Source organism: Pituophis catenifer, unplaced genomic scaffold (assembly GCF_029215685.1).
Source record: "Pituophis catenifer annectens isolate HBS135680 unplaced genomic scaffold, rPitCat1.0.hap2 SCAF_4, whole genome shotgun sequence".
Classification (NCBI taxonomy): Eukaryota; Metazoa; Chordata; class Lepidosauria; order Squamata; family Colubridae; genus Pituophis; species Pituophis catenifer.
This window is the reverse complement of record NW_027256884.1, coordinates 131,936,413-132,215,891: the sequence shown is the minus strand read 5'-3', so window position 1 is coordinate 132,215,891 and position 279,479 is coordinate 131,936,413. Positions and strand designations below refer to the sequence as shown.

The following is a 279,479-nucleotide window of genomic DNA, read 5'->3' as shown; positions in this document are numbered from 1 at the left end:
ATTGAACATGCTTTGTAAGTAGTGTTTTCGCTGTATATTCTTTTTGTTTTTGCATTCCGCTGATTTGGGGAATATAACTACCATGCAGCTTACCAAGTAATTGTACTTTTGAGCTACAAGTAGAACCAAGCTAACTTCCCAGCCAGATTTTCATACCTGAGAGCCGTACCTCGATATTTTGAGCTTGAAGCCGAGACATTAGTTTCCACACTCACATAGAGACTGTTGGAAATCTGCTCCTGCTGAAAATTGCAGCCTAGTCACCTCAAGATTGAATAGGAGCAGACTGGAAGCCTTCCCCTCCTCTGGTTGCTGCCTCACAAAGTCAAAATAAGATAGACTACAACTATTCTTAAAAAACAGTTTTCTGTTGTGGCAGCAGTTTTGGATCCATGGATCCTTCTGCTTTCCCTTTAATCCCACTGCATCATCTCCTCAGGGATATTCAGAAGAAGGTATTTCCAAGCTTTGCCAGGTGGGATCTCTTGTAGAGGTCTCAGATCCATTTCCAGCTTTGAACTGGGCAAATGTGAATGGTCCTGAAGATTCTCACAGCTTGGACTTGTTTGGGAGTCAGATGGCTCCCTGGCCTCCAGTTGAATGGTCTGGGCTCTTCCTTGGTGCACTTCCCCTTCTTTCTGGTTCATTCCAGGTCAGATGCTCTGATTCAGTGGGCAGCTGGGCACTTTCTGAGGGCCTGGTTCATTCTGTACGAGCAGATTCATCCCAGCGACCCTTTTGGCCGTATCATGCAAAATCATTTCAGCCATCTACAGTGTCCGCTCCGCTCCCTAACCTCCTACCCAGACTGCAAGGCTCAACAGATGCGCTTTCTCCAGAGGGTGGGTGTGAGCCTTGGACTGGTGGAAGGGAGACCGGAGTGGGCCAATGGGATGGCTGTGCCTTGGTCTTAATGCCACGGCCTTCTCTTTAGGGCTGGACGGAATGCCACATCATGGACATGAACGAGTTCTATAGGAGCTTTATGCCTGGAGAAGAGCAGAAGAGGATTCAAGCTCTGGAGCCCTTTGACGAATTTGAGGTTGGTCTGCCCTCTGTCTGGTGGGTGCAGAATGTAGAGAGGGAGGCGAGGTGCCTTGCAGCCGGCCACAAGACCAAAACATTTTTTCTCCATGGCCAGCGTGGAAATAGAATAGGATGGCGGCAGAAGAGTATTTTCATCTGGTGCAACCAAAATATGATATACAGGACACCAGTACAATCTTAACGTAGGATATAAAATAATTCCTACTTGCAGTACTAAAGCAATTGCATTTGAGTGTGTGACAATATGACATTTAGCTTATCATAGAAGCGCACAAAGTGTTTCTAACCTTTGTTTGCTGCAAGTCTGTTTCCTCAAGTCTTCAGAATGCCCCAATGTGTAGAGGGGTTTGTTGTGACTGAGAGCCTATGGCGACCTCTCTGTTCTTCCAGGAATGGCACCTGAAGTGCTCCCATTATTTCATCCTGGCCGCATCCAAGGGAGAGGCCTCCTTTGCACCTCCTGTATTTTCCAGGATGGAAGGTAAAAGCCCGACGTGTCCTCTGCCTTGGTTGCTAGTGATGACTTGGTGGGATGTTTTCATCCTGTTTTATCTCCCCGACCGGTGCAGTTGCACAAGGGCTGATGGAGACCTGCAGGTCTAAATAGTTCCAAAGTTGCATTAGCTCTGCTAGCTCCTAAAGTGGTTCTATTCAGAGAAGTAGCATTAGCTTTAAAGGATATTTTCTTTTGTCCTCTTGTCCACACTGATTTCCTGAAGGCATCTGGTTAATCATTGCATGATACCGGAGGCTGTGCAAGGTGGGCTGTCCTCCCCTATGCAGCTCTCTGTGTTTTTTAGATCTTCCCTTGAAAATCCCTTAACTTAAAAAGGAATTAAAATTATACCCTCAAAATGGTTCTTTCTCAGCAGCAATCTCTGCCATGGATTAATTACTATTTAATTTATACTGAATACAAAGAATGTAGGTTTCTAAGCAGATTTTAACAGATTAACAGTTGGAAGGGACCCCATAGGTCATCTAGTCCAACCCCCAGCTCAAGAAGGAGACCCTACACAATTTCTGACAAATGGCAGTCCAATCTTTTCTTGAAAGTCTCAAGTGATGAAGCTCCCACAACTTCCGAAGGCTTTACAAAGGTTCTCTTCCGGGGGTAGTTTATTAAATTTATATGCACCCACCTCACTGTCATCTGGGCAGATTACAACATGGTAAAAATACATTAGAACGTTGATACATTAAAGAACCAAGAATTAACATTTTGAAAGCTAAGTTTCCCAACAGTGCTGTTGACTGTGAGATTAATAGAATCCTAAGATTGGAAGGAACCTCCCTTACCCAGTTCAGACCATCCCAAAGGAATGGCTCTCCAATCACCCCTTGAAAATCTCCCATGAAGCGGCATCCACGATTTCGGGGGCTCTCTTGCCTGTCCCTCCTCTTGCCTCCAGGTTTGGATTCTCCCCACCCCTGGCCAGTCCCTGTCTTAACCTTGGTCATTCTGGAGAATAAGTCCACAGCACCCCTTCCTGTACTGGAAGAACAGTCCTATGCCTCCCTCAGCCTTCCCTTCTTTCGGTTTGAACGTTGTTCCCGGTTGCTTCGCCTGCTTTCAGGAAGCCCTGAACAGCTCAGCTCCATTACCTTTGGCTCAGCCCCCATCTCTTGCAGGCTGAAGGGAATCCTTGGGGGGGCGGAGAGGGAAGGAATAGGAAGAGGAGGGCTGGGGGGACCCCCGTGCATTGAGCCTTGCTTCCTGAAGCTAGGATGGTCCCTGTCACCTTCAGCAAAGGCAGTTTTGTTCATCAAGCATTGGCAGCATAAGCGGACGCCCTGTTTGTGCAGAATTGTTTTGTTTTGTTTTGTATTTTATATTTTGCTTATTGTACCTTTTAAGAACTTTGGGGACTACATAAGGTTGTTTTATTTCTTTCTGCTTATCAAAAACTGCCCAGAATCTGGTTTGTAAATACAACACTAATCAAGCAAGGCAGGGAAAAGTTTTTCTCCCCCTCTCCAAGTACCAGCCTGGATTTAGTACAGGAGACAAGAAAAGGAAGCGCTTCTTCACCTGTGGTTAAACTGCGGCATTCGCTTCCACGGGCATGGCAGTGGGGGGCTGAACCGGTGTGTGTCTGTGGCTCACCAGGGCATTGATCGGATCTCAAAGACACCATGTTCGCTTGGGAGGAGTGGGAGGGACAGTATGCCTCCAAATGATGGAGATATAAAGTTGTCCCTCCAAACCTGGTTGAGAGCTCCCCGGAGATACCTGGCTGGCCACAGATCACTCAGCTAAGATGAGCCCGGCCTGATGTAGAGGGCCTTTCTTACCTTGGTTAAATTCAAGGAAAGATTCATTGTCTGAGTAAGGAAATGGTGGAGGAACCTTGTGCAAGAACCTTTTCCTACAGAACCAAATCAGTCTTTCCCCAGGCACCTTCATCTGGAGCAGAGAGGCTCCCTGCTACCTGGCCTGCTGGGGTGGCTGCATTTTGCTGCTGGAATGACGTGGCTCTTTTTTTCTCTGCCTTGCAGCCCCCCTGTCTCACCGCGCACCTTGCTTTGCTGGGACCGTGGCTGCATCCTTTGTTGGGGCAGGTGGGGCAGTGGTTGGCCTGAAGCGCTATGGTCATTGCTCAGTGCTCCTTGCCCCAGACGTAATTCTAACCACTGGTGGCTTTGGGGACCATGGTGGGCGCCACTGCCGCCTGACTGAGCTGCATATTCTGATCAAGCACCAGGAAGGTTGGAGAAGCGACAAAGTCAGACTGGCCAAGCTAGAAATGGCTTGGGGTAAGCGACAGGGATGGGTGGGGGGACCTCTTGGTGCAGGCAAGTGGGCCCTCCCTGGCTACAAGAGCTTTCTTCTCTCCTTCCGCAGATGGGCGGCTTTTCCACACCGTGAACGTCCTGCGCTCAGGCTGGGCTGTCGTGCTTGGTGGCCGTAAGTCTCCAGTGAGCCCCGCTCTGCCCCCCCTTTGCTTAAAGGGGCTGGCGGATGCCGATCCTTTGAGCCCCGGCAACCCCATCATTGAGCTCGCTCTGCTGCCACCTGTCGAGGGCCTCTCCGTGCCCCGCTGGAGACACACCTCCACAGAAGTCACTCATGAAGGTAGGAAGGGAAAGCTCACCCCACTGAGGGGAAGAGGCAGGGAAGGGCACCGATGAAGCCCAGCTGTTCTTCCAAGGCGAGTTGGAGGCTTCTGGGAATCGCTCCCCACTGCTCCTAGGTCTTGTGCTCAGCACCCCCAGTTTATCAGACACTCGGGCAGTAAAGTCTTTTGCCAGCAGTTCAAAAAAGAGTTGTGTGACCTGCTGTGCAAATGCTCCACATTCTCCTCAAAACAAAGTCCAGTGATCCTGGAGCTCAGGGGTCCCCGTCCTTTGGGAGGGGCTCTTCCCCCCCAGCGGGCCTGAGGTGTATCAGGCGCCTTAGGAGGAGGAGAGAGGAAGGGGCCTAACATTCTGCTCTTTTTGTAGGACAGGCTTACCTCTTCATCTACGGAGGCTGCAGTTCTGGGCAGTTGGTGCTCACCGATTGGCATTTTCTGCATTTGGAGGGGCTCCACTGTCAGCAGGTGCGGATGGGTTGAGGCCTCCTTGGGCCCATGCGGGAGCCTGTCCTGCAAGAGCCCCTTAGGACGTTTCTTTGTTGGCTGTGGGGATCGGATGGAGAGCCCTGGGAGATGGGTGGGTTGTTCCTGGATTTGAAGGTTAGCTGTGTCATCCCTTGCACCAACAGAAGAGTGTAAAGAGCTCCTCCGAAGAGCTTGGGACCCCAGGGGACTCCTTTCTCAATCCTCTTTTACTCCGTGTCAGAAATGGTAGCTAACTTGCTTAAACTCTGGCCAAGTAAAACACCTTAGGGGATTCTAACCCTAACCTGAACCCTAACTCAGAAACCTAGAATTGCAAGGACGTGTGGTCCAACCCCGACCTGCAGAAATCCTTAAGCCATCCCAAAACCTCCAGTGCTGGAGGCCCTGCATTTCCAAGTAGTGACTACTTGAGAACTCTTGTGGTGAGGAAATTTTTGGATCTTTCTCCATAAGGCTTCCATCCAGCTTCCATTCCATCCAGTGGGCTCTTGTCCTGCCCCAGGGCCCCACAAAGGAGATGCGCCCAGCCTCTTCCCCTGGGAAGCCCTTCAAGTAGGGGAAGGCTGGGTTCCCATCCCCCAGAGCCTTCTCTTCTTCAGGCCACACATAACCAGTTTCTGTGACCATTTTTAATAAGATACAGCCTCCCTCCTCATCTCGGCTGCACTCATTTCTGATCCTCAACATCCTTCTGGTACCGAGGTGGCCAAAATGACATGGTCTTCCAGGCGAGGCCTGCGCAGTGCAGTGTCGGGGAAACTGCCCCTTCCTGTGATCTTGACCCTTTGCCTCCGTTGAGGCAGCCCACATCGCATTAGCTCACTGGGCAGCTGCAGGCCGTGCTGACTCATGCCTCTGGCAGCACACCCAGGTCCTCCTCAGAGCGTATTACTCAAGGACCACAACCATCTATTCTTACAACCTTACATGTGTTGCCACTGAACAGCACTTCGTTGGAAAAAGCCTAATATTCAGGTTTATAATGATTGTTTTCAATCCTGACCCTCTTCTGAGATATTTGTCGTCTCCCTCCCCCTGGGTGTCACCAGCCGACATAACTTGGCCGATGGCACCCTGAGGAGACCCTCTCTGTGGGAGCGAACTGGCTGGTGGGAGACTACTAGTGGCAGAAGTCGGTCTCGAAAGTACCTGGGTCCTATGCCATGGAGCGCTTTAAAGGTGGTAGCCAACACCTTGAATCGCACCCGGAAGACCACTGGGAGCCAGTGCAGCTCGCACAGGAGGGGTGTCACGTGGGCACAACGGCTTGCGCCCATAACCACCCGCGCGGCTGCATTCTGGACCAGTTGGAGCCTCCGAGTGCTCTTCAAGGGGAGCCCCATGTAGAGAGCATTACAATAGTCCAGCCGGGAGGTGACAAGGGCGTGAGTGACCGTGCGCAAGGCGTCCTGGTCCAGAAAGGGCTGCAACTGGCGAATCAGGCGAACCTGATAAAAAGCCCCCCTGGCCACGGCCGTCATATGCTCTTTAAAAGACAGCCGTGCATCCAGGAGGACACCCAGATTGTGAGCCCTCTCTGTGGGGGGCAGAGATTCACCCCCAATAGTCAGCGATGGCACCAGCTGGCTATATCGGGACGCCGGAAGCCACAGCCACTCGGTCTTGGAAGGGTTGAGTCTGAGCCTGTTCCTCCCCATCCAGACCTGCACGGCCTCCAGGCAGCGAGACATCACATCAAGGGCATCGTTGGGGTGGTCTGGGGTGGAGATGTACAGCTGAGTGTCATCAGCGTACTGATGGACTCTCACCCCCAAACCACGGATGATCTCACCCAGCGGCTTCACATAAATATTGAACAGAAGGGGCGAGAGAACCGACCCTTGCGGCACTCCCCATGCGAGGCGCCTCGAGGTCGACCTCTGCCCCCCTGCCAACACAAACTGAACAGTCGGAGAGGAAGGAGGAGAACCACCGCAGTACGGTGCCCCCTATTCCTAACCCCCTCAACCGCTGCAGCATGATACCATGGTCGATGGTATCAAAAGCTTCTGAGAGATCTAATCGGATCAGGACAGAGGAGCAACCCCTGTCCCGAGCCCTCTAGAGATCATCCACCAACGCGACCAATGCCGTTTCTGTGCTGTACCCCTGCCTGAAGCCCGACTAGTACGGGCCCAGATAGATAGCTTCATCCAGGTGCCGGGGAAGCTGTCGTGCCACCACGCTCTCAACAACCTTCGCCACAAAACAAAGGTTGGAGACCGGACGGTAGTTAGCTATTCAGCCGGGTCCAGGGAAGGCTTCTTGAGGAGGGGCCTCACCACTGTCTCTTTCAAGGCAGCGGGAAAGGCACCCTCACTCAGAGAAGCACTTATAATCCCCTGGAGCCAGCCTCGTGTAACCTCCCAGGAGGCCAGTACCAACCAGGAGGGACACAGGTCCAATAAACACGTGGCAGCACTAATCTTACCCAGAACCCTGTCCACATCTTTGGGAGCCACAGGATCAAACTCCTCCCAGATAATATTCTCAAGACCTGCCCTTGTCTCCTCCCCTGGACTCATCCAATCGGAGTCCAAGCCTTCCCGAATCCGAGCGACTTTATCATGCAGGAATTGCACAAAATCCTCAGCTCGACCCTGTAAGGGGTCTTCCCGCACTCCCCCCCGAAGAAGGGAGTGGGTCACCCTAAACAGAGCGGCTGGGCGGTTCTCTGCAGATGCGATAAGAGCAGAAAAATGGTTAGATTTCACTGCTTTTATCGCCACTAGGTAGGTCTTGATATAAGACCTCACCAGTGTCTGGTCGGAATCGGATTGACTAGTCCTCCAAATGCTCTCTAGGCGTCTTTTCCGACGCTTCATCTCTCTCAGCTCCTCAGAAAACCAAGGAGCCAATTGAGATCGGCATCGGGTCAGAGGCCGCAAAGGCACGACGCGATCCAAAGCTCCGGCGGCTGCACTCTCCCAGGCGGCCACCAGCTCTTCAGTCGAGTCATGTGCCAGGGTCTCAGGAAACGGCCCAAGCTCCGTCAGGAACCTTTTGGGATCCATCAGGCGCCTGGGACGGAACCATCTGGTCGGTTCCGTCTCCCTGCGGCGGGGAGAAGCGGCTGGAAAGTCCAAGTGAAGGAGCGAATGATCTGTCCATGACAAGGGTTTGATATCTAGGTCCCCTCTACCAAGATCATTCAACCACTGACCAGAGACAAAAATCAAGTCCAGAGTGTGTCCCCCTATGTGAGTGGGGCCTTGAACTAACTGGGTCAGGTCCATGGCCACCATGGAAGCCATGAACTCCAGAGCCGCCTCTGATGCCTCACCTGTGGATGGTAGGTTGAAATCCCCCATGACAATAAGTCTGGGGGTATCAACTGGCACCCTGGCAATAACATCGAGCAGCTCGGGCAGGGTCGCCGCCACGTGGCAGGGAGCCAAGTACGTAGTCAGCAGACCCATCTGCACCCCATGGCCCCACTTCAAAAAAAGGGACTCACATCCGGCTATCTGAGTCTCCCTTGGACAAAGACTTTCCCTAATAACCGCCGCCACTCCCCCATCCCTCCCTTGGGCCCTTGGCTAATGAAATGCACAGAAACCTGGTGGGCATATTTCAATGAGGGGGACACCCCCCCTCTTGGCCTAACTAGGTCTCCGTAATACCTGCCAGGTCCGCACCCCCCTCCATAATAAGATCACAAATGAGGGGGGCTTTATTAACCGACCTGGCATTACACAACATCAGCCGCGGATCCTGGGCCTGAGACTCTGTGCAACCCAGGACACGAGTCGCGCATTGGGGGCCGGAGTGCGCAATTGCTCGTAAACAGCGTGTGTGCACCCCCGACACATGATATGGCCCCCTGCGCCCCTCATACCTGCCCCTCCCACTCATTATTTCAATTACACTGCCCTTCCTGTTGCCCCCCTGCTCCCCGGTTAAATTTCTTTCCACGACCCCTCTGCTGCAGCCAATCGACCCATCACCCCACTCAGTGGCTATCTGGACACCCCCCCCAGGTCCACCTTTACAACCCCCTCCCTTCCTCCCGGGTCCCCTTAAAATTTTCATTAAAAATTTAGATAAAAACCCCTCAAACCCCTCTTCGCTACATGCCATCTCTCGGGGTTCCAAAACCCGTCATCAAGATAGGCCCTCGATAACATGGAGGGCCAGGCCTGCGAGAGGGGGGAGTCTCGCAGCGCGAAGAGCTCAGCCGGTGAATACATCCTAAAGTCTGTCTGGGGAAGATGAATGAGTTCAAGGATTCAATGGTGATGGTTAGAAAAAGGTCCGGGAGAGAAAGTTCACCATTCCGGCACGGGTCAACCGGGCTCCACTGTCCTCCCACGACAGTGGAGAGGGGTCTCAGGCCGCTGCCCCAGGAAAGCAGTGACCAAGCCACCCTCTCACGGCGGCTGGTAACAGCAGATCTTATTCAGTGACAGCTGCAACAGAAGTGACTCCCTCGGTGCCCACGCCCAGGCTTAAACCTGTCCTCGCAGCAAGGCGTTACAGATGTCGATATACTGATGGTATAGCCAGAACCGGGGGTCAACTGTAGTCATTTTAGGGGCTAATGAGTCCAAGTGCAGGAAGGGTCCAGTCAGGATGATAGTGATCCCAACCAACGGCCACAACCGGGCCACGGTGGGAAGAGGGGGGGGTGGAGACGGACCAGGGCGTTAGGCCAATCCACGCCATAGCCCAGCTCTTCCCAAACCCTCCAGTCTCCACAAGATCTTCTAATCCCCCCTTAAATCCCAGGTCTTCAGAGGGGTCACCAACTGGGCAGCTCCAAATCAATCCGCCAGAACTCCCCCTTCCACAGCTGACAATAGACCAGTTGGAGAAAAGTCTGAGTTCGAAGAATTCGATCAGGGTCATGCCACTCCCCTCCCCTCGGCATCGCCCCAGCGGCCATTTCACTGCCGCAGCTGCTGCGTCCAACATCGCCGCCGCTGCTGGCAGCCCCAAGCTTTTTTTGGGAGGGGGGTGTCTAGCGGCGCTCCAACATGCTGCCATCACCAACGCACCCCCACCCCCATCTGGCCGCCGCTGGGGGGACGCCAAGGCAAAAAGCACCGCCCCGACCATTTCCGAGTCTCCTGTCTGCGCCGCCATAGCCTCGTGGCGCTCCTCGGCTCCAGACAGCCACACGAGCGACTCGAGAGAGCCCAAAAGCTCACAACGGGCTGTCCTCCTGTTCACCTGCTGGGCCAGGGCCGACAGCTGGAAATTCGGCCCTCTAGGAATCCAAGATAGCTCCTACATTGCCCCAAGACATCGGAGCTTCACCCGCGAGCCGCCATCTTTGAGCATGCGCAAAAATAAGAGAGGGTGGCTCCCTCTCTTTGGAATATCGCCCCTGCAGAGATTAGACTGGCCCCTGCTTTGACACTCTTCCAGAAGGCCCGGAAGACTTGGTTCTGCCAATGGGCCTAGGGAACCCAAAGCAGGATGGAGCCCATCGAGTGACTCATTTGATTGTGTGTTGTCACCAAGGGGTGGATGGGAAGGTACTAGTTTTTTTATTCTCTTATGCTGGGTTTTTACTGTTCGTAAGCCATGAGAGTGAGTGGGTGACCATATAAATTTTCCAAATAAGTATTAAACTTGAGCCAGAACAGAACGCTTGACATGTCCCACTACACACCTCTCTTGGCTAAGGGTTAGGTTTAAGTACCAGAGTTTGTGGATGGTTTCTGGCCCAGATGTCAAGCCGTCCATCATACAGCCATCCATTTGGTGAAGAAAAAGGTCAAATGGTCACATGCCTTACTGATGGTATCTTGGCCAGCTGATCTGGTCATGTCCAAAATAGCCATAAGGTTTGCCTACCATGACCTGTTTTTTAACAAAAACACTACAAGCTGCTAGCAATCAGACCCAGGAGGCAACGGAACAACCAACCTACCGATGCCTGCAAAAGTCCTGGAAAGGATAATCAAGCAGAGGTCTACAAGCCCTTTGAAAGGAACAAAAGGTCTTGTGAACCCCTGCTTGATTATCTTTTGCAGGCATCGGTAGGTTGGTTGTTCTGTTGCCTCCTGGGTCTGCTTAAGGACATCTTCAAAGACTGGAATAACATTAGCCCTACTCCAGTCTTCTGGTTTTCTAAATCACTGCCCCAGGGTTGACTTGGATTCTTGGGAGAAGGAAACTTCTTTGTAACAAACAGTAAGATTTTGCCAGCCAGTGATTTTCAATAGCTGGGCGCTTTTGCTTTCAGTCCAGATTGATGGCTCTTGCAGCGTCTCCTGGGTTAGTTGAGCCGTCCAGCTCTTTGGAAGGGTGGGGGTTTAGTGAGGACTTAGTTACATGTTTCACATTGTGCTTTTTGGTCAGAAGAGGAAGCAGTTGGCAATAATATTGTTGTCATCCCCTCTGTACACGCAATCTTTTTCAGTTTGGCACACTTATTTCACCACAAGATAAGTGAGTCTGTTCTTTGTGAAAGCTAACCCACTATTGTGTGCAACCATCAACTAAGAAATCCATGCCCTGTGTTGGCACAGAAGGCTGCTTGGGGGAGGGGGGGCATTTTTCGTAACATTGCTTACCAGCGAAAAAAAATTTGTCATGCATCTGTGCAAAAGGCAGTGAAAACTGAGCTATGGGAGACGCTCTGGTTTTGCCAGCTCTCTCTCAGGCAGGCACTTCCTTCCAGGGAAGTGCCAGAGGTGCCCTTCGCTTCAGCTGGGCAAGAAAGGCTGCTGGCTCCTGCCTTGCTCGTTGGCTTGAATTGGGTTTCTGTGCCCCATATCTCACAAATGCAGCCACTCTGGGCAGCTTACAGTACAGTAATGCCTCCCCTCTGCTCCCCCTTGTCAGATTCCAGTGGAGGGCCCCGTTCCAGCCGGCCGTCACTCACACAGTGCCTGCAGCTGGGCAGGGGGAGTGCTTATCGCCGGCGGCCTAGCAGCCTCTGAGGAGCTGCTGGGCAGCCTCCTGTTTCTGAAGCCAGCCGGGAGAGGCTTCCGGTGGCATTCTCTCGAGACCTGCCCCCCGCTCAAGCCCAGGTAAGTAAGCCATGCCTCACCCCATCCGCTCAGCACGGTCCACATGTGACTTGCCGGGCTTTTAGCTTCTCTGGCCAGCAACCAGCTTCCAAACTGAGCCCTCTCAGTTTGTGTCCAATGGCTGCTCAGACTCGCTTTTTCAGCCCAGGCCTTCTGAAGATGACACTTCCTTGAACATTCTGTCAAACAGCTACAATTGCTTTGTAGGAAGAATCCCAATGGCATTCTCCTCTGGAATTAATATAAAAATAAACATTTGCGCTGTTTAGCAGGAAAGCAAGCGATACCCAAGAAGAGGCCATATTTGCCTGGCATGAGTCTTGCTGCTGCTGCTGCTCCTCCACTTCCGCCTTCTTGGCTGTCTGGGATGGTAGGAGGATTCCTGCCCAGTGCAGAGTTTCATTGAAGACCTCTAAGGTCTCTTTCAACCTTGGGAGTCTGTGGATGAGCGGTGAGTGGAGTTGACTGGCTGGTCTGTCAACCTTGTCAGTGTGCCTGCTTAGAGACCACTTGTTTTTCCAGATAAAAGGTCTGGAAGACAAATGAGAGCCTTTATGCTTCTCAAAATGAAGATTCTCAGTTTAGCCCAACACAGCGAAAAACAAAAATAAGAGATCCCAGAAGAAACCAGCATGGCTGCCTAAAGAACTGGTACTGAAAGACAAAACGAACAAGAATAAAAAGTGGAAAGGGGGATACATAACTAAGAATAACAGCATATAACCCAAATCTGCAAAGATGAAGTCAGGAAAGCGGAGGCTCAGAATGAACAAAGGCTTGCAACAAATGGCAAAATAAATTTGTGTAAAAAAATGTGTAAAAAAACCAAAAAGTCAAGGAAATGGATTGGTCCATTAATGAGGGAAGATGGGGAGGTGACAGGCAGAAGGGAGAAAGCAGAATTGCTTAATTCATTCTTTGCATCACTTTACACAAAAAGAAAAATAGTCCAATCTATCAAAAACAGTGCACTCAAGAAGGATCTTGACGAACACTGTGCCCTATCCAATAATATGGAATTTGGGCGGGGGTCCTTGGTGCTCTCTGAGCTTGGTTGTTTTCTTTCATTACCCTAACTAGGTAACATCATCAGTGCTAGTAAGGAGTGCTGTTTGCTATCAGTTTATATTTTGATGTCTTGCCTGTCTATGTGAGTGAGGGTGGTCTTGGGGATTCTTTGGTTGGGCTATTTACTGACAGCAGTTTCTTGATTTGGGATATTGCTTACTAGATTATTGTCTGAAGTTGACCTTGTAGTTAATCTATGATGATCTGATTATTGGTGGAGAGGTGCTGGAGTCTTTTTCTCTTGGGCTGGCCGATTGTCTCTTATCTATAGATGTTGTTAATGTCTATGGATGGCTGATTTGTCAGAGTGCCAGGCTTCTAGAAATTCCCTGGCATTTTTGGATTTGGTCTGGACTAGGATTGACATATTTTGACAATTGAAACTATGGTTAAATCTGTCTATATGTTGTGAAATTAAAGAATTTTTGTCATGTCTTCTGACTGCCAGTTGGTGTTCATGGATGGTTCTGCCTGTTTCTCCTACATAGTTGTTGTTGCAGTTCTTACATTGTATGCTGTAGATGACTCCTGTTTTTTCTTCTGGTTTTGCTGGGTCTTTTGGTTTGCTTAGGATGTTTTGAAAGGCTTTAGTTGGTAGTAGAGCACGTGATTAGTATGGGTGGGTTTTCTGTAGACTTGCGTTTCTAGTTTCTAGTTCAGCTGCCTGCAATTATTGCAAGTTCAAATCTCACCAGGCTCAAGGTTGACTCAGCCTTCCATCCTTTCAAAGGTAGGTAAAATGAGGACCAGGTTTGTGGGGGCAATAAGCTGACTTTGTATAAAAAAGAACACCACTTTGGGGGGTGGGGTGCGAAAGCCCTACTAAGCAGGTATATACAAAAGTATGAAGGCTATTGCTTAACGCATTGTAAGCCGCCCTGAGTCTCCAGAAAAGGGCGGCATATAAATCGAACCAATAAATAATAGATAGATAGATAGATAGATAGATAGATAGATAGATAGATAGATAGATAGATAGATAGCCATTGTGGTCTCTGCTGATCAGGATGTCCAGGAAGGGTAGTGAGTTGTTGTTTTCTTCTTTTCTAGTAAACTGGATTCCTTTAAAAATGTTGATGGTTCTGTGGTGTTCTCTAATTGGTCCTTTTTATTATGGTGAAGGTGAAATATCTGATCCATATTTTCGGTTGTATTTGTGGAAGTGCTATGGCTTCTAGACGTTATGGAATGTGGAATTGGAATATATGGAATTCAGTGGTGAAAAAATTAAGGCACTTAGGCAAGAATAACAAAATCCAGAGATATAGAATAAGTGGTACCTGGCTCAACAGCAGTATCTGTGAGACGTAGCTAGGAGACCTAGTGGACAGTCACTTGTGGCTCCTGCCCAAAAAACCAATGCAGTCTTAGGCTGCATTAACAGAGGGATAGAATCAACATCATGCAAAATGTTAGTATCGCTTTATAATGCCTTGATAAGACCACACGTGGAATACTACATCCAGCTTCGGTCACCCTAATGTAAAAAAGATGTTGAGAGTCTGGAAAGAGTGCAGAGAAGAGCAACAAAGATAACTTAGGGGACCCGAGGCTAAAACATGAGAAATGATTGCTGGAATTGGGGATGTCTACTTTGATGAAAAGAAGGACTGGGGTGACATGATAACATATTTCATAATGATAATGATACATGATAAAATATTTGAGGGGTTGCCACAAAGAAGGGGGGGGGGTCAACCTGTTCTCCAAAGCACCTGAAGGCAGGACAAGAAGCCACGGCTGAAAACTAATCAAGGAGAGAACCGACCTAGAAATAAAAAGAAATTTCCCGACAGAACAATTCATAGAGTATAGGACATAGAGACTTCAAATGGTCACTAAATGAATGGTTGTAACTCAAGGATTACCTGTACAGTACAGAGCCAGAACAGGAAAACCAGCACTGAGGCAAACAGCAATGGATCTCCCAAGGTATAAAGCATATCTTTATCCACTACAACCTATCTTAATATACTCACTCTGCACATTTCAGGGGGATGTAACAGTATTTAAGAAGATAAAACTTGTGGGAAAAGTATAAATGTTAAACCAGCCAGGAAAAATGACAAAAACTCAGCCTTTCAGCACAAGTAAGGTCACATCTTCTGGCTCCTTGTTCCTGCTTGATTTGCCCTTCGGTTCAGGTTCAGGAAGAGCTGGAGGCTAGTCAGCTCTGCACCTGGGAAGAAGAAAGATGATGAGAAAGTGCCAGGAGTCCAGGCACATGGTTGGAGAGGGCTGGATAAAGTAATTTCGTTTCCTTTTTTCTCTTAGAGGACTCATCAGAATGACAACATGCTGAACTCTGATGCCCAAATTTGGACATTATTACAATTGTACTCCCTATTTGGAAGCGGATGTGGGGCACTTTGTTTTCTTTGTTTTCACAAACATTGTCTTTCCACAGTCTTTCCATCAGAATTAGCAGTTTGATTCTTAGATACTGGGCCTCCCTTCCTTCACCTTCCCAGCCATTCCTTCTACTTTGGATGTGGCACATTGATCTGCAACAGAATATTATCTGAACTGTTTTTGTTCTGGCTGGATGCCTTAATCACATTTGCAAACAAACAGAACTTTTTATGTCAGCTTCTTTCATTCAGCTGTTCAAATTTGGATGCCCTCCCAGGTTTGGACAAACTCTGGGTGTCCTCCTTTACCGGGCCTTATCCAAGTACCACTGAGCTCACAGAAAATCCAAGGGTCTCTGAATGCTCCAATGAAGGGCCTCCTCTTTAGCACATTTTCACCTTCGCAGAAGGAAAGGTGGAGCATTCCCCCACCGTCCCCTGCTCTGATCCAGCCCCTTTCAGTCGAAAGCGGGAGCAAGATCCAGTGGGAACCACATGTTAGCTTTACCTCTGTTTACTCACAACTTGCTTAGTCCTGGTTCAGAAGAATTTCTTTGGAGGAAGCTGCTTTCCCAGGAAGAAAGGAAAGGAGCCGATATGTTCTGGGCAGAACTACAGGGCTGCCTTCCGGCTCTTTCTAAGAAAGGAAGAAGAACGCCTGGCATTATTTTCTGGGCCAAGGAAGAGGGACAAATGGCTTCTGCCCTCCAGACTTTGGACAGCCCCAGGACAGATGTAGCCAGAGGTGTGAGGGAGCTGCATCGCCTCTCTGGCGCCCAGCAGGAGGCGGCAGCTCCTGGCAGTGATGACTCAAGTTCTCAGGATTTTTCGGGGAGGGGGGTGATGGGCGCCCATGCTGGAGGTGCCCATTGCTGTGTGGATTGGAAGAATTCATTCTCTCTTGCCAAGCATCCATTGTTGATGTTCACTGCCTGGAGAAACTGGAACTGGCCCAGTACTAGAGGACTAACACTCCCTCTCTTTTGTGTCTTCTGCCCAGGTATTCACACACGGCTCACGTGCACTGTGGGAAACTGTTGCTCGTGGGTGGGGTCTGGCTCAGCCCTCCTTCAGTGCCAGGCGTTGCCATGATAGACCTGGCGACAAGGGCTCTAGCGGAGTATCGTATTGACACAGTGAGTTGAAACTTTGAGGCAATTGGACTTGGGGTTCCCTTTGGCTCTTCTCCCCACGGAGGCAAAGCAACCTTGGCCAGGGTCAGCGGCAGGAGAAGCTGTTCTTTTGGTATTGATGCTGGTATTTTCCTCCTGAAATATTACCTGGTTCATTAGCTCAGTTGTCTTCCAAGGAAGATGGTGGGTGCAGTTGCCAGAGTATCAGCAAGTACTCTTGGATGCAGTTCTTCAGCTCCAGAGAATTAAATTTATTTGCAGAAGATAGGTGTTCCTAGGCCAAGCTCAATCCTGCCCTTGTTTTGCTGTTCACAACTGCTGGAAGAATACAAATCCTTTCTTCTTAGAGCCATAAGAGTAGTTAACGTTAGGAGTTGTCCTGATGGTCTTTGCTCCTTTTCCTCAGGAGCCTTGCTACAGATGCAGTTCTGAACTGATAAATCATGTGTCCAGGAACAGACATCAGAAAAGAATTGGGGTGGGGGCACTGTGGTTTCTGCCTCAAATCCACGCTGAGTCCAGGAATGGGATTTACAGTGCATTCAGAAAAGTATTTGGGCCCCCTTCGCTTTTGTTGATTTTGTTATGTGGCAGCCTGATTCTACAGTTGTTGAAAATCATTTTTTCATTAATCTACACTCAGTACGCCATAATGACAAAATGAAAACAGAATTTTAGAAATGTCTGTACATTTATTAAAAAGAAAAGACTGAAATATCACATAAGTATTCAGACCCTTTGCAACAACACTTGAAATTTAGCTCAGATGCCTCCCAGTTGCTCGTTGCTGACATATTGATTGCAGTTGACCTGTGGTAAATTAAATTGATTGGACATGGTTTGAAAAGGCACACATCTCACTATAAAAGGCCTCACAGCTGAAAATGCATACTGTAGTAGAGCAAAAGCTACTGAAGGTTCCTAAGAGCACAGTGGCCTCCATAATTCTCAAGTGGAAGAAGTTTGGCACAACCAGGACACTCGGAAGAGGTGGTCACCTGGTCAAACTGAGCAATCGGGGGAGAAGGGCCTTAGTAACAGAGATGACCAAGAACCTGATGGTCACTCTGACTGAGCTCCAGATATTCTGCTGTGGAGATGGGACAGTTCCAGAAGGACAATCATCACTGCAGCTGTCCACTAATTTGGGCTTTATGGCAGAGTGGGTAGACAGAAGCCTCTCTTCGGTGCAAAACACGTGAAAGCCCTCTTGGGTTTGCAAAAAAGCACCTAAAGGACTCTCAGACTGTGAGGACAAGATTCTCTGGTTTGATGAAACCAAAATTGGACTATTTGGCCTCAATTCTAAACGTTCTGTCTAGAGGAAACCAGGCACACTGATTAACAGTCCAATGTCATCCCAACAGTGAAGTGTCGTGGCAGCATCATGCTATGTGGGTGTTTTTCAGCATCAGGGAGACTGGGAAAGCTAAGCCAAGCAAGTACAGGGATATCCTGTAGATAGAAGATAGAAGAAGAGCCTGTAGTACAGTGGACTAAAGCACTGTTATTAACACCAGCTGTCTGCAATTACTGCAAGTTCAAATCTCACCAGGCTCAAGGTTGACTCAGCCTTCCATCCTTTCTAAGGTAGGTGAAATGAGGACCCAGATTGTGGGGGCAATAAGCTGACTTTGTATAAATATACAAAAGTATGAAGGCTATTGCTTAACGCATTGTAAGCCGCCCTGAGTCTCCGGAGAAGGGCAGCATATAAATTAAAGCCTCTATCCTCAATGAAAACCTGTTCCTCAGCACTCAGGACCTCAGACTGGACTAAAGGTTCACTTTCCAACATGACAGTGATGCTAAGCACACAGGCAAGACAACAGGACAACAGGCTTAGGGACAACTGTGAATGTCCTAAAGTGGCCAAGCAGAGCCCTGACTTGAACCTTATTGAACATCTCTGGAGGGAGTTGAAAATGCCTGTCCACTGACAATCGCCATCCAACCTGACTGAGCTTGAGAGGATTTGCAAGGAAGAATGGCAGAAAATCCCCCAATCCAGGTGTGCAAAGCTTATAGTGAGTGTAGATGAATGAGAAAATAAACTTCAACAACTGTAGAATAAGGCTGCAGCATAACAAAATGGACAAAAAGTGAAGGGGGTCTGAATACTTTCTGAATGCCCTGTAATTTACAAGATGAGGAAGAGGCAAGATGCATATCGCTCAGCTACTCGCATGAGCAGGTCCAGAATTTACCCAAAGCTGCCAAGAGCAGAGGCAGCAGGAGCTCAGACCAAGAAAGAGGCGAGGCTAGAGAAGGAACACTGGGAAGGGAGGCTGCTGGCTCCTGTGTGCTGGGGATGAAGAGGAGCAAAAGTGGACTTGGCAGGAAGTGCTGCGCTGTGATTTGATGTGCCTGGATCTTCTTGGGATCTTTGTGAGAGGTGGAGACTATCGCCCTGTTTCACATTTGCTGTAGCATCTAACCAGGAGCCCACTTGCTCACCACTTACCACTTAATGCCCACCCTTAAGGGGGAATGAGAGGGAAGGCAGATTTGTCATTGTGTTCTCAGCTGCCTGGTTCCTAAAGTTGCCTCTTGTCGCTTTCTTCTGTTGCAGACATTTCTGGAGTGGCCTCTGATGTTACACAACCATAGCAGTGTCATTGTGCCCGACACGGAGGAGATTATTCTTACTGGGGGTGGTGGAAACTGCTTCTCCTTTGGGACTCATCTGAACGTGTCGCCTGTCCGCCTGGATCTGAGCAGCATCTGGAGGGCTGGGCTTTGACATCTTGCAGATCAAGAGGACAGGAGAAGGGCCAGAGCAGCATTGAATGATACAGTGGACTGGACTCCTTGCATTCAAGAACATCCCCCCCCCCCCGGCCTATTAGACACAATGGCAGCCTCTCCCAAGAGAGCTGTGCTCATGTTCCATGGAGAACATATTCCATCGGTGGCCCCTGGCTGCTGGAGCAAGGAGCCCAGGTGCAGGAGATCACCCGTCCTAAAACTCTCATCCCCGTCTCCTTTGCTGCCTCCCAGACAGTGGCCACTGTCAGCAAGAGGGTCCGGTAGGTTTCTGGGGAATTTTTACAGTTTCCTTCCTATACCCTCTCATCTGTGCAGCATTTTCTAGTGATTTCAACCATTCGGAGAGACCAACACTGAGCAAAAGGGGTCTGTTCCCAGCAAAAAAGCAAAGGACTTCTATCATACAGACCATTCTGCGTTCACTTCTGAGCCTCTGGGTTATATACCCTAAATAATTGTAGTTACCTGTAGTGTTCATTTAATAGCAACATAACAAATACAAGATTTTGTTATATTTGAAGAAGTCAGCTGTAGTGACAAAAATCCATTACAGCAGTATTCTGTAAAAAAAAAAAAAAAAGTTGGGATGGAAGCTGGAGCCTGAAGAACATGAACCAAAACCAGCCTGCAATGCTGAAACTGCTCCTGCTACGTAGCAGCTGTTGCTGCTAGAATTCAGGGCAGAAGCTCCTTGGCTTTCCTTCTGTTCTCCACCCGTCCTTCTTTTTGCAGCCTGGCAACGCCTACCTCGAGCCCAAAGGCACGGACAGCATCCATCTTAGGCAGGAATGGGCTTTCTCTAAATCTATTTTATTGTTGTTCAAAAAATGCCACTAGATGGGGATGTTCCTCAGCTGAAGACAAAAGGATTCTAGGGGAAAGCCGGAAGAGCTGCAGGAGGACTCAGAAGGGCTGGATTTCTGCCTCCCAGAGCGGCTAATCGGATCCCCTTTCTTGCCACCAGGGTGCTGAGTTGTGAGCTCAGCCACAGACTCTCCAGGAGGCCCTGGCTGGGGTCTTGTAACCCACCAGACCCCATTTCCAGCCTAGAAAACTCATAAATCCTGCAGTTCCAGCTAACCATGGTTTGCTCGCTCACAGTTCAGCATGTTGTGCAAACAACCCTGGTGGGGAGGATCTTGTTCTGCCTCCTGGGTCTCACGGGTTTTTCCGTCCTTTGAAAAGAAGGTCATCTCCTTGGTGAAGTTTGCAGACTGCGTCCTATTCCTAGGCAGGACCTTTCCCTTACGGTTTGGTGGCACAGCTTCCTCAACCCCCATCTTGCTCTTGCTTCTCAAAAACGCTTCTGGCCCAAATGCTACCCTGCTGTCCACACACCCCACCCCCACCCCATCCAGGTTGGATTTGAGCTCGGCCTCACAGTCTGTTTTAATAAGGACTAGAAGCTGAGTCTTTTCTCCTTTTGCTAGAAACTCAGCAACGGCTTCTGCAGATCCATGGCCCCTGGAGCCCATTGCTTATAAAGCCTGTGAGGGGGAGGGGGCATTTGGGCCAAAGGAAGCCAGCACTTCCCAGCGGAAAGGGCTTGGCTGCCTTTCTCTTCCTCTCTGGAAGGGAGGTGCTGGATGCCATCCTCTCCATCTCCCAGGCGGCAAGGCAGGGCGATCTGCTAAGCCAGCTGGCTTTGCTTCCTCTGCTGGGAGAGGAGACGAGGGCCCACAGGGATGGCCTCTGGGTTAGGAATGGTCTGCAACCAAGCTCTGCCAAAGACTCCATGGTCTCCTTCATACCATGTGCTTAACTAAGTAACAGCTGGGGCAGCATGTTGTATGAACCATGCCAGTACAGGAGCAGATTTCACCCAAACTGCTATCAGCACAATTGTGGGTCCACCTGACATAAACGGCAAAACCTCAAGTCAACTGCAGGGCAAGGTTTCAGCCCCCCATGCAGACACTTGCCCTGGGCCATTCCTCTCAGGAGAAAAGATGGCAGTGTAGCCCACATCCTGCTGCCTGCTCCCCCCCCCCCCAGCATCACTAGCCTTGCCCTTGTGGGATGCTGGGCAGGGGCTGATATTCCACATCGCACCCCAGTGACAGCCCTACCCTTAAATCTGGCTAGGAGGGCTGACACACCTGCCTTTGAAAGCCTGAGACCTGGGGAATCCCTGCCCTCAGAGAACTCTTAGGTAGCTGCTGTCTGGGATCTTGTTTCCTCATATACACTGATCCAATGCTATGCCAGGCAACTGCCCATGGAGCAATCCAACTGTCCTTGGATTATCCTCCAAGCAGTCCATAGATCCCAGGCCCTCTTGGCCTGGGAAGGCCGCCTATGAAGGGACCAGGTAATGCATGCATGCCATGTTAGCTCTTGGAGGGAGACAGTGGTATGTCCGCTCCTTAAGAGGCCATCGCTGGGCCCTGTCATCTTGGATATCTATCAGCCGGTTTCCAACCTTCCCTTTTGGGGGAAAAGTGTGGAGCAGGTGGCTGAACGGCAATTGCAGAGGATATCTCGACCCATTTCAGTCAGGCGTCAGACTGGAGAACGGTGTGGAGATAAAGTTGATTATACCTGTGGATGCCCTGGACAGGGCCGGTGTATCCATCCTTGTGCTCCTTGATTTCTCCCAGTTTTTGATACCTTTGACCACAGTATTCGGCTATGGAGTTAGGAGAGTGAGGTGGTCGGATCCTTACTCAGTGGTCGGTCTCAGTCAGTGTGGACAGGAGGGGAAGAGAATGTGCCCATGGACCCTTACTTGTGGTAACCCTCAGGGGTCAATGCTGTCTCCCCTTCTGTCTACATGAATTTGTGGGTGGGCTCATCAGTTTGGGGTTTGGCTCTATTTTTTATTCCCCAACTGTCTTGTAGGCAAGCTTAACCGCTGAGTCCTGCCTGGTTCAGCCAGTGAGCTGCAGAGGTGCCATTGCGACCAATGCCTGCAGTGTCCCATTGGCCATGCTGGAGGCATCGGTGCTCCTGGCTCTTGCTGTCTTGCACAAGGGAGTTGTTGCTTTCAGAAGGACATGTGAGGACCTAGGGGTTGGCATTTGTGGGCTGCAGACGTTTTACCAGTTTGGAATTAAATGAAGGTGAACTGCAAGAGCTTCTCCAATTAGTTTTACATTGTACGTCTATCTATTTATGCTATGATTGCTAATGGAGATATTGGTTTGGCTTGACATCTGTTTTGTGTAGAGTCATCTATTTTAGGTTTTTCAGCATCTGCTTTCATTTGGAGTCCATGACGCAAACTAAAACTCTTCAGAGCTGCTATGAATGTCACGAACTTCTCTGAAACTCCAACACCCCTTTTCCTCTTTCCGAAAGCGTTGTGTGGCTGCAAAAAAGCAGATGTTATGCTTGGTAAAAGGCCTCAGTCCATCAGCCCATCTTGGTTCAGATACTATGAAGGTGGGGAACAGGGAGGCTCACCATCCCCCCAAAAGAGATTTAGACAATGGGGGAGGGAAGGGCTGGCCAAAACCTACCCCTAAATTCTTCCCTTCCAACCGCCTACACCTTAACCGCGAGACCAAAATGGTTCTCACGAGGAGGAAAGTGGTAATTTTAAAACAAAAGTTTATTGCTTCCATTCTATCCCTTTCTCCAGTTCTGTCAATTTGAATGCACTTTAGAAAAATAATTTGCAGAAAGTATTACCAAGAAGTTAACGCTGCCTTAGAATTCCATGAGTTGGAAAGGGCTGAGAGCAGCCGGTGCCATGAGGCCGTCAGTGCTGCACTTGCAGGAGACTCTTCCCAATGCCTGTGAAGCTGCTTAAAGGCAGCAGCTGCCTTGGGTTGCAAGTGAGAACGCAATGGGGGGGGGGGAGGCCCACCCAACTCTTTGTCGGGAGGGGGGAGCCCTAAAGACTTAAATCAGTAAATGGATGAAAGGGGTTTTTCCCCCCTGGGCTTTTGAGGGGGGACAGGGGGAATTGATCATAACACCTTTCAGATACAAAATGTTTTCTACTTTATGAAAACTTTGAAACTTTGTTTGAAAAACTTGTTTATTACATGCAATGTAATATATGTGCAACATTTATTTATTACATTGATATGATTGCCCATCTCGATAGTACTTCTAGGTGGTATACAAAAATAATTGAAGCAGCAAATATACAAAAAACAATCAGTATAAAATCATTATTAAAAATCATTAAACATTACCATATTAAATATTTAAATTATACAAATCACAATGCAGAGAGATTGAATATCAACCCATTTGCCAGACCCAAAACGAAGTCCTGGGCATCCGCAGTTGCCAAGTGCAAAGGTTGCAGATGGCGTTGCAGGAGGCTGGAGCGCTTCCAACGGTTTGCTGAGGGGGGGGAGGAAGCGCCAATCTGATCAGCCCATTTGGCAATGCCCTCCCCCCAATCCCCGCCCCGTCAGCGCCTGGCCCTCTCCTCCGCCTTTGGTCCTCCGGATGGTGTCCCTTCCTTCCTCAGTGCAGCAGCCAAGCCTTTTCTCCACCTTCATCCTCCCCAGTACCCATTGGTACTGCTGTTGGAAATTAAGGCTTTGGTTTCATTTTGGCAGTTCTGCAGGCAGCAAAATCTTAAGGTGGAAAGCAGAAGTAATCATAAACTGAACTGAATGGGGGCGGGCAGCCTCCCACACACACTCTCTCTCCCTAGCAATTGCCTCCTTCCGGTTTGGATCAACATTCAAGCCAACCAAGGCACGGCTCAGGGTCTCCTAGGCAGGGAGGTGATCCAAAAAGCTCTCCCATCCAACAGAAGGAGGGTTTGCATTTTCAAACCAAAGATAGGCACTAGGAACCAATCTGGTTCCACCAACACCCCCCACCTAAGCAGCCTCCAAATTCATTGCCTGGCATCAAAGAGAGATGAGGGATTCCATGGAATAACAGAAAAAGAGAAGACATACTTTTTTCAAGCAAAGTTATTACCGGAAGCCAACACAAGTTTGTCAAAAACAGATCATACCAAACAAATCTTATTACATTTTTTTTTTTTTTGAGAAAGTGACTAAATTAGTGAACCAGTGAAATGCAGGGGACAAAATATACTTGGATTTCAGTATGACATTTGTCAAAGTAGACCACAACCACCTTCTTGATAAGCTAAAAAAATGTGGGATTGAAAGCATCACCATCAGGTGGATTTGTAACTGGTTAACTCCATATAGCCCTCAACGGAGCTATATCTACATGGAAGAAAGTAAGCAGTGGGGTAGCAGCTTCCGTTTTAGGCCCAGTACTTTTCAACATCTTCATACCCGATTTAGATGTGTATAGGAATAAAAGGGAGAGTTGTTAAATTTGCAGGTGACAACAGCTGGCAGGAATAGCCAACACCCCAGAAAATAGGCTCAAGATCAGGGGTGCAATCCAGCAGGTTCTGGAGAACCGGTAGCGGAAATTTTGAGTCGTTTGGAGAACCAGCAAATACCACAAAAGGACTACCCAGAGGGCTGAAAAAAGTGATTTCTGACAGGTCCTCACACTTTTGACCGGTCTTCGCAGTTATGACTGGTCATCATTTATGCCCATTGTAGCATTCTTAACAACCATGTCACTCATTTCACAACTGCTTCTCTTCATCATGGTGACAAGATAGGGCAAAAACATAAATTGTGAGGACAGTCGTAAGTTCGAGGATTGGTCAAAAGTACGAGGACCAGTCAAAAATAACTTTTTCAGCCCTCTGAGTAGTCCATATGCATAAAAGGAAACAGCAATAGAGAGGGATGAAGGAAGGGAAGGGAAATTAGAGTAGGAGTGAGGGTAAGAGAGAGAGGAGAAGGAGAAAGGAAGAGGAAGTAGGGAGAAGAAGAAGAGGGGGGGAAGAGAAAGTAAGAAGGAAAGAAAAGAGAGAGGTGGTACGTTTGAGGAGAAAGATTGCTGTACAATAAAAAAGATGAAAGGGAAGAAAGCCAACCCCAAACAAATATAAAGATATTAAGATAAAGAATGAATTGTTAAACTTTAAAGAATAAAAGAGAACAAATAGCAATAAATAGCAATAATTAGAAACACACATACAAACATACAACGTATTTTCTTTGAACAGAGTATTTGGCCGGTTCACAAATTTAAACAGTTGTAGGAGGTTAGCACCCACCCCTTTCCTAGAAAAATGAAATATTTTGGGAAATATTAAAAAGGCAGAATATTATATTTCCCTGGATGAGAAATGGAGAAGAATATTTTACAGACAAAGCAGCTCCCACCTTCCTGCCCCCCACCCTTTGTTAATGGGCCAGAGGCAGAAAGTCAATCCTTTGTCAAAGGACATTTGCAACACAATAGCAACAGAAACTAACACAATGGGCCCCATCTAGCAACCGAAACTCACCACACGTGACCTGGGAAGCACATGTGACCATCAGCCAGCAAGGCTAGCTAAGACCCCCACCCCCTGGGAGTCTGACAACCAATCAGGATACTCTTTCAGGGGCCCAAGAAATGCAAAGCCAGAGAGAGCATAAAAACCGGAGGATTTACTGTATCTGCTCCTTTTCTGTTCAGGAACTCAAGCCATGTGATCCTGTCCACTATTAAACCATCTTTCCAAGCAGTCTCCATGTTTCCAGTGTCTTTTTCCCCACTTGGAGCAGAACCCAGAAGGATATTTCTTCCAACACAGTGTTTAGTCATTTCAATTAAATTTACAATTTCTATATTTCCTTTTTACCATATTTATTCCTCATCTATTTTTTTAAAAAACCAATATTACCCTTCATCCTCATCTCTAATCTTAATCAAATTCAATTTTTCCCTTCTATTCTATATTATACCCCTTCGCATTGTCATCTATTTTTATATCCATCCTCACATTGGTTAATTATGTAATTATGTAATACAGTTGTTTAATACAAATTCAACATTTTAATATAAATCAATTAGTTATATAACTATCTTTTTTGTATATTAATCAATATGAACATGAATATTCCAATTATTTCCATGCAATCCAATTTCTTACAAATCAATTAATTATATTTACCAATAATAATAAACCAAATAATTTCCCACATATATTCCTCCAAACCACAACTTAACCATTTCTGCTTTCAACACATTTTTTTTTTTGAGATACGAAATATCCCTGATCTCTGTGCTTTCCGCCGTGCCCTCAAAACCCTGATGTTCCAACAGGCGGGGCTAAACATATAAACATGTGAATGTTTTTAAAATGTTATCTAATTTTAGGTTCTATTTAATTGGGCCAAACTATGTTATAATAATAATTTTAATTAGCAATTTTTAAGATGTTTGTGTATCTATATTTTTCTTGACTGTACACCGCCTTGAGTCCTACGGGAGAAAGGCGGTATAGAAATATAAATAAATAAACACAATATACAATTAATAGTATCTCAATTATTACAATTCCCTAGTTAAATAGAGCTTTTTTTCTTTTTTGTTTTAAAATCTTGAACCTCCTCTTTTGCCCTAAATTTCCCATTGTTTGCAGTTTTGCACCTACCTTTTTTGGTGAGGAAAAAGAAAAAGAAATCTCTCTGCCTCATTTTGTCACGTTGCAGCAAAGACCCTGCTTTACTTTCAATTTCGCTTTTTCAGCATAGCTAGGGGAAAAAAAATCTGTTCCAGGAATTTACCTCTTTGCAGCTAGCTAGCAACAGAGCCCTCCACAAAACAGTTGAGAGCAAATCAGCTGACAGTCCGGAGGCTGATCAAATCAACTTATAGTAATTAACTTATGATGAAGCTGAAAGGGGCTGTTTTTTCTATTTTTGCAGGCACCGGTCTATTCATTTGTTTTCTTTTAACACTGATCAACTGTAGGGCGGCTCTTTGAAGTCCCGCGGCAAGAATTTAAAGTTTTTTTCCCTCTAGCCATCAGCTGGGACTCAGGAGGCAGCAATAGATTGGGAGTGGGCGGGGTAAGTGACCGGCGACCAGCGATCCAACAGAGGCAGAGGGTGAGGGTGAGTGAAGGCGTGGGGGAGGGGGCAAGAGAGGGCTTTGGCGACCCCTGTGAAATGGCCGTTCGACCCCCAAAGGGGTCACGACCCCCAAGTTGAGAACCGCTGCTCTAGAAGTTGTAGGTGCCCCATCACTGGAGGCTTTTAAGAAAAGACTGAACAGCCGCTTGTCTGGAATGGTATAGGGTCTCTTGCTTGTCCAGAGCTGAACTAGTTGCCAGTTTTTTTCTGGGTGGAATTCAAGGTGCTGGTCACTATCTATCAAACCTTACACGGTGCAGGGCCTCGTTCCTCGAGGGACACTCTCCTGCAGCATCTGCCCACTTGGTTTGATCTGGTAGGGTTGATGTGATCCGTGGATTAAACAAGGACCCTGGACGTGCACTTTCTTTGCAGCAGTGCCTGCCCCTTGAAATGAGGCTCCCCTAGGCTCACATGACTCCCACTGACTGGCATTTTCAAGGGCCCTTAAGACCTGACGTTTCGCCCAGGCCCCTGGCAAGTTTGACTAACTGCTCTTTATTCCTTTTCCTTCCTCCCTTCCTTTGCCATTGTTGTTCTCTTGTCTTGTGCTGCTTTTGTGTTTTAGTTTTGTTCTTTGTTTTTAAACATTTTTAACAATTATAAATCATCCAGAGTCATTGGGAGTCAGGTGGCCTATAAATGTATTAAGTCCTCATCCTGGAGCTTTTGATCCTTTGGCTAATTGTGCCCCTTTCTGGAACAACACGGGCCTTCTCCATGATGGCTCCCTCTCATCATTCCCCAATCTCTGGGGGAATGATGGAACATCATTCCCCCAGAGATTGGAACAGCCCCGACCCTAATTCTCTTCTGGAAGGCGCTGAAGATCTGGCTCTGCCAGCGGGCCTGGGGAACCCAGAATGGGATGGAGCCCATTAAATGGCTCATGTGATCGGCTGTCACTGGGCCAGGAAGTGGGGGTCAGGGGTGATTTCATAATATTAATCTATTTTATTTTTTATGAGTTTTACTGTTTTTTAAATGTGTTTTTTTTATATTCTGTAAGCCGCCTTGAGTCACCATGGACGAATAGGCAGCAATATAAATCTAATAAATAAATAAACTGAAGACGCCTTTGCCTTGACAAATTCTGTGCTATCCAGTTGGTGTCAGTTCTTAGCAATTGCATACAGACAGTTTATCCATCACAGTCTATTCTTGATATGATCCTTTGGGTCTTCTGTCACCCACCCACCCCGCCTTCCTCCTATCCAAGGGGCTCATCCAAGGCTATCTGCTCCTCCTGCCCGTCAAAGATGGCCTTGATCCCATCTCCCCAAAAGGCTTGCTACAGCCATGTCCCAGTTGTCTACTTGCAAGTGCTTCACTGGCCTCTGAAACAGAGCGGGCCCCTAGCCACCAGGGGATGCCCAGTGGCAGAAGGATCAGCCACTAAGAACGAACGGCCACGGTGGACCCAGATGGGAGCATCAGAGATTCCTCCAATGAGGCCAAGGGGCCTTCAAGGAAGAGTGGGGCGCCCACCCCCACCCCAGCTCAGCTGGCAACAGTCCCTGGAGTGGAGGCAGCTCCCTCTCAGTGCTGACATCATGTATCAGCATAATGTTTTGATTAAAATATTAGCACGAGAATATCTCCGTCAAGCACACTATCTGGCAGCCGCCCAACCGTCAGGGTGAGCCAGTCGGTGATTCCCAGTGAACAGCAAGCTTGTAAAGGGCTTTTGTGCAGAATGTCAAGGAGATAAACTGTGTGTGTGAACCTTTTAATGAAACCAGGCAGCTTTGTTTTAGTGTGCAGGGCTGCCGCTGTCAGTCGTCATAGCTACAGGGTGAGCCTGGAAAACCAGCAAGAGGGCACTGGGAGACTAGGCCCCCTCCCCAAACTTGGCCACTCTGCTGGCCACCTCCTAGAACTTCCTGGGCCTCCACTTCTTGCAACTGTGCCAGCCACAAATTATAACCTGCTTCTCTTTACCCTTCTGAATATAAAAGAAGAAGCCATGTTGGTGTCCTTGAATTGCATTCAGAAGTTGCAGCTGTTCCAGAGCGCAGAAGCAGAGGCTGCATTGGGCTCTCTCTTTGCGCTCCTGTAGTGCTGCTGCCCTGCAAGTTGCATTGGCTCCCAGGGGAGGTTAAGAAGGTGCTAGTTACCCCCCATTTATTTATTCATTTTAGGTGCCTTCGAGTCAGCCTGGACTAGTTTTCTTGGTAAGATTTTGGAAGAGGTTTGCCATTGCAGCTTCTTTCTAGGGCTGAGGGAGAGGGGCCAAGATCAACCAGCTGGCTTCATGCCCAAGACGGAAGTAGATCTCACTGTCTCCTGCATTCTAGCCTGGTATATTATCCCCTGTAGGGTTAGTAGGCTAATTGTAGAAAAACAAGCCTCGGATCATCTCTGCTCACCCCACCAGTTCTGGCAAGGAAAGCCTGCTGTGAGCTTCCCTCCATTAAGCAATGCCATTTTGCTGGATTCGGGAATTGTACCTGCCCTGAACCCCAAAAAAATTTGAATGGCCCCACCGGTTAGTCTTCCTTAAGGCACTGAAGACATGGCAGTTTCCCCAGGCCTTTTGGCTGGGATTTTAACAAGCTCTGCCTTTTAGTCTGTTCACTGGTTTTGTGGTAAATTGGGATTGTTTGTTGACTCTGGACCTTGATTTATGTGGATGACTAGTTGATTATTTTATTGTTCTTTGGATTTAACCTTTTATATGCCACCAGAATCATTGCTGTGAGATGGTGGCCATTTAAATCGTTTAAATAAACATATGTTGAAAACATGCCACATGTAAGGTCATCAGATACTGTTTTTGAAACATGGAACTTGGGCCATTCCCTGTGGCCTCTGCCTCAGTATAAATCCTCTGCCTTGGGCTGGTGCAAACGGATATAGCAGAAGACAACAACAGTGGAACAACTTGCCAATCAAAGTGAGTTCTGAAGGAGTAAAATAAACTGAAAACGAATTAAAGTATGTCCTGGCCGTTCCTCTTTAAAGGAGATATAAAATGGTTAAGGTATGAAAGAATCAGATTACGTTTGAAAATGCAATAGCAATAGCACTTAGGCTTATATACCGCTTCACAGTGCTTTACAGCCCTCTCTAAGTGGTTTACAGAATCGGCATATTCCCCCAACAATCTGGGTACTCATTTTACCGACCTCGAAAAGATGAAAGACTGAGTCAATCTTGAGCCTGGTGAGATTTGAACTGCTGAATTACAGTCAGCCTGGCAGTCAGCAGAAGTAGCCTGCATTCTAACCACTGCGCCACCACAGCCTGAAGCAGTAACTCTTGACAGAGGATCAGACTGCTTAGACATTTGTTTTGTTTTCTCCACTTTTTCTATATTTTCTAAAAATAAGTGTGATTTGTCTCTTTTTGCTATATGGAGGGCAAATTCAGGAGCATCACATTTTTGTTGTTTTCTTGTAGGGTGCTGGTGCAATGGTGCAGCTGTGCCCATGGTCAGGGCATGGACATCTCAGTCACCTCTTTCAGGGGTCTTCTGGATCTCAGCAACTGCTAATCTTGCTCCCCTCACCTGTCTTCCTCCTGCCAACCCCAGCCCAGGAGAGAGACTGGCCTCTATGAGGAGCCATCCATGCTTGGCTGATGCCTACTCATGGATGGTTGGGGTGGGTTTCTCAGTCATCCAGGTTATAGTTGACCCAAAAGTACTTTTTCAAGAGGCAACTGGACTTTCTTGTTTTTCTTTGAAGATGTTTTGCTTCTCATCCTAAGGCAGAAGCTTGTCCACCCCAAAGATAAAACACCCAGACACAAACTGAGCAATGTGGTGCATGCAGTACTATTCTGTCATATAAGTAGATGCCTCATACAATAGAACAATAAGGATTAACATATATACTCCCTCCTCCCACTTTCTCCTCAAACCACTCCTTACCTTTGGTTCCGCCCCTTCAGTATAAAAGGGGCATTCCACACTGATCCTGCACTCTTCCAGAAGTAACCTGAGAATAGAAATGAACATGTCAGTTAATAAAGACCTTTGCTTTAATTGAATAACGAGTCTATGTTTCTTATTGAGTCTGATCCTCGAAACTAGTCACAATATGGTAGCAGAGGATGGTTGGATGACTCCATAAGGATTTAAATATGTCAAGGAAGAGACCAAATACCAGAGCACATATCAAAGAGATGATGGCACATCGATCTCCAATTAACAGATCATCGATGGAAACTGCAGAAGAATTTGAAGATCCCACGACAGAAGAGGAAGGGGAGATCCATGAGCAAAGTGATCAAGAAATAGATGTACATAGAGACAGCAGAATGCAGAGAGAACCTTTAAAGCTACTTGCAAGTATCCCTATGCCATTTTGTGAATACCAGGACATTCAGCACTATGGACAGCCACCTGCTGTAAGTAACACTCATAACAATGCAGGAAACTTACCAAATGATTTTCCTAAATTAAGAATGGATGGTGCTAACCTGTTAGAATGGAGCCAGCAGCTCCAAGTTATTTTTCTAAAAGAAAATTTATTATTCTTTATTAACAATCCACCAAGAAAACCATGGACATTAGAAATAGACTGTTTACATCATAGGGCTTTTTATTTGTTAATTTCAAGCATCTCACCTACCATCTATCATAGCATCAAACACTATTTAACTGTGTCAGAAATTATACAAAGTATGTTTAGGCTTTTCTATAGTGAAAGCGTGGCTACCACGACCAGAATTTCAAAGGATTTCTTTTTTGCCAGAATTAGGCCAGGAACATCCATAAGTGAACACCTTTTAATGTTAAACGCCAACAGAACTGAGTTACACCTTAGGGGAGAAGTCATATCTGATCAAACCATGAAGAGCGTAATAATCAACTCCCTAGATCCCTCTTGGAACAATTTCATCACACACTTAGATACTCTCAGCTTAGGTCACCTATCCATAGAAAGCCTTTCAAACAAACTTATAGCTGAGGACAATCTAAGAAAGAGTCGCAATAACACACTTAGGGAACACAAGCCAACCAAGAAAGTATTCTTCCAAGATAGACACCAAGACACAAATGAATGCTACATCTGCGGATCTAGGGGACACTATAAGAGGGATTGCCCCAGAAACTCTAGAGAAAAATACAGACAATCATCAAGAGAAAGATACAAGCGTAGGGACTCTCCCAACCCCAGGCACACGAGAGAAAGCAGGGACAACTCCAGGGACAGCAGATCTGGATCACTATATGGGGTAGAGGAACTCACAAAATTAACCAATCAGGATAGAGAAGACAACCTATGGCTCATAGATTCTGGGGCCAATAACCACACTACTTGTAACAGGCAACTTCTATCATCGTTCACAGAAGAACAATTCCTAATAAAAGTAGCAAATCAAAATGAAGTACAAGTGATAGGGAAAGGAAACATAATATTGCCGGGAATAGGAAAAATAGAGGGGGTATTACTAGTCCCGAAAATACCACACAACATCCTTAGTGCCCTCAAACTTAGCAAAGACTCAAACATAAAAATAACATTCACAAAAGGAGAGGTATTCTTAAGTAAGGACAAAGAAAATATAAATAGAATCACAATCAAGAAAGGATTACCCTACTTATACACAAGCAAACACTATCCAATTAAGGTAAATGCAAGCATAGAGACAGACAACACCATTGAAACTAACAATAATGAAGCTATCAAATCAGATGGCACAGAAACAGGGGATGATGATAGAAATACATCTAAGGGAGACATAATTAATAACGGAAGACCACTAATAGGCAAACCCCTACACGATGAATGTGCACACATGCTTCATCGAAAACTAGGACATGCCAGCTTCCCTGTAGTTCAGAAAATAAGTAACTTTGCTGAAGATGTTAAAATAAAAGATTGTGAAAACTATCTTGAATGCTCGGTATGCAAATGCTCAAAGTTAAAAACCAAGCCTAGACCAAAGAAAGCATCACGAACCACCACTAACATATTCAACCTAGTGCACATGGATTTGGTGGGACCCCTGAAACCGTCTATAAAATATAAAAAAAAGATTTTTTCTCACCATCGTAGATGATTATAGTCGCTACGGCTTTGTATATACATTAAGACACAAAAGCGAAGCCTTTCAAAAATTCAAGGAATTCTACAGGCGGGTAGAAACTCAACATAACATACAATTGAAACAAATAATGACTGATAGGGGATCAGAATTTTTGTCAGGGGAGTTCACCCGCTGGCTTAGATCTAAGGGCGTGCTACACTTCACTTCGTGTCCGTTCTCAGCCTTTCAAAATGGCGTAGTAGAACGACGGAATTCCACCCTGCAAACCATGATAAGATGCGCCCTGGAAGATGCAGGATTAGGTAAACACTTCTGGTCTGAGGCTTTAGTATACTCCAATTACACACTCAATAGAACCTGGTCTAGCATTATAGATAAAACACCTTATGAGCTAATGTATAACAAGAAGCCAAAAATAGCACACTTACATGTCTTCGGAGTCACTGCGGACGTTCACATTCCGAAACAGTTACGACACAAGGGGGATAAAATATCTAGAAGACTAAGGTTTATGGGCTATGAACCAGGTACCAAACGGTACAGATTCATAGACAGTAATAACAGATTTGTAATATCCAGAACAGCTGTGTTCCATGAACAAGCAAACTGGTCTAAAATACACCTTAATGAGATATACCCTAGACAAGTGTTAAGATGCAACACACGAGATCATGAAAGACAGGACATGCAAAACATCACAAAAGAAAGGGAACCTAAGGATACACAGCTAAGAAACACTAACAAAGAATGGAAAGGTGAACGCCCAAAAATTAGAATAGATTCACTCACTCAAAAGGAAGCAAAATATTTACATGACAATAACTCCACACCAAATAGACCAGTCAGGGCCAATAAAAATCAACCCAAGAGATTTGAAAATTACATAATGCATGTACATTCTAACTCAATCACACCAAATTCATACAGAGAAGTAATGAAACTTCCCCCTGAAGAAAGATTAAAATGGGAGTTAGCTATGTCAAAGGAAATGGAAAGCCTTAAAGAGCTAAATGTATTCACCCCCACCATAGTACCAAAAGATAAAACCACAATAGGGATTAGATGGATTTTCAAAATCAAAAATCTAGAGGGAGGTAAAACTTTGTACAAAGCACGATTGGTAGCACAAGGATTCGCTCAAAGGTATCCAGAAGATTATACTGATACATATTCACCAACAGTAAGAGCAGAAAGCGTTAAAACTGCATTAGTAATGGCTTCAGTACTAAACCTAGAAGTATACCAATATGACATTCAAACAGCATACTTACACGCAAATCTAGACAAAGAAATTTACGTAAGAGCACCACCTAGTAAGGACAGGAACGAAGGCGACACATGGCTACTCAATAAAAGCTTATATGGTTTAAAACAGTCGGGAAAACGCTGGTATGAATGTCTAGTTAAAGTACTCGAATCAATAGGTTTTACAGCGACTTCAACAGACAACTGTTTGTTCACCAAAAGAGAGGGAGATTCACCAGAATACGTACTGATATACGTGGATGACATTTTATACATTGGAAAACACAAAGAAAAATGAGATGCCTTTGCCAGTAAATTAGAAAAGCAATTCTCACTGAAATCATTAGGGAAAATAAATAAGTACTTAGGGGTACAAATCACTCGAACACCAAAAGGATTCTGTCTTTCACAAAAAGAAAAAATTATAGAACTGTTACACAAGTGCAATATGTCTGATGCCAAACAATGTGACATTCCCATGCAACCGGACTTTTAAAAAAATATGCACAACCTGTCACCCGAATTCAAGGATAACACACTCTACAGATCTACCATTGGATCTCTCCTATATATAGCAAATTGGACTAGACCTGACATATCTTTACCTTTGAACTTATTATCAAGACACGTAGGTAAATCAACCGTATATCACTGGGAAGCTGTAAAAAAGGTACTAAGATATCTAAAATACAGTTCTGACACCTGCTTATACTTAGAACCAAACAAACTTAACAAAGTCACGCTCACATGTTATGCAGATGCCGATTGGGCTGGAGATGTAAAAAGCAGGAAGAGTACGTCGGGGTATATATTCTTTATTAATGGAAGTCCTGTACACTGGTATACAGGAAAACAAAACTTAGTTGCAACTTCAACTACAGAAGCTGAATATATATGTCTTTCAAAGGCTGCCAATAATCTCATTTGGTTTGAGGACCTGCTCACCAGTATTTGGTCAAGACCATCGCACCCCATAATCATACATAAGAATAATAAAGCCGCAATTGAGATATCCAAGGCAGAAGCCATAGCACAAAGATCTAGACACATAGACATAAAGCATAAACATGAGAGACAGTTATCAAAAACAGGATTCGTTAAGGTGGTACATTGTGACACAAAAGAACAAATAGCAGACATTTTAACGAAACCTTTGCCAAATAAGCAACATGCTTATTTGGTGCCTAAGTTATGCATTTGCATGTAAATTTTTGGACAAGAGATAAACATAACCCTCACATATTCGGCATCTAGAGGGGGATTTGTCATATAAGTAGATGCCTCATACAATAGAACAATAAGGATTAACATATATACTCCCTCCTCCCACTTTCTCCTCAAACCACTCCTTACCTTTGGTTCCGCCCCTTCAGTATAAAAGGGGCATTCCACACTGATCCTGCACTCTTCCAGAAGTAACCTGAGAATAGAAATGAACATGTCAGTTAATAAAGACCTTTGCTTTAATTGAATAACGAGTCTATGTTTCTTATTGAGTCTGATCCTCGAAACTAGTCACATATTCAGTGAGCCACTGCAGAATGGTTTTGGGGAAACAAAGCAACCACTTCATAAACGCATGGCACAATGTAGGAGAACAAACCCATCAGGACAATCCATCTGCATTTAAAAGACAAAGACCACTCTTTTGAAGACAGCCAAGTCCACATTCTGGACAGAGAGGAATGCTGGTTTGAAAGAGGGGTCAAAGAGGCCATCTATGTTAAAACTGAACAACCCTCTTTCAATAGAGAGGGAGGGATATGATATCACCTTTCTCCAGTCTATAACATAGTCCTTTCAACAGTTCCAAGAAGACCTCAATGAGTGGACTCAATGACTCTCTAAAAAAAATGCTATATATTCTTCCATTCCCCACCATCCTGTCAGAGTTGAAGAAGCTTCTTGGATGAGAAGAGAAACATCTTCAAAGGAAAACAAGAAAGTCCAGTTGCCTCTTGAAAAAGCACCTTTGGAATAAAATGGGGCAAAATTCACTTAGCAACAGAAATTTTAGGCTTAATTGTGATCACAAGTCAAGGACTACCTGTATGTCCACAGCATTTTGCTAGTCACTAATTTAGTCACTTTGTCAAAGAATGCGGTAAGATTTGTTTCGCATGATCTGTTTTTTTTTTATTGCAAAAGTTTTACAGTTACATTTTCACCCCTTTTTCCCCCCCCACCTCCCCCCCCCAAACTTCCCAACCTCCCTAACCCTCCCTAACCCTCCCCTCCCCCCAGACTTCCCTATAATATACTCATACTCATAAAGAACCCTAATATAACACTTATATGTAAGCTTGAACCCCTCCCTCCCCTGTATAATTTTTCTCTTTATCTCATTACATTAAAAAAATTTCTAATACATTATTTTCAAATAAAAACTATTTGATACTTTCTGGTTTGATATTTGTTCTGAACATACTCTATCCACCTTTTCCATTCCCACTCATAAGTCTCTTGTGAACAATCTTTTAAATATGCTGAAATCTTCGCCATCTCTGCAAAACTGGCCATCTTCAAAGTCCATTCCTCAATAGTGGGCAAAGCTTCATTCTTCCAGTATTTACCTATCAACAGTCTTGCTGCTGTTATCATATACAATATCAATTTTGTTTCACCCAATGTAAAACCCTTAACTATACCCAATAAAAACAGTTGTGGAGAAAATTGAATTTTTTTCTTCAAAACATTCTGCATGACCCACCAAATTTTTATCCAAAAAGCCTTAACTTTCCTACAGGTCCACCAAACATGATAATACGTAGCATCCAAACATTCACATCTCCAACATTTTGGCTGAACATTAGGGTACATACATGACAACTTTTTGGGATCTAAATGCCATCTATAAAACATTTTATAAAAATTTTCCCTCAAATTCTGCGACTGTGTAAATTTAACATTCTGAACCCAAATTTTTTCCCATGTTTCCAAGATCACTGGTTCTTCAAAATTTTGTGCCCACTTAATCATACAATCTTTAACTAATTCAGTTTCTGAATCCCTTTCTAACAAAACATTATAAAGCCTTTTGATATGCATTGGACCTTTCTCTTTTATATGTCTAACCAATTCTTCCTCGTGCAACATAATACCAGTTTTTTGGTCCTCTTTCCATCTCAATTGTAATTGATTATATTGTAACCATGTTAAGTTAATCCCTTCGTCCAACAGTGTCTGCAATGTCTTCAACCGCCATCTGCCCGCATCTGTAAAAAGAACCTCTTTGTATAAAAACCCCCCGAGTGACATTATATTTGTATTCCACAAAGTATGACCAAGATCCAGCCATAGCGGTATTTTATAATCCCATTTGAGTCGGTGCTTCTTCCAAACTCTCATCAAAGAATCTCTAAGTATATGACTTTTGAATACTTTATCAACTTTATCGTCGTAGAATAAGTAAGCATGCCATCCAAATTCAAGATCAAAACTTTCTGCATTCAATATTCCAGTCTTTTTCCTTCCAAACCAATCACTTGTTAAAGTTAAAGCTGCTGCATCATAATATAACTGTAGGTTTGGAAGTTTAAGACCTCCTCTTTCTGGAACATCTTGCATAATTTTCAATTTCACTCTCGGCTTTTTCTCGTTCCAGACAAACTTACTGAGTCCAGTTTGCCAGACTTTCAATTGTTTATCACTTTTAAGCACCGGAATCATTTGAAACAGGAAAAGAAATCTTGGCAAAATGTTCATCTTAACTGCTGCTATTCTTCCAAGTAGAGACAGCTGCAGTTTTTTCCAAGTCTCCATGTCTTTCTGCACCTCTCGCCACAACACCTCATAATTATTTTGAAACAATTTCATGTTTGATTCTGCAACCTGAACTCCTAGATATTTTACCTTAGGTACAGTCTCAAAACCTGCCCTCCTTTCAAGCTCATGTTTACGATCTTGTGTCATATTTTTAGCTATCATTTTAGTCTTTTTTGGATTCAGTCTAAAACCTGAAACTTTACCATAGTCTTGTATAATGTCCTTCATCAGGATTATTGATTCCATTGGTTGTGATAGGGTAACAACCAGATCATCTGCAAATGCCTTTATTCTGTAATCCTCTTGCCTAATCATTATACCTTTCAAGATATTAGAGTCCCGTATTGTATTTAACAAGACTTCTAGTGTTAGAATAAATAAAAGTGGGGACAACGGACATCCCTGTCTTGTTCCTTTTTCAATTTTAAACTCTGTTGTCAAACTTCCATTAATAATAATCTGTGCCTTTTGCTCTTGGTAAATTGCTGAAATCGCCTGTATAAATTGATCCCCAAAATCCATCTTTTTAAAAGTCTTTAGTAGAAAATTCCAATCCACTCTATCAAAGGCCTTCTCTGCATCCAAAAAGACCAGCACTGCAGGAATCTGTTTATTCTTCTCAAGATATTCCAATAAATCTATTACTTGCCTTACATTATCCTTCATGTGTCTGCCCTCGATAAATCCCGCTTGATCATCATGAATCACCTTTTGGATTACTGGCATCAACCTGTTGGCTAATACTTTCGCATAGATTTTATAATCTGTATTCAAAAGAGATATTGGTCTATAATTCTCTGGTTTTTTAGGACCGACTTGTTCTTTTGGTATCAAAGATATGTAAGCTGTTGTCCATGATGGGGGTATTTTACCCCCTTGTTGGATATTGCAAAATAAATCTCTAAGTTGTTCCACCATTTCAGCTTGATCTGTTTTTGACAAACCTGTGTTGGCTTCTAGTAATAGCTTTGCCTACTTTGAGATATTTGCAGATCTGTTGCTTAACTTTTCCAGGATCTTCCCAGGTATTGACGTGTGGTATTGGATGATCCTAAACATTATTTGGCTACCAAGTAAAATTAAGGATCCTGTGTTAAGCTTCCGTTCCTTGATATTGGCAAGTAGGCTGACTTCTTCCCTTCTCCTGGCCACTTGTGCTCTGGTTAGAACTTTGGCTGATTCTTCTTCCATTGTCTGCCATATTTCGGTATGTGTTCCACCCTTTCTCAACTTGAAAGTGATCATCTTCTCATGCTGGCTTTTCTTGTCATTTCCTCCAAAATGCCTGGGGTTTTGGTGGTAGTAATCTCCAACTTTTTTTAATCTGCCCATTGACATACTTTAGCATACTAGTTTGAGGCTGGAATCTCTTTCAGAATTCAAAGATTTTGGGAGACTTTCCTTGTTTTTCTATGTCTGTTTCCATCTGTTAGGAAAAGGTGATTACCTAACTTTTTGGGTTGGCAATATATAAACCACTACTGTTTGCAACTGTTATTGTGTATGACTACAACAATTGGTAAGAAGACTTTGTTATTGGATTATTCCTGGACTATTGTTTTACTATCTACTGCTTTATCTGTGTATGACCTGGACTGTTTATTGGACTGTACCTTACTATTTCCTGAAAGTAAGCACAACTCAGTGTATCTGTGTGTTGGCTGTGTGTTTATTCATAACTACTCTCAATCGCTTTCATGTGCACACCCTTGCTATTCAAGGGTTACTTTGCAAATTCCTTAACACCATCTTTGATTGGTGGTGGGATTGGGAGAACCAGTAGTGGCAGCGGCAAGAGGCTCAGCCCACCCACCTGGATGTCTCTGCGCATGCGCAGAAGGGACAGCTTTGCTTTCATAGTTCAGAAGGTTAAGAGCAGCTCTTGGCCACAAGGCAAACAGCAGTCAAATATTATCAATTAGTTTTTGTAGGCAACCCTTCAATATGGCAATTATCCAAGTTATGCCCAGTGATACGGAATAAGATCGATAGGTTTTCTGGCCAGGTTCAATCTGAAACTGACAAAACACGAACAAGACATGCTGTTTATATTTGGAGACTGGAATGCCAATGAATGAATCATGTGACTGCAGGGAGGAAAGTTCTCCAGCTCTCCTCATGGGTAAATCTGCTCGTTTTAAGGGGAAGGGGAGTGTCTGTTTGAGTGAGTGAACCATGTGACTGCAGGGAGGAAGGTGCTCCAGTTCACCTCATGAATGAATCTGCTTGTTTCTAGGGAGAGGGGAGAGTGGCTGTTTGATTGAGTGTAAGTGGGAAGCCTTGTTAGCTGTGTGCATGGGAAAAAAAGGTTAGATGGTGTCCACTAGCCTTGGAAGGCAACTTATGTAGGAGAAGGAAAACTCTGATCTCAAACTTCCACTGCCTTGTGGCTATACCCATCTATGGGAAAGTCTTCAGGAGTCAACCTCGAGGCAAAACCTGGAGCAGGAGTCCTGGAGTGAGGAGGAGTGCTAGAGACGTAATACCTCTCTAAAAAAAACCTTGGTCCACCTGGCCCAGCTGGTAGCACCTTGTAAGGGCCCCTATCCAGGGCTACAGGAGAAGATGGTCAATTTTTTGAAGGCAGGAGAGGGCTTTATGCCCAACGGCAGATAAAACGGCAGAACCATCTTCTAGGAGAAGGGAAACTCTGATTACAAACCTCCACTGCCTTGTGGCTATATCTACTACTGGAAAAGGTTTCAGGAGTCAACCTCGAAGCAAAATCCAGAGCTGGAGTCCTGGAAGCAGTTCGTGACTGTGTACAATCACGTTCTGGTAACTCCTGCGACGCAGCTGGAACTAATTGTATTGGCTTTGCTGTTCCATTGGACTATTTCAGCAATGTGGAGACGGGGGATCTGCTGCTTGGATAACAGTCTATCCTCCATATTAATCTACCCAGGCCTTGTGCTCTGGAGATGACACTCCAGCTTTGCATACAACATTGAAACAACACGGGAAGTGGCGGTTACCGGTTATAAGTCTTTGCTTGATTGGCATAGAGTGTGACACCAGGGGCCACTTTCGTTGGTGGGAGAGGTCATTGTACCTCATTGGGCAGCTACTACCCACCTTAAGCTGGGCAGCCCCTAGCCAGTAAGATGCTGTCCCACCACGGTCTGTTAACCTCACAGGGTGTATGGGGTTTAGGGTCAAAGCCGACAAGCAGATCGATAACTTTGCACCATGCAACAAACATAAGAAAACTTTAGCCCTAAAGTTGGGCACCTGGAATGTTTGGACAATGACCTCCGGCCTTTCTGATGATTTACAAGAGATAGATGATGTACGGAAGACAGCTGCCATTGACATGAGGTTGAGCAGACTGCAGATGGACATCATTGCCCTTCAAGAGACAAGACTGTTAGACTCAGGATCTATTAAGGAGAAAAACTTCTTGTTCTTCTGGCAGGGAAAACCATCAAATGAGTCTAGGGAATATGGGTTTGGCTTCGCGGTCAGAAACACCCTATTAGGATCCATTACTCCACCTGCTACAGGAAGTGAAAGAATTCTGTCCTTGCAGCTCCATTCATCAGCAGGGCTGGTTACTCTTATTACCGCATATGCTCCAACATTATCATCTTCAGTAGAATCCAAAGACAAATTCTACGATGATCTGGCTACTGCTATCAAGAAAATCCCTGAGAAAGAACCACTGTTTATCCTTGGCAATTTTAATGCCAGAGTTGGAGCTGATTATAGTTCTTGGTCCACTTGTTTAGGTCAGTTTGGCGTCAGAAAGATGAACAACAATGGCCAACGACTGGAGTTTTGCTGCTACTATGCGTTAGCAATACATACTTTAAAACAAAGCCTCAACACAGAGTCTCTTGGAGACATCCAAGATTGAAGCATTGGCACCAGCTCAACTTGATTCTTACCAGGCACTCCAACCTCCCCAATATTACAATCACACGCAGCTATCAGGGTGCTGATTGCGATACAGACCACTCTTTGGTGTGCAGCAGAATAAAACTGCAAACAAAGAGATTGCATCACTTGAAGAAGGAAGGAAGACCACGAATTGACATCAACAAGACCCGCAATCAGGGCAAAGTGGAGGAATTTGCACAAGCACTTAAGGAAACTCTCCCAGGCCCAGCTGAAGTAAATGCATCTGAACGATGGAAATATTTCAAGAATGCTGTTTATAACACCGCCTTGTCAGTATTTGGTAAGGAGATCAGAAAGACAGCAGATTGATTTGAAGCCCATTCAGAGGAGTTGACGCCAGCCATCGAGGAAAAAAGGAGAGCTCTAATTGCATATAAAGCCTGTTCCAGTGAGCGCAACCTACAGGTTCTGCAAGCTGCTCGTAGCAAAGTCCAACAGACCGCCAGGAGATGTGCTAATGATTATTGGCTGCAGCTTTGCTCTCGGATCCAGATAGCAGCTGACACAGGTAACATCAAGGGGATGGCATCAAGCAGGCCTTAAGTCCAACACAGAAGAAATCTGTCCCTCTGAAATCTGCTATAGGTGAGGTTATCCAGGACCGAGCACAGCAGATGGCATGCTGGGTGCAGCATTACTCTGTTATATTCCAGAGAAAATGTGATAACTGAAGAAGCATTAAATAACATTGATTGCCTGCCTGTCTTGGAGGAGCTTGACAGTGAACCAACTTTAGAAGAACTAAATGTGGCCCTGGACTCCCTTGCCTCTGCTAAGGCACCCGGGAAATATAACATCCCTGCCAAAGTTCTGAAGTGCTACAAAGAGAACATCTCCACTGAACTGCATGAAATCTACTGTCTTTGTTGGAGGGAAGGTGGAGTACCACAGGACATGAAGGATGCAAATATCGTCACACTGTACAAGAACAAAGGTGACACGGGTGACTGTAACAACTACCGTGGCATCTCTCTTCTTAGTGTTGTAGGGAAGCTGCTTGCCCATGTCGTACTGAAGAGGCTCCAGATGCTTGCAGAGAGAGTCTATCCAGAATCACAGTGTGGATTTCGAGCCAACAAGTCCACTACTGACATGGTATTTTCCCTTAGACAGTTGCAGGAGAAATGCAGGGAACAGTCACTTTTCGTAGCCTTCAAAGATCTTACGAAGGCTTTTGGCTTGGTTAGCAGGGATGGCCTTTATAAAATTCTCTCCAAGATTGGCTGTCCACCTCAGCTCCTCAACATCATCAGGTCCTTTCATGAGGAAATGAAGGGCACTGTAGTTTTTGATGGCTTAACTTCAGATTCCTTTGTATTCGAAGTGGAGTGAAGCAGGGCTGTGTCCTCGCACCAACTTTATTCGGGATCTTTTTTATTGTCATGCTGAAACATGCTTTTGGAACTGCAACAGAGGGTATTTACCTCCAGACCAGATCAGATGGAAAACTTTTTAATCTCTCTAGATTGAGGGCAAAGTCTAAAGTCCAGCTGAAATGCTTATGGGATTTTCTCTTCACTGATGATGATGCCGTCACTGCTCACTCTGCTGAAGACCTTCAACAATTTATGGATGGTTTTAGCAAGCCCTGCCAAGACTTTGGACTAACAATCAGCCTGAAAAAAACACAAGTCATGGGTCAGGACGTGGATTCACCTCCCTGTATTACAATCTCTGCACAAGAATGGGAGGTCGTCCATGACTTTGTGTACCTCGGCCCAACTATCTCTGACACTCTCTCTTTAGATACTGAGCTGAATAAACGTATTGGTAAAGCGGCCACCACATTTTCCAGATTTACAAAGAGAATATGGCTTAATAAGAAGCTGACACAACATACTAAGATCCAGGTCTATAGAGCCTGCGTCCTCAGCACACTCTTGTACTGCAGTGAGTCTTGGACCCTCTATGCACGGCAGGAGAGAAAGTTGAACACCTTTCATATGTGCTGTCTCCGACAAATTCTTGGCATCACCTGGCAGGACAAAGTTCCAAATAGCGCAGTCTTGGAATGTGCTGGAATTTCTAGCATGTATACACTATTGAAACAGCGACATCTACGCTGGCTGGGGCATGTCGTGAGAATGGCTGATGGTCGGATTCCAAAAGATCTCCTGTATGGAGAATTAGTGCAGAGAAAGCACCTCAGAGGGGAGACCACAGCTGTGATATAAGGATATCTGCAAGAGGAACCTAAAGGCCCTGGGAATGGACATTAAGAACTGGGAAACCTTGATCTCCGATTGTTCATCTTGGAGGCTAAAGATGCAGCATGGCCTTCTCCAATTCGAAGAGACACTTGTTCGGCAGGCTGAGACAAAAAGGCAGTCCCAGAACCAGCGAAATCTGGGGGCTGGGCAGGGGACAGAATGTATCTGCCCTCAGTGTGGAAGGGATTGCCACTCTCAAATTGGCCTTTTTAGTCACACTAGATGCTGTTTTAGTCTCTTGAGACTGAAGGATGCCAATGCCAGTGGAATGCCAAACTGGGATTATTCAGAAGGAGAACCATCACGGTGACTGTGACTGTATTTGTGGAGAGAGGAGGGAGATATTTTTGAATGCCAATTATAGTAAAGAGGGAGCTCAATAGCTTGAACCACACATTAGACAAATGGCCCATTGGGATCCATTCATTCAAACAACATATTTTATCTGTGGGCAGAACCCAGGTATTACATACCACAAGGGCTTTTATCTGAATAGAAAAGTACAACTGAAAACTGATTGGGGTCTGTTATAGTGATTATATGTGCAGTACAAATATGAATTGTATTCACTATTCATTCAATAACCATTTGAAATCATGATGATGCTGAATGAGTGGTACTTATGACTGGTCCTCAGAGTTTCAGCCATTGCACCACCCTCACGATCATGTGATCACAATCTTGACAACTGGTTCACACCAACAACCATTGGAGCACCCCACTGTCCTATGATCTCCATGTGCGAATTTCCCTGCCACTTCCTGCAAGCGAAGTCATTGGAGAAGCCAGCAGGGAAGGTGCTCTGGTAAGTCTCCCCCACTCAGCCTGAAAATGATGATGTGCTTTACAATGGCATTGCTTAGTGATGGAAATTCCAGTCCAAATTACTATTGTTAAAGCAAGGACTATCTGTATTATTTTTTTTAGTTCTTCTTTTTACTGTGTTTTCTTTCTTTCTTTCTTTCTTTCTTTCTTTCTTTCTTTCTTTCTTTCTTTCTTTCTTTCTTTCTTTCTTATTTTCAGATTTCTATACCGCCCTTCTCCTTTCGGACTCAGGGCGGTGAACAGCCAAGATAAAACATTTGTACACAAAAGTTAAAATAGATTTAAAATAATTAAATAAATTTGGCCCGTAATTTAAAACATTTCAATTAAAATCCATATAAAATTTTAAAACCAACCATAAAATCAGGACAGCCCAGCTAACTGAAAAAAATAGGTTTTTAGGGCCCGACGAAAAGTCCGGAGGTCTGGGATCCCTCGCATCTCTGGGGGTAGATTGTTCCAGAGGGTAGGTGCCACCACAGAGAAGGCTCTCCCCCTGGGGGATCGCCAGCCGACATTGTCTGGCCGACAGCACCCTGAGGAGGCCCTCTCTGTGGGAGCGAACTGGCCGGTGGGAGGCAATTGGTGGCAGAAGGTGGTCCCGTAAGTACCCTGGCCCTAAGCCATGGAGCGCTTTAAAGGTGATCACCAACACCTTGAAGCGCACCCGGAAGTCCACCGGAAGCCAATGCAGCTCGCGCAGGAGAGGAGTCACATGGGAGCGCCCCGTCGCTCCCATAATCCCCCACGCGGCCGCATTCTGCACCAGTTGGAGCCTCCAGGTGCACCCCAAGGGGAGCCCCATGTAGACAGCATTACAATAGTATGGATGGCCTTGTTATTGTACTTTGATATAGCCTCATGGCTAACCAATGAAGAAGTATTATTGATAGAAGACAATGTTTGTAGTTCGGGGTTGAACTGCGGGGTTCTTGGTGCTCTCTGAGCTTGGTGAGAAAACTTACGTGGTTTTCTCACAGACGTTTCATTACTAAACTAGGTAACAATTTAAGTGCAGAACAGACATTTCATTACCTAGTTTGGTAATGAAATGCCTGCGAGAAAACCACCAAACTCAGGAGAGAACCAAGGATTCCACAGCATTCTTCCTAGCAGCAGCAGTAGTTGTTGTTGTTGTAGTAGTAGTAGTAGTTGTTGCTATCGTTGTAGTTGTAATTATAATTAGATAAGGGGACTGACTGCCTGTGGAGCTGATCATGAACTGTTCACATTTTGAATTTAGCAAAAAGGGAAAAGTCTGCCCCTTTCCATAAGATGGCTCTAAGCATATAATCGCCAGATACTCTACAAGAATATCAGGATTTGCTTGGAAGTCTTGAATCAGTGGAATGAGCTTAAAGAAGAAGAAGCTGTCTCTTTTCTTTCAGTTTTGCTTTCTCCTGTTATTCATCTTTCTTGTCTCTTTCAGCTAGGAAAAGAAAGATGAATAACAGGAGAAAGCAAACTGAGCATCCAAACCAGTAGTGGGTTTCAATTTCGTTTGCTACTGGTTTGCTCGTGGGTACGTGTGTGCGATGCTTCTGTGAATGTGCAGAAGCTTCTGATTTTCAGTCCCCGACTGATAGATGGTGGGATCTTCTGACTGAAAGCATCCCAGGAAAGTCCATCTCGATCCACTCATGCCTTCAATGTCTATTTGTGGTCATTTCTTCTTTCACTGGGCTGAGTTTTCTTGTGTTTGTGCTTCTTACCTTCTGTCATCCCCCTGTATTTCTGTCTTTGCAGCTTCAGTGTTTCCTGCCTGACAACATCAGCAATTCGATGTTCAAAGGCTTTAATCTAGCTGTGCCAAAAACACATTTAATACTTCTAAAGATCCTCAACTCTTCCTCAATAGCAGGTTGAGTGCCATCCCCTGTATGGGACCATCATCTGCCATTGTCAAATAATTTTTTCTTTTCCATCCAGGTGGTTTTCTTGGTAAAATACAGGTGTGGTTTAGCATTGCCTTTTCCTCACAGTATCAATGGCTCCCTTTGCCATTGTTGCCAAAGAGATCCCCTGTCCCCAGCATCAGCCTCCATTCCTGCTGCCCCAAATAGTGGGGTAGCTGCAGTGACCTTCACGTCATGGGTGACCCTGCTGGCTGGGGGGCTTCCTGGAATCCACTCCCAATGTTCTTCACTCATCCCCCCACAGAAATGCACAACTCACTCCACCCCACCACCTGCCATGAGGAGCTTAGTTATGTAAGTTTTATTTCAATACATTCAGTGGTGGGTTGCTACCGATTCGTCCCGAATCGAAGATCTGCCTGGACACTTCTGCACCTGCGCATGCGCAGGCACACCCAAGAGTGAACCGGTAGCGATGGGTTTTGAAACTCACCCCTGAGTACATTGTATTTGCCCAGATATCTAAAGACAAGAGGAATTGGCTTTTTCTGCTGGCATGCAGGAAAACAAAGTCACTATTATGACTACCATTAACTTATTTAAGCAATTTAAGCAAGGATTACTGCCTTGTCGTGGCGAAGAGGTTTGCGTAGCTCAATGAAGACGGACAGGTCATAGCAGAGAGTTCTGACCACTGATCCACTGGAGAAGGACATGGCAACGCACTCCAGTATTGCCATGAAAACCCCATAGACAGTACCAAAAGGAAAAAAGATATGATGCCGGAAGATGAGCCCCTCAGGTCGGAAAGTGACCAATATGCTACTGCGGAAGATCAGAGGGCTAGTACTATTAGCGCCAGAAAGAGTGAAGCGATTGGGCCAAAGCTGAAAGGACACTCAGCTGTGGATGCATCTGGTGGTGAAAGGAAAGTCCGATGTTGTCCGATTTTTTCTCCATAGGAACCTGGAATGTAAGATCCATGAATCAAGGCAAGCTGGACGTGGTCAAAGAGGAGATGAAAAGACTGAACATCGACATCTTAGGAATCAGCAAACTAAAATGGACAGGAATGGGTGAATTTAATTCAGATGACCATTAGGTATAATGCTGCGGGCAAGAATCCCTCAGAAGAAATGGAGTAGCCTTCATAATCAATAAAAGACTAGGAAAAGCAATACTGGGATACAATCCCCAAAATGATACAATGATCTCAGTTTGAATCCAAGTCAAACCATTTAACATCACAGTAGTCCAAGTCTATGCCCCAACCGCTGGTGCTGAAGAGGATGAAATTGACCGATTCTATGAAGCCCTACAGCACTTTATAGAATTAACACCAAAAATGATTATCATCATGGGGGATTGGAATGCTAAGGTAGGAAGCCAAAAGATAACCAGACTAACAGGCAAGTTTGGCTTTGGAGTACAAAATGAAGCAGGGCACAGGCTGATAGAATTCTCTCAAGATAATATGATGGTCATAGCAAACACTCTTTTCCAACAACCCAAGAGATGATTCTACACATGGACATCACCAGACAGTCAACACAGAAATCAGACTGACTATGTGCTCTGCAGACAAAGCTGGAGAAGCTCTATACAGTTAGTAAAAACAAGACCAGGAGCTAACTGTGGCTCAGATCATTAGCTTCTCGTGGCAAAATTTAGACTTACATTGAAGAAAGTAGAGAAAAGCACTAGGCCACTCAGGTATGGACTAAATCATATCCCTGATGAATATACACATAGACTTAAGGAATTAGATCTAATAGATAGAGTGCCCGAAGAACTATGGACGGAGGTTCACAACATTGTACAAGAGATAGCAACTAAAACCATCCCAAAGAAAAAGAAAGGCAAGAAAGCAAAATGGCTGTCTGAGGAAGCTTTGCAAATAGCTGAGGAAAGAAGGGAAGCAAAAGGCAAGGGAGAAAGATATACCCAGTTGAATGCAGAATTTCAGAGAAAGCTAAAAGAGATGCCTTCTTAAATGAACAGTGCAAAAAAATAGAAGAAAACAATAGAATAGGGAGGACCAGAGATCTCTTCAAGAAAATTGGAGATATGAAGGGAATGTTTCATGCAAAGATGGGCATGATAAAGGATCAAAATGGCAGGGACCTAACAGAGGCAGAAGAGATTAAGAAGAGGTGGCAAAATTACACAGAAGAACTGTACAAGAATGAGCTTAACATCCCTGATAACCATGACGGGGTGGTCACTGACCTCGAGCCAGACATCCTAGAATGTAAAGTCAAATGGGCCTTAAGAAATCTGAGCAACAACAAAGCTAGTGGAGGAGACAGTATTCCAGGTGAGCTATTCAAAATCTTAAAAGACAATGCAGTAAAAGTGCTGCACTCAATTTGCCAGCAAATTTAGAAAACTCAACAGTGGCCACAGGATTGGAAAAGGTCAGTTTACATTCCAATTCCAAAGAAAGGCAATGCCAAAAAATGTTCAAACTATCGCACGATTGCACTCATATCACATGCTAGTAAGGTTATGCTCAAAATCCTACAAGTTAGGCTCCAGCAGTATGTGGATTGAGAACTACCAGAAGTATAGGAAGGATTTTGAAGAGACAGAGGAACTAGAGATCAAATTGCCAACATATGCTGGATCATGGAGAAAGGTAGGGAGTTCCAGAAAAACGTGTACTTCTGCTTCATTGACTATGCTAAAGCCTTTGATTGTGTGGATCACAACAAGTTGTGGCAAGTTCTTAAAGAAATGGGCGTACCAGACCATCTTATTTGTCTCTTGAGAAACCTGTATGCAGGTCAAGAAGCAACAGTGAGAACTGGACACGAAACCGCTGATTGGTTCAAAATTGGGAAAGAAGTCCGTCAAGGCTCTATACTGTCACCCTGCCTATTAAACTTATATGCAGAACACATCATGAGAAAGGTGGGGCTAGATGAATCAAAAGTTGGAGTTAAGATTGCCGGGAGAAATATCAACAGCCTCAGATATGCAGATGATACCACTCTAATGGCAGAAAGCGAAGAGGAACAAAAGAGCCTCTGGATGCAGATGAAGAAGAGTGCAAAAGTTTATGTTGCTGGAGAAGACTCCTGCGAGACCCTTGGACTGTAAAATGATCAAACTGGTCAGTCCTAGAGGAGATCAGCCCTGACTGCTCTTTAGAAGGCCAGATCCTGAAGATGAAACTCAAATACTTTGGCCACCTAATGAGAAGGAAGGGCTCACTGGAGAACAGCCTAATGCTGGGAAACATTGAGGGCAAAAGAAGAAGGGGATGACAGAGAATGAGGTGTCTGGATGGAGTCACTGAAGCAGTAGGCGTGAGCTTAAATGGGCTCCAGAGGATGGTAGAGGACAGGAAGGTCTGGAGGAATGTTGTCCATGGGGTCGCAATGGGTTGGACATGACTTCGCAACTAACAACAACAACAACAACAAATGTCCACCTGCTGCAACTCTGGATTGCTACCAGTAATAAAGTAATAGAACAGAACTGAAATCCCAAATGAGAATTACAGTAACAATCCACATACAATGTGCCAAAAGTCTAAACAGATCCCTCTATCAGACAGAAAGACAGACATGAAACAGCTAGCGAGGGGCCCCTACCAGCCCCAAAGTTGGAGGAAAAAGCCAGGCCCTTAACACCTCAAAAGTGGCCAACAGGATTGGGGCATTTCCAAAGCCCATGGAAGAGACTGACGCCTCTCTCACCTGAGGACTGAACTGGAAAGACCTCTCAAGTCCCAAGAGCAAAGAAGGACCTGCTCCAGGACAGAATCACAGCAGCAGCAGAGCCCAGATCGGGGGCCAAGGAGCAGCCAGCAGCCCTTCTACATCTCTTGCTCCTTGAAGGCCACCCTGGATTCAGAAGGTCCTTACCCCAGACAGCTGCTGGACAGGTCAGGGTGGCTGCATTCTCAGTGTTCTTCCTTGGACGAACCAACCTGACTCAGGAAAGTTGGTCAGGACTCAGGAAAGGGGTAATCCGGTAAGCGGTGGAGGGGGTGGCATCAGTCCCACGCCCAGCTCCCCCCTAACCCCGGTACTTTGCTCCAGTCACACCCATGCTGGAAAGGCAACACCAGAAACCGTGGCCCTGGGACCTTTGCCCTTGCTCTCCTGTGCAAAAAGTTCCTTTCTGAGGCTAAAAAGCTGCGGTTGTGGCACCCTGGCTGAACCCAGGGGTCACTGGGCCCACCTTTTGGCTCTGCTTTGTCAATCCATCCAAGTGTGGTTTTTTTCCTCCATCTGTTTCTGAGAGATTGCCTGGAGGAGTCCCTGCAGGCTTTTTGGCAAGGTTGTCCAGAAGTGGTTTACCATGGTCTCCTTCCTAGGGATGAGAAAAAGGGACTGGCCCAGCGTCACCCAACTGCTCTCCTGGCCAAGAGTTAAGGATCTTTAAGTCCCCCAGTTTCTAGCCTGGTGCCTTCCAGCACTAGAACAAACCGGCTTTCAAGGGTGCATTTTAGAGGAATAGCCCATTTCCTTTGGACTCCTGACCGAATCTGCCCATTGGCTATTTGCTTTTAGGTGTGCTGCAACTCTTGCTTGGTCATTTTCAACTCTTTCCCACCACCAGGGTCCTTCTTCCAGCCAGCCACTCAGAGCATATGAGAATCACTCCCCGACTTTTGGGCATTTCCCCCAGGTGGGGAGTTGGAGGGAGCCTGGGAACTCTTGATGGGTGACATCCCTGTTTCACCCAGCTGGGAAGAGAGCAGCAAGCGTGTGTGTGTGTGTGTAAAGAAACTCCATCTCACCCCCCAAGTGGTACCTTTGTTTCCTTGCTCTGGGAAAGAGAAAGAAAGCATGTCCTGGACCCACACCAAGAGGCTGTCACTGGAGGTGTTGCCAGGGACCCCACGGAGGGGCACAGAGATGGCAACAGGTCCTCTCTGCCACAATCCTAATGAAGCGGAGGTGGGGGTTCCCTTTGCTTCAAGGCCTGTTTTGAGTTTTGGACTGCACAAAGGGCAGCTTGCTATTGTTAGACGTACATCCTGCCCTTATTTTGTACAACTGGGCAGCATGCATAATGCTCCCATCTCCTATCTTCCCCACAACCAACCCCACCCACTCCCACCCTGAGAGGTGTGCTGGACTGAGAGGGATTGGGCCAAGATCACTCAGTTCTGTGGGAGCCGTGAGGCTCAGGAACTGGTGGCCAGGCCTTACACAAGCATCGTAAGTATCCATCAGGAAGCACCTCCCAGCACAGGGCCCCAGGGGGTGGGGCTTAAATCCAGCTCATCTCCTGGCCAGGCCATATGGGCATGGGCACTGGCTCCCCTCTCTGCCCTCTGGAGATGCCTAAACCCATTTCCAATTCCCAGCCAGGGCCTAACCTAGGAGTTCCTGTTGTCTCCCAGCCAAGCACCAATCAAAGATTGCAGGTTTCCCTAACCCAGGGGTTTCCCCGAGCAGGGGGGCAGAGTGCCAACGCTGCTGGTGGACAAGAAGTGGAGAAGGGCAAGCGCCCATCCATCCCGACAGGCTGCCCAAATGGTGGGCAAGATCTCTGACTGAAAGGGCAGAAGAGCCTTCAGAGTGCTGCAGAATAGAGCAGCTGTAGGGAGCCTTCAAGGGGCACCAGAGTCAGAGGATAGCAGCAGAAGTGACCCCAGAAGGCTGGCTTTGCTTTGGCGGCAGTCAGACTCGCATGAAGCCTTCCAGCAAGCTAAACTTTGCTGCAGGAGAAGCTCTGTTTCCTGGACAGGGAGGCTGCATGTTGGTCTTAGGAGACAGAAGGACACCCCCCCCCAACCACCCAGAGAAAGGGCCAGGCCTTCCAAGCCTGTGAGGGGACTCACTAGCAGCCGCCAGCTCTGTACCACCCCCCCCCCCCGGGATGCTTTGAATTCTGGGCTGAAGCGCAAGATGTGGTTATGTGCTGACTGGGGAGAGGGTGGGAGGGGCAGAAGGGGTGCTGGGGTTTGTTGTTCGAACAGATGGGTGGCTGCACACATCCAGTGCCATGAAAAAGAAGGAAATAAGCAAAGTCTGGAGGGAAAATCTTCCCCTTGAAACAGGCAGGAGGAATTGCCAGTTCGCCTCTAGTTCTCGGGACGCACAACTACACACGACTGGCAAAACTGAGGCTGGGGCTCCAGTCTTCTTCCACCACCGGACAAACCCTTTTCGGCTGCCCAACAACTAGCGGGCAACTTTTCCATTCAAACGCCGCCAATCGAAGCGAGGCGAGGCGTCACCGGACCGAAGGAGGTGTCCGAGCATGTGGATTTTTCATTCCCCCCCCTCCGAGGGGAGCAGGCGGCTGGGGGCACGAGTCTCGGGCTCGAGATGGGCCCCATAGCAGCTCCCTGGCTCCGAGGGCGCAGACCTCCCGCCCGCTCCACCGCCCAGCCTCGCTTCTCCGTCGAGGAGTTGAGGGGTGGGAACTGGCTGGCGAGGGGGGGATGAAGGGGAGGGGGCGCGGCGCCACGGCGAAAGAAGGGCCGGGCAGGAGCGGAGCGGGCGAGGCAGCGCGGCTCGGGTTTCATTGGAGCCCCGCTCGCTCGTTCTCTCGTCGCTCGCTCCACGGTTCTCCCACCCAGTCCGACTTCAGCTTCTGCCCAGCCGAACAGGCATCAAACGGCGGCAGCCTCTTCTCATCGCGGGACTACGTCGCCGGCTAGAAGAGCACCAGGCGGATGGCCAGCAAAGACGATGGACGTAGGTGACCGGGATGCCCGGATGGGTCCCCAGCAATCCGCCGCTCGCTCGCGTTGCCCTGCTGCCGGGCGGGGAAGGGAAGCAGCGGCTGAGCCCCACTGGGGACGGGCGGGGGAGGGGCCGCGAGGGGAACAACATCACCCTCGGGCTCTGTGCTCCTCTTCCCGCCCCGGGTCCCGCTTCGGCTCCTTCGGCCTCGGCAATCTCGGCAGCTTAAATTCTTCCCTGCCGTCGGGTCCGGTCATCGGAAGCGCAGCTCGCAGGGGCTCCGCCGGGGACTGGCGGGCGAGCAGGGGCTCAAGTTCACAGGCCCGCCTGGAACCGCCCCGCCCGCTCTCGTTCGCCTCCCCGGCCCCCCCCCTCCGCGATCGGCGCTGGGCAAATTGGAAGCAGCTGTGGCGCTGGGCGCCTCCACGCCTGCTGCAGCTGAGGTCACGCCTGGCCTCCCCCTCGGGCCGACGGCGGCGGCGGCAGGGAGGGCGGGGGGAGGCACGGGTGGCGGGGTTCCCGGGCGCCATTTGCCCGCCCGACGGAGAGGAGAGGCGCGCGCCGACGCCAGATCGGGTACCCAAGGCTGCGGCCAGAGGTTCACCCAGAAGGGAGGCAGAGCTCTTTGCCCCCCGCCGAATGTTGTCCTCGGCAGCCGCGGGTCTGGCCGATGAGGAGTCGTGGTTCCGCGGGCGGGGGATTCGCAAGGCTCCCCGAGCAAGAAGGACCCGCTGCTGCGGCTGGACTGGGAAGAGTGCGGGCGCGCTAAGACTCGCGGCCGGTGGTGGTGTGGGGGAGTGAGGACCGAGACGTGCCGCCCGATCTGGCCCGGCGACAGGCACGAACTCTCGGCGAGACTGCAGGCGGGAGCCGGCTCGACTCCTGCCTGCGGCGGCCGCGCGTGCCTGCTTTGCCGTGCGCCCTCTCCGGCCGCGCCGCCGAAGCAGGAGGGGCGCGCCTTCCATTGGCCCGGAGCCTCCGCCTGCCCGGGCAGGCGGTGGTGCTTTCAAGCCCGGCCAAGTATGAGCTCAGGCGCGCGGCTCTCGGCGCGCAGACCGCTAAGGCAGCCTTGCCCGGACTGCGAGGCGCGGCGGGGCCTCAGCGCGGGAGGGGGCGGGGGCAGCCCCTGCTCCTGGGGCCGCAGCCAGCTCCGCTCCCTCCCCTCCCTCGCGGCCCTGCAGTGAGAGAGAGCGACGGCAGGGGGAGCGAGCGGTGGGCCGGAGCCAGGGAGCCGCAGACAAAGGGAGAGAGGGGCGCGCGCGCGGGAGCGAGCGCAAGGAAAGCCGAAACAAAGGGGGTCGTGGCCACGCTCGGCCGCCCGCCTACCGAGGGTCTTTGCGCGCTCGCCGGAGTCTGGGCTGGCCGACGCGGGCCGGTGGGCTTTCGCAGCTGCGAGAACTCCTGCTCTGTGGCTTCCCGCAGTCTGGCAGGCAGCAGCCCTGGGGACGCGGGGGTCTCCCTCTCCACTTTCGCTGGCTGGGACGACCCGCCCCAAGGACCCGCTGCCCTGCGGCTGGAGCGCAAGGCGGGCGGTGTAGCTGGAGTACAGGCAGTCCGTCCCCCACTGCTCAGCGCCCACCTTTGGGACATCCGGGAGGGTAGGGAACAGAGTGCTACCTGAAACAGGTCCTGGCTCTATCCCGGCCAACAAGGCTCTTGAGGATAATTAACTCCCTGCTGAGAAAAAAGGGATCCTAACCCTAACCCTTCTCTTCCTCACTGATCCGCAGATCTTCCCTAAGTAGGTGCCAGTCCTGGTAAATTAATTGGGTCGATCAGAGTGGAGATATCAGGAAGGGATTTGGGGAGACAGGAGTGATGAATGGGGAGAGTGCTTCCCCATGTCGCAGTCGCCCATCAGCTCTTACCTCATTTGCCGTGCCCCTCCAAGTGTCGTCAGTCTCTTGGTTTGTGTTGCCATACCCAACTCTGGTCCTGACCAGCTTTCTTTGCATCCCCTGCAGGATTAAGGTGCCTGTCCCACCAAGTGGGCCCTGCAGTTCTTCCCAGGCACCCTCCAAAGGAGCTCCAGGGGGCAGCTGAGGATGGGGCCACTTGCTCGAATTTTGCTGCTGCTGCTGCCACTTCTTGGGGGCCGTTGCACGGCAGTGCCAGGCACTCTGGATCTGCAGGTCGATGAGGAGATGCCCGCAGGGACCATCATTGGGGACATCAGTGCAGGCCTGCCCACAGGCACCACCAGCTATATGTACTTCATTTCTGCCCAGGAGGGCAGCGGTGTTGCCACAGATCTTGAGATTGATGAGAACACGGGTATCATCAAGACAGCAGGGGTGCTGGACCACGAAAGCCGCGACCACTACAGTTTTATTGCTGTCACCCCAGATGGTGCCACAGTGGAAGTCAACATCCAGGTCAATGATATCAATGACCACGCCCCCACCTTTCCTAAGCAGCGGGCTGCCCTCTTCATCCCGGAACACACACACCCCGGCAGTCACTTCCCTTTGGATCCTGCCTTTGACGCAGACAGCAACCTGCTCAGTACCCAGGGCTATGCAATCAAGGCTGGAAACGTGGATCAGGCTTTCCAGCTGGAGACGCGCCGCGGACCCAATGGGGTCTTGCACCCAGAGCTGGTAGTGAGCAGCATTCTAGACCGCGAGGTCCGGTCCGCCTTCACCTTGCTTCTTGAGGCCTATGATGGCGGATCCCCGCCAAGGAGCTCCCAAATGACTTTGGAGGTATCTGTCCAAGACGTTAATGACAACGTGCCAACCTTCAACCAGAGCCGCTACCATACGCTAATCCCAGAAAACTTGCTCCCTGGCAGCAGCATCCTCCAGGTCTTTGCCTGGGACGCCGATGAGGGAGACAATGGGGCAGTGGTGTACGAGATCAACCGTCGGCAGAGCGACCCAGAGCAGTTTTTCACCATCGATGCATCCACGGGAGTAATCAAGCTCAACAAGGGGCTGGACTACGAACTCCGGAAAGTGCATGAGCTGGTGGTGCAGGCCCGGGACAAGGCCATTCACCCAGAAGTTTCCACCGCCTTTGTTACAATCCAGGTCCGGGATTACAATGACAATCAGCCCACCATGACAATTATCTTCCTCAGTGAGGATGGCTCCCCACGCATCTCTGAAGGGGCTCAGCCCGGCCAGTTTGTGGCCCGCATTTCTGTCTCTGACCCTGACTATGGAGAATACGCCAATGTCAACGTCTCTTTGGAGGGGGGCGAGGGGAAATTTGCTCTCACAACCAAAGACAATATCATCTACTTGATCTGTGTGGATCAAATGTTGGACCGCGAGGAACGGGATTCTTACGAGCTGCGAGTCACAGCCACAGATGCTGGAACTCCCCCTCTGCGGGCCGAGTCGGCTTTTGTGCTGCAGGTGATGGATATCAATGACAATCCTCCTCTCTTTGATGCCCAGGAGTATGAACAGAGCGTCCCTGAAGTAGTTTACCCAGGCAGCTTTGTCTTGCAAGTGACTGCCCGTGACAAAGACCAAGGGCCCAATGGGGAGATCCGCTACAGTATCTTGCACAGCCACCACTCCCACTCCCACTGGTTTGCCATTGACCCGGCCACTGGCATTGTCACCACTGCTTCCGCCTTGGATTATGAGACCGACCCGCAGCCTCGGCTGACTGTGCTGGCCACTGATCGCGGCAAGCCCCCCCTCTCCTCTACCACAGTGGTCCTTGTCACCCTGCAGGACGTCAACGATAATGAGCCTGTCTTTGAAAGTAACTTCTACAATATTTCCTTGAAGGAGAACGTGTCCCCTGGCACCTGCTTCCTCCAGGTGAGCAAAGATCGGGATGCAGTTAGAAGCGATCCGTCTTGGGAAAAAGCGTGGCTTCCTTGGGGCAGGAGGGATGTTTTGGGTAGTAAAGGCAGCTTCTCACCATGTGGCTCCTGCCTTTGCTGGCGCATGCAGAGGTGAACTCTGGATGCTGTTTCTGAAACCCACGCTCATGCACCCTCTGCTCAGCACCTCTGGACTGCTTTGGCTGCTGATTCTCATTGGTCGAGATTCCCTGGCCATTCCTCAGCTTCCTAGGAGCCACTGCTCGCAAACATTGGCTATATAAACCTTGTTTTAAACAATAGAGGAATACTGTGCTTTGGGAGCAGTGGAAAAGTCATTGTGTTAAATTCATTGCCAGCAGATGTGGTGGCCACTACTCAGATGGTCCACAACTGAGGCCAGACCCAGTGGGAGCGAGAGCTTATAGCATTGAGGCTGCTGCTTTTAAGGCAGCAGGACTTAAAATCTGTGGGTGGGGACATGACAGTGGAGAAAGATTCCCTGCCCTCTGCCTCTGGGTCCATCAGGACAGCCAAGAAGCCCAGCCTGCGACCCTCCTGCCAGTTCTTGCTGGTCGAAAGGGCCACAGTAAGGATACCTTGCTCCTGCAGAGTCAGCAGCGCATCAGTGTTGTATCCTCCGGTCTTTGGGGCACTGTTGATGCGTGCATAATCATCCCTTCATCCATCTTTGATCACAATTGTTTTAGTTTTTGAGATTTGGCTGGCCTCTTGGCCGTGCAGTTCTGTGTTGATTTTCACAGTTAGAATTTATTAATTTTAACCTCCTTTGGTTTTCCTCAGTTATATGTTTTTATTTTTCCAATTGCAGCGTGTACCATGTGTTTCTTTTGTTTCCTTTGCTTTGTACCCAAGAAGAATGTAAACCTGGCCCCAATCCTGCACTTTTCAGAGCCAAATCTATGGAACAGCTCTTCTCTTCTCTTCTCTTCTCTTCTCTTCTCTTCTCTTCTCTTCTCTTCTCTTCTCTTCTCTTCTCTTCCCTTCCCTTCCCTTCCCTTCCCTTCCCTTCCCTTCCCTCCCCTCCCCTCCCCTCCCCTCAGCACTCACTCTCTCCCTTACACTCACTCCCCCTTCTTGAGCGATACTTGGTGTTACAGGAAGGACCTTTTGGCTTTCCTGTGTAAATCCCTCTCCAGTTCCTTGTTAAGCAGAGACCCAGCTACAACTGATCTCCAGTGGTGTGGGATAAACCCCAGACATGAGTGTTGTTGAGCCCATTTATCTTGGCTTAAATGACACGGTCGGGTGTTTGCTACTACTAGAATCCCTTCCCCAAGTTGGGCTCAAGTTAAAAAGGCGCCACCAGTGGTACAAAGCCTAGCAAAGCTGGTTCCTGACAAATTAGAATTGGAACTGAATCTGTAAACAGCTGTAACCCAGGATCTTCTTTAATGAGCCAGAGTCATTTCTGCAGATGACGAAGCAGAACTTGGTTTCTTCATCCAATCGTTGGTCCAGGGGGGCTCCTGCAAATTACAGCAAATAAAGGATGAGCTTCCTTCAGCATTTGTGGGAATCTCTTTGCTTTCAAGGTATTTTTTTATTTGAGAGGAGATCAAGGTATCTGTATGTTTTGTGGAGTGTGCTTTTGGGGTATGCCACATAGGATGAGTGGCATTTTTGTAGTGTGTGCATACGCTTTTCTAATGGTAGAATATTCTCCGTGAAGAGCACTACCACAGCAATAATACAACCCAGAATGTGATTGATGGCCGAGAATGGCATCTGCCTGAGAAAGCAAGCAGGGCCGTGTTGGAGAATATGTGGCCCCAAACAAACCTTTGGCAGCCCTGCAGCTCCCCAAAATTGCATTGTCAAGTTGCCCAGATATCAGCAACAGCAGAACCAGTCAGTGGTAGGAATGCTAGAAAAAGGCTGGGAAGGGCAGCACCACTGTTAGGGACAAATGGACCATCCCTGTTTCCTATTCCCAGGCTTAAACTCCTCCCGAATCCTAAAATTAATACTCAAGGGAGTATTTTCCCTCAAGGGAGGGAAAGGAGGGCATCTTTGCCCTTTTGCTCTTTGCATTGCTTAGAAGTATCAAAGCCAAGATGGGGCTGCAAAAGGAATTTGGATTTTCCTAAATTGCAGTAGGAAGTAGCCACATTTGCCAAATACCCCTTCAGAAAGCACACCCCTGTGTCAAAGAGGCACCACAACAGCATGCCTGTGCCCACTCTGAAGCCCCTTGCCACACTTTCCCGGTGCCTCCTGAACGGAAGTGCAGTGGCACGACTCCTGTGCCAGGCCAAGGAAGGCCCAGCTTTTGTTGAAAGAGGCACTGAGCGGTAGACCCCAGAACGTCCCTGGGCCCTGGGGACCCATAAAACCCCCAAAACCGGCCAGACAACCAAATGGAGGACTCCAAAAGAGGATAGTCCAAAGAGCACCCAAAATTTCCAGCCCCACCCCCAAGAAGCATCCTCTGGCTGAGTTTGCATAGCATCCCCCCACCCCAGTTCCCATATTTGAACCATTTCTCAAAAGGAGGTGTTTGTGCTCCCTGATTTGGTCTCTTCATTAATTTATATTTATTTAGTTATCCAATTCATGTAGCCAGCCATCACAGTGAGTGACTCTGGGTGGCGAACAGAATTGAGTAAAAGCAATAATGAACGTTATACAACTTAAAACACAGGCAGCTGAGAAGCAACCCAAATAACTGTCCCAAAGGTGCTTTTTCAAGAGGCAACTAGACTTTCTGATTTTTCTTTGAAGACATTTCGCTTCTCATCCAAGAAGCTTCTTCAGCTCTGACTGGTTGGTGGGGAATGGAAGGATTTATGCTCTTTGACAGACAGTGGTCACCAGCTGTCCGCAAGGAGTATAAATCCTTTCATTCCCCACCATCCACTCAGAGCTGAAGAAGCTTCTTGGATGAGAAGTGAAACGTCTTCAAAGAAAAACCAGAAAGTCCAGTTGCCTCTTGAAAAAGCACCTTTAGGACAACCATGATCTGGATGACTCAGAATCTCCACAGACAACCCAAATAACTTACACAACAAAGAAGCCCTTTAGAAAGAGGGCAGTCTCCGATTCTTCTCCCTGCGGTGGCTTCTGGCTGCTTTGATGAGTGTCCTGTTGCTGTGGTGCCGCAGAGTACAGGGGTCATGGTGCCAGGGTATGAGGGTTGTGGTGCCAAGGTAGGGGGCTTGTGCCAGGTTAGTGAGCTTGTGCCAGGGTACGAAGGCCCAGCCCAGGAGGGGGTTGTATTAAGAGTTTTGCTGCTGATTCATCCTCTCTTTGCTGAATGAAATGGGCTCCCCTGTGGAGAGTTTGGACCCGGTCAGATCAGGGCCTCTTCCTCCTCCCTCCTCTTTGGTTTTGCTTCTGGTCTGGAGGACTTCAGGCACACAGCTGGCTGCTGCAAGGGAAGCGTCTCTCCAGCGCCAGCACCAACTCTGCTGCCGCTGCTTTCTTTTCTCCCAGGGCAGCTTCCTTTCCTGACCCAGCCATGCAGGCCATCCGCTTCCTGGCTGACCCCAGAGGCCAACAGCCTGAAGCTGGAAGCCAGCCCTTCCTGAAATAGCCCAGCTGTTTTTAGCCACTCGGCATCTGTGCCAGGCCCAAGGAGGGCAGCTGTCTGAAAGGCTGAGCAGGGAGCCTGCGTGGGTTTGCTGACCACACTGGCGCCAGTGCTCCCACCGCTCTCGAGCCTGAACCAAAGCCAGATGTGGAGCTGTGGCTTTTGCACATCTGTAGAGTGGGGCCTCTTGGGCAGCCTGCCATTCAGCGCCTCGGGGATGGGGTGGGCCAGGCCAGCAGGCAAGGTAGGAATCACTGCTGGAGAAAAAGCTGCACAAACTTTTGGTAAAACAAGTCTGTCTTGGGCTGGTTATTGCAGAGTAGTTGGGAGCCTGTCGCTCTTAACCAACTAAAAGAAGTGGCAGGAAATCCGGGGGGGGGATGTGCTGAGCTTGGAAAGGAAGGGCTCCCCTCAGAGCAATCAGTTCAAATGATTTCCGTAGGTTTTACTGCTATTAAAAAAAGGAAAGATCCTGAGTGTCCTGCCAGAGGCTACTGTGGAAGCTGAAAAACATCCTGTTGTCCCCCCAAGACCATGAAAATTGATGGGATGGCAGCCGAAGCTGAGAACTATTTACCAGCATGCCTACAGAAAAATTTGGGGAGTTTTAAAATTTATATGTCCAATGAAAATGAAAAAAAAGAAAATAATATTTGGCTCAGCTTGCCTGTTTTTCCAGTCACACAAATGCAGTAGGTCAACTTTTCTCTGGCTCCCCCCTGCAGGGAGCATAAATGCCCTGCCCTCCATGCGCAGGACAGCCTCGGGGTGGGGGGTGGGGTTCTGATGTAAGGGCAGCTCCAAGTCCTTCAAGTTGGACTTAAGTTGTGTGTGCCAAAGGGTCGCTTCTGGACGATGGATTTCCCCTACAATTAGGCCTTGAAACCCTAAAAGGGTCCCTTTTCCCAAGAGAGCCCTAACCAGCGGCCCTTGGAGTGGGGGGGGGGGCATGACTTAGTGGGATGAGGAATCTGGTCTGGGCCCTCCAAGACTTATGAACAAAACATCGTGTGGCAAAAGTGAGGTGAGCTTGGGCTCCACAGACAGGAGGGCCTCCATCCCAAATCTCCTGCAGGGTGGGGGATGGGTGGGCTCCAGCCCAGGGGTGAAATTCAGTAGGTTCTAACAGGTTCTGGAGAACCGGTAGTGGAAATTTTGAGTAGTTCAGAGAACCAGCAAATACCACTGGGAATGGAGATTTTGTAATATCCTTCCCCCAGGAGTGGGGAGGGAATGGGGATTTTGCAGTATCCTTCCCCTGCCATGCCCACCACGCCCACCAAGCCACGCCCACAGAACCGATAGTAAAATAATTTGAATTCCACCACTGCTCCAGCCTCTTTTTTTACTAGATCACAGCATGTCTGCCCTGCTTTGCCCACAGAAGAGGTCCCCATCCCACCTATGCCCCCCCTTGAGCAGAGATGCATGCTTCTTCAGGCTGCGGGCTTTGTCCTTTTTAAGCAGAGAGGAATTCCCTCCACTGAGCTTTTTTGGGAGGGGATCTCTTCTTGGGGATCAATTTGTCTAGGGTTTTCTGGGGTCTCCCATTCCAGAACTAGCTGCATCAGGTCCAGCTTCCTTCTTTAAGACAAAAATCAGCTGGGGGGGGACTGTCCACTGCAAACTCCCTGTCCCATTTGTGTCTAGCACCCGTTCCCATAGCCTCCTTCCTGTCCGCTGGCCACAGCTTAGGGGCTCTCTTCCTCTTCCTGATGGGCAGAAACCCCCTCCAAGCCACCCAGTGGAACCAATATGGGTAGAAGATGAGGGGGAAGGCCGGAGTGGGGGGATGAGGGGGCAGAGCAGTATCATCAGCCTAGCCCCAAGTGAGTGGACTGGTTGAGCCCCTCACTCCTTGGGTGCTGAATGCGTCCCAGAGTTCCTGGCACCTGGTCACTTCCAGATTCTGCTTCCGGACTCTGTGGGAAAAGGGGTGTGGTGTCCCTGTTAGCAAAGTCCCTTGCAATAATCTGCCTGGCAGCCTGAAGTCCTCACTGAAGGAGCCCCTCCTCTTCTAGTTGTCTCAATATTGGAGCAGAGAGGGAAACTTCCCCTCCCCCATGCCCCCATCCTATTGCAAGGATGTGTGTGTGTGTGTGTGTGTGAGAACAGAGGCTGTCCTGGCTTGGGAGAAATCCTCCAGTCCTCTGATTGTTGTCCCAGCAGAACCAAGGGGGTGCAACAAGGGTCGTTTAGCAAGGTGGAACTGACCCTTGGCATCTTCCCATCCTGTGGGTCAGCGAGGTGCTTCCGCTTTTGCCACAGATCATGGCCACTGATGCAGACAGTGGCTCCTTAGGAAGCATCTCTTATGCCCTGGGCACGGGGCTCGGCAGCCTGGTTCCTTCGGCGTTCCTTCTTGGCGAAAAGACCGGCCAGCTCTGCACTGCACAAGGCCTGGACCGGGACGAGGGGCCTTCTGCCTACGACTTCACAGTCACAGCCGTTGATGGGGTGAGCAGCCACAAGGAGTTGAGCAGCCTCAGAAAGGCATTCTAGGCTCTGGCGGGGACCCCCTTAGCAAAAGGCCTTGCTGGGTACTGGAAGCGGGGTGTACAGAAAGTCCTCAGAAACCCTAAAAGCTGCCAGCCATTTCAGCACTTTCACAGTGCCAAGGCAGAAGGCATCAGCCGGTGCCCCATCAGAGGCCTCTGGAGAATACCTGTTCCTTAGGCCGGGTAGCCACTAATGCGGCCAAGAGCGTTGCTTCTCTTGGCAGCACTTCCAGAGAGTCTTCCCTCTCTCCCAGGGTGGTCTCAGCTCCACAGCCTACGTGAAAGTCTTTTTGGAAGATGTCAATGACAACGCACCGGCATTCTACCCCCTTGAGTACGCTGCCAGCATCAGCACCCAAAGCCAGCCGGGTTCTGCCGTTCTGCGAGTCACTGCCCATGATAAGGACGAGGGCCTACACGGGCGAGTGACCTACCGCATTGCCAATGGCAACATGCTGACCGTTTTTGCCATCAACCCTGATACTGGTACTGCATGGCAGGGAGGGGGACCTCTTTCTGGGTCTCTGGCAGAATGGGCTGCAAATCCCATTTTCGCAAGGGAGCCTGGATCCTGTCCCATAATTACACCTTGGCTTCCTCCATTGTACAGGTGTCATTTCGTTGCGGAGGCCGCTCACTGGCAAGGCCAACCTGTTGGTGCAGCTGGAGGTAGAGGCTGAAGACGGAGGAGGGCTGGCAGCCCAGCCGACTGCTCAGGTCAACATCAGCATTGTGGCAGGCACTGTCTCCCCTCCGAGCTTTGAGCGGGTCCAGTATTACTTTACAGTCCCAGAAGATACCCGGCCAGGCAGCAGTGTGGGATCCATCCATGCATACAATGCCCAAGGTACCACTTCCACACCTTGCTTAGTGACCTTGTGTAGCTCTTTCCCAGAGTATGGGGGGGGGTCCGTTGAGGAATCAGGAAGCTTCCACTCAGTTTACTAAATCTCCTCATAGTAGTGCGATGGACCTGGAAGACAGGGGCTCCTGGCTGCTGCTCCCTTCCCCTACTTCCAATCCCATGTCTGACTTATGGGAAGCGGCTCTCTCTGGCAGAGTCCTGCCTGGCACAGGCTTCCAGAGGGAAGTGCACCTGAGCTGCTCCTTGTGTTTAATGTATGCGCTCAGTGCCATGTCTGTTCAGATGTGGTCCAGGTTAGCTCCCAAAGACGCCCCAAAGGAAAGGAAGAAGCACTGTGAACTCTGACCTTTCAGGGAGGGAAGGAGGGAGGGAGGGAGGGAGGGAGAGAGAGAGAGATCAAGGACGGGATGTAGAGAGTTTGGGCACTGCGACCTTAATTCAGTGGTGGTCTGTTCATCTCTCCAGGCCAAACAGACAGTGTGTTTTACTCCATTTCTGCGGGGGACCCACAGGGCCACTTCTCCATTGACCCCAGCTCAGGACAGCTGCACACCAACCTGGCCCTGGACCATGAGGCACAGTCCATTCTGACCCTGGAGGTCCAGGCCCGCAGCGGTTCCCCACCCGCGTACAGCAGTGCCCGGGTGCAGATCACTGTCTCTGACGTCAATGACAATCCCCCCCGCTTCCCTTCATCCTCTGACTCTGTGTCATTGCCAGAGGGGGTGGCTCTGGGCACGATTGTCTACACTGTGCAGGCCGAGGATCCTGACAGCGGAGCCAACGGACAAGTGCATTTTGAGCTGGCCTCCCGTGGAATGGCTGCTTTTGGCGTGGAACGTCTGTCAGGGAAGGTGCGGCTGATGGGAGCCCTTCATCAGGAGAGCCTCAGCCCTTACAAGCTGCTCATTCTGGCGCAGGATGGAGGGACCCCACGGCTCAGTGCCACGTTCACCCTCCTAGTCCACGTGCAGGCTGAAGACCAGCTGGGGCCCCTCTTTGATACTCTCACCTACCGTGTGGAAGTGCGGGAGGGAGTGCTAGTGGGCACCCATTTTTTGCAAGTGAGGGCCCTGGCCCGGGAGCACAATGCCTTCCTTGCCTACCATCTGCGTGCAGATGGCGATGCCACCAGCTTTGGGATTGCACCTGACACAGGGTGGCTGCATGTGCGCCGGACTCTTGACCGGGAGGTGCAAGAGCTGTATGTGCTGACCGTCTTGGCTGTAGCTGGAGAGGGTGAAGGGCGCCAGACAGGGACCAGCACAGTCCGGGTCACTGTCACAGATGAGAATGACAACAGTCCTCGTCTGAGCGAGGAGCGCTACTTCTTCACAGTGGTAGAGAACCGGCCCGCTGGCAGCAGTGTGGGCCGAGTGATAGCCACCGACTGGGATGCTGGGTCCAACAGCCACCTGACCTTCCGCCTGGTGCCACACGAGGGCCATTTCCTCATCCACACCCAGACTGGTGAGAGGGTTCTGGGGGAGGGGGGGAGAACAAAGCCTGGATGTTCCCACTGAGGAACGTCTGTGTGCAAGTGAGGCCTTCCTGCCCAAGCACCACCAGCCTGAAGGATTCTGTCTGTTTGCTTTGCTTGCAGGTGAGTTGAGCATTCGGAAGAGCCTCGACCGGGAGCAGCAAAGCAGCTATCAGTTGCAAGTCCTGGTACAAGATGGGGGGACGCCGCCCCGCAGCACCACAGGCACAATCTACGTCACTGTGCTGGATGAGAACGACAATGCGCCGGCCTTTCTACATGTGGCCGAGGGACGTGAGCTTCTTTTGCAGGTCAGGGGGCTGAGTGGGTCATCTCTGAGCAGGGGGCTCAGGCTCTCTCGGGGGTAGAGGGAGCCTGTGCAGTCGGGCTGGGTACCAGACAAAGCCATCCTAGCTTCTTTGAAGAGCAGGTGGGCTTCCTTGCACACCAACACACCAGGTCTCTCAGCAGGCCTTAGTGGCGAGGAAACTGCCTTAGTGGCCAGGAGGGCATGAGGAGGAGTCAGCGGTCAGTTACAGTTCCCCACTTACTGGCTTTCTGTCCATCAGGTTCTGGAAGATAAGCCAGCTGGACTGCTGGTGGCCGCACTGCAGGCCAAGGACCCAGATAAGGGTGAGAATGGAACCGTCTTCTACACGCTGTCAGGTGAGGAGCCCTAGTGAGCCTCCCGTCTCAAGCAGTCTTCCCCACCACTGCTAGCCCGCAAGCATTGGGCCAGCCTCTGGGCGATGGAACCGGAAGTAAGGGAACCAATTCCTGCTCCCTTATCATAGCCTCTTCTGCTTCGCCAAAATGTCCACTTGGGTGGGCAAGAGGCAGATGGATCAATCTCAATCTGGAAGTAGGGGAAGCACCTCCCTGTGGATGAAGGAAGGCCTGTAGGTGGCCCTGGGGGTGGAAAGCTCCCCATTGGCTGTCTGGAGATTTGGTCCAAGTGATAGGCAGGGAGGGTGAGGTGAGATGTGGCCTCTCCCGGCAGGGCCCTTTTTCCGGGGCCAAGAGATGATTGGCCACCAGCCAGTCTCCTCACTCCCTTCCCTTCAGTCCCCTTCTCAGAAAAATGGGGGAGGGGGAGAGAGAGGAAGGAGTTTTGGAATTGCAGCTCTAGCAATTGGGAAGCCAACAGACCTGATCATGGTTGTCAGGAGTGAAGGGCTGGGCAACATGCACAGGAAGAGAGTTTTAATGAAAGACCCCCTTTTTAAATCAAACCTCCCGACATAAAATGTTTATGATCAGAAGGGAAATACAGGAAAACAAGGAAGGCAGCAACTGCGCACACGAAAGGCAGTCAGCATGTCTCTCTGTTCTCATTGCTTCCTCTCTTTTTGGCCTGATCCTTACTGGGGGAACATGTGGAGGACCAGGCAGAAGCGTCTCCATCTCTTGCTTTGCCCACCAGACCAATTGACTGGCTGGACTCTACTACCCAGTGACCCAGGGCTCAGAGGCCACTTTGGGTCCTTGTACTCAAAGATACAGATTGGGGTGAGGTTAGCAGGGGGATACAGAAGGAATATTCCACCCGTTCAAGCCTCTCTCTCCATGTGGCCACAGTCTATCCTATTTCCTCCCCCTCCCAAAAATTGAGGTTTGTCAGAACTCGCTGTGATGTGCAGTCCACAGGTGAAAATGTGTGCAAAGCCCTTTCATAGGGCAGGCTGTGCTGACCACCAGGTGAGGTCAGCCGGAGCTCTTGCTGCAGAAGTTGTACGCAAAAGGGAGAGCTGTAAGAAGAAAGTATGGAGAGTGAAAATTCAGAACTGAAGCACTGTAAAACATTATAAAATCGCTATTACAGCCTCTATTACAACCGCAGGAATGAGTCCTTCATAAGACAGCAGGGCTGGCCCCAATCTCCTTCCTCTCCTCAGAGGAGCTCTCCCGGAGTAGGCATCACAGGAAAAATGGTCCTTCCACATGCTGCCCCTAAAAGGCACGGAGGGCACAGAGGCACACTGGCAGCCAGCATCCAAGGTGGCCTTGTAGCTGAGCTGCTCCTTTGGTTCTTCCGGAGTCTCCCAGGGAAAGCGTTGCTGTGTTCGTGAAATGCAGGTGATGGCCATGTATGCCCAGGCCAGGACCCTGGACCAGAAAAGGGAAAGACAGGGATCCTTTCGGTCTGGCCCTTTGAAGCAGCCCTTCTGGTTCAAGTGGGCTGGCATGGAGCTGGGTCTTGGGCACAGCTGCTTAGTCTCACCCTCCTGAGGGAAAGGCCAGGGCCAGCCATTTCTTCCCCTCCTTGGCTTCTCCATGTGGCCACATTTTCTTCCTTCCCTGGCAGGTGCCTGGGCAGAACACTTCTCCCTGCATGTATCTACGGGGGAGTTGCGCACGGCCAACCCCTTGCGGCAAGCTGACCAGGGAGAATATCTGTTCACTGTCACTGCAAGTGACCGAGGTGCCATTCGCAGGAGTACGGCTGCTACGCTGCGCATTCAGGTACTTGCAGAGCTTCTGCAGAACCTGCTAGCCCTCAGCTCCTCGCTTGGAAGCTTCTCCTTCTCTTCCCCTAATGCTCTTCCTCCCCCTCCCTCCCTCCATAGGTGGTCTCTTCCAGCCATGTTCTCCCCCGCCCTGAAACAACCGTACTGACTTTCTATGCCATGGAGGACCTGCCACCTGGCTCCAGCATTGGCTCGGTGGCTCCCCTGGAACTACCACCCCATGGGCAAGTAACTTACATGCTGGTTGGGGGCAACAATGGAGATGGTTTCTTTGTCGTGGACACCAGCACGGGCGAGATCTACTTGGTGCAAGAGCTGGACTATGAAGCAGAGAGGCGGCATACCTTGCATGTGAGCGTGGAAGACTCATGGCACGGTTATCCCAGCCAGCACCTGCTCCTGGTTGAGATTCACGTGCAGGACAGCAATGACCACAGCCCCACCTGGCCCCAGGACCCCATCACAGTGGTGGTGTCGGAGAGCGCTACGCCGGACCTTGCTCTCTTCACTTTCCAGGCTCTGGATGGCGACGGTCCCGGTCCCAACAGCCAGCTGCGCTATAGCCTCCTGCAGCAGGACATCCTGCACCCCATCTTCCAGCTGGATGCCGTCACGGGGGAACTGAGCCTGCAGGCTCCTCTGGACCGAGAGAGCCAGTCCGCCTTCCTGCTGGCTGTCATGGCCACAGACCAAGTCCACAATGTCAGCCAGCGCCACTCGGCCGCCGTGACCGCTCACATCTTCATCATGGACGAGAACGACAATGCACCCGAGTTCCTTTCTCCACCAAGAGTCAATGTTCCCGAGGATCAACCAACAGGCTTTCTGGTGCTGCAGGTGGTGGCCAGAGACCGGGATATGGGCGAGAATGGGCGAGTCAGTTACTTGTTGCAAGCAGGGAACCCTGATGGTCAATTCCACCTCAATCCCAGCACAGGTAAGCAGCAGAAGCGGGCAGAAAAGGTGGAGCATGTATTCCCCAGGGCCGGTCACAAGGAGCAGCCTTTAGGCAAATGGTCCATGCCAATGTGGAGTTCTCACCTTTGAGAACAGCCTACCAGCCATGAGAGCTGTTGGGAAACCATCTCAACTTCTCCAAGATTACCTAAGTGCATCCAGAACATAATTATGCCCTCACCAGGTGAACTGTCCTTCCCCATCACGCTGGCCAGTTCAGTGCTTACAGTCTGAGCTCATTGCCAGGTGCTGGTAAGGGCTGCCAAGGGATATGCCAGCCGAGGCCTTTTCTGTTGTCAGTCTCCCTCCACCTGCCTGCCTCCTGGGGCACAACCTATGCCCAGATGTGCAGAACAGCTGCCTTGCTTTGTTCCCTCTTGCTCTTTTCTTAGGGGCATTATCCATTGTGCGGGGTCTGGACCGGGAAGAAGTATCTCAGCATAACTTGACCGTGGTGGCCACAGACCACGGATCCCCACGGCACACCACCACACAGCTCTTGTTAGTGCAGGTGCTGGATGTGAATGATGAAACACCGACCTTTGAGAAGAGCGTCTATGAAGGCCAGGTGGCCGAAAACCTTCCTGCTGGCGTTCCAGTGCTGCAACTCCACGCCACCGACCAGGACCTTGGTAGGAGTCTCATCTGCCCCGGGAGACGGGAAAGGCTCAGAGACCATGGCCAGGCAGCAGAGCCACCTTCCTTGCCCAGCTGGGCCCTTCCTTGGCCCTGAGCCCCTGATACGCCCCTGGGGGAGGCTACAGGGACATCTGCTGCCCAGGGAACCTCCTTCGGTTGGACAGCCACAACATCCAAAGCAAAGTGTCAGTTTGGTCTTGAGCCCATCAGTATCTGTAACAGGGTGCCCTGTTTTCCCCATGGGGAGACTGAGCGATCCAGTGAGGAGATCTACCCTCCAGTGACTGATAAGGCTTTCCTTCTCCCTCCCCACCGGACTCCCTGCCAGGCCTAAATCCAGCTGCAGCGACTGGTCCTCCAGAGAGACAGAAGTCTTCTCTTGGCCATATGGTCTTGAATGGTCTCATCTTAAATGGGAAACACAAAAGGCCAAGCCATGAATCTTGACAAAGCCCCTTCCCACCGCTAAAAAGGGTTGGTGGTCCTCCTTGCCTTGCAGTCAGCTGACCCATGTAGTGGTGGATCGCTGTGATTAAGAGGGTTCCCAAAAGCCTGGAAAAAGAAGACCCTTTCCCCTTTCCTGCACAGGGACCAATGGCCAGGTGACTTACGGTGGGATCGCTGGGGATGACTTCATGATTGACCCCCACACGGGCCTGATCAGCACTTTAGGCCCTTTGGATCATGAGGAGCGAGCTGAACACCTCCTGACAGGTAATGGACCCCTGGAAGGAAGGCCTGTAGCGGGTTGGGGGGAGGAGTAGATATCCTCTTCCCAGGGTCCTTCATTAGCAGGCTGCACCCTCTTGGCAACAGAAGTCTTGACTGAAAATCAGAGCAAACTAAACTCTGTTAATAGGTGACTGCACAGGGTCACACCTGGCTCTGGATGGTCCTTATGCACAAAATCTCACTTTTGCCAGTCAAATTCTCCAGTGCTAGAGGGAAAAGCAGCAGTTGCTCAGCAGTTGCTCAAATCAGCATTTTCAGTGCTGATTTTCCCCAGTGCAGGACTTGCTTTTCGCCGTGTGCGTCTTTCCCTTGCATATAAGCAGATGCCCACAGTGCGGCAGCAGCATCCACAAAGGGATCTGATGCAGTCCCTGAGTGAACATAAACCATCATCCTCCCCCCTGGCACCTAAGGCAGCTGCCAGTTGTAGTGCACAGGGCTCTAACAGCAGGACATTGAAGTAATGTCTAAAATGACCTTTTCTGCGTTATTTTGGAGTCTTTGGTGCTCTCTGAGCTTGCTGATATGCTTGCAAACATACAGTATCATTAGCTGACTAGATCACATCTTCAGTACAAGGGAGTGGGGTGGGGAGTTGGCTTTCCACGTGTACACTGCAGCTTGCCCTGCCAGTGTTGCAGGGGTGCAGTTTTCTGCTTGGTAGTTCCTTGATGGGACATTGTTTTCTGTTTGTTTGCTTGCTTGTTTGGTGTTAGTCCTTGTGTAACTGAATGTCGGTTGCTGCAGTGATGAGTTCTGGTCTGTTTGTTTCCTTCATAGTAGTGTGTGAATGTGGCTTATTTGTCTATAGATAGCTGATTTGTCTTAATGCCAGCCTTCCAGAAATTCCCTAGCATTTTTGGATTTGGCTGGGTTTAGGCTGATTACAGTTTCCCAGCTGAAACTGGTTGAGCCTGTCCATGTGTTGCGAGATTAAGGAGCTTTCACTATGTCTTCTGACTGGGGAATTTCTGGAAACCTAACTAATGATGTTACCTAGTCTGGTTAACAAAACATCTGCAAAGAGAGCACCAAGGACTCCACAGTTTAACCCTGAGCTTCACATATTCTCTTCTATGGGAGATATTACTTTTGGAGTAATTATTCTATTGGAGATAGTAAGCAGCTTTTGGTGCAGCATCAGAGTTACCCAGCACAGACTTCTGGGGCAGAGAAAGTTGGGGCCAATATGTGCCATGCTGGCCCTTCTGTTTCTTCTTGCAGTGTATGCCCAGGATGGGGGCCTGCCCCCCCGCCAGGCCAAGGCCACCGTGCGTATCCTTGTGGTGGATGAGAATGACCATGCCCCCGTCTTCCAGAATGATGCTTACTCTCTGGCTGTGCCAGAGAACCAAAGTCACCAGAAGCTGCTCACCCTGCGAGCCACAGACCACGATGCGGGGGACAATGGGCGCATCTCTTACTCACTGGCAGGTAAATGAGGGATGGGAGCTCCATGGCAGGCAGCATCCCACAAGAAACCCGGGGGCCTTTGGGCTGGAAGGTACAGAATTCTCACTGTTCTTAGTTTTGTTGATGATTTTATTTGGGTATCGTTCTCAACCAAGAAACTTATAGTAACTAGGTGGTGCTATTTATAGATACCCTAAAATAAGTAAATAATAGATTTTTGGAAACTGGACCTTTATGCTTGCCTTGTAATTGAATCATGTTTTTTTTTTTTTTTTTTTGCTTTAATTTATATGCCTCCCTTCTCCGGAGACTCAGGGCGGCTTACAATGTGTTAAGCAATAGCCTTCATACTTTTGTATATTTATACAAAGTCAGCTTATTGCCCCCACAAACTGGGTCCTCATTTCACCTACCTTTGAAAGAATGGAAGGCTGAGTCAACTTTGAGCCTGATGAGATTTGAACTTGCAGTAATTGCAAGCAGCAGATGTTAATAACAGTGCTTTAGTCCACTGTACTACAGGCTCTTGGGGAAATGACCCTTAGCCTTAGCCTTAGTCTTGGCCTAGGAACTCTTAATTGCCCCCATCCTTCTCTCTGCAGCTGGGGACCCCGAAGGGGACTTTGCTCTGGACTCTTTAACTGGCCAGCTGTCCACTGTGCAAGGGCTGGACCGGGAACGCAAACCCACCTACATGCTAACCACCCAAGCGTGCGACAATGGCTTTCCTGCCCGGTGTGCCAGCACAGCAATTCAAGTGCAGGTGCTGGATCTGAATGACAACACTCCCCACTTTTTGCAAGAGGCCTACACCGCAGAGGTGCCCGAGGACCTGCCTGTGGGAGCCCCCGTGTTGCAACTCAAGGCACGAGATCCGGACGAAGGCAACAACGGACGGATTTCGTATTTCCTGGCAAACGAGTCACTGGGAGCCTTCCAGGTGGAGCCGCAAACAGGCCGCCTGTACAGCACCCAGCCGCTTGACCGGGAACGCGAGGCCATCTACCACTTCCAGGGCTTGGCTGTCGATTCTTCCCCTTCAGTCCCCAGGAGCGCCTCTGCAGTCATCACTGTTACTGTCCAGGATGTGAACGACCATGTCCCATCCTTCCCCCTCAGCCCACTCGCCATCACCCTGCCCCGCCACACCCCGCCCAAGAGAGTGGTGGCCACTTTGCGTGCGGAGGACCATGATGCCGGGGCCAACGCCTCCATCCTGTATCGTTTTGCTGTACCTGCCCCAGCCTTCGCCATCAACACATACACTGGGGCCATCCAGCTGCTGCAGCCCCTGGGAAGCCTCAGCCAGCGCCAGCGGACCCTGTTCGTGCTGGCCAGCGACCTGGGGCAGCCCCCCCTCTCCTCCATTGGCGTGGTGGTCATTCATCTGCAGGATGAGAGCCACCAGGGAGTCCACTTTCCACGCAGCACCAGTGACGTGGTCCTTCCTGAGAACACTGCCCCAGGTACTACCAGGGCACAAGCCTTGTCTGCGAGTGGGGGGCTTAGGGGGGGGCATGTCCCAAGTGGCAGACTGAGACAGAAGCCCAGCACCAAGCTACCTGGCAGAATGGCTGCCACTTCCCAGATATCTTGAGGCCTCTGCCCTGATGTGGAGGGAAGAGCAAACGGGGGGGGGCTGGTCCTCCTCACCCCAAGAGTACCTATTCATGTAAGATATTCATGTAATATCTTACATTCATGTAAGATAGGTACAATGTGGAAAAGAAAGAAATGGGGAAGAAACCCCAAGTTAAAATCCCAAAAGGTGATTCTTGACTTCCAACCGTTTGTTCAGAGAGAGTTTGAAATTATGACAGTGCTGAATGAAGAGACTTATCACCCCTGCCCAAAGTTACGGCTGCTACAGTGTCTGATTCAGTTGCTTGGCAATCTGTCCACTCTTATGACCAACCGCAGGAATGCTGCAGTGCTCCCCCCTGCCTGTCTTCATTCCCATCCCCCCATTGGACCCTTATCATCCCACTGGGTCCTACACATTCCTCCCACCCCCTGCCACAACTCAGTCACTTACCTTTTCCGCAGCTCTGTCGGGAAGCAGCCAATCCGTCACACAGCCTTTCTGCACAGGTTGTGTGGCACCATCCCAGAAATGGGTTCCCTTTTGGGAGTGGCCACAATTCAATTTTCCTGATTTACTTTTGGTGGTTGCTTCTTAGACAGGTTCAGATGGTGAGTGGGACCTTTAGATCCACAGGTGTTAACTACTGATTGATTGATTGATTGATTGATTGATTGATTGGATGCCTCTCCCCTCTGTCCCTAAGGCAGCAGCATCCGCAGCTCCCTCCTTAAATTTCCTAGGCTGAGGGATGTAGAATTTCGGTCTGCCCCTGGCAGTCCAGCCCCTTTCCCCTCTATGCCCCCCTGCTCTTGGGCTGAGGGGAAGGGTCTGGTCTAAAGCTCCTGTACTGGGGGAGGGACTGGAACCGGGCTGCCCCCCCCACTCATAACCTAGCACCTGCCCCCATCACTTCAAGAGGGGAGAGGGTCAGTTTGGAGACCATCGTCTGGGTCTCTGCCTCCTTCCCCATTGCCAACTCCAGAATGGGGGGACACTCTGGAGCAACCCTCTAATACTGAAACCATGTCTTGCTGCACGTTCATTTCACCTTGCCTGAACCAAGAAACGGATAGAGGGCTTCTGTTTCCTGGGTGAGGTGAGCCAATACAGGTGATAGTCCCATCCTTTCAGCAAGCTTTATGACCCATATGTTCCTTTTTTCTGGCTTATGCACTGCACTCTGCCCCATGAAGAGCAGTATCAACTTGAAAAGCTTTCAAGTTGCCATGAGCAGGAGGGAGGGAAACTTGACAGGCAGGTCACAACTCCCCATGCTAGGTCACAACTCTCCATGCCCGTTGGGGTTTTTGCACCCCCATCCCTCCCCATTCCTGACTGATGCTGACTGTCTTTCCAGGCACACTGGTGCTGAGCACCCCAGCTAGGCACACCACAGGATCATCCGGCCAGATCACCTACAGCATCGTGAGTGGCAACGAGAATGGCGCCTTCCGGATCCAGGCCGACTCAGGTACTTGGCAAGGCAGGGCTGGGGTGGGGTGGGGAGTGCTGAGAAAGAATCTCTCCCTTCAGAGAGGAGGGCAGGGGAGTCCTCCCCGTAGGCCCTTTTCCCAACCAGGCAACACCAAGGTCCCAGTTGAGAAGGAGCCAAGCTGCCCATTCGAGGCCCTTACAGGCTCTGGGCCCCAAACAGGGCAAAGACCTGAGTCTCTGGCGTGCATCCACATATAGGATTTATCCCATTTATCCATACATCCATTAAAAAATCAAGAGGTCTTTGCATATCTTTGTCCTGTTCTTGGCTCAGAGTTTCACCATTCGCTAAGAACATTAATTATTACACCAACATTTTCAGATGGGTTTTACTTCAGCCTTATGCTACTCTTATCACATTCAGCAACAAATGTTCAACTCCATATCAAATCAGCATGCCTACAAAGTAGCCCTCTGGCTTCCCCCATTAACATATCCCCAGAGGTGCTTTAATAAGAAAGGAAGCCTTGCATTGCCAGCCTTTAGGCCCATCTTGCTTGCCCCAGCAAAGACAAGTCACCATCAGGGGTGGGAGGGGAGGCTGGAGCACCAGCCAAGGAGGCTCTGGGGAAGGCAGCCACCAAGAGCTGCCTAAGTGGCATCTTTTCCTTCCATGATGCCATCCTACCAAAAAACTCCCTCTCGGCCAGCTGGCTGGCCGGCACTTGGGTGAGCTGATGGCCAGACCCCACTCTTTGCCCTGGGTATCCATTGTGTTGGGGGGGCTACACTGCCATGCCATGTTTTGTTCAGAGCAGAATAGTCAAATGCCAGGTTCTTTCCCTGCTCTGCCTTAAGCCAATGAAATTAGAATCTGACAGAATCAGGGCAGAGAAAAGGAAATATGGTTTTGCACAATGCTTAATTTAACTTTGGAATTCTTTAGTACAAGATGTAGTGCTCAAAGCAGCTTGATGGGCTTCTAAAAACTGTTAGATCGATTCATGGAAATGATAGGGATCAGAAATGTCTGCCTGGATGTCCATGAGAACACCTCTGAGAGGCCCCTGCCAGGAGAGAGTGAGCTTCCTTGGGCAGTCAGAGGATCACTGGAGAATAGGCTGTTGGCCAGAATGGGCCAGGGGTCATATCCAGTGGGGCCTGGCTTCTAGGTCTTCTACATCTTCCCAGTCTCCCCTTCTAGGTAGCTCAGGTGAGAAGCAGAACCACAAAACCATGGTCCTCTTTTACGCATGATAGCAGTGTTCCAATATCTCAGGGGTTGCCACAAAGAAGAGGGAGTCAAACTATTCTTCAAAGCACCTGAGGGTAGAATAAGAAGCAATGGGTGGAAACTAATCAAGGAGAGAAGCAATTTAGAACTAAGGAGAAATTTCCTGACAGAACAATTAATAAGTGGAACAACTTGCCTGCAGAAGTTGTGAATGCCCCAACACTGGAAATTTTTAAGATGTTGGATAACCATTTGTCTGAAGTGGTGTAGGGTTTCCTTCCTGGGCAGGAGGTTGGACTAGATGACCTCCAAGGTCCCTTCCAATTCTATTCTATTCTATTCTATTCTATTCTATTCTATTCTATTCTATTCTATTCTATTCTATTCTATTCCATTCCATTCCATTCCATTCCATTCCATTCTTTCGCTCTTGCCCCCTCTCTCAATGCTCTTTCCTCTTGTTCCTTGGTTGTCTGCGTTAGTTATTCTCTTTTCTCTTCCTGGCAGCTTACCCCTTCTTCTTCTCTCACTTTCATTTCTTCTTGTTGTTCTATATATTGCCGATAAAATAGCTCTGCCTTTTCTACTGTATCCAATTTGTGCCTTTGTTCTTGTAAGTTCACCAAGATTCCTTCTGGTATCAACCATCTAAAACTCACTCCTTTTTTAATCAAATGTTTTGTCAAAAATTGGTATTCTTTTCTTAGATCTCTCACTCTTCTTGGAACTTGTTTCAATGCCACTCTATCTCTGCCTTTATATTGTATCGTTGTGTTCCTCATAAGTTGCAAGATTTCTGTTCTCAGCGTTTTTTTGGTAAATCTAACATGTATTTCTCTAGGTAGATTGTTCCTCATCGCATATCTTGTATATACTCTGCAAATTTCGTCTATCTCGTTAATTATCTTTTCTGGACTTTCTTTCATAACTTCCACTAATATTTCAGCAATTTTTTCTGGTAAATTCTCTCCTTTTTCTTCCTCTATGTTTTGGAATCTTAAGTAGAAGTCTGCCTTGTCCATTTCCAATTGTATAATTGTCTTTTCCTGGCTTTTATCTGTAGTTGTGAGTCTATAGTCCATCTCCTTCACCTTTTTCTCTGTTGCTTCTGCTTTCTCTTCCACTACTATCAAACTTTGTTCATTTCTTCCCATCATTTCTTTCATTTCCTTGAGATCATCATGCCTTGCCTGTATCATGCTTTTTAATTCCATGTTGGTTTTGTCTTGTTGTCTTGTTGTTTCTGCTGCTTTTTGTGCTGCGGAACTTGGTGCTGCTGTTATTGATGGTGATGATAAATGTTGTGGTTGCTTCTTCATTTTAATCTTTACTTTCAAATCGCCCAATTTTATAATCCAAATTTTGTAAATCAATATTTATAATTCATGTTTATCGTCCTGATCACCACAGATCTTCAGGTTCTTGATACCCTAATCCATACATTTAAAAAATAATATTAACCAAACCACACACTAATGTTCCCCCTAAAGGGAAACTGAAATAAGAAAAAAGAAGAAAAAAGAAAAGAAAAAGAATATCCAGGCAGTGGAAGAAAAAAGAAAAAGAAAAAAAACACACCACCAACTGCCAAAAATTTTTTAATAATCCAGAAAAAAAAGCAAGAAGTCCAAAAAAAGTCCATGGCATGGGACCTGGGTATTTGCGGGACCGCCTTCTGCTGCCGATAGCCTCCCACCGACCAGTATGCTCCCATAGAGAGGGACTCCTCAGGGTGCCGTCAGCCAGGCAATTTCAGCGGCAGTTCCTGCCCTCTGGAATGATTTGCTCCCGGAGATACGAAGGATATCGGATCTCTGGGTTTTTCGCCGTGCCCTAAAAACTTTTCTTTTCCATCAAGCAGGGCTCGCGTGAACCCCCCCCCCCCTTTTTAGCCTTTTTTAGCTTTTTAAATTGTCAAATGGGTTTTAGTTTCAATGTTTTAAATTTTGGGCCACAGTTATATAATTCTTTTAATAATTTTAAATTTTGTATTGGTATGTGTTTTAGTTCTGGCTGTGCACCGCCCTGAGTCCACTAGGAGAAGGGCGGGATATAAATTAAATTAAATATTATTAATATTAAATATTAAAAAGTCAGCCAAAAAATATAAAAAACCCAACTATAAAAAAGAATAAAAAAATGTAGGCGAATAAAAAATAAAAATCTGATTATCGAAATGAACTAAAAAACAATAAGTAGAAGAAAAAAGAGTAATTATCCCAAATGCAAAATATTAAATATCAAGAAATGCAAAATCCAAAAAAGGAAAAAAAAGGAAAGAAAAATACAATATCCAAATTTAAGCTTTTCCACATTTCAGGTTTTAAACAAACAAACAAAAAAATAGAGGAAAGGAAGAGAAAAGATCCAAAAATGTATACTCCAGATAGTCAGCAAAAATAATATATCAGCAGAAAAACAATTCCAACAAAGTAGTCTTCTTCCCCTTCTCTTTTATTCATAAGACAGCTTATCTCAAATGTTATTCAAGGTCATTCTTTGTTCATTCCACGCTTCCAAAAAAAAAAAAAAAAAGGATTTTTTTTCACCACTGGATGGCAGTGTATACCTTCACAACTTATTTTCACTGATCTAAAGTCTATTGTTCAGACTTAGATCTTTCCGGTTTCTAGCTTAAAGTCCCCAAATCAGGAGTGAAATACTCCCAGTTTGGACCGGCTCGGGCGAGTAGGTAGTGATGGTGGCGGGCAGTTTGGAGAACCGGTAGCAAAAATCCCTGCCCCCGCCCCCCATGCCCAGCTGAGCCGTGCAATCATCAGAGCCTTTTTTTTCCTTTAAATGGTTCTGACAAGCCAAGCTCTGACGATCCCAGCTGAGTTGCCTGCTAATCAGGCAACTCAGCTTGGATCGCCAGAGCCATGTAAAAGAAAAAAACTTTTTTCCTCTGACAACCTCAGCTGTTGCCTGCTAATCGGTAACAAAAATCCCTCTCCCTCCCCCCCCTCAGCTTGCTTATTTTAGCTGCTGGTCGCAATGCCTTGCTGTAATCCCTGCAATCCATTGCATCAGCAAGCAACTGAATAACAAGCCACGCCCTCCCAGTCACCTTACCACCAAGTCACGCCCACTAATTAAGCCACGCCCACAGAACCGGTAGCAAAAATTTTAGATTTCACCCCTGCCCCAAATCATTCATATTTCAATCTTAATTCACTCTTCCCAATCTGCTTTCTATTTATTAATCTAAATCAGTTCATATTCTTTGAAAAAATTAATTTTTATATGTGGCCAGCTCTTATGTCGCTGCTGATCCGAAAAAGGGGAGGTTGCCAAGTATCCACTTCCTCCCCTTTCACTCTTGCCGTTCCTTTTTGTTCTAATTAATTTTTTTTTTTACAGTTCAGGTTATCTCTTAAAAAGTAGAAGTTTTATTTCCAAGACAACAATTCCTTTCTCATCAGATGTTATGTCTTGCTTCCTCTTTCTTCCCTTCACTCGTGACTTCTCCGGCTTTGTGAGAGCTCTCAATGGCTGTCTTCCCAGATGTAGAGTCGAAGGCTCAGAGGTCGGTTTCGCTCCAAGCGAGTGTGTGCCCCAGTTCTGTGAAGGCTGGGATTTTTTTTTTAATTTTATTTTATTGAAAAGACAGTGCCATGTCAAGATAACAATGCAAATAAAGCAGAACCAGAGAGAAATCAATGGTAAATCTCAACATACAAGCTAATAACTATAACTGTACTATGCTAACAGTAATTACAGTAATGCAACCAAAAAAAAGGAAAAAGAAAAGAAAACTTCAACTAAATTTCTACTTACATTAGCTTATTTACAAATTTTTCCATATTATATCCATAGTTTTATACATCTTTGTTGTCCACACTAACAATTATTTTTTTGAAAAAATTTTCAGCTTTATTTCTTATACATATAACATAAAACGTACATTTTCTTATACATGATTAATCCTACATATACATGTTTTCCTTAAAGAAAGCATTAAAATAAGACATTTTAATTACATTCGGAGTTGCTCTTCTACCCTTTCTTCCCTCATTTCGCAACAACCCTTCTTCTTCTCCTCTTTCCCTTCCCTCCCTCCTCTCTTCTCCTACTTTCTCCTTCCTCCTCTCCTACCTCATCTACTTCCCCTTCCTTTCCCCCACTCCTCTCTTCTTTTCCCCCTTCTCACCTTCTCTCCTACTCCTGTCCCCTACCCTTCCTTCCTCTCCTTTTCCCTTTCTTTCTATCCTCTCCCTCCCTCTCCTCTTCCTACCCTCTATTCCTCTCTCCTTTCTATCTTCTTTGCTGTGGAATATTCTCCTTGTTTGGTATCCGAGCAATTCCTGTATTCTAACAGTATATACTTTCTTTCAATTTCTTTTCAGATTTATTCTATCAGTATTATCATTATAATTGTACATTTATTCCTATTATCTTCTTTCTTTTCCCCCCTCCCATCCCCCTTTTTCATTTACTCTGGTGTCATCTGGATTTCTATTTTTTTTATCCTCTCCCTCGTTTAACTTTCTATTATCTAAATCATTTATCTATCCTCTCATCTTCATATTTCTTTTCTAACCATATATAAAATCTTCCCCATTTCTTGAAATACACTGATTCCTCTTTATCTCTTATTCTTAAAGTTAATCTATTCATTTCCACACAGTCTAAAATCTTTTTTATTACTTCACCTTCTGATGGAATTTTTTCTGTCTTCCAATATTGTGCAAATATAATTCTTGCTGCTGTTATTATATGTATAGTTAAATATACATCTTCTTTACTATATTTCTCTGGGAGAATACTCAATAAAAAACCTCTGGTTTTAATTCTATAGATTTATGTAATATTTCTTCCAACCATTTTTGTATTCTAGACCAATATTTTTTTTGCTTTTAAACATGACCACCACATATGATAGTATGATCCCGGCAAATGCAAACATTTCCAACATTTGGTTGATTTATCCTTAAACATCTTTGCTAATCTTTCTGATGGCATATGCCACCTATAAAACATTTTATATAGATTTTCTTTATATGCAATTGCCATTGTCAATTTATAATTCCTTTCCCATAGTTGTTGCCATTTCTCTAATTTTATTGCGTATCCAAAATTTTTCGCCCATGTTATCGTTGTCTTTTACCTCTTCATCTTCCAATCTAATTTGCAACAAATAATTATACAGTCTTTTAATCATTTTTTCATCCTTTCATTATTTGATCCAACTCTGATTCCCCCAAATTGAAACCATATTGTTCATCGATGCTTTTCTCCACTTTTAACCTTACTTATTTAGGCTGGTTCGCAATACAATTTTAACTGCACAACCAACGTTATCTCCTTCACTCCTCCTAGATCTGTTATGAAACTGGTTCACAACTCAAATAGTTGCTTTCCAGCAATGCTTTCCTCTGCTCCAACCTCTATTTTTAACTGGTTCACAACTTTATTTCAGTTGATCTCCAGATATATTTTCTTCCACTCCTAACTTTTTATTTTTTGGCTAGTTCACAGTTTTGCTTTAACTGTTATCCAGCGTATGCTTTCCTCCACTCCAGTATGATGCTTTCCTCCACTCCTACCTTATTTGTAAGACTGGATCGCAGCTTTGCTTTCACTGTTCTCCAGAATCATGCTTCCCTCCACTCCTAACTTCATTTGTTTAGCTGGTTCCTAGCATTTTATTTTAGTTTTTGTCCAGCTTTATGTTTTCCTCCATTCCTACATCTCTTATTCAGTTATTTAACTTTAAATTAATTCACAATGTATTACCCATATTTATTTTTTGATCCATTCTCCTTCATATCTTTTACTAATTTAAAATAAGAATGTATATCAACAAAAATCTTAAATCTTAACTTAAGGAAGAGCCTGTAGTACAGTGGACTAAAGCACTGTAATTAGCATCTGCTGCTTGCAATTACTGCAAGTTCAAATCTCACCAGGCTCAAGGTTGACTCAGCCTTCCATCCTTTCAAAGGTAGGTAAAATGAGGACCCAGATTGTGGGGGCAATAAGCTGATTTTGTATAAATAAACAAAAGTATGAAGGCTATTACTTAACACATTGTAAGCGCCCTGAGTCTCTGGAGAAGGGCGGCATATAAATTAAAGCAAAAAAAAAAAAAAAAAAACACCTATTCTCTCCTAGGCTTTCTCCCATTCCATGCTTATTTCTTATTTTCTATAAGTAACAACATTTTAAGTCACTTTAAAATCAATTTTCTATAATTGTTAAGTCTGTAAATAGTTCTTTTTAATATCCAGCGCCTTGAAAAACATTTTCTTCTAAGTTATTAGGTCTGTAAATAGAGCTTATTAAAAATTCAAAATTTAAAAAGGCATTAGAACATCCAGAAATCATGTTTTTCAATCATTTGTACTCTTGTTTTCTAGTCAAATTATTTGTATATTTATACGATCAATTTCAATAAAAATAATAGTAAAGAAAGAGAGAGAATAGTAACAATATTAATAATAGTTAAAAGAAAAAAAAAAGAAGCAAAAATAAAGAAAGGAAAGAGAATAGAAATATAACAAAAGAGATTAAAAAAGAAGAATTAGAAAAAGTAGAGAGGGGAAAAAAGACAAAGGAGAAAATAAGAAAAAAAAAGAAATAGAGAAAGAACAAAGAAAAGAAGGAAAGTATGTCCTAATGTTATTCAGACATCAAACACCCAGGCACCATTACATCCATTTAAATCAAACTATAGTATTTTGTTATCTTGTTACATAATATATTCCATTTTTTTTCTTTCTCCAATCTAAGTATGTTTCTTTTTTTTTATTGAAAAAGTTTTACAAATACCAATTTTTCCCCATTTCCCCCCCCATCCCTCCCTAACCCCTCCTAACCCTCCCCTCCTCCCATGACTTCCCCAAGGTGAAATCCGTCCACATTGTATTATAACATGCTTTACCACCCCTCTATTCTCCCCCCTGTGCACCATACATTTCTACATAACAATAAGCTATATTGCCCCCTGTATACTATACATTTCTACACAACATTCAGCTAAAAGCTATCTGGTACTTCCTAGTTTGATATTTATTCTGCACATAATCTATCCATTTCTTCCATTCCCATACATAAGTCTCCTGAGTCCGGTCTTTTAAATATGCTGATATCTTCGCCATTTCTGCAAAACTGGCCATCTTCAAAGTCCATTCTTGAATTGTAGGCATATCATCCCTTTTCCAATATTGATCAATCAATAACCTAGCTGCTGTCACCATATACAATATCAATTTTGTTTCACCCACTGAAAAGCCCTTAACTATACCCAATAAAAACAATTGAGGAGAAAATTGAATTTTTTTCTTCAAAACATTTTGCATAACCCACCAAATTTTTATCCAAAAAGCCTTTACTTTCTTGCATGTCCACCATATATGATAATATGTAGCATCTAAGCAATCACATCTCCAGCATTTTGGTTGAACATTAGGATACATGCATGACAATTTCTTAGGATCTAAATGCCACCTATAAAACATTTTATAAAAATTTTCCCTCAAATTCTGCGACTGTGTGAATTTAACATTCTGAATCCATATTTTTCCCCACATTTCCATCATAACTGGTTCTCCAAAATTTTGCGCCCATTTTATCATACAAACTTTAACCAATTCATTTTCTGAATCTCTTTCTAACAAAACATTATAAACCCTCTTGATATGCATTGGGCCTCTATCTTTTATCTGTCTAACCAATTCTTCTTCATGCAACATTAAACCAGTTTTTTGATCTTCTCTCCATCTCAGTTGAAGTTGATTATACTGTAACCAAGTTAGATTAATCCCTTCTTCCAACAGTGTGTTTAATGACTTCAATTGCCATCTGCCCCCATCATTAAAAAGTACTTCTTTGTATAAACCCCCCCCGAGTGACTTTATATTTATATTCCGTATGATATGGCCAAGATCCAACCACAATGGTATTTTATAATCCCATTTAAGTCGGTGCTTCTTCCAAACTCCCATCAAGGAGCTTCTAAGTATATGGCTGTTAAAGTGCGGGATGACCCCTTGCAGGGTCGAGCTGAGGATTTTGTGCAATATCTGTATGACAAAATCGCTCAGATTCGAGAAGGGCTGGCCTCTGACTGGGTATGTCCGGACGGGATGACTGAGGCAGGTCTTGAGAGTGTTATCTGGGGGGAGTTCGATCCTGTGACTCCCGAGGACATGGACAGGATCCTGGGACGGCTGAACGCGACCACATGTTTATTGGACCCGTGTCCCTCCTGGTTGGTACTGGCCTCCCGGGAGGTGACGCGAGGCTGGCTCCAGATGATTGTTAACGCTTCTTTGGGTGAGGGGGTCCTGCCGGCCGCTTTGAAAGAAGCGGTGGTGAGGCCCCTCCTCAAGAAGCCCTCTCTGGATCCGGCTGTTTTGGCTAACTATCGTCCAGTCTCCAACCTTCGCTTCGTTGCGAAGGTTGTTGAGAGTGTGGTGGCGCAACAGCTTCCCCGGTACCTGGATGAAGCTGTCTATCTAGACCCGCTCCAGTCCGGCTTCCGGCCTGGGCACAGCACGGAAACGGCATTGGTCGCATTGGTGGATGATCTCTGGAGGGCCCGGGATAGGGGTCATTCCTCTATCCTGGTCCTGTTAGACCTCTCAGCGGCTTTTGATACCATCGACCATGGTATCATGTTGCACCGGTTGGCGGGGTTGGGGGTGGGAGGCACCGTTTTGCGGTGGTTCTCCTCCTACCTCTCCGACCGGTCGCAATCTGTGTTGACAGGGGGGCAGCGGTCGACCCCGAGGCACCTTGTTTGTGGGGTGCCACAAGGGTCGGTACTCTCGCCCCTTCTGTTCAACATTTATGTAAAGCCGCTGGGTGAGATCATCCGTGGCTTCGGGGTGGAGTTCCATCAATACGCTGATGACACCCAGCTGTATATCTCCACCCCAGGCCACCCCAATGATGCCCTTGAAGTGTTGTCCCAGTGCCTGGAGGCCGTGCGGGCCTGGATGGGGAGAAACAGGCTCCAACTCAACCCCTCCAAGACCGAGTGGCTGTGGCTTCCGGCGTCCCGATATAGCCAGCTGACGCCATCGCTGACTATTGGGGGTGAATCACTCGCCCCCACGGAGAGGGCTCGCAACTTGGGCGTCCTCCTGGACGCACGGCTGTCCTTGGAAGATCATTTGACGGCCGTGGCCAGGGGGGCTTTTTATCAGGTTCGCCTGATACGCCAGTTGCGTCCCTTTCTAGATCGGGACTCCCTACGCACAGTCACTCAGGCCCTCGTCACCTCCCGCCTGGACTACTGCAACGCTCTCTACATGGGGCTCCCCCTGGGGTGCACCCGGAGGCTCCAGCTGGTCCAGAACGCGGCCGCGCGGGGGATCATGGGGGCGACGAGGCGCTCCCACGTGACACCTCTCCTGCGCGAGCTGCACTGGCTCCCGGTGGTCTTCCGGGTGCGCTTCAAGGTGTTGGTGACCACCTTTAAAGCGCTCCATGGCTTAGGGCCGGGGTACTTACGAGACCGCCTTCTGCCACCAATAGCCTCCCACCGGCCAGTACGCTCACACAGAGTGGGCCTCCTCAGGGTGCCGTCCGCCAGGCAATGTCGGCTGGCGACCCCCAGGGGGAGAGCCTTCTCTGTGGTGGCGCCTACCCTCTGGAACACCCTCCCCCCAGAATTACGCATAATAACAGACCTCCGGATTTTTCGTCGGGCCCTAAAAACCTATTTATTCCAACAAGCTGGGCTGGCTTGACCAAATTTTTAATTTTTAAATTGATTTTAAATTGGAAATGGTTTTAATTCGGCCAAAACATTTAATTATTTTAAATAGTTTTTTTAGATTCACCATGTTTGTATATATGTCTTGTTTTTACCTTGGCTGTGCACCGCCCTGAGTCCTATTTTGGAGAAGGGCGGTATAAAAATTTAATTAAATAAATAAATAAATAAATAAATAAATACTTTATCCACCTTGTTTTCATAGAATAAATATGCATGCCAACCAAATTCAAGGTCATAGCTCTCGATATTCAATATTCCAGTCTTTGTCCTTCCAAACCAATCATTTGCTTGTGTAAACGCTGCTGCTTCATAATACAATCACAGGTTTGGAAGTTTAAGACCACCCCTTTCACGAATATCTTGCATAATTTTCAGTTTAACTCTTGGCTTTTTCTCATTCCAAACAAACTTATTCACTCCTTTTTGCCATTCCATCAGGTGTTTATCATTTTTAAGCACCGGAATCATTTGAAACAGAAATAAAAATCTAGGTAGAACATTCATTTTAACTGCTGCTATTCTTCCAAGTAGAGACAGCTGCAGTTTTTTCCAGGTTTCCATATCCTTTTGTACCTTTCGCCACAACACCTCATAATTATTTTGAAACAATTTTATATTTGAATCTGCAACTCTGTGTGCTAGTGACCATGTATTATTAATATGTGTCTAAATATGAAATCAGAAAACGGGCTTAGTTGTGGGAATACTTAGCCCATTAAGTCACCGGCAACTAAAGTTCCTCTTAAACTGTGTAAGCCACAGAATTGACAAGTTCTGGAAAAGTCACTGTGTGGCTACCTTGAAATTTTGAGGCAAGTTTATTTGCTGCCTCTGTTTTGCACCTTCCCAGAGTCCAAGGGATGCTCTTCCAAGTTCTCTGCCCTGCCCCCCCGGACTGGCGGACTTGGCTCCCCCAGTCGCTAGAGCAGGGGTGTCAAACTCAATTACATTGAGGGCTGCATCATGGTAGTGTTTGACTTCAGGGGGCCAGGGTGGGTGTAGCCAGGGTGGGCATAGCCAGCTCAGCATCACTTGTGTCGGGGGCACCTGTGGTGGCCCGAGCACTCTGCCAACAAAAACAGCTCAGGAGAGCTGCACACAGCCCTCATGAGCTCTATTTTCGGCTCTAACAGCTTCCTACAACCCTCTGCAAGCAAAAACAGAGCTCGGGAGGGCAACACATGGCCCTTCCGAGCTCTGTTTTTGATGGCATAGGCACCGAGGGCCAGTCCTTTGCTGTTTCCAGGGCGGCCACGCGGGCCAGATCTTTTTTATTATTATTATTATTTTTATTTTTTAGTATAATAATTCCATTAAACAGGGTGTTGTCTGGGTACAAATATCTTTGTGCAATAATAATAAAAGTTTCATTGCATTAATATTAATTCTCTGATTTTACAATACTAATATTGAACATCATCACCCCCTCATCTGTGATCTTATTCAGGAGGGGGGGGGCGGACCTGGCAGGTATTACAGAGACTTGGTTGGGCCCGGAGGGAGGAGTCCCTCTGGTAGAAATGTGCCCACCAGGCTTCCATGCATTTCATCAGCCGAGGTCACAGGGGAGGGGCGGGGGAGTAGCGGTTATTATTAGAGAAGGCCTTAGGCCGAGGGAGACCACTGTTCCTCAGACGGCCGGTTGTGAGTCCCTCCTTGTGAAGTGGGGCCATGGGGTTCAGATGGGCTTGCTGATCACGTACCTGGCTCCCTGCCACGTGGCAGCAGCCCTGCCCGAGCTACTCAACGTTATCGCCGCAGTGGCGGTTGATACCCCCAGACTTATGGTCATGGGGGATTTCAACCTGCCATCCGTGGGTGAGGCGTCTGAGGTGGCTCGGGAGTTCATGGCTTCCATGACGGCCATGGACCTGACCCAGCTAATTCATGACCCTACGCACACTGGGGGAAACACACTGGACCTGGTTTTTGTCTCTGGACAGTGGTTGAGTGATCTTGAGATAGGGGATATAGTCATCGAGCCCTTGTCATGGTTGGATCACTCTCTCCTTCACCTTGACATTCGAACCGTGGCACCCCGCCGCAGGGAGGCGGAACCGATAAGATGGTACCGCCCCAGGCGCCTGATGGAACCTGATAGGTTCCAGACGGAGCTTGGGCTAATTCCTGAGGTTCTGGCTCACGCCTCGGCTGGAGACCTAGTGGCCGCCTGGGATAGGGCGGCCGCTGGAGCTCTGGATCGAGTCGTGCCTTTGCGGCCTCTGACCCGGCGCCGATCTCACCTGGCTCCTTGGTTCACTGAGGAGTTGAGGGAGATGAAGCGCCGGAAAAGATGCCTAGAGAGTAGTTGGAGGGCTAGTCTTTCTGAATCAGACCGGACACTGGTAAGATCTCATATTAGGAATTACCTAGTGGCGATAAAAGCAGCAAAATGTGCTCATTTTGCTGCTCTTATTGCGTCATCAGATAATCGCCCAGCCGCCCTGTTTAATTTAATTTAATTTAATTTCCAATTTATATACCGCCCTTCTCCCTGAGGACTCAGGGCGGTGTACAGCCAAGATAAAAAAACATAGAATACAAATATTAAAACATTTAAAATATATATAAATTTTGGCCCGAAGTTAAGAATCACAAACTAATTAAAAGAATTTAAAAATTTGTTCTAAGCCAACCCGGCTTGCTGAAAAAGATAGGTTTTCAGGGAACGACGGAAGGCATTGAGGTCATGGATTCTTCTTATCTCCGGGGGCAACTGATTCCAGAGGGTGGGAGCCCCCACAGAGAAGGCCCTCCCCCTGGGGGCCACCAGCCTACATTGTTTGGCTGATGGCACCCTGAGGAGGCCCTCTCTGTGGGAGCGCACGGGTCGATGGGAGGTCGTCGGTAGCAGCAGGCGGTCTCGGAGATAGCTAGGCCCTATGCCATGGAGCGCTTTAAAGGTGATAACCAACACCTTGAAGCGCACCCGGAAGACCACCGGGAGCCAGTGCAGCTCGCGCAGGAGCGGTGTTACATGGGAGCGCCATGTTGCTCCCATCACTACCCACGCTGCTGCATTCTGGACCAGCTGGAGCCTCCGGGTGCTCTTCAAGGGGAGCCCCATGTAGAGAGCATTGCAGTAGTCAAGGCGAGAGGTGACGAGGGCATGAGTGACTGTGCACAAGGAATCCCGATCAAGAAAGGGCCGCAACTGGCGAATCAGGCGAACCTGATAAAAGGTCCCCCTGGTAACAGCCGTTAGATGTTCCTCCAAAGACAGCTGCCTATCCAGGAGGACTCCCAGATTGCGAGCCCTTTCAGTGGGGGCCAAAGACTCGCCCCCAATAGTCAGCGATGGAGTCAAGTGACTATATCGGGATGCCGGGAGCCACAGCCACTCAGTCTTGGAAGGGTTGAGCCTGAGCCTGTTCCTCCCCATCCAGTTCCGCACAGCCTCCAGGCACTGGGACATCACTTCAAGGGCATCGTTGGGGTGGCCTGGGGTGGAGATGTACAGCTGGGTGTCATCAGCGTACTGGTGGTATCTCACCCCAAAGCCACGGATGATCTCGCCCAGCAGCTTCACATAAATGTTGAACAGGAGAGGCGAGAGGACCGACCCTTGCGGCACCCCACATATGCGGGGCCTCGGGGTCGACCTCTGTCCCCGTCAACACAGACTGCGACCGGTCAGAGAGAAAGGAGGAGAACCACCCCAACACAGTGCCTCCCACCCCCAACTCTTCCAGCCAGTGCAGCATGATACCATGGTCGATGGTATCAAAAGCCGCTGAGAGATCTAATAGGACCAGAACAGAGGAATAACCCCTGTCCCGAGCCCTCCAGAGATCATCCACCAATGCGACCAATGCCATTTCCGTGCTGTGCCCAGACCTGAAACCTGACTGGAACGGATCTAGATAGGATGTTTCCTCCAGGAATTGCGGAAACTGTTGCGCGACCACACTTTCAACAACCTTCGCAATGAAGCAAAGGTTGGAAACAGGACGATAGTTGGCCAATATTGCTGGATCCAGGGACGGCTTCTTGAGGAGAGGCCTCACCACCGCCTCTTTCAGGGCAGCGGGGAAGTGACCCACTCCCTGCTCCACCAGGAAGCGCGGGAGGACCCCTTGGAGGGAAGAGCCGAGGATTTTGTTCAGTATCTGCATGACAAAATCACTCAGATTCGGGAAGGTCTGGACTCTGACTGGGTAGATCCAGCGGGGGTGACGGAGGCAGGTCTTGAGACTGTTATCTGGGATGAGTTTGATCCTGTGACCCCAGATGACGTGGACAGGATTCTGGGTAGATTGAACGCGACCACATGTTTGTTGGACCCGTGTCCCTCCTGGTTAGTGCTGGCTTCCCGGGAGGTGACACGAGGCTGGCTCCAGGGGATTATAAATGCTTCACTGGGTGAGGGTGTCTTCCCCGCCACCCTTAAGGAGGCGGTGGTTTGACCCCTCCTCAAGAAGCCTTCCCTGGACCTGGCAATATTGGCTAATTATCGTCCAGTCTCCAACCTTTGTTTTGTAGCGAAGGTTGTTGAGAGTGTGGTTGCGGGACAGCTTCCCTGGTACCTGGATGAAGCGTCGTATCTGGATCCGTTCCAGTCGGGTTTCAGACCTGGGTACAGCACGGAAACGGCATTGGTCGCGTTGATTGATGATCTCTGGAGGGCTCGGGACAGGGGTTGCTCCTCTGTCCTGGTCCTGTTAGATCTCTCAGCGGCTTTTGATACCATCGACCATGGTATCATGCTGCACCGGTTGGGAGTGGGAGGCACCGTACTAAGGTGGTTCTTCTCCTTTCTCTTTGACCGGTCGCAGTCTGTGTTGACAGGGGGGCAGAGGTCAACCCCGAGGCCCCTTATATGTGGGGTGCCGCAGGGATCGGTCCTCTCGCCCCTTTTGTTCAACATTTATGTAAAGCCGTTGGGTGAGATCATCCGTGGTTTTGGGGTGAAGTACCATCAGTACGCTGACGACACCCAGCTGTACATCTCCACCCCGGACCACCCCAACGATGCCCTTGAAGTGCGGTCCCAGTGCCTGGAGGCCGTACGGATGTGGATGGGGAGGAACAGGCTCAGGCTCAACCCATCCAAGACCGAGTGGCTGTGGTTTCCGATGTCCGGATATAGTCAGCTGGTGCCATCGCTGACTATTGGGGGCGAATCATTGGCCCCCACGGATAGGGCTCGCAACTTGGGCATCCTCCTGGATTCACGGCTGTCTTTAGAAGAGCATTTGACGGCCGTGACCGGGAGGATTTTTCATCAGGTTTGCCTGATCCCCAAGTTGCGTCCCTTTCTAGATCGGGACTCCCTACGCACAGTCACTCATGCCCTCGTTACCTCTCAGCTGGACTATTGCAACACTCTCTACATGGGGCTCCCCTTGAGGTGCACTCGGAGGCTCCAACTGGCGCAGAGTGCGGCCGCGCGGGTGGTTATAGGAGCGACGTGGAGTTCCCATGTAATACCTCTCCTGCGCGAGCTGCACTGGCTCCCAGTGATCTTCCGGGTGCGCTCCCATAGAGAGGGGCTCCTCCAGGTGCCGTCGGCCAAACAATGTCGGCTGTCGGCCTCTAGAGGGAGAGCCTTCTCTGTGGGGGCACCTACGATCTGGAACGAGCTCCCACCGGAGATACGGAGGATCCCGGATCTGCGCACCTTCCGCCGCGCGCTTAAGACTCTTCTATTTCATCAAGCTGGCCTGGCCTAAATCTTCCCCCTTTTAAATGTGAAAATTTTAAATTTGTTTAATTATAGGGTTATGGGTAAGGCGTTTTAAATTGGGGAGCCATTTTGGATTTAATTTTTCTTTTAAATGTATTTTAATGTTTATATTATATGTTTTTTAATCTTGGCTGTTCACCGCCCTGAGTCCTTCGGGAGAGGGGGCGGTATAAAAATTTAATAAATAAATAAATAAAATAATAAATCATAAATATATTCACTTCTCCCTCTTAACATATCTTCTAATAAAGATATAATAGTAGTATTAAACATAATGATCCTAATAGTCATAATCTGCATATATAAAAGCAAAAACCAATCACGCCGTAATCACTAAATCTCCAGAACCAAAAGCCTACAAACTTGAAATTTGCCACGCATGTTCCTCTTGGCTTCTAGGTGCTCACTAAGAAAGGGTTTTTCGAAATGACCATCAGAGCATTGGTATTTCCTATATTATGATTAACACCCTCTGATGTTAAGGAGTTCTACTCCCCCTCCCCACCTGAAAAGAAATCTGTTCCAAATGCAAAACACAAGCAGAGGAGAGGAGTTTCACTTTCAGTTTCACTTTCACAGCAGCAACCAGGGGATAGGATGGGGATGCTTCTGTGGGACAAGCCTGAGGGAGAGAAGGGGATAGGATCAGGAGTGAAATGCTCCCGATTCGGACCGGATTGCCCGATCTGGTAGCGATGGCGGTGGGTGGTTTGGAGAACCGGTAGCAAAAATCCCTGCCCCCCAATGCCCAGATGAGCAGTGCGATCATCAGAGGCTTTTTAAAATTATTTTTAAAAGCAATGCTTTTAAAAGTAAAAAAAAAAGATTGCGCACCACAGCTGATCATCTCCACACCTCGCGCACTGTTCTACTTACCACATGCCTCCTTTTGGCGTGCACTGAGCATGCGCACCTCACATTTGGTGCGTGGTGTGCACTGCGCATGCACAGCCAGCGAACCAGTAGTAAACCGATTCAGATTTCACCACTGGATAGGATAGGAAAGGCTTCTGTGGGGCAAGGCTGAGGGAGAGAAGGGGATAGGATAGGGGAGGCTTCTGTGGGGCAAGGCTGAGGGAGAGAAGGGAGTAGGATAGGGGAGGCTTCTGTGGGGCAAGCCTGAGGGGGAGAGGGGGATAGGAGACACTTCTGTGGGGCAAGGGTGAGGAAGAGAAAGGGAGAGGAGAGGCCAATTGTAACTACTCATTAATTTTCAAGCTGTGTCGATTTATCGAGCTCGATCACATAGTTTCATAGCAAAGCACAGGTATCCAGCTAGTAATTAGATTTGCATTCCCCTTACTATAGATTTCAGGTAAAATCCCCAACAAACATTTCTGGTTATAAGTCAGTGTGCTGTTTTATCATCTTTTCCATCCATGGAATTTTTGTCCAGTATTTTTTTGACTTCTATGCATGTCCACCACATATGATAATAAGACCCAGGTATCTGGTGGCATTTTCAACATTTAGCTGATTTATCTTTAAACATCTTTGCCAACTTCGCTGGTGCAAAGTGCCATCTATAAAACATCTATTAAAAAATTGTTAATTTATAGTTCCTGTCCCATAATTTTTGCCATTTATCTAGTTCTATTGTGTAGCCAAAGTTTTTTGCCCATGCTATCATTGTCTCCTTCACTTGTTCATCTTCCAATTTGATGCCCAGTAAGTAGCTGTAGGTTTTCTTTATCTATCTTTCTTTTGTCCCTGTTAATATCTTACCTAATTCTGTCAATTCTTTATAGAAACCATATAATTTAATATCTTTCTCATATCTAGAATTTATCTGTACTTGTGAATACCATGCCATATCAATACTTTGATCACTCAGTTCTTGTTTAGTTTTGAGCTCCCCATTTTCATTCAAAATATCTTTATATCTAACAATATTTCCCATGTTAATAACGTTTGGGTGAATCAGTGCTTCCATCATTGAAAGCCAATCTGGTATCAAGTAGTGTTGCTCTCTGATTTTCTCCCATATTAGCAGCAGTGCATTCCTAATGTAATGTCTTTGGAAGTAACCATATATTTTACTTTTCCCATACCACAAGAAAGCATGCCAACCCAGTTGCAAGTCATGTCCCTCCAAAGTCAATAGTCTTGTATGCCTCAATTCAACCCATTATTTCATCCATGTTAATATTGCGGCCTGGTAGTACAACTCCCAGTTTGGTAGTCCAAAGCCTCCTCTATTTCTTGTCCTGTAGCATTTTTAAACTAATTCTTGCTTTTTTCCCTTGCCAGATATACTTTAGTATTATTTTATTAAGTTTCTCAAAATATTTTTTTCCCAATTTTATCGGAATTGTTTGAAATAAGTATAATTATCTCGGCAGTATATTCATTTTAATTGTAGCTATTCTTCCTACCAGTGATAGTTGAAATTTTACCATTTTTCCAGGTCAACTTTAATTTGTTGCATTAGTTTATAATAATTATCTTCCTTGATCATTACACATCTTGCTGTCAACTGGATCCCTAAGTATTTTACTTTCTTCATAATCTATTCTCTTCATTAACTCTTTTTTCTGTTTATCTGTAGAAATTTTCACTAAAATCTTAGTTTTCTCTTTATTTTCAATCCTGCCACTTCGCCATATTCTTCTTCTATTTTTTTATTAATTTAAGCCCTGTTTCTTGTGGATCTTCCAAAATGAAGATTAAATCATCTGCAAACGCCTATAATTTATACTTTTCCTTTTTTATTTCCATACCTTTTATCTCTATATCTTTTCTAACATTTCTATTTAATACTTCCAGTGTCAATATAAATAATAGGGGAGACAAAGGACATAGAATAGAATTAGAATTTCTTTTTATTGACCAAGAGTGATTGGACACACAAGGAATTTATCTTGGTGCATATGCTCTCAGTGTACATAAAGGAAGACATCCTTGTCTTATACCTTTATGATGCTAATCTTCTCAGTCATATCTCCATTTACCATCACCTTTGCACTTTGTTTATAGTATATCGCCTTAATCCTATTAATGAATCTCTCCCCAAAGTCCATGTCTTTTAATTGTGCTAGCATAAAGTGCCAGTTCACATAATCAAATGCTTTCTGTGCGTTTAGGAAAATCAAGGCCATTTGTTTCTGTGGATGTCCTTCATAATACTCCAGTGTATTTAAAATTATTCTCATATTGTCTTTGATTTGTCTCTTAGGTAAAAAACCATTTTGAATTGGATGTATAAATTGATTAAAGAATCTTTTTAGTCTTTCTGCAATTATTGAGGTGTATATTTTGTAGTCAGCATTCAATAAAGATATCGATCTAAAGTTTTTTATCTGTTGTAAGTCAGATCCGCGGGCCAAATCTAAGCACCCTGCAGGCCGGATGTGGGCTCCAGGCCTTGAGTTTGACACCCCTGCGCTAGAGAGAGACCTGGTGGGGCAGTGGGCCTGAGACTACGCACAGAGAAGGACCCACCAGTGTCCTACTCTGGCCTGGAACTCTACCCAGGGCCCCTCCCTTTGAACCCTGCAGCAAGTATTTTATTTGATGTTTCTAGCTTTTTGATACAAGACAGAGAGGAGTTTCCTAGTTAGATGAAGTGGATGATTTTCACTGATCAACTGTTATTTTTCTAAACTCGGCAACCTTGGGGTCACCTCTCTACTATGCTGCTTCCAGAACCATCCCCTATGGTGGGGGGCGGGGTTGTCAGAGGGAAGTTTTTCTATGTGCACACATGGGTGCAAATCAGTGGTGAAATCCAAATTTTTTTACCACCAGTTCTGTGGGCGTGGCTTGGTGGGTGTGGTGTGGCTTGGTGGGCATGGCTTGGCGGACTTGGCAGGGGAAGGATATTGCAAAATCTCCATTCCTACCCCATTCCAGGGGAAGGATACTGCAAAATCTCCATTCCCACCCCACTCTGGGGCCAGCCAGAGGTGGTATTTGCCAGTTCTCCGAACTACTCAAAATTTCCACTAGCGGTTCTCCAGAACCTGTCAGAACCTGCTGGATTTCATCCCTGGTGCCAATGAGCCCGAGAGCAAGATAAGAGACAGGCAGAGAGAGGAAATGGCAGAGGAGGCCTGAAGCCTCAGCTTTGAGGGTCATGAACCCACTTGGATCATGCTGTTAAATGTGTGGGTACCCCTTTACCTCCCTCCTGCGCCCGCACGTGCATCTTAAGCCTTTGGTTCTGAGCTGCTCTGCCTGTCCAGAGACAGATAGATCCTACCGAGCTCCAGGCTTAGGAGCAGATAGGGCTTTGGCTTCAAACCCGCTCCCACCACCCCCACCACCCCCGCTGGGAAGCCCTTTCCCCACCTCCCTTGGCCCCACTTGCGTGCAGCCACGGGTCAGTCATTCTGCTTCCCCAGATGGCTGCTAACCCCACTCAGCTTTTGGCAGGGTTGGTTATACATGAGCAAGGCTGGCCAGCTGCCTGTTGGGATCTTCAGCCAGGGCGGCCTTTCTGCTGGTCCCCCGAGCAGGCCAGCAGCCTCGCCTTGCCTCCCTCCAGGAGTGATTTCCGTCTCCAACACTGAAGGGCTGGACTTTGAGCTGCAGCCCCGCTTGCGTTTGGTGCTGCAAGCCGAATCCCCCACCTCCTTCAGCTTCATGGCCGTCACCGTCAACCTGCAGGACGTGAATGACAACCAGCCACGCTTCCAGCTGCAGAACTACGTGGCCTTTGTTGGGGAGGCCCAGGGCTACGATTTGCCGGTCATCCAGGTACTCTGGCGAAAGCAGATGCTGGTCCTGGGGGCTCGGGGCTGGAGGAGGAGGGGAGGCGAGAATCCTTTCTGGGGCAGTGGTGCTTATGCTTCTCTGGCTGCAGGTTGTAGCCAACGATTTGGATCAGGGCCCCAATGGCCAGGTGGTTTACAGGATCAACCAGACGCAGCCAATGGATGGGCTCTACCGAATCAATGCCCAGACGGGAGCCATCACCACAGCAGCCATTCTGGACAGGGAGATCTGGGCCCAAACCCGGTGAGTCAGCCAGCCCAGCAATTCTGCAGAAGACCAGTGGGGTTGGCTGCCTGGGAGCCAGCAGCTAAGGCTTGAGATAGTGGGCAGCTGAACCTTCTGCAGTCCACTAATTCAATCAGTGTTCAACTCGGGGAAGGTCAATGGTGAGTCACCCTCCGCTCCCTCCGCTCAAACAAGCTGCGCTGCAAGCTTAGGTCCAGGCAACTAAGCACTGCTGGGGTTCAGACCTCCAGCCCATCTCCATGAAAAGGAGGTGGAGATGTAAAAGGTGCTCCGTTGCAAAAGCATTGGCATGTTCAGGCTGCCTGGCACATGCTAACAAAGTACATGTTTCTCACAACCTATGCTGCCTGCAGCCCACTGGGGAAGGGACTTCACAAAACCTTGGAAGAACTCTGCTGGCACAAAGCTTTGTAGGGTACCAGTCAGGGCTGGAGGGCATGGCAGAGAGTCAGTCTGTTTCCAAGTAGCAGCTCTGGGTGGCCCAGGTCCCAGAGAAATTGAGTTGGAACTCAATTTGATAAATGCTGTGGGTGAATACAACAGTGGACACTTAGCTGAAAGAACAGTAGAGGTTGTGGTGCCACACAAGCCCTGGAATTGTCTCCTAGGGAAAATCTGAACTGGGCCTCCCAGCCAGGGGCGGATTCTACTTACCTTTACTAATGGTTTGCAACGGGGCCGCATGCACAGAAGCTTCCTGATGATGTTGGGGTCGGTGGGTGGAGCCTCCTGCCAGTTTTACTACTGGTTCTATAGAACCGGTCCATACTGGGGGCAACCCATCACTGCTCCCAGCCCACAAAACCTCTGAGAAAGCCCTATTCTCCACAGGCTGGTGCTGACTGCAACAGACAGAGGACACCCTCCCCTTGTGGGCTCAGCCACACTCACAGTGGTGGTGATGGATCTCAATGACAATAGTCCCACCATCCCTGCACCGTGGGAAGTGCGGGTAGCGGAGGGTAAGTGGTGGGAAGGGAAGTCCCCTCTGTGGTGATTGGAGCTGTCCTGTTCCACTGGAAACTCACTGCAAACCCAGACCTCCCTTTGGGCCCACACTTCCCAGAGGTAACTTAGTGAGTCCCCTCGCAAAGCCTAAGTCCCTCGGTTGAATTCCTCTATTGCTCCTGCAGATACCTTGCTAGGCACCGAGATCACTGTGGTGACTGGGAATGATGTGGACTGTGGACCACAACTCATCTACGCACTCTTCCTGGACAGCGGCAACACTAGGACCTTCAGCATCTTACCCTATGGGGGCCACATTGTGCTAACAGAGCCTCTGGACTACGAGCAGCGCAGCCATTATACCCTCACGGTGCGTGCTTCTGACTCCCAGCATGAGACAGAGGCCAATCTCACGGTGCTGGTGGAGGACGTGAACGACAATGCTCCCACTTTTGGCCAGGCACTCTACCAGGTACCTGCCTTCTCACCCCTCTAGGTTCAGGTTTCCCTTATCCAAGGTGGCTCTGGAGAGGCAGTGGCCCGCTGTCCCTCCATCAGAGGCCCTTTCTGGAGTGGCCCTCCTCCCGTCCAAAGAAGGAATGACTAGAAAGAGAGGAAAAGAGCAGCAGGTGATCTCTCCTCCGAAAGTGAGAGCAGGAATGGAAATGGGTCTCCTCTGCTTGGGGTGGAAGAAAATTTTCCTGTGCTCTCTAAAGCTGCATGCTCCACGAATGGAAGCGAAGCTTTAAAAGCAAAGTATCCCAGATGATAGAACAAATGGTGGACAAATTGGGTTAATAGGAGAAATGGGGGGGAGGTTTGCATAGTGTCCAGCTTGGTCTTGGGAGCATCCTGCCCGTGGGTGGGGAAGGGGTGCCCCAGCTGTTCCAGCAGTCACGCCTGATGCCCAGCAAATGCCAGGTAGTGGCAGCTGTGTTTTGCATTGCCCCTGCAGGTGCTCGTCCCAGAACAAACCCCTGCTGGCACTCCCATCCTGACTCTCAGCGCCACAGACCTGGACTCGGGCACCAATGGAGAAGTCACCTATCAACTGCTTACAGCAAGCAATCTTGTGGCCATCCATGCAAGCAATGGTACGTGCTCATGGAGACCCCATGCTGGTTTGGGAGCAAGGAACTGGTTTTCCAGCAGGAAGGACAGTCCTAGCTTCCCTCGTGTTCTACTAGGTGGTCCCTGCGTTGGGTGCAAAGGGCTGTGTGCCTCCTTATCAGCCTTTGATCCCAGCCCCTTCCACCAAGGTCTTCTCTCTAAATTCCGACTGTTCCTTCTTCTTCCTCATAGGAACCTTGTTCACCACCCAGTGTCTGATGCTGGAGCTCGAACGTCCCACGCTGGATTTAGTAGTGGAAGCTTGTGATAAGGGTCTCCCCAGCCTCTCGGCCTGGGCCACTGTGCAGATCCAGGTCCTGGATGTGAATGATCACAGACCTCAGTTCTTGAAGCGTCAGTACAATGCCTCTGTGACAGAGGACCTGCGCCCAGGAACGATCCTGCTGACTCTGGAAGCCACAGATGCGGATGTGACTCGGGACAATGCTGCTCTGGATTACACTATTGTGAGTGGGAACAGCGGTCATGCTTTCCAGCTGGAGGGCCACGTGGGTGAGGCCAGTGCCTTGGTCCTGATTGAACCCCTTGACTTCGAGGGTGTGGCTCTCTACAACCTCACTGTGGCAGTGGCTGATCGAGGAGTGCCACAGCACAGTGCCATAGTGCCTGTGGTTCTCACCGTGCTGGATGTCAATGACAACCCACCTGTCTTTGGCCGCTCTGCTTACCATATGGCTGTGAGTGAGAGCACCATGCCTGGTACAGAGCTGCTGCGGGTGGCAGCTCATGACCCCGACTTGGGCCCACATGGCCAAGTACACTACAGCATCAGCTCCGGGGACCCTAGTGGGCTCTTCCAGCTGCATCCATCCTCGGGAGCACTTCGCCTAGTCAAGGCTCTGGACTGTGAGAAATGGACCCAGCACAACTTGGTGATTCAGGCCTCAGATGGAGCAGGTGGGCATTTTTCCCTGGCATCCGTGGCTGTGGAGGTGAAAGACGTGAACGACAATCTTCCCTACTTTCCGATAGCCATGCTGAGCACCAGCCTGAGGGAAAACCTACCTCCAGGAAGCCTGGTTACCACCGTCCGTGCAGTGGACCCTGATGTTGGGATCTTTGGGGAGCTGCATTATGCCCTTCTGCAGGCAGAGGACTGGGGTGCCTTTGACATCAACAGCAGCTCTGGGGAGCTACATTCGCGCCTGCCCTTTGACTACGAGCGCAGCAAGGCTTTCCAGTTGCTTGTGCAGGCCATGGATGCTGGCAATGGCTCTGCAACAGTCACAGTGCGCATCTTGGTCACTGGAGAAGATGAGTACGACCCTGTCTTCCTCAGCTCAAGCTTCCACTTTGATGTTCCGGAGGGGGCGCGTCGGGGCCAAAGTATAGGGCAGGTGACTGCCACAGATGAGGATGAGGGCCCGGATGGGGTAGTCCTCTATGCCCTGACCAAGCCATCCCCGTTCTTTGAGATCAACCAAACGAGCGGGATTCTGTATCTGCAGATGGACAGCCAGGCGCCTTCAGGGGGGGCCACCAGGTCAGAACCACGGCAAATGGTCCTGGAGGTACAAGCCCACAGTCCCCTACGTGCCTCTCGGTCAGCCTCCACTCAGGTCACCATCGATGTGACGCATACGGCCTTTGGTCTGGTGCCCGATCTCAACTTGCTGCTGGTGATAGCGGTGGCTGCCTCGCTTAGTGTGGTGGTGGTGCTGGCAGCCGTGGCCATTGTGCTTGCTCTCCTCCGGTCACAGCAGGGCCATAGCCATAAGGAGGCTGATTTGGCACACATGCAGAGTGGCTCCCTGCAGAAATTGGGCCACGCAGACCCAGCCCTGCCTGGGGGGGACTGTCTGTACCATGAGGCACTGCCTGGCTATGGCACAGATTCAGGGGGGGCCTACACCACGAGAGGGGGATCACTGGACCCATCCCACTCAAGTGGGCGAGGCTCAGCTGAAGCTGCCGAGGATGACGAGATCCGTATGATCAACGAATGTCCCCGCATGTCCAGCGTCACCTCTTCCCTGCAGGAGCATCTCGTGGCACGCGGGCCTGATTCTGGCATTCAGACAGATGCTGACCGGCTTTCTGACATCTCCTGTGAACCGGCCACGCTTGATGCCACCCACTGGTTCAAGAACAGGAAGGGGCCAAGTCTGTTGCTTCCTGGGCAACCCCCGCAGCTTTATCGGGATGATGGTGGCAGCAGTGGGGCCTACCTGGGCTCTGGCTGTGGCCTCAGCGTCTCCTCCGCCAAGGACTACTCTTTTCCTGAGGATGGGAAGCCCTGCGTGGACGGCTCCCTGACTGCCATTGTGGCAAGTGACGAGGAACTGCGTGGCAGCTACAACTGGGACTATCTTCTGAACTGGTGTCCTCAGTTCCAGCCTCTGGCCAGCGTGTTCACAGAGATCGCCCGCCTCAAGGACGAGAGCTCCCTGCGCAAGCCCTTTCCTGCCAAGCCCAAGCCCCGCATTGACCCCCCTCCCCTCATCACTTCCGTGGCTCACCCCGGGGCCAAGTCGGTGCCCCCCAAGCCAGCAGTCGGCCGGGCTTTCCCCCACCTGTCCTCCCTTCGACGGTCCCCCATTAGCCACGAGGGCTCCCTCTCCTCGGCAGCCATGTCTCCCAGCTTCTCCCCCTCACTCTCCCCTCTGGCCGCCCGATCTCCCATGGTGTCCCCCTTTGGGGTCTCCCAGGGGCCCACCGCCTCCTCCACCATAAGCATCGAGCACTCCTTGGAGGCCCCCGAAGAGGCAGAACTTCACATTTAGGGCCAGCCCAGGAGTCGCCCTTGGCAGCAGCTGGGCACGGGCCTGAGCAGCAGCCACATTGGGGCTGGTCTTGCCTCAGTCGATCCTACTACTTCCTGACCTCTAGGGAAGGAAGCTGCAGATCCAGGGAGACTTTTTCTGTGGGGCTTGCCTGTCAGTGGGCTCTGCTTGTAAGAGCACACATAAACTAGATGGCACACTCCCCTCGTGGCACATGGGCTGGGATGCTCTGCTGGATTTCCCACCTAGTCTGAGGGAAGGCCAGTCACGCCAACCCCACATCCCTGGGACTTTGGGCCTCGCCCCTTGCAAGCAGCAGAGGCAGCAAGAAGACCTGGCCCTCTCTCATGGCTGCCCTGACCCCAAAGCCCCCCCTTTCCAATTCAGGAAGTTTATATGGTGCTGTGGAGGGCAACACAATGCCCTATCTCTCTACCCCTGCTGGCAGCATGCAAAACGGGATGGGGGAAATCAACGGTACTGATTGACGTAGAGCAATAATAATGCCCTCCAGCTCTCCCCTCCCCCAACAGCAGTGGGGAGTGAGCACAGGGCACCTGGGAAGATGGAAGCAACCGCTTCAGAGGCAGACTAGGCTCCCTCTGGCTCAACCTAATGGACGTCCCTATGAAAATGGCCTCACAGGAGAATAGCATCCTTCAGGTCCCCTCCTGGTCTCTGCTCTGGGCTCCTGCTGGCCTTCCCATGCCTGAGGGCTCCAGGGTGGAAAGGCCAAGGGGATGGGAAGGATGGTGATGGTGCCAAGTCCTTCCGGTTGTTGGTCCCCACTCCCTGCTGCCTCCAGAGGGCGCTGCACACTGAGCTCCGGGCTCTTCCTGCAGGGGATGGGGTGGGGATGAATCCCAGAAAGGCTGATGGGGGGGGGGAAGGTCTTGTATCCTTGCCGCCCAAAGGATCCTTTTTTTGTACCTTCGCTCCTGTCACAGAGGCAGAACCTAAAGTTCGCCAAGCTCATTTCAGCTTGCCACTCCGATGGGGGGAGGGGAGCTCTTATTTATTGTCCTGTTTTCTTTCTGTATCCTTTTGCGTGTGGCTGGACAGCCTGAGTGGTGGGCACTGCCCATCCTGGTCCTCCTGTTGATGGGCCAGAACCCAAGTGCCAAGTTCTTGACATAATTAATGCCTTAATAATAAACCACACCGTGTAACCAGACCTCTCTTGTCTGCTTTGACCAGAGCGGAGAAGCAGCTGGGGAGGCAGTCCAGCTGGGCTCCTGTGTCCTCGGGTGCCAGATGGGCCCACTTGTCCTGGGGAAGAGGGTGCCAGGAAGCAGGACACCCTAGGTGGCACTGCTGCTGTGGGCCTTCTTCCACCAGGAGCTCCCCTGCCTCACGCTTCTCACAGCAGCAGGCGCAGCTAGAAAGCAACTTATTTCGTGGCAGGGAGGGGAATCTGGAAAAGTTCATTTTAAAAAAGACATCCGGCTGAGGCTGGAAAGCCAATGCATGTTTTAAGGGGAGTTAAAAAGAAAATTTGTTGAACAAATGCAACCGTAGCAATTTTCCACATAGTCATCTGGTGAAAGTAAAATATCAATTGATCATTTGAGATTTAATATAATTTTGCAAAATTTTTGCTTTATAGCAACAATGGGTGCTGCTGCTATTACAACTACTTACCATGAAAACAGGGTAAAATATTATTTATTTAATTTATATGCTGCCATCTCACTCTGCAAAGTAAGTCTGGGCTGAGAAACAGAAAAAATGTCCATGGCTGAAAATACAACCGTAAAGCTCAAAATCTTAGAAGAGAAAATGAAACAAGGGTGCCTTTTTGAAATTCCTAATAAGAATGGAAGCCATGGGGGAATATGACGACCCAGGGCACCAAATGGTCTAGAGCCAGCCAAACACCATCACCTCCTGTAGAGAATTGCAATGTGCCACCTCCAGGGCTGCCCTTGGAGACCACCCGAAACCTTTTGCCTGAACAGTAATGGGTACCAATCAATGTAGTCGCGCAACACCCTTGTGGTGAGAGCTGCACAAGTCACTATTTCGCTTCAGAGTACAAGGGGGCTGGAGCCACTGTTTGAACCCACCTCATGGTGGTAAGTGCAATGAATATTACTCCACCCTTCGTTTGCAGAAAGCTACTTGGCTTTCTTTTGGGTGACCTAGGCACCCCTTGAAACAAGTAAACCAGAGGTTCTTCTACGGGTCTCTCTGAGGAATATGCTGAACATCTGATGAATAAAATCACTCAGAACTTCCATGGTTCTCTGGGAGGTCTTCTGATAGCTGTTAGTTTGGCCACCTCTGTGTTAGATCCATGCCCCTCCTAGCAGGTCAAAGCTGCCCAGGAAAGGGGGGGGTGGTATTAAGGAGGCAGCCCACTTCTCAAGGGGCCATCACTTGATCCAGCCCATCTGGACAGTTGTTATCAAGTTTCCCAAAGTTGGAGAAGTTGGGTTGCACTAGTTTCAGGGGACTGGATGAAAATCTGGACTCGGACCAAGGTAAGGGACGGAGAGAGAGCATTGATCATACTCCTGGATGACCTCTTCTAGTAGCAAGAAGTGGTAGTACTTGCATCTTTGCTCTTGACCTCTCGGCAGCCTTCAGTACCAGCAACCACGGCATTTTTCTGGACTGATTTTGGGAGTTGCCGTTGGGAAGCACTGTGTTGTGCTGATTCTCCTTCCTCTGGGGCTGGTTCCAGTCAGTGTTGATAAGAGGAGAAAGGCCAAGCCCTCAGCCCCTTTTTTGTGGGGGCCGCAGCGCTCCATCCTTTCTCCCCTCCTTTTTTTTTTTTTTTTTTTTTTTTATTGCAAAAGTTTTACAACCACATTTTCACCCCTTTTTTCACCCCCCCACCTCCCTCCCCAAACTTCCCATCCACCCTAACCCTCCCTAACCCTCCCCCCCCAGACTTCCCTATTACATACTCATAACTAATAACACTAATATATAAACCTGAACCCATCCCTCCCCCTATATAATTTTTCCTCTTTGTCTCTTTACATAAAAATATTTCTAATACATTATTTTCAAATAAAAGCTATTTGATACTTTCTGGTTTGGTATTTGTTCTGAACATATTCTATCCACCCTTTCCATTCCCATTCGTAAGTCTCTTGTGAACAATCTTCCAGATACGCTGAAATCTTCGCCATCTCTGCAAAGCTGGCCATCTTCAAAGTCCATTCCTCGATAGTAGGCAAAGCTTCATTCTTCCAATATCTACCTATCAACAATCTAGCTGCTGTTATCATATACAATATTAGTTTTATTTCACCCCGTGTAAAACCCTTAACTATACCCAACAAAAACAACTGTGGAGAAAATTGAATTTTTTTCTTCAAAACATTCTGCATGACCCACCAAATTTTTATCCAAAAAGCCTTAACTTTCCTACAGGTCCACCAAACATGATAATATGTAGCATCTACACAATCACATCTCCAACATTTTGGCTGAACATTAGGGTACATACATGACAACTTTTTAGGATCTAAATGCCATCTATAAAACATTTTATAAAAATTTTCTCTCAGGTTTTGCGACTGTGTAAATTTAACATTCTGAACCCAAATTTTTTCCCAAGTTTCCAGCATCACTGGTTCTTCAAAATTCTGTGCCCACTTAATCATACAATCTTTAACTAATTCCGTTTCTGAATCTCTTTCTAACAAAACATTATAAAGCCTTTTAATATGCATTGGACCTTTCTCTCTTATATGTCTAACCAATTCTTCCTCATGCAACATAATACCAGTTTTTTGGTCCTCTTTCCATCTCATTTGTAATTGATTATATTGTAACCAGGTTAAATTAATCCCTTCGTCCAACAGTGTCTGCAATGTCTTCAGCTGCCATCTGCCCGCATCTGTAAAAAGAACCTCTTTGTATAAAAACCCCCCGAGTGACATTATATTTGTATTCCACAAGGTATGACCAAGATCCAGCCATAGCGGTATTTTATAATCCCATTTGAGTCGGTGCTTCTTCCAAACTCTCATCAAAGAATCTCTGAGTATATGACTTTTAAATACTTTATCAACTTTATCATCATAAAATAAGTAAGCATGCCATCCAAATTCAAGATCAAAACTTTCTGCATTCAATATTCCAGCCTTTTTATTTCCAAACCAGTCACTTGTTAAAGTTAAAGCTGCTGCATCATAATATAACTGTAGGTTTGGGAGTTTAAGGCCTCCTCTTTCTGGAACATCTTGCATAATTTTCAATTTCACTCTCGGCTTTTTCTCGTTCCAGACAAACTTATTCACACCAGACTGCCAGACTTTCAGTTGTTTATCACTTTTAAGCACCGGAATCATTTGAAACAAAAACAGAAATCTTGGCAAAATATTCATCTTAACTGCTGCTATTCTTCCAAGTAAAGACAGTTGCAGCTTTTTCCAGGTCTCCATGTCTTTCTGAACCTCTCGCCACAACACCTCGTAATTATTTTGAAACAATTTCATATTTGATTCTGCAACCTGAATTCCAAGATATTTTACCTTAGGTACAATTTCAAAACCTGCCCTCCTTTCAAGCTCATGTTTACGATCTTGTGTCATATTCTTAACTATCATTTTAGTCTTTTTTGAGTTCAGTTTAAAACCTGAAACTCTACCATAGTCTTGTATAATGTCGTTCATCAGGATTATTGATTCCATTGGTTGTGATAGGGTAACAACCAGATCATCTGCAAATGCCTTTATTCTATAATCCTCTTGCCTTATCACTATACCTTTCAAGATTTTTGAGTCCCGTATTATATTTAGCAAGACTTCCAATGTTAATATAAATAAAAGTGGGGACAACGGACATCCCTGTCTTGTTCCTTTTTCAATTTTAAACTCTGTCGTCAAACTTCCATTAATAATAATCTGTGCTTTTTGCTCTTGATAAATTGCTGAAATCGCCTGTATAAATTGGTCCCCAAAGCCCATCTTTTTTAAAGTCTTTAGTAGAAAGTTCCAATCCACTCTATCAAAGGCTTTCTCCGCATCCAAGAAAACCAGCACTGCAGAAATCTGTTTATTCTTATCAAGATATTCCAATAAGTCTATTACTTGCCTTACATTATCCTTCATATATCTGCCCTCAATAAATCCCGCTTGGTCCTCATGAATCACTTTTTGAATTACTGGCATCAACCTGTTGGCTAATACCTTCGCATAAATTTTATAGTCTGTATTCAAAAGAGATATTGGTCTGTAGTTCTCTGGTTTTTTAGGACCAACTTGTTCCTTTGGTATCAAAGATATATAAGCAGTTGTCCAAGATGGGGGTATTTTACCCCCTTGTTGAATATTACAAAATAAATCTCTAAGTTGTTCCACCATTTCAGCTTGTAAAGTTTTGTAATACACTGCTGTCAAACCATCCGTGCCAGGCGCTTTAGCTGTTTTTAGCTGCTTAATTGCTGCTATTATCTCCTCCACTGTTATAGGGTAATTCATTCTTTCCTTTTGTTGATCAGTAATTTTTGTAATTCTCTTATCCTTTAAATATTTTTCTATAAGTCCATTCTGCACCTCTTCTTTGGCATATAATTTAGTATAATAATCCACAAAAGCTTCTTTAATTAATTTTTGTTGAAAAATTTCTTTCCCTCCAATGTCAATACTATCAATAGTCTGTATACTTTGTTTTTTCCTCAGTGTGTAAGCCAACCATCTGCCCGGTTTATTAGCATTGCAAAATGTATTATGCTTTGCGTATTGTAAACTTGTTGCAACTTGTTCCGCCATAAGCATTTGAAATTGGTCTTTCAAAAGTTTTATAGCACTTCTTATTCTTTCATCTGTTGGGTTTTTAATAAGTAACTGTTCCTTATTCTTTATTTCCATTTCCAACTCAGATCTTTTCTTTTGTCGGAACAGTCTGTGTTTAGAATTCATGTAGATAAGTACCCCTCTCATATAAGCTTTACTAGCGTCCCAAACAATTTCAATTGGGGTACCTTTATTCAAATTTATTTCAAAAAATTCTTTCAGATGCTTTTTAAGTTCTATTGTATTTTTTTCATATCTAAACAAGTTCTCATTTAATCTCCAAGAACGTCTCTCAACCTTATCCATCTCAATTTCTATCCATACAGGGCTATGGTCAGTCAAAGTTCTTGGAAAAATCTTTGTTCTTTTTGTCTTAATAAGTAAATCATTTGACAACAGAATAAAATCAATCCTAGAAAAGGATCTATGTCTATCGGAAAAAAAAGTGTAATCCAATTCATTCGGATTATGTATTCTCCAAACATCTTTTAGTTCCATATCTTCTTTCATATCAAAAAAAGTCTGCGGTAGTCTAATTCTAGACTTTGCCAAGCTCTTTTTATCTAATTTAGAATCAATTACTCCATTCCAGTCTCCCATAAATAAAATAGATCTATAGTCCCATTGCAATATTTTAGTATGTAACATCTTGTAAAAACAATCCTGTTGTTGGTTAGGAGCATAAATTCCAATCAAAAGAATTTGACCATTTGCTGTAAGCAATTCAATTGCTACAAACCTACCATCTTGATCTACTTCTATAATTTTTGCTGTTAATTTTTTATTTACATAAATAACCACACCATTCTTTTTCTGCGAAGTTGAAGATATATAATGCACTCCTAATTTTGAATTTATCAAATATTTCTGATCTTGAGTTGTAATATGTGTTTCTTGTAAGCAAATTATATCATTATTAAATTGTTTCAAATATGTAAATATTTTCTTCCTTTTCTGTGCTGAATTCAACCCATTAACATTCCAAGATAGACACTTAAGGGTCATCGGCCTGTTTCTGGAGCGCAGAGCAAAATATTTGAAGTTCATCCAAAAGCTTCGATCTTGCTCCTCCCATAGCTCCACTCTCTTGTGGGGTACTCTTAGCTGCCATCTTGTCTTGTCTTTCCTGTTGTTGTTGTTGCTTTTGTTTAAGTAGCTTGGATTGAGCTCTAGTTATACGTTGATCTTTAACTTCAGTCAGCTGAATCAAATCCAAAATTGGAGAAGAATCCAGCAAGGGCTCACTCAGAAAACCTCCTTCTGCACCTTGCACATTTCTTGCTTGGGCTGTAGAAATTCCTCATGTGATTTTTGAAGTTTATGATCTATTTCCTGTTGAGATTCTTGAAATTTTTCATCCAAAGTTTTAGCAATAAAGTCTTTTAAATCTCCCACATCAAGTTCTTTTTTCTGAGTTTGTAGTTGTTGAGCAGGGGGAAGTTGCGTTTGATGTTTGTGTGTGGGGGATCCCCCCCCTGATGCCTTCCCTTCCTGCTTCTTTGAAGCCATTGTGCCACGTAGGCTAATTTTTCTAGAGAGGGAAGTTCTTTTTCCTTTCCCTCTTCCACAAAAGCTTCTAAAAAAGTCCCCCAAATTTAGTCAAATAAAACTGAAGTAAAGCAAAGTCAAATTTTAGCAAAAAGAAATGTTTTCCTTTAGGTAAGACAACTTTGTAGCAACTTTTCAACTTTGTAGCAAAGCAGAGAGGCTTCACAAATCCACTTTCACTAGCTCGTTAACTCAAGCGCTGGACGCCATATTTTTTCCAAATCACTTTCACTCGCTCACTTTCTCTTGATTTAAAAAGTCAATAAAGCACTAATACTTGCAATTTTCAGGTTTCTGGATTCAAGTTGGTATTTCCGCTATTTGTTAGAATTAGTTCCTCTCACTTTAAGAGTTTGCTGCTGTCGGCTTGTTCTGCTGAAGGCAGAATCGTCCCACGCCGCCCGGAGTCTCCGCAGGTTGGAAGGGAGCCGCTCCTGTTTTCACCCCCAGAAACAATTCCCTGGGGGGGTTACAGGGGCTCAACCTGTGCCCTGCTGTCTCTGCTCCTGCAATCTTCAAGATTTCGGAGTTTTCGAGCCGCTCCTCGTTCGCGGGGCGGCTCTACAGGCGGCGGGGCTGGCGGTCTTAGAAAATCACCGCCGTCGCCGAAGCTCGCAAACCGGAAGTCCCTCCCCTCCTGATCAAGATCTGCATGGGATGCTGCGGGAGCTGCTCTGATGGTTTGGGGTAAAATATCACTAAGTATGTGAAACTATTCCCCGTTTTACATCTCTGCCCCAGGGGACCAAGTGGTGCTGTGGGCCTCCTGTCCCAGGGTTTGGTGGCTGAGTGGGCCTGGATGAGGCACAACAGGCTTTAGTGCCACCCAAGCAAGGCTGCGTGACTTTGGGAGTTTGGATGCCCAGGATCTTCCACCTTCAGTCTTGGATGGGGGGACACGGATTCAGACAGTGCGCAATCTATGGATCCCGTCTCCTGGTTGCGTTAACAATCATGGATTCTAACATTCTTCTCAGCTGCTGTGCTCATTTTTAATTTTTGCAATATGATGCAAATTTGTTTTTAATTTATGTTTGCCACAGTTACTTAAGGTGGGTAACCATGCAAATTGAATAAAATAAACCAAAGATGCCAATTGGCATCTTTAAAGCATTCTATTGCACAGGATGTGGGAGTCTTCAGGATCCCCTGCTAAGAATCAGTTCCTCCGGGGATCTCCCACAGGGACTGTCACTTGGAGGTCCTTCCCAGTCACTGTTCCTCTTTCTGTGGAATTGCATTTCCTCTGAGCTCAGATGAACTCAATGCTCATGAATTTCCCAAAAGCAATTGTAGTGCTGACAAGCAAGGCCTAGAGGGAAAGGCAAGAGGGTTGCAAAACCTTTTGAACAGAGTGGGCATGATGGCCAGCTGCTAAAAGCTCAGGTATGTCAGGCTGCCTCATCCACTCGTTGAAAAATAGGGGGAAGGCCAGGAAAAGAGTCCCAAATTGTGGGAAGGAGTGTGTGCCAGGGCTGCACATGGCCCCTTTTGTATCCAAATTAAATATTGTGAGAAATGCAGCATCCAAATGATATTGGATTTAAAGTTGCTGAGAGAACACCAACATCCTCAGGTATTCTGGAGATTGGTTGGCTAGAAGTGGGGAAGGCTGGTGGGCTTTCTTACTTCATGCTAACACATAGGTGGGAGAAGCTTTCTGTTTTCCCCTCAAACCCCAAAGAGCGTATGTGGGGATAAGAGTTAAGAAGATAGATAGTGCAGCAGGCAAAGTCCTGGCTGACTGGATCCTCTTCTCTTTGAGATGTCCATTGGACTCATAAGGTGATTCCTACAGGGATGTCTATGTGTAGAGTATATGGATTTTGATGCAGATGTTGCCAATTAACCAAAAAAAAAATCATCATACTTGCTGTGCTACTTACTGTCCTGTTCAATTTACCCTGTGATTCCATGTTCTTCTGCCAGTTCCCTATTAGCAGCACTGATTTTTTTCTTGGGGCTGCATTTAGCACTTGTTACAATTTGCCATAGAACTCTTCAGTATTTTCCTTTATCACATTGGCAGTAGATACCATATGGTATATAACACTAACCTTCACTAGATAGCTACTACAGCTAGTCCTTGACTTACAACCACAATTGAGCCACAAATTTCAATTACTACGTGAGCTTTGCTCCATTTTACGGTCTTTCTTGCCACAATTAAGTGAATCTGGCTTCCCCATTGAGTTTGCTTGTCAGAAGTTTGCAAATGGCCATCATGTGACCCTGGGACACTGTGACTGTCATAAATATGAACCAGTTGCCAAGCATCCAAATTTTGATCATGTGACCATGGGGAACCCATAATGGTCATTAAGACTGAAAAACTGTTCTAGGTCACTTTTTTTTCAGTGCTGTTGCAAATTGTCAGTAAACAAATGGTTTTAAGTCATGGACCACCTGTAATTTAGATAAAATTCTGTCATTTTTTGAGCAATAGCTGAGCACCTATTTGGTGATCTTTTAGAATACATTTGACACTCTGTTCCTTTATATAATTGCATATCCTGAATAGTACATTATGTACTATAATTTTGTCCACTCACTTTATTTCTAACAAATCAACCATGTTATGCTTTATTACAACTTTGACCATTTCCAGTTATTTTTGGTTCTTGCATCTCACAACCGGACACATCTGCAGAGAGCTCGGGGGCCTTTCACTGATCACTCTCTGAGTGACCCGGCTACTTGCAATTCCCTTCCCTCCCTCCCTTCGTCTTCACCTCCAGATCCCTCGTGGCTTCCGACCTGGGAAGCCTCAATCTCAATATCTGCTACACAAACTTGTCTTAACGGAAGGAGGACAGCCATCTGATTTTCTTGAAAACTGTCACAATATATAGATCTTATCTCAGGTTGGATTTTACGTATTTCCCTCCTCAGGTGGATTGTCTTTCCTCACATCTGCAGAGCCCCCCTGTCCTCACCTCCATGGTGGAACACATTGCTGAGCACATTGTAAGCCGCCCTGAGTCTTCGGAGAAGGGTGGCATATAAATCAAATTAAAAAAAAAAAAAAAACAGCCCAAGGCTTCCCCTCTCCTTCAGGCTTAACCATCAATGATTGGCCATCATTGCTGTCAAGGTCTCTGAATTTATTTATTTATTTATTTATTTATTTATTTATTTATTTAATTTATAGACCGCCCTTCTCCCAAAAGAACTCAGGGCAGTGTACAGCCAGAATAAAACACACAGATATAAAATTTAAAAACAATTTAAGAGATATTAAATAATTTGGCCCATATCTAATTAAAATAAAACTACCCATTTTAGACATTTAAAAATTAAGAATTAACGATTAAAAAATTTAAAAATTAGGCCAGCCCGGTTTATTGGAATAAAAGCGTCTTGAGGGCCCGGCGGAAGGTGCATAAGTCGGGAATCCTCCGCATTTCGGGGGGCAATTTGTTCCAGAGGGTAAGAGCCCCCACAGAGAAGGCTCTCCCCCTGGGGATTGCCAGCCGACATTGCTTGGCCGATGGCACCCGGAGGAGCCCCTCTCTGTGGGAGCGAATTGGCCGGTGGGAGGCTATTGGTAGCAGAAGGCGGTCTTGTAAATACCCAGGTCCTAAGCCATGGAGAGCTCTGAAGGTGGTAACCAATACCTTGAATCGCACTCGGAGGACCACCGGAAGCCAGTGCAGCTCGCGCAGGAGAGGTGTTACATGGGAGTGCCATGACGCTCCCATAATCACCCACGTGGCCGCATTCTGGACCAGTTGGAGCCTCCGGGTGTTCTTCAAGGGGAGCCCCATGTAGAGAGCATTACAGTAGTCCAGGCGGGAAGTGACGAGGGCATGAGTGACCGTGCGTAGGGAGTCCCGATCCAGAAAGGGACATAACTGGCGGATCAGGCAAACCTGATAAAAAGCCCCCATGGCCAGCGCTGTCACATGTTCTTTTTTTTTCTTATTAGCAAGTTTTAAAAAGTATTACAACAATTTTTTCCCATCCCTCCTCCCGCCCTTCCCTCCTCCACCCATCCCCCTTCTCCCCTCTCCTTCCAACCCCCCTCCCGCCACCCACCCACCCCGGACTTCCCAGAGCAAATACAGGGTATAACATTTAACAAACATAAGCTAAAATATGCTAACTTTCTGTAGTCTCCAAACTCCCTCTTGCTCTTTAACTCCCCTTTCAACTAACAAAACATAATTCAAAAAGAAAATATTGGTTTCATTCATAAGCTATTTGAAACTTTTTAGTCCGATATTTGTTTTGAATATAGTCAATCCATCTTCTCCATTCCAATATATATCTTTCATTTGAATGGTCCTTCAAGTATGCCGAAATTTTTCCCATCTCTGCTAAATTCACTACTTTTAATGTCCATTCTTCAATAGTAGGTAAATCTTCCTTCTTCCAATACTGCTCCACCAAAAGTATGGCTGCTGTTATTAAATTTAAAATCAATTTAGTCTCTATGACCGTACAATCTGTAATTATACCTAACAAAAAGAACTGTGGAGTAAATTTTATCTTTTTGAGAATCTTTTGGATAATCCACTATATTTTTATCCAAAATGCCTTGATTTTTTTACATGTCCACCATATATGATAATATGTGGCATCATCACAATCGCATCTCCAACACTTAGGTTGCAAATTTGGATACATACAGGCTAGCTTTTTAGGATCTAAATGCCATCTATAAAATATTTTATAAAAATTCTCTCTTAAGTTTTGGGCTTGCGTAAACTTTACATTTCTAACTCATATTTTTTCCCACGTCATTATTGGTTCTTCAATATTTTGTGCCCATTTTATCATACAGTCCTTAGCTCTGTTTCTGAATCTATTTCTACCAATGCATTATACAACCTTTTTATATGCATTTGACTTTGGTCTCTAATTTGTTTTACCAAGTTCTCCTCATTTTGCAAGATACCAATTTTCTGATCTTCTCTTCATCTAGCTTGTAGCTGTCCATACTGAAACCATGTTTGAATTATCCTTTTTTCTCTTGATTCAAAGATTTTAGTTGTAACATACCTCCTTCCTTATTAAAAAGCTCTTTATAAGTAATCACATCTTGTTTTTGCTCTACACTTATATTCTCTATCGCATGTCTGGGTATTGCCCACATTGGTAACTTACAGTTTAATTTATACTGATACTTTTTCCAGACACGCAATAAAGCATTTCTTAATATATGACTTTTAAAAGTCTTGTCTACTTTATCATATAATAAATAAGCATGCCAACCGTAAACCAAATCATATGCCTCAATATTCAGTATTCTTTCTTGTGTTGAATTCATCCAGTCACTAATTGCTGACAGAACAGCTGCCTCATAATCTAATCTTAAATTGGGCATTTTGAGACCTCCTCTTTCACGTATATCTTGCATTATTTTTTGTTTTATTCTCGGTCTCTTCCCTGCCCAGACAAAGTTATTAATACCCTTCTGCCATATCTTCAAATTCTCATGTGCTGTCACATGTTCTTCTAAGGACAGCTATGCATCCAGGACACCTAAGTTGCGAGCCCTTTCCGTGGGGGTCAACGACTCGCCCCCAATAGTTAGAGATGGCACCAACTGACTATATCGGGATGCCGGGAACCCACAGCCACTCGGTCTTGGATGGGTTGAGCTTGAGCCTGTTTCTCCCCATCCAGATCCACACGGCCTCCAGACACCGGGACATCACGTCAAGGGCATCATTGGGGTGGTCCGGGGTGGAGATGTACAGCTGAGTGTCATCAGCTTACTGGTGGAACTGCACCCCAAAACCACGGATGATCTCACCCAGCGGCTTTACATGAATGTTGAACAGAAGGGGCGAGAGGACCGACCCTTGTGGCACCCCACACACAAGGTGCCTCGCGTTCGACCTCTGGTGGCCCGTCAACACAAACTGCGACCGGTCAGAGAGAAAGGAGGAGAACCACCGCAACACGGTGCCTCCCACTCCTAACCCCTCTAACCGGCGCAGCATGATACCATGGTTGATGGTATCAAAAGCTGCTGAGAGATCTAATAAGACCAGGACAGAGGAAAAAACCCCATCCCGAGCCCTCCAGAGATCATCAATCAATGCGACCAGTGCTGTTTCCGTGCTGTACCCAGGTCTGAAACCCGACTGGAACGGATAGGGAAGCTGGAAAGGGAATGGTGGTGCTGATCAGATGGCACAGAATGAAAAGAGGGAAAGTTAATTCCTTGCAAGAGGGGGAGGGATACGACACCATCTATCTTCGGTCTACAACACAGTCCTTTCAGCAGTTCCAAGAAGGCTCCACACCCATTTGTACCACTCCAGTGACCCTGAGTAAAGAGATAAACCTCCAAGTGACCTCAACAACCCTCCAAAAGAATGCAAATGACCAACTGTCTGCAAGGAGTATAAATCCTTCCATTCCCAACATCCAGTCAGAGCTGAAGAAGCTTCTTGGATGAAAAGTGAAACCAGGGGTGAAATGCTACAAGTTTACTCCAGTTCAGACGAACCGGTAGTGATAAAAACTACCAGTTCGGGGGAACCAGTAGTAAAAAAAAAAAGTTACCTGTTAGGAGGAACCAGTAGTTAAAAAAAGCTACCGATACCTTCACACCGGTATTTCTTGTTGAATTCATCCTGGCGGGCTCCTCATGTATGGTCCAGATTAGAAAAAACACAGGACAAGCGTTTTCTCGGGATGAGAGAGCAGCAAACAAAGAGCTACAATCTCTTTTATTAGTTACCCAAATACAGCGTCATCAGAAGGCGTTATTATGGCCACACATCTCATATTACACACAAGAGATAGGGAAACAATGGTAAAGATACAAAGCAAAACCTAACTCTGGCTGCTTGGTATCAGATACTACCAGGCGAGAGGCCCATCTCTGTTATCTGATTCTCAGGAATGTGTTTACAAAGAGATAAGAGATATTTTTACTTTGTATCCCAGGATGTTTATACAAGGAGATATCTTTACTTTGTATCCCAGGATGTTTATACAAGGAGATATCTTTACTTTTGCAGGCACGTCCTATGTTATAAACAAAGAGAGAATGAATAGGGCCCTTCAGAGAGTATCCATATGAACCCGCTTTTCATAGTTTGATTATTTCGATGCTAAGCTCCATACAAGTGTCCAACCAGTTAAACTGGTCTATACTTGTACTATGGCCACTGCATTCCCACATTTCCTCTGTTTTTGTTTTTTGCAACAGGGTTCAGCTGTGTTGTTATTATGATGTTCTCTTTATGCCTGGGAAACATGTCTATCATCATAGTAAACAAAGCAGTAATACATTGAATACATACAAAAATAAGCAAAGCAATGATCATGAGTACAGTAGACAATATGTTCTTCAGCCATCTGGTTTCTGCAAATGTTTTTAGCTCACCCATCCTTTTATTATGGTGAACAAAGTTAGTGGAAAAGTAGCCAGGAGATGTCAAGCGAGGTAGGCCATCATGTTTCTAAGTTGTACATTTCCACAAATCACTCACACAAATTGTAAATCCATCCGGTTTCAGGCACCCAAGAAAACCACATGTCAGGAGTTTGTAACCTCTGAGTTATCTTGGAAGCCCTATCTTGCAAGTCCCGAGCACCTTCTCTGACCACTCCTGATTTGTTCCTCCAGTTCCAGAAGGGCTTTGGTTTCACTTTTCAGGACGTCCTTCCTATTGGAGGGAATAAAACCTTTGCACATTTGCAGAAGGGAGGGGAAACATAGGATACAGCAACAAAGCAAAACAAGCAGTACAATTATAGATACAATATTTGGCATAATTGATTTCAACCAAGAACCATCCAGGAGCCATGACCAAAGAGCAGTCCAGATGTCAATGGCGCCAGATCCATTGGATGATAAGGGATTGTTTTTTGATCATGTTTTCCATATGTTCTATGGTGTGAGTGATGTTATACTGATAATCAGATACATAGGTACAACAACGTGAATGTATAAGGGCACAATCGCCTCCTTTAGCTAAGGCATATCGGTTTTGTAAGACTACCTCTCTGATTTCAGCCAGTTCTTTATTCATCAGCTTCAGCACCTTGATAGTCTCGTTGAACATATGTATTGTCCAGTTATTTAATAAATGAAGATCCCGATAGTTCATTGCCACCCAAGATTGGGCAAGATGCCTCTGGACATCTGAGTTTTTAATGAGCCATCCAGTGTCAGTGATGGGTGTGGTTTAGGAAATAGGAGTAGTGGAGTTTGTCCGATTAGCAGCTATTTGAATGTCTTTTACTGTCCCATCATGATTGAATGTAGAGGCTGCTGACATGAAGGATCATGAGATGTAGGGGCAATAGATGCAAGATCGTGACTTAATTCCGGAATCCATGATATATAGTCTCTTTTATGCAATTGTTACAGAGGCCCATTGTTCTTATTCACTCCCCCCTCAGCTGGAAATGTCAATATGGGAACCTTAGGTGTTGGAGTAGACTTAGGTAGAAAGTAAGGACCTTCTGCATAGACAATGCGTTTGTGGCAGGAGCGTTCTTACATGGTCACTTGAGAGTCCCAAAGCTAACAATGTCCAAGGCCATAAACAAATCATAGTCACTTATACGTGTGAAACAAAATTACTAGCAAAATTAGAAAAACAATTCTACTAACATTAGTATGTGTAAGAAAGTGTTAAAATGTATATGTACAATGTGAAGGTAGTTTCCTCCTGATGAATCTTCCGCTGTGCGCAGGGGACCAACTTCCGGTGTAGTTCTGCAAAGCTGATGGTCACCACCTTGCGTTAAGAGTCTGTTGCCGGGAGGACTCAGCAAGATGTTTTTTCTCTTAAATCTCAGCACCAGGGGTTTCTCCTTCTTTTTGTTGTAAATGAAATGGTCTTACATGTCTTTTGGGGATCCAAATGATGCGATCATTGTCCTGGACAGCAGCATATCCATGGCCCCAGGTAATAAGGTCAGCAGGTCCTTTCCAGGCAGGATCAGGTAGTTGGTGGAAATAGACCTTCGGTTTTAGGGCAGCTGATGGATAAGCAGAAAAATGACGGGTCGCAGCCGATGTGGGAGGCTGTCCAGTCAAGTTAAGGAAGTTCAAAGTATATAAACAAAGATTGAGTTTGTTTTGCATGGCTGGGAGGCCGAGGCATTTTTTCTCTTTCAATTTTATAAGCCAAATTTGTGTGTGATGGACCACTTGTTACAAAAGTTTGCAAAGGCAGTACTGGTGTAGCAGATCCATTGTCAGTTTTAATTTCAATTTGGCATCCCATCGATGCAGAAGTCCGAATACAATGATTTATTACATGTTTGGTTGCTTCTCCCCTTTTTTGGGAATGCCAATAATAAATCCTGAATAAGTATCCAAGGAAACATGCAAATATTTCCGTGGGGCAAAGGAAAGGTATTGAGTCACATCCATTTGCCAAATTTCACAAGCTTTTAGTCCTCTAGGGTAACACCCATAGGGATAGAATGAGCTTGTTGACTACAGGTAGGACATTGTTGTATGATGGCAGTCACTTCAGCTGCCATGAGACCAAATTGTTTCGCTAATGCTTTTTATTTTGATGAAAATAGGCATGACTGTCCCATGGTGTGATGGAAGATATAACCATGAGCGCAGTTGCAGCTTTGTCATTTCCCTCTTCCAATCTCTGTCTCCGTTACCCACAATATCTATAACCTTCCAATAAACAAATCTCCTTATAACACTAAACATTCAAGTCCTTCTCCCACTGCCATTCTGACTTCCAAGCCAGCCCGTCTGTGCAAACCAACTTTCTCTTAAACAATTCAACTCCTTCTCTGCACCAATATCTGATTGTCCTTCTAAATCTCCTTGTAAACAAGCATACTTCCAAACTCAACTTTCTGCTTTCCTTCACTAACTCTCTCTTACATTCCCTGTAACACTGGGTTCTTTGCATACCAGTCTTTATTCAAAATAACACAATTATCTATTCACAGCCTACAATATCCAGTCAATCCTAAAAATTTCCTCAACTCTTCAGGTGTTATTTTCTTTCATTAATTAAATGTCCTAAGTATTTTATCTCTCTGTCTACATATTGTAATTTCTAACTCATCTCTGTGATAATTCCTAAAAATGGCAGCAGTTTTTGCTGCTGACAAACAAAAAAACAAATAAACAAACAACAGACAAACAAAGAACAAACATGCCATTTGTTAAGTATGCAAAATGCACGTAGACATAAAACATTAAGGAGCATTTTGAGTCAATGCTCTGAAATAGAATTGGGTATGAAAGTATTTAAAATGTCAAAAATGTTCAGAAGGAAAAAATCAAAATTGCATTCTGAGCCGTTCAGTGCTCTGCAAAGGCAGGTATCAGATATCACCCTTTCACTCCCGCCTTTCTCTGGCTGGTTCTCTGAGAGAAAAAAAAATGGTTAAAAGTACAAAGTAGCCCCCCCCCCCCTTTTCGTGCCTCTCATCTCCCAGGGAAAAAAAGGGAGGGGGTGAGGGAAAGGAAAAAATTTTTAAAACAGACCAAGCCTCCCTTCTCCTCGGAGGGCAGGGAGAGAAAAGAAAAAAAAAGTGCTTATACACAAAATTACATTTCATGCAATCCAATACACACCCATTCACATCTGTACTGCAATCAGACCTTTTGTATAATACATCCTTCATGCGAATCAGTCATTCAAATTATTTCAATGAACTAGTTTATTCCCAAAACAGTGAAAAAATTCAGGCAACAGTCATAATCACAAAAGGTGATATGGGCCCATAACCATTGCCCGGTTTTCCACAGTTTCAAGTTCAAACCCAGTCAATTTTTGCTGGCCAGCCAAGCATATCAATTCCACACACTATCATTATAGATGTACATCAACAAAATATTTTTAAACAGAAATCACTTCAAGTTGATTAGTTCAAATTATCTGAGTCTTCCCATTTAGACAGGCTCTAATTTTATTTCCTGCTAAACCCCGGGTGGGAAGAACAATAAACAATTTATTTATTTTTTCAGCCTGAGAAACATACTGAGAGTCAGAGATCAAATTAAAAGCTTGTTGAGAAAAAGTGTGAAAGCTAAGATAGTCGCAGACAATTAGTGTTAAGATTCTTTCCAGACGTCGTCATGAGTATCCTTGTAAGCAATGGCTCCTCTGGAGAAAATCATTAAGCAAGTAAACCTAGGATCTTTAGGCAAATGATATGAAATACAGCTTACATAGTCAGTTAGAGCACACTGAAGAGATGAATGATTCCGAAGACAAAAGTAAAAGTCAGATTTTGAGATAGAAAGAATAACATTTATTAGATCAGTTCCATTTCTTCGACAGTCTGGATTACGTCCCAAGGTTATAATTTCAGCAATAGCTTAAATAAAGGGTAAAACATTTTTAGATGGTAATAAGACAAATAAAGCAATGTACCTTTTGCTGTTCTAAAACAGAATTAAATCTCCTGGCTTTTTCTTTTAGTCAATAACTCAAATAATGGACTAAGTAAATGCATAGGTAAAGAGAAATATGAGCAGTCCCAATTAATAGTACCCAGTAATTGTTGCAAATTTAACTTTGGGTAACTTTAAAAGCCGGAGCTTTTGTTGACGCTTGCCAGAGACAAGCATTTCTCTGAAGGCTTGTTAAGCACATTCAGAAGAAGCTTGCAAAATTGCAGCCGGCAGACACACTGAAAGCATTTCAGCAATTTATTCTATCCATCCCCCCCTTTTTTTTTCTTACTGTTTCTTTAAATTCTGCTTAGTGGGGGTGTGACTGACTCCTTCAGAATGAGCTGATGTTTAATTTCATGCCGTGCGTCTGTGTGGGTGATTTAACGTGAGAGCAATCTCTCAACAAAGTCTGAAAAGGAACTATTAACAGTGTCCTGAAGGCTTTTTTATTTATTTATTTTTAATGTATCATAAAACACTCTATAACTAATCTCCAGAGTGCAAAAAATTTTTCAGGGCTGGGGAGGTTTGTGGAGGCATGTTCCCATCTGCTTCCACAGATTCACTTTTAAAGAGCCCTTTTATTGCCAAAAGTATTTTAGAAGGTAGATCAAATTCTTTTCATGGGCAGGACTTTCCCGTTATCTTTTTAAAACAATAATTGAGGACTTGGCCAATTCTCTAAGTTTGTGGAGGTACGTAACCTGGGAGAACTAGAGAATTCTGCCCCCATACTCACGATTTATGGGAGGGTGCTTCGTTCGCAGACGACCGGCCCTGGTTTGCAGAGGCTCTTCCAGCCGAATGAGTATGAGGGTGCCAAGAGACGTGCTCGATCCATGAATCACGTCGGGGACACCAGATGTTGAATTCATCCTGGCGGGCTCCTCATGTATGGTCCAGATTAGAAAAAACACAGGACAAGCGTTTTCTCGGGATGAGAGAGCAGCAAACAAAGAGCTACAATCTCTTTTATTAGTTACCCAAATACAGCGTCATCAGAAGGCGTTATTATGGCCACACATCTCATATTACACACAAGAGATAGGGAAACAATGGTAAAGATACAAAGCAAAACCTAACTCTGGCTGCTTGGTATCAGATACTACCAGGCGAGAGGCCCATCTCTGTTATCTGATTCTCAGGAATGTGTTTACAAAGAGATAAGAGATATTTTTACTTTGTATCCCAGGATGTTTATACAAGGAGATATCTTTACTTTGTATCCCAGGATGTTTATACAAGGAGATATCTTTACTTTTGCAGGCACGTCCTATGTTATAAACAAAGAGAGAATGAATAGGGCCCTTCAGAGAGTATCCATATGAACCCGCTTTTCATAGTTTGATTATTTCGATGCTAAGCTCCATACAAGTGTCCAACCAGTTAAACTGGTCTATACTTGTACTATGGCCACTGCATTCCCACAATTTCTGATGATTAGCTGTGCTGCGCAGTTTAGCTTTGCTAGAAAGCAGGATTTCCTGCTTTCTACCAAAGCTAAATCACGTGCCACAGCTGATCCCTTCCCCTCGCTGTCCTACTTACCTTCCCAAGCCTCCTTTCGGTGCGTACTGCGCATGTGCGGAGCGCGTTTGGTGCGCAGTGCACATTTGGCACGTAGCATGCATGCGCAGCCAGCGAACTGGTTCAGATTTCACCCCTGAGCGAAACACCTTCAAAGAAAAACCAGGAAGTCCAATTGCTTCTTGAAAAAGCACCCTTGGGTCCTCGCAAGAGAGGAACAATATTCAAAACCGGTGGACTTGGCTGAAAATAAGAGCCGATCAGGTGCAAACATCCAAAAACATAAATATTAGCTTGGTTGGGCAATATTGCTTGTGGAAAAGACCTTGGAAGAGGAGCTAATGACAGAGTAATGAGTCTCCGATGTGATTGGGATGCCCAAAAGGCAAGGGAAATACTAGGCTGCATATAACCTTCAAATCTCAGGAACCAAAAGAGCTATTTCAGCCAAATCAATCTGGAGATCTGGACGCAGCACTTTAGCAATGATTCAGACCAACTGGGATGGAGGGAGAGAGCAGTGAGGCTTAGAAATTAAGCTCTGCAAAGAGAATTTAAGGGAGCAGGACATGTCTCTGAAGTTCCAGGAAAGCAGATGTCAACTCCGTGTGATCAAAAGGTTTCTGACTGCAGGAGTAACTTAACAGAAGCCCTGACTTAAAGCAGACCGTTTCCCTTCATGGGGATACCGCAGTCAAGCATCAACAGCCTCCCTCTGCAGGTGTTTTTCAGTTATCATTTCTGCCCCAAGCAGAGGGTTGGACTTGATGGCCTCAAGGATACCTCCAGTCTTGGGAGTCCATGATTAAACTTCTGCGCATTAATAGCAACCCTGACCGCAATCACAAAGAAAAACAGAAAATGTTGCAGCTTCCTGGCAAGCTCTTCTAGAACAGGGAAATAGCGATGTTGCAAAGTTGCTTTCCTTCACGCACCCGAATGCCTTGTCCTGGGTGAAGGAGATGCCCAGAGACGCTCCTCCCAATTGCTCTTCCTTTCGACTTCCCTCTGTCTGCCCCCCCCACCCCCGCCAAAACAGCTGTTGCAACAGTTCAGGCAGGCCAGCTCCCCAGTTTTCCAGCCTCAGAGACTGCCTTACAAGATTCATTACTCCATTACAGCCTTTGATATTTGGCTGCATTTCTCTCACACAGAGACACACATTCGCAGAGCGCAAATACTCCTTTCCCTGTTTTTTCTTTTTCCTATCCTGCCTTTATTATTTTTACAAATAACTCAAGGCAGCAAAAATATCCACCCTCTCCTTTTTCTCCTACAACAATCCTGTGAGGTGGGCCGAAGACTGGCCAGTCACCCAGCTGGCTTTCATGCTTAAGGCAGGACTTGAACTCATGGCCTCCTGCTCTAACCTGGGGCTTTAACCACGAAACCAAAGTGGCTCTCAGACCGTTGACTTGGTTTCTCTCTTTTTGTCATGGGTTCTCATCTGGTATAAACGGTGTCCTCATCCTCAATCAGGGCTAAAAATGGGCCAGCTGGAAGAGCCCCCCCAGAGGCCCAGGCAACCTCTTCAGGGAAAGAGCCCCCCACAGATCCAGTCTGCTGCAGAGGGACAATTGCCCCTCCCCCCAAGGTTCAGGGAGGTGGGCCAGACAACAGCTCCTGCTCCATTTCACGAGCCTGTCCTCTGCCCAGAGGCACAAACCGAGAATTAAGGAGGAATTTCCTGACAGTGAGATCAATTAACCAGTGGAACTTCTTGTCTCCAGAAGTTGCGGGTGCTCCAGCGCTGGAGGTTTTCTACAAGAGACTGGACAGCTATTTCTCCAGATTGGTAGAGGGTCTCCTGCTCGAGCAGGGAATTGGACTAGAATAGATGACCTCCAAGGTATTCTGTATTTTGTAGCTGGGCTGCGGATGGAAGTGAACCCTAGGAATAAATGAAGCTCCCGCTTTGTGGAGAAGCTCAACGGAGAGGAGCTAGACAAGGCGTGGGAGGTCGGCTTGGTGACCGGCAGTCCCGAGCCAGGCCGCCACGCCATCGCAGCCCTACGCAGGAGCCGCCGAGGGAGGCGCCGATCCTCCCAGGACCACCCTACCCACTTTCTCCGGCCCCCGCCCGCGGTTCCCCGAGCGCTGCAGCGGAGCTTCGGGCTCGCTCTTCCCTGGAATGAATTTGCACCCCATACCCCCACCCCACCCCCCGCCGGAAGGCCAGAAGTGCGCGGTAACGAAGGCGGGACGCGGGGGACTCCATCGCCGCTGCTGTCCGAAGGGGAGAACCGCAACTGCGGAAGGAGAGTCCCGGCCGAGCGATCGCTCCAGAAGCGGAGAAGGAGCCGCCCCGACGGCTCTCCAAAAACACGCGCCTCGCCGCAAGCCCCAGCGCCAGCGCCAGCCGACGGCAGGAGCCGGAGCCTCGGCGCAGCCTCCGAGCACGCGCAAAGGGCCGCCAATCTCCGCCCCTCCCCCTCTGTCAGCTGACCGCTGGCGCCTGACTCTGAGCAGCTCCGGTGGGGATGGCGCGGTCGGAGCTCCGGGAAGAAGCGAGAGCGGCGGCCGGCCGGAGGGGGCGGACGCTGGATCCCCCTCCGCCGCCCAGTCCCGCCCCGTCCGGGCGATCCCACTTGCCGCCGCCGCCGCCGCTGCTGCTGCTGCTGCTGCTCTCGCCAGCCTTCCTCCGCTCCAGCGCAGCCACCGCCCGGCCTCCGGAGCCGGACCAGCCCTTCCGGTGGGCGAGAAGCTCGAGGGTGAAGCTGGGTGGGTCTGTGGGCTTTGACGGCCCGGAACATCAGGCCGGTCCGGTCACACCGGGACTAGATCCTTCCCGGCCCGTGACCGCCTCTGTCTCCTCCCAGGATCCCTGACGGGTGGACCTCTCTGGGCCGCGTGGCCCCCGCCGAGCAGCTGAGCCTGACTTTTGCGCTTCGGCAGCGGAACGTGGAGCGGCTGAGCGAGCTGGTGCGCCATGTCTCCTCGCCCGACTCGCCCGACTACGGTACCGGCTCTACCCCCCCCCCCATTTTGGGGGGCCCAGGTCCGCCTTCCAGCCCGATAGCCGGGGATCCTAGAGGCGGGAGGGAAGGTCTAGTTGAGGAGGCTCGACCACCCAGCCGCCGTCTACGCCTCTTCTTTCCTGGGGATGGGGTCATTGGGGGTTCTTTCTGCAAGGGGGTGGGAGGGACGGTGGGGATTTTAGAGGCCAGATCAGCCTTGGATAAGCCCTTCCACAGGGGGCACTGGTCTCTGCTGCCCTACGGTGACTGGTCACCTGGAAGAGCTCCCTGGAGGGGAGGATGAGGAGCAGAGGAGCGCAGCACAACCAGCCCCCTCCCAAACCTTCTGTGGGTCCTGATGGACAGGACCACCCCCTGAAGGTCTGTCCCTTCTCCCAACCCTTTCCCCAGGGCACTTCCTCTCCCTGGAAGAAGTGCGCACCTTCGTCTCCCCCTCTCTTCTGACGCTGCGCAGCGTGGACAAGTGGCTGGCGGCTCATGGGGTTCGGGACTGCCAGAGAGTCAGCACCCTGGACTTCCTGCAGTGCTTGGTGCCAGCCAGGTGAGTTGGGCCATGTCTGGGGAGGTCGGCTGACCGGCCTGCAAAAAGATAGGGGGAGGGGGGCCATGGCTGAGCTCTGGATTTCTGTCTGCAGCACTGCTGAGCGGCTGCTCCCAGGAGCTCAGTTCCACCGTTATGCAAAGGATGCTCGCAGGGTCATAAGGTCCCCTCTGCCTTACCTGCTTGATCAGGAGCTAGCGGACCACGTGGATTTTGGTAGGGGGGCTTTGGTGGGGAGGGACTGAGGCGGCCAAGTCTCCTGATCTTTTGCTGGGCGGGCCTCATCTGCTGTAGATGACAATGACCTCCCTTTCTCTTTTTGCCCCTTCTAAGTGGGGGGGCTGCACCGTTTCCCAGCCGAACGGAAGGTGGTGAGCCGGGCCTGGGCTGCAGAGAAGTCACCACCAGGAGGGGATGGGCGGTCCAGTTTCCATCTGGGCGTGACACCAGCTGTGCTCCGCCAGCGATACAACCTGACCCACGTGGATGCGGGCAACTTCTCGCACAACAGCCAGGCCTGCGCCCAGGTAGGGGCCCAGCCCTTCTGCTTGGCATTTGGAGGGCAGAGGGCTGGCAGGCTCATCTCAGACCAGGCTTGGCTGTCTCCGTGCCCGGCGTGCTCATCTCGGCTCTGCTGGAGGGCAGCCTCTGAGCTCTATGGTTTCTTCCCTGCCAGTTCCTGGAGCAATATTTCCACCAGGCTGACTTGGCTGAGTTCATGCAACTCTTCGGCAGCACGTTCCCCCACCACTCCCGGGTTGACCAAGTCATTGGGCCCCAGGGCTCTGGCTCAGCTGGCTTGGAGGCCAGCCTGGACGTGGAGTACCTCATGAGCATGGGTGCCAACATTTCCACCTGGGTCTTCAGCAATGCAGGTATTCTCTCCTGTCCTCGACCAGGTATGGCTCTGTTGCCCAGCTGGGAATACCAGTGAGCACCTGCCAGATGATGGTGGCCGGGTCTCCTGCCACTGCTGCTGGGGGGGTGGGCCGGCCAGAGAAGGTGCAGCGGGGGTCTGGTCTGTTTGGGCTCACCTGTGTGCAGGGTCCCGAGGGGGACAGAGGCTGTGGGGAAAGGGCTTTGTGGAGTTGGGGCGGGTTGCCTGGCCGAAAGGTGGCTCCTCCACCACCTCCTCTTGCCAGGTCGTCACGAGAGCCAAGAGCCCTTCCTGCAGTGGCTGCTTCTGCTCAGCAACACCAGTGGGCTGCCGTGGGTCCACACAGTCAGCTATGGGGACGATGAGGACAGCCTCTCTCAGGCCTATATGAAGCGGGTAAACACAGAGTTCATGAAGGCCGCCGCCCGCGGCATGAGCATCCTCTTTGCCTCAGGTACGTGCAGCCCACCCCCTCCGAGGTTGAGAGCAAAGGGTCACTAGTCCCATGCACAGATGCCACTGGAGGCCGGCAAGCAGGGCAGCCAGGGCAGCCGTGCCAAGGCAAGAAGTGGGTGGCAGGCCCTGACCAGGGGAGAGCTTCTGGCAGGGCCCCTTCTCCCCCACTTCCTCGATCCTGGTTTGTCCTTCTTAAAAAGCCATCATTCAATCCCGCCTGCCTGGACAACTTCCACCCAGTCTCCCATCTTTCTTTTTGAGGAAGGCAGTGGAAAAGGTGGCTGCTTGGCAGCTCCAGGGGTCCTGGATGAAACAGATTTCCTGGACCCCTTTCAGCCAGGATTCAGGCCCAGCTATAGGACAGAGACCGCTTTGGTCGCACTCATGGACGATCTCTGGTGGGAGTGGGGTCAGGCAGTGACCTTGACTTGACTCAGGGGCCTTCAGTACTGTTGACCATGGTATCCTTTTGGGCCAACTATGTGAGTTGGGGCTGGCCAGAGAGTTTTGCGCCAGTATCAGCTCCTTTCTCCAAGGTCGATCCCAATTGGTGTTGATAGGAAGTGCGAGGTCCAGCCCTCTGACCTCTCACTTGTAGTGTCCCATGGGGCCCGGTACTCTCTCCTGACCTGCTCAACATCTGTACGAGGCTGTTGGATGAGACCATCCATCACCTGGGGTTGAGATAGGCTGATGAGACTCCGCTCTGCATCTCTAAACATTGGAGACCTGAGTGATGCGGTTTGTGCCCTCTCACAATGCCTGGAGGCTGTGGGGACCTGCAAGGAGGGCAACAGACTTCCACACAACCCTGGCAAGACTGAGTGGTTTGGGGTACACAGAACTTCAGGATCTGTTTGTCATCCTTAGCCATGGACGGGGTTGCACTAACCCGTCCAGACCCAATTTGCAACTCGGGGTTCTTCTGGACATGCGTCTCCTGCTTGAAGATCAAGTGATGGTCGTGACCAGGAGAGCTTTTGCACAGCTCCAGTTTGGGCATTAGCTGAGGCCTTTTCTGGGTCAGGACTTCCTGAGCTCAGTTACTCAAGCCCTGGTAATTTCTTTTCTGGACTCCTGCAATGCGCTGTACATGGGGCTACCCTTGAAATCCATTGGCAAGCTTCAGCTGTCGCAAAGTACAACAGTGAGAACAATCTTTGGGGCCTGTAGGATGGCCCATATTACACCTCTGCTCCAGGAACTGCACCGGTTCCCACTCTGCTTCTGAGTGCAGCTCAAGGCGGTTCCAGGCGGTTGCTTCTGACCTTTGAAGCCCTCAGTGGCACATCTGTCCAGGCTACCTGATGAACCGCCTCATCCTGCTAGGACAAGCCCTCATACTTGTGCTGGCAGAGAAGGGCTACTTTGGATCCCATTGGTCAAAGAACTCCGACTATCGGGATCCAGAAGAAGAGCCTTCTGCCCTTTGGCACAGCCTGCCCTCCTGGGTAAGGTCTGCCCCAACCTCCTTTCCTTCAGTAAGAGCCTGAACACCCGGCCCTGCCGGTTGGCCTGGGTTCCAGACTGGCTGGGGGTGGGGGCTCCACCCTTGAGGAGGCTGTTGGATTGATGGCAGACTCTACCTCCCCCCTCCCCTTACACCCTGCTTTCCAACCACTTTTGACCCCCTCCCTTAGGTGACTCTGGGGCCGGCTGCCGAGCAGTTTCGGAGGGGAAGCATCTCTTCCGGCCCAGCTTCCCAGCCTCCAGGTGAGGAGAAGGGCCCTGGGGCTCTTCGGACCTTTTGTGCATCCAACCCGTTTCCTCTGAAGTGATGGGGTGGGCAGTATGAGTTTGATCTGCCTGGTTCTTGCCTGCCCTTGTCCCGGAACCCACAAGTGCCTGTCGTGCAGCCGTCCATCTCTGGTGCCCACTTCCATCGGGTGGGCTCCTGTCCCCTTCCTGCCTCAGGTGAGATGGGCAGCTGGAGGCGGTCCAGTGCTTCACCTGCTTTGGACCCAATGTTTCACCTGCTTTGCAGCCCTTATGTGACAACCGTTGGGGGCACAGCCTTCCAGCATCCCTTCCTGGTGGGCACTGAGGTGGCAGACTACATCAGTGGAGGCGGGTTCAGCAATGTCTTCCCTATGCCCGACTACCAGGTAAGCCAAGAGGCTTTGCCGCCCCACCTCCCCACCCTCCCAGCAGTAGCAGCGAGAAGTCCTTGGTTGCAAAGCATAACAGCTGTATGTTGTGACCCAGGCCTATGTAGTTGATATTAAATGCAAAACAGTTCCAAAAAACAAACAGATTTTATTAAAACAGCTGAGAATTAACTCATTCTCAGCTTATTCTAAATTAAATGAAAGCAAAGCCCTCAAAACACCAGTCTTTAGTTTATCTCTGACCTTGAGATAATTAGGCAAACTGCCAAAGGCTTTTCTTGGCAACAGTTCAGGAACAGAAGAAATAACTACAGCCAAACAAGAAGCAAATCTCTCAACGGTTGTATTCCAAGAGCCGTTGCTGGTCTTTTAAGCCTTATGGGAGGGGCCAGTCATCTCTTGGCCCTACTCCCAAGTCGTCCTCTCTGCTTTAGCTGCTCCTGCCTTCTGGCAGCTCTTCTCATACGTGCACTAGGAACAGGCTTCTCCTGTTCCTCTGCCTCTCTATGTCAGCCTCTGGAGGCTCCAAAGTCTGCACATCACTCCCCGATGGTCCAGGCCCCATCTCTGCCTCCGATGCAGAGCCCTCATCCAGGCCTTCCCCAGCCTCCAGGACTGGTCCATGTTCTTCCTCAGCCTCATTGCTGTCCGACACCGCTGCCAGCTCCGCAGGCTGCTGGCGGACCACAACACTGTGGCTGGGAAGTGGCCCATAGAGATGGTGGGGCTGGTGCAGAGGTGCTTTTGGGGCAGGAGGGAGGCAGTGTGCTGGAGGAGCAGTTGACAGGCTGCCCCCTTTCCTGCCCACAGGTAACCGCTGTGAAGCGTTTCCTGAGCACGTCGCCTCGTCTGCCCCCCGCCAGCTACTACAACAGCACAGGCAGAGCTTATCCGGATTTGGCAGCCCTCTCAGACAACTACTGGGTGGTGACCAACCACATCCCCATGCCCTGGGTCTCGGGCACCTCTGTGCGTATGTGGCCCTCCCTGCCGGCCTTCTCCCAGAGTCTCGGCTGCCTTTTTGCTGGTCTGGGGAGCCTGCTGGCCCCTGGTGACCTTCCTGCTTCCCTCCATTGCAGGCCTCCACTCCCGTGGTGGGGGGCATCATTGCCCTGATCAATGACTGGCGCCTCCAGCGAGGGCTGCCTGCCCTGGGCTTCCTCAACCCTGCCCTGTACCGGCTCCAGGAAAGAGGGAACAGCACTGCCCTCTATGACGTGAGTGCCAGGGGGGTGCAGTTCGCAACCTGGGGGAAGCTTGGGAAGCCGATCCCTGGCAGGAGGGGCAGCCTGTGATCTTGCTGTCGGGCATGGCAACTATAGAAAGAGGAACGGGCTTGGCTGAGCGGGATCCTGGATATTGGGTATGTGGTAAAAGCCCCCCTTCCTCTGCTTCCCCCAGGTGATCCACGGATGCCATCTGTCCTGTCTGGATGCTGCTGTGCAAGGCCAGGGCTTCTGTGCTGCCCCTGCTTGGGACCCTGTCACAGGCTGGGGGACCCCCAACTTCCCTCAGCTGTTGCGTGGCCTCCTGGGCTAGCATGCCATGGCATGGGCCGTGCTGGTGACCAGCTTTGCAATCAGGATGGGGAAGAGGGTGTTCTATCCCAGCTATGGACCCCAAAGAACGCAGCACACACAAAATCTATACAAAGCTTATTTTACTCAAATAACTCAAGTCTTTTTCAACCAAAGGCTGTTAATAAACTGTCTTAACAGCCTACAAGAATTCTAAGATAAAGTAATTAGTCTTACTAGTGTTGGCAGAAAGCCCAGAAGCAATTTTGCAGAGAATCCAGATGCGAAGGAGAGTGAACTAAAGTTGTTCCCTACAGCTTGCTTCAGTCGGTGTTCCTCCTTAACTAGGCTAAGGGAGTGGCCAATTAGCCCCAAGCCTTACTTTCGAGGAGACCTCCTCCTGAGGAGCCACTCCTGCCTTTTGGCAGCTCTGCGTGCCTGTGCATTGAGAAGAGGTTCCTCCTCTTCACTTAAAGGAGCTTCTGGAGATTCTGAAGGCCCTGGCTGAATCCCTGCCTCTGCCACCACAGCTTCTCCAGCCTCCTCACTGTCTGACTCGAGCGCCAGCTGCACAGGCTGCTGGTGCAGCACCACACCAGCCTCCTCACTGTTGGAATCAGCTACAATCTGCACAGGCCGCTGACAGGGTACAACAGAGGGAATGGACAGTGTGTGGGTGACTGGGAGGCTACAGTGGCACATGGGGGGCCATGCCCCAAGGGGGTTCCTCTTTTCCAAGTGAGAACTGTGGCAGAGGGGTCTTCTGTCAGGGGGACTAATCAATGCCCAAAGGCCAGCCACTGCCAGCCATGCAACCCTGGGGTTGTGGGGTGGGGGGGTTAGTGTTGTGCAAAGTGCTTTGAATGCAGAATCCCAGAATCCTATTTCAGGTGTGAAATATGTTGCCAAGTGCCTCAACTGCCAGCTTCCCATTGGACTCCGGGCACTGCAGCCAGTCTCTGTCCATCTAGAAGCCTTGGGACTGGGCAAGGATGTTTCAGATCGCACAGCAATATTTGGCACAAGGAGTTGTCCTGGTCCACCATAAAGCAATTGTCCCAAATCCCAGGTCAGGTAGGGCTGTTGAAGCTGTCAAGTCCAAGCCCTGATCATGGCAGAAATTAAGATACGAGCCTTCTCGGACTCAGCTTGACCATCAATCCCCCACCCGCCTCCCTGAAAGGAAATTCCACTGTCCAGTCATCTGTCTTCCTGCAACTTAAATCCATGGTTTTGTGTTCTACACACTGGAATAAAGGGCATCCTGAAACTCTGAAATGCCCAGAGGAGGACAATCTCTTCTCTCCCGCTGACTCTTTTCAGGCTAAGCTTTTCCACAGGCGAAGACTGCTCCTGCCAGCAATGACAGGGAAAGCCACTAGTCTATTGCATAACATGAGAGCAAGCCCCCCTTCCTTCCAGCACTGATGATGTTACCTACTATGATCAGGAAATGTCGGCAAGGTGTGGGAATGCAGTGGCCATAGTACATGTATAGACCAGTTTAACTGGTTGGACACTTGTATGGAGCTTAGCACCGAAATAACCAGACAATGAAAAGCGGGTTCACATGGATACTATATAAAGGGCCCTATTCATTCTCTCATTGTTATTAACATAGGATGTGCCTGCAAAAGTAAAGATATCTCCTTGTATAAACATCCTGGGATACAAAGTAAAAATATCCCTTATCTCCTTCCTGAGAATCACATTCCTGAGAAGCAGATAACGGAGATGGGCCTCTCGCCTAATAATATCTGAGAATTGTAAAAAGCCAGAGTTAAAGTTCCGCTTTGCATCATTACTATTGTTTTCCCATCTCTTGTACGTAATGTGAGATGTGTAGTCATAATAACGCCTTCTGATGACGCTGTATTTTGGTACCTAATAAAAGAGATTGTAGCCTTTTGTTTGCTGCTCTCTCATCCCGAGAAAACACTTGTCCTGTGTTTTTCCTAAACTGAAACTCACATGAGAAGCCCACCAGGATGAATTCTACATCTGGTGTCCCCGACGTGATCTCTGAAACAGATACGTCTCGACGTGATAACCCGCTGAGGCTATACGTTTCTTGGAACCCCTGTTCTCACCGCCTGGAAGAGGCTGTGCACCACGATTTAGCCTGAAACACGGCAACAATCTTTCGTGAGTATGGGGGGGAGGTCTTTCCAAGCAGCAGACGCAGTATCTGAGGAGCTTGGTGAGATATCCAAGACTAATATTATTGTTTTTAAAAAGATAACGGGAAAGTCCTGCCCATGAAAAGAATTTGATTTAACTTCTAAAAAACTTTTGGCAATAAAAGGGCTCTTTAAAAGTGAATCTGTGGAAGCAGATGGGAACATGCCTCCACAAACCTCCCCAGCCCTGAAAAATTTTTTGCACTCTGGAGATTAGTTATAGAGTGTTTAATGATACAAAAAAATAAATAAATAATAAAAAGCCTTCAGGACACTGTTAATAGTTCCTTTTCAGACTTTGTTGAGAGACTGCAAATTGCGCTCTCGCGTTAAATCACCCACGCAGACGCACGGCATGAAATTAAACATCAGCTCATTCTGAAGGAGTCAGTTACACCCCCACTAAGCAGAATTTAAAGAAACAGTTAGACAAAAAAAGGGGGATGGATAGAATAAATTGCTGAAATGCTTTCAGTGTGTCTGCCGGCTGCAATTTTGCAAGCTTCTTCTGAATGTGCTTAACAAGCCTTCAGAAAAATGCTTGTTTCTGGCAAGCGTCAACAAGCCTTCTCTAACATAAAGGAAGAAAGCTAAAAAACAACACCACTTAAAAGCTATTGTTGGGCTGGGAAAAAATCTTAATTTGGCAGATATGATTAAAGTGTGTCAGGATCATCATATAGATGACATTTTAATTGGAGCACAAAAAATACAACCTAATTGGCTTTTTGAAAATACAAAATGATTTATGTGTAAATGAATTGCACATTGCCCCAGAGAAAATACAGCTCCTTATCTGTATGTGCAATCTCTTTCTGCTCCGGCTTTTAAAGTTACCCAAAGTTAAATTTGCAACAATTAATGGGTACTATTAATTGGGACTGCTCATATTTCTCTTTACCTATGCATTTACTTAGTCCATTATTTGAGTTATTGACTAAAAGAAAAAGCCAGGAGATTTAATTCTGTTTTAGAACAGCAAAAGGTACATTGCTTTATTTGTCTCATTACCATCTAAAAATGTTTTACCCTTTATTTAAGCTATTGCTGAAATTATAACCTTGGGACGTAATCCAGACTGTTGAAGAAATGGAACTGATCTAATAAATATTATTCTTTCTATCTCAAAATCTGACTTTTACTTTTGTCTTCGGAATGATTCATCTCTTCAGAGTGCTCTAACTGACTATGTAAGCTGTATTGCATATCATTTGCCTAAAGATCCTAGGTTTACTTGCTTAATGATTTTCTCCAGAGGAGCCACTGCTTACAAGGACATCTGGAAAGAATCTTACACTAATTGTCTGCGACTATCTTAGCTTTCACACTTTTTCTCAACAAGCTTTTAATTTGATCTCTGACTCTCAGTATGTTTCTCAGGCTGAAAAAATAAATAAATAAATAAATTGTTTATTGTTCTTCCCACCCGGGGTTTAGCAGAAAATAAAATTAGAGCCTGTCTAAATGGGAAGACTCAGATAATTTGAACTAATCAACTTGAAGTGATTTCTGTTTAAAAATATTTTGTTGATGTACATCTATAATGATAGTGTGTGGAATTGATATGCTTGGCTGGCCAGCAAAAATTGACTGGGTTTGAACTTGAAACTGTGGAAAACAGGGCAATGGTTATGGGCCCATATCACTTTTTGTGATTGTGACTGTTGCCTGAATTTTTTCACTGTTTTGGGAATAAACTAGTTCATTGAAATAATTTGAATGACTGATTCGCATGAAGGATGTATTATACAAAAGGTCTGATTGCAGTACAGATGTGAATGGGTGTGTATTGGATTGCATGAAATGTAATTTTGTGTATAAGCACCTTTTTTTCTTTTCTCTCCCTGCCCTCCGAGGAGAAGGGAGGCTTGGTCTGTTTTAAAAAAAATTTTTCCTTTCCCTCACCCCCTCCCTTTTTTCCCTGGGAGATGAGAGGCACGAAAAGGGGGGGGGGGGGCTACTTTGTACTTTTAACCATTTTTTTTTTTTCTCTCAGAGAACGAGCCAGAGAAAGGCGGGAGTGAAAGGGTGATATCTGATACCTGCCTTTGCAGAGCACTGAACGGCTCAGAATGCAATTTTGATTTTTTTCCTTCTGAACATTTTTGACGTTTTAAATACTTTCATACCCAATTCTATTTCAGAGCATTGACTCAAAATGCTCCTTAATGTTTTTATGTCTACGTGCATTTTGCATACTTAACAAATGGCATGTTTGTTCTTTGTTTGTCTGTTGTTTGTTTATTTGTTTCTTTGTCAACAGCATAAACTGCTGCATTTTTAGGAATTATCACAGAGATGAGTTAGAAATTACAATATGTAGACAGAGAGATAAAATACTTAGGACATTTAATTAATGAAAGAAGTAACACCTGAAGAGTTGAGGAAATTTTTAGGATTGACTGGATATTGTAGGCTGTGAATAGATAATTGTGCTATTTTGAATAAAGACTGGTATGCAAAGAATCCAGTGTTACAGGGAATGTAAGAAGGAGTTGAATTGTTTAAGAGAAAGTTGGCTTGCACAGATTTGGGCTGACTTGGAAGTCAGAATGGCAGTGGGAGAAGGACTTGAATGTTTAGTGTTATAAGGAGATTTGTTTATTGGAAGGTTATAGATATTGTAGGTAGCGGAGACAGAGATTGGAAGAGGGAAATGACAAAGCTGCAACTGCGCTCATGGTTATATCTTCCATCACACCATGGGACAGTCATGCCTATTTTCATCAAAATAAAAAGCATTAGCGAAACAATTTGGTCTCACGGCAGCTGAAGTGACTGCCATCATACAACAATGTCCTACCTGTAGTCAACAAACTCATTCTATCCCTATGGGTGTAAAATCTAGAGGACTTAAAGCTTGTGAAATTTGGCAAATGGATGTAACTCAATACCCATCCTTTGCCCCATGGAAATATTTGCATGTTTCCTTGGATACTTATTCAGGATTTATTATTGGCATTCCCAAAAAGGGGGGAAGCAACCAAACATGTAATAAATCATTGTATTCGGATTTCTGCATCGATGGGACGCCCAATTGAAATTATAACTGACAATGGATCTACTACACCAGTACTGCCTTTGCAGACTTTTGTAACAAGTGGTCCATCACACACAAATTTGGCTTATAAAATTGAAAGAGGAAAAATGCCTCGGCCTCCCAGCCATGCAAAACAAACTCAATCTTTGCTTATATACTTTGAACTTTCTTAACCTGACTGGACAGCCTCCCACATCGGCTGCGACCCGTCATTTTTCTGCTTATCCATCAGCTGCCCTAAAACCGAAGGTCTATTTCCACCAACTACCTGATCCTGCATGGAGAGGACCTGCTGACCTTATTACCTGGGGCCGTGGATATGCTGCTGTCCAGCATAACGATCGCATCATTTGGATCCCCAAAAGACACGTAAGACCATTTCATTTACAACAAAAAGAAGGAGAAACCCCTGGTGTTGAGATTTAAGAGAAAAAACATCTTGCTGAGTCCTCCCGGCAACAGACTCTTAACGCAAGGTGGTGACCATCAGCTTTGCAGAACTACACCGGAAGTTGGTCCCCTGCGCACAGCGGAAGATTCATCAGGAGGAAACTACCTTCACATTGTACATATACATTTTAACACTTTCTTACACATACTAATGTTAGCAGAATTGTTTTTCTAATTTTGCTAGTAATTTTGTTTCACACGTATAAGTGACTATGATTTGTTTATGGCCTTGGACATTGTTAGCTTTGGGACTCTCAAGTGACCATGTAAGAACGCTCCTGCCACAAACGCATTGTCTCTGCACAAGGTCCTTACTTTCTACCTAAGTCTACTCCAACACCTAAGGTTCCCATATTGACATTTCCAGCTGAGGGGGGAGTGGATAAGGACAATGGGCCTCTGTAACAATTGCATAAAGGAGATTATATATCATGGATTCTGGAATTAAGTCACGATCTTGCATCTATTGCCCCTACATCTCATGATCCTTCATGTCAGCAGCCTCTACATTCAATCATGATGGGACAGTAAAAGACATTCAAATAGCTGCTAATCGGACAAACTCCACTACTCCTATTTCCTAAACCACATCCACCACTGACACCAGGTGGCTCATTAAAAACTCAGATATCCAGAGGCATCTTGCCCAATCTCGGGTGGCAATGAACTATTGGGATCTTCATTTATTAAATAACTGGACAGTATATATGTTCAACGAGACTATCAAGGTGCTGAAGCTAATGAATAAAGAACTGGCTGAAATCAGAGAGGTAGTCTTACAAAACCGATATGCCTTAGATATTATGCCTTAGCTAAAGGAGGCGTTTGTGCCCTCATGCGCTCACATTGTTATACCTATGTATCTGATTATCAGTATAACATCAGTCACACCATAGAACATATGGAAAACTTGATCAAAAAACAATCCCTTATCATCCAATGGATCTGGCGCCATTGACACCTGGACTGCTCTTTGGTCATGGCTCCTGGATGATTCTTGGTTGAAATCAATTATGCCAAATATTGTATCTATAATTGTACTGCTTGTTTTGCTTTGTTGCTGCATCCAATGTCTCCCCTCCCTTCTGCAAATGTGCAAAGGTTTTATTCCCTCCAATAGGAAGGACGTCCTGATAAGTGAAACCAAAGCCCTTCTGGAACTGGAGGAACAAATCAGGTGTGGTCAGAGGAGGTGCTCGGGACTTGCAAGATAGGGCTTCCAAGATAACTCAGAGGTTACAAACTCCTGACATGTGGTTTTCTTGGGTGTCTGGATTCGGGTGGATTTACAATTTGTGTGAGTGATTTGTGGAAATGTACAACTCAGAAACTTGATGGCCTACCTCGCTTGACATCTCCTGGCCACTTTTCCACTAACTTTGTTCACCATAATAAAAGGATGGGTGAGCTAAAAACATTTGCAGAAACCAGATGGCTGAAGAACATATTGTCTACTGTACTCATGATCATTGCTTTGCTTATTTCTGTATGTTGTAGTATTCAATATATTCCTGCTTTGTTTGCTATGATGATAGACATGTTTCCCAGGCATAAAGAGAACATCATAATAACAACACAGCTGAACCCTGTTGCAAAAAACAAAAACAGAGGAAATGTGGGAATGCAGTGGCCATAGTACATGTATAGACCAGTTTAACTGGTTGGACACTTGTATGGAGCTTAGCACCGAAATAACCAGACAATGAAAAGCGGGTTCACATGGATACTATATAAAGGGCCCTATTCATTCTCTCATTGTTATTAACATAGGATGTGCCTGCAAAAGTAAAGATATCTCCTTGTATAAACATCCTGGGATACAAAGTAAAAATATCCCTTATCTCCTTCCTGAGAATCACATTCCTGAGAAGCAGATAACGGAGATGGGCCTCTCGCCTAATAATATCTGAGAATTGTAAAAAGCCAGAGTTAAAGTTCCGCTTTGCATCATTACTATTGTTTTCCCATCTCTTGTACGTAATGTGAGATGTGTAGTCATAATAACGCCTTCTGATGACGCTGTATTTTGGTACCTAATAAAAGAGATTGTAGCCTTTTGTTTGCTGCTCTCTCATCCCGAGAAAACACTTGTCCTGTGTTTTTCCTAAACTGAAACTCACATGAGAAGCCCACCAGGATGAAATCAACAGCAAGGAAACAACCAAGCTTGGAGCACCAAGGCCCCCTCATTTCCATTCTTGTTAGTCTGTCTTGGTTTCCAGCGCCCTCCCCCCCACCCAATAATCCTTTGTCCTTCCAAATTCTCTTGAATCCTAAAATATGTTACCAAGAACTAAGCAGATCACATAAAGGAGAAGAAACTGAAATGGTTATTTCTCAAAATCTTGAGAAGCTGCAGATTGTAGGAACCACCCAAACATCCCACACAACAGACCAAGTAATGCTGTCCAACAGCTCACTAATGGTGGCCCTTTAGTTCATTGTTGAGTGCAATTATACCTTTTTTTAGTATCATGTACAGATTTTGTATCATGTACAGATTTGAATAGTATTTTCTCCAAAACGATTAATAAAAATACTGACAAATAAAGGACCCCTATTGATCCTTTGGGCACTCGACTCTCAAATATTTGCTCAATTTGATGAGAGGTCATGGAAAACCATTTTTAAGACACCCACGTCTGAAGGTGCCATCCGGTCCATATTTTATTACGGGGTACTTGGCGAAAAGCTGTGCCGAAATCGAGCTATAGTCGATGGCAGATGGGATGGAAAGCAGCGCGGGGGAGGGGTGGGGGAGAGAGACCCGGAGGAAGAGCCGGTGCAATCCTGAGACGGGCTGCGAGAAGATTCAGGGTCGCCCCACCTAGAATCCCTCGCCACTGGTCTTCATGGATTAAGTTAGGCAGGTTTTCTGTCCATCGGGGCAAGCCAAGGAAGGCTGGGCCGTCTCTGGCCTTGAGGGAATTGCTCCTGACCTGCCAGCAAGATTGTCTTGAGGCGAGTCCAGGAGGCTTCCAGGGGCGGCTTGTATGGTTTTCCTCCAGGGGCTACGGAGCCAGGGGTTCGGCTGGTGGGGAAAGCATCAGCCTGGCCCCAAAGAGGGAGAGCCCCGCAGGCGGAACGCCTTTCCCTTCACGGGGCCCGTCTCCAGGGAGCCCAGCCGGAACTCCTGCCCAAACCAAACCCCGCCCCCGCCCCCGCCCCCTGAGCGGCGCGCCGGAGGGGAGGAGCCACGTCAGTCCTGCTTCCGGGGGGCGGTGCGATCGGAGCGCCTGCGCAGAAAGCGCCGCCGTCCCCGCCGGAGCTCGCCGGATCCATGAGCGGCAGCGGGGCGGGCGGTAGCAGCAGCAGCGGCGGCGGCGGCGGGGGAACCGGCACGGGAGGGGGGGTCGCGGAGCCCGACCCCAGCCCAGCGGCGCCCGCGGCCCTCCCGCCCCCGCCGCCGCCCCCCGCCGCCTCCGCCGGGGACTCGGGCGCCAAGGGCAGCCCGGGCGTGGCGGGGGCCGCCGTGGGGGCGGCCGGTGAGTGGCGGGGCGGGGCGGGCGGGGCAGGGAGGGGGCCCCCGCCGCCCGGCCGCTCTCACGCGTCGCCCCCCGCAGGCCTCGCCGCCGCCTCCCTGGCGCAGCCTGTCGAGGGGCCGCCGCCGCCGCTGCCCAACGGAGTCTTTGCGCCGCTCGCGGGCGCCGCCAATGGGGACGCCAAGCCCGCCGCCGCCGCCCCTCCGCCCGGCTCGGCTTCGTCCGGCGCGCCGCTCGTGGACTTCCTGCTGCAGCTGGAGGACTACACGCCCACGGTGGGTCCCGGGCGGGAGGGAGGGCGGGCGGGCGAGCTGGCGTCGCGGCCCGTTCCACGCCTGACTTGGCCCCGCTCTTGCAGATCCCGGACGCCGTGACCGGATACTACCTGAACCGCGCCGGCTTCGAGGCGTCTGACCCGCGCATGTGAGTGTAGCGGGGCTCCCGGGGCCTTCGGGGGAGCCCGCCCGAACCGAGCCAACCCTCCCTCCCTCCCTGCAGCATCCGGCTGGTCTCTTTGGCGGCCCAGAAGTTCATCTCGGACGTGGCCAACGACGCCCTGCAGCACTGCAAGATGAAGGGCACGGCCTCCTGCAGCTCCCGCAACAAGAGCAAGGTGAGTGGGGAGGGGGCGGTGGACGCTTTGGGGAGGGGGCTCTGACCTCTCGGCTGCTGCTGCCTCTCCTTCTGGCAGGACAAGAAGCACACGCTGACCATGGAGGATCTGGCCCCTGCGCTGGCCGAGTATGGCATCAATGTCAAGAAACCCCATTATTTCACCTGAAAACCCCTCCCTCTCCCCCATTCTTTATTAAAGTCTCTCTGGTCCCCATCTCCTGCTTTGGTTACTGTCAGGACCCCCTGCTGCCATGCATGGTTCTGGCGTTGGGTGCTCTGCTACTACTGTGGTATTCCTCCTGTGGTATCACCCCCCCCCCCCCAAAAAAAATCCCTCATCTTTTTGTTCTGGCACAGAAGCCAGGAGGTGACTCTTCCCAGATACCTGTTGGTGGGGGAAAAGGTGCTCCTTGCATACCAGGAGCACCTCTCTGTGGCAAAAGGATCATGGCCACACAGAACACAGGCTGCCGCCCTTGCAAATGTGCTTCCCCATTCTGTGGTTCAGAGGCAGCCTGGATTCCCTCCCCATGGAAGCAGCACAAAAGGCCCGCCTGCTTCAGTGACAGCTGTTTATTTGGGCCACAGGGGGCTTTGTCCTGGGCCTGTGTAGAAAAGATAAAAACTGTAGCACAGCCAGGTGGGAGTGCAGGGTGGTCTTGGCACAAGAGGTGGCCAGAGATACGGGGCGTGAAGGCAGCAGGGAGAGTGCAAGGCCGAGCAGCCCCCTTCTGGAGCCTGCCCTTGGCAGGCGGCCCCCTCAATCTGTACCGTGTGCAGGGAGTCCTCGCTCTGGCCCTTGACTCTTCCTGAAGGCACTTAGGGCCGGCCAGTGGCTGCCGGACGGGCCCCTCACTTCTCCTGCATCTTTTCAAGAATAGGGACAATCATGTCAAATTTGGGACGCTTGGCAGGGTCTTCGTTCATGCAGATCTTCATCAGCTTGCAAATATGAGGGGAGATGCCGGGGGGGATGGTGGGTCGCAGCCCCTCCAAGGCAACCTGCAAAGAGACACCAGAACGTTGCTGGCACCCACTGGACAGCCTGGCAGAACCCTTTTGTTGTTCTGGCAAAGCTTACCTTCATGCCAATCTCCATGTTGGAGAGGTCAGCGAATGGCACTTCCCGGGTCACCAGTTCCCACAGGAGCACCGCAAAACTCCACATGTCTGCCGAACGCCGGTTAATCTCCTCGGCCTTCTTCTGTAGAGCTGTGAGGAGGAAGAGGGTTGTCTGGGAGAAGCTGTGGATGTGCTCTGCTGGGGAAGCAGAGGAGTACTTGCCCCCCAACTCCACTCACCTTCTGGTGCCACCCAAGCTGGGGCATACATCCTGCCCGGGCACTGGAAGGAAAACTTCACATCCGCCATGCCAATCCTGGCCGTCATGTCCTCGTCTATCTGTTCCGGGGAAGAGATGGGTGAGGCTGTGCCCCGGGTCTGCTCTGCCCAGTGCACCAACCTCCCTGCCTGCCCCCAACTGACCATGATGCCACGACTGTTGAGATAGTGGCGAGGGAGGAGAGGTTCCAAGGTGTGCAGGAAGGCCATTCCCCTTGAGACATCCAGGGCAAATTTCACTGCCTGCGTTTGGTCTACCACAAAATCTGGAGAGAAGGCAGGAAGGGCATCAGGGACTGAGGACGGTCATCTTGGGCAAAAGGGAAATTATGAGATGGAAACGAGAGATATTCCCCCTTCCCCCACTGGGGCGCATTGGCTCTGCTGCCAAGCTGCTCTTAACCTTCCCATGTTGTTAAAGTTTTATCAGAATCTGCCTGCCTGTCTATAATTCGGTGAGTCTGTGGAAATGCTTTCTAGTAAGCCAGCAGGGTCACTTTGCACCGCGAGAAATTGGGGCTGCCTGTGCAGTGGGGCTACACCCCAGGGCTGCAGAGGAGGAAGGAAAAACACTTGCAAGGGACCCATGCCCAGATCCAGCCTCCAGGGGGAGCAGGGACTTTCCAGCCCCAGAGAGGGGCTGCCTACAGGCCCTCCGAAGAAGCCCACCGAAGATCTGTAGGGATGACCAAGCGGAGTCCGAGGGCCAGGTCAGTCAGGACATCAATTAGGATGACGCACTACACTCCCACAAGAAATTAAGTAAAAATAAGGTCCCCCCTGCCTCCCGCGAGTGAATTGACTCTTATCTGGTGCCAATTTGCCTTGACCAACAAGAGATCAGATTCTTGGGCAAAGATAGCGTGGAATAAACTTGGGGTGCTTTGAAGTAAACTCCTCTTCCTGGTTACTTGTGCCTGACAGACCTACTGCAAGGGAGGTGCTGGACTGCCTCCCCCCCCCCCAATGGGGTCAAACAAATACTTCAGGTTGGCCTGGGACAAACTATTTTAATTTGGGGGAGGTCGCATGATATACTTTCACATGGCCAGTCCACAGCTTCCATAAAACATGACTCGGTCTCAACTTGGAGCTGTTTCTGTTTTGAGAACGGCCTGGTGCAAAATCGCCAATGATTTCATGCAGCCGGTCAGTGACTTTGGGACCTTTGCTACCCACCCACCCCTTTGCTGGGCTGTAAGGAGGCCCCATCACACCCAGTGGCAAGACTCACTAGTGCCTTCGTGCAGTACATTGTAAAGGGAGCCGTAGGGCATCCAGTGGGTGATGATGATGGGGTGCGGAGCGGGTGGTGACTGGCAGGCCCCCAGCACTGGCAGCACATTTGGGTGGGAGAAAATCCTGTGAGGAAAGAGACAGGTCAGCTTTGACACCTCCAAAGACAGGCCCGGATGCTGCTGAAGGGGCAAGGCAGAGACCACCCAGCCCTGTTCACCTGAGCTTGGGGTACTCCTCATTGAAGTCCCGGCTCTTCCGGGTTGTCCAGTCGCGGATCTTGAGGACCTTGATGACAATGTCGTTCCCCTGCCAGCGCCCCTTCCAGAGCTGCAGGGAAGTGGAGGGGTCAGGGCACCTGGTAGAGCCATGAATGGGGGACCCCCTCCCCATTTGTACCGGGGGAGGGCAGGGGAGCTGGGAGCAGCACCTCTCCGGACTGGTTCTCGTTGAGTTTGTGACCCAGGCTCAGCTGCCGAAAGTCAATCCCTGCCAGCTTGTTCAGGGTTCCGTTACCTAGGAAAGGAGAAAGGCCAGAGGAGAGGGTCAGGATTCCCCCCCACCCTCCTGTTCTGGCCCAGAAGCCCCCTTGCCTCCCTCTGGAAAGCCATCTCTTACGTGGTCGAGTCCGCGTGGTGCCTTTCCAAAACGTGTCTTTGTAGGGGAGGCGGGTCAGGCTTTGACCGGACTTCTCTGCACGCTCTGGAAGAGCAGAGGGAGCGGTCAGGGAAGCCAGAGAGCAGCATCGCAGGAAAGGAGACTTGATCCCCGTTCCCTTTTCTGGGCATTCCTTCCATCATCCCTCCCCAAATTTACCCAAGGAAACTGGTGGCTGGGGGGGGAGGGGGTTTGGCAGCAAAGCCACAGATGGATTGAAAGAATTCTGGGGGTTTTGGGAAACCCAATTTTTGCTTTAGGACCACGTGGAACAAACATGGAAGACAGACTCCTAGGGCTGGAAGGGACCTCAGAGGTCTTACAGTCCAACCCCTTGCTCAAGGCAGACCTTATACAATCCTGGTCAAACCTCCAGCGATGGAGCACCCACAGCCCTGGGAGGGAAGCTGTTCCATTGAATAATTGTTCTCTGTGTCAGAAAATTTGCCCCTTTAATAAGCATCTCTACGTGTCGCTTCTTGTCCTGCCTTCAGATACTTTGGAGAACAAGTCAGTCCCCTCGTCTCTGTGGTGACCTCTCAAGCCCTGGAAGAGAGTCCTCCTGTCCCCCCAATCTTCTTCAATAGGCTAGGCATATCCTATATTATTTATTTTATTTTCTATGCCGCCCATCTCCCCTACAAGGTTCATTGTACCTCGAGACTCCTCATCGTTGTTGCTCATCTCTGCATGTTTTCTAGGCCTCAGAATCTCAGAATTGGACACAGTATTCCTTGTCACTGCAGTATAAAGCAGTACTAGCACTTCTCTCGACACTGTCCCAGGATTGCATTGGCTATTTTGGCAGCTACAACACATTGCTGGCTCGGTGGTCCACTAGGACATTTAGATCTCTCTTCTTAATAAATTATTTTTATTTAGCACAAATTACTTGTCTAAGAAGATTCTCAGTCATCCAGGTCGTGGTTGTCCCAAAGGTGCTTTTTCCAAGAGGCAACTAGACTTTCTGGTTTTTCTTTGAAGACGTTTTTCATCCAAGAAGTTTCTTCACTTCTGAAGTTCTAAAGAACTGAATAAGCTTCTTGGATGAGAAGCGAAACATTTTCAAAGAAAGTCCATCTGCTTCTTTGGGACAACCATGACCTGGATGACAGAGAATCTCCATAGACATTTCTCTGAGCTGCGCTCTCGATGCCCTTGGATCGAGAGGGGGAGGCAGCTGTTCCTCCTCAGAGGGGATCTGCTGCCTATCAGCATCACTGCATGTCAGCAGCTGATCCTCTCCTGTGTCTGGGAGGGCAGGCAGCTCTCCATCAGGTCGACCATCTCCCTCAATGCCTGAGGGGCCTGAGAAGGCATCGTCTTCAGCCCTGGCCTCTCCAAACATGCCAAGGGAGATGTGCCATCCCCGTTAGACATTCCTGGTTCCAACTCAAGCTCCACACCAAACTTGGGTTGCCTGAATTTCGAGGCAGCCTGGTGACTTGCTTCACACAAGGGGCCACAAGAAAAAGAACCTTGTGGGGGTGCTCCTCTGTCCTGGTCCTGTTAGATCTCTCAGCGGCTTTTGATACCATCGACCATGGTATCATGCTGCACCGGTTGGAAGAGTTAGGGGTGGGAGGCACTGTGTTGCGGTGGTTCTCCTCCTTTCTCTCTGACCGGTCGCAGTCTGTGTTGACAGGGGGACAGAGGTCGACCCCGAGGCCCCGCATATGTGGGGTGCCGCAAGGGTCGGTCCTCTCGCCTCTCCTGTTCAACATTTATGTGAAGCCGCTGGGCGAGATCATCCGTGGTTTCGGGGTGGAGTACCATCAGTACGCTGACGACACCCAGCTGTACATCTCCACCCCGGACCACCCCAACGATGCCCTTGAAGTGATGTCCCGGTGCCTGGAGGCCGTACGGATCTGGATGGGGAGGAACAGGCTCAGGCTCAACCCATCCAAGACCGAGTGGCTGTGGTTTCCGACGTCCCGATATAGTCAGTTGACGCCATCACTGACTATTGGGGGCGAATCATTGGCCCCCACGGAGAGGGCTCGCAACTTGGGCGTCCTCCTGGACTCACGGCTGTCTTTAGAAGAGCACTTGACGGCCATGACCGGGAGGATTTTTTATCAGGTTCGCCTGATTCGCCAGTTGCGTCCCTTTCTGGATCGGGACTCGTTACGCACGGTCACTCATGCCCTCGTCACCTCCCGCCTGGACTATTGCAACACTCTCTACATGGGGCTCCCCTTGAGGTGCACTCAGAGGCTCCAACTGGCGCAGAGTGCGGCCGCGTGGGTGGTTATGGGAGCGACATGGCGCTCCCATGTAACACCTCTCCTGCGCGAGCTGCACTGGCTCCCGGTGGTCTTCCGGGTACACTTCAAGGTTTTGGTTACCACCTTTAAAGCGCTCCATGGCTTAGGACTTGGTTATTTACGGGACCGCCTACTACCACCAATAGCCTCCCACCGGCCAGTACGCTCTCATAGAGAGGGACTCCTCCGGGTGCCGTCAGCCAAACAGTGTCGACTGGCGGCCCCTAGGGGGAGAGCCTTCTCTGTGGGGGCACCTACCATCTGGAATGAGCTCCCCCCGGAGATACGGAGGATCCCGGATCTGCGCTCCTTCCGCCGTGCTGTGAAGACCTTTTTATTCCATCAGGCGGGCTTGGCCTAATTTCTTCCCTTTTTAAATATGTAAATTTTAATCTGTTTTTAAATTATTGGTGTGTTTTAATCTGTCTGGGCCAAAATGATTTAATTTGATTTTATCTGGTTTTTAAATTTTTTGTATTTATGTATTTTATTGTTGGCTGTTCACCGCCCTGAGTCCTTCGGGAGTAGGGTGGTATACAAATCAAATCAAATAAAAAAATAAAAATAAAAATAAATAAACCACTTTTGGTGCCTGCCTGCCAGGTAATAGCAGGGCAGGTCCTCAGGCTAACTCTGCCCCTCCCACCAAAGAGCAGCAGCAGCAGCAGAAGAAAGAAGTCAGAGGTCGGCTAGAAGAGGGGCGCACCTCTCAATGTATCCCGCAGGGGCTCCTTTGCCTTGTCCAGGGGCGTCTCTCCATATTTGTTGCAGATGCTGACTAGCGCCCCGCTGGCCACCAGGTCCTGGCAGCAACAGGGAGGGAAAGTGAGGCAAGGAGACGGCCCCTATTCGCAGCCCAAGCAACCAGGGACTACGGCCAGGCCCAGATGACTACAGCTCCCTGGAAGCCCACACACACCTCTGCCACCTGCTCTTGGGCCCAGAAACAGGCGTAATGGAGAGGGGTGTTGCCATGCTCGTTGGCGGCATTGATGTCTGCCTTGAACTGGATCAGCTGCACCGGGAGAGAATGGAGAGTCAGGGCATCAGGACGGCAGCAGCAGCAGCACCTGCCCCACTCTCTGCCCCCCCCCCCCGACCCGGCATCCCACCTTCTGGACGATGTCGCGGTGCCCGTGGCTGGCGGCCAGGTGCAAGGGGGTGTCGTCTCCCCGGTTCATGACATTGATGCGGGCGCCGCGCATGACCAGCATGTCCACCACGCTGGAGCGCCCTTCGCGGCAAGCCCAGTGCAGGGGGCTGAAGCCATGGTCGTCCCTGCCAGGAAGGGAGGAAGCGAGGGAGGGAAGCGGTGGCGGGAGGCAGCGCCCAGCCTCTCCCTCCCTCCCTCCCTCCTCCGCGGCCTGGGCGGGCAGCGCCAGCGGGCGGCCCTTAAAAGGAGATCGGAGCGGGGCGGGGAGGCGCTCCGGCCGGCCACCGTTTCCGCTGGGGCGGGGGTCTCGCGGGCAGCCCTCGGGGCCAGCGCCCACCCACCAGAGGCCCGGAACAGCCGCCGGCCGGAGGGGCTCCCAACGAACGGCCGGAGGTGCCCCGCCGCCCGGCTCTCCCCACCCCGCAGGCTCGCCGGCGGCTCAGCAGCGGCGCTCCCGGAAAAGCCGCGCGGCTGGAAAGCACCGCCGGCCCCGGCTGCCTCCTAAGCGGCCCCCGCCCGCCCGCCCGCCCGCTCACCCCTGGTTGAGGTCGTTCTCGGTGTTGTCCAGCCAGAGACGCACGGCCACCGCGTTGCCCTCGCGGCACTGCGTGAAGATGTCGTCCATCGCCCCGCGCCCTCGGCCGCCGCCTTCCCCGCGCGCTCCGGGTGTGGCCGCTCCGCGCCGTTCGCCCCGCCCCGCCCCGCCCCGCCCCGCCAGCTGGCGGCAGGGGCCAACCGGGCGCGGCGCCGCCATCCGGCCACCAGGGGGAGCGCGCGGGCCTCCGCGGCGCTGGGCGTTGCGCAAGTTCCGGCGCGCGGGTTCCGGCGGCCGCGGCGAGGATGCCGGCGCGGAGGACTCCGGCGGCGGGTTCCTGCGCAGGACGACCGTCGCTGCTCTGCCGGCAGCGTCTCCGGGCCGCCCTGGGCCGGCGGCCACGGCCTGAGGCCCTGTGCAGCCTTGCGGCCTCGGAGCCGGGCAAGAGAGTTCCGGGCGGCGGGCGGCGCGGAGACGAGGCGGCCGAGAGCGCGGGCGGCCACCGGGAGAGCCGCCGTTGTGCGCCAGGGCCCGGCGAGAAGCTCAGCGGCCGGAGAGTGCCAGGTACGGGAGTCTGCGCCTCAAGCGAGGCTCCGAGAGGAGCGGCTCGCCTCAGCCAAAGCGCTGCCTGCGCCCCGAGGGAAAGCCGAGCCGCCCCGACCAGCTGCGAGAATCGGTTTGCCGTCCGGAGCCGCGCCGCCATCGGGGGAGCCTCCTCGGGGACTGGGCGCAGTGATCCGCTCGGAGGAGCCAGGCTACGCGGCCGGGGATCCGGCGGTAACTCGCGAGCGGTCTGAGAGGACAGGACCCCACCCGGCCTGGATGCAAGGAAGGTCCGCTCCCCGCCACTCAAAAAAAAATCAATCAATCGAGATCTCGCCTGTGCGCCGGGGCAGGGATGGTTCTCGTGGACCAGCCTCTCGGTCCTCGTAGGCCTTATACGAAGGGCTTCTGTCTAGGTGAAGTGGCAGCGAAGGAGGGCAGCCCAGCGTCCAGCACGGGAGCCCAGGAGCTGAGGCAGCAGCTGACCAGGAAACAGTGGAGAAACCGGCAGAAGAACAAGCGGCGGCAGAAGAACAAGTTCAAGGCCTCCAGTGGCCCGCTTCTGGCATCTTCTGTGTCAGACAACCCTCCGGATGACCAGAGAGGCCTGACCCCGGGTACTGAGGTGCCTGACAGGCAGACACCGTCCCTGCGGCAGCGCCTGGAGAGCCGCCTGGATGCTGCTCGATTCCGCTACATCAACCAGCTGCTGTACACATGCTCCAGCCGAGAGGCAGCCCAGCTTTTCCAGGAAGACCCCGAGGCTTTAGCTGTCTACCACCGAGGTTTTGCCTTGCAGGCGGCCCGCTGGCCCGAGCGACCGGTGGAGCGCTTTGTGCACTATCTTCAACATAGGTCAGAGTGAGCTCAGTCCAGTGCGGAGGATGGTGGGGGGGGGCTCCCTGGACTGCTGTTGTGATCTATGAGCTCTGGGCCATGCTGTGGCTCGAGATATGGGCTTTGGTCCAGTTCTCTTTTGGGGCTCAACAAGTTTATTTTCTAGTTGAATTTGCGGTCACAGTATTTTCTGTGTGACTGCTCTCTCCTGCTGTTAACTTTTTGGCAAATGTTACAAAACAGCCTTTGTCCCTTGGTACGCCTGCTGGAAGGGCTTCCCTGTGCCAGGGAACAAACACACAAGAGAACGTAAAGGAGCCTGTGAGGCAAGCGGGTTTATTAGGATACAGGAAATTATTTTCTGTTGATTGAAGGAACTCCTCTTAATCTAAGCAAAAGAAAATAAGCCTGCTACTGTCCCTCCCCCCTTCCATGTGGCAGGCTTTCTTCTGAGCGAGGGGGGGGGGCTTCTCTACATCGGCCTCTCCAGATTCAAAACTGGTGGCCAGGCTGTATACCGGGTGTAGGGAGGCTGTTCTGCCGGTGATAACTTGCCGTCTCCACCCCGCAGACCGGCCTCCCTGGTTGTAGCTGACTTTGGCTGCGGGGATTGCACCCTGGCTCGCAGCCTGCCCAACCGGGTGCACTGCTTCGACCTGGCTGCCCTGGACCCGCGTGTGACCGTCTGCGACATGGCACAGGTAGGCCAGCCGGGCCGGCTCCACACGCCCCCTCCCGCCGGCTCGCCTCGCCGGACAGCTGTTCTTGTCGCCCACAGGTGCCGCTGGAGGACGCCTCCGTGGACGTGGCCGTTTTCTGCCTGGCGCTGATGGGCACCAACCTGCGCGAGATCCTGCAAGAGGCTCACCGCGTCCTGCGAGCGGGGTAAGGGAAGGGGGGGCGCGGGGGCGGCCGCTGGGCTGACTCCCGAGGCCGGCCGGGAGAACACTCGCGCTCTTTCTCTCCGCCGCAGGGGGACCCTGCTGGTGGCCGAGGTGGCGAGCCGCTTCGCGGACCTACGGGCCTTCCTGGGGGCGCTGGCCCGGCTGGGCTTCCGGCTGACCTCCAAGGTAGGTAGGTGGGCGGGCGGGCGGGGCGGGGCCGGGCTGCCGCGGACCCCTCCAACTGCCTCTCCCTCCGCAGGATGTTTCGGGCAGCCACTTCTACACCTTCGAGCTGCGCAAGAGCGACCGGGCGGAAGCGGCGAAAGCGGCCGAGGAGCCGCGCGGACTGGCCCTGCGGCCCTGCCTGTACAAGCGCCGGTGACGTCGGGGCTCCCTCCCGACCAATAAAGGCCCGTCTTGCTGGCGAGTAGCGGCTCTTGTGTGGCTCTCTGGGAAATGTGGGCGGGGCGGGTGGTTTGCGCAGGCGCGCGGCGGCGGGCCGAGCGCGGCGGTAGCGATGTCGGGGTCCGGGTCCGGGGGTGGCAGGATAGACGTCAACCGGGCCGGCGCGGCGGAGCTGGAGCGCGCGTTGGTCGGGATCGGACGCCGCCGAGCGCGAGGGATCGTGCGCAAGAGGGAGGTGAGCGGCGACTCGGGGGGTGGCGGCGGCGGCGGCTGTTTCGGGGCGGAGGTGCCGCGGGCGCCCGCCTGACCGTCTCCCGGCCCGCGCAGGAGCTGAGGGGCTTTGGCCGCCTGGAGGACCTGCTGCGCGTCAAGGGCATCACCGCCCGGACCCTGGAGGTGAACCGTCAGCGCGTGACCTGCTCGCACCGCCCGGAGACTCCCGACGGCGCCCAAGGCTCTCCGCGCGCTGGCAGGGAGGCCGCGGGGGCGCGCAGCCTCGCTTCCCCTTCGCAGGATGGCGGCGGCGGCGGCGGCGGCGGAGCAGGAGGACCGCGCGGAGAAGTCGCCGCTGTCCGCAGCCCCGGAGGGCCGGAACGCAGTCCTGAGCGCGGCGGCCGACCCGGTTCCCCGCGAGGCAGCGGCGAGTCGGAGGAGGAGAGCGAGAGCAGCGACGAGGCGGGCGGGGACGGTTATTTCTACTACACGGTGGACGAGCGCTGGATCGACTATGTGGAGCGGACGGAAGGCGGGGGGCTCCTCCAGCACTCCCGGCCCAAGGTAGGGAAGACGGGCCGGGGCTGCGAGGAGCCCGCCGGGCAGGCTTCCCACTCCGCAGCCGGCTTCGAGGTTTTGCGACTTTGCAGATTCTGCAGGAGCTTGATTTGATGGGAGGCGGGGCGTGGCCGCGGAGCCTGCTTATTTCGGGAGGGATCCGGTCGGGTCTGAGCCCCCAGATGGCTGGGGCTGCTGATGTCCTGGTCTCTCCTGCTGCAGATGAAGCGTAAGTCGGAGGCCGGGGGTCCCGAGAGCAAAACCCAGTCCCCAGGGAAGAAGCTCTGCAAAAGTTCCGAGCCGGGCAGGTAAGGCCCCTGGGTGGGTGGGTATGACGGGGGGAGGGTGTTGGGGCGTTTGCTAGGGAAAGTGGCTGACTTTGCTCTTTCCTCAGGGTGCTGGGTCCCTGCATAGCACGGCCTGCGGCCACTTTTGGGGATCTTCGGAATGCCAAGGCTGGCCAGGTGCGATGCCGGCACATCCCTCCCGTGGCTCCGCCCCCTGAGCTGCAGGACTGGTTACGCACTTTCCAGGTGTGCAAATGGCAGGCTGAGGACTTCTAGCCAAGGAGGCCCATCAGAGGTTTGGGGGTTTGGAAGGATGGGCTTTCTGGGTTGAGGCCCTGGCTGTCGGTGGTCTATTTTCTTTCTATGGGGTGTTTGCGGCACATGCTGTAGATGCAATGAGCATAAAACATTTTTAGCTGTTGCTACTGTTTGTAGAAATGGATGAGAGAACAAGCTTGTTCCTCTTTGTCCTTTTTCTACTCCTCCGCGTACCTTCTTTGGCTTCCTGTCAGCGCTGGAGTGGCCCGGAGAAGCTGCTGGCCCTGGATGAGCTCATTGACCGCTGTGAGCCCCCTCAGATTAAGCACATGATGCAAGTGATTGAGCCCCAGTTCCAGCGTGACTTCATCTCACTTCTGCCGAAGGAGGTGGGTGGCCTGTTTGGAAGGAGGCCTCACACAGTGCCAGGTGTGACATAGCTGAGAGGGGGTTGTTTGGCACAAAACAAGTCTTTTTACAGAAGCGTAAGCGTGAATGACGTCGTTAGAGAGTTTCAGGCAGTCCCACGAAAGAACGTAACTAGAAAAAGGATAAAGTCCGAGGGAAGATGAAAGTAGAGCTTCTCTTGTGCTACTCATACAACGGACACAAGGAAATCGGAGAGGGCCACGGAACCCAGGACTTCTGCCTTCTGGGATGGTAGCAAAGAGGGCTTGTGAGGTGGAGCCTGAAGGTGGCAAAAGCTTAATGTATTAGAAGCAAGGGGGCCGAGACAGTTGCAGTGGGGCAGGTCCAGATGGGAGGCTGGGCTCTGTTCCTGGCCAGGTCCTGGGGCACGCAGCAGACCTTCAGAGGGCGTGGATGAGTCTGTCCAGCTTTGCAGAGCCACCTGGAAAGGTTGCCAGAGAAGAAACGTGGGGGTGCTACATGTCACTGCCCTTGAGCAGTTACGATTATTGGCACGGCATCTAGCTGGACAATGGTCCTGTCCAAAGGAGGGAAGAAGTTGCTTGGTGGGCTCCGGGTGGCACATGGCCTGAGGACACCGTCTGGGCTTTGAACAGCCCCCAAGTCGCAGCTCTCCTTTCCCTTCCAGCTGGCTCTCTATGTCCTCTCCTTCCTGGAGCCTCGGGACCTGCTCCGAGCTGCGCAGACGTGTCGCTACTGGCGTATTCTGGCTGAAGACAACCTGCTCTGGCGGGAGAAGTGCCGCGATGGAGGTGAGGTCCAGCTTCCACCCTTGCTTTGCCTGGTTGGTGTAGGTCGGGCTCCCCCTGGCCATCCTTGCTCTGACGATGCCCCCCCGGTCCCTCTGCAGGTATTGAAGAGCCACTGAGCCTGCGTAAGCGTCGGCTGCTGAGCCCGGGCTTCATGTACAGCCCTTGGAAGCTGGCCTTTCTACGGCAGCATCGCATTGATATGAACTGGCGCAATGGAGATGCCCGGCCCCCCAAGGTATGCAGAGCATCCCCCCCCCCTCCAAGATTACTTTCATCTGATAGCCTCCTTTTTCATCTTGCTTGCTCTGAATCTACCCTCGGGAATGTGAAGGTTGGGAGTGGGGCGGGATGGACTGCAAGGCAAGAGCCTTGCCTGTCTCTGCAGTAACCACAGTAGGAATGTGGTCTCTGAACTGGTCTCAATGCCCCTCGCGTACTCAGGAAGAGGAGCTGCCAGTGAGGAGGATCCAGAAGTGGGGCAAGCAAAGAGAGAAGGTTGCTCGCCTACGGATATCTCATTCGTCCACATTTAAAGATTGGAAACCCCGCTGCGGGCTCTGTGCTTACGGCCATTGATCCTCGGGCTTGCTCCAAGCTGCAGAGCTTAAATCGAGCTCTCCTGGAAGAAGACACTCCTTTGTTGGGGCTGCAGCTCACTTGTTTGTTCTGTGCCCGGAGCAGGTCCTGAAAGGTCACGATGACCACGTCATCACCTGTCTCCAGTTCTGTGGCAACCGCATTGTCAGTGGCTCAGATGACAACACGCTCAAGGTTTGGTCTGCCATCACCGGTGAGGTGAGCCCCAGTTCAGCTTCTCTTGTGGGGGATGCCTTCTTTGCCCTGCCTGGCCTTTCTGAACTTCTGCTTCTCCCACAGTGTGTGCAGACTCTGGTAGGACACACTGGTGGCGTTTGGTCCTCCCAGATGAGGGACAATATTATCATCAGTGGCTCTACAGACCGGACCTTGAAAGTGTGGAATGCAGACACAGGCGAATGCGTGCACACACTCTATGGTCACACCTCTACTGTGCGTTGCATGCATCTTCATGACACTAGGTAGAGGAGCCTGGGGTAGGAGAGGGGTGTCCGGAAAGCCGGCTTGGGTTTCCTATGGTGTCAAACCTGAGGCTGAGGCTACTTCCCTTCCCTTGGCAGGGTGGTGAGTGGCTCCCGGGATGCCACTCTCCGTCTTTGGGATATAGAGACCGGGCAGTGCCTACATGTGCTAATGGGACATGTGGCTGCTGTGCGCTGCGTCCAGTACGATGGGTATAAGGTGGTGAGCGGTGCCTACGACTACACAGTAAAAGTCTGGGATCCGGAGACAGAGAGCTGCACCCACACTTTACAAGGCCACACCAACCGCGTCTATTCCCTGCAGGTGAGGCTCTCTCCTTGGGTTTGGGAGAGTCATAGTTGGAAAGGACTTTGGAGGGGGTGGGGAGGTGTCCAGCCCAACTCTCCAGAGCTGCTCATTTGCAACTTTGTCTCTTACCATTGGGCAGTTCGATGGCACCCACATTGTGAGTGGCTCCCTTGACACCTCAATCCGCGTATGGGATGCTGAGAGCGGCAACTGCTTGCACACCCTGATGGGGCACCAGTCCCTCACCAGCGGCATGGAATTGCGGGAAAATATCCTCGTCTCTGGCAATGCTGACTCCACTGTGAAAATTTGGGATATCAAAACGGGACAGTGCTTGCAGACTCTTCAAGGTAAGAGTGGCAGGGGGCTGAGATTGGCTCACCTGCAGCGTCCAACCTGATGGAAGGTGGGCCCAAGAGCTGAGCATGGCAGTGGCCTCTCAGGCTGCTTTGGGGAAACTGCCAGGGAGGGCCAGGTCTGGTGCTGCTGCTGCTCTTGTAAAGGGAGGGCTGCGTGCCATGCCTGGAAGGAGCTCCGGCGGCTGGGCGTGGAGGAAGTGGGGCCATTGGCTTCACTTGGAAGAATGACAGATGCACCGTCCCACCTTCCCCCCTCCCCTTTTGCAGGGCCCAGTAAGCACCAGAGCGCAGTCACCTGCCTCCAGTTCAGTTCCAAGTTTGTCGTGACCAGCTCTGACGACGGCACAGTCAAGCTGTGGGATCTCAAGACGGGGGAATTTGTGCGCAACCTGGTTGCTCTGGAAAGTGGGGGCAGTGGGGGGGTTGTCTGGCGCATCCGTGCCTCCAACACCAAGCTTGTGTGTGCTGTGGGCAGCCGCAATGGCACTGAAGAAACCAAGCTGCTGGTGCTGGACTTTGATGTGGACCTGAAATGAGGGACTGGACTGCTTGGGGAGCCTGCGGGCCGGGTGGCCCCACTGGGGGATGGGGTGGGGGTGTTCGAGGTCATCTTATTTATAACTGAAGCAGGGGACCTCCGTGGCTGGTAAAGTGGGAGAGCACCGGGGGACTGTTTTGTACACACTCATAATATATGGTTTTATTTCTGTAGTTACGGTGGCGATCTCTGCCTACAAGGAGGGAGGGTTGAGACAGCTTGACCCAGGGTTTCTCCCATGGTTCAGCTCTTGCAGTGGCCTCTCACTGCAGAATGCTGATGGCGTGAACCCGCTGCTGGGTGCACAGTTCAGGTGATATCTTGGAAGGGAGAGGCAGGTGCATGACAACCCGCTGACTGCGGAGATCCAGGGCTGCCTGGGGGGTCCCCAAGTACACAGGGCATTGATACTTGGGGGCAGAGGCTGCTGCCCAGGGCTCCCGGCTGGCTTGCACCCAAACTGGAGGCAGCTGGCAGGCTTGTGCCGAGAGGCTCTCCTGGAGGTGGCCGCTGTGGGCATTCCAGGCAGCATGGTAGACTTCCAGGCCACCCAGGTAGAGGCCCTTCTCGGGGGCAATGCTGGGAGGCAGCAGGCTGGGCAACACCTACAAAACCAAGGGGAGGAGTTCACAGCCGAGGTCCTGGGCCTGCCCCTCCCCACCCCCACCCACAGAGGTCACCCTCACCTGCTGGTACAGGCGGAAGCTCTCCAGCTCTTGCTTCTCTGCCCGGGCTGTCTCTTGGAGCAGGGCCAGGAAGAGGCGCTGTGGCTGCTGGAAGGCTGCCAGCTGGTAGCAGACCACTGGCTCTCCCCCAATGGAGTGCAGGTAGCGGCACAGAAGCCCACCCCGCCTCTGGAGCGTCCTGAGCCAGGCCTGCAAGGACTCTGGGCCGGTGGGAGTGTAGGATAGCCAGTGGCGGGGTAGCTGCTGCCGCTGCAGGGCCTGGAGGAGAGCGATGCAGCGGGGGGAGGAACAGGGCAGCCCCTGTAGGCACTGCTGGGTGCAGGCCAAGTCCTTGCCCACCTGCTGCAGCACAGCCAGGAAGGCGCCTGCCTCCTCCAGCAGGAAGCGCTGCAGGGGACGGGGCTTGGGGCGCAGCTGCCCAGGGGGGGGGGCGTCCTCGGGCTCCCACCTCCCAGCCACATTGCTCCAGCTGCTTCTGCAGCTCCTGCACCACCTCCAGGCCTTGCTTGACCAGCTGCTCCAGCGTTGTTGGGAGCTGGCAGGTCCAGCGAGGCCAAAGGCCCTGGGACGCCTTCAGGGCTGAGAGCAGGGCTTGACTGCGGCCGGCCAGCATTTGGGTCTGCAGGCTGCCACACAGGCCTACCCAGGTAGGATCCATGGGGCTGGGCAGCTGCTGTATCCGCCCCTGGGTGGCTGCCGAGGCCTCGTCTTCAAAGAGCCCTTGTGGGGAGAAGGAGCAGATCAGAGCTGAGCCAGTCTGCCTTCTGGGGGCGAGGCTCTGCACGGCCACCTCTTACCTGGGCTTGTGTGGCCAATGACCGCAGCAAGGAGCCTCTGAAGGCCGGAGCCAGGCAGCAGGTGGGAAGTGGGAGCCAAGCACTGCTGGCACAAGCTCTCCACTGCTTGCGCATCCCCCTCATCCAGAACATGGCCTCCGTATAGGATGGTCCCTGTGGGGAAAAAGGGAAGGAAGGTGCAGCCCCCTCTTTGGATGGGCTGGGGTGGGCTTGGCTGGTCGTCCCCAAAGGGGGCTCCTTCCTACCTGCCAGCTGCAGCTGCGCTTCCTCAGAGGGGTCTGTCATCCAGCTCAGCTTCTCAAGAGCCTTGAGGCCAGCCAAGACCTCCCCGTGACTCCTGGTGGGACAGAACAGCAGGGACCCCTGGCAATTCTAGGCGGCCAAGGAGAAAGAGGAGCCAGCAGCACTGAAGGATGGGGGAAGGAAGAGGCCTTGGGGAGGGGGAGATCCCTGTCAGGCCTTACTCCTCTCAGGAAGTGGCCTCAGGGCTCTTGGAGGGCTTTGCTTGTGGAAAAGGGGAGGGAGGCCCTTATTTGCACATGAGGTTAGAGACCATGGGGCCAGGGATTTGGTGCAGTGGCCAATCTAGAACCAGGCCCAGCTGCTCTTCCTCCCACCTGGGGCCAGCACTGGCTTTGCACCCCAAACCACTCGCCCTCCTCAGCCTAGATGTGGACTTTGGGGGTGTCAGTTTCTGTGGGGCTACTTAATGCTCTGCAGCTGGAGAATCAGAAAAGCTCCCCGCCCCTCCCCCTGGGCGGCTCCTGGTGGGCTGGAGGCCGTGGGACTGGCCCTGTGAAAGATCCCTATGCAGAGGCAAACAAGGTGAAGGGATTTAGGCAGGACTGAACAGTGGTTGAAAGGGGTTTTGAAGGATGTCAGCAGCCACAATTGGGACCCGTCATTAAGTGAAGCGGTGGCTAATTGAAACCTTGACACTCCCTTGTTGACCTTATTTCAACCTTCCTGTTTTGTAGACCTGCAGAGGTCATAAATGCGAGAACTGCTTGCAAAGTCATTTTTTAATTGCCATTGTAAGCGAACAATCCCTAATTAGACGAGGCAGTCACTAAATAAGCACTTCCTGTAGGAGTTGGATGTCCTGGTGCAGTTTTCCTCTGTGATCTGCAGAAGCCTGCAGTTCTGTGAGTATTTGAGGGAAGAGCCTGAGAGACTAAGGCATAAGGGGAGATACAGCTGAGGTGTCCAGGGTGGCTTTTCCTGGGGTGTGGCAGAAAAGAGACGGGCAGGGGGCCTTGCAGGAACCTTTTCTTAACAAGTAGCTTCCTGAGCCTTCGAAAATGCACAGGGTGATGACCCCCGAGTCGAGGGTAGTTTGCTGCCACTGGATGAATCCAGACCCCCGCTTGACCCGGCTTCCCTTCTGAAGAGGGGCTCCTCGGGTTAGTTCTGGGCAGCCCAGCCAAGCAAGGGCGCTGCCAGACCAGGGGATGGTGACCGGGCCCCAGAGCGGTGGGATATGCTTAGCCTGAAGAAAAGGAAGACCAGGGGCTGTGTGAAAATGCTCTTCAAACATCTTTAACACACAGAAGGCGGAAGAGGCTTGTTCTCCGTTGCCTCCAAAGGCAGGACCTAAACCCAGAGCTTGGAAATGAGGGAAGTGGATGCAGGTTAGATGGACATCAGGATATTCCAAAGAAGAAGATGGTCCTGCACAGAGCAGGAGGCTGGCTTAGAGGCCTGCCGAGCTTCCCTTCAACTCCAACTGTTTGTAGCTTTAAAATCAGAGATGGCGATTGTGCTGCTAGGTTACAAATTAAAAGCTGTTTTTAAAAGTATCATTCTGGGTGGAACAAAGCCATTCTGGGTGCAACCTCAGATTGAGCAGGTCTGCAAGAGGAGAAGCTTTTCTAGGATGCTGCCAGCCTTGAAGGATGGGGGGGGGGGGGTCCTGCCCGCCTCCCTTCTGAGCCCTTGGTACCCTGCTCCTTGGCCAGCAGCCACCAGACACGGCTCTCCTGCCTCTCTGCTCTTCAATAATCCTAGGGAGGAGAGGAACCAGCCTCCTCCCCCCCCCCCCGCCCAGCCGCCATTAGGGACGCATTAGAGACTTGAGCCACTCTGAGCACCACAGCTGTGGCCTTCCTGCCATGTGGCAGGTGGGAGAATCCCATCCAGATCTCCCTCCCCATTCCTACTCCCCCTGACTCACCAGAGATAGGACGCAGCCTGTGTCCACGGGGCGTAGTTCTGCCGGTACAGCAGGACCCCATGGAGGACAAGCAACGAGAGTCGCTTCTCCGTGTCCAGGTTCTGGACCTGTCCCTGCAGCCACTGGTGAGTGTGAGCCAGGATGCCTTTCAGCTCCAGGGGCATTTCGCAGAAGAAGGTGGTGGCACTGCGATGCACGGGCCCTGGGCACACGGGTGAACAGAAGGGCTCAGCTCCTTGCGGTCCACATCCTTTCCCCTTTCATCTCTGGGGGAGCCCCTCTTGCCCTGGGGCCTTCAGGAGAACAGCTGTACCTGGCACAGAGTCAGGGGCATTGAGCGTCGTGATGAGCCAGAGCCGGAACTTGGGGTGGATCTCCAAGGGCCCCCCTTTGCTCAGTCCTGCACCGGAAAAGATAAGAGTAAGGAAGGGTCCTTCTGTACTTGCCAGAAACAAACTTCCCCAGCCCTTCCTGCCTCTGACCTGCTGGGGTGGTCAGTACCAGCTCCAGTTGCAGCAGAACCTCAGGATCCCAGCTCTTTAGCAGTTGGCAGTTGTCCAGGACCAGCCACTTCCCCTTCTTGGTGCAAAAGGACAGCGTTCGCTGGACACGCCGGGAGGCATCTGGGGTACCAAAGGAGATGACGACCACTCTCCCCTGCAGGGCAGAGCTGTCAGTGAGGGGTGTGGAGACCCCTTCAGGTCTGCCCACCTCTTCCCTCTCTTTCCTGCCAGACCCCACTCACCCTCCGTCCCCGCTGGGCTGCCATCTGTTGGATCCAGAGCAAAGGATGCGTAAAGGAAACCTGCGATCCGGCCGGGGCCGTGACCAAGATGATTGGCTTGTTGGCACGGCTATAGGAGTAGGGATTGACAGCTGCCATTTTTTCAGTGAAAGACCAGCCCAACAAGCAGGTGGTAAGATCGGAGATCACCTGGCACATGGCCCTGGGGCACAGAATGCGCCAAAGGATGGCACGCTGGAAAGGGCTGAGGTGCATATGGCTGGGGCACAGAGCCGGTCCCACCACCGTTGAGGGCAGAGAGAAGTACTCCTGCCACTGCACCGCCTTCTCGGCCAGAGAGGCCAGCAGTCCATGGAAGCCAGGAAGGTTCTCCAGCAAGGCGCATTCCTCCCAAGCCTCTGCACTCAACCAGTCAGGGCAGACCGGGCCAGGCCCCGAGGGCAGGAGAAGGGCCTTGGCGGCCGGGTCTTGCAGGCCTTGGGCGAAGGCCAGCCACTCCAGGGGGCTGACGTCCCCCGCCACTCTCAGCATGGTCACAGCTCCCAGGAAGAAGTAGAGTGGGCGGTGTGCCTCCTGCAGGCAGGGCAGGGCCTGGGTGAGCAGCTGCCAGAGCACCATCCTGCTGAGCTCCAGCAGCCGGGCCTCCAGGGACTCCTGCTTGCTGGCCTCCTGGCGCTTGGCTGAGATCAGGGCTTGCCGCACGCAGCTGACACAGAACTCGGTAGGGAAGCGGTAGAGCGGGTGCAGGCGGCCCACCTGCTGCAGTGCCTCGTGCAGCCCCACCGCCAGGCAGGCCACCGGCCGATATCTGCCACACAGCACAGCCTGGTCCTGGTGCTGGGAGACCATGTGCTTGTGCGTGGCGTGCAGCGCTTGGATCTGAGTCTGGAGGAGCCGCACAATCGGCATGAAGTTCTCCTCCTCTAAGAGCGACTGCTGCGGCTGCGAAATCAGGTCCATCAGCTCCTCCTGCAGGGAAGGTGGGCAGAATGGGGAAGAGGACATCGTGGGGTTGGCCCAAAGGACTGACCAGGCTGGACCCCAGATCGGAAAGGGCTGGCCCCTTCTTTGCCATAGGGTGGGATTAGGAAGCATCCCTTCTCCATGCCGCCTGCCCATCCTCCCCGCTCAGCCTTCCAGAGGGCCATCAAGACCTATTCTAAAGCCAGTTGCTGGGTGGGAGATGGCGGGAGCTTCTGGTTGGCACATCCTGGCTTGGGAGAGGTTGACCAAGGTGCTGGAGTTTTAGTTTTTGCTTGGTGGCCTGGTGGTTTTATGGTTGTGGTCACCCAGACAGCGCTGTGCTTGAAGAAAGTCTAAAAGATTGGTTTCCATCCAGGGAATCACCTCTGTGGCCTCCAGCTTGCCTTCCAACTGCAGGATCCCGAGATACAAGATCTGCTGGTTCTTCAGGATCTCAGGGCGCTCCACGTGCAGCACTTCGCCCAGTAGCCGGTCCTCCAGGGCCCCCTGGCTGAGGCTGAGGTCGATGAGGTTTAGCCTCTTCAGAAGCGAATGGTCGGCCTCTGCAAAGGGGAACAGGACGACGGGAGGGGTTGCTCACCAGCTCTCCACTCTCATCCCTCTTTGGTACTGTTAGTTTTAGGGTCTTCACCTCGTTTTTCAACATTTCCTAATTCTCCTTCAGAATTTCCATTCATGAAAAAAGATTTCCAACTTTCCACCCAGTTTATGAAATAAATTCTCTTGAAAAGTTGAAATTTGATTCCCATCAGTCTGCCCTACTGGAATACAGGGAATCCCAGGAGCCACTTTTCTTCAGGGAACCCTCCCCCACCCCCCACCCCCATTCACTTCCTCCACCCTCTCAGGAATGGGAAGGGGCAGGTCCCAGGCTTCCCGATCCACCTTACAGAAAAGCACACGGTCTACTGACCCACTGAATCTCCCACTTGCTGCCGGATTTGATTCACAGCTGATGTTCAGAACTAAAATCCCCCTCTCCCCCCAAAGGGGTGGGTTTCTTGGATGCTTGCAGGATATTTGCAAAAATGCCTCAACTGGGTCACCCTGGTTTCTTTTTCCTTTAATGTTCACACCGATGCTTCTGAGACAAGCGGTCACAAAATTCCATACTGGGCAGGTGATCATTCTGGATCAATCATTCTTAATATCAAATCATTCTTGGAATAATACAAACATTATATCAAGAATGTTCCCTTTCGGGGAGGGAGGTCTGGTTTTTCTAAATAAATTATACCTTTCCAGCAGTATATTTCCACACCTTTGCAGTGGAAGGGAAGACTCCCTCCACACAGTCATCCTCATGGTGGGCTGAGCCTCGTGCCCGCCACCCATCTAGTTATTTGTGTCATACACCTCTTTTATATAGCGGCTGAACTCACAAGTATGACTCTGGGCAGTGTTCAATAAAAACAAGCTATTAAAAACATTAAAAATTATTCCATAATAAAAACAAACAGGGCAATCCTTTATACAACTGTCCATCTTCTCATCCACACCCTAAACCTACCCAAATCTCGTGGCAGCAATTTGGGAAATCTTGATCAATTTCTTTCTTACCTGCAGCCAAGGATTTAAGAGGTAGCTCCGTGCACAGGTACAAGGAAAAAGAAGGTGGGATGGGTAGGCACTCAGCTTCCACTCCATCTTCTTCTGAGGCAGGGAAGAAAATTTTGCTCTCTGGGCAACCCCAAAAGGACTCCTTCTCCATCAACTGCTGGAGGGCTGAACACCAGGGAATGTCTTTTTCAAAGTCCGTCAGCAGCACAGGGTTGCCTGGAAGAAGAAGAGGAAGATGAAGACACTCAGGGCTGCCCTGTCCGTCTCTGCCGAAGTTGCCCCAGACACCATAAATCTTGTCCCGGGTCTCGCTCACCAAACTTGATGGCGTCCTTGAGGCTTTGCTCGAGATCAGGGCTGGTCAGGGACAGGATTTCCAGGTTGTCCTCAGGGATCTCATCGCCGCCTCCTTGCTCTACCATGTCCGGCACCAGGTCAGAGAGGGCCTGGGCCTGGGACTCCTCTGCAAGGGAGAGGCCAATGAGCGCCAAGCCCAGGAAGGCAGTAACCGGGGGCCGCTCCCCTCCTTCGCTCACCCTCTTCCAAAGAGGAAGTCATCAGCAGCCAGGTTTGGGCCTGCTTGTCCGGGTCCACCAAGAGAGGCCACCGGTGGGTCCGCAAGTGAATGCTGGAATGAATGATAATGGCGACGAGGCGACTCTCGGCATCCTTTGGCTTGTGGAGCCGATCCCAGAGGCGCTGCTGCTGAGCCGAACTGAGCAAAGAGGCCACCTTCAGCGGCTTCTGCACCGGGAGCAGTGGCGGGCCAGAGAACGCCTGGCCCGGGCAGGGCAATTCCTTCTGCAGGAGCCAGCTGACATCACAGGGGCCCAGGAGAACCCGGGATCCTTCGCACACGGCCTGCCACTTCTCTAGCAGTTCTTTTCGCCGTGGTGGGGAGAAGGGACCCAGGTATGAGATGACAGCCGAGCAGAGAAGCGCATCACCATGCACCGTGTTCTGCTGGCATTCCAGATCCTGGGAGGAAAGAGGAGAGGCTAAGAAGGTGTCAGCAACCCTTTCCAGGAGAAGGCGGGGCCTTCAGCCTTAAGACGTTACCTTGGCCATGGCCGTCCAGCTGGCCAGGTGCTCAGCCACGGAGCTCTCCACTGTGCTGGCCTCCTCTTTCGCCTGCAAGGACTGTGTGAGCTGCTGGAGCAGCTTCTCCTGGTGCTCCTGCTTCTGCCTCAGCTCCCTGATGCGGGCCTGGGTGGTGTCCCGCAGGTACTCCGAGTGAAGGCGCCGGTCGCCCAGGCTGACTTTCTCCGCATTGATCTGGTCCTCGCAGGACTGCAGCTGCAGCATAGCCGGCTGCCACTCATGCAGCGCCCACTGGTACCAGTAGACGGAGCAGATCCATTGATAAAGAGCTGCGGCCGCTTGGCTGGCATTCTGGATGGCAGCCACAGACAAACCCTCGTGGGAGACCACTTGGCCCAGAGCCTGGAAAAGCTCCATGCTGAGAGTCTCCTTGGGGTAGAAGACCAGATCCTGGAAGGGAGAGAAGGTCTGGGAGAACAAGTCGTGTGTGTGTGTGCCTGGGTTTTCCCTGGGCCCGTACAAAGTTAGAAAGGAGGCAAGCATGGAAAGCGTCTGACCCTTCCCAACATGACAGAAGGGCAGAGTGAGCTCAGTGACCCTATGGCCCTGCCTGGCTCGGAGGCAGGTTGCTCCTTGCCTCAGGCATGGGGAGGAGGCCACCACACATCTGGGGCTGGGTTCCTTGGGCTGGAGTGGAGGCAGTGAGCTCATTTCAGTGGCACAATGACTTAAATTGCACAGACAGCAAGTTTTCCAGTGCCTGCAGGAAGGACGGCTGTCGTACTGCTTGGTGACATATGTCATTGAGCCAGAGAGATGATAAAATGAGAGGGAGAAAATGATAGATTGTAGATAATTAGATAGATGATAGATGGATAATAGCATTTCAGTGGCCATCCAACTTCAAAGTAAAAAAGAAAGAAGAAAGAAAGCTCTCTATGATAAAAACAGCCATCTCTAGTAATCCTTTTTGGGCAGCCTCTTCCGAGGAGGCGGCTGTCATCTCATCCCCAGGGCCTTTTAGACCAGGATCAGAATAACCCAAGTAAATCTAGCTGGCTTCTCATTGTCCCCATAGTTGCCGTGGGTCGCACACTCTCCCTTTGCTTTGGGTCCCCTTTGTCAAAATGGCCTTGTGGTGCCACCGAAGTGGGGGGAAGGGGGGAAATCCCCTCTAGAGATCAACCACGGTGTGTCTGGTGTTAACCATGAGAAACTGAGGATGGCTGTACAAATTTGCTTTGTGCCACAGGTTTATCCAGCTAAGTTGGATTCTAAATGCTTTTTCATGCGCGATACATTGAGACAATTTCCAATTGTCCAATTTCCAGTCCAAATTTAGACTCCTCCTGGTGTCTTGCATCTGGTTCTGGGCCCCACGGTTCAAAAAGGATACTGACAAATAGTAGAGTGGGGGCTTCCAAGATGGTGATGGGACCGGAAGCCCACTGCTACGAGGAAGAGTTAAAGGGTATGGTTTTGTTTAGCAGCTGGCCAGCTGGTTGGCAGGATCCAGGCAAGCAAAAAAGGCAACCAAGGGAGATGTGATCATAGCGGTCCTCATGTAGTGGAAGGGTTGTCCCATAGAAAAGGAAGCGGGCATGTTCTCTGCTGCTCCAGCAGGCAGTGCCAGAGCCAGCAGGAGCAAAGGAAGGAGAGAGGCTGGACGGGAGGAACAAGGGGCTAGCCGGCGGAAGAGGATGAGGGTGAATGGAGCCATTTCTCCTTCGTGGGAGATCTTCAGAAAGGGGCTGGGTGGATGGCTACCATGGGGATCTGCCTTGAGCAGAGCTTCTTCCGTTTTACAATTCTGATGGTGGCTGCTGGCTTGAAAGTCAGCCTGCGCCCTGTGGTTATAAAGGGCCAGAAGCCACATGGAGAGTCCCGGGCACCGACACCAACTGGGTGCTTGGGGCCCCCCTCCCTTTCTTTCAGCCCAGCCCGCCTCAATGAATTGTTGTGGATATAAAATAAAGAGAGCAAATCTAACAAGTAATCAAGAAATAAACTGCAATTTGCTTTCTCTGCAGAAGGTAAAGTTCTTGTGACAACATTTTTCTAAACATCGGCCACCTCTGGACCATGCAAAACTTTTGGAGAATCAGAAAGGACCAAAAAGGGCAAAGCTGCACACACCCTCAGCCAGGAAGGAAGGGAGGGGGGCTGCATGTTTGTTTGGGCAACTTACAGCATCACCCAGGGCAGGAGGGAATGGAGGGGGGGGGGTCTCACCTGGTGGAAATCCTCCCTGTTGAGCAGAAGCTTGGCACTCTCCCATCCAGGCTCCACCTGGAACATCAGGCAGAGGGGGTCGGTCACTTGGACCACCAAAGCTGGGGGTTGCCGGTAGCTCCGCAGCTCCTCGATGTCCTGCACTCTCAGGGCGGCCAGGGCGGCCTTGTAGTCCTGGCTCACCTGAAAAGAAATGGGTGGCTGGGTAGACCCTCGCTCTGCCTCGGGCAAGAGGGACTCCGCCTTCTTTGGGGCTAAGGAGCCCCCCACCCCCAGCCCGTGGAGAGAGCTTGGGTTAGGTGATTTCCAAAGGGCAAACGCTCTTCCTGGGTGCTGCCAGAGGGAACGCTGTCACAGACGGGACCCACAATGTTCACCCCTGCCAGCCATGATAGGAGAGCTGGATGCAATCAGGGGAAGAGGGCAGTGGTTCCAACATCCTCCTGCTGCGCCCTCTGGGGACTTATGGGTCATTCCCAGCACTTTGAACTGAATCCAGGAGCACCTATAGCTAATGCAGCTGGCAGAGCACAGGTGTGTAAGGTGCCCAGATTGAGGAGTGCCCAGAACTGACTGCATTCTGTATCAGCTGCAGCTTCCAGAGGCTCTTTAAGGACAGCCCCAGGAAGACATTTATGGCTTTGCTTAGTTTGCTGGGGCAGAAATGCCAACTGGGGATCAGAAGCATAATCCAGAGGCACAAGGCAATCCCATAGAAAGCAGTTGGCCTCTACTCCATCGGGAACACCAGATCCAATGTGCGAGACCACTGTCCTGTAGGAGGCTCTTGCATTGGCCATGGCCTTCATGGGAGCCATCTCAAACCCCTCTCAGAGAAACCAGACTGAGGCAGGGAGGCTGCTGTGCTACGAGACCAGCAACCCAAACCAATCCCTGGAGGCCACCAAAATAAAGAGTTTCACTTCCAGTGATCCATGGAGCAGCACCCCAATGACAGGAAGCATACCGATGATTCCTCACCCTATAATCACAGATCAACAGCCACTGGCTCCACGTAGATGTGAATCAAGAGCGGAGAGAGCGCCAAACCCTACAGGGGCCGGACCTCCCTCTCCCAGACTGGAACCAGACTCAGAGGAAGAGGAACCACCAGCACAAGGCAGTGCTGCTCAGCCCAACTCCCGGGGCTTGTCCAGAAGGATGCCATAATCCATGGTTTCCAAAGCCCCTGAGCTATCAGCAAGAACAATGATGAATGCACCTGCCCATCTCATTCCCACCAGAGGTTGCCCAAAACTGCAACAAATGCCAGTTTGGTCCAGTGCGTTAGCTGGAGACTTGACTGAAAGGAACCCAAATAAACTGTTTGCATCCAGGATCCTCTGAAGCTATGGGATGACCACCTGCCCCTAAAAAAAGAAGCTGGATGAAAATTGTCCAGTATGGTTGGATTCAGCAATGGTTTTGTAAGAAAGGGACAAAGGAATGCCCCCTTAAGAGAACAAGCCCCTCTCTCCAGGAACAATTAAACACCCTTAGAACCAGGCCATGTGGGAGGCTTTCTCCAGCTGGGGGGACATGGACCTGACAGACAGACAGACATCTTTTCAAAGTGGTATTGTTGCTAGCACAACAAGGATCCTTTGCCTTGTCATGATCCTCATAATTTTAAACTACGACTGACTTCCCATCCTTTTGATAGCACAAATTCAGCTCTCTTCTCCAAATAATACATTTTTAAAATCGGGTGTCATCAAGTTGTTTTTAACTCCTAGAGGCCCCACATGATTCTCTGTCTTTAATCTGTCCTTTCAAGCCTCCCCCTCGTGGCCACTGTGGCCGAGTGGCTCCACTTTGCTGCCGGTCTCCTCTTTCACCGTCCCCAGCATCAGCAGGCCTTCTCCAGAGCGCTGCTTGGGTCTGAAGGAGGATGGTTTGGGCCTGGTCTTCTGTGCCTCGAGGAAGGTTCCATCGTGGGTTTGTTTTTCTTGGCTGGCCACAATCTCCTTAGGAGTCCTCTCCAAAGTCCAAAGTCTTTTCTCCTCTTGCTTCTTTAAAGTCCAACATTCATTTCCAGAGAAGGTCACAGGGAAGATTTTGGCCCATGTGAGCACAGAGCCATCATAACATTGGAGCATCTTCTCCAGGCCTTCGTGGCTGCTCCAACAAGTGCTCATCTGGCCCACAGTTTTTGATCGCTTGTCATTTGCTGTTGACATTAAACCCTAAAAGGCAGAAGCTCCCCATCACTTCACCATCTTCATTGTCAATTCTAAGGCTGGTTGTTCTATCTGCTGCCCTTAGTCTGGTCTCCTATATATTTAATTTTAGTCCCGTGTTTTCACGACGCTCGTGACTCTGAGTGCAAAGGCTTGCAGATCCTGGGCCTTTTCAGCTGCCAGGATAGCATCGTCAGCAGTGTGCAGTTTACTGGTGTTTCTTCCTCTGCTTTTAAAACCAGACTCGCCTCCTTCCAACCCAGGTTCCCCTAACGCATATCCCACATGTAGGCTGAAGGAAGGATCTTGGGCCCCTCCTTTGCCAATTGGCAGCCAGTCTGCTTGACCAGGTTCTTTACTTGACCAGAGGTTTCTCATAGGTTCCATTTTTCTGAGCACTTTCCATTCAAAGCTAAACTGAAACCATGAAGAAATGTAGACGAAGACTTCCCAATCAGCGTGAGGGTATTTCTTGATTATGAAAGCCTAAAAAGGTTGCTCTACTGAGAGACCGAAAATACTTGCTTGAGACTACCTGTTTCTTAGCTCTGAAGAGAGGGCATGGGGTGGGGAGGAAATGCCAGGAGCCCAGCCCTTCACTATGGAGAGCCACCCTACACCGAGTCTGCCTCCCCACTCGGTCTGGAGGAACATCTGGGGAGGGAGGAGGAGCCCATGTCTTAGACGTAACAAACACAAGCACCACTGCAGGCTCACAAACCCCGGAGCGAGCCAGCTGGAGACTGGCAGACCCACCACCAGTAGTACCTTCTTCATGGCCATCTCCTTTTTCTTCTCCAAAGCGTCTCTTTTCTTGGTCAGGATATCGATGCGCGCCTCAAACTTCCGGCACTCCAATTCCTGCTGCTTCAGCACCTCTTGCTCCCGTTCCACCTCCTTCTGGCTCTGGGTCATTTGCTGAAGAAGGCAAAGAAGGGAGAGTCACAACCGGTCATCCTCGGAGAACAAGGACCTGAGAAATCTGGGGCGACCATACCCATCTCTCCCTTTTTTTCATTTCAATACATCTGGGCAGTTTCCCAACATCCCTCGGGGGCTCCCTCCTATCTATGTGTCCAAAAGCGAGCAGTGATTGTGCAGGGCAGCAACTCCAGCAAGCCTGGACCCTTTCAGGCCTCCCGAAGGGCTCTGCTCCACTGGCTGCTCAGCCCCAGGGTCAGCCCTTTGCCCTCGAGCAGACCTGGGGACAGACTAGAGCTCCGCTTTAATAAAGGTCATGATAAGAGAACCTTACAAGTCTGTCCACCTCTACCCTTCCTTCCCTCTCAAATTCCAGGGAAGTTGGGGTGGGCAACTTAGGTCCCCATCTTTCTTTCGCACCCAGTGTTTCCTCCGGGGACTTTCTCCAAGGTCATCTCCTGGCTGGGTACCCCTCACGCTGCCCTCTAATGAACCCTCTCTTTAAAAAAATAATGGTATAGTTAAGGGTTTTACACGGGGTGAAATAAAACTAATATTGTATATGATAACAGCAGCAAGATTGTTGATAGGTAAATACTGGAAGAATGAAGCTTTGCCTACTATCGAGGAATGGACTTTGAAGATGGCCAGTTTTGCAGAGATGGCGAAGATTTCAGCGTATTTAAAAGATTGTTCACAAGAGACTTATGAATGGGAATGGAAAAGGTGGATAGAATATGTTCAGAACAAATACCAAACTAGAAAGTATCAAATAGCTTTTATTTGAAAATAATGTATTAGAAATATTTTAATGTAAAGAGACAAAGAGGAAAAATTATATAGGGGGAGGGATGGGTTCAGGTTTATTTATTAGTGTTATTAGTTATGAGTATGTAATAGGGAAGTCTGGGGGGGGAGGGTTAGGGAGGGTTAGGGAGGATGGGAAGTTTGGGGAGGGTGGTGGGGGGGTGAAAAAAGGGGTGAAAATGTAATTGTAAAACTTTTGCAATAAAAAAATAAAATAAAATAATAATGAGCTATAACATGCTGCCATTAATATTGCCATATTGCAACATAATAAGTTGGTAAAAAAACTATGAATCATTACATAGAAAGCTACTACCAATTTACAATGCAAATTAAGAAAAAGTTAGAAAATTTGAAAGAGTCTCATTATTTTTCAATTTATATTGAGAATTTTACATAAGGTAAAAGATAAATCTAAAGAAAAGAAGAAAGAAAAAGGTACAAGAAAAAAGAGAAAACTAAAATTATGAATACACTATTGTTGAAATATATTTATCAGTATTCAGCTGGGGGGACAATTTATGTGTTTGTTTCTTGTTTTTTTAAGCACTTTTTTTTATCTTGCTTAGTTTTGCTTTATTTTTGTTTCCCTTTTTTCTGTTGAGGTTTATATTTAATTTGATTTTAACTGGTTTTTTAAATTTTTGTATTTATGTATTTTATTGCTTGGCTGTTCACCGCCCTGAGTCCTTCGGGAGTAGGGCGGTATACAAATCAAATAAAATAAATAAATAAATAAAATAAAATATTTTAACTTTGGAAATAAAATTTAAAAAATATTAATTAAAAAACAGGAAAATAAACTTACAAAATACAAAGAGTAGTGATCGGTCCTTCAACAGATATGGACCAACTCATTGTCTGCCCTCCCTCTTCACTTTTGCGGAAAGACTTCAACCTGGGGGTGCCAGGGTCCCGGCCAGGGTTATTAGGGCTGAGCCAAAGTCAGACCAAACTCTTGGGTTAGTGCAAGGATGGCTTCCCCTGCACAGCCCAGGGCCAAGATGCAGAGCAGTTTATTGCCAGCATACAGGTCAGAGGGACCACCCTCCCCTCCAGTTGCACAATAACAGGTTCACCAAGAGTTTTATTTTATCCACAAAAAAGTCCTTATTCCTAAATAAAAAGAGTCAATAATCCAACTTTTGTCCCTTTTGCTGACTATACAGTTCAGTAATCCGGCTCTGTCACAACCCCAAACAAACTTGCAATTGTGCCTCTGAGCCCCCTGTTCTCCCAGCTGGAGTGGCTGTCTGAAGACCGAATAGGTCGATTCCTGGGTTCTCCTTTAATCCAAACAACTCCCGGGCTGCCAAGATCCCACCAGGGCCCCAGGTAGGCTGTAGTGCCTCTCGGTTTGCCATTTTCTCCCCGGAAGCTCCTGGGTCCCAGCTTGAAGCTGATGGGACACTCCCATAGCCCAGGAGGAGGGAAGGGATCTTTTTAGCTAGCCAAGGGGTTTACAAGGCCATCCAACTCAAACAGGGTGATTCTGAGTGGTGTACAGCAGAAAAACAAGTAAAAACCAAGCAAATCTAATGAAATCAAAACATATCTAATATATAAAATATAAAATGGCAATAATGAAAATATCCACAAGGGGATCCCACTCGGCTGGGATCAGGACCCATAGACAAAAGTCACCAACATCAGCAAGATGGTGGACTTTCCTCACAAGGGATTTGGAGGAGGAAAAGCAGGAGACACCATGGACACTCCCAAGATTATTATTATTTTTATTTATTTATTTATTTATTTATTTATTTATTTATTTATTTATTTATTTATTTATTTTGTCACATTTCTATGCCGCCCAACTCCCGAGGGACTCTGGGCGGCTTACAACAAAGAATAAAACAATGCGAACAATCCCATAAAAAATGTTAAAAAGAAAAACATTAAAACATTGAAAACTTTAAAAATGTTAAAACACATGCACTCCAATTCGTGGCCGGGTCTCGCAAGATCATTATAACGAGATCAACGGCCCCAGGCCTACCGGAAGAGCCAGGTCTTCACCACTTTGCGGAAGGCCAATAGGGTGGGGGCAGTCTGGACCTCAGGAGGTAATTGGTTCCAGAGAGCCGGGGCAGCCACAGAGAAGACCCTCCCCCGCAGGCCCGCCAGCTGACATTGTTTAGCTGACGGGACCCGGAGGAGACCAACTCTGTGGGATCTTACCGGTTGCTGGGAGCTATGTGGTAGAAGGCGGTCTCAAAGATAGCCTGGCCCTGAGCCATGTAGGGCTTTAAAGGTAATAACCAACACCTTGAATTGTGCCCGGAGACCAATAGGGAGCCAGTGCAGCTCGCGGAGAATTGGTGTAATGTGGGTGTATCTAGCCGCACCCACTATAACTCGCGTGGCTGCATTCTGGACCAACTGTAGTCTCCGAACACTTTTCAAGGGTAGCCCCATGTAGAGCACGTTGCAATAATCCAGCCATGAGGTGACAAGGGCATGAGTGACTGTGAGGAGAGCCTCCTGATCCAAGTAGGGTCGCAATTGGTGCACCAGACGAACCTGTGCAAAGGTCCCCCTAGCTACAGCTGTCAGATGTTGTTCCAGTCTCTGTGAGTCTAGAAGGACACCCAAATTGCGAGGGGGGCACTTTCTCACTCCCCAGAACCAAGGATGGATGGTCGACATAGTTATAGATAGAAGATAAGCCACCTACTGCTCTCTGCACATAACCGAACTCCCTGCGGACACGCAAGGGAGCTGCGGAAGAGCAGCAGGGCAAGGATTCTACGGGATCATTTGCTTCCACGTGGTGGAAGGGTTGAAATGTGGTGGAGGACGAGTGCCAAGGGGCTGCCCGTCCACCAGCCTAGGTTCTCTAACTATGAGCCACCTCAGCTGCTGCACTCACCCTGCTTCTGCCTCTGAAACTGGGTCTCAAAGGGCAGAGAGCTGTATTTCTTTTTTATTATTATTATTGAAAAGTTTTAAAAAGTTTACATATATATCCCCCCCTTCCCTCCACCCTTTACTGTGGAGTAAACTTTATCCTCTTTTTAAGAATATTTTGAATAATCCACCAAATTTTTATCCAGAATGCTTTAACCTTTTTACAAGTCCACCATACATGAAAATAAGTAGCGTCATCACAATCACATCTCCAACATTTAGACTGTAAATTCGGATACATACAAGCTAACTTTTTGGGATCTAAATGCCATCTATAAAACATTTTGTAAAAGTTTTCTCTCAAGTTTTGCGCTTGTGTAAATTTTACATTTCTTACTCATATCTTTTCCCATGTTTCCATCATTATTGGTTGTTCAAAGTTTTGTGCCCATTTTATCATACAATCCTTAACTGTTTCCGAGTCTGTTTCTATCAATATATTATACAACCTTTTTATATGCATTTGACTCTGGTCTCTAATTTGTTTTACCAAATTTTCTTCACTTTGTATGATACCAATGTTCTGATCTTTTCTCCATCTAGCTTGTAATTGTACATACTGAAACCAAGTTTGGATTACCCTTTCTTCCCTTAGTACCCTCAAGGGCTTTAACTTTAATATACCTCTCTCTGTGTTAAGAATTTCTTTATATGTAATTACATCCTGTCTTTGTTCTATACTTATATTCTCTATCGCGTGTCTGGGTACTGTCCATATAGGTATCTTGTCATTTAATTTATATTTATATTTCTTCCAGACACGCAATAAAGCATTCCTTAATATATGACTTTTAAAAGTCCTATCAACCTTCTTGTCATACCCTAAATAAGCTTGCCAGCCGAAAACCAAATCATATCCTTCTATATTCAATATTCTTTCATTTGTTAAATTAATCCAATCACTAATTGCTGATAAAACAGCTGCTTCATAGTATAATTTTAAGTTGGGCATTTTCAAACCTCCTCTTTCACGTATGTCTTGCATTATTTTTAATTTTACCCTTGGTTTCTTCCCTGCCCAAACAAAATTATTAATGCCCTTCTGCTATTCTTCCAAGTTTGCATCCTTTTTAAGTATTGGTATCATTTGAAAAAGGAATAAAAACTTAGGCAAAACATTCGTTTTTACTACTGCTAGTCTACCCAACAAAGACAGTTGTAATTTTTTCCACTTATCCATCTCTGTCTGTATTTTATGCCATAATAATTCATAATTATATAATTTCCCATTTGAAGTTGTAATATAAACTCCTAAATATTTAACCTTTTTAACTATCTCACATCCTGTTACTCTTTCTAATTCTTCTTTTTGATTTATTGTCATGTTTTTAGTTATCATCTTTGTTTTCCCAATATTTATTTTAAACCCAGATACTTGACCATAGTGATTAATTATCTCCATTAAACCTGTAGCTGATTTCACTGGATGAGTTAAGGTTACAACCAAGTCGTCTGCAAATGCTTGTAATCTATAGTCATAATGCCTAATCTTAATTCCCCGTATCTTATCAAAGTCACGTATCTTGTTCAACAATAATTCCAACGTTAAAATAAACAGTAATGGGGACAGGGGACAACCCTGTCTTGTTCCTTTTTCTATTTTAAAAGTTTCTGTTAAACTACCATTATTATTTGTGCTGTCTGTTCCTGATATATTGCCTTAATAAATTTTGTAAAACATTCTCCAAACTGCAACCTCTGCACCATTTTCAATAAAAATTGCCAGTTCAATCGATCAAACGCTTTTTCTGCATCCAAAAATATAAGCACCGCAGGGACTTGGTTGTTCCTTTCCAAATACTCCAATATATTAACAATTTGCCTTACATTATTTTTCATTTGTCTCCCATGTATAAAACCAGATTGATCATTATGGATCATTTGTTGTATAACTGACATTAGCCTATTTGCTAATATTTTAGCAAAAATCTTATAATCTGTATTAAGTAATGATATGGGCCTATAATTTTTTGGCTGGGTATGGTCTTGATCTTCCTTCGGAATCAGAGAAATAAAGGCTGTTCTCCAAGATGGTGGTACCCCTCCTCCCAATTGTATTCTAGTAAATAATTCCCTAAGGGGTTCTACCATTTCCAATTGTAAATTTTTGTAATAAGCCGCTGTCAATCCGTCTGTACCAGGGGCCTTACCAACTTTTAACTGCTTAATTGCCAGTAGAATTTCCTCCTCGGTTGATTCAATCTTTCCCTTTGCTCATCTGTAACTGTAAGAATATTCTCCTTCTCCAGGTATCTATCTATATCTATACCTTGTATTTTATCATCAGCATACAATCTCGTATAAAACTCTAAAAAAGCCTTTTTAATCATATTTTGTTGATACACCTCTTTACCTTTATAGTCTATTTTCTCTATAGTACGAGACTTTTGTTTTTTCCTCAACATATATGCTAACCATCTACCTGGCTTATTTGCATTACAAAAGGTATTATATTTAGCATATTGCAAATTAGTTGCAACCTGAGCTGATATCAACATATTAAACTGCCCTCGCAATAAATTGCTTCTTTTGTTTTCTTATCATCTGGGTTATTTATTAGCACCTGCTCTTTCTTCTTTATTTCCTCTTCTAATTCCCTCTGTTTTTTCCCCCCGTCTACATCTATATGCATTATTCAAATTTATTAAGACACCTCTCATATTTGCTTTGCTTGCATCCCAAACCATTTCCATGGATGTTTCCTTATGCATATTTAAAACAAAAAATTCTTTCATTAATTTTTTACATTCTCTCACATTTCCCTCGTATCTAAATAAATTTTCGTTTAATCGCCAAGATCTCCTAGACACCTCTCCATATTCCAATTCCATCCACACCGGATTATGATCTGTTAGACTTCTTGGACACATCTTCGTCTTCTTCACCCTAGAAAGGAAATCATTTGTAATTAATATAAAATCAATTCTAGAGAAAGATTGGTGCCTATCTGAGAAAAATGTAAAGTCTTGTTCTTTAAAATTCCGTTCACGCCAAATGTCTCTCAGCTCCATATCCTCCATCATGTCAAAAAAGGATTTAGGCAATCTTGCTCGCATTTGAGTATTTTGCAAAAGTCTCTTCTTGTCCATTCTAGTATCCAATACTCCATTCCAGTCACCCAACATTATACAAGATTTATAGTACCAGTTTATCAATTTTGTATGTAGCAACTTGTAAAATCTGTCTTGTTGTTGATTGGGTGCATATATTACCACTAAAAGTACTTTCTTTCCTTCGATTAATAATTCAATTGCAATGTATCTACCTTGCAGGTCTGCTTCAATTAATTTAGCCATTAAGTCTTTCTTTAGATATATAACTATACCATTTTTCTTCTCTGGCGCAGATGCCACAAAATGTGTTCCCAGTCTCGCATTTATCAAATATTTTTGATCATTTGCCTTAATATGTGTTTCTTGCAAACAAATCACATCATTTTTAAATTGTTTCAAATAATGGAATATTTTCTCCCTTTTTTGCAGTGAGTTTAAGCCAATAACATTCCAAGTTAAAAATCTAGTTGCCATCTTTGGCCCCCTGAAGCCTTTTGAGCACCGATTGGAAATCCTCCTGGAATTTCTTCTTCGGTCTTGCCCCCCTTCCCCCCCCCCACGGCTTCTGTATTTATGTTTGTACTTCCTTGGGTTGTTATCTGGGTTTGTTGCATCTTTAATTCTTGTTCCTTTCATTTAGTTGCCGCTCGTGTTTGTCCTTGCTTTGGGGCTTCTTCTGTTTTTTCAAATAACTCCAAGGTTTGCACAGCCCCTGAAAATTGCACTAATTCTTTTTGGGTACTCCAAGTCCCTCCCTGGGCTTGTGCTTGCAAGCTTTCCTTTCTAGCGTCTCCTGCTTCTTTTCTTTTTCTGGCTCCTGGAGATGGTGGGTATCCAGCCTTTAATACATTGACATAAAAATTTCTTGCCTTCAACTGGAAAATTTCTCCCTTTTCAATATTTGACTTTGCTTTACTTCAACCTTTATTTGATCAAATCTGGGGGACTTTTTTAGAAGTCTTTGTGCAGGAGGGAAAGGAAAAGGAACTTCCCTCTTTAGAAAAACTAGATCACGTGGCAGGATGGCTTCAAAGAAGCAGGAAGGGAAGGCAACAGGGGGGGGATCCCCCACACACAAACATGAAACGCAACTTCCCCCTGCTCAACAGCTACAAACTCAGAAAAAAGAATTTGATGTGGGAGATTTAAAAGAATTTATTTCTAAAACTTTGGATGATAAATTTCAAAAATCTCAACAGGAGATAGATGATAAACTTCAAAAATCACATCAGGGGATAGATGATAAACTTCAAAAATCACATCAGGAATTTATGCAGGAAATTAATGAAGTTAAAGATATGGTGAAACAGAACCAAAACAAGGTGACCAAAAAAATATCAGAAGTGGCATCTGGCCTGGCAGAATTTATTGGGAAAGTTGATTTTAAAGTTGAAGAACTTAAATCAGAAGTTAATGTTAAGATGAAAGACAATGATTATAAAATTGCTGATGTTGACAATAAAATGCAGAGAGTTGAAAACGAGATTGTTATGATACAATTCAGGGCAATGGAGTTCGCTATACGGCTTCGGGGAATTCGAGAGGAGGAAAGACAAGATTTGAGACAAGTTTGTTCTGAGGCCCTGGCCAAGATTCTACAAGTTAACCCTGATGTGGTTTTTCACAAAATAGACAAAATTTACAGAGTGAACTCTTGGGTGGCCAGACAAAGACAATTACCTAGAGATGTGGTCATATATTTTACAGATAGAGAAATAAGAAATGATATCCTGCAAAAATCCTTTTACACTTCTGTACAAGTGGGGGGCTCACGAATTGGAATTTATAAAGAATTGCCTCCTAAAATGCTGAAAGCTAGAAAAGAATTTGGCTTTCTTGTCAAGGAATTGCAAAATTTACAGATACCTTTCCGGTGGGACGCACCAGTTGGTATAATTTTCAGATACAAGGGAGAAAGATGCCGTTTGAATACCGTGGAGAAGGCACAACACTTTTATACTACTATTCTTAAGGAAAGAACACCATCTCCACATACATCTACAGTTTTGGAGATTAAAGAGAGTGAAGAGAAGCAACCTCAACGAGAATTGCAAGAACAGTCCAAGCAGGAATTAGAGGAAGTGCAAGGTGCAGAAGGAGGTTTTCTGGATGAGCCCTTGCTGGAATCTTCTCCAATTTTGGACTCGGTTCGGATGATTGAAGTTAAGGATCAACGTATAACTAGAGCTCAATCTAAGTTACTTAAACAAAAGCAACAACAACAACAGGAAAGACAAGACAAGGAGGCAGTTAAGAGTACTGCACAAGAGATTGGAGCTATGGGAGGAGCGAGATCGAAGCTTTCGGATGATCTTCAAGTATTTTGCTCTTTGCTCCAGAAAGAGGCTGATGACCTTTAAGTGTTTATCTTGGAATGTTAATGGGTTGAATTCAGCACAGAAAAGGAAGAAATTATTTACATATTTGAAACAATTTAATAATGATATAATTTGTTTACAAGAAACGCATATCACAACTCAAGATCAAAAATATTTGATAAACTCCAAACTAGGAACACATTTTATATCTTCAACTTCGCAAAAAAAGAATGGTGTGGTTATCTATGTAAATAAAAAGTTAACAGCTAAAGTTATAGAAACAGATGAAGATGGTAGGTTTGTAGCAATTGAATTGCTTACGGCAAATGGCCAAATTCTTTTGATTGGAATTTATGCTCCCAATCAACAACAGGACTATTTCTACAAGATGTTACATACCAAAATATTGCAATGGGATTACAGATCTATTTTAATTATGGGAGACTGGAATGGAGTAATTGATTCTAAATTAGATAAAAAGAGTTTGGCAAAGTCTAGGATCAGATTACCACAGACCTTTTTTGACATGAAAGAAGATATGGAACTAAAAGATGTTTGGAGAATACATAACTCAAAAGAATTGGACTACACTTTTTTTTCTGACAGACACAGATCCTTCTCTAGGATTGACTTCATTTTGTTGACAGATGACTTACTTGTTAAGACAAAAAGAACAAAGATTTTTCCAAGAACTCTGACTGACCATAGCCCAGTATGGATAGAAATCGAGATGGATAAGGTTGAGAGACGTTCTTGGAGATTAAATGAGAATTTGTTTAGATATGAAAAAAATACAACAGAACTTAAAAAGCATTTGAAAGAATTTTTTGAAATAAATTTGAATAAAGGTACCCCAATTGAAATTGTGTGGGACGCAAGTAAAGCTTATATGAGAGGGGTACTTATTTACATGAATTCCAAACATAGACTGTTCCGACAAAAGAAAAGATCTGATTTGGAAATAGAAATAAAGAATAAAGAACAGTTACTTATTAAAAATCCAACAGATGAAAGAATACGCAGTGCTATAAAACTGTTGAAAGACCAATTTCAAATGCTCATGGCGGAACAAGTTGCAACAAACTTACAATATGCGAAGCATAACACATTTTGTAACGCTAATAAACCGGGCAGATGGTTGGCTTACACATTGAGGAAAAAACAAAGTATACGGACTATTGATAGTATTGATATTGGAGGGAAAGAAATTTTTCAACAAAAATTAATTAAAGAAGCTTTTGTGGACTATTATACTAAATTATATGCTAAAGAGGAGGTGCAGAATGGACTTATAGAAAAATATTTAAACGATAAAAGAGTTACAAAAATTACTGATCAACAAAAAGAAAGAATGAATTATCCTATAACAGAGGAGGAGATAATAGTAGCAATTAAACAGTTAAAAACAGCCAAAGCTCCTGGCACGGATGGTTTGACTGCAGTGTATTACAAAACTTTGCAAGCTGAAATGGTGGAACAACTTAGAGATTTATTTTGCAATATTCAGCAAGGGGGTAAAATACCCCCATTGTGGACAACAGCTCATATATCTTTGATACCAAAAGAACAAATTGGTCCTAAAAAACCAGAGAACTATAAACCAATATCTCTTTTGAATACAGATTATAAAATCTTTGCGAAAGTACTAGCCAACAGGTTGATGCCAGTAATTCAAAAGGTGATTCATGATGATCAAGCGGGATTTATCGAGGGCAGATACATGAAGGACAATGTAAGGCAAGTAATAGATTTATTGGAATATCTTGAGAAGAATAAACAGATTCCTGCAGTGCTGGTCTTCTTGGATGCAGAGAAGGCCTTTGATAGAATGGATTGGAATTTTCTACTAAAGACTTTAAAAAAGATGGACTTTGGGGATCAATTTATACAGGCGATTTCAGCAATTTATCAAGAGCAAAAGGCACAGATCATTATCAATGGAAGTCTGACAACAGAGTTTAAAATTGAAAAAGGAACAAGACAGGGATGTCCGTTGTCCCCACTTTTATTTATTTTAACACTAGAAGTCTTGTTAAATACAATAAGGGGCTCTAATATCTTGAAAGGTATAAAGATTAGGCAAGAGGATTACAGAATAAAGGCATTTGCAGATGATCTGGTTGTTACCCTATCACAACCAATGGAATCAATAATCCTGATGAAGGACATTATACAAGACTATGGTAAAGTTTCAGGTTTTAGACTGAACCCAAAAAAGACTAAAATGATAGTTAAAAACATGACACAAGATCGTAAACATGAGCTTGAAAGGAGGGCAGGTTTTGAGACTGTACCTAAGGTAAAATATCTAGGAGTTCAGGTTGCAGAATTAAACATGAAATTGTTTCAAAATAACTATGAGGTGTTGTGGCGAGAGGTGCAGAAAGACATGGAGACTTGGAAAAAACTGCAGCTGTCTCTACTTGGAAGAATAGCAGCAGTTAAGATGAACATTTTGCCAAGATTTCTTTTTTTGTTTCAAATGATTCCGGTGCTTAAAAGTGATAAACAATTGAAAGTTTGGCAATCTGGAGTAAATAAGTTTGTCTGGAACGAGAAGAAGCCGAGAGTGAAATTGAAAATTATGCAAGATGTTCCAGAAAGAGGAGGTCTTAAACTTCCAAACCTACAGCTATATTATGATGCAGCAGCTTTAACTTTTAACAAGTGATTGGTTTGGAAGGAAAAAGACTGGAATATTGAATGCAGAAAGTTTTGATCTTGAATTTGGATGGCATGCTTACTTATTCTACGACGACAAAGTAGATAAAGTATTTAAAAGTCATATACTTAGAGATTCTTTGATGAGAGTTTGGAAGAAGCACCGACTCAAATGGGATTATAAAATACCGCTATGGCTGGATCTTGGTCATACTTTGTGGAATACAAATATAATGTCACTCGGGGGGTTTTTATATAAAGAGGTTCTTTTTACAGATGCGGGCAGATGGCAGCTGAAGACATTGCAGACACTGTTGGATGAAGGGATTAATTTAACTTGGTTACAATATAATCAATTACAACTGAGATGGAAAGAGGACCAAAAAACTGGTATTATGTTGCATGAGGAAGAATTGGTTAGACATATAAGAGAGAAAGGTCCAATGCATATCAAAAGGCTTTATAATGTTTTGCTAGAAAGAGATTCAGAAACTGAATTAGTTAAAGACTAAGTGGGCACAGAATTTTGAAGAACCAGTGATGTTGGAAACATGGGAAAAAATTTGGGTTCAGAATGTTAAATTTACACAGTCGCAGAACCTGAGGGAAAATTTCTACAAAATGTTTTATAGATGGCATTTAGATCCCAAAAAGTTGTCATGTATGTACCCTAATGTTCAGCCAAAATGTTGGAGATGTGAATGTTTGGATGCTACGTATTATCATGTTTGGTGGACCTGTAGGAAAGTTAAGGCTTTTTGGATAAAAATTTGGTGGGTCATGCAGAATGTTTTGAAGAAAAAAATTCAATTTTCTCCACAACTGTTTTTATTGGGTATAGTTAAGGGTTTTACATTGGGTGAAACAAAATTGATATTGTATATGATAACAGCAGCAAGACTGTTGATAGGTAAATACTGGAAGAATGAAGCTTTGCCCACTATTGAGGAATGGACTTTGAAGATGGCCAGTTTTGCAGAGATGGCGAAGATTTCAGCATATTTAAAAGATTGTTCACAAGAGACTTACGAATGGGAATGGAAAAGGTGGATAGAATATGTTCAGAACAAATATCAAACTAGAAAGTATCAAATAGCTTTTATTTGAAAATAATGTATTGGATATATTTTAATGTAATGAGGTAAAGAGAAAAACTATACAGGGGAGGGAGGGGTTTAAGTTTATATATAAGTGTTATACTAAGGGTTTTTTATGAGTATGAGTATATTATAGGGAAGTCTGGGGGTTGGGGAGGGTTAGGGGGGGTTAGGGAGGTTGGGAAGTTTGGGGGGGGAGGTGGGGGGGGAAAAGGGGTGAAAATGTAATTGTAAAACTTTTGCAATAAAAAAAAAAAATTCTTGCCTTCCAAATTGTATTGAGACGATATCGTTCTCCTGAATAATTCACCACTAATCCTGCTGGAACCTCCCATCTATACTGTATCTGACGATTTCTCAATTCATCCACTAGAAATGCATAGTCTTTTTTAGCTCTCAACATTTTAGGGGGAATTTCCTTGAATACTGCAACCTCCTGTCCTGCCACTTGTAGTTTGTTTTTGTAAGAAGCTTGTAAGATCCCATTTCTTATCTTCCTGGTAACAAAGTAGATCACAATATCTCTTGGTAGTTGTCTTTGCCTGGCAATCCATGAATTAAAATGATAAATTTTATCAATTTGCCAGTCACACTCTGCTTTGGACTCTCCAGTTAACTGTGCAAGAGCTTCTGCAAAAATCTCTTTCAAATTTTCCTGATTATTTTCTTTTAAGCCTCTTACCCTCAAAGCAAATTCCATCGCCCTATATTGTGTCATTATAAGTTCTGCCTCTGTCTTGTCGATCTTGATTTGAGCTTCATCCACTTTAACCTCCAAATTCACATTAGATTGATTAATTTCTTCAACGATGTAACATGACCCAGCAAACCCTGAAATGCTTCCACAATGTCTTATTTCTTGATTACGGGTTTGGATTAGGTCCTTAATTGTTGCCATTTCCTCAGAGACATCTTTAAATGCAGATGTGATTTTTTCTTGTAATTTTTTTTTTTTAATTTGATTTATATGCCGCCCTTCTCCGGAGACTCAGGGCGGCTTACAATGTGCTCAGCAATAGCCTTCATCCTTTTGTATATTTATACAAAGTCAGCTTATTGCCTCCACAACTGGGTCCTCAATTTACCTACCTTAGAAAGGATGGAAGGCTGAGTCAACCTTGAGCCTTGGCGAGATTCGAACCCTGCAGTAATTGCAGGCAGCTGGTCTTAATAACCAGCTTAATAACAGGGTGCCTTAAACCCTAACAAGCCTAATTCAGAGGCTTGTACCTTTAAGGCACCTTGGAGAGCCTCCAGTGTCAATACTTGTGTTTGCATTTGTGCTTGTACTTGTGTATCCACTGGGGCCAGCAAGGATTGCAATTTAGGAGTTTAAGCAGGAGAACTTCCAACACTTTTTGGAATGCCTGTTTTTGTCTGCTTTGAAGCCCTTCCCAAATTGTAATTTTCAACAACCAGCCCACTAAGTCAGTAAATATTTTAATCTTGATCTTTAACCAATAATATGGCTTATTAGTAAGTCAATACTTTATTCTTTTAGTCCCAGAGTCTTAATTCTTTAAAACAATGTCCATTAGAGTTAAACGGGGCTGACAGCTTTAACAAGTTAACAAGCACTTTCTTCTTTAACTTTCACTTTCCACACCCTTAACAAGCCAGCGCCATTTTCTTTCAACTTTTTCCTGTTCTCATCAGACCCAGAAAGAAACAATATTCAGCTGGAGTTAAAATTTGTTACTTGCAGTTATAATGTCTCCTGTCTTTGCTCTGCCTGCTTTTAATCCAAATGTTGTTAAAAAGTTGCTTGCAGGGATGGTCGCGGCGTCTTGTTCTGCATGAAGCAGACACATCCCGGATTCGGAGCTCTACCAGGTTCCTGGGGAACTCTCACCCTTCAAGCTCCAGGATTGTTCCTGGAGCTCTTGGGGAGCTCTACCCACACCCGGCTGCTCTCTTTCCCCTCTTTTCCCAAGGGGAAAGTTTCCAAGCCGCTAGACAGCTGATTTTCGCTGTTCTAGTGGCTTAATGAAGTCTCGGGGCTATCGCTCCCAAAGGAGCGACCGCTGACGCCTGCGGAGCCACCGGAAGTCCAGAGAGCTGTATTTCTATGCTGGGAAAGGTGGGGTGCGGGCAAAGAATACACGGACAATACGATGCTCTTGCTTGCTGTCGACTCCTTGAGCACTTCTTAGTCCGTCCTGCTTGCCTCTTGGGAGCGGAATCTGCCAGGTTTCCCAAAGGGGGGGGGCTCTGGAGCTACTTGGGCACTTGCCTCCCGAGGTAAGCCTCCATTGTGTGTCCTGGGGTGCCACAATAAAAACATAGACCAAGGTCGCTCCTCTGGTTCTCTGCGGGGATCTCATGTCTCCCATTTGCCTTGATTTTGGGGGGGCTGGAGGAAGCCATTGGAAAGTGGGGAAGGAGCAAAGAGAGACTGTAAAACCACTTTCCTTTATTATTTCCTCGACTCTTCCAGTTGCAACATTGGAACAGCCTCCCGAATTCCTGCTGTACTTTGTCCTCCCAGTTTATCTTGAGTTCATCAGCAAGTCCTTCCTGAAACTGGCCAATTAGAGCAAGATCATCCGGGTCCACTTCTTTGGCATATGATTATCGGCTATAAATTCATGACTTTGGAGATTTCAGTGCTTCAATTTGCAAATCTCTTGATTTATTGTGCCTATGCTTTCTAAATCATCAAAAGCAGCTTTACTTCTTTGCACGGATTCTTTATTTATCCAACAAGTGATCACTGCCCAAGGGGGAGGCACAGCCCCTTTGGTAGCTGTTTCTTACAGAAGACCAAGAATAAATTCAACCTTGGGGCAATTGTAAGAAACCCTGCTGGCTTATCCACCATAAACAATCCACACTGGGTTGTGAGGGGAAGAAACTGACCCCTCTCCCTCCTCCTCCAAAAAAAGCCCTTCTACTCTGCTAGGCTTTCTACAAGAATGAAGCAACATTGATTGGGCGAAAGGCTTGAAGTGAAACCGCCTCCCCTCTCTCTCTTGGGACCTTGCAGAAAAAGGTGGGGCTCCCTGAGGGGCTTCTCAGCCAATCCATAGTCTCCTGGGCATCACACAGAGCTTGTTAGCTGCCTTAAGCAAAGGTGGCCTGACTCTGCTTCCTGGATGGCCTTTGGTGGTGGGTCTTGAATGGGCAGAAACTGCTGAACACCCAGGGGCCTTCCTTCCGCCAAGGGTCCAGTCTGTAAACCCAGCTGGTGGCTCTGTTTCATGCTGGGAAAGCTTGGCAATAAAAAGCCTCCGGAGCCCTGCTTTGGCTTCCAGAAATCCCTCGAGATAACAGACTTCCTTCCTGGTGGGAGGTGGGTGATATTTGAGGCTGAAGGTCTGGAAGAGGGAGAAGCTCTGCCTTCTGGAATTAACCCTTTCCTATTGACCCCCTCTTTGGTAACTGAGAAATGCCTTAAAAAGTTAATCATTGAATGGGAAGTCGGAATGAAGAAATCAATGACACACATCTTGTCACTTTCTGTGGTTTGTGTGCTCACAAAGGACTAGATCCTAGCTGATCTAGCATTGCATATGTATACATTTCATTGCTTTCTTCCCACCCAGAATCAGAATAAAACTCTCCTCCCCCCACCCACCCAATATGCTTAATTTAGCTGCGTTTATTCTCTTCCAGCTTTCTCCACTGTATTTGTTGGTCTGGATATCATCCCATGCAGACTGTATCAGTGAAGGGAGTCTCCTAGCGAAGGAAACTCTTTGAAGAAATCATCTGGTCAAGAAATCAATTACCAGACAGACAAGCCTTCCTTGCCGGAGCCTCTCTAGGACCTGCTTGGAGTCTCATCTGTGCTCTAAATTTTAAGCTATTTCTTAGCAAGTTATCGTTTCAAAACTTGCCTGTTTAATCTTGACCAGTTTCTGCTGCAGGACCCGAACATCCCGCGTATGTTCTTGCTGCTTCTTGCTCACTTCACTCATCTTCTGCAACGCCAGCTTCATCCTGCAGGGACAAAAGGCCTTTCACTCCACGGTCTGCCCCAGCCCCCTTAGGAGTCCGACTGCACTCCAGTGAGCTGATGGGGGGGGGGTGTTACTGACAAGTTGCAGAAAAACAGCCACCCTCAAAACACGCTCGGACCGATGCTGGCCAAAGACACAGAGTGGGTTACATGGGCCAGCTGACTCTGCACCTGGGGAACGACGGCAGCTTCAGACGCCTCCCACCCTTTTGGGTACTGCAGGCCCAGAATAGGTTCCTGCTGGTTATTGGGGGAGGTTTTCCAGGCCGCTTTCCGATGAAACCCTTCACTTTGCTCTGAGATGGGGGTCTTGTAAGTGGGGCGTTAATGGAGACGATGGACAGGATATGGTGGTTTCCCCTGGGACTCCCTGAGCCTGAGACCCTCATGATAAGGCCTGAATCACTGCATTGTATGGCACAGCACAGAGTCTGGCTTTGAAAAATTAATACATGAAATGCCAAGTCAACTTTGGTTTGATAGAGGAAAAGCAAATAAAGGTTTAAAATGATGTATGGGGAGCAGTGAAAAAGGCATTGCAAAAAGCGGCGAAAGCCTATAAGTTACAAGCCAACAAGAAACGGGCAACAACGAAACCCTTAGTTTGGGGACCTTGTGTATCTCTCCACAAAGTACATCAAACTGAGGGTATCATGCAAAAAGCTGGGCCTGAAGTACCTAGGCCCATTCCCTATCATCCGGGTGATTAACCCTGTGACTGTGGAACTGAAGCTCCCGTCCTTACTAGGCCGGGTGCCTCCTGTGTTCCACAGCAGCTTACTGAAACCCATAGAGGCCACCAGGATAAGACCCCTACCAAAACCCCCTGGGCCTGTGGGAGCAGACCACTACGAAATAGACAGGGTCCTAGACTCCCGATTACATAGGGGAAAGCCAGTATTTAGTCAGATGGAAGGGATACCCCACCACCGAAGCATCCTGGGTTCCACCAACAGCATCCAGGCAAAACGGAGTGGGGGGGGGATTGGTCACACATCATACTGCAGCTGCTAACACCTCTATGTTATGTCTTCCAGGTGGCCCTGGTAGAGGGGAGCCACCTGTCGAGCCCAGTCCATGGGCTCGCCACACCTGGGGGGTACAACGCGGTGAGGGCAGCAGCGGTCGGGGTGACAGGAGCAGTGGCGGATGAAGCGGCGGTAGGTGCAGCATTCCAACATCCATGAGCATGCTGCAAACGAGCCTGGACCGTGATGGATGCCTCCTGCGCCTCACAGCTGATTCCCTATGGCCACCGAGCCACCGCCTCACAGCTGATGCAGCCAGAGGAAATTTGGGCGACTCCTCACAACCGGGGCTCTTTTGAACAATGCCGGCTCAGAGCGCTGCTGGGGAAGGCTGCAGGATCATTTGGACTGGCCAGATCCTGGCCTACAGAGGAACAAAGCCAAATGTTGGCCGCTGGGGGTGTGTGGCCACTAGGTGATTGGGGGGTGGGGCACACAGGTGATAAGCAACACTGGAAGGCAGATGCTCCCAGCGCTGACTTTACATGGACTTTTTAGATGCTGGCTCACCACGTTCTGAGGCTGGGCCTGTTAATAGGTTTTAAACTCACAGTTTTGCTACAGTTGCGGATAACTTATGTTTGCCTTGTTTTTTCTCCTGACAGGCCTGCCCTGATAGGCTGAGAGAATAATTGAGGAAAAAAGTAAGTTGATGAACTGGGATGCTTTGAGAGAATGTCTGCTAAAGGTGGAGAAATAGATGAAGGAATTTTATGGCAGGCAAATGGAAGACAGATTGGAAGCATGTCATCGGTTATAAGAACAAATGTGTCAGGTCTGCTTGGCGTCTTGCTGGCATCCTACCATTGAAGGCTAGGAGGGAGAAAGGGGACACCAGAGTGGGGAGGAAGGAATAAATGGGCAATAAACATGTATGTGATGGGAAACAGGGTTGCTAAGCGGTCTGAGACAGGGAGGATGGGGAAAGACAACTTGAAGAAGAGCAGGAGAGCTCGGAACCGGTTTGTGCTAGCACCCAAGGCCACGGACCCTGAGAAAGAATGTGGGTTACCCCAAACATTTCAGCATTCTCAAAACACCCAGGCAGACTCTTATTGGCTGAAGATGGACTTGTCATGGAGGGAGGGCTGGGATGAGGGAAAATCTTTTGTATCTTTGAGTGTGGGAAATTCAGTTCTAGCCTGACTCTATTGCCACCAGCATCTTTTAGTAAAACCTACCACTTCAACTCACCCCTGGAGTGGACGGTCTTTCTTTCCTAAGAGATCGGACTGGGACAGGTCCGACAGAATGTTTGCTAAAAGATGTGAAAGTGAAACCTATATAAGGATATATGCTTTTATCCATTTTGCCAGAAAAACTTAAAAGTTGAAAAGAGATGACAGGGATTGGTAGACGGAGAAGAAAGGATTGGAAAGGTATGAAGGGAGGGGCTGTGCATGTTTAATTCAACGTCTCTTTCTTTCATCTTTCGCCTCCAATTTCCTGTTTTGCACTCCTTTTCTGCGCTTCAGGCACTGCAAGGCTAACTCTAAATGGCAACAAATAGGCATGGATGGACATGTTTTAAAAACGGAGCAGCACAACCCGAACTCCTAAACTTATTTTAGATAATCTTGTGACAGGGTTTGGGAAAGCATTGCAGTTGAGAGAAGGCAGACTCACCGTTCAGCTCTCCTGTTGACTTGTTCCTGCAGGCTGTCCAACAGGTAGATGTAGGAATCCAGGAAATCCAGAAAGCTTTTGGGGCTGATGATGGGCAGGCTGTTGGCCAGGGAGAAGGCGTAGTCGGCTGCCGAGGAGTGGATCTGGGATGCAGCCACGGATGTGTTGTGCAGCAGGTCCTTCTGGGCATGCAAAGACAGGGGCTCTGGCAGGCAACACAGGAGAACACCTGAGTTCAGAGAGCTTGAAAACGTGTGATAAAAGGGGAAGGACCCCCTCTACATCTGAAGCCTCTCCCCTTGCTGGGAGTATGCTAAGAGGCCTCGAGGTTGGGGAGCACAGAGACCGAGACCACGAGCATCTCTGGAACTTAATTGAGGGGAAAAGCAGTGCTGGGGAAATAGACTGCTGTGGGCTTTCCTGGCCAGTATCTGGTGGGCCGGGTTGGGCTTCAAGCTGTAGCAGTCGTGGTCCCAAAGCTTTGCTGGCAGCTAAGGCTGCCCTTCAGAGACAAGAAGGTCAGCACAGGTGTGTGAGCAGACCACCAGTCTGTGGAGAGACCAGCCAGGGTTGCCAGCGAAAGATCAAGACTTCTGCTCTCTGGAGCACGATCCCTAAACCCTGAAGCCTAACACTGCTCTTGCTTGGGGCAAGAACTCTGAGTGCAAAGTAAGGAAATGAGAGGAGAAAGAGCAGCATTCTGAGCATATGCCCTGAAGCCAGAGGGTGGGGCTGAAGGCAAAGAAAGTAAAGCTTCCTCTTTGGCTGGCACCAACCTCGGGTAAACCGTACGGCACTCTTGAAGTGGCCCTTCAAGCGCTTGGAGGCCACCTGCAGCAAGGACTCCTGGCTCCAGTTCTGGTAGATCTCCAAGCTGCAGAGCGACTGAGCCAATGCTGTGGCTGTGAGAGGTGGGAGTGCCAAGGACCCAGGAGTCCCCAAGAGCAGGAACACATGCAAGTTGGAACGCACCAACTGAAAAAACCTGCAAGGCCAAGACAGCAGGGGACTCTGAAGAAGCTCCTGCCCGTTGCTCTGGCAGAGATGCTTCCCCTCTCCTCCCGCTCTTCCTTACTTCTGCAGCACGAGGTCCTCCCGCATGTTGCGCTTGATGCTTTGGTTCTCCTGCAGCATGGCCTGGATAATGGCCACGGAATCGCCTGGGTTAGAGAGTCCAGGGCAGGTGCCTTCGGTCATCAGCGCCAGGACCTGGTGCAAGATGGCTACACTCACTCCCGAATGCACCAGCACCATTACTCGACTCCCCGTAATTCCAGCCTGCCAGCTTGCCGACCTCAGTAATGCCAATGCCTCTGCCTCACTAGCGTTTGCTGGCAGGTTAACGAGCAGCGTGTCCGTGGCACGAGCAACCAGAGCCACCAGGGACTGCCGGCCTGTGCACCGGACAAAAGATACCAGGGCTCCGTGCCTGTCTGGGCCCCAAAGCAGACGGGCCAGCCGTACCACATGCCTCAGTACATCTGAGCACAACAAGAAGTCAGGGGGCAGGCAAGAGCTCAGCTGTGTCTCTAGGGTTTTCCAGAGCTTCTCCTGATAGGGATTGTGAGCATTGGGGCCGTAGAAGTCAGGGCCCAGGTCCTTGCTGAAGACAATATCTGCTGGGGATTCGCCCTGCAGGAGCAGGAGATGAAGCGGCAGCAGCGGGCCAGAGCTGTCTTTCCTGCCTGAGGTACGGCGTTTGACTCGCATGAGGAAAGACCGGTGGGGAGTGGCATGAGACTCGGGCACTCTCACTTGGTTGGGCTTCCCACTGCTTGGCCTCTTTCCCCCATCCACTTCTTCGGGTTCTGTTTCGGGGGCATCATTTTCTGGTTCTCCCAGGGCAACTTCTCCCCAAGGAGTGGGATCTGGTGGATCAAGCGCCAGGGCTGGGGCCTGCTCCACAGGATCCCAGGAGTTTGGATAGCCGATCTCACCACTGTATGGGAACTCAGGCTCAGCTTGCAGAGTCGAGAGGAGGTGCTTCTCTCTGGGGTCCTCCTCCCCCACAGAGGCTGTGGTCAGACAGGTGTCGGATGTGCTGCGAAACTGAATGGTGGTGCGTGTGTGAACAGGGGAAGTAAGGGAGGGAACCACCCGCAGGACACAATGCTTGGCGCAGAAGAGAGTGGTGGCGATTTCCAACAGTATCTGCTCACAGAGTTCCCGCTGCTGCTTTCCTCGCAGAGGGTCACAGAAGGTGCGCAGGCTCTCATGCATCCAAAGCCGGATGATCAACCGGGTGCTGAGTACTGCAGTGTACCCTGTGCCCACGGCCGGCCTCCCCATAACAGAGGTGCGCCTGGGGCTTGACCCCTTGGAACCGTGGTCTTCCAGGGGGGTGCTCAGGTGAATCCCTGGACGGGGCCGCAGCAGAAGCATCCCCTTGATTACCTTCGCAATATCATGCAAGGAGAACTGGAAGAGGCAGCAGGCAGGGGAGGGGTGGAACCTTCTTCTCACTGCTTCGTAAGTGTCCAGGGTGGCCTTGACCACTGCAGAGGCCAACTCATGATGCCGGGTCAGCAGAGGGAATTTCTCCAGCCAGGTTAAAACCGTGCCAGTGTGCATGCTGAGCAAAGACTCCCTGCTCATGGCCGGGAGCACCACCGTGCTGAAAAGCCTGCCAAAACGAGGACAAAGCGGAAGGCTGCCAGTGATTGGGACCGAAAGCGTACCAAAGCAGTTGAAACCTGTGGTTGGGCACTGCTGCAGCTCCAGAGTCTCGGCATGGTAGAACTGCTGGAGGGTGAGGGTCTGGCGCAGAGACTCAATCACAGGGCTGGTGCCTCGGACTGGATCTGAAAAGGAGGCGGAAGACCATGGGATCTGTGCAGCCTTTTCCAAGCTCACTCCCCAACCTTAAAGAAGGGAGGGTGGAGGGGAGGGGAGGGGAGGGGAGCTCACCGACAAAAGCCAGGTGCAAATCCTCCATCAAGAAGAGGAAGCGTCCTTTGCTCGCTGCACCCCAAGTGGGCTTGCCAGTGGGGAAGAGGCCTTTCTCCCGCAGGGTGCTCTGAGACCTCCTGTGCAACAGTTGACGCAGGTGCACTGTGCTGAACGCAGGCGTGAGGCACACCCGGTGAAACAAGTAATTGGGCTGCACAAGCATCTCAGCAAAGGTGGATTTTCCACAGCCCGGCTCCCCAACCAGGAGGATGGGCTGGTCTGAGCCCAGTAACATGTTCAGTACAAAAAGCACCCGTTCATGCTGCAGGGGAGGAAAACGAGGTCATGGAGACACAGGCTTCTGCCACACATCAGAAAGGGGGAATGGGAACCTCCGGATTCCACCGTACCTGCGGCAACACCGAGTAGCCCACAGGAAGAACCTTGAGGTAACTGTGCAGGTAACGGCCATTGAAAGGCCTCAGAGTGCCGTCCTCGGCCAGAGGATAAAGATCAAATGCTGAAACCGCCGCAGGGAGGTGGATGGACAAGCTGCTGTTGCGGAGGGCCTGGCGGACAAAGTGGTCGAAGAGAGGCCAGTACCTATGCAAAGAGAGAGAGGAGGCTGGCCAGCCTACAGTAAACCATGACCCCCTCCCTCCTTCTTAGCCTCCATCTGCCCCTGGCCTCAAGGGCCTGGGTTTCCCACTTCCTGAACAACACCCAGCATCCAGTAGGGCCAGGCCGTCTCCTGGGTCTCCTTCAGGCAAAGGACCTTATGTGTCTCTGCTGAACCAAAAAGTTTCTGCTGCCCAGAATTTCAATTGCATGTCCTTATTTCTGAGCCCCTGTGCGTTGACCCTTTCTTCAAACACCAACAAAAATTGGGAGCCCATTTTGACAAATGACATATTGGCTAAACAACTGCTGCCACTACCACCAGCACCATCCAGGTAGCTACAGGGGGCCCCAGTTTTGCCTGTGCACTGTTCAGATCTGATCAAGCAAGCGGATATGTTTTTAGGCTCTCCTGCAAAGTGAAAGGAGAAGTGAGGTGAGGAGTCATGGATCCAAGGATCAGCCAGAAAGGCTGCTGACGAGCAGGCACTGGGCAGATTCAAGAGGTATCAGCTCTATCCTGGATGAAGTCAGAATCTACATGGAGAGTTGGGAAACCTAGAACTAAGACTGGAATGACCACATGGGGCAGTCCCTCCCGTCAAGACTGGTGTGTGCAGTGGTGAAATCAAATTTTTTTTACTACCGGTTCTGTGGGCATGGCTTGGGGGGTGTGGCAGGGGAAGGATACTGCAAAATCCCCATTCCCTTCCCACTCCTGGGGGAAAGATATTGCAAAATCCCCATTCCCACCCCACTCTGGGGCCAGCCAGAGGTGGTATTTGCTGGTTCTCTGAATTACTCAAAATTTCCGCTACCGGTTCTCCAGAACCTGTCAGAACCTGCTGGATTTCACCCCTGGGTGTGTGGCTTGGGGGTCCTTCTGGACTCTCAGCGACTGCTCCAGGGGCAAGGGGTAGCGGTGGCCAGGAGAGCCTTTTCACAGGCTCACTTTGTGCACCAGTTGCTGCCCTTCATCGAGTGGGAGGCCCTTCAGACAGTTACTATGCTGTAGTCACAAGAACGTGATGGGCATCTCCCAGTACACCCACGTGTCACCAGTGCTATGCAAACTGCTATGCAGTGCTATGCATTGGTTGCCAATTGGCTTCTGGGTTCAGGTCGAGTGCTGGTCATTGTAAAGTCCTTTATGGCAAATGCCTGGATACCTAAAAGACCACCTGTTTCTAGCTGTTTCTGCCCGCCCTGTATGTTGTGGCACTATGGGTACCTTCCATGTCCCCTCTATTACTTCTTGACTGTTATGGGACTAAGGAACGCAGACCTTCTCCACTGCAGCCCTCAACCTCTGGGACAGCGTCCCCCCAGAAATAGAGATGGTACCTTTGCTCCCAGAGTTCAGAAAAACACTGAACTTAGACTTAGAATAACTGTATTGTCACTTTGCAATACATTAAATAATATCAAGAGTCTGAATGAAGACAATCATTACCCATACCCAAGCATCCTTCAAGCTGACAACATCAACCACCCTGAAAAAACAGACCAAACTGGCCTACAAGAAACCAGATGAAGAATAGACATGGCAAGGCAAAGTATTACACAACCACAGTATATAAAAAGACAAAAGGCAAAGCAGATAACAAAACCTGGCAATGACCAGGAAGAGCAGAAAAATCAAAGAAAGAGACCGTGGGGCTAATTCTGGCTGCACAAGACCGAGCCTTAAGAAAGCCAGAACTGAGAAGAGAGCAGCAGACAGCAAATGCCATCAGTACAAAGAATCATAGATTCCTAGGGCTAGAAGGGAACTTGGTCTTATAGTCCAACCCCCTCTCCAAGGCAAAGTCTTTATAGCATCCTAGACAAATGAATGTCAAATCTTTTCTTGAAAACCTCCAACAATGGATCACCCACAACTCCAGAAGGCAAGCTGTTCCATTGATTGTTCTCACTGTCAGGAAATTCCTCATTCCCAGGTTAAATCTCCTTCTGATGAGCTTCCACCCATTGCTTTTTGTCCTGCCCTCAGGTGCTTTGGAGAATAAATTGATGCCCTCTTCCCTGTGACACCCCTTCAAGTATTGGAAGGCTGCTATTGTGATTCCCCTGAACCTTCTCTTCATTAGGCTAAACAAACCTCATTCCTTTAGCCATTCATTGTATGATTTCTCCTCCAGACCTCTTATCGTCTTTGTTGCTCTTCTCTGTGCTCTTTCTAGGGTCTCAGCATCTCTTTTGAATCATGGTGACCAGAAGTGGATGCAATATTCCAAGTATGGTTTCACCAGTGCAGTATAAATCAGTACTATGATTTCCCATGATCTTCATGCTACTGTATCTCTGTTGATGCAGCCTAGGACTGTGTTGGCTTCTTTGGCAGCTACTACAGCACTTACGTGTGGACTTATGTAAGCAGTGACACCTATATCCCTCTCACAGTTACTATTGTTGAGCCAAGTATCTCCTACTCTATATCTACACATTTGGATTTAAGGCATAGGACCTTATTTTTCTCACCACTGCAGGGCATCTTGTTGGATAGGGCCTAGTGCTCAGGTCTGTCAAGATCCTTCTGAATCTTGAGTCTATCTTCCAAAACGCTGGCAAACCCTAATCTATTCCCTAACCCTGGGATGTACACCATCTGGTCCCAGAGATCTGAACATGTCCAAGGCAAATAGTGTTCTCTTATAAATTCCTTGCCTATTTTGATCTGCATTCCTGTTCTGTTTCTCACTGTGCTGGTTTTGATAAGTTTGGCTATTTTTTTCCTTTTCTGTAAAGACAAAAGAAGGAATTATGTAGTTCTGCTCTCTTCCTGCTACCCATCACCTTCTTGCCATCTTCTTCCATTGGTGGACCAATCACTTCCTTGTTGCTCCTTATATATTAAATGAAATCTTTTTTGTTACTTTTGGCATTTGTTGCAAGTCTTAGCCTTCCTGACTCTGTCTTGGCAGATATGGGCTATTTGCTGATATTCTGCTTTAGTTATTTGCCCCTCTTTCCATTTTTTATACTTGTACTTTTTGTTCCTCAGTTTGTCAACGAGCTCTTCATGCAACCATGCGGGTCTCATTTTTCTTTCTCTGTGGTTTTATTTTTGTTTTGGTCTTCATTATCTCATTTTTTAGTTTTCAGAGTATCCCAAACATGCTCTACTGTAATTTTTCCCTCTTAAGATTTCTATCTATGGAATCTTTCCTAACCTCTCTGTTAGTCTGCTGAAGTTGGCTCTTGAGTTCAGTTTGTTCAGTTACCTCTGCCTGCATTATGGTGAATTCTAGTATAACATGGTCACTCTCCCCCATAATTCCTACAACTTCCACTCACTCAACAATTTCATCTCTATTATTAAGAATTAAGATCAGTGTAGCTGACCCTCTAGTTTCCTCCTTCACCTTTTGGGAGATAAGACAGTCAACTAGGCAGTCAGAAACCTGTTCAATCTCCCACTCCCTGCAGAGTTTGTTTCTCAGTTGATGTCAGGGTAGTTAATGTCCCCTATTACCACAGTGATGGATTTCCTGTACACTTCAGTTAACTGATTTGTGAAAAGTCCGCCTATTTCCTCTGCTTGCTTGGATGGCCTGTAGTACACACCTATAGCAATGTCATTGCTTTTCTCCCTTATATTCTCCCTAATACTTTCAAGGTGGCTTTCATCCTTGGTAATATGCATTTCTGAAGAGATATAGTAGTTCTTCACATGCATTGCAAACTCCTTCCTCTCTTTGGTTGGGTCTCTTTCTTTTGAACAATTTATAACCTTCTAGCACTATGGCCAGTCATGGTTCCATCCTATCAAATTTCAGTAATAGCTACAATATCATACTTGCCCTCATGCACTAGGACCCCAAGTTCTCCCTGTTTGTTCCCTGTGCAAACCCCAAGTGAGTCGCCAGTCACCACCACACATCTTTTACTCTTTGAAGAACGCAGCGGACTGCACCTCTTTGTGACAGCTGAGCTACTCTTCTTCTTGTCACTGGAATATTTAATGAAGACCCTACTCCACATGCCTGTGGGTTTTCTTCCGGGGGTGGGGGGGGGGATATGAAATTGACTGTTCAACTCCACTGGCAGGGATGCTCTTCTTGGTTTTTATCCTCTGGGTGACATGTTGCCATCAGTCTTCCTCTGGAGTTTAATTTTTCCTTGTAGTTGGTTCTCCCTTGCTGCATTTAGTTTGAATACAGACTTCTGCCTCTCTGAGTTATTCCTCGGTTTCATGTCTAAGACTCAGAATGGTAGATGTTCTTCGGGACCACAAAATAGACGAAGTAGTAGAAAATGAAGAAGTTACATTGCTCTGGGGCTTTAAAATTCAAACAGACAAGCATCTCCCACACAACACCCCAGAGAGGTGGACAAAAATGCCAAATCTAGCCTAAACATTGCACTACATGTGAGGATGCCACAGCGGCTGGTCCTCCTCCCCTGCTTTGTAAACAGCCACATAAGCTGTTGGGAGGTATCATTTGGTCACTCAGGATTCCATATTCACGGGAAGCTGTTGGCACTCAGGGGTACAGGGAAGTTTGGGGGCCTGAAGTATGGAGGCAGGGCACCTCTGGGGCAGCACCCGCATTGTGGAGGGCCAGCTGGCCTGTTGGTTCCTTTCTCAAAAGTTGCTCAAAATTGAGCTGTTTCAGAGACCCTTCTCCTGATTTGGTCTGGCCATCCCCCCTCCACTTTTCTCATTTTTAAAAAAAGTGTGTGTGTGTCTTTCATTGTTATTGTTTTTACTTATGTCTGGCAGGTTTTTGGACTGGGCTGCAGATGGTTTAACTGTACTATTTCTTCTAAGCAGCCAAGTCTTTTTGGAATTATAGTGGGATAGAAGTGTAATAGATGAGCATGCTATGACCAGGTGGTCAAGGCAAGGCAGGGCTCTAGAGAGTCCTTTATTGCTTGAAGTAAATGTTCCAACAGCCCTCCAATGACCGGTAAGGCTCCATCCCATGCTACCCTGAAGGCAGCCACCCTCAGTTCCCTAAACAACAGTCTGTATATAACAAAGTCCACAGAGCAGGAGCACGCTCACAAGGCAATGTCCAGGGTCCCAAATCCAGTCCACCCGGCTGAGCGAGTCCATGAGGCAAACTGTAGTCCACAAGGCAAAGGCAGTCCTCAAGCCAAGGCTAAGATCCAAGGCAAAAAGTAGAAGGCAGTTCTCAAAACTAGGCAAGGCAAAAGGTAAAAGGTGTGACTCAAAGCTGGGGTCACCTGAGTAGTGCAAATGGGTGTGGAGCTATAACACAGTCCTTTCAGCAGCTCCAAAAAGGCTCCATACCCATTTGCACCACTCAGGTGACCCTGAGGACACTGACAAACCTCCAAGTGGCCTCAACGACTCTCTAAAAGAATGCAAATGACCAGCTGTCTGCAAGCAGTATAAATCCTTCTGTCAAACCTTACTCGACTCCTGCTGTAGCTCTCAGTTTGCCAAACAGCAAGGGCAAATTACTAAGGAGGAAGGGAAGCTCCAGAGTGCAAGAGAGCCTTCTGTTGACGGTAAGCCGTTTAGACACCAAGGTCAAGTTATGAAATGTTTGAGCAGCACAGACAATTTTTTCCCAGAACAAAAGAACTGAACCCAATTGGTGAACTATGAACTGTGGGTGGCCCAGAGGGGGAAAAGGGATTTTACCTATGTGGGTTTTTGTGGCAAAATCTCAGAACTGACTTTGCTTCTGATGTACCTAGATGAATATTTCAATAAAGCTACACTCTTGGTAATCTAAAAGAGCTGAGAGTTTCTTTGGTTGAATGTGTCAAATGGGATGGTTGACACCTTCCAATCCCTATCGTCCAGTCAGAACTGAAGAAGCTTTGTGGATGAGAAACGAAACTCCTTCAAAGAAAGACAAGAAAGTCCAGCTGCTTCTTTGGGACAACCATGACCTGGATGATAGAGAATCTCCATAGACATTTCTCTGAGCTTGCCTACACTCCGCTCTCGGTGCCCTCGGATCAGGTGGAGGAGGCAGCTGTTCCTTCTCAGAGGGCATCACTGCATGTCAGCAGCTGATCCTCCCCTGTGTCTGGGATGGCAGGCAGCTCTCTGTCAGGTCAACCACCTCCCTCAATCCTGAGGGGCCTGAGACAGCATCGTCCTCAGCCCTGTCCTCTCCAAACGTGCCATCTCTGTCAAACAGTCCTGGTTCCAACTCCTCCCCCTCCGAACCAGGCTCCGATGGGACCATTATAAGCTGTGGGAGACCCTTGGCACTTTTGTGCCAAGCCGAGCCACTCGGGGCAGGAGACGAGCAGCCAGGAGCTTGTCCCGTTCAGACGGCTTGCCCTCTCTTTGGCTGCATCGGAAAAAAACAGCTCACCACCTGGGTCTTCAAAGAGCCACAAAGGGTTTCCAGAGGAACGTGGCCTTCTCAGTCGTGGCTCCTGAACTGCCCCTTCACTCCTTGATGTATAAACATACTTTAAATTGGTCCTCCCTTTAAAAAACTAATACAACTAACTGGAAATAAACTTATTTTTAGCTGCACTGAATTTGTTTTAACAGTGTGCAGAGCAGCTCAGAAACATTTATGTTGTTTTCATAAAAGTAAGATGATGAAACAAAAATAAAGAGCTGTCGTATCAGCTCAAGTCACCCCAACCAGCTCATCCTCAACCCTGTTGGTGGCATCAAATGGCCCATTTCCAAATTTCCCTGCTGAGTGAATGGATCCCCATGGATGGCCTTGGGGTGGGGCGGGGGGTGTTGTCAATGCCCAGAGGAGGGCCGGGGGATGGGGGTGGCTGAGCCCGAGGAAATAGCTCTGGTCTGCTGCTAGCAAGAGCAGCTTCCTTTCCTCTTCTCCCAGCCTTCCTCCTCCTTCTCGCCTGGGCTCCCCCCCCCCCCGCCCCCCGCTGAATTCTCCTTTCTGGGGAAAAGGTGGCAAGTGGCGGAGCAGAGGGGCTGGGGACCCTACCTGGTTTGGAGGTGGCTCCCAAAGCCCCAAATGTAGGCGAAGACAAAGATGCTCTGGGCCAGCAGAGGGTGATGGGTGGGGACCTCATCCAGGCTGTGAGCCTTCAAGCTGGGGGGTGTCCAGGAGCTGATTTCTGGAAGGGAGAAGGCAGAGGGGTTACCTAGCTCCTTGGGGAGAGGCACTAGGCCCCTTCCCCAGTCACTGCCTTCTTCCCTCTCTCTAGCAGGCCATTCTTACCTGTGGCCACCTTGACAGCTGGCCGGGGCTTGAGCTGGTCACGGCGCATGTAGTGCTTGAGCAGTGCCTGGAAGATCCTGGCGAAGGCCGTGGTCTCCTGGACCCCCTGGGCCAGCGGGTGCTGTGGGTGGGCATGGGGCAGCAGGGCCGGGCAGCAGTGCTGCTGCAGGAAGGCCATGGTGGCTGGGAAGATCTCCTTGGCAAGGCCGTGCAGCGTGGACAGGGTCTCCAGGGAGAGGCTGTACTTGTGCTGTGCAGGGGCAAAGGCAGAGGAGAGCAGTACCTGCCAGAGCCGGGAGCCCTCCAGGTGCAGCAGGGCACAGTGGGTGCAGACCGAGGGGGGCATCTCTGAAGCGTCCAACATCTCAAAGAGGAAGCGGAGGTTCTTGGGGGCCCGCAGCCTCTGTCCATTGGGAAGGCTGAAGAAAGGTCTGGCGCTGAAGAGCAAGGAGATGGGCTCCAGCCATTCTTGGCAAGCAGCGCCGTCCAGCACCAACCACTGCTGGGAGCTGACCTCGCCGGTCCCACAAGCTGCAGCTGAGGTGGCTGCCCGTTGCAATATCCGAGAGAAGACCCCATCCTGCCACAGGCTGCCTTCCAGGTTGCCCACAAACTCGGACACACTCAGGGCGTTGGGCCACAAGCAGACAGTACTTACAGGTCGGAAGGCTGCCTTCTCACAGGCACTCGAACCCTGCATGCCTGGCGTGGCATCGCTGGCTGCCAGCCTACTCTGGGCCTTGGACAAAGTTCGCCAGGTGGTGGTCTTGCCACTTCCCGAGGGCCCCAGGAGAAGGATGCCGGTGGCCCCCTGCATCGCCTGGGAGAGCTGACTAGCAGCCAGGAGGAGATCTGGGTCTGGCTGCAGCTTGTCCTCCTGTAACTGAGCCACCAGGGCACTCTGCAGCCGAGGGGGCAGCTGCTCGGAGGGGGGCAGGGAGGCATTGGGGAAGACTTCGTGGAGCAGCTCACACATGTTGTGCAGCCGAGGACCCTCGGGGCCAGTGAGCAAGGGTGAATGGCACAGAGCCTTCACCACAGCGGGCTCTTCTTCAAGACCTAGGAAGAAGGCTGTCCGAGGAGAGGGCTTGGCTCTGGAAGGCGAAGGGTCTTGCCATGGTGTGGGAGCAAACAAAATGTCGATGGCCGTCCCAATCACCTTCCGGATGAGGGTGGGGATGCTGAAGTGGGGCCCGGGATTGAGCATCCTCTCCAACTCAAGGAAAGCACAGAGCTTCTCCGCCAGGCGTGTGGCCTCTCGGAAGCCAGCCGCAAGCAGCATGACTTCCGCAAGTCTCGTTAAGTCAGGGGGCAGCACTGCCAAGGGGCGCAGGGCCAGATGCAGCTGCTCCGGAAGAGACTCCAGGGCGACCACACAGCCGTATGTCTCCCGCACACGGAGCAGCCTTCCCCCAAAAAGAATGTTTCCTAGCACCCGTGGCTGATAGGGCTCGGCGTCATCGGTACCCAGCTCTGGCAAACCAGCGGGCTGTGCCTCATCTTCCTCTGAGCTCTCTGAGCTCTCAGAACCTGGGCTGGCAGGGGGAAAAACAGCTGAGGGCTGGCCAGAGGTGGTCCCCCTGCCCCCATCTTGGAAATTCAGACACATCCTCTGCAGGTCGACGAGGCGATGGCTGAAAGCAGAGAGCACGACGGGTTCCAGTCGCTCGACAGACTCCAGCAGCAGCAGGGCCCCTGAATGCACAGCCCCACAGAGGTGCCGGGAGAGGCAGCTGATAGACATTTGCCTGGTACAATGCAGCGTGACCAAGTGGCGGCCTAGAAACTGGGCAAGGCCCCGCACTGTATGAGACTTGCCCACATCTGGCCGACCCAGCAGGCCCCCGCAGCAGAACTCCTCCAAGGCCAGCAGTAGCCCCAAGAAGGTCCTGTCCAGCAAAGGGCTGCCCAGCAGCTGCAAGCTGGTGCCCAGAAACTCATAGCCGTAAGGGAAGCGTCTGTCGAGGACTTCGGCCCAGCAGCCGGGAGGACTGCCCACCCAGGAGCAACTCAGAGGGAGCCCCGCTGCCCGGGCTTTCTCGGGCAGCAGATGGATGCTGTACTTGAGGTGCCGGGCCCATTCAAAATGGTGGACAGAGGCCTCCTCATGCTTGAGCAACTGGGAGGTGACATCACGTTGTTGGATGGTAACGATGATCAGGGCCTCCAGCAACATGCCCAGGTGGTCTTGCTCTGGGTTCCAGGTGTGGACGCTGCGGTAATTCCGGATATAGTGAACCACGGCCTCCAGCTTCAGGCTGAGTCTGAGCTCCAGCCCCTTCCGCTGTCGTCGGTTCAAGAAGGCTTCTTCCAGTGCCACCCGCCAGAGTGCCTCCTCGGCCAATAGCACGCATTGGGTCGGAAAGGTGTTGCCCAGTCCCGCCCAGCATTCGGCCACCAAGTGCAGGGGCAGTTCTGTGGGTCCAGGGCGCCGCTCAAAGGCCAAATCCAGCTGCGGCCTGAGAGCCAGGCGCTGGGTCACGCACTCCTGCAACTGGTTGAAGACAGACTCCTTCATGTGGTGCTCCAGGACACAAAGCCACTGGGTGGCTTTCCGGCCAAGGGGGACTGCGCTACACAGCTTCAGCTTCTCACTGTGGCTGCCCAGTAGGCCGACCACCTGCACAAGGGGCAGCTCAGCAGAGACAGCATCAAGGTTTTGCGAGGTTGGGGGTAGGAGCAAGTCCAGCTGGCACACTCCAGGGAAGCAGCGTTGGGACCAAGCCGAGGCGTCTGCAGTTTCATTGGCGGTGGACAGCATGGCTACCAGTTCCTCGTTGCTGAGGAAGAACAGGCGAGGGAAGCCCATCCGGGTGGCCTCCAGAACATAGTCCAGGGCCCGGATGAGGCCCTGCAGGTCGGCAGAGCCCTCCCGGAAAGCTGCCTGCAGTGTGGCCCCAATGAAGCGGCTGTCCCGGCTAGAGCCTGGCCCTAACTGGACACTGGACAGCACCAGGGGATCGTTGCACGTCAGCCGCATGACCTCTCGGAAATGGCCATCCAGTCGCTGGAACCGAGAATCCTGCGTGGGGCATGGAAAAGGAGGATGGAACAAGGGAGGAAATGGGCCCTGAGAGGAGTGGGGCAATCCTTCCAGGCACAAGCCTGACTTACCAGCTCTGCACTGGGAAGGGTGATGTTCATCTCGTAAAGAACAATGTTCAGGAAGACCCACTTCTGTTGGAAACTCACCCAGGCATAAAGAAGGGACTCTGGATAAAAGAGAAAGACAAGGAGGAAGAAAAGGGAAGGGGATCCACCCATCATGCGACACCCGAGGGTTTTTAACACTGATCCCTGAATGTGCAACTGGCACATGTGAGTTCTCACAGCACAATGAACCTGGAACCAGGTCAAAAGAGGCCTCCTCTCTCACTGCTCGGCAACTTCTGAGCCAGGCCAGCATCTCTTCTATTCCTGCTGGCTTTCCACCCACCCACCCAAGAGAAAGGGATTCGGAGTGATGGGTGCCCATTGTGCACTGCAGATGCCCAATGGCCTCCTTTGCCCTGTGAATCAAAGGATACCTCTCTCTTCTGTTTCCTCACCAAAAGTACGCAGTGTGGAGGCCCAGCTCTTGGCCTCTTCCAGGATGTCGGAGGAGAAGGGAGACAAGATCATGTTCTGGAGGATTAAGATGCTGTGCTCCACAGCAGCCTTCAGTTCAGTGGTATCTGTGCAGCCCAAGAGGAAGGGCACATGGTCTGGATGTTTGGCCCAAATTAAGCAAAATATTCCTCCCCCACAACACTTTGTGTGAGGGGGAAGAGTAAGAAAGGTTCCCACCAGAAAAAAGTAGCTGACGATGGACCTCAATGCCACTTTCCCTTCCCAGAAATGAGGGAAACAAGCGAAGTGACATGAAAGGGCCTGGTAAATAGGTAAGGGGCCCTTCCTTGCCGGCTCCTGCTCCCTGAGTCCACACTCAGCCCAAACACACCTGCATTATTTAGGGCCTTACCTGACAGCACGAAAGTGCCACTGTCCTTGGAGATGTATTCAAGCTTGGCTGCACGCTGGCGGCCGCTAGTTGGACGCCGGAAGCGTTCCGGCTGCGGTTCCTGGTAGGGCACATTCAGGATGAAGTTAACAAGACGGAACTGCTTCTCTGCCCAGGCCCTCTGGAGACGCAGGAGAGTGTCTCTGGCATAATGACGGCTTTTCTCGTGGGCATACACCTGATGGTCAAGGGAGAGAACAGCTTTATCACAGCCCCGCCCAGCAGGAGCAAGAAGAGTAACAGTTTCCCCGGCCAGTCACATGCCAAGCCACTCACCCTGAAGATGGCATCGCTATATTCCAGCAGCGGGTAGGAGAGGAGCTGGCCCAGGGTGAACTGCATATTCATTGGGCATTTGGCACCCATCACTGAAAACGTGCGGAGAACAGCTGAAACCAGTTCAGCCCCACTCAACTCGGCCCTCTGCCCTCTCCAGCCTGGCATCTTCCCTGCCAACCCCTTAATTCAGCCACATGCCCAGAGCCATCCTCCAGGGTGCAGCTCAGCTCCTCCGAGCCCAGCTTCAGTCCTTTCCCAGCACTCCAAGGCCAGCCCCACCAGCCCCTCACCAGCAAAAATCTCTTTCCAGCAGCCGAGCTTAAGGAAGTGGCTCCCGAGCTTCAGGAGCAAAGGCAGGTACTTCTGGAAGTTGCCAATGGCTGAGAGGCAGGCCTGTATGACACGGTGGTGGCTGGGCAGAGAACACTCCAGGCTGGCCCCCTCCTTCTGCCACTCCTCTGTTTTCTCCAGGGCCAGAGGGGCGCTAAACTGCAAGCAGGGAAATTGGAGGGAGGGGAGGTTGGCCAGGGCCATCAGTCTCAGATGTCAAAGCTGACTTCCTGACCCTTTCCAGCCTGGCCAAATTCCCTGACATGACTGGGCGGGCAGGTGACCAACATACTTTGGCCAAATGAAATTATTTCTTGCCGCATGAAACCCTGACTGCTGACTAGCGTGGAATGGCATCCCGGCTCCAAAGGACCCCCAGATGCTGCTGCCAAAGAGGACCTGGCACCTGGGATGCCAAAGTGTGGGGAGGGGGGCGGACATGTTGGAGAAGGGGCCTAAGAAACTCCGGCCGGCTGCATCTCCATCTCCACCTTCACCTTGACAAAGGCCAAGCACTTCCACTCCTTGATCTGCTCAGAAACGATGCGGAACAGCTGCCAGACACGGATGTGAATCTCAATGACCTCCTGCTGTCTGGTGAGGAGGGAGAGGTCCGTGCGTCCCCCTGCAAAAGGCATCAGGAGACCCCTGACTCACCTGTCACATGCAGGTGAACTCCCTCCTCCCCCCAGCAGGACTTGGCCAGCAGCTGCCCCACCTGTCAGAATCCGCTGCGAGTGACAGAGGTCCGTGACACGTCCCACCACAGCCTGGAAGCGCTGCAGGAGCCGCATCAGCTCGTCCTCCATGACACAAGGGTTCTGGGACGGGTCCTGGAAGCGGCCTAAGGTAACCGTGGTGAGCAGTTCTTGGAGCTCCCGAGTTGCTTCCTGGAGGGAGCTGCTGAGCTCAGCAATGATGCTCAGGCGGCGTGAAATGATGAAGTCGGAGACCTCCCGCTGCTGGTACACGAAGGCATCCCAGGTGTCCAAGAGCTAGGATGGAGAGAAGGCTCAGGCTCTACATGGCCATCCCCAAAGATATCAAGGATCCCACAGGTGGAAGAGGAGGGGACAGCAGCTGTCACCCACCCAATGATGGCGTCAACAATGGAGGCCGAATTGTCTTGCACCTGGCTGCAAGAGAAGACGAAGGGCCCCTCCCCCCTCCCAGAGAAGGAGCCAAGCAAGAATCTGCCGCTTCTGGCTCTCCCCCACCCCACCCCCACCCTCTGCCCTGAAGGGGAAGACCAAGGAGCCAGGGGGTTGCAGGGAGAAGATAGGTGAAGAAGGGCCTGTGAGGCTCCACTCAGTTCCCCGGGAGCCATCCTGCCTTACTGGAGAACACCTCTTGAAAAACATGGTCCTCCTTTATTCCAGCAAGCTCTTCCCTTGCCGGTTGCCCAAAGGGATGGCTCTACCAGGGTTTAGGAGGAGGACCTTACCATGTTTTCCAGACTTTCTTCACTGGAGCTCAGAGGGCGATAGCACTGCTGGATGACCTCATTGAGGGCGCGCACATAGTCCACGTATTCCTGCAGCTCGGTCATCTGGCCTTGGTAGTGCTCCAGCTATAGAGGAACAAACCAAAGCCACAATTACTACCAGGGTTAGGCCAAGAGTTTGACATTCTGATTCCATAAGTTAAAGCCATTTACAGAATCTGCCCCTCTTTTGCTACAGCCCTCGGGGGATCTACCTTGGGTTGGACATTCATCCCAGCCCCCAATTCCACCCCAAAACATATGATGAATTTCCCAATCTGATTTCATAGTGCCATATGGGGCCTGCAACTGAGAGTTCAGCAGGGGAAAACCAGGAGAAGCATAAGATAAAGTTGTCCCAGGTGTGGAAAGCAAAGCTTCATGTGATAATAAGGCTACCTGCAGGACCTGAGGTCTCAGGTCCAGAGTAGAGCCCATCTGCCACTGGGACTTCCCTAAAAGATCCCTCAGCCCAAGCCACGCTTCCAGGAACGTTTGCCCAAGCTCTCATGGAAGTGAAGACAGCCAAGGGGATTTTCCCAATGTAAATCAGGAAGAATCCTTAGCTGGTTGTCCCTCAAGGTTATCAGCATGCGTACAGTGGGTTAACCTGGGGGCTTGAGAGGCGGGTAAGAACAAAGCAGACCACAGAATCCAAGGGCAGACCATCCACTCCAATCCCAGCCCAGGGCCAGAATCCCCTGAAGATGGACAACTAACCTCCAAGTGCATCTGGCTAAAGAGACTCCATACCTCCTGAGGCAGCCCGTTCCATTCTTGAATCAATCATAACGTCAGACAATTATTTCTGAATTTGCTTCCTTGTAATTTGAACTCATTGTTCCTTGCTCACAATCTACCCTGTTGTCTAGCTTCCTTTTAAGATATTTTAGCAGGTCTCCTCTCCTTCAGATTAACCAGACCTGATTGAACACCTGCAACTGTTCCTGGCAAGTTTCATTCCTTTCCAGAACCCTGGCCATCCTTGCTGCTTCCTTCAGGACGCACTCCAGGTTGTCAGGGTCCCGCCTCATGTGCAGCCCCCAGAACCGGACCCACCACCCAGGGGTGGTGTGACCTGGCTGGAACAAAGATAAACTCCTCCTCTTGGCACTGTTTTTTGCTCTTTAGACTCCATTTAACCCTGACTCCACTGGGACATTCACATTCTCCCTTGCTCATCCTGTGCTCCTGCAGGGAAGCAGGGTGGCTTCCCTCTTCAAAGATCCCAAGAATAGGACAAGGGACAAGGGCTGGGCGCTCTGGGGGGGGGCGGGAAGAGGAGGATTCCCTGAGTGGGAGAACTCTGAAGCAATGCAACCGTCTGGCTCCCCCCCACCCTCCACAACTCATGGCAGCACTGTCTCAAAGGGAAAAGGGCTTTTGCAGCCAACGGTGGGAGAGCTTTTTCCTTGGCCCTGAGGATTCCACCCTGAGTAAGGGGTCAGACAAGAGGGCCCCCAAGGTCTCTTCCAGCCCAGGAAGGCCTCCAGGATTCTGCTCCATCGCCTGAGCAGGATCTGAGGTATCGTAAGAATAATCCCTCACAGATCCTGGATACTATTTTATTTTTTTCTTATTTAATTTAATTTAATTTATTCAATTTATATGCCACCCCTCTCCGAAGACTCAGGGTGGCGCACAATACATTTTTAAAAAAATCATTAAAAAAAACATTTAAAAATTAAAAACATTAAAAACTCATTCACGCCATTCATGGCCGGATCTCACCAGATCACAAGAGCGAGATCAACGGCCCCAGGCCTGCCAGAAAAGCCAGGTCTTCACCGCTTTTCGGAAGGCCAATAGGGTGGGGATGGTCCGGATCTCAGGAGGTAACTGGTTCCAGAGAGCTGGGGCAGCCACAGAGAAGGCCCTCCCCCGCGGGCCTGCCAGCTGGTATTGTTTAGCTGACGGGACCCGGAGGAGACCAACTCTGTGGGATCTTACTGGTCACTGAGAGCTATGCGGCAGAAGGCAGTCTCGAAGATAACCTGGCCCTGAGCCATGTAGGGCTTTAAAGGTAATAACCAACACCTTGAATTGTGACGAGAGACCAATAGGGAGCCAGTGCAGCTCGCGGAGAATTGGTGTAATGTGGGTGTATCTAGGTACACCCATGACGGCTTGCGCGGCTTCAGTTCTGGACCAACTGTAGCCCCATGTAGAGTACGTTGCAATAATCTAACCGTGAGGTGACAAGGGCATGAGTGATTCTGAGAAGAGCCTCCCGATCCAAGTAGGGTCGCAATTGGTGCACCAGGCGAACCTGTGCAAAGGTCCCCCTAGCCACAGCTGCCAGATGTTGCTCTAATCTTAGCTGTGAGTCTAGGAGGACACCCAAATTGCGAGCCCATTCTGAGGGGGACAATTTCTCCCCCCCTCAGAACCAAGGATGGACAATTGACATAGTCTTTAGGAGGCAATACCCACAGCCATTCGGTCTTGTCTGGGTTAAGACTGAGCCTGTTGACTCCCATCCAGACCCTCACAGCCTCCAGGCACCGGCACATCACATCCACTGCATCACTGAATTGACGCGGGGTAGAGATATACAGCTGGGAATCATCCGCGTATTGCTGATACCTCACCCCGTGTCGTCGGATAATCTCACCCAGCGGCTTCATATACGTTAAATAGGAGGGGAGAGAGGACCAAGCCCTGAGGCACCTCACAAATGAGGGGCCTAGGGGTCGACCTCTGTCCTCCTACCAACACCGACTGTGACCGACCAGAGAGATAGGAGGAAAAACCACCGTAACACGGTGCCTCCCACTCCCAACTCCCTTAGTCGTCCCAGAAGGATACCATGGTCAATGGTATCCAAAGGCGCTGAGAGGTCAAGGAGCACCAAGATGGAGGAATTACCCCCATCTCGGGCTCGCCAGAGATCATCCATCAGCGTGACCAAAGCAGTTTCCATGCTGTAGCCAGGCCTGAAGCCAGACTGAAAAGGGTCTAGATAATCCGTTTCCTCCAATGACCACAGGAGCTGAAGTGCCACCACTTTCTCTACAACCTTTCCCACAAAGTGTAGGTTGGAGACTGGACGAAAGTTCTTTAATTCTGCTGAGTCCAGGGAAGGCTTCTTGAGGAGCCTTACAACCGCTTCCTTTAATGGTTGCAGGAAGGCCCCTTCCCTCAAGGACGCGTTAACTAAAGCCTGGAGCCAGCCTTGTGTCACTTCCCTGCTGGCCAAAACCAGCCAGGAGGGTCACGGGTCCAACCAACAAGTAGAGGAACTCATCGCTCCTACAGCCTTGTCCACTTCCTCAGGAGTCACAGGCTCAAACTCATCCCACACAATGGGACTAAGACCTGCCCCCGTCATCTCGGTCGGAATTGCCCAATCAGAGTCCAGGTCCATCCGAATCTGAGCGACTTTATTCGACAAAAACTGCACAAACTCCTCAGCTCTACCCAGCAAGGGCTCCTCCACTCCTCCTACATTAAGGAGGGAGCAAGTCACCCTAAATAGGGCGGCTGGGCACGAATCAGCAGATGCAATAAGTGTGGAAAAATGCAAGCATTTTGCCACCCATATCGCCACTAAATAAGTCCTAATAAAGGCTCTTAAGAGTGTTCGGTCAGATTCAGAATTACTGGTCCTCCAGCGTCACTCTAGACGTCTCTTCTGGCACTTCATCTCCCTGGATCCACCGCCATGGAGAGGTCGCAAAGGCGCAATCTGGTCCAGTGCCCCAGATGCCGCCCTATTCCAGGCAGCCACCAGGGACTCAGCCGGAATGTGGACAAGGGAGTCAGGTGGACCTTCAGAATCCATTAGGCGCCGGGGCGGAACCACTTAATCGGCTCCGCCTCCCTGCGATGGAAGAATATTGCCCTGAAGTCTAACCTCAGCAGGAAATGATCTGACCATGACAAGGGAGAAGCATCTATACCCCTTAATGCCAGATCATATCGCCACTGCCCCAAGAGAAACACCAGGTCAAGTGTGTGTCCCTCACTATGAGTCGGACCCTGAACTACTTGGGTCAGGTCCATGGTTGTCATGGAAGCCATGAACTCCTGAGCCACATCTGAGGATTCGCCAAGTGACGGCAAATTGAAGTTCCCCAGTACCATAAATTGTACTGGGGACAATTCAATAAATTGAAAAATAAAATAAAATAAATAAATAAAATAAATAAAAATAAAATAAATAAGCCTGGGGAACTCCACCGCCAACCCGGCTACTGCCTCTAGCAGCACAGGTAGGGCTGTCGTAACACAGCTGGGAGGCAGGTACGTCAACAACAAGCCCAACTGAGCCCCTGAGTCCAACCTCAAGAGGAGAGACTCACACCCAACAATCTCAGGGGCAGGGATCCTGCGAGGACAAAGACTCTTCTGGACAATAGCTGCCACTCCTCCACCCCTTCCCTGGAGTCGCGGCTGATGCAATATCTGGAACCCATCTGGGCACATCTCTGAGAGGGGCATACACCCCTCCTGGCCCAGCCAGGTCTCAGTTATGCATGCCAGGTCAGCCCCCTCCTCCAGGATTAAGTCCTGAACTGAAAATGGCAAACATATCTAATATGTGTGTGTGTGTGTGTGTGTGTTTTCGTAGATTTTCATGGATACAGGTATGCAAGTCTTGGTGTATTTGGGTCTTTTCCTGTGTAAGATTGAGAGTATCTTGGTGACATTTCGATGAGATCCCACTCGTCATCTTCAGGCTGGTGTCTTCGGCTTCCTGCACGTGCGAGCAAAGTGTGATCGGAGATGCCGTCTCTCTATAAATACTGGTGAGGAGGTGTGGAATGCTGGCTTTGTTGTTGTAAGCGGGTTGGTTGGCTGTGTTGTTACATCTTGATTAGTTGATGGAGTTGCAGATTAGTCGGCTGTCTCCTAACATCCTGTGTGGGTGAGGTCCTAGCTGTGTGCCCATTAGGCTTTTGTGTTGTAACGACCTGGGTAATGGGCCATGTGGCAGCATCCTGAGCTCCAGTGTTGTGACATCCTGAGCTGCAACATCCTGGGTAGTTGGCTGTGTTGTAACATCCTGAGCTTTAGTGTTGTAACATCCCGAGTTCAGTGATGTATTGTCTTGAGCAGATGGCTGTGATGCAACATCCCGGGCTTTGGTTTGGCTCCGAGTCTCAGGCCTTGTCATGTGCTCAAGGCGTGTATTAGTTTGCTTTGTGTGGAGATCGGAGGGGGGCATAGCAGCTGGCAATGCCGCCGCGGTCCGGCTCCTGGACGGTGGCTGCATTTCGTCTATGGGATGGGATTGGTTTTGAGTCTGGTGAGGATGATTGGTGGTGGCGTCATGTGTTATCCTGAGTCTGGTGTCAATGTTTGTGGCTGGGGCTCGTTTGTTGACTAGGGCTAGTTTCCAGATGTCTGGTAGGCGGGAGGTATCGTCACGTTTATTCATGTTATGGGGGTGTTTCTCTATTTTGATGACTTCCATAATTATTCTCTTGTTGAAGTGTTCAGTTTTGGAGATTAATTTGGTTCCTTCAAAATCAATTTCATGTCCTGTTGTTTTAAGGTGCTGGAAAAGGAAGTTTTTTCTTCTTTTCTGACTGTGTTCTTATGTTCTGCGATGCGTGCATTTATTCTCCTATTGGTTTGTCCAATGTATGTGGCTGGGCAGATTTTGCATAGTATTTCATAGACTTCTTGGTTTTCTAGCTGGATTTTGTCTTTGGGGTTTCTTAAGATGTTGGCTATTTTTTTATACAATTCAACGTGAATTGTATAATTATTACAGATCTATTTTTGTTATAGAGGTATTTTAACTTGTATTTTTGGATTTTAAGTGTTAATAAAGGTTTTTTAAAAAAAGATGTTGGCTATTTTTTGGTCAGGGCAGAAGGTTGTCTTGATGTTGTGTTTGTGGAGAATTTTGCTGATTTTATCTGTGGTGCCTTTGATGTAAGGGAGGAGGCGAAGCCATTGTCCTGTTCTGTGTCTCGGTTCTTGGGGGTGTCTCCCTTTGGATTAGGTTGGTAATTGTGTTTCTTTGGCATCCGTTGGAGATTAATATGTTTGTGAGAGTGTGTAATTCAGTTTTCAGGTGGTCTTTGTCGGCTAGGCATTTGGTTCTGGAGATGAGAGTCTTGGCTATGGAGTTGATCTGTGCAGGGTGGTGATGTGATTAAGCGTTTAAGTAGCGGTTTGTGTGGGTTTTTTTCCGGTAGATGTTACAACACAGCCAACTACCCAGGATGTTGCAGCTCAGGACTCAGGATGTCACAACACTGGAGCTCAGGATGCTGCCACATGGCCCATTACAACACAGCCAACCAACCCACTTACAACAACAAGGCCAGCACTCCACACCTCCCCGCCAGTATTTATAGAGAGACGGCATCTCCGATCACGCTTTGTTCGCACATGCACGAAGCCGAAGACACCAGCCTGAAGATGATAAGTGGGACCTCATCGAAATGTCACCAAGATACTCTCAATCTTACACGGGAAAAGACCCAAATAAACCAAGACTTACATATATATATGTATGTATGTGTGTGTAGGTCTTTGGTTATTTGGGTTTTCTCCCATGTAAAATTGGAAGTGTCTTGGCGACGTTTCGACGAAGTCTCATTCATCATCTTCAGGCTGGTGTTTTCGGCTTCGTGCTTCTAGGAGCAATGTGTGATCACAGCTGTTTCTTCCTTTTAACTGCCAGTGGGGGTGTGTTCTGATTGGTTGGGGGCTTGGCTGTGCTCTGATTGGATGTGGGTTGGCTGTGCTCTGATTGGATGGGGGGGTGTTCTGTTTGGGTGGGGGCTTGGTTGTGCTCGGATTAGTCTGAGTTGCAGGGGAATTTGAGCTGGTGAGCTGCGTTGCTGTTGTTTGGCTTCACGTTCGTGGTCATGCCACATCTTCATGGTTGGTGTCAGTTTGCTTCATGTATGGATTGGAGGGTTTAAAGTGCCTAATGATGCAGCTGTGGTCTGGTTTCCAGTTTGTGGTCGTGCCTCATCATCGGTGTGGGTTTGAGTTTGCTTTTTGCGTGGATGTGTGGTGGTAACATCCTGTGTGGTTTTCATGAGTGTGGGTCTGGTGTCATTCTTTGTGTTAGAGACTCGTTTGTCAATAAGGGCGGGTTTCCAAATGGCTGGTAGGCCGGAGGTATCATCTTGTTTATTCATGCTGTGTGGGCGTTCTTCTATCTCGATAGCTTCTCTGATTATTCTGTTGTTAAAGTGTTCAGTTTTGGCGATAGTTCTGGTCTTTTTAAAGTCAATTTCATGTCCTGTGGCTTTAAGGTGTTGGACCAGGGAAGAAGTTGGTTCCTCTTTTCTGACTGAAAACGTCGCCAAGACACTTCCAATTTTACGCGGGAGAAAACCCGAATAACCAAAGACCTACATACAAACACCCGCGAAAACCTCAGAAAACATATATATATGTATGTGTGTGTGTGTGTGTGTGTGTGTGTGTGTTTCTCTTTATTATTTTTACAAATAACTCAAGGTGGTGAACAGATCCAACATATCCTCCTCACAACAACCACCCTGTGAGGTGGGTTGGACTGAGAGAGGGGCTGACCCAAGGTCACCCAGCTGGCTTTCATGGCTAAAGTGAACTCGCCATCTCCCCATTTCTAGCCTGGGGCTTTAAGCACTAGACCAAAGTGCTTGTTTCTGCTGCTAATGGATGCCTACCAAGAAATAAGGCCATCCCTCACATGCATTTTGCATAAAACTCTATACACACGTGTGGGTGTGCACATATATACAATAAATCAATAAATATGTAACAGGCAGCAAGGATTCTTCAAGAATTCATCTAAGCTAATTTTATTTGTACACACACCCGCACACATACACACTTCAAATCCAGCCAAGGCTCTCCACCAACGTCCCACCCAGATAACCTCAACTCACCCTCACATTCAAATCGGCATCTCTCCAGAGCCCAAGATCACAAACACAACCCATCCCACTCACCACTGGGTATTAGCTTGCTTGGTACAATGTCCTTAATTTCCCAGGCTAGCAAAATAATTCTAGGGAAGGCCTGGTGCGCGTGAAAGCCCTGCGTGGGAAGGGAACGGTGCCTGAAGATCTCCACCTCCGCTGCCGGAAGAGGCGGCTACCTTCTGTGAGCACTTGGCAATGGTGAAGATGTCGGTGCCAATGTTCATGTAGAGCTGCAGGACCGAGGCCAATTCGGCGATGAACTGCTCACTGCGCTTGGTGGTCTCGCTCAGCAGGAGGGTCAGGATGTCTTCGTCAATGGAGGCCAGGAGGGGCACTGGGGAGAGAGCAGGGCAGGCTCAGGGACGCCGGCAGCATGAGAGGCCCTTTCCCTCTCCTCACCCCAGGAAACACATACGGATGTCCTGAAGGATGCCACCGCAGTCCACCAGGAAGAAGCGGTTGAAGGTGATGACCACTTGGGGCACCTTCTGCACCTGGACCGCCCAGGTGCGCAACTTGAGGATCTGATTCACGTACTCTTCTGCCGGCAGGCCCTTCATGCTCTCCAGCTGGCCATCGCTCCAGCTGTGCACGTACTGGTAGATATGTCCCAGCCAAGAGTACTCTCGGCAGAGCAGCTGTGTTTCTGCCAACCCAGCCTGTGGGAAGACGGAGTGCTTGGCCAGGCTCTTCAGGTGACAGAGGCTCTCCTGGCAGAAGGAGGCCCGGGGGGAGAGGGGTTTCAGTGGGGAAGGAAGGCCTCCTGGCATGCCAAAGCCGGAGCCAGGCATGTCCCTTGATTCCTGGGCTAATTCCTTTTAGGGAGGTGGGGGGTGGGGTTTGAACACCACCTTTATTTGTGCAGAGGCAAACCATTTATTTTACCTTCTGTACTTAACTCTAGATTTGTCACCTATCAACATACAGCCAAGGTCACTTTTTGAAGGGCGAAGGAGCTCCTTTCCTCATGGGTCATGAGAAGGTGCTCAGAAGGAAAGCAAAAACATCCATCCCCAAAGGAAGCCTACAAAAAGGTCACTTGGACAGAGACCGGAGGCTGTGCCCTCCCTGCTCAAACAGCGTCTCATAGGTGTGAGCAGGTGAGGACCTCCACAGGAGGAGCTGCTCTTGTGCTGTGCTTCACTGAGGGTCCACTCCCACGCCCTGCAGGAATGGGGCCTCCCTGAAGATAAGCAACTGAAATGCATCTGGCTGCCTTTTGGAGAAAAGCCTCCCAGCTTCTCGGGGAAGGCAGGATCGTCTTAGAGCAGACCCATGAAATGCTTCCAGAGGGACACTGTGTTGAGAAGCCAAAGAAGCCGAGAGGACAGGGAAATGAAGGAACGTGACAGGGGCTCAAATCTGCCAAGAAGACTTCCCATAAGTCTTAGATTATAATAATAATCTTTAATAATGAAGATTATTAAAATAATCTTTTAAGGGGAACTGGGAGGGCGACCAAAGGGGATGGGGGGGGTAATCCACCTAGGTCAGGGCCCAGCCTGGCACAGGGTAACGGTTTGGAGGGCGCAGGACGAGGGATTGGGGATGTCATCAGCACGGTGGATGGGAGGGGCAGATATGGCGGGAGCAGAGGACCTTATCTTGTGCCGGGGGTGCGCACTCGCTACTTGAGAGCGATTGCACGCCCCGGTCCTCAAGGCTCCCCTCAGATACTAGGTGGCTCAGATACTCAGGACCTGGGCCTCCGGCTGATGCTGTGCAACACCAGGTCCGTGGTAAATAAGGCCCCCCTCATTTACGATCTTATTCAAGAGGGGGGAGCGGACCTGGCGGGTATTACGGAGACCTGGTTGGGCCCAGAGGGAGGGGTCCCTCTGGTTGAGATGTGTCCACCAGGCTTCAGAGCATTCCATCAGCCGAGGGCCCAGGGGAGGGGTGGGGGGGGTGGCGGTTATTATTAACGAAAGTCTGGGTCCGAGGGAGACCACTGTGCCTCAGATTGCCGGATGTGAGTCCCTCTTTGTGAGATGGGGTCATGGGGTTCAGATGGGCTTGCTGCTTACGTACCTGGCTCCCTGCCGCGTGGCAACGGCCCTGCCCGAGCTACTCGACGTGATAGCCACGGTGGCAGTTGATACACCCAGGCTTATGGTCATGGGTGATTTCAATCTGCCGTCCGTTGGTGAAACGTCAGAGATGGCTCGGGAGTTCATGGCTTCCATGACGGCCATGGACCTGACCCAGTTAGTTCATGGCCCCACTCACGGGGGGGGACACACGCTGGACCTGATTTTTGTCTCTGGCCAGTGGTTGAGTGGTCTTGTTATAGGGGATATAGACATGAAACCCTTGTCATGGTCAGATCACTCACTCCTTCGTCTGGACCTTCGAACCGCTACACCCCGCCGCAGGGAGGCGGACCCAATTAGATGGATCCACCCCAGGCGCCTGATGGATCCTGATAGGTTCCAGACGGAGCTTGGGCCAATTCCTGAAGATCTGGCACACGACTCGGCCGAGGACCTGGTAGCTGCCTGGGATCGGGCGGCTGGTGGGGCCTTGGATCGAGTCGTGCCTTTGCGGCCTCTGACCCGGTGTCGATCCCTCGCGGCTCCTTGGTTCACCGAGAAGCTGAGGGAGATGAAACACCGGAAAAGACGCCTAGAGAGCGGTTGGAGGGCCAGTCTCGCTGAATCTGACCGAACACTGGTAAGGTTGCATATTAAGACCTACCTAGTGGCGATAAAGACGGCAAAGTTTAATTACTTTTCCGCCTCTATTGCGTCATCAGGGAATCGTCCGGCCGCCCTGTTCAGGGTAACCCGCTCCCTGCTCCATCCGGGAGCGCGGGAGGATCCCTTGGAAGGCAGGGCGGAGGATTTCGGACAATACCTGTATGACAAAATCGCTCAGATCCGGGGGGATTTGGACTCTGACTGGGTAGATCAGGGCAGGGTGACGAGGAATAGTCTTGAGAATGTTACCTGGGAGGAGTTTGATGCTGTGACTCCGGATGATGTGGACAGGATTTTGGGGAGACTTAGTGCGGCCACATGTTTACTGGACCCGTGTCCCTCCTGGTTGGTACTGGCCTCCCGGGAGGTTACACGAGGCTGGCTCCAGGGTGTTATCAACGCTTCGTTGAGTGAGGGTCACTTCCCCGCCGCCTTGAAAGAAGCGGTGGTGAGGCCTCTCCTCAAGAAGCCGTCCCTGGATCCGGCAATATTGGCCAACTATCGTCCTGTCTCCAACCTTCGCTTCCTGGCGAAGGTTGTTGAGAGTGTGGTCGCGCGACAGTTTCCACAATTCTTGGAGGAAACATCTTATCTAGATCCGTTCCAGTCGGGTTTCAGGCCTGGACACAGCACGGAAACGGCATTGGTCGCGTTGGTTGATGATCTCTGGAGGGCTCGGGACAGGGGTTGTTCCTCTGTTCTGGTCCTGTTAGACCTCTCAGCGGCTTTTGATACCACCGACGATCTCCCATCGACCCGTGCGCTCCCACAGAGAGGGCCTCCTCGGGGTGCCATCAGCCAAACAGTGCAGGCTGGTGACCCCCAGGGGGAGGGCCTTCTCTGTGGGGGCACCTACCCTCTGGAATCAATTGCCTCCAGAGATAAGGAGAATCCAAGACCTCAGTGCCTTCCGCCGTGCCCTTAAAACCTTCCTTTTCCAGCAAGCCGGGCTGGCCTAATTTTTTAAGTGTTTTTAAGTGTTTTGTTTATTGTTTTTAATTAATGGGGCCAAATTTATATATGTATATTTTAACTGTATTTTAATATTTGTACTTGATGTTTTTACTTGGCTGTTCACCGCCCTGAGTCCTCAGGGAGAAGGGCGGTATACAAATTCAAAATAAAATAAAAATAAAATAAAATAAATTCATGGAGCTTCAGGAAAGATGTCCCCACTGACATTGTTTCTATCATCTTCATCCTAGACCACCGGATGAAAAGCAGCTGCCACAAGCCTCATGCCCCGAGGAAGACCACTGGACAGGCTTGACAAAGGAAGGACTCCTGCCTGGGCTCCAAAGAGGAGGAAGCGAGGGCTGCAGAGGGCATCTGGTTGGCCACCTAGTCGACCGAGGAAAGACGCCCTAGGGAATGGGATGGGAAGATTCCCAAGAGCCTGACCCCTCAAAGGAAGCTATGGAGAACCTTCTGCTCTTAGGTAACTATTGCTCGGTACCTGGACACACGCTACCCACGCAGCCATTGTACACATTGTACACAGAGCTAATAGTCCTGGTTGTGCCTCTTGAAGGGCTAACTTCTTCTTCTCCTTTACTTCCTCTTTGACCGCTTTGTGTGTCCAGGGAGCAGGAGGGCCAGTGCTCTCTTCAAACTCTATAATTCTCAGCCCCAGAAAGCAAATGTTTCTCCTACTGATACAATCGGCAGAGCCCATATTTTACTTCCCTGTCTTCCCAGCCTGCCTCCCTGGGCTGCCAGGAGGGGCACCTGAGCCGAACATGTAGGTAACTGTCAGGAGGCCTGCTATGTTTCTGGGCAGCCAGTCCTCCTCGCCAGCCAGTGGGCCAGAGTCTGATGCCTTGCAGCGGAGGTCCCTGACAATCAGGAGCCCCTCCTCATTCTCTTTGGGACATATCTGCCCCTCCTCCGCCCTTCAGGATTGACCAACCTGCTGGGTCCCATCCTTTCACTTTCATTTCTCTTGTGGGTGCAGAACCTGATGAAGCGCCCAATGCAGCGACTTCTGAATTGGCACAGCATTTTATGTGGCTCACATCTCTCCTAATCTCATGGGCCGATTCCTTCTGCTGCCTCCCTTTACAGAGAGCTGCTTTAGGCTGCCTTCCCTGTTGGAGGTGGCTGGGAGGCGGAACCATCCGAGAGTCCTATCCCTTCAACTTGTTAAGTTCCCAAATTTCTCAGATGGCTGTGGGAAAACATTGCCAAATTAGGTGAAGGGGCCAACAGAGGCCCTCGGACTAGACTCACCATGAAGAGGTCCCGCAGTTTAGCCATGGACTTCTGGATGATGCTGTCTGAGTGCAAGTCGGTTTCCAGCTGCTCACGAGACATCAAGGGGTACTCAGCCCGCAGCCGGTGGCCCACCACCTGCAGCCCACTGCAGGCCTTCAGGTCCAAACGATGCACCAGCTGGGCTTCATCACCGCACAGCACCGTCACCGACATCTGCTGCAGCTGCTCACGCAACCTGGAGATCTGATCACCCCCACTGGCTGGGCTGGCCATGTCTCCAGCTTTAAGGAGAGAAAGGAAGGACCAAACTGCTGTTTGCTGAAAAGGCACATTTTGTGCAAGGCAGCTAAAAAGAAATCTTAAAGCTATGGATTGGATAAAGGATTGAAACAGAGGCACAGGAGGATTAAGCCAAACAGGGCAGCAAGTGCCCCTCATCTTTGCAGAGCTGGAAAGGATATAACCCTTTTTGTGCCACTAAGCAAAAGGCCTCCCTCCCGGGCATCTCTGCTCCCACCTCAGAACCAGGCAGCGCTGTCCACAAACCATCTTCCTACAGGCTCTTTGGCTCCCCACCTGCATGGGAGGGCGGAGGCTCTGCTTCAGGAGTCCTGGTTCTGGGGCCTGCTTGAGCTTCTGCCTTCTCACTTTTAACCTGGGTGGTCTGTAGGCACAGAAAGCCAGGAAAGTTGTGGTCTGCAGCTGGTTCAGATCAGAACCCAAGCCCCATCCCGGACACCCCTCATGGGCCATCCCGCTTGGTGATTGGGGGCATGCGGGAGATGCTGAGCCAGAAAAACAAGACTGCTCTAGCCCACCTCCAGGACGGTCTCCACCATGGTTTGCAGAGCCCCCAGCAGGCAGTCTTCCAGATCCCCACTGGAGGGAAAGACCACGAGCTGATTGTCTGCACTGAACACCAGCTGCACCCGGAGGACGGCTTTCCGGGCGGAGCCATCGGCCTGCAAGGGAAGAGGTCAAAAGGCAGGTGAGAACGCAGATGCTCTTCGGTCCTGGAAGCCAAAGAGTGGGGCTTCCCTGGAGGCTTTACTCCATCTCTTCTCCCCACCCCCGCAAACGGGGGTCTCATCACCAATTCCTCTCCCCTTTCTTGAGGCAGACCTGCATGGTACAATTGACGAAGGCGGAGACTTCCTGGTGCATCACTGAGATGAGGGTCTGGCAAATGAGGAAGTTCACCAGCAGGGCCAGGGCCCCCAGCTTCTGCAGCCAGGACTCGGCCTCTCGCAAGCGGCACTGCAGCCTCTCGAACTGCAGCCGCTGTTGGTACGGGGACTCTTTGGTGATGTACAACTTGTAGCCCTGCACTTCCATCTGCAGCCCATGGACCATCTTGTAGGTGTCATCCCGCACCTGCCAGCATTACACACAAAACAGTGGAACCCACTGAGAATCCTGGGTCCCTTTACAGGGGTCGTTCATCTCCGCAGATCCAGTCTGAAACTCCTTCAGTGTTGCAGACCAAGTCTGCCAAGGTGTGAAGATTTACACACATTTACACACCATTCAAAAGAGACAATTAAAAAGCCAGGAAGGAGAGAAAAAGAACACACCCTCTCCAACAGCCTACCCTGGAAGAAGGAGGGTTAAACACACCAGATAAACGATCAAGCAGAAAACAGTCTTTCATCAAGGCACTACCAGGAGAAACCCATATGCCCTCCAACACTGGCTGGGCAAACTGTGGACTATAAACAGGGAGCAAATCCTACATGCTACTGTGGTTATGTGACTTAGTCGGGTAATGAAGCGTCTGCAAGCAAACAACAAGCTCCAAAAGTGGCAAGGATACCTGCAATAGTTTATTTTTTTTTTTAATTTTATTTATTTCCAATTTATATACCGCCCTTCTCCCTGAGGACTCAGGGCGGTGTACAGCCAGAATTAAGAACATGAAATACAAATATTAAAAAAAACAATTAAAATATATATAATTTTGGCCCAAAAATTAAAAATCACAAATCAATTAAACATTTAAAAATTTAAAAGATTTAAAAAATTTCTTAAGCCAGCCCGGCTTGCTGGAAAAAGTGGGTTTTAAGGGCACGGCGGAAGGCACTGAGGTCTTGGATTCTCCTTATCTCTGGGGGCAATTGATTCCAGAGGGTAGGTGCCCCCACAGAGAAGGCCCTCCCACTGGGGGTCACCACCTACATTGTTTGGCTGATGGCACCCTGAGGAGGCCCTCTCTGTGGGAGCACACGGGTTGATGGGAGGTCGTCGGTAGCAGCAGGCGGTCTCGAAGATAGCTAGGGCCTATGCCATGGAGCGCTTTAAAGGTGATGACCAATACCTTGAAGCGCACCCGGAAGACCACCGGGAGCCAGTGCAGCTCGCGCAGGAGCGGTGTCACATGGGAGCGCCATGCTGCTTCTGTCACTACCCGCGTTGCTGCGTTCTGGACCAGTTGGAGCCTCCGGGTGCTCTTCAAGGGGAGCCCCATGTAGAGAGCGTTGCAGTAGTCAAGGCGAGAGGTGACGAGGGCGTGAGTGACTGTGCACAGGGAATCCCGATCAAGAAAGGGCCGCAACTGGTGAATCAGGCGAACCTGACAAAAGGTCCCCCTGGTTACAGCCGTCAGATGTTCCTCCAAGGACAGCTGCATATCCAGGAGGACTCCCAGATTGCGAGCCCTTTCTGTGGGGGCCAAAGACTCGCCCCCAATAGTCAGTGATGGAGTCAACTGACTATATCGGGATGCCAGGAGCCACAGCCACTCAGTCTTGGAAGGGTTGACCTTGAGCCTGTTCCTCCCCATCCAGATCTGCACAGCCTCCAGGCACTGGGACATCACTTCCAGGGCATCGTTGGGGTGGCCTGGGGTGGAGATGTACAGCTGGGTGTCATCAGCGTACTGGTGGTATCTCACCCCAAACATAGGAGTCTGCTTGTATCATTAATCAGCTACTGAATGGCCACTTTCTTCCAAGGCTTCTCTCAACTTCAGAAAACCCAACAGGTAGAAGAAAAACCAGGCGGAACAGAGCACTGCTTGCTCCACAGTGGACCTCTACAAAAATGAATTTACCAAGACTATCTGATTTAAGACAGAAGCTTGCAAACACATTGGGAGGAATCAACTGGCTAAAACCTCTCACTTGTAGAAGCTGCTGGTTGCACTTGATCAATGAATACAGTTTGGTGAATGCAGGAAAGGAAAAGCTGTGTGTGTGACGGGGCTTAAGAACAAGTAAATCGAATGGCAAAAGGGTATTACCAATTTTGTGTGGGCAGGAAGGAGACCAAGGATAAAACGGAAAATAATGCAAGATATACGTGAAAGAGGAGGTCTCAAAATGCCTAATTTAAGATTGCATTATGAGGCAGCTCTGCTCTCAGCAATTAGTGATTGGATTAATTTAACAGAAGAGAGAATATTGAATATTGAATATTGAAGGGTATGACTTGTTATATGGATGGCATGCATATTTACTATATGATAAAAAGGTGGATAAGAATTTTAAAAGTCATATATTAAGAAATGCATTGTTACGTGTATGGAAAAAGTATCAATATAAATTAAATAACAAATGACCTGTTTGGACAATACCTAGACATATGATAGAAAATATAAGTGTGGAGCAGAAACAAGATGTGACTACCTATAAAGAGCTTCTCATTTTGGAAAGAGGTATATATTGCAATTAAAATCTTTAGAGGTATTAAAGGAAGAAAGGAAAATTCAAACCTGGTTTCAATATGGGCAATTGTATACTAGGTGGAAAGATGATCAGAAAAATGGTATTGTGCAAAATGAAGAAAATTTAATAAAACAAATCAGAGATCAAAGTCCAATGCATATTAAAAGGTTGTATAGACCTTTAAATGTGAAGTTTACTCAAGCCCAAAATCTAAGAGAAAATTTTTATAAAATGTTTTATAGATGGCATTTAGATCCCCAAAAGTTAGCCTGTATGTACCCGAATTTACAACCTACATGTTGGAGATGTAAATGTGATGATGCAACGTATTTTCATGTATGGTGGACATGTAAGAAAATTAAGGCATGTTGGATTAAGATATGATGGATTATACAAAATATTCTTAAAAGGAAGATAAAATTTACTCCACAGTTGTTTTTACTGGGTATAATTGAAGGATGTACAGTTATAGAGACTAATTTGATTTTGAATTTAATAACGGCAGCCAGACTTTTGGTGGCACAATACTGGAAGAAGGAAGAAATACCTATTATTGAAGAATGGACATTAAAAGTAGCCAATCTGGCGGAGATGGCTAAAATTTCTGCATATTTGAAGGACCATTCGAATGAAAGATATGTACTGGAATGGAGAAGGTGAATTGACTATATACAAAACAAATACGGGACTAAAAAGTTGCAAATAGCTTATGAATGAAATATTCAGATGATCTCTTTTTTCCCCCTACTTTGATATCTTAGTACCTATGGCAGAGTTAAAGAGTAAGGGAAAGTTAAGAGTTTATAGTTAGTTTGCTTATGTTAGATTATGTTTGTTAAATGCAATACCCTGTATTTTACTCTGGGAAGTTGGGGGGAGGGAGGGAGAGGGGAAGGGGTGGAGGAAGGGGGGAATTTGTTTGTAAAACATTTTAAAACTTTTCAATAAAAAAAAAAGAACAAGTAAATCTAGGGAGCTGTGTAAGGGTTTTTTTGTGTGCTGCCTTGTCATTTAGTGTGGACTGCTTTTTCATGCTTAGTTTCTTGGATTCTTACAGTGTGTGATCATTACAAACCTACTGAAATAATTAAATTAAATTGCCTCACTGAAATATGCTCCCCACATCAGCTCACAACCACTGATCAGGCTGCGTCTCCAATGTGAAATGTGACAAAAGTTAAAAGGAGATTTATTTTCTTGGTTCTTGCAATCTACTCCAAAGCTTTCCTTGAGAGAAAGAGGTCATCTCTATAAGCAGAAGGAGGTCTTTGCAACGCAGAGTCTGATCAGCTTGGGCCTTTTCTTACCACTCCCCTGAAAATACCGGCTCCTCCCCCTTGCAAGAGCCCCTGTCCCACTCAGGCCGAGGCTCACCAGCTCCAAGATGGAGGTGCAGAAGGAGAGGAACCTGTGAAGGAACCCGTCCGCGTTGCTGTTCATCTGGGCCAGGGACCGCTTCAGTTCAAGGAAGTTGTAACACCTGCTGGTGCCCGTTGGTAGCCAGTGAACGGCTTGCAGCTCCTGCAAGAGCCTAAACACAAAGGAGAGAAACCTCTGCAGAGGCCGCGATGCGGCAGAGGACCCCCTGTGCCGAAACCTCCTTGCTGCCTTCTCTGCATCCCAACCTGGATATGTGAAGAAGCGCGGCTCCAAAATGGGGCACCGCTTGAAGCAACTGGAGGCTCAGCTTCTCCCGGCGCTTCAAGTATTGCAAATGTTTGACATTAAAGTACCACCTGGGGGGGAGGGGGGGAAGTACCAGCTGAGGAAGGCTGAGTTAAATTCCTCCAAGCAACTCTCCACAGAGCAGCAGACAATGCAGGAGGGGCATCTCCTAATCCCCCATCTCCACCCCCCCAGGCCTCCTACCGAGTGAAGGCTTTGCGGACCAAGAAAAGGCGGAAGAAGGGAATGTACTGCATCAGCTGCCACAGCCTGGCCTCCCGATGCCAGTCGCCCAAGGAAAGCGCCTCGGAGCCCTCCTCGGGATGCACGCACAGCACCCCAAAAGGTGAGAAGACATAGTGCTGGGGCTTGATCAAGTAGCCCGGAACGGTCACTAGGTCGTAAGGCCTGCAGCCAGGGCGGGAGGAAGAACGCCATAGAAGAAACCCCTTTACAACGCAGATCTCCCCCTCCGGACAGAGGCTGCAGCCTTAGAGGCTCCTGCCCGGCATGAAGGGAACGCCCAGTCCGCCGCCCCACGCGAGCCGATCACGCCCGGCCCCAGCACCTCCGAAGGGAACGCAACCGGCGGCTCTCTTGCAAGCTGCCCTCCGGCTGGGGAGGGGAGACAGCCCTGCAGGGAGCAAAAGCCCGGCGAGCGGGGGCTGCCAAAGCTCCTCCCCCCGCAGCTAGCACAAGGAGAGGGGAGCCTCGGGCGCCACGGGGTTACCTGAAATGCCGGTTCTGGGCCGTGTTCAGGTAGAAGAACCGGATCTCCCCCGCGTGGTACCTCCCGGAGAGGACTTCGGCTACCTGTAGCCCGCTCATCGGGGCCTGCCTGTCCGCCGGGGCTGCCGCGGCGGGGTGGGCGGGGGCCGGTGCGGGGCTGGCGACCGCGGCGGATTCCAGAGCGGGGCTGCGGCAGGAGTGGGGGGGGGGGAGTCAGGGGCTCAGGCGGCCCTAACTGCCGGCCTCCCTCCCTCCCTCCCTCCGGCGGGGCTCACCGGGCGGCGCAGGCGAAGTCCACGGGCAGGGCGGCGGCCAGGGCCAGGGGCAGCATGCCCAGCCCGGCCTCCCAGGGGGCTTCCCGGCGGGCCAACCGGCCACCCACCGGCCCCACGCAGCGCTGCAGCTCCGGCAGGGAGACGGGGCGCGGGCGCAGCAGACCGGCGGCGGGGGCGTCCAAGGCGGCGCGGAAGGGGCAGGGCAGCCCGGCGAAGGCCGGCTCCGGGGCGGCGGGCAGGCGGCGGGCCTCGGCGGCCAGGGCCAGGGGCCAGGGCACCTCGGGATCGTCCCGCAGCGCCGCGCACTCGTGGGGGAAGGCCCTCCGCAGCGCCCCCCAGAGGCCTAGGTCGGCCAGCAGCGCCCGGCTCCCGTAGGCCTGGTAGCGCAGGGCGCGCAGGTAGGCGGGCAGCGGGGCGCGCCCGGAGAGCAGCCCGCGGAAGGGCGCGCAGAGCCGAAGCGCCTCCAGCAGCCGCAGCCAGGCACGCCGCCCGCCGCCCCGCAGCACCGCCCGGCACACGGCCAGCAGCTCGGCCAGCAGCGCCTCCACCTCCCGCGGCTCGGCGCGGCCCGCCTCCCGCAGTTGCGTGGCCAGGCGCCGCCGGGGGGAGCGCGCCCAGGCTGGGTCCGGCTGCCGCGGGAAAGCTCCGCCGGGGTCCGAGGGCCGCGCCTCGCGGAGCCCCGGGACAGGCTGCTGGCCGTCGGGCGGCTCCATGGCGGCTGGGCCCGCGTTGCTAGGGGCGCGCGCGGCGTCGCTAGGGGCCCCAACGGCCCGCCCTCTCGCGCCCCCTGCAGGCAGGACCGGCCCGCACTCGAAACCCTTAGGTAGGCGGCTTAAAAAAAAAACACTTAAGTTTTTTGGGTTCTTTTATAATAGTTGTTTGGCTATTACCTGTATCCCACCGGTGATACAGGTAATCAATCACTCCGGTGATATGAGAGCAGTGTATAAATCTGATAAATTCGTTCCATTTTCCCTGTCAAACATCCCGTCCAGAAAAATGCAGGCTAATAGGACATCACAAACATTCCAAGTTTCCATACATAGATCAAAACTCTGAGTGGACCTCCTTGCCTCACTTGGGCATTCATTCTAGGGGTTCTACCCTCAATCTACCCTGTTGTCTAGCTTCCTTTAAGATATTTTAGCAGGTCTCCTCTCCTTCAGATTAACCAGACCTGATTGAACACCTGCAACTGTTCCTGGCAAGTTTCATTCCTTTCCAGAACCCTGGCCATCCTTGCTGCTTCCTTCAGGACGCACTCCAGGTTGTCAGGGTCCCGCCTCATGTGCAGCCCCCAGAACCGGACCCACCATCCAGGGGTGGTGTTACCTGGCTGGAACAAAGATAAACTCCTCCTCTTGGCACTGTTTTTTGCTCTTTAGGCTCCATTTAACCCTGACTCCACTGGGACATTCACATTCTCCCTTGCTCATCCTGTGTTGTAACATGCTCAGGAGCTAAGCGCAGGCATGAGAGAATCATGCTGTACCGCGTATGCAAAAAACTAGATAAAGGTTGCAACAACTCATAGATAAGGGCTGCAACAATTCACTAGAAGCTAGAATTGTAGATCTTCCCAAATTTGGGCATTGCTTCCATGTATTACTTGTACTTACGTATGCATTACATGAGACATGCTGTAATATATTATTGGCTTATGCTAACAAACCCCTCCTGCCTTTGTTTGTGTACAATAAAAGAGGCTCCCGGAGTCAGATCTGGGTCGTCTCATCCCGAGAAAACTTGTGTCCGAGTCTTTCCTCAATATTGACCTCATGGGCGGCCCACGGAAAACTCACATCTGGTGACCCCGACGTGATATCCGTGTCGCCCACCCATCTCACCCCCGGCTGGGAATAGCCTCGCACCCAGGGACGGCCGTTGGTGAACGGAGCACCCTCCCACATCGTGAGTATGGGATCGGGCTTCTCGAAGGACCAGGCAATTCATCTCAATGAACTTCGAGATATCTGCAAATTATCTAGCCAGGCGGCGGGTAAGCCGCTTCCCATTCCCCCGAAAAAACATCTAATCAGTGTACTAAAATACATTTGGCAACATTATCCGGCTTATCCGGAAAAGGGCTCTTTAAAAGTGAAAGTGTGGAAGCATATAGGAACATGCCTCCACGAACCTCCCCGAGCCCTGGAAAAATTCTGGCACTCTGGAGATTGGCTATAGAGTGTTTAATTATGCATGAAAAAAAAAAAGAGCCTTCAGGACACTGATAATGGTTCCTTTTTAGATTAATGTCATCAAGGAATAGAAAATATAGCTCTGATGCCTTGGAAGAGCAACAATTAATTACAAGTCCTCCACCTGATTATAAAGTTAAAATTGTCACCTCAAAACCATCTTTAATTGAATCATAAGTTCCTTCTGAAGGAGCTGGTAACACCCCCACTAAGCAGAATTCAAAGAAACAGTTAGACAAAAAAAAGTGGGGGATGGAATATAGAAGAAATTCCTATCGGCTGCAACTTTGCAAGTTTCTTCTGAATGTGCTTATCAAACCTTCAGAAAAATGCCTGTTTTTGGCAAGCGTCAACAAGCCTTCTCTAACATAAGGAAAAAAGCTACAAAGAACGCCACTTCTGAATGCCGAGGAGCAATTGTTGGGCTGGGAAAAGATCTTGATTTGGCAGATATGGTTCAAGTGTGTCAGGATATAGAAACATTGTATAAAACCAATTTGTTAGCACTGCTTTATCACCAGGCAGCAAACCTCAAGAAAACAACCTAATTGGCTTTTTGAAATACAAAATGATTTGTGTAAATGAATTGCACATTGCCCCAGAAAAAATACAGCTGTACACTCCTTATCTGAATGTGCAATTTCTTTCTGTTCCGGCTTTCCCTTGTATAAAGTTACCAAAAGTTATTTCCTTAGTAAATTTGCAACAATTACTGGGTACTATTAATTCGGTCCGCTCATATTTCTCTTTACCTATGCATTTACCATTATTTGAGTTATTGACTAAAGGAAAAAAGCCAGGAGATTTAATTATAGTTCCATCTCTAGTTGTTTGCTACAGTTGAGAAAATTAATAACATCTTGAGTATTCAGTTTGTGGATTGGATCCCTCATAGAAATTGTCAGTTAATATTTCCTACTAGTAAGCTACCCACAGGAGTATTGGCTGCTTTAGAATAGCAAAAAGTATATTGCATTGAATGGCTTTATTTGTCTCATTACCATCTAAAAATGTTTTACCCTTTATTTAAGCTATTGCTGAAATTATAACCTTGGGGCGTAATCCAGACTGTCGAAGAAATGGAACTGATTTAATAAATATTGTTCTTTCTATCTCAAAATCTGACTTTCACTTCTGCAGCTATCTCAGCTTTCCACACCTTTTCTCAACAACCTTCCTCAACAATCTGATCTCTGACTCTCAGTATGTTTGTAAACTGTTTATTGTTCTTCCCACCCGGGGTTTAGCAGGTAATAAAATTAAAACCTGTCTAAATGGGAAGACTCAGATAATTTGAACTGATCAACTTGAAGTGATTTCTGTTAAAAATATTTTGTTGATGTGCATCTATAATGATAGTGTGTGGAATTGTATGTGGTTGAATTAATTATGATATGCTTGGCTGGCCAGCAAATTGACTGGGCTTGAACTTAAGGCTGTGGAAAAACAGGCAATGGTTATGGGCCCAATATCACCTTTTGTGATTAAAACTGCTGCCTGAAATTTTTTCCAGTTTTGGGAATAAGCTACTTCATTGAAATAATTTTAATGACTGATTTGCATGGAGGACGCATTAAATGAATTTTTTTATGTGAAAGTGGTTTATACGAAAGGTCTGATTGCAGTACAGATGTGAATGGGTGTGTATGTAGACATTTATTGGATTGCATGAAATGTAATTTTGTGTATAAGCATTTTTTTTCCTTTCTCTTCCTGTCCTCCCAGGAGGAGGGAGGCTCGTCCGTTTTAAAAAAGTTTTTTCCTTTCTCTCACCCCCTCCTTTTTTTCCCTGGGAGGTGAGAGGCACAAGAGGGGGGCTATGAGTTTTTGTTCTCTTCACCATTTTTTTTCTCTCAGAGAACCAGCCTGAGAAAGACGGGGTAAAGGGTGATATCTGATACCTGCCTTTGCAGTTTCAGAGTATTGACTCAAAATACCTCATTTAGATTGTTTGTTTTATTTTTGAAGCTGTTTTTCTTACTCCTTTATGTTTTTATGTCTACGTGCATTTTGCATACTTAACAGATGGCATGTTTGTTCTTTGTTTGTCTGTTGTTTGTTTATTTGTTTTTTTGTTTGTCAGCAGCAAAAACTGCTGCCATTTTTAGGAATTATCACAGAGATGAGTTAGAAATTACAATATGTAGACAGAGAGATAAAATACATAGGACATTTAATTAATGAAAGAAGATAACACCTGAAGAGTTGAGGAAATTTCTAGGATTGACTGGATATTGTAGGCTGTGAATAGATAATTGTGCTATTTGTATGAAGACTGGTATGCAAAGAACCCAGTGTTACAGGGAATGTAGGGGTATGGCTTTGAGGGTTTTAACCCAGAAGTGGGGAGGGAAGGAAAACAGAAAGTTGACTTTTGGAAGTGCATGTAAGAAAAGACATTTAGGTAAGTTGGTTTGCACAGACTTGGGCTGGCTTGGAAGCCAGAATGGCAGTGGGAAAAGGATTTGAATGTATAGTGTTATAAGGAGATTTGTTTATTGGAAGGTTATAGATATTGTGGGTGGCGGAGACAGAGATTTCCATCAAAATAAAAAAAAGCATTGGCGAAGCAATTTGGTCTCACGGCAGCCGAAGCGACTGCCATCATACAACAATGTCCTACCTGTAGTCAACAAGCTCATTCTATCCCTATGGGTGTAAACCCTAGAGGTCTCAAAGCTTGTGAAATTTGGCAAATGGACGTCACAAGGTACGACTCCTTTAAACCATGGAACTACCTGCATGTGACCATTGATACCTATTCTGGATTTATCATGGCATCCCCACAAAGGGGAAAAGCAACCAAACATGTAATAAATCATTGTATTCGGACTTCTGCATCGATGGGACGCCCAATTGAACTTAAAACTGACAATGGACCTGCATACACCAGTACTGCCTTTGCAGACTTTTGTAACAAGTGGTCCATCACACACAAATTTGGCTTATAAATTGAAAGAGGAAAAATGCCTCGGCCTCCCAGCCATGCAAAACAAACTCAATCCTTGCTTATATACTTTGAACTTTCTTAACCTGACTGGACAGCCTCCCACATCGGCTGCGACCCGTCATTTTTCTGCTTCTCCATCAGCTACCCCAAAACCGAAGGTCTCTTTCCGCCAACTACCTGATCCTGCATGGAGAGGGCCCGCTGACCTTATTACCTGGGGCCGTGGATACGCTGCTGTCCAGTACAAAGATCGCATCATTTGGATCCCCAGAAGACACGTAAGACCGTTTCATTTACAACAAAAAGGAGAAACCCCTGGTGCTGAGATTTAAGAAGAAAACACCTTGCTGAGTCCTACCGGCAACAGACTCTCAACGCACAGCGGAAGATTCATCAGGAGGAAACTACCTTCACATTGTACATATACATTTTATTAGCCTTACTATAGCACTTTCTTACACATACTAATGTTAGTAGAAGTTTAGGAGTGAGTTTTGTGGGTAATTGTTTTTCTAATTTTGCTAGTAATTTTGTTTCACACGTATAAGTGACTATGATTTGTTTATGGCCTTGGACATTGTTAGCTTTGGGACTCTCAAGTGACCATGTAAGGAACATCAAATCCCCACATACATACACTTCAAGTCAAGTACGCTTCCGCCACAAACGCATTGTCTATGCACAAGGTCCTTACTTTCTACCTAAGTCTACTCCACCACCTAAGGTTCCCATATTGACATTTCCAGCTGAAGGGGGAGTGAATAAGGACAATGGGCCTCTGCAACAATTGCATAAAGGAGACTATATCACGGATTCTGGAATTAAGTCACGATCTTGCATCTATTGCCCCTACATCTCATGATCCTTCATGTCAGCAGCCTCTACATTCAATCATGATGGGACAGTAATAAAAGACATTCAAATAGCTGCTAATCGGACAAACTCCACTACTCCTATTTCCCAAACCACACCCACCGCTGACACCAGGTGGCTCATTAAAAACTCAGATATCCAGAGGCATCTTGCCCAATCTCGGGTGGCAATGAACTATCGGGATCTTCATTTATTAAATATCTGGACAGTACATACGTTCAACGAGACTATCAAGGTGCTGAAGCTGATGAACAAAGAACTGGCTGAAATCAGGGAGGTGGTCTTACAAAACCGATATGCCTTAGATATTATGCTAGTAGCTACCTATGTATCTGATTATCAGTATAACATCACTCACACCATAGAACATATGGAAAAGTTGATCAAAAACAATCCCTTATCATCCAATGGATCTGGCGCCATTGACATCTGGGCTGCCCTTTGGTCATGGCTCCCGGATGGTTCTTGGTTGAAATCAATTATGCCAACTATTGTATTTATAATCGTACTGCTTGTTTTGCTTTGTTGCTGTATCCAATGTCTCCCCTCCCTTCTGCAAATGTGCAAAGGTTTTATTCCCTCCAATAGGAAGGACGTCCTGATAAGTGAAACCACAGCCCTTCTGGAACTGGAGGAACAAATCAGGTGTGGTCAGAGAAGGTGCTTGGGACTTACAGGATAGGGCTTCCAGAATAACTCAGAGGTTACAAACTCCTGACGTGGTTTTCTTGGGTGCCTGGATCCGGATGGATTTACAATTTGTGCGAGCGATTTGTGGAAATGTATAACTGGAATACAACTCAGAAACTTGATGGCCTACCTCGCATGACATCTCCTGGCCACTTTTCCACTAACTTTGTTCACCGTAATAAAAGGATGGGTGAGCTACAAACATTTGCAGAAACCGGATGGCTGAAGAACATATTGTCTACTGTACTCATGATCATTGCTTTGCTTATTTCTGTATGTTGTAGTATCCAATGTATTCCTGCTTTGTTTGCTATGATGACAAACATATTTGCCAAACCAGAGAAAAACATATTAACATAGCCCAAACAGACATTAACGACATACTACAGCAAAAGGCATTGCTATCTGTCCTCTCTGATGAGGAAGATGATCGTGTTTAAAAAATTAAAACAAAAAGTAGGAGATGTTGTAACATGCTCAGGAGCTAAGCGCAGGCATGAGAGAATCATGCTGTACCGCGTATGCAAAAAACTAGATAAAGGTTGCAACAACTCATAGATAAGGGCTGCAACAATTCACTAGAAGCTAAAATTGTAGATCTTCCCAAATTTGGGCATTGCTTCCATGTATTACTTGTACTTACGTATGCATTACATGAGACATGCTGTAATATATTATTGGCTTATGCTAACAAACCCCTCCTGCCTTTGTTTGTGTACAATAAAAGAGGCTCCCGGAGTCAGATCTGGGTCGTCTCATCCCGAGAAAACTTGTGTCCGAGTCTTTCCTCAATATTGACCTCATGGGCGGCCCACGGAAAACTCACAATCCTGTGCTCCTGCAGGGAAGCAGGGTGGCTTCCCTCTTCAAAGAGCCCAACCCGCCTTCATATTCATGCAACATGTTCCATAGTACAAGCACGTTCACTTTGTTTTCTCTAAACTGGCAAAAGTACAATAAAATTTCTGTATTGCATGGTTCCTCCATGACCTGTGGAAGAGCAAATCTTTGGGCTGTGCATCCCAGATGGCATAAAGCTGTCCTGCCCTCTCCTCCCCTCCCCACAGGAGGATCCCCCTCACTTATAAAGGTGAACTGTGTAACCAAGACATGTTGCTGTTCCGTATAAGCCAGATGCTGATCTCAAGGAATAAATCCCACAACTGGTCAATGTTTCTCTACACAAAACATGAGGGGAGGGGAGAAAGGAGGTCTTGGAGGTTAAATGAAAATTTATTTAGATATGAAGAAAATGTGAAAGAGCTTAAAAAACAAATGAATTTTTTGCTATTAATATGAACAAGGGTACCTCTATGGAAATGGTTTGGGATGCTAGTAAGGCTTATATGAGGGGTACGTTAATACATATGAATAATAAGCATAGACAAAAACAACAAAAGAAGCGGAAAGAGATAGAGGAAGAAATAAAAAAGAAAGAACAATTACTTAATCCAGAAGATAAGAAGGTAAAAGAAACAATAAATATATTACAAGGGCAATTTAATATGTTAATGGCTGATCAGGTGGCAACTAGCTTACAATATGCTAAACATAATACATTTTGTAATGCCAATAAACCAGGTAGGTGGTTGGCCTACATGCTGAGGAAAAAACAGAAATCACGAGTCATTGGTAAAATAGAATATAGAGGTAAGGAAGTTTACCAACAGAATATGATTAAAAAGGCTTTTTTAGAATTTTATACAAAATTATATGCTAGTGACTCAATACAAGGTATAGATATAGATACTTAAAGGAAGGGAATATTCCGGAATTAACGTTGGAACAGAGGGAAGGATTGAATCAACCAATAACTTCTGAGGAGATCATTGCTGCAATTAAGCAGTTAAAAACAGGGAAAGCTCCGGGAACAGATGGATTGACTATATACAAAACAAATACGGGACTAAAAAGTTGCAAATAGCTTATGAATGAAATATTCAGATTATCTTTTTTTTCCTACTTTGATATCTTAGTACCTATGGCGGAGTTAAAGAGTAAGGGGAAGTTAAGAGTTTATAGTTAGTTTGCTTATGTTAGATTATGTTTGTTAAATGCAATACCCTGTATTTTGCTCTGGGAAGTCTGTGGGGGAGAGGGGAGGGAAAGGGTGGGGGAGTACTGGGGGGGGGTTCTTTTTTTTGTAAATTTTTTCAATAAAAAAAAAGTTTCTCTACACAAAGCATGAAATTCTTGCCAAATGAGATGAGTTACTAGACTCAGAAACAGTATCGATTTCTCTTTCATCATTTAATGCAATCCAAAAAAACAAGACTGTAATTGCTGTAGAATTCCAAGTACAGTGTATATTCTGAAAATGAGGTAATTCAATTACTGAATTTAACATGCAATAAAAAAATCCAATCCAACCAATTGTGTCTTTTAACTCAGGCCTCGCCATTAGACCAGACTAGGAAAAAGCGGTGGCAAGCCACTTTTCCACCGTTGCCCCATGGTTACCAGAAGCCAGGAAGTTACCTTCCTTTGAACAGCTCAACACATCATCCAGTGGGTTCCCAGAGGTTGAATACAGTTACATTAAAGGGTCGCCTTCCCTAGATACGTTCAGGCTACCTGCTGTGAAAGCCTCTGCTTGAACAGAGCCCCTCACCTCTCTGGATCCCCAGGACCACCCTGGAGCTCTTCTAGCAGGAATGCTGTGTGATGGGGCCTTCCAGGACCTTAATACACTCCTGCCTCGCATCCCACATGCCATGCGAGGGAGAAGGGTCTTGGTCCTGCTGCTGCTGCCAGCCTCAAAGCAACGATCTCACAGGCACCCTGAAAGACCACCAGCCCGTAGGCCCTCCCTGTCACATTGGAAGCAAGTGTGCCTCAGGAAAACCCAGTGCTGTGGCTCAGGCTGGGCCGGGCCTGCTTAACGCTCACTTAAGCATAACCAGTTAAGCTTAATGCTCAGCGGCGCAATGGATCTCAGGTATCAGGCACGGGGACTTCCTGAGCCATTTTGGAGAGGCAAGGCCACCTGAGGCACCCTTTAGGACAACAGATTCCACCGGTGCCAATTCTAGATTGTCAGAGTCCTCCTTCAAGCACCCAGTCCAAGCCCGTTTTTCCTAAGGGGCCCGTCTCAGCTCCCAAGCGGTCCCCCTTCAGCCGTCCTCCTGCAGCCGCTGCCGCTTCTCCTCCGCTCGAAGGATACCTGCGCCCGCGGGGCTTCCCGGCGCTCTTCGGGGCCTCCGAGCGCTCCTCCCAAAACGGGCATCGCGGAGGCGGCGCGGGCACAGGCGGGTCAAGAGGCGTCGGGCCCCGGGAGGGCGGCGGGAGGCGCGGGGTCGCGTCCGGCGGCCTCGTAGTCGGCGATCCTGCGCTGGACCAGGGAGGGCATCAGCTGCACGTAGGCGGCCATCAGGCGGTGGTTGGAGCGCACCAGCTTCCCGGCGCAGCCGTCCAGGCAGGCCTCCTGCGGGCGGCGAGAGAGAGAGAGAGAGAGAGGGAGGGAGAGGGAGGGAGGGAGGGAGAGGCTCGCTCGCTCCCACGCCCACCCCCGAACCAGACCCCCCCGCCCGGCCTCACCTCGTGGCGGGTGAGGGCGCGGTAGTTGAGGTCGGCCACGCAGCGCTGGAAGCAGAGCTCCGTCATCCGGTTGTAGACCAGCAGGAAGTCCCGCAGCTGCAACGAGAGCGACGCTTCAGCCGCCCGCCCGGGGAGGGGGAGGGGGAGGGGGAGGGAGAAGGGGGGGTCGCTCACGCTGCGCAGCTGCTGCGTCTCCGGCGCGGGATCCTCCATGGGGGCTGGGCGCGCTCCCCTCCGCTCCCCGTGACGCCACTTCCGCCGCCCGACGCCGCTTCCGCTCTGCCTGCGCTGGGGCCGACGCGCGCCCGACCGACGCCGGAGCCTCCGGGGCCGGCCCGCAGCGGGTGAGTGGCGCACCGGCTCCCTCGTCCCCCGGCCGCGGGGAGCGCCAGGCGGGGGGCGGGCGGGCTGCGGCTGCGGCGCGGCCTCCTGGGGCGGGAGGGGCGGCGGTCGTGGCTCCGGGCGGCCGAGGGCTGTGCGGCTCTTGGCCACGACGGCGGCCTCGTCCGGCCTTCTCCGGCGTCACTCTTCCGCGGCCGGTGCTGCGGGCGCCCGGCGGGGCCGCTCCTTGCCGGGGACGGGGCTTCCCTCGCAGCCGCTCTCGCGGGTATCGGGGGCGGCAGGAGGCACCTCCGCCGCGAAAACCGGATTCCGATCTGGGGCGGGCTCCGATAGCCCCGGCTCCCGCTGGCGCCGCCGGGAAAGGTTTGCTGTTGCCGGCCGGAGAGAGGGGAGCCCGCCTGCAGCTGCGGAGGAAGCCCCACTTGGCCGGCCGGGGTGCGGGTACGTGCGGTAGGGAGTCGTCCTCGGCCGCCGATCTGTCCCTTTGCCCGGAGCTCCCCAGGAGGCTGCAGCACCGCACCTGCCCCGGGCTGAGCCCCCTGGGAGGCGTCGCAGTGTCGTCCGCGGAAGAGGCGGCGGGGGAGGCGGGGAGGGCGAGCATCTCAAGACCCCGCCCGCACCCCGTTGTCCCACAGGCACCAAGCATGAGCGAAGGATCCATGAGCAAGGCAGCCACCATGGAGATCGCCATCCACGGCAACGGAGACTCCAGGCGCCTGGCGGATGACGACGGCTTGGAGCAGGTATAGAGAGGGGGAGGAGAAGGAAGTGAGATCCTGGATCCTTTTCCCTCGGGCCAAGACTCCTAGGGGAAGCGGCCTTAGTTGGAAGGGAGGCAGGAAAAAGCAGAAAACACACCTCACGAAGATCGGGTTCCTCTCTGTCCCACCAGATCCTGTTTGGAGCCCTGGGCAGTCCAAAAAGGTGGGTGCAAGTTGGAGGAAGTTTGGGGAGGCCGCTGAGAGGGCAAAGGATTCCAAGCCAAGCACTTCAGTTTGCTTATGTTTAACCTCTGATGAAAGCGGCCTTCAACTATCTGAAGGTTTGCCAAGCAGAAGCGGGATAGGACCTTCTAGCTGGCCAGAAGCAATTCAAGGAAGGTGGCTCAGGCTAGATACAAGAGCCAGTGGCCCAGGTGGGCACGGAAGTGGGCATTTCACCTTTCCTAGAGGTTCCCAAACAGAAGGTAAAACATAGAATAACAGCGTTGGAACAGACCTTGGAGGTCTAGTCCAAACCCCTTGGAGCAGGAGACCCTATATAATTTCAGACAGATGGTTGTCCAGTCTCTTTTTAAAAACTTCCACTATTGGAGCCCCCGCAGCTGGGTGCCCTCTTCTCCCGGGCCGGGCGGGGGGAGACAGCGGGGGGGGTGTTTATTCAGGTTGCAGAACCCTCTAGTTAAAATAGATTCCCAGAGTTCCTGGTCAAGAGGCGAAGCTCTAAGGACAGTGTTGTCCTTTTCAAGAGATCTGGGCTTAGTGCTCTGCAGAATGCCCTTTAGAAAACCCTCCTCTGGTAGACCTAGCCCTGAGCAGAGGCTGGACTAGAAGCTCTCCCGGGTCCATTCCAGTGCTGACTGTATGAAAACAGTCAGTACCCTCTTCTGTTGGGCGGGCACCCGCCCTCCCACCTGATAGCTTTGGCCCCTGAGGATTCTCATTGGCTATCTGAAGGCAAAGGCCTGCTATGCTGGACTCCAGCTGAGGGGCCTGGGGGAAGCAGCTGAAGAAAGGGGACCCTTCTTAAAGCTTGGCAGTTTTGTAGCAAGTGGCAAGATTCCCGTTGTTCACAGGCCAGCAGCCAGAAAGGCGCCCTTTTGTGTCTTCTGGGGTTCCTTGCCCTTGGTAGTCCTGCTGGGGAAACAGCTGGCAGCTTGATTCCTCCCCCTCCCCCCTTCCTTAGGACCTGCAGCAAGTGATGGTGTCGGGGCCCAACTTGAACGAGACCAGCATTGTCTCTGGAGGTTATGGGGGAACGGCTGAGGGCATCGTCCCCACCAGTATCATCAAAGGTCAGCATTTGCAGGGACTGATGGTGCTGCTGGGGGGAGGGGGGGCGCTGCCTGGCTATTGCCTAGCTTTCTCAGCCGGGGGGGGGGGGTTGGAGAGCGCTTGGAAGCCCCCTCCCCTGTGCAAGCAGCCATGTCCGTCCCCCCAGAGCTCCATTTGAGGCAAGAGGGAGGTGGGCGGCTTGGGGGGTTGTCACTGTCTCATTGCTCCTTGGTATGCCACCTCCCATCTCGCCTCATCTCCTTGCTCACATGTCACACCCATCGCCCCCCCCCCCCCCCCGTGTTCTCTTACCCCCTCTGATGCGGCTCCCCCCCCTCCACTGCCCTCCATTTCAGGCTCCCTCATTCCACCTCACCCTCCCCGAGGACCACTCATCTCCCCAAGCCCTTCAGCTGCCAGCCGCATAGCCAGCCAGGCTCCCATGGCTACAGGTATTGCCCTGCGTGGGGCCGGGTGGGGGAGGGAAATCTCTGGGGAAATGGGGGCTTTGCAGCCCTTTCAGTGGGGAAATGTGCGAGGTGGGAGGGAAGGTGGTCGCCGTCTTTCTGGTGGGCATCCTTTCTTGCCAACTGCAGGCTCCAACTTGCATCAGCCCCACCCCAACCCAGCCATGACGGGGGAGGAGGCGGCGGCGGCGGCTGCCACACGAGGAGTGGCCGTGGAGAAGTTTGACATTGTCAGGAAATGGGGCATCAACACCTACAAAGTAAGTCCACTTGGGAATGGGGGGAGGCATTGAATGGAGTCCCAGGCATTGCAGGGCTGCCACTGGCTCTTCTTGTCCCTCGGGTCCCTTTAAGGGCCCTGCGGACAATCTCCAGGTTGAGGCAGCCTGTGACAGCCGGTGAGGAGAGTTTAGTTTAGTTTATTGTCATAGCACCTCGTACAACAAAATTAAATGCCATATTCCGTGTACATTATAACTATAAAAATAAAACACGAACACACATCCTTCACATTCTATACAATTGAATTGAAAACCTGATATTACATTAATATTGCATTATACAGTAGAATTCAATATAGTTACTGCCCTGGGATAGAAGCTGTTTTTCAGCCTATTTGTCCTTGTTTTTATTATCCTGTACCATCTGCCAGGTGATAATAATTTTAAAAAAAGGGTGCCCAGGATGAGATGGATCTTTAAGAATGTTTTGAACTTTTTTTTTTGACAAAAAATTTATTTTTTAAAACAAATATAAAAAACAAATAAAAACAAACCATCTTCAATACCAATACAAACAGTGTGTCAATTGGTTACAAATCTTTTGTGCGTTTTCATTCTATTCATATATATTCATATATTATTCTCATTAATTCTATATTTAATTATGGCTGTTTCTTCCCTTCTGTTATACAAGCTAGTCTAGAATTTGAGTCAATTTGCATTATACCATACAATCTAAGAATGTTTTGAACTTTCTTAAGACAGTGGGAGCTATAAAGCTCTTCCTAAGAGGGGAGGGGGCAACCGATGATCCTCTCGGCAATGGCGTTGACCCTCTGGAGCGCTGTCCTATCTGCCCCTGTGCAATTGGCAAACCAGACACAGGTGCAGGAAGTTAAAATACTCTCTATGGTGCAGCGGTAGAAGGTCACCAGCAGTTTTCCATTCAGTTGTTGTTTCCTGAGAAGTCTCAGGGAGTATCATCTCTGCTGGGCCCTTTTGACCAGTGCTGCAATGTGAGTGCTCCAGGTCAGCTCCTCTTTTAGGATAACACCCAGAAACTTAAAAGTGGCCACTTGCTCCACTCAGTCTCCATTGATAAGCAAGGGCTGGATGTCTGATCTGTTCCTTCTATAGTGCACTATAAGCTCCTCGGTCTTATTGGTGTTAAGGAACAAGTTATTCTTTCCACACCACGAAAGCAACTGGTCCACCTCATCTTGATAGGAAGATTCTTCCACCCCGGAGATCAGTCCCACCACTGTTGTATCATCTGCAAATTTAGTAATAGTATTACTAGCGTGAGTGGGAAAGCAGTCATGCACATAAGGAGTATAGAGTAAGAGACTCAACACGCAACCCTGTGGTGTTAAGAATAAGAGCTGAAAGTGATATGATTACCTAATCTGACCCTCTGAGAGAGGCCAGACAGAAAATCTATAATCCAAAGGCAGATTGAATAAGAAAGTCCATGATCCATAAGTTTAGACACTAGTCTATGTGGAAGTTTTGTGTTAAATGCAGAGCTAAAATCTACAAAAAACATCCTCATGTAGCCCCTGGACTATGTGGGGCTATGTGAGGGGCTTCCCTGGATGCTTGTGGGGACTTTGAGCGGAGGGCCTGGGCCTAGGCAGCTGTCCTGCATTAGCTGAGGGCTGTCGGGTTGCTCTCCTGGTCAGGGTGTGCTCTCCTGCAGTCCCCTTTCCTCTGAGGCAGCTCTCCAGCTGCAACCGCCAGCCCCTTCAGTGCCAGAGAAAGTGCCCTTCCTCAGGTCTTGGCCATCTTTGTTCCTGTTGTAAATTGATTTCCGGCTGTTCTGACGGCTTTCAGGGAACGCTCTTCTCAGAGTCACCAGGCAAATAAGGGCAAGAGACCCTTTCCCGAAAGCCAACCTCTTCTCTGCTCTTCCCCACCCGTTCAGTGCACCAAGCAGCTTCTGTCAGAGCGCTTTGGGCGCGGCTCGCGGACCATCGACCTGGAACTGGAGACCCAGATTGAGCTGCTGCGCGACACCAAGCGCAAGTATGAGTCCCTGCTGGGCCTGGCACGGGCCCTCACCAACCACTTCTACAGCCTCGTCCAGACACAGCATGCCCTGGCGGACGCCTTCTCAGACCTCAGCCAGAAGTCCCCGGAGCTGCAGGTGAGCTCACCTCTCCCACCCTCCTCCTGGCAGACCTCCCACCCTCTTGGTGGGCAGGCAGGCTTTCTTTCTTTCTTTCTTTCTTTCTTTCTTTCTTTCTTTCTTTCTTTCTTTCTTTCTTTCTGTCTTTCTGTCTGTCTTTCTGTCTGTCTTTCTGTCTTTATTTATTTATTTATTCATTCATTCATTCATTCATTCATTCATTCATTCATTCATTCTCCCAAAGGACTCAGGCCGGTTTACAAGAACGAACAAAAAATTACATAAACATTAAAATCAATTTAAAATTAATTAAAATTATTTAAAATCACCCCTACGGATTCAGCCCATTTGGTGAAAAAGCCACGTCTTCAATTCGCGGCGGAAGGAGAGGAGGTCGGGGGCTGTCCTGAGGCTGGTGGGAAGCCCATTCCAGAGGGTCGGCGCTCCTACAGAGAACGCTCTCCCCCTGGAGGCCGCCAGCCGACATTGTCTGGCTGACGGCACCCTGAGGAGGCCCGCTCTGTGTGAGTGCACCGGACGATGGGAGGATGGCAGGAGATGATCCTGCAGGTACCCCGGGCCTAAGCCATGTAGGGCTTTATAGGTGAGCACCAGCACCTTGAAACGAACCCGAAGGACCACCGGTAGCCAGTGCAGCTCACACAGGAGAGGTGTCACACGGGAATACCGAGAAGCCCCCGTAACAACCTGCGCGGCCGCATTCTGGACTAACTGTAGTCTCCGGGTGCATCCCAAGGGCAGCCCCATGTAGAGGGCGATACAGTAGTCCAACCAAGACATAACAAGGGCATGAATGACCGTGGCAAGGGCATCCCGATCTAGGAAAGGGTGCAACTGGCGCACCAGGCGTACCTGAGCAAAGGCCCCCCTGGTTATGGCCGTCAAATGATCTTCTAAAGATAGATATGAGTCCAAGAGGACACCCAGATTGTGAACCCTTTCTGAGGGAGTAAGGACCTCCCCTCCCATCACAAGTGACAGGGCCACTAGATCACAAGATGCTGGTATCCACAGCCACTCAGTCTTGGATGGGTTGAGTCTGAGTCTGTTTCTTCCCATCCAGGCCCGTACTGCTTCCAGGCAGCGGGACATCACAGAAAGAACATCCCTTGGGTGATCCGGGGTGGAGATGTAGAGCTGAGTATCATCAGCATATTGATTGTACCTCACCCCGAAACCACGAATGATCTCACCCAGTGGCTTCATATAGATGTTAAATAGCAGGGGGGAGAGAACCAACCCCTGAGGCACCCCACATGTGAGGGGCCTTGGGGTGGATCTCTCTCCCCCCGTCCATACAAACTGCGAGCGACCCGAGAGGTAGGAGGAGAACCACCGTAAAACGGTGCTTCCTACCCCCAACCCCCCGAGTCACTGCAGTAGGATACCATGGTCGATGGTATCAAAAGCCGCTGAGAGGTCAAGAAGGACCAGGATGGAGGAGCAACCCCCGTCCCGGGCCCGCCAGAGATCATTCACTAGGGCGACCAATGCCGTTTCTGTGCTGTAACCACGCCTGAAACGTGATTGGTCCGGGTCCAGGTAGTCAGTTTCTCCAGTAACTGAGGGAGCTGCTGTGCCACCATGGACTCAACAACCTTTGCTATAAAGCGAAGGTTGGAGACTGGACGATAGTTGTTAAGGGAGTCTGGATCAAGGGTGGGCTTCTTGAGGGGTCGAACCATCACCTCTTTAAGTGTGGCGGGGAAGGCCCCCTCCCTCAGAGAAACGTTGACAACCGCTTGAATCCAGCCTCCAGTCACCTCTCTGGCTGCAGAAACAAGCCAGGAGGGACAAGGGTCCAATAAACACGTGGAGGCACCCAGTTGACCCATGATCCTGTCCACTTCATCCATCGAAACAGGCTCAAACCCAACCCAGATGCTACCATCAAGACAAGCGCCTGTCGCCTCACCAGACTCTGCCCAGTCAGAGTCCAACCCAGTCCGGATCTGAGCGATTTTTATCTTGCAGAAACTACAAAATCCTCAGCTCTGCCCTGCAAGAGCTTTCCCTTGGCCTGTGGCATTTCAGAAGGCTGACTTACCCTGCTGGGACGGGCAGTGGCAGGAGTGAAGCTGTTGGCTCTGGGAGGGGAATGCTTGCTCTGGGGTGGCTGCCCATGAAAAAGGGGCATCCCATGGGACCCTCGGGCAGGGACAGCTGCAGGGAGGATGAGGGAGCTGCTGTTCCCAGGAGGAGGAGGAGGCAGCCGGTGGCCTCTTCTGCCCCCCCCTCGCCCCCGAATGGCATATCCAAGCGAGGGCAGAGCCAGGCTTCCAGCATGGAGATGAGGCCTGGGGAAGGGCATGGCTGGGGTGGATGTGCGAAGCGGGGGGCGGGGGCTAAAAGAGGACTCTGGGGGGAGGAGGAGGGCGGCTTTGGGCACCCAGAGGGGGCCCAAAGCTTCCTCCCACTCTTAAAGCAGGGGGGCAGCCCTCCCTTTGAGGCAGAGCAGGCGCAGCTGCCCTTCCGTGGCAGGGCTTGTGGGGTCCCAGATGGGAGGAGCTTCCTTCATCTCTGGCTCTCCTCACAGGAGGAGTTCGGCTACAACGCTGAGACTCAGAAGCTGCTGTGCAAGAATGGAGAGACCCTGCTGGGAGCTGTCAACTTCTTTGTCTCCAGCATCAACACCCTCGTCAACAAAACCATGGAGGACACCCTCATGACCGTCAAGCAGTACGAGACGGCCAGGTGGGTCCTCCCCAGGGGAAGGGGGTCGGTCAGGGCAGGGCTGCCGTGGCCCCTCTGACCCTCCACACACACACACACTCGGTACAGGCTGGAGTATGACGCTTACCGCACAGACCTGGAGGAGCTCAGCCTAGGGCCCCGGGATGCCAGCACACTCTGTCGCTTGGATGTCGCCCAAGCCAACTTCCAGGCCCATCGCGCCAAGTACGAGAAGCTGCGGGCGGATGTGGCCGTCAAGCTGAAGTTCCTGGAAGAGAACAAGGTGAGCCTGGCCGGCGGAGGAGGGGGGGGGGCGGCTCTGACCAAGGGCGCTGGTGCCAGATGGACGCTGATCTGCACTCCCCCCTCCCCCCCCAGGTGAAGGTGATGCACAAGCAGCTCCTGCTCTTCCACAACGCCATCTCGGCTTACTTCGCTGGCAACCAGCAACAGCTGGAGCAGACCTTGAAACAGTTTAACATCAAGCTCAAGAGCCCCGGGGCCGACAAGCCCTCCTGGCTGGAGGAGCAGTGAGCAGGGGTCATCCCCTCCCCCGCCGTGCTCCTCCCGCCCTTCATGGACTTGGACTTGGAGGGAGGGCCCTGCCGTGGGGCCCTCTCCTCTCTCGTGCCCTTCGGGGGCTGGGTTAAGTCCCTTCCCATTTCGGAGGGAGGGGAAAGAGCTGGGGCAGCCGAGCCCACCTCCCCGTCCCTCTGCAATGCCAGGAAGTTACAAGCACTTTCTTACTCTGAGGGTGGGGAGAAGGGTGCCTCCGTCTTCCCCCAATAAAAGGTCTCTGCTGGGAGTCAGGCCCAATCTGATCCCAGCTGCTCTCTCCGTCTCCTGGCTGGCCATAACCGGCCTTGGGCCTCCATCCCTCGGCCTGTTCTCCCTGGGGAACATTCTCTTGATCCTGCCCCACACCTTCAAGGAAGGCAGCTATGGGTTGGTGGTGTTGGACCTATGGGGGCTGCTCTGAGGGTGAAGAGCCCAAGATGAGATTGGCCCCCTGTTTTGGGGGCCAGGGACCAAACACTTCCTGGCTCCAGCCTCTGGGGATGGTGCGTGCGTGTGTGTGTGGTGTGTGCATTCATCATGGCCAGTGTCCCATATTGTGTTCCCGGTGGGGGCTGCAGGTTGCAAACTCCGGCCTTCCACTTAGCCGGCCCAACCGACACTCCGGCCCCCACGTCTGTAAAGATTCCCCAATAAACGGTACCAAATGGCTGCAGAAGTCTCTTTACGGAGCCCAGGGCTTGCCTTGGCCGAAGTGGAGGATGGCATCGGGGGAGGGGGGCGACCTAGAAAAGGGCAGGCAGCTCTGCCATCTGGTGCCACCCTGGCTAGCACAAGAGGTGCAGAGCTCCCAGTCCTGCCTGTTGGTGGCCCCGCCCCTTGGCTAAGCCCTCCCCCCCTTGTTTTACAGGCGGCCAGTACATTGGGGGAGGGGGGGGCAAGAATGCTGCTGTCAAAGCCGACTCCCAGCTGCCAGGGAGGAGGGGCAGTTCACGAGTTGCGCATTGAGCCCCCTTCACTTAAGGCGGTTTTTATAGTGGGAATTGTTGGTCATGGCTGAGCCGGCCGTGTGCAGCTTGTCAAGATCCTCGCATCCCAATTCCTGGTCACTGCTGCTTGTCCCAAATCCCCGCCCTGGCATGGCCCTTGAAGATGTTTTTAATTTTATTTCCTCAACCAGTTAGGAATGGGGTGGAAAGTGGATTATTAATCATAAAGTCACAGGTTGCTTTCTAGGAATGCTGTGTCTCAAATCACACAATTTCCTTCTGGGTGAGTGAAAAGGAAGATGTAGATTAGATGTAATTTAATAATAAAAGGGGGCACAGCTGCAATGCCCTCCGTTTATCCCACCCTTGCAAACCACTCTTGCTCTGACTACTGCGAAGAACAACTTTGTAGGTTGCCTTTGACTAAATGTTTTTTTGGGGGAGGATTGGTTTATTCTACAAAGCCCCTGAGGGCAGGACAAGAAGCAACAGATGGGAACTAAAAGAGAACCAATTTAGAATTTCTGCCAGGGAGAACAGTCGATGGAATGGCTTCCCTCCAGAAGTTGTGGATGCTCCAACCCTGGAGGTTTTAAGAGACTGGACAATCATCCAGAATGGTACTGGGAATCCTGGTTGAGCAGGCTGTTGGACTAGATGACCTCCAAGGTGCCTTCCAGCCCTAGGAGTCTGTTCTGTTCTCTAGTGCAGCCAAGGTTTCCTCAGTCCTCCCAGTGTTCGTGTTTTGGGATTTAATCCTCATTGCCTCTCGCCCAGAAGCGAGTCACTTCGACCTCAAGGCCATCCATCCCCTCGAGCAGCGCAGACATGTTAGCAGCCTGAAATCCATAGCATTCAGCGGTTAACTGCAGCCCTTTTGCTTCTCACAACACTCGTGCTTCACAACAGAACACACGGCACAATTATCTTCAGATCCAAATTCCTGTTTGTATCAGAAATTTAAACTTTACTGCATACCAGATGTGTAGCCAAAACAGGGCACTGCCCATGTAGAAATGTCCTTTTACAACTAATGCACCTCTACAGTCATCACAAGCCTGCACTTGTCCATCAAGACGTCAAACATTGCACCTTTTCCTGGGTGCAATTCCTGAATCCCTTCAATTTTGCATTTGTTTTTTTCCCCATATGATTCCACTCACAGTATTGAGCAGTCAGCCTTCCACTCCTTTTGTGCAAAGTCTTCTTGGACCAATGCGATTCACTTCATTTATTAACAGCACGAGACTTGGGTGGCCTAGAGAAACCTAAGCACTAATAGAATAAAATGGACCCCCCTCCCCATGGTGAAATTAAAGTGTTAATGGAAGTTGGAGGAGGGGAAGGTAGGGACAGTCCAGCCAACCAGGCATAGCTAAGTCTGGAGATTCTCAGTCATTCAGGTCATGGTTCTCCCAAAGGTGCTTTTCCAGAATTAAAGATTCTTCTTGAAAAAGAAGTGAAACCTCTTCAAGAAAAGTACAAAAGTCCAGTTGCCTTTTGGAAAAGTACTTTTGGGACAGCCCAACCAGCATTCAGTTCTTCCCAAAACTCTTGGCACAAGAAGGGCCAGGCCCACCCCAGGAAAGGCCCCAGCAACTCCCAACTAGGCAGGCCTCAATTAGAACCTTGGGGCATCTGACCTTAGAGGAGGGTCCCTGGAAGGGAGCCATAAAAACACACACACACACACACACCCTGAGCTATTCTTTGGCAGAAGGTTAGGTCTGCTCACTGCTTGGGCACCCATTCTGGCTCAGAGCTAGCTTCCAAGGTTGCTTCTCGTGGGGGACTTGCTGTAATCAAGCTGAGTGGCAAGGAGGCCCAGGTCACCGTGGCTAGGGCTCCTGGGTCATTGTGAGAACCACCGTCACCTGGTCCTCTGAGGGTTAGCAAGCTTTTCCTTTTACAGGCAGATCCCATCCCTCTTCATCTTCGTGGGCACAGCTGGGCTGGCAGGTTTCCAAGCCACAGAATGCAACAGCCATAGGGGAGGCTGCTGACAGGCTGCCACTGCCCCAAGGCCTAGCAGTCTGCTGCCCATCAGTCTGTTCTTAGTTTGCAGACATACAAAAACAGGCGGTGGGCTGAATTGGGCCTGCAGGTTGCAAGTTGCCGATCTCTTCTCTATATCAATAGAGGTACAATAAAGTTTCCACTTTCACACCGTTTACTGAAGAGCTAAATTCCGGTCATGATAGCCATCTTCCAATACTGCTGAAGGGCTGTCAGAGGGCCTGGATTTATTCTTCATAGCACCTGAGGGCAGGTGGAAGCTGGTGAGAGATTTTCAGTCTGGAAATAAGGAAAAATTTCCTGGCAGAACAATTAGTGGAACGACTTGCCTCCAGAAGTTGTGGGCGCTCCGTCACTGGAGGTTTTCAAGAAAAGATTGGGCAACCATTTGTCTGGGATGATATAAGGATCCTGCCTTGGGCTAGACGACCTCCAAGGTCCCCTCCAGGCCTAAGTTTCTGTGATTCCATGGTCTGCACACTACCAATCTGGCATATGAAGTTGTACTTCTCTCATTCCAATCAGGATATCCTTCAGCTGGAATTTTGCTGAATGTGGGCACACAAAACAAACACATCTCCATATAGGCTTTGCATTCATTATAGTTACTGTTCATTATACAAAAGGAAAATTCCTTGCATTCTTCTAATTGCCAGACACAGCTACAACCACACAATTAGACAAGTTGTCAAGGCACTGCATGTGAATCACACCTGTTTTAACATTTCTCTATTTACAGCATCCTCAGTCTGATAGTTTTTCAACATTTTTTTTAGCATTTACAACTTATTTTTCCATGCATTTTTTTCTTGAGAGACTAATATTTGTTTCAATTCCACTCTGAGGTGTTGCTATTATTCTGATACAAGCATCTCATGCATTCCATCCTCAGCTCAGATCACTTTTTTCTTTACTGGACAATCACACCACCCCTTTCCCCCATCGCCATCCTCTCAGAGTCTTTCCTTAGCAGACTCTTAGCAGTTCCTTCAGAAAGGGCAGAGCTTTGACTGGACTCTTGAAAATTCAAGGATACGTTCAGAGATGCGGCTGCCTTGAAAGTCGTCCATGTTGAACTAGCAGTCAAGCATCAGGAATTGACCACAGGAAATGTTTTACGACACTTTGCACTATTTATAAAATGTTTTATAACATCTGCCAAATCTCAATTCCATGGCTCCCAAATTTTGGATGCATTTGGTAAAGTTAGCCCATTTGAGGCTAACCATGGTTCAAAAATGTTGCCGGAGGACACACCACCCTACAGCTTGGTGAAAGGTCACAGGCAGAAAGGGGAGTTTTATAGCATTCCGGTTCCATTCAGTTCTGCTGGAGATGCCTGGTTGATCCTTCCCAAACCATTTTTTTCCTCTTTCAATCCTTCTCTGCAGTTTTCCTCCTTATATTTTAGGACTTCCGTTTTCCTCTCCTGCCCACAATCTTCGTCTGAAGAAGTAGCTGCTTTCCTCAACCATTTCTCTCCCTCCTCCAAGGCCCTCCAGGCTTTCCTTCTGTCCTGCGGGCGCGAGAGGCAGAGAAAGCGGCCTAACCGGCTACCCCGGCTCCCACACAATCCACCGGAGAGTCCGCTCCTCCAACAGCCTCTCCGCGGGGTCCCTCGGCCGCTCTCCTTTGCCACCGGGGCCGTTGCCGGCCTTAAGGGAGCTTTGGGCCTTGCTCGCCGGCCATGCCCCCGGGAAGCCGCTCGCGGGAACCCAACGCGAACTTGGCCGTAGGTGTGAGCGGGGCTCCGGGGAAGAGGAGGGTAGCAGCGGATCCAGGCAGGACGCGGCCGGAAGCTGACCCTCAGAGCCGAGGCCAGAAAGGAGCCGCCTCCCGAAGGCCGCGGCTGCACCTGGCCGCGGACGCCGGATTTGTGGTCGGCCAGGCCAACGACGCGGGCGGGGCCGGCGGGCTGAGCACCTCGGAGCCAGCCCAGCGAGGGAGGGAGATGCCGCCGCCGCCCCGAGAGAAGCCCGAGCTTTGCCTGCCGCTTCCGCCGGACGTCCCCTCGAAGAAAGGTCGGGCGCGGCCCTCCCCGCGAACCCACCCGCCTCAAGAAGCTTTCGGATCCGCACGTCCCCCAGGGAACTGCCCCGCCTTGCCTCCCCGGGCAGAGGCCGCCGCCTTGCGCTGGACAAGAGCGCGAGCGCCTCTTCCGCCTCGGCCCTTCGCCTGAACGCCACGCCCGCCCTCCGCTGCCCCCGAGGGGACGGCCGAAGGCGCGCCGGGCTCTCCTGCCGCCGCGCGCCCACCGCCCACCCCTGCCGGCCATGGTGACTCTTGAGGGCGCGTCCGCCGCGGCCTCGCCTGAGGAGTGGACGGGGCCGGGACCGCCGAGCCCGTCCGCCTCGGGGACCGCCGCCGACTCTTCCGCCCGCACGTCCCCCGTGGGTCCTTCCTTGCCGCCGCCGCCGCCGCTTCCACCCCCGCCGGCCATCAGCCTGGTCGACGCCGCGCCCTACGAGGGGGCGGCCGAGAAGTCCTCCGCGCGGCGCCCGGTCCGGCTGCGGAACTTCAACTGGGAGGCCATTCCGCCGGAGCGCATCCGCGGGCGCCCCAATCTCTGGACGGCGGCGCGACGGCGCGGCGAATGGACACCCGATTGGCGTCTGCTGGAGGAGCTCTTCGGACAGCGGCCGGAGCCGGCCGGCAGTGGCCTCCGGGCCGTCCCCGCGACGGAGCAGGTAAGGACGGGCGGAGGTGGATCGCGGCTCTGCCGGGCAGGTCGTGCCCGTCGCACCCTCGGCTTCTCTCTCTTCCGACGGCCGCTTCCTGGCCGGCCACCTAGTGTGCGCCACGCAGAAGGCGCAGGGCCGAGCCAGCCCAGAGAGTGGCGCGGGCCGGCAGCTCGGTCTCCCCGGCCAGAGGAGGGGGGAATTGGGCGCCGCCCCGAGATTGGGTAGCACGTTTTGGTTTTGCTTCTTGGAGCCCGAATTCAAGGGGGCTCTTCGCAGGACAGTTTAATCCGGTGGTCGAAGCTGCTTCTTTCTGAATGAGAATTTTTGAAGTTTCCAGCTCGGCCTGGATTTACGCAACCTGCTCACCCCCCCCCCCACCACCACTGTGCCCCGAAAGAAACAGGAAGTGTTCAATGCAAACAAATCTTTGAAAGGCTCTAGGAAATTCCCCCCAATTCAGCCCCTTCGAGAAGAGCCCCGCGGCCCCCGAGGGATTTGGGGCAAGAGCCCCGTTGCGCAGCCTTGCCAGGCAGGCCTTCGCTTCTCTCCCGTCTAGCCTTTAATTGCGGCCCTTCTTTAGGCAGCTCAAGATAGTGTGGGGGGAGGTGTCCTTTTGTCCTCAGAAGAGTTTTGCCAGGTAGAGCACCCTGAACAATGGAAGCTCACCCAAATCCTTCGGAGTTTAGGGAGTTTAGTGTGCATCGAACAAGCCACCCAGTCACTGGAGTTGAGCAGCCTGGAAATAAATGGCAAACCAGTTCGGAGGTGAGGTTGAGTGATGGGGGATGAGGCAGGCACCTGTGCAGGGAGGCCAGGGACCTGGACCGGAGAAGCAGGGGCAAAGGCCAAATCTTTGGGGGCTTGGCTTGGATTCTCAGGGGCCCCTGTGGCTCCAGAGATGGAACCAAGCAGGGTCCAGTGCTCCTCTTGTCAACTACCAGGGGTTCTGCAGGGCAACGGGAGAAATGGAGAATCACTGCTAGGTGGTGGCACTCGAGGGGCTGCTAAGCTCTTTTTAAGAGGGCAAAAACAGCCCCAATTCCTTCCCCTCCGCTAATCTCAATGGTGGGTCTCTTCCCCATTTTAGGCCTCCCTTTTGGATGCCAAGAAAATCCTGAATCTGGGAATCTTCCTCAAGCAGTTCAAGAGGTGAGGGAGGAGGGGGGCGGAGGGACCCCAGGCTTTGGGGTGGAACACGCCACGAGGAAGCTTTCCCTTCACCCCCAGGCCAGTTCAAGACATCGTGGCTGATATTCACCATGGCACTGGAGTCCCTTATGGGCCGGAGAAGCTGCTGGAGCTCTTTAAGATGCTTCCTGACAGGAAGGAGGTGATTGGGGGGCTCGGGGGAGGGGTGGAGGGGCTCTTGCCCCCCCCCATCGCCAGATTCATGATTGCCGTTTCTCCTGGGAAGGTGGAGAAGCTGGAGTCTTTCCAGGGTGACCGGAGCCGCCTCTCTGAGGCCGAGGTCTTTGCACTGCTTCTCGTCCAAGTGCCCAGGTGAGGGGCTGGTCTGGGCATGGAGGGTGCCATTCTGAGGCACCCTCCATGTTGCTGGACAGACCCCCCACCCCCCTCTTGTCTTCCAGCTATGCCCGTCGCCTAGAGCTCCTCGTGCTGAAGCTGCAGCTGCTCCCCCAGCTCAGCGCCCTCCAGTCAGCCATCCAGACCCTGACCAAGGCAGCCTTGGGTGCGCGGAGCCTGGCTCTCTTCTCCCTACCCCCTTTGACCAGGAGGTGCAACTGTGAGGGGCCACTGTCCTCCGTGTGGGGGCCAAGCTGGGGCCCATTGTCCGGGTAGGGGAGGGGGCCCGGCAAGGTTCTCCACAGAAGGCCAGGGTGGGGCTGATCCTGCTGGGGCAGAGGCTGCCCTGCCCCTTGTTCAGCTCACTTCCTCCCTTCCCGCAGAGCTGCTGGATTGCGAAGAGCTGCACGACCTCATTCGGCTGGTGCTGAAGATGGGAAACTATCTGAATGAGGTGCCTTCTTGGGGCTCTTCTTGGGACAGCAGCCCTGGGGGGCTGTGGCTCTTGGGAACTCGGTCACCTGAAGAAGCAGCTCGCTGGTTCCCTGAGTGGGAGAGGCACCTGGCCAGCCTCCGGAGAACGTGGCTGCCTTCACGCCTTGTAAGGGTGGGTGGTGCAGGCGCATGACTTCCTTTGCCCCCCCCTCCTCCTGCAGGGAGGCTATGCCGGGTCTGCCTGCGGCTTTCATGTGTCGTCCCTCCTGAGGTTGCCGGACACAAGGGGCAATCAACCAGGCATGGACCTCCTGCATTTTGTGGCCTTGGTAAGGATTTGGGCCTGGGGGGAGGGGGAGGGCTTAGCCATGGGAAGCTATTGGAACACAAAGGGGAGCCCTGAGGGGGGAGGATCTCTCTCTCTCTCTCTCTCTCTCTCTCACACACACACACTCACACACACACACACACACACACACACACACACACACACACACACACACACGGTGGAGAAAGCTCCGCTGTGGGTGCCTTGAGAAGCTGCTCCAGGAGATTGGTGCTGGTGTTTAGGGCTGGCCGGGAGGGGGACGAAGAGCCCGCCTTGACCTCTTTGCTGGGGAGGGGGACCATGGCTTGCAGGGCAGCTTTTCTGAGGGGTGAAGTGGAAGGACCCTGGGACCTGGTCATAAAGGGACCTCCTTCCACGCCTTGGCCTGGCACCATCTCAGGTTCTTTGTGAAACTTGATAAGAGTTTCTGGGCAGATTCAGTGTGATTGGTGGGTAGGTGGTGAATCACTCAAATGCATCCCCCACCCAGGTCTTCTTTTTAAAGGTTCTCTAGAAAGGGGAGGGGACACATTTCATAGGGCTAAACCATTTCCAAATCCCTCCCCAGATGATGGGCTGAAATGAGTATTAGAGAAAATCCTTCTGGGCTAAAGAAGGGGCTTGGGTGGAAGCAGGGGGAGGGGGCTCATAGCATGTGCTGCCCCCCCTCAGGCTTTACCACAGGGGACACCTTTGGACCACCCTTTGTCTCCTCTCCAGGAGGCTGAGAGGAAGGACCCCAGCCTTCTGCATTTCCCCCGTAAGCTCCAGCACGCAGCCCCTGCGTCACGGTAAGGAAGGCAATAGAGGAGACCCGGGGGGGGGGAGCAGAGCGGGAGGCCGGATCAGCCCCATCTTGCAGGGCCGAGGAGATGAGCAAGGCCATCCCGCCCGCTCTGCTGCCTCCTGCCTGACGGCGTGTCCGTGGTTGCTCTCCTTTGCAGGATCAATGACCAGGAGGTGGCAGCAGAATTGCAGAGCCTGGAACAGAGTCTCTTGGGAGCTCAGGGGGACCTGGAGGGTCTGGGCTTGGAGGGCCAGATGGGGCCCTTCCTGCATGTGGCAGAGCTGGAACTCAGGGCCGTGAAAGCTGCCCAGCAAGACCTCCAGCGGGCCGCAGCCAGGCTTTCTGACTTCCTCTGCGAAGACCCTGAGGCCTTCTGCTTGCCCGAGTGTTGCGGGACCTTCCACGCCTTTGGGGAGCGTTTCCTCGTGGCCATTGAGGTAGCTCCAGCTGGCCTTCTGCCCCTCCCCAGCCTTGGTGTAGCTGTCTCCCCACCGCCAAGGGAGCATGGTTCACAGAGGTCACCTGAAAGGCTGAGGAGGAGGGAATTTGCTCACCTCTTCCTTGGGCTCTGCCCCCCCCCCCCCGCAGGAGAACCAGACCCGGGAGGCCGCCATGCACCGAGAGCAGCAGCGGAGGCAGCAGGAGCAGGCGAAGCAGAAGCGGCGCTCCATTGCCACCTGCTCCTCCCGAGATCCCGGCCTGCAGGACGTGGACCTGGATCTGCTTGCCCTCTGGGCTCCTTCCTCTGGCCGCCGCAGCCGCCCCCCGCGAGGTCCTCGCCCCTCTGCAGGGAGCCCCCGGGGACGGGAGAGGCCCCTGCACCTCAACCGGCGCCACACACTCACCATGCTGCCCCCTTGCTCTGAGCCTCTTGAGGCTGCCCCCGAGCCCCCTCCCCCAGTCCCCCTGAGCCATAGCAAGAAGCCCGGGTGCTTCGGGCAGAGCCTCAAGGTCTTGCTCAGCACCCACCCAGCCGTGCCTGCCTCTCCCACCTCCGCTCAGGGCCCTCTCTCCCCCAGCACCTTCCGCCTGCCTGCCCTCTTCCAAGTGAAGGGGCCAGAGAGCCCCTCGTCCCCCACCTCCAAGGAGGTCTGTAGCCTGGTGGGATTCCTGCGTCGCCTGAGTGTAGGGGAGAAGCCCCGTAGCCCCTCCTAGTCCGAGGCTGGGTCCCTGGTCTAGCAAAGAGAGCTGTCTCCTGTGCCCCCCCAGTCTCTCCTGTTCCCTCCATATGGGGGGGGGGCAGACAGGGGGGCTGTTTTAACCTTCCCTTGTTTACCTGTCTTGACTGGTGTTAAGTGACCACTTTGTTTACGCTCAATAAACCTTTTTCAACTCCCTCTGCCTTGTCTGATCTGAGCCCCACTCTCCTGCCCTGGCATGGAAGCCTTGAATGCCCGACGAAAGCTCACCTCGCCATGCCGGAGGGGTCCTCTGACCGAGTGCTGCACTGGGGCTGTGAAGGTGAATCCTTGGAGCTCAGAGGTGTATCAGAAATTCATAATTTTTAATTGTAAATACTTTTTGAAATGGTATCTTAAGGAGCTCCTGATCGCCTGAGGCCTGGAAACTTTGGAGGATGTTCGTGTGGCCTTGCAGCCCCACAAAAGGCAGAGGGGGGAAGCATGTCCTGTTCTCTGATGTTCTCGTTCATCAGAGCAGAAACACACAGGGAAGGAGATAAACGTCCAGCTCGTGTGAGAATAATACTTTATAGATAACAGTCTCGGTGTAAGTAAAACAGTCCAAGGTCATAAACAGTAATATCAGTCCAGTAAGTATCTTCCCTTACCAAAGCAAACAGACTTTAGTAACTCTTGGTATACAGTACCATATAACAGACATAGTAAGCAACAGGATACAATCAGGTATCAATCCGGAAGAAGCAGGAAGAACCAGGAACGCTTCTCTGTGCTGCTTATTTATGCACTGTAGCCTAATTACAGGGCTCAGCAAACCCTGATTACGTGGCTCAGTTGTTTCTTAAAGAAACAGATATTGCCTGACCAACAAGTTAGGAGTAAGCTGCAAGCTGAACCTAACATTCTCCCCATTGGGCAGGACAATATACACAATAGATACAGAAACAAAAATACACATCCAAATCATACATTGTACAGTGGTATCAGTTACATTTCAGATTCTTAATCCAAATCTTTCACAACAATTGGTGTGTTTAATGGCACCTTGCGCTTTGGTAAAATTATCGGCAATATTGTCCTCTGATGCGCAATATTCCAATGTAATCATGTTATCCTTAACACATTGCCGAACATTCAGATAACGTATATCAGTGTATTTAGTCCTTGTCTTTACAGCAAGATTCGTTGCCATTTTAATGGCTGCCTGGTTATCCTCATAAACCGTAATAGGATAATCCATTTTGAATCCAATATCTTCCATCAACTGTTTATAATAAATCAGTTCAGTACATGTAAGTGATAGACAAGAAAACTCCGCTTCCATGGTAGACAAACTGATGTGTTTCTGGCGAATTGATTTCCATCCAATCAGGCAGTTATCCAACATGATTGCTATTCCAGACGTAGATTTTCTGGCAAAACTGGCATCAGCATATGCCTTTAACACCATATTGGCATTTGGTTCTAAATACATAGCAAAATGCAATGTTCTTTTAAGATACCTAAGAACACGTTTAGCAGCTTGCCAATGCCTATCAGTAGGCTCTGAACTATATTGTGCTAGTTGATTAACACTAAAAGCTATATCAGGCCGTGTCCAGTTGCTCAAATACGACAAACTGCCTATTAATGATTGATACAGTTCTTTACTGAACTGTGGACTCTGCAAACTATCCTGCTGAAATTCCTGTGCCATAGGAGTCTTGGCAGGTTTACATAATTCCATCCCATATTTTTTCAACAATTTGCAGATCTTATTAGATTGTGATATTTTAAATCCTCTAGATGTTTCCAGGATATCCAGCCCTAGATAATGCCGTATATGTCCTAGATTTCTAAGTTTAAATTTTGTTTGCAACTGACCGATAATCTCTCTGGCCTCAGCGTCAGTTCTGGTAATTATGGCAATGTCATCTGTAAAGAGTAACAAGAATGAAACACATCCATCCTGTTCTTTTTTAAACAGACATTTATCTGCTACGCCCTCATAGAACCCAATGTTATGTAATTCCTGCACTATACATTGGTTCCACTCGTAACCTGATTGCCTTAAACCATATAGGCTTTTTTGTAGCCTCCAACACTCAGTTCTATCCTGTGTATCATAACCAGGAGGTTTCTTCATATATATTGTATGCCTCAACGGAGCGTTCAAGTAAGCTGTTTCGACATCTAAATGAGTAATTGAGCATTTATTTCTAGCTGCCCAAACAAGCATCGTTCTCAAAGTGCTCGCTCGTAGACTTGGAGCAAAAACCTCATCATAGTCTCTATCTGTCTGTGAGAACCCTTGTGCAACAAGCCGGGCTTTATGGGTTACTACCCCATCTACACTTTTCTTTACCTTATAGACCCACCTACAGCCTATAAGTTTCTCATTTGGTGGTATTCTTACAACTTCATAGACACCAAGCCTCTTCAAAGAATCAATTTCTCTATCCATTGCCTCTTGCCAGGCTTTTTGCTCCTTTTCTGGATATAATTTTATATCATGATAACTGGATGGTTCGATATCTACTTGGCAAACCACTGTGGCTTTATAGCGATCTGGTGGATGCCGGTCCCTGGAAGATCGTCTAGGCATAACAGGACTAATATCAGGTATATTGGGTTCATCCTCCCCTAACCCTGATTCCTGTTCCTGTTCTTCAACCTTAATAGATGGTTTCTCATCCATCTCAGATGAACTATCATCAGGAATATGGTCCATCTTAACATCCATATCTGTAAAACCATAGTCTGCTTTTTCTAACCTGTCCCAGCCTTCATGTTCTAGGAATTTAGCACTAGCGCTACACAAAACTTTTGTTGTTCCTGTTTCCCAGAACCTATAGGACCTATGGTTAGCCTCATAGCCAACAAAAATCATTTTCTTTGCTCTCTGTTGGTCCTTCCTTCTCTGACTAACTGGTATATGCACCCAGGCTGGTGCACCAAAAGTATGTATATAACTTAAATCAGGCTTCCTCCCGTGCCATAAAGTAAAAGGTATTTTTCCTGTAGAGGAGTGCACCACATTATTTAAAATATGATTGGCACATAGTATTGCTTCTCCCCACAATTTATCAGGTAAACAAGCATCAGCCAGCATAGTCCTAGTCATAGCTTGTAGGGTCTGGCCTCTTCGTTCAATATATGCATTATGTTCTGGCCGAAAAGGGGCAGAACGTTTATGCTGTATCCCAGCATCCTTCAAAAACCTAGCCAACTGATGGTTAGTAAACTCAGTTCCATTGTCAGTAACAATGCATTTCACCTTAAACCTCTGCTTCCTTTCTACAAAACGAAGCCAATTTGTGATACATTGAAACGTATCACTTTTGGACTTCATAAGGTAGCAAAAACCATATCTGGTAAAGTGATCAACTATACTCAAAATATAGCATGCTCCCCCTAAACTGGGTTTCTTTGGCCCTATTAAGTCTAAAAAGACTACCTCCAAAGGTTTAGTTGTTTTAAACCCATTGCAGCGGTTTGCAGGTGTAACTTTACTTTTATGCTGGTTACAAGTATTACAATTCAGGTATTTGCTGCAAGCCCTTAATTTAATGCCGTTAGACTGCTTAACAGTCAAATGCAACAACCTGAAATTCAGATGACCAAGCCTTCTATGTAGTAAATGTACGCATTCATCATGAGGCTTTACATTTCCAAATTTAGCTTTTGACTGAACTAACAGTAATGACGTATCCCTAATAACAAATAAGTCGTCTTCTAATTCTGCAGTAACTACAGTGCCTTCACATTCCAGCAAACATTTGTTGTTTTTAAAAGTTACTGTAAACCCAGAATGTAGTAATGACTTTACAGATAAAAGGTTATATTTCAAACTAGGGATATAAAGCATGGGTAAAGGGTGCATACTAATAGAACATTGAACAAGTCCCTCCCCAGCTACAGTCACATTCCAGCCATTAGCTAATTTGACCTTTTTAGTACTTTTCTTCATATTTAGAAACAGTTTTCTGTTTTTTGTTATGGATTGAGAGGCACCGCTATCAATCACCCACCAATCATCTTTTATATTATTAGATGAACTGGTTGCTAAATTACACCCTTTCCTGGGTTTAGCAGAGTTTCTAGCAGACACTTTCTTATTTTTACAATATTTTGCAATGTGCCCCTTAGCCCCACATGCATAACAGCGTTTAACAATATTAACATTCTCATATACAGCTTCCACTTTTGGTTGCTGTTGCATCCTTAACTGGTCTCGTTCTTGCCTACGTTTGGCCTCATCCAGTAACCTACCAGTTATACTGGCCAATGTTAGTTCATCTCTAGACAATACTTCTAATGATGAAACAAAAGAGTCATAACTGTCATCCAACGATGAAAGAATAATATAAACTTGCTGCAGTTCAGTAAACACAAGGTCTTTCTCATGTAGCTCCTGGAAAAGCCCTGTCATGGAGTCCAGGTGAGCCATCATGTCTCCTTCTTTCTGAAGATGTAAGCGAAATAGTTTCCGTGTCAGGTAGATATGGACACCCACAGAGTCACGAACGTAGAGCTTCTTTAGCTTTGACCAACACCTCGCAGCAGACTCTTCGCCCCGGAAATGGACAAGTTGCTGGTCTCCCAGTGTCAGGCCAATGATGCATAAAGCACGCTCGTTGTCCCTGTGAAACTTCGCTATCTTTTTGGCATCTTCTTCGTCAGCAGCATTCAATGCAGTTATGTCCGGTGGATTATTAACCATGTCCCACAGTCCTTCTTTTCGCAAAAGTAGACAGCATTTTGTGGACCAGGTAACATAGTTTGTTCCAACCGGGTTATAGTAGAACCGGGTTATAGTAGAATAACTTGTACCTTGCTCAAAAGCCATCATCTTGACTACTACACCCACTGCCTGCACTTCTCACTTCCACAAAAACAAATTAAAGAGCCCTGGAACGTTCTGGGCCCATAACCAATGTTAGGGTGTGTGTAAAAAGTATTTGTTGCTTGTGCAATGAGCAGAGCAGAAACACACAGGGAAGGAGATAAACGTCCAGCTCGTGTGAGAATAATACTTTATAGATAACAGTCTCGGTGTAAGTAAAACAGTCCAAGGTCATAAACAGTAATATCAGTCCAGTAAGTATCTTCCCTTACCAAAGCAAACAGACTTTAGTAACTCTTGGTATACAGTACCATATAACAGACATAGTAAGCAACAGGATACAATCAGGTATCAATCCGGAAGAAGCAGGAAGAACCAGGAACGCTTCTCTGTGCTGCTTATTTATGCACTGTAGCCTAATTACAGGGCTCAGCAAACCCTGATTACGTGGCTCAGTTGTTTCTTAAAGAAACAGATATTGCCTGACCAACAAGTTAGGAGTAAGCTGCAAGTTGCACAAGCAACAAATACTTTTTACACACACCCTAACATTTCCTGTTCTGCCTAGAACTCCCCCCTGGTGGAACATCTTTCCCCTCCCGAGGACACCCCCCCCCCAAGGAAGCTTGGAGAGAGTCTTGGGAATCCAGCTTCCAGGGCCAGCAGGAGCCACCCCAGCAACCTCGGCAGGGCGTCAACACCCCAAGTTGTCCCTAAAGTAGCAGTCCTTCACCTTCCAGAAGGGCACTGGGGATCCTGGGATGCCTAAGAAGATTCCACATCGCCGGCGGGGATCGCTTCTCCGCCGGTTCCCGGGACCCCCTAGGCCAGGCATGGAGCGGCAGGGCGCCCTGGCCCCAGGGAAACGGCAGCATCTCGGCCGCCGACTCGAAGTATCGCAGGCCGCAGGAGGGAGCGAGGGGCGGCAGGCGGGGCAGCCAGGCGTTCTCCCGTCGGGCCCGGCCGCCTCTGCTCCGGGGGAGGGCTCGTCCGCGAGAGAGCCGGCGGCGGGGCCGGCCTTGGCAGGGCGACGTCTTCCGGGCTGGCATCCCAAGGCCTGGAAGCGGGGAGGCGGCGCCGACACTGCTCGCTACCTGTGGCCTCTCGCGGCGGGGGCCTCTGCAGGTGAGTCGGCTCGGAGCGCGGCTATCTGTCCCGCTCGTGGGGCCGGAGGTGGCCCGGGCGCCGGAGCCGTCCTGCCCGGGCAGTCCCGCCGAATTGCTCGGGAGCCGCAGGGGAGGACGGCTGCCGGGCTCCTCGGGAGCGACGGCGCAGGTGGAAAGCCCCGACCGTGTGCGCACCCTCCTCCACGCTGCCGCTGCCCACGGACGGACGGGCTCGCGGGGCGTCTCAGCGGCGCTTCGGGCGGCGAAGTCCCCGGAGCAACAGGGCCAGGCGTGGAGGCGTCGCCTCTCGGGGCAGGTGCGCGGGTGGAGAAGGTGCAGGCCGCCGGGCGAGCGGCACTAGTCAGGCCACATTCCGAGCCCGGCCGCCTGCAGGAGGAGAGCTGCTGGGGGCGCGCCCGCTTCTCTCGTCCCCTGCGGGCCGAAAGCGTCTCCCAGACCGGCGTGGCAGGTTCGGAAGGGATTCTGTGCCCTCCCTCCCCTCCGGCAGCGCAGCTCTTCGCCTCCCGCGAAACTGGATGTCCGACGGCAGAGTCTCAGTCTTGCGTCCGGCTTCGGAAAGCGGCTCCGGCCTGGCTATTCGAGTGCTAGTTGGGCTGCCCTCCCGCTCCCCCCGACGGGCGCCCGGCGTCGGAAGCTGCGCGAGGCTGGCGCCGAGTCTTGCCCCAGCTGAGCCTTCGGGCGATTCCCTGATTGATGTGGAGCCTGGGAGTCGTTTCCTCGCGACCGGGGAGATTTCTCTCTCTGCCGCTCTGTCCCTATCCCCCCACCCGCGCCGCCTTGCTGCTGGCTGTCCTCCCCTCCTTCCTTCCTTCCTTCCTCCCAGCATCAGCGCATTCTCCAGAGAGCTGCTGGGTCCTCATGAAACGAGTCCAAAGGTAGCCTAATGGTTCTCCTGGCCTTGAGTTCCCAGAGGGCCCTTTGTCAGTCAGGTTGAGTTGTCCAGTGACCCATTGGTGCTTTTGTCTGGTGATCCAGGGTATTCTCGGGAATCTCTTCCAGGATCAAAGGTCAAAGAGGTCAGTCCTCTTCCTTCTTCAGACTCCAACTTTTGCTTCCATAGAGGGTCACAGGAAGGATCACGACTTGCAGGATTCTGGCCTGTGCAGACCCAGAGCCCTCATGGCATCTGTGTCTCTTCTCCAAGCCTTCACGGCTGCTCCATCAAGTGCTGGTTCCTTTCTGTTGAAGGTTGATCTTCAAAGGCAGAAGCTCTCCATCCCTTCTTGCAGCTATTGGGCTGAGCAAGCACCTGCCTTCCCTTCCCTTCCTGTTTTGGGCACCAGCCTCCCCCACTTTCAACAAGGGGGAGAGTTTCCTTACAGTATTTGGGCAGAATGATAACAGAAAATGTGACCACCAGTTCTGGGGAAGGAGGGAAGGGGTTTGCTTTGGGTGTTTTTCATCTTGCTTTTTTTGTGGGGTGTTTTTGTGGGAGGGGCCTCCTAAAGTGACTCTGAAGAGAGTTTTTACTTTCGATACAAGGGTCCCTCTTTTCCTCCTGGGCTGTCCAGCCCATAATGGGCAAGTTTCCCCTCTAGAGCACAGGCGAGAGAGTAGAGCTGGTTTCTTTGCCTCTATGGCCAAGTCTGACCCTTCTGACCAAGCCATCATCGTAGCTCCCTGCCGTCTCTGGGACAGAGATAATGGCTTGTTCTTGCTTTTCCTTGCTTTGTCACCTCCCCAGCCTGGCTACAAGCAGGTGGAATCAGGATCTGATACCCTTCCTGGTTCATTCAGAGGGTTGGACTTGAACCAAGAGCTCCTGTTCCCTCTGCGGAGAGGGGATGGGGGTGGGTCAAGGGAGGCTGGCCAGTGACCTGAGGCCCACCTCTTCCAGCACCTGCCCAGCCACCTGAGCTTGCCACCTGATCCTGGGTGGCCAAGGACTGTGGTGTGGAAGTGGTTCTGACCCAGGAGTACATCTTTCCAGGGGAGAGGTGGGTGCAGGAGAAACAGACTAAATGTCTATGGAGGTTCTCAGTCATCCAACTCCTCGTTCTCCCAAAGGTGCTTTTTCCAGAGGCAACTGGACTTTCTGGTTTTCAGAACTTAGTTCTAGAATAAAGAATAACGATGGCTAAATCCCTCAGCCGCACAGAATGGTAGAGAACGTGACTGGACAGAACAAACGTGCAAATGGCTGCAAGGCAGGTTCCTGCTTTCCCAACAGGGATGCCCAGGCTCAGGGATGCCACTTGGGAGCCCCAAGAGAGTTGTTGCCTACACCAATAGTTGAGGCTGGTCTGGCAAAATGGCAAAGTAGGAAGGGGGGAGGAAGGGGGCTCTCGGGTCCAAAGGGTGCTTGGTTGGCAAAAGAGCCATCCCAGCTTCCCGCCTAACATGCTGAGCGCCTCTTGGTCTCCACTCAGTGTCAGCGCCCCCTAGTGGCCATGGGACACTAACAGAACCTTTGAATTTTATTTATATCCTGCCTTTATTGTTTTTATAAAAATCAAGATGATGAACATACTGCCTAAGACTCCACTGAGGAGCATTGGGCTGAGAGAGAGAGAGAGAGAGAGAGAGAGAGAGAGAGACTGGCCCAAAGCCAGCCAGCCGGGAGAAACAGGGCAGGGGAGGTATTGCGTACCTGCCGACTAAAAACTTAGGCCACTTACTGTGTGCATGGAGTAAGGGTAGCAAAGGATGGGTTGGTTTATGACTATCATATTATTTTTTAATCTAACTAGTTGGTGTAAATTAATCTCATATTAAATTTATCCACACAAGGCCTGAATATGATTAGTATGCATTTCTGTCAGCAACACTTAAGGCACCAAACCTATCCTTGATTCTCTCCCTTATTAAATGAAACTCTTTGCGGAGTTCCACTGGCTGGGGAATTCTGGGAGTTGGTCCACAAGTTTTAAAGTTGGCCTAAAGTTTGGGAAAAGTAAAATCAGCCATGAAAAACTCCCAGAGTTGTCTATGATGGTCCTTTCATGGAGGAATTTAATAGAACTTCTCCGTATTTGGACAGGCTTCCTCCTGCAGACTTTCTCCCAAAACTAGGATGGCATTGAAAACAAGTTCCATGTTAGCGAACACTTTATGCAGTGCTCATTTGATGGAGGAGACTCCCAGCTCAGGGATGGGCAAGCAGAGGAATGTGTGAAATTCCGAGGGAGGGAGGGGCTGGGCTGACCAGCAAAACTTTGAGGTACAGCAACTGAGCCTTCAAATCCCCTTCCTCTTGGGGAAAAGCTTTATCAACTTTATTCCAAGTATAAATGACCTGGTGCTTTAATAGCCACATAAAATGATTACTGTGGTGCTTCTGGTCAGGATAGCATTTACAAGAATTGAAGACCTTAAGCATTAGCATGTTTTGACTAAGCACTGTGCTCTGTTTGATAACTGTTTCTGTCAGACTGTCCTAGTCGGGTCTCATTAGGTAACCCTGGGGGGCCGGGATGAATGTGGGATCTCGGCAAAGTGTGACATTTAATGGGGAGAGAATCCAGGATAGGTTTGGTGCATAACCTTTGGGAGTCCCTGAGGGGGTCCATTGCCTCCTGTCCAGATGTTGAGCACTGCAATCAGATTTTAAGAGGGGGCTTGTCTGCCCCTTGTTATTTCATTCCTCAGCTTTGTCAAGATGAGTGAATAATCCCAAACAGGAAATGGAGGCTGGCACCTGATGTTCCTATCCTGAAAGAGTTGGATTGCCATTGGTTTTCGAATGGAATAATGATGCACCCACGTAATCGCTCCATCATCATGCAAATTGTTCTAAGCAGCAGGTTTTACTCCCAGCCTTAGCTCTCCCCATCGCAAATGGCCAAAATAGGTGAAAAGCATCAGCCATTTAAGTCAGTGGTGGGAATTTAACAACTGGTTCTCTGCCCTAATGACCAGCTGGGTGGGTGTGGCCAGGAGGTGTGACAGGCAGCACTTGGCTTCCTGCACTCCCCTGGGAACAAAAACGGGCCACCCATTTTGGGCCTAGGAGGCCTCCCTGTAGCCTCCTGGGAGCGAAAACAGGTGCGTGTGGACTCCTGAAAGGGATGGGGAGGGGAGGGGCCAGCCATCAATTTAACTACCAGTTCACCCGAACCGGCTGAATTCCATCACTGCATTTAGTACCAGCAAATCCTAAAGAGCAGAGGGCATGGCACAGAATTGGGCTTCCAAGGCTCTACAGTCAGTCAAAACAGCTGCTTGCTCCAGGGCTGGAAAACCACATTAAGTCAAAGTTCCTTTGGAGGGCAGTGAAGGAAGGACCACATCCAGGCAGCTCAACCCCGCTCTTCAGTGTGGGCCTCATCAGGAGCAGCATGGCAGCTGATGGGTCCTGGTCTCGGCCAGGGGATACATCTCAGAAAGGGACAGGGGGGCTTCCAGTTAGGAATGCTTCCAATTCCCATAAGGAAACACAGAGGTCTTGGCCCACGGAGGTTGAATGTCCCGGCTCTGCCATTCAACATACTCGGGGGACTGGGGGGGGGGGAGGGACAATGCAGGATGTGAAAATTGCAACGTGATGCCCAGGCCTGCAAATGATCCGGGTTGCCCGGCTAGAGAGTCGAGAGTGAATATCCAGCACATAATTTCCCACTTAGATGGCAATTACCACGGGAGAAAAGAATTAAACGTGAGTTATAGGGTGCTAGTGGTGGTAAATCAGTCCGAGGAATTAGCTGAAAACTTAGTGAAATGCCAGGACAGAGGTGGCCCTTGTGAGGGGTCCGGCACAAGAGGATCTGGCCCTGAAGGGCATTGTCTGGAAAATGGTTTCAGCAGTGGGGAAAATTAGTTAGCACTGAGTGAAGCCCTTGGGCGAGAGATGAGGGGTTTTTGCAGAAGTGGGCAGGAGGTTGAGGAGGGTGATCTAGGTCCAGACTCTGGGATTGATTCATTAGGAGGGCTGCTACAGCTACACACAGCAGCAGGACGGATGTCCTTGGCAAGTGGATCCAGCACCACCAGGAGATCCACTTCTGGCTTAGGCTGGGTCCATCCAATGGAAGCCTTGCCTCATATGCAAATCCCCCGTTTTCATGGCAATGCCGGACTAAATACTTTTTGAAATGAGCTGTGGTGATGGCGCTTGGCATCCTGGAGGATCTTATTTTGTTGTCTGGAGGCCCTGAGGGGGTGGGCTGGTAGGGGAACAGCAGGCTTCAGCTGAGCCCTGGCAAGGCTGAGTGGCTCTGGGGTTTTGGACCCTCCGGTCCTGGGACACCTTTGGGGATGTTCATGATGCCTTTCAGATATCCATCCCCATGTGGGGGATGGGCTTGATCCACTGAGGAAGATGCAATCTTGGTAATGCATGGTAAGTGGAAAGTAGGGTCCCTGGTACGATCTGCTTCCGATTGCAGAGGCTCTTCATGGGAGGAGGTGTCACCAGAAAAGACAACTGCTCAGAGCAACCCTGACTGCCCGCCCCCTAGCCTGGCCAGCTTGCACAGTGGAGCGTTTCCTCAGCTGGGTCCTGTCTCTGGTGAAGGGCCGGACCAGGCCACAGGGCCAGCTGGTTCAGCCGCCCTTGCTGGCTTCCTTCACCCTGAAAGCTCTGAGAGGGTGGCCAGGGGTGCAGAGCAGCCTATCCCCATTGGCTGGAACTGGAGTGTGGGCCCGTGGGGCTCAGATCCCGAGGATGGGTGGGGAGGCCGCCTGGGAGTACAGAAGTGCCTTACGATTCCTGCTCTGGATTGCCAGGCCAGTGTGATGCCCCTCCTCTGCCTGGGAGGCTGAAGGGAAAGGTGCCCACAAACAATTCCTGGGTAGACTTCGAGGAGGGCCTGGCCAGGGGCTCCAGAAAAAGAGGGGGGCATCTTGGGGTGCGTGCATGTGATTGAGGGGGGGATACTCTACCCATTCAGCCTGGCGTGGGTGGGCTGGAGCCCCTCCGTCTACAGAAGCACCGCTGCTCCTGCCACGCCCCCGCCTGCTCTGGTACCTTCTGCCCAGATGCAGTTCCTATGGCAACCACCATCCCTCGGCTCCCGCTGCAGCGGGGGGGGGGGAATCGAAGGGCTTTTCCCCGCGCGGGCTGGGCTGCCCCCGAGGCGAAAGTGGATCCACCCGTCGCCGCTCCACCCGCTCGCTTCTGCCCGCTCGGGCACTGCGGAGAAGCCGCAGCTGCTGCAGCTCTGAAGCGGGCTCGGCGGGTGCGACCATTCTGCGGCGGCGACGGGGGAGCGAGGCGGGGCAGCGCCACCGTCCCGCCTCCTCGGTGGCCGAGCCACCCTCGGGCTCGGCGAGAGGGACGGGCGAGGGCGGCGCCGAGCTCGCTGCGGAGGGCGCAAGGCGTGATTCCGCTCTGCTCCCCCCCCGCCGCCAGCAGTGGTATGCTCCGGCCCCATCAGCAGAGGGGATGCGGTGAGAAGAGCAGCCCGCTCGCAGCGCCGCCGCCGCCACCGGGAGCGGCATCGCGGCCGCAGAGGGAGATGCGGGCTCCGCGCTCCGGACGCCGCCCGCGCTGACGCCTCCTGGCCGGGCAGCTCTTGCGGTGAGCGGAAGCCGCGGCGGGTGGAGGGCGGGAGCGCAGGCACCGTCCCCGCCCAGCCCAGCGAGCGAGAAGGGCGGCGGTGCCATTAGGCCGGCCGTCTCCGCAGAAGGGCGTGGCGGGCGGCCTGCCTCCGAGAGCGTCCCCGGCCCGACCGCCTTCCCGCCGCTGCCCGGTTTCCCTCCAGGGAAGAGGAGGAGCCGCCCGCAGCTGCAGCCTCCGCGTCGAAAGGCCGGAAGCCCCCGGGCGCGGCTGGTGAGAGGCCTCCTTTTTTCGGGGCGGGGGCGGGGGCGGCGAGGGCGCCGGGCGGAGGGGGCGGGCGGGCCGGGGCGGGCGCGGGGGGTCGCAGGCGAATGGCGCGGCGCGTGCTCGGGGGAGGGGAGGGGTGGGGTGGGGGGGATGCGGCTCCGCGCTCTGCCGCCTCCCGCGAGAGGAAGTCCGGCGGAGGCGCGGCCGCCCTTCGTCCTTCCCGTCCGCCGGGGCTGAGGGCCGGAGGGCCGCTTGTCTCTTCCCGGGCAGAACAGCAGCCAGAGCCGCCGCGCAGCCTCCAGCCGGCCCTCGCCATGGCCAAGCGCGAGACGAGCTCCAGCCCGGTGGTGCGGCAGATCGACAAGCAGTTCCTGGTGTGCAGCATCTGCCTGGACCGCTATCACAACCCCAAGGTGCTGCCGTGTCTTCACACCTTCTGCGAGAGGTGAGAGCCGCGGCCCCGCCGTCTGCCCGGCCTGCTTCCCCCCTCCCGGCTCCGAGTGGCTCTTGGCGTCCGGCCAAGTGGCTCGTTGAGCGGATCAGGGCGCTGCGTGGGCGGAGGAGCTCTTCTCCTCGATCCCCCCTCCGCAGATTGCCCCCCTCCCCCCGAGGTTTGCAGGAGCCCCAAAGCCTGCAGTCTGCCGAAGCGGCTGCGGTGGGTCTGGCGCTGGACGTGGTTGTGCTGCAGCCTCTGCCTTTCCTCTGAGGCTTTGAATATGTGCGACAGTCTAAGAAGGATGTGGGGGGGGGAGCGGAACCCACCCAAGTAGGATTGATTGAACCAATGGCCATCTTTGCTAACTGGGATCCTTGGCTGGAGATGCTGAGGGTCCTTACAGGCATCTGTAATATTAGAAGGCAGAAAATTCCCCATGCCAGGGACCCCAGCGAGGGGCGCCAAACCTGCTTCAGCCAGAGCAAATCGTTTTAAACGCAGCTTTTTGCATAATAAGCACACCTGTGTGCAGACCTTTTGCCTTCCAAGGTAGCCCAGCCGAGAATATTGCAGGGAGTCCTAGCTCTGTCTTTCTTGTAAAGGGACAACAGATTCTTGCAGGATGGAAACTATCCCCCCCTCCCGCCTTTCACTCTCCCAAAGACCCTCTCTCTATGTGTGTGTGTGTTCCGTTCTGAAATCTGTTGGATTTTGTGGCTCTGCCTCCTCTCTGCCAAGGTCATTCGTACAATCACAGCATAGGCAGACTGCCAGGTCCCCGAAGGTCCTGAATGGAGCAAATTCTGCTCCTGGAAGTGATGCCTCTTGGGTGACCCAGTCAGGCTCTTTGACCAGTGCTGACCTTTGGGCAGCCCACTTGTCTCCCACTGTCAAGGAGACCCTTTAAACTTTGCTCAGAAGCAAAGAGGTGATGGCATTTTGGTCTCCCATATGTTGGACACTGCTGGTGATGTTGTCTCTGGTCCCCACCCCGTACTTATTGTTAGCTGGATTTGTCTGGGGCAGAATTTGCTAGCAGCTGCGCTGGTTTCTGCAGTCCCCCAAAGCCAAAATGGGCCCCTTTGCTTCTGCATTGGACAAAGCTCTCCATTGGGCTCCAACTCCTGACCAGAGGACACTTCCCGCATAGACAGCTGCCGAGGGCGGCCCATCTAAGAGGTCTGCCCAAAACCCAGGGGTGGGTTCTACTTACCTTTACTACCGGTTCACAACGGGGCATGCGCAGAAGCGTTCTGATGATGTCTGGGTCAGTGGGCGGAGCCTCCTGCCGGTTTTACTACCAGTTCTATAGAACCGGTGTGAACCAGGGGCAAACCACCACTGCCAAAACCCCTCCCCCAGGGCTCAGCTCTCCGTGAAGCTGCGTCCAAACCAGTGACCCGGTGTTTGGGCCTTGCCACTAGGTCTGGGGAAGGGGCTCAAGGGTTGCTCCCTGGTGCAGTGCCTGTCTCGGCCATCAGGGCAATGGGGTTCTCCTCTGTGCCAAGGCTGCTCTGTGGGCAACAGGCTGGCTTTGAAGGTGGCAACAGGGTGGCAACTGAGGTGTTTGGGGGGATTCTTGCGTGTGACTCTTGGCTTCTTTGCCAAGAATTTGGGGGATTGTCTGGGCATAAACAAATAGGGAATATTTTGCTGCGTCTCCTGAGCAGAATGTTACAGCCACAGAGCTGGCGGGACTCAAGAGACCCGGACACCCCCTCCTCTGGGGAAGAGAACCTGCTTCCCTTTGGCCTGGCTGAGTGTTTCAGCTGCAGCCGCTCCCTGGCCTGGAGTTGGAAGTATCGGGCTCTGGGTCAGAACTTGCTCATCCTTGCTTGAGCAGGCCCATGGTTCTCTTCCTATCCCACCCTGCCCATGAGAGGGAAGCTGCCCCCCTCCCGGCTTTCCATGCAATGAGCCAAGGCCTGGAGTAGCTTGGCTCGCTCTCTTCCAGCACTGCATGGAGAGCTGGACACTTGAGTGTGTTCAGGCGGGCAAAAGATTTTGTGTGCCAATCCTCTGCTGGGTGTGGCATGTCCTTGTTGACAGACACCATCCTCTGCACTGAAACTGCATCCTTGTTGGGGGTGGCTGCAAGGAAGAAGAGCCCGCACGGGGGGTGGGCTGGAGGTGTCGAGGCAGTGGCCAGGCCGTGGTGGTTCATCCAAAACCTCTGGTGCCTACAGCTGGTTGGAAGAGCAGGAGCCCCAAGCATGGGCCTGGCATGGGGAGGACTGGTGCAAGAGGGCTGGCTGGCTACTTGGGACACCCAGTGCCTGCCTCCCCAACTTGATCCTTTCGAGGGCTGGCTGTGGCTGAGGGCCCGCCCGCCCGGCCTCTGCCTTCTGCCAAGGTCTGGTGCCCATCTTGACTCACCTTTTGCCCCCTTGGCCAGGTGTCTCCAGAACTACATCCCTCCCCAGAGCCTGACCCTCTCCTGCCCCGTCTGCCGCCAGACCTCCATCCTCCCGGAGAAGGGGGTCGCCGCCCTGCAGAACAACTTCTTCATCACGAACCTCATGGAAGTGCTCCAGCGCCAGCCCGACAGTGCCGGCCATGAGGACGCCATCGCCATGCTGGACTCTGTCAGTGCTGTGCCGGGCAAGCCGCTTTCCTGCCCAAATCACGAGGGGAAAGTATGTGTGGAGCTTATGCTATTGGGGAGGATCAGCGGGAGTGGCTTTGCTGGCCCCTTTTTTTTTTCCCCTCTGCCCAGAAGCTTTCCCTGGCCAGCGGGAGGATGGGTGGGGCATCCACATCTCTGCGTTCTTTTCCCAAACCAGAGGGGCTTCCTGCAGGCGGGAGCTGGGGGGCCTGTCCCCAAGGCAGCCATGCTGGCTGGGGATTGGGTCTCAAGAGTCCAGGGCTTACCAACTTCCCCATCTGCCCCCAGACCATGGAGTACTACTGCGAGGCCTGTGAAACGGCCATGTGCCACGAGTGCACAGTGGGAGAGCACCGGGAGCATGTGACCGTGCCTCTGCGGGATGTGGTGGAGCAGCACAAGGCTTCGCTGCGCCAGCAGCTGGACGCCATCAAGAGCCGGTATTGCCCGGGTGGGCTGCCCACGGCTGCAGGTCCAGCTCGGGGGTTGGGGTTTTGTTACTCTGCTGCACAGCTCAGGCTCCTGAGGGGTCCTCCTTGTCTCCCAGCCTGCCACAGCTAGCCGCAGCCGTGGAACTCGTATCTGGGATCAGTCAGCAGCTGGCGGAGCGCAAGAACGATGCGGTGGCTGAGATTGGGAGTACTTTTACTGAGCTGGAGAAGGCGCTGGGGCAGCGTAAGGGGCTACTGGTCCGAGACCTGGAAGCCCTCTGTGGGGCCAAACAAAAGGTAAACCAAGATAATTTAGGGGATCTCCTCTGGGGCCCTGGCAGTCCCCTTGCTTCCTCCCCTAGTTTGAGAAGGCACATGGTTGAGAGGACCTCAGTGCCTTGGTTCCATGGCCAAAGCCTCCCAAGCCAGGTGGGGCCACTCACCCTGGCCAGCCCTCCCCTGCTGCTTGGCAGCTAAAGAGTGGGTGTCCCCCCCAGCCAGCTCCTGGGGGTTCTTGGCTGGGCAGGGCTGAGCCTCTTCTTCCCTGGCTCAGGTGCTGCAGGCCCAGCTGGAAGTCCTGCGCCAGGGCCAGGAGAACATCAGCAGCAGCTGCAGCTTCACTGAGCAGGCCCTGGACCACGGCTCGGAGACGGAGGTGCTGCTGGTGAAGAAGCAAATGAGTGAGCGGCTGAGCGAGTTGGCCAGTCGGGAGTTCCCTGAGCAGCCCCACGAGAACGCCCAGGTGGACTACGTGGTGGAGACGGAGGGTGTGCGCAAGTCCATCCTGAATCTGGGCGTGCTGCTCACCACCAGCGCCATTGCCCACAAGACTGTGGCGACTGGTGAAGGCCTCCGCCATGCTGTGGTGGGCCAGGCCGCCTCGCTGACAATCACCACCAAGGACAAGGATGGGGAGCTGGTGCGCAATGGCAGCGCCTGCCTGCAGGCTGAGGTGGTGGCGCCTGACAACTGCGCCCTGGAGCACGAGGTTCAGGACAACAAGAATGGCACTTACGAACTGCTCTATACGCCGCGCCAGGAGGGCGACCACGTCCTCTCCATATGCCTCTATGGACAGCCCATCCGCAGCAGTCCCTTCCGGGTCAAGGCTGTCAAGGCATCTGATGTGCCCCCCTCCCCAGATGATGTCAAGCGCCGTGTGAAGTCTCCCAGCAGTGGTCACATCCGCCAGAAGGCAGTCCGCCGCCCCTCCAGCATGTACAGCAGTGGCAAGAAGAAGGAGAACCCCATTGAGGATGAACTGATCTTCCGTGTCGGTCGGTGCCTGGGTGGGAGGGAGGGCAAAAGAGCCACTGTAGCTCCTGGCTGGTTTGGTGGCCCACTCCTGGCCTCACTCGGTGCCCCTCTCTTGGCAGGAAGCCGGGGCCGGGAAAAAGGTGAATTCACCAACCTGCAGGGCATCTCCACCTCCAGCAGTGGGCGCATCGTGGTGGCAGACAGCAACAACCAGTGCGTGCAGGTAGGAACAGCTCCTCTGCAGGCACCAGGGTGGCTACCCGGGACCCCTTCACAGGCGTGCTTTCCCCTCCCCCCACCCACCAGGTCTTCTCCAACGAGGGCCAGTTCAGGCTGCGTTTCGGTGTACGGGGACGCTCTCCTGGACAGCTACAGCGTCCAACTGGGGTCACAGTGGATCTTAATGGTGACATCATCATCGCAGACTATGACAATCGTTGGGTCAGCATCTTCTCCCCTGAGGGCAAATTCAAGGTGAGCATCTGGGGAGGCAGATGTGGAGGTCAGAGTCTCTCGTGGTTTTGGTGATCCTCATCAGGTCAGCCTGCCATCTGCCTTTGCCCAATGGTGGGCCAGTCCTCTGGCTGAGCCCCTTCAGATATGTTGGATTCCAGACCTCAGTGCTTGGAGCAGGGAGTGGGTCATGGGACTTGTGCTGCAACCCATGTTGGTTGAGGAGTGTTGGTCCACTGATCGGCTGCAGTGGGGACTGGGGAAGGCTGCACAGCCCTTGTGCCTGATCCGTCCTCTGAAGGGAGGGGGCTGCCAGATGATCAGGCCGAGGGGTCAGGAGGACCTGCTCCCGGGGCTGACATCCATGTGTTGATGCCCTGGAGCTGGCACATGCCCTTCTGCCTTTCTCCCCAGACCAAGATTGGAGCTGGGCGCCTGATGGGCCCCAAGGGTGTGGCGGTGGACCGCAACGGGCACATAATTGTGGTGGACAACAAGGCGTGCTGCGTCTTCATCTTCCAATCTAACGGGAAGCTAGTAGCCAAGTTTGGGAGCCGTGGCACGTCGGAGCGCCAGTTTGCAGGTGCCCCAAGTAGTTCCTCTCCTATGCCTCAGGCCCAGCTGGGAAGGGTTGGGAAGGCACCCTCTTGGGGCCATCCTTGTCCTGCCCGTGAGAGTGTGGCATCGGAAGAGGGGGACTGCCCCCTGCCTCCTTTGCGTTTGGACTGTTGCCTTCCATTGCCACCCGTGGGCAGGTGGGTCCTTCCAGATGCTAGAATCCTCCTCTGGGTGCCCGGCAGAGGGTGGGTAGTGAAGCAGATTCCCTCTTGCTAGCTTTCACTCTTTGGGAGCGATGGAAATATTGGGGCAGACAAGGATTGGGTTTATGCCCTCAACCAGCCCTTTCCCCAAACTGGAGCAAGGGTCGGCAAGTGATCTGCTCTGCCAGCATTTCTGCTGGGTCTTTGTGGAGACAGTGCCCGTTCAACTGCCCTACAGAGCAGCCTATGGCTGCAGCGGCTGTCCTCGGATGCATCTCTCTGGCTTTGGGCGATCAGCCCGGCTAGACTCTCCGGGGCTGCCTTTGGCTGAATGTTCCCTGTTGCTGATCCGGAGCCTAAGCTTGTTATAAGCCTTCAGAGATTTGGGGGGTTTTCTGGACCAAATAGACTTTTTAGGGGGTTGGAGCTTTTTCTCTTGTTCGTTATCTTCAGGATCAGGAACAGCCCCCGCACTCCCTGGTCTCCGATTTTCAGGCCCTTTCCAGTGGCTCATTCCTTCTGGACTCATCTGCTCCTAGCAGTGGGGCTCTTCCTCACTTCTTTCCTCCCATTTTCTTTGCTCAGGACCACACTTCGTGGCTGTCAACAACAAGAATGAAATTGTGGTGACCGACTTCCACAACCACTCTGTGAAGGTGAGGGGGAACCCCGCCCATTCCAGGTGATATTGGGGTCCGGAAGGGGAACTAGGCTATTGCTGTGAGAAAAGCTTGGCTGGGGCATTCAGCTGCTCCTGTGACTTATGGGCCACAGCTCCCCCCTGCCCCCCCCAGCCCTTCTCCTGCCTTGAGGAGGAGAAACATTCCTGTGCTGAAGCGAGGTGGGGGGTGAGGATTCTTGGGCCCCACTGGCTATGGGGAGGCTCCGTGGCTGCTGGAGAGGGAAGCGCTTCTCCCAAAGCCAAACCCTGCACCTTTGGTTCCTTTGCACATGCCCACACACCCAAATCACCCAGCAGGCAGCTGGAGGCAGGGGCCAGACCAAGCCAGGCGGTCCCTCTTGTGGTGCCATGCTGGGCCTGGGAAGCTCCGCCAAGCCATCTCCCTTCCTGTCCTCAGGTCTATAGTGCAGACGGAGAGTTCCTTTTCAAGTTTGGCTCCCACGGTGAGGGGAACGGGCAGTTCAACGCTCCGACGGGCGTGGCTGTGGATTCCAATGGGAACATCATTGTGGCCGACTGGGGAAACAGCCGGATCCAGGTGCTTGATGGGAGCTGGCCAGCTCAACCTCTTCCTCCTCAGCAGCCAGCCTGGGGCTGAATTCTGAGGACAGCTGATGTGTCCTGGAGGTGCAGAGGTGGCTCCAGGGCCAGCTACCTCTTCAATTGCCACTAAAATCAGGGCTGAGCCCGTTCATCAAAGCAGAGGCTTTCAATCTAGTCCTCCATCTCTTTTGGGGTCCTTCATGGGCCCCCAGACAGGGGGTTCTAATGATCCAGCAACCTCTTCCCAGTGTCCCTTGAGCTACGGGGTTGAAGGCAGTGACTCGAACTCTTGACTCTTGCTTCCGGGGGTGGTGTAGCCGCTGGTGCTCCTGCTGCATGGCCCTTCGTGCTGGGGTGTGGCCAGTATGTGGTACAGAGCTTCCCTTCTGCCACTGGTCAGCCATACCCCATTCCTGCAAAGTGGGCCTGACCACTTGGCTCCCGGTCTTGTGGGACTGGAGGGCGACTCCTTTCAGGCCCGAACCTGACTGCACCCAGTTGGGGGGGGGCTCCAGCCCCTAATTATTCTTGTTACCCTTTCCTGCCCCACATGCCTTTTGAGATTTAGTGACCAGAAGTGACCATTGGAGTCCATGGGCAGAGAGGTGCCCTTCCTCTTGACTCACAAGATTGGCCGTGGTGGCAGCGCTGCCTCCCGACAAGAGTTCAGGGCCCCCTCCTCTCTTCCAGGTCTTCGACAGCTCAGGCTCCTTCCTGTCCTACATCAACACCACGGCGGATCCACTCTATGGGCCACAGGGCTTGGCACTCACCTCGGATGGACACGTGGTGGTGGCCGACTCGGGCAACCACTGTTTCAAGGCTTACCGCTATCTGCAGTAACCCTGGCAGGGCAGGCTGGAAGGGGGGGCTCTCCGAGTCCCTTCTGGCCCGCCTGCTGGACTATGCGCTTGGGGGCAGGCTGGCCCTCCGGGTCCTCCACACCAGGTTGGGGGCTCTGGCAGCTGTGTGTGAAGGGTGCCAACAGCCACAATGGCAGCTACGCAGCATTGGGACGGCTTCTAGGGAGTGGGGGTGTGGGTGGTCCCGCAATCTCCCAAAAAGCTGACCTTTTCCAGTGACGGGGGGAAAGCCTCCCTATGGGCACCATGCAGCTCTTGCTTTTATGGCTCTCGGGGGTCTTGCCCGAGTCCCCCCAAGTAGGAATCCCTTTGAGTCTCCCGGCTCCACCCCCCCCCCCCGGATTGTTCCTTCCCTTGTTTTTTTCTGCACTTTATCATTGCCCAGAAAGGGGTTAGGGTTAGGGTTTCTGCAATGCCTGTGGAGAGCAGCGAAGCTGACAGAGGCTTCTAGTGGGGGACCCAGATGACTTCCCAGGAGCTGGAAATTAGGGCTCCACTGAGAAGGCCAGGCCCCACCCCCTTGGCCATGGGGGTGGGATTCGTTTTACCCACCCACCACCCCCACTCTCCATTTTCCCAACTGGGTGAATTTCTGGGCTGGAAAAAAAGCTCTTCGGCCAGTCTGGCGCCTCCCTATATGGAGCCAAGAGGGGCTGGGGGAGCAGCCAGAGTCCCCATGGGAGTCCTGTGCTATGGGGGGGTGGTGGCTGGGAAAGAACTGTCCTGAAAAGGGGGAAAGGGATGCAGCATCAGTTTTCCCAGCCCCTTGGAAGTGCTGCCCGCCCCCAGCCTGGCCGATGATGCCCAACCCAACTCAGCCGGTCTCCCAAAGAGCGCCAGCTCTGCCCTCCTGCCCCTGGCTTTCTACACGCCCCTCCCCTTTGGCTGAGCAGAGGCAGCCACGTGCTAATGGAATTATGTACAAATAAAGTATTCTGAAAATAAATGTCCACTGTGTCAGGTGTTGGATGGGGGAGGGAGGGAGGGAGGGAGGAGGTGCAGCTGCTCCTTGCCCAGGGCCATGTCTGCCCCATGCTGCAAGAACCTGGGGGGGGGGGGCTGAAAGCAGCTTTCCTCCTGCAGAAGCCCCCCCTGGGACAAAACCTCCAGTGCCGGGACCCTAGAAAGATGTGCCCCTCCTTGCCTGCCCTGCTTGGGGTTAGGGTTAGGTAACAATTTCAGACCTTTATTGTTAATGCACAACATGTGTACAATGAGATTGGCTGGGCCTCCCTTAGTGCATCCCCCCACACACACACACACAACTCAGTGAAGGAAAGAAAATCCCTAACCCAGTAAACCATACTAACACACACACGATCCTCCATACATGCAGTATATCACAGAAGTGAGTACACCCCCTTACATTTTGTAGATATTTAAGTATATCTTTTCATGACAACACTGAAGAAATGACACTTGACTACAATGTAGTGAGTACGCGGCTTGTATAACTGTAAATGTGCTGTCCCCTCAAAATAATGCAACACACAGCTATTAATGTCTAAACTGCTGAAAACAAAAGTGAGTACACACCTAAGTGATAATGTCCAAATGGGGCCCAAAGTATCAATATTCTGTGTGGCCACCATTATTTTCCAGCACTGCCTTAACCCTCTTAGGCATAGAGCTTCACAGGTTGCTACTGCCATGATGACGTCACGGAGCTGGTGGAGAGACCTTGCACATCTACCACTTCCGTTTCAGGATGCCCCACAGACGCTCAATAGGTTTAGGTCTGGAGACATGCTTGGTCAGTCCATCACCTTTACCCTCAGCTTCTTTAGCAAGGCACTGGTCATTTTGGAGGTGTGTTTGGGGTCGTTATGTAATACTGCCCTGCGGCCCAATCTCCGAAGGGAGGGGATCATGATCTGCTTCAGTATGACACGGTACATGTTGGCATTCCTGGTTCCCTCAATGAACTGTAGCTCCCCAGTGCCAGCAGCACTCATGCAGCCCCAGACCATGACATTCCCACCACCATGCTTCTCTGTAGGCAAGACACACTTGTCTTTGTACTCCTCACCTGGTGGCCGCCACACACGCTTGGCACCATCTGAATCAAATAATTTTTTCTTGGTCTCATCGGACCACAGGACATGGTTCCAGGAATCCACGTCCTAAGTCTGCTTGTCTGCAGCAAAGCGTTTGCGGGCTTTCTTGTGCATCATCTTTAGAAGAGGCTTCCTTCTGGGACGACAGCCCTGCAGACCAATTTGATGCAGCGTATGGTCTGAGCACTGACAGGCTGACCCCCTCCCCCCTTCAACCTCTGCAGCAATGCTGGCAGCACTCATACATCTATTTCCCAAAGCCAATCTCTGGATATGACGCTGAGCACAGGCAACGTCTTTGGTCGACCATGGCGAGGCCTGTTCCAAGTGGAACCTGTCCTGTTAAACTGCTGTACGCTCTTGGCCATCATGCTGCAGCTCAGTTTCAGGGTCTTGGCAATCTTCTTGTAGCCTAGGGCTGGGCCATCTTTATGTAGAGCAACAATTCATTTTTTCAGATCCTGAGAGTGTTCATTGCCATGAGGTGCCATGTTGAACTTCTAGTGACCAGTATGAGAGCGAGCGAGAACACCAAATGTAACACACCTGCTTCCCCCTTCACACCTGAGACCTTGTACCACTAATGAGTCACATGACACCAGGAAGGGAAAACAGCCACTTGGGTCCCATTTGGACGTTATCAGTTAGGGGTGGACTCACTTTTGTTGCCAGTGAGTCCTAGCGATTTTGTCTAGTGGTGTCAGGAACAGCCCATGATGTTTTGTGCCGTGCTCATCACCCTCTGTAGTGTCTGTCTATCCGCAGTTGTCGAGCCAGCATACCATTCCGTAATGCAGTAAGTGAGGACGCTTTCTATTGTGGACCGGTAAAAGGTGGTCATCAGTTGTTGTCCCACGTTGTTCTTCCGCAGGACCCTAAGGAAGTGGAGTCTCTGTTGAGCCCTCCTGGGCACCTGGATTGTGTTATTTTTCCAGCTGAGATCTTTGCTAAAATGGACTCCCAGGAATTTGAAGGAGGGGACTCTCCACACAGCCCTCCCTTGATGTAAAGTGGGGCAGGTTCCTGTCTCTTCTGGAAGTCTAGCACCATCTCCTCTGTCTTGCTGATATTCAGATGCAAGTTGTTTTCTGAGCACCATGTGGATAATTTTTGAACCTCCCTCCTGTATGCTGCTTGTCTCCACCTGTAATGAGGCCCAGTAGGGTGGCATCATCTGCAAACTTGATAATCACAGTGGACGGGTCAGAAGATACTATGTGTACCATGTGTACAATCAACCCTCCTCCTGGAGATCTGCACTCACCCGCTTAAGCCTGCAGAGTGAACGATTCCCCCCCCTTAATCTGCAGCTGCTGCTGAACCACCTCCTGGTGGGACCTTTTTCTTTTTTCTTTTAATTTGATTTATATGCCGCCCTTCTCCGGAGACTCAGGGCGGCTTACAATGCGTTAAGCAATAGCCTTCATATTTCTGTATATTGTATATTGCGCACAGTCACTCATGCTCTCGTCACCTCTCGCCTGGACTACTGCAACGCTTTCTACATGGGGCTCCCCTTGAGGGGCACCCGGAGGCTCCAACTGGTCCAGAATGCGGCCGCACGGGTAGTGACGGGAGCTGCATGGCACTCCCATACAACACCTCTCCTGCGTGAGCTGCACTGGCTCCCAGTGGTCTTCCGGGTGCGCTTCAAGGTGTTGGTTATCACCTTTAAAGCGCTCCATGGCATAGGATCTAGATATCTTCGAGACCGCCTGCTGCTACCGACGGCCTCCCATCGACCTGTGCGCTCCCACAGAGGGGGCCTCCTTGGGGTGCCATCCGCCAAACAATGTAGGCTGGTGACCCCCAGGGGGAGGGCCTGCTCTGTGGGGGCACCCACCCTCTGGAACCAACTGCCCCCAGAGATTAGGAGAATCCAAGACCTCGGTGCCTTCCGCCGTGCCCTTAAAACCCTCTTTTTTCAGCAAGCCGGGCTGGCTTAACTTTTTTTTTCTTAATTTTTTAAATGTTTTAAATGGATTTGTTATTGTTCTTAAATTACGGGGCCAAATTTATATATATTCTTTTAATACTATTTTAATGTTTGTAATTTATGTTTTTATTCGGCTGTACACCACCCTGAGTCCTCAGGGAGAAGGGCGATATAAAAATTGGATATAAAATAAACAAAAAATAAATAAATATTATACAAAGTCAGCTTATTGCCCCCACAAACCGCATCCTCATTTTATCTACCTTAGAAAGGATGGAAGGCTGAGTCAACCTTGAGCCTGGTGAGATTTGAATTTACAGTAACTGCAGACAGCTTGATGTTAATAACAGTGCTTTAGTCTGCTGAGCCACCAGGCTCTTCCCTGGCCGGTGGCTTTTTCCAGCCCTGCAAAACTCCCAAATGCAGGCGCTCCTCTTTGGTGGCTGCCCTGCTTATTGTGCCAGCGGCCGGAGCCTGGCAGGGCTTGTTGGCTGCGTTGGCACCCCAAGGAAGGAAGGCCGGTTCTCCTCCTGAGCCACCGGCCGCCCCTGCTGGCTACTTATGGGCTGCGCTACGATTAATAACTTTACCCACCACTTATGACAGCTCACCGCTCCGCCCCTCCCCTCCCCCCCAACAAGTGCTGCCCACCCGGGTTCACAGCTCCGGCAGTCACGTGGCCGCATTTTGAGCGCTCGGCCCGCAGTTCGCCCACCGGCCGCATCCCGAGGTCACGTGACGGTGGTTGCGCTCCACAAAAACGCTCGCAAAGCTGGCCCGTCGCCTAGGGCTGCTTAAGGACCGGCGCGGCTGGCGACTGTAAATCTGGGCTTCGCTGTGGTTCTAAACCGAGGACTAGCTCCCCCCGTCCCGTCTCCAATCAATCACCGTCGCGGACGCTGCCGGCTTTCCCCTGGCTGGCTGGCGCGCCCGTCCTTCATTCAGCCCCGCCCCTCGGCACAGAGAAGAGGGTCACGGGACGAGAAGGCCCCGCCTGCGTCCTCCTGGCCTCGGCAACAGCGCCTTGATTGGTCGCCCCCGCAAGGGGAAGAGTCCCAAGGCGGGCGGGCGCGCTGCTGCCCCTAGCGGCGCTGGGGTCTCCTCCTGCAGGGCGCATGCGCGGTGGGGCGGGGCGCTGCCGGGGAGTCGCAAGCGTTTCCGGGCTCTAGCTAAAAGGAGGCTCGAATCTGCCGCGTGGTTTGACCGCCCCAACAGGGAGGGCGGGGCTCTGGGCAGAGGGAGCGGCCTTCCCTCCCCTTCGGAGAGCAGAGCTGGAGAGAGGCGGGGCTGCGTGGGGGGGCACCAAGTCCGGCCTTTCTGGCGGGGAGCTGGTTTCACACAACCCGCCCAGCTCCCAGCCTGCTCCCGCAACTTGCTGTGCCCTGGAAAGCAGGCCCTCCCCTGGCTTCTTCAGCCGCCCCTCCTCTCCCTGCCTTCGGTGGCGGCGCTTCCTTTTGAATTTGAATTGAATTGAATTTATTAAATTTTTATACCGCCCTTCTCCCAGAGGGACTCAGGGCGGTGAACAGCCAGGATTAAAATACATACAACATGAACATTAAAATAATTTGAAACATAATTAAATCCATTTGGCTTCCCCAATTTAAAACCCCTTACCCATAAAACAATTTAAAAATTTTAAGCCAGCCCGGCTTGCTGAAAGAGGGGAGGTCCGGGATCAATCGTATCCCTGGGGGTAGCTTGTTCCAGAGGGCGGGTGCCCCTACTGTTGTGGATTTAATAAGACAAGCACAACTTTTGGATTAATCAGAGACAAATTATATATTGCGCAATAGGTTCAAAGCTCTGTACATGAAGCGTTGAACAAAGACAGAAATTAGGTACAATGGTTTTATACCCTTCTAGACAAAGGATTCTGTTAACTCAGCAATTCATATGGTCATATACATTTGTCATTTTTAATTGACATTTCCTAATTACTGAGTTTCTTTGCAAAACAGTTATAATTCTTTTTGTAGATTACTGAAGCATAGACTCAAATCATCTTCTGACGAAAGACAACTTTTAACTCATGTGGATCCCCTTGACCTAACCAACCTTTAAGCTGTATGTCATTAGAATGTTCCTTTCTTCTGACAACTTAGAGGCCTCCTAGAGGAACCAAAAGGATTTTGGCTGAGTTTGTACTTTTTCCAACCGGATGCATTGCTTTTTAGAATAGAGTGAATAGAAAGTTATCCAGTGGTCATCTATCAGAGCCCGCTTCATTTACATTACCACAGAGAAGGCTCTCCCCCTGGGGGTTGCCAGTCGACATTGCTTGACCGACGGCACCCTGAGGAGGCCCTCTCTGTGGGAGCGTATTGGTCGGTGGGAGGTTGTCGGTGGCAGAAGGTGGTCTCGTAGGTACTCAGGCCCTAAGCCATGGAGCGCTTTAAAGATGAGAACCAATACCTTGAAGCGCACCCGGAAGACCACTGAAAGCCAGTGCAGCTCGCGCAGGACAGGTGTTACATGGGAGCGCCATGTCGCCCCCATAATCACCCGCACGACTGCATTCTGGACCAGTTGGAGCCTCCGAGTGCTCCTCAAGGGGAGCCCCATGTAGCATGTAGCATTACAGTAGTCCAGGCGGGAAGTAACGAGGGCGTAAGTGACCATACATAAGGAGTCCCGATCCAGAAAGGGGCGCAACTGGCGTATCAGGCGAACCTGATAAACCCCCCCCCTGGCCACGGCCGTCATATGCTCTTCTAAAGACAGCCGTGCATCCAGGAGGACGCCCAAGTTTCGAGCCCTCTCCGTGGGGGCCAATGACTCGCCCCCAATAGTCAGCGATGGCACCAGCTGGCTATATAGGGACGCCGGCAACCACAGCCACTCGGTCTTGGGAGGGGTTGAGTCGGAGCCTGTTCCTCCCCATCCAGACCCGCACGGCCTCCAGGCACCGGGACATCACTTCAAGGGCATCATTGGGGTGGTCTGGGGTGGAGATGTACAGCTGAGTATCGTCAGTGTACAGATGGCACTGCATCCCAAATCCACGGATGATCTCACCCAATGGCTTCACATAAATGTTGAACAGGAGAGGTGAGAGGACCGACCCTTGCGGCACCCCACAAGCAAGGTGCCTTGAGGTCGACCTCTGCCCCCCAGCCAACACAAACTGTGACGGTCAGAGAGAAAGGAGGAGAACCACTGCAACACGATGCCTCCCACTCCTAATCCCTTTAACCGGCGCAGCATGATACCATGGTCGATGGTATCAAAAGCCGCTGAGAGATCTAATAGGACCAGGACAGAGGAACAACCCCTGTCCCGAGCCCTCTAGAGATCATCAACCAATGCGACCAATGCCGTTTCCGTGCTGTACCCGGGCCTGAAGCCGGACTGGAACAGATCTAGATAGACAATTTCATCCAGGTACTGTGGGAGCTGTCGCGCAACCACACTCTCCACAACCTTCACCACAAAGCGAAGGTTGGAGACTGGGCGGTAGTTTGCCAAAACTACCGGGTCCAGAGAGGG

At 49.8% G+C, this 279,479-nt stretch overlaps 12 protein-coding genes and 1 pseudogene across 17 annotated transcripts in view; 10 read left to right on the top strand and 3 right to left on the bottom strand.

The window, feature by feature from the left end:
- The window catches only part of LCMT2 (leucine carboxyl methyltransferase 2), a 20,495-nt gene extending 1,058 nt beyond the window's left edge, over nucleotides 1-19,437 (top strand). Inside the window, exons 5-13 of the mRNA XM_070943703.1 lie at nucleotides 653-842; nucleotides 935-1,042; nucleotides 1,438-1,528; nucleotides 3,547-3,804; nucleotides 3,893-4,123; nucleotides 4,492-4,589; nucleotides 11,406-11,593; nucleotides 16,013-16,148; nucleotides 18,718-19,437. Of these exons, the coding sequence (XP_070799804.1) occupies nucleotides 653-842; nucleotides 935-1,042; nucleotides 1,438-1,528; nucleotides 3,547-3,804; nucleotides 3,893-4,123; nucleotides 4,492-4,589; nucleotides 11,406-11,593; nucleotides 16,013-16,148; nucleotides 18,718-18,888 (1,471 nt within the window). The 3' untranslated portion in view covers nucleotides 18,889-19,437. The remainder of the gene's footprint in view (nucleotides 1-652; nucleotides 843-934; nucleotides 1,043-1,437; nucleotides 1,529-3,546; nucleotides 3,805-3,892; nucleotides 4,124-4,491; nucleotides 4,590-11,405; nucleotides 11,594-16,012; nucleotides 16,149-18,717) is intronic.
- A 27,973-nt stretch (nucleotides 19,438-47,410) lies between these two features.
- Nucleotides 47,411-53,259, top strand: LOC139316862 (craniofacial development protein 2-like; annotated as a pseudogene).
- Nucleotides 53,260-55,329: 2,070 nt separating this feature from the next.
- DCHS1 (dachsous cadherin-related 1) lies at nucleotides 55,330-101,974 on the top strand. Its single transcript, XM_070943702.1, has 20 exons — nucleotides 55,330-57,063; nucleotides 62,890-63,078; nucleotides 63,374-63,605; nucleotides 63,730-63,966; nucleotides 64,450-65,454; nucleotides 65,588-65,775; nucleotides 66,034-66,130; nucleotides 67,770-67,927; nucleotides 68,032-68,869; nucleotides 69,282-69,521; nucleotides 70,117-70,242; nucleotides 71,485-71,694; nucleotides 72,276-73,139; nucleotides 74,616-74,729; nucleotides 95,826-96,037; nucleotides 96,144-96,298; nucleotides 97,133-97,263; nucleotides 97,435-97,721; nucleotides 98,205-98,343; nucleotides 98,552-101,974. The coding sequence occupies exons 1-20, from the start codon at nucleotides 55,330-55,332 to the stop codon at nucleotides 101,101-101,103; spliced, it is 9,708 nt and encodes a 3,235-aa protein (XP_070799803.1). The 3' UTR covers nucleotides 101,104-101,974.
- Nucleotides 101,975-123,761: 21,787 nt separating this feature from the next.
- TPP1 (tripeptidyl peptidase 1) lies at nucleotides 123,762-137,988 on the top strand. Its single transcript, XM_070943105.1, has 13 exons — nucleotides 123,762-123,982; nucleotides 124,110-124,249; nucleotides 124,659-124,809; nucleotides 124,904-125,025; nucleotides 125,143-125,336; nucleotides 125,486-125,684; nucleotides 125,952-126,140; nucleotides 127,783-127,855; nucleotides 128,127-128,247; nucleotides 129,061-129,219; nucleotides 129,330-129,467; nucleotides 129,652-131,231; nucleotides 137,592-137,988. Exons 1-12 carry the CDS (start codon nucleotides 123,771-123,773, stop codon nucleotides 129,787-129,789), a joined length of 1,836 nt encoding a protein of 611 aa, XP_070799206.1. The 5' UTR covers nucleotides 123,762-123,770; the 3' UTR covers nucleotides 129,790-131,231; nucleotides 137,592-137,988.
- A 686-nt stretch (nucleotides 137,989-138,674) lies between these two features.
- TAF10 (TATA-box binding protein associated factor 10) lies at nucleotides 138,675-139,748 on the top strand. 2 transcript variants are annotated; one of them, XM_070944170.1, is made up of 5 exons: nucleotides 138,676-138,922; nucleotides 139,001-139,194; nucleotides 139,278-139,342; nucleotides 139,418-139,532; nucleotides 139,611-139,748. In XM_070944170.1, exons 1-5 carry the CDS (start codon nucleotides 138,718-138,720, stop codon nucleotides 139,698-139,700), a joined length of 669 nt encoding a protein of 222 aa, XP_070800271.1. In that variant the 5' UTR covers nucleotides 138,676-138,717; the 3' UTR covers nucleotides 139,701-139,748. The 2 variants fall into 2 exon arrangements, with proteins under 2 accessions (XP_070800270.1, XP_070800271.1); XM_070944169.1 differs by having other exon boundaries at nucleotides 138,675-139,194.
- Nucleotides 139,749-140,092: 344 nt separating this feature from the next.
- Nucleotides 140,093-146,878, bottom strand: ILK (integrin linked kinase). The gene is made up of 12 exons (XM_070943103.1): nucleotides 146,728-146,878; nucleotides 146,151-146,316; nucleotides 145,958-146,053; nucleotides 145,745-145,841; nucleotides 142,730-142,813; nucleotides 142,542-142,627; nucleotides 142,332-142,441; nucleotides 142,110-142,237; nucleotides 141,020-141,141; nucleotides 140,836-140,935; nucleotides 140,616-140,746; nucleotides 140,093-140,536 (listed from the first exon to the last, which is right to left on the bottom strand). The coding sequence occupies exons 1-12, from the start codon at nucleotides 146,814-146,816 to the stop codon at nucleotides 140,387-140,389; spliced, it is 1,359 nt and encodes a 452-aa protein (XP_070799204.1). The 5' UTR covers nucleotides 146,817-146,878; the 3' UTR covers nucleotides 140,093-140,386.
- A 147-nt stretch (nucleotides 146,879-147,025) lies between these two features.
- On the top strand, nucleotides 147,026-149,417 carry RRP8 (ribosomal RNA processing 8). Its single transcript, XM_070943104.1, has 6 exons — nucleotides 147,026-147,290; nucleotides 147,686-148,124; nucleotides 148,678-148,807; nucleotides 148,885-148,991; nucleotides 149,080-149,176; nucleotides 149,250-149,417. The coding sequence occupies exons 1-6, from the start codon at nucleotides 147,032-147,034 to the stop codon at nucleotides 149,370-149,372; spliced, it is 1,155 nt and encodes a 384-aa protein (XP_070799205.1). The 5' UTR covers nucleotides 147,026-147,031; the 3' UTR covers nucleotides 149,373-149,417.
- A 5-nt stretch (nucleotides 149,418-149,422) lies between these two features.
- LOC139316396 (F-box/WD repeat-containing protein 7-like) lies at nucleotides 149,423-154,330 on the top strand. 2 transcript variants are annotated; one of them, XM_070943102.1, is made up of 12 exons: nucleotides 149,475-149,630; nucleotides 149,723-150,172; nucleotides 150,389-150,474; nucleotides 150,561-150,699; nucleotides 150,966-151,100; nucleotides 151,769-151,892; nucleotides 151,991-152,127; nucleotides 152,574-152,687; nucleotides 152,769-152,950; nucleotides 153,050-153,275; nucleotides 153,400-153,610; nucleotides 153,887-154,330. In XM_070943102.1, exons 1-12 carry the CDS (start codon nucleotides 149,508-149,510, stop codon nucleotides 154,153-154,155), a joined length of 2,196 nt encoding a protein of 731 aa, XP_070799203.1. In that variant the 5' UTR covers nucleotides 149,475-149,507; the 3' UTR covers nucleotides 154,156-154,330. The 2 variants fall into 2 exon arrangements, with proteins under 2 accessions (XP_070799201.1, XP_070799203.1); XM_070943100.1 differs by having other exon boundaries at nucleotides 149,423-150,172.
- Nucleotides 154,331-154,396: 66 nt separating this feature from the next.
- Nucleotides 154,397-222,858, bottom strand: DNHD1 (dynein heavy chain domain 1). The gene is given in 42 exon segments (XM_070944168.1): nucleotides 154,397-154,762; nucleotides 154,844-155,272; nucleotides 155,274-155,563; nucleotides 155,641-155,793; nucleotides 155,886-155,977; nucleotides 157,814-158,015; nucleotides 158,127-158,213; nucleotides 158,296-158,470; nucleotides 158,559-159,527; nucleotides 159,906-160,084; nucleotides 161,103-161,318; nucleotides 161,419-161,565; nucleotides 161,639-162,080; nucleotides 162,162-162,593; nucleotides 164,376-164,558; nucleotides 167,324-167,473; nucleotides 184,162-184,264; nucleotides 186,938-187,142; nucleotides 187,714-187,922; nucleotides 188,013-189,738; nucleotides 189,845-190,148; nucleotides 190,237-190,429; nucleotides 197,347-197,479; nucleotides 197,584-200,605; nucleotides 200,698-200,795; nucleotides 201,132-201,257; nucleotides 201,545-201,761; nucleotides 201,860-201,951; nucleotides 202,153-202,351; nucleotides 202,690-202,817; nucleotides 202,911-203,187; nucleotides 203,637-203,762; nucleotides 211,735-211,892; nucleotides 211,974-212,217; nucleotides 216,487-216,752; nucleotides 217,048-217,135; nucleotides 217,290-217,433; nucleotides 217,594-217,845; nucleotides 221,508-221,664; nucleotides 222,003-222,206; nucleotides 222,529-222,714; nucleotides 222,803-222,858. Coding segments are annotated over 42 exon segments (13,401 nt in total). The 3' UTR covers nucleotides 154,397-154,420.
- An 8,886-nt stretch (nucleotides 222,859-231,744) lies between these two features.
- TIMM10B (translocase of inner mitochondrial membrane 10B) lies at nucleotides 231,745-233,312 on the bottom strand. The gene is made up of 3 exons (XM_070943099.1): nucleotides 233,225-233,312; nucleotides 233,051-233,146; nucleotides 231,745-232,937 (listed from the first exon to the last, which is right to left on the bottom strand). The coding sequence occupies exons 1-3, from the start codon at nucleotides 233,261-233,263 to the stop codon at nucleotides 232,767-232,769; spliced, it is 306 nt and encodes a 101-aa protein (XP_070799200.1). The 5' UTR covers nucleotides 233,264-233,312; the 3' UTR covers nucleotides 231,745-232,766.
- Nucleotides 233,313-233,320: 8 nt separating this feature from the next.
- ARFIP2 (ARF interacting protein 2) lies at nucleotides 233,321-242,122 on the top strand. Of its 3 annotated transcripts, none has more exons than XM_070943096.1 (9): nucleotides 233,321-233,394; nucleotides 234,028-234,135; nucleotides 235,298-235,406; nucleotides 235,743-235,838; nucleotides 235,983-236,113; nucleotides 237,999-238,220; nucleotides 240,760-240,917; nucleotides 241,005-241,179; nucleotides 241,275-242,122. In XM_070943096.1, exons 2-9 carry the CDS (start codon nucleotides 234,037-234,039, stop codon nucleotides 241,428-241,430), a joined length of 1,146 nt encoding a protein of 381 aa, XP_070799197.1. In that variant the 5' UTR covers nucleotides 233,321-233,394; nucleotides 234,028-234,036; the 3' UTR covers nucleotides 241,431-242,122. The 3 variants fall into 3 exon arrangements, with proteins under 3 accessions (XP_070799197.1, XP_070799198.1, XP_070799199.1); XM_070943097.1 differs by lacking the exon at nucleotides 233,321-233,394 and adding an exon at nucleotides 233,817-233,833; XM_070943098.1 differs by lacking the exon at nucleotides 233,321-233,394 and adding an exon at nucleotides 234,285-234,316 and having other exon boundaries at nucleotides 234,046-234,135.
- Nucleotides 242,123-246,253: 4,131 nt separating this feature from the next.
- On the top strand, nucleotides 246,254-251,509 carry LOC139317195 (FH2 domain-containing protein 1-like). The gene is made up of 10 exons (XM_070944166.1): nucleotides 246,254-247,104; nucleotides 248,186-248,247; nucleotides 248,326-248,428; nucleotides 248,513-248,598; nucleotides 248,688-248,788; nucleotides 249,006-249,076; nucleotides 249,279-249,386; nucleotides 250,106-250,176; nucleotides 250,330-250,609; nucleotides 250,761-251,509. The coding sequence occupies exons 1-10, from the start codon at nucleotides 246,691-246,693 to the stop codon at nucleotides 251,325-251,327; spliced, it is 1,863 nt and encodes a 620-aa protein (XP_070800267.1). The 5' UTR covers nucleotides 246,254-246,690; the 3' UTR covers nucleotides 251,328-251,509.
- A 12,306-nt stretch (nucleotides 251,510-263,815) lies between these two features.
- On the top strand, nucleotides 263,816-272,943 carry TRIM3 (tripartite motif containing 3). Of its 2 annotated transcripts, none has more exons than XM_070943095.1 (12): nucleotides 263,816-263,972; nucleotides 264,242-264,411; nucleotides 266,798-267,038; nucleotides 267,296-267,447; nucleotides 267,555-267,735; nucleotides 267,992-268,715; nucleotides 268,815-268,918; nucleotides 269,002-269,169; nucleotides 269,563-269,731; nucleotides 270,495-270,565; nucleotides 270,989-271,129; nucleotides 271,825-272,943. In XM_070943095.1, the coding sequence occupies exons 2-12, from the start codon at nucleotides 264,281-264,283 to the stop codon at nucleotides 271,975-271,977; spliced, it is 2,235 nt and encodes a 744-aa protein (XP_070799196.1). In that variant the 5' UTR covers nucleotides 263,816-263,972; nucleotides 264,242-264,280; the 3' UTR covers nucleotides 271,978-272,943. The 2 variants fall into 2 exon arrangements, with proteins under 2 accessions (XP_070799196.1, XP_070799195.1); XM_070943094.1 differs by having other exon boundaries at nucleotides 264,237-264,411.
- Nucleotides 272,944-279,479: the final 6,536 nt, after the last annotated feature.

Coding starts and splice junctions, on each gene's coding strand:
- TRIM3 (XM_070943095.1), top strand. CDS start 264,281: ATGGCCAAGCGCGAGACGAGCTCCAGCCCGGTGGTGCGGCAGATCGAC. Junction 264,412..266,797: donor CTTCACACCTTCTGCGAGAG/GTGAGAGCCGCG, acceptor CCCCTTGGCCAG/GTGTCTCCAGAACTACATCC. Junction 268,716..268,814: donor TGAACTGATCTTCCGTGTCG/GTCGGTGCCTGG, acceptor CTCTCTTGGCAG/GAAGCCGGGGCCGGGAAAAA.
- TPP1 (XM_070943105.1), top strand. CDS start 123,771: ATGGCGCGGTCGGAGCTCCGGGAAGAAGCGAGAGCGGCGGCCGGCCGG. Junction 124,250..124,658: donor GCCCGACTCGCCCGACTACG/GTACCGGCTCTA, acceptor CCCTTTCCCCAG/GGCACTTCCTCTCCCTGGAA. Junction 125,337..125,485: donor ACAGCCAGGCCTGCGCCCAG/GTAGGGGCCCAG, acceptor CTTCCCTGCCAG/TTCCTGGAGCAATATTTCCA.
- ARFIP2 (XM_070943096.1), top strand. CDS start 234,037: ATGAGCGAAGGATCCATGAGCAAGGCAGCCACCATGGAGATCGCCATC. Junction 240,918..241,004: donor AAGCAGTACGAGACGGCCAG/GTGGGTCCTCCC, acceptor CACTCGGTACAG/GCTGGAGTATGACGCTTACC. Junction 241,180..241,274: donor AGTTCCTGGAAGAGAACAAG/GTGAGCCTGGCC, acceptor CTCCCCCCCCAG/GTGAAGGTGATGCACAAGCA.
- TAF10 (XM_070944169.1), top strand. CDS start 138,718: ATGAGCGGCAGCGGGGCGGGCGGTAGCAGCAGCAGCGGCGGCGGCGGC. Junction 139,195..139,277: donor TGGAGGACTACACGCCCACG/GTGGGTCCCGGG, acceptor CCGCTCTTGCAG/ATCCCGGACGCCGTGACCGG. Junction 139,343..139,417: donor GAGGCGTCTGACCCGCGCAT/GTGAGTGTAGCG, acceptor CCCTCCCTGCAG/CATCCGGCTGGTCTCTTTGG.
- DCHS1 (XM_070943702.1), top strand. CDS start 55,330: ATGGGGCCACTTGCTCGAATTTTGCTGCTGCTGCTGCCACTTCTTGGG. Junction 70,243..71,484: donor AGCTGAACACCTCCTGACAG/GTAATGGACCCC, acceptor TTCTTCTTGCAG/TGTATGCCCAGGATGGGGGC. Junction 96,038..96,143: donor ACGATTTGCCGGTCATCCAG/GTACTCTGGCGA, acceptor CTCTGGCTGCAG/GTTGTAGCCAACGATTTGGA.
- RRP8 (XM_070943104.1), top strand. CDS start 147,032: ATGCCGGCGCGGAGGACTCCGGCGGCGGGTTCCTGCGCAGGACGACCG. Junction 147,291..147,685: donor CAGCGGCCGGAGAGTGCCAG/GTACGGGAGTCT, acceptor GCTTCTGTCTAG/GTGAAGTGGCAGCGAAGGAG. Junction 148,808..148,884: donor CCGTCTGCGACATGGCACAG/GTAGGCCAGCCG, acceptor TGTCGCCCACAG/GTGCCGCTGGAGGACGCCTC.
- ILK (XM_070943103.1), bottom strand. CDS start 146,816: ATGGACGACATCTTCACGCAGTGCCGCGAGGGCAACGCGGTGGCCGTG. Junction 146,054..146,150: donor ACCGCGACATCGTCCAGAAG/GTGGGATGCCGG, acceptor CTCCCGGTGCAG/CTGATCCAGTTCAAGGCAGA. Junction 140,936..141,019: donor TCAACAGTCGTGGCATCATG/GTCAGTTGGGGG, acceptor TCCCCGGAACAG/ATAGACGAGGACATGACGGC.
- LOC139316396 (XM_070943100.1), top strand. CDS start 149,447: ATGTGGGCGGGGCGGGTGGTTTGCGCAGGCGCGCGGCGGCGGGCCGAG. Junction 150,475..150,560: donor AAAAGTTCCGAGCCGGGCAG/GTAAGGCCCCTG, acceptor CTCTTTCCTCAG/GGTGCTGGGTCCCTGCATAG. Junction 152,128..152,573: donor GAGATGCCCGGCCCCCCAAG/GTATGCAGAGCA, acceptor TGCCCGGAGCAG/GTCCTGAAAGGTCACGATGA.
- TIMM10B (XM_070943099.1), bottom strand. CDS start 233,263: ATGGAGGATCCCGCGCCGGAGACGCAGCAGCTGCGCAGC. Junction 233,147..233,224: donor AGACGCAGCAGCTGCGCAGC/GTGAGCGACCCC, acceptor CTCTCGTTGCAG/CTGCGGGACTTCCTGCTGGT. Junction 232,938..233,050: donor GCGCCCTCACCCGCCACGAG/GTGAGGCCGGGC, acceptor CGCCGCCCGCAG/GAGGCCTGCCTGGACGGCTG.
- LOC139317195 (XM_070944166.1), top strand. CDS start 246,691: ATGGTGACTCTTGAGGGCGCGTCCGCCGCGGCCTCGCCTGAGGAGTGG. Junction 247,105..248,185: donor CCGTCCCCGCGACGGAGCAG/GTAAGGACGGGC, acceptor TCCCCATTTTAG/GCCTCCCTTTTGGATGCCAA. Junction 250,177..250,329: donor CACGCAGCCCCTGCGTCACG/GTAAGGAAGGCA, acceptor TCTCCTTTGCAG/GATCAATGACCAGGAGGTGG.